Source organism: Stenella coeruleoalba (genome assembly GCF_951394435.1).
Source record: "Stenella coeruleoalba genome assembly, chromosome: X".
Classification (NCBI taxonomy): Eukaryota; Metazoa; Chordata; class Mammalia; order Artiodactyla; family Delphinidae; genus Stenella; species Stenella coeruleoalba.
In genome coordinates, this window is record NC_137152.1 from 58,184,913 (window position 1) to 58,457,430 (window position 272,518).

Genomic DNA, 272,518 nt, shown 5'->3' on the forward strand with positions numbered 1-272,518 from the left:
GGCCCCTCACTCGGGCAGTCAGTCAGTTAGTCAGCTGCCCTTTGGGGAGTACCTTCCAAGTGACTCTGGGTGAGGCTCAGCTGGGGCAGGTCACAGATAACCAGAAATAAGTTCCCCGCACTTGGGGTGCTTCTGGGTGAGGGAGAGACTGAGGTACATGCACCCAAGGGCAGACACTTGGGAATAGAGAGTAATGGGCCAGGGTGGTCAGAGGAGGTGGGAACGCGTGGGTCTTTGACAAGATGCTAGGCAGGACCTGGACTAGGAGGCGGGGACAGGGTGGAGGCCTTCCCTGCCTCCTTCCTAAAGCCTTCCCCCGCCTTTCTGGAGGCAGGACAGGTGGAGGTGGCAGAGTGTGTTTATTAGGAGTTTAGGCTCCTGACATGAGTTCCCGGCCTGGCCCCCCCCCCGCCCCGTGCCTCAGTAGCTGGGTGACCTTGAGCTCTTCATTTCATTGCTCTGAATCTCAGTCTCCTCATCCCAAGAGTTGGGAATTAATAATGCCTCACATAACTCAAGGCAGGGCTCACAGGAGGCCTCAGGAAGAGCCCGGGGGTTAGTGGTTTGCAGGGTAATTTCGGTTTCTTGGGATTTCAGTATATTGTAGGGACATACTCGGGACCCAGAGTTGGTATAAAGATTGTTTTAGCTGAAGACATTTGAGCTTTGATAGACAACAGGGAAAAAAAGCCTTTTCTGTAGCTTCCCTTATCTGACTAAAAACAGCAACTTCTAGGAAATGAGGCTGCCAAAAATTCCTTCTCAGGGCGGATCTACTCCCGGAAGGTAGACTGTGAATAAAAAGTCTACGCCAAATCTTTTCCCCAAGTGAGTTTTGTGGCCCTGAAAAGATAGAAAGGCCACTCACACCTGTATAGACAAACATGACAGCCTCTCTTATCAAGTGTTGGTTCTCCTGAAAATCCGTGTATCTTTCCAAAAAGTCATTTATACTCCTGGCAAGTGCCTTTCTCCCCCACTTCATCTATTAAGATGGTATGTAAGACCCAAATTCCAACCACTCCTTTGAGTTATCATCACTGAGTTCTTCTGTGTATATGGAAGTTGCACATGTAAATACACTCTGTTTCTTTCTCCTGTTAGTCTGTCTTTTATCAGTTTCATTCGCAGGCCCTAGGTACTGAACCTAAGAGAGTAGGAGAAAAGTTTTTTCTCCCCCAAAGTATTCAGAAAGGGGAACCTCTAGATTACCGTGTGGCCTTTATTTAGACCTTGACTCAAATAAACCGTGAAATCAGAACAAAAAATGAAAAACAATCAGTACTTCATGATATTGATGAGGCATTTGAAGTTTGAACACTGCCTGGATATTTGATGAGATTATGGAATTATTGATAATTACTTTAGGTGCTCTAATGACACTGTAGTTCTGTTAGAAAGAGAGTTCTCATGTTTCAAAGCTAGATACTGAAATGCAGTTACAATGATGTGATATCTGGCCAGGGGTTGATAATTGTTGATGCTGGGTGATGTCCACGGAGCCTCATTATGCTATTCTCCTTGTATATAGGCTTGAAATTTTCCACAACAAAAAGTTTTTAATATGAAATAGAAAAGGGTGGATCAAGGAGATGTTTACCCAAATGTGGCTTAGCTGTCTGCCTTTGGAAGACTTTTCATTATAGAGAACAACAATCGCAAATTTAAGAAAAGCCTGGTATCTGTTTTGTGAGCAACAGCGACATATGACTAGAGACAGTGATTTCGCCCCCTCATTTCAGCCCCCTCATTAGGCAGCATCTGTGCTGCTCCTCTCAGCCTGTGGCAGCCCAGTTTGGTTGCCAGGCAATGGAAGCCAGAAGCCAGAAGCCCTTTACTTGGGAGGGAGAAAGGGGGAAAGGGAGGGAGAAAAGCAAGGAGTGGGGAAGGCAGAAAGAAGCTGCCCAGAGGAAGGCTTGTCCCTGCCTAGCGGCCTGGCCCAGGGGGGATAGATGGGGTGGTGGGGTCCCTTGTTGGACGCTGGTTTCCTACAGCCCCCACTTTCCATGGTTTATTCCTGGGGGCAGCCTCACTGTCAGAGCTTGAGGCCCCACAGAAGGAGTGGGGTGGGGGTGCACACATGTACACCTCCTGCGAAGACCAGTGAGGTCTGCGGTTAAGTAAGATACCAACTAGCACCCACTCAGAGTCAGAATTTCGGACAGGCCTCCCCTGGGGGATGCTCCTGAGCTCTTATTGAGTTAAAAACAATTCTGGGAAAGCAGCTCGTCAAATGGAAATTCTCCACTGGTGATCACCCCTTGCTGGGGCCATTCCAGAAGGCAGGAGGGCAGGAGGCTTCCCCCTCGGGGTGGAGAATTCTGTCCTCGCTGTCTTTTGGGGAGGGAAGGCAGAAGCCTCTGGTGCTGTGCAGTGGCCTGGCAGTCTCATGGACGCTGACTGTGTTGGGGAGCCCTGTGTTCTGGCATTGGTTCAGACCCAGCTCTAACTGTGTGGGCCTGAGCCCATGTCTGACTCTCAATTTCCTGATCTCTAGAAGCCCAGGGAGTATGGTACCTTGCCTCCCTTCAGTCTCAGATGGGCTGGGGTTACAGTGCACACCCCACCCCACCCCCGACCCTGGGCAGGAATTGCTCTCATCCAGGGTAAAAGGAGCCTGGCCCACGCTGAGGCAGGAGGTAGATGGGCCCCAGGCTGAGCAGCTGGAGTTGGTCCCCTGTGGACAGATACTCCAAGATGAAGAGGAGGAGGAGCTGAGCCCTGCCCAGGTAAGAGACAGAGACCACATACTTCTCATTCTCGAGGTCAAGGAGACCTTCCCGACTATACATGTGCAGAAAGGCTCCTTGGAGGTCAAAAAGGGATTGATGTCAACCTACCCATAGGCCTCTTCACTAGAATCCATCTTGGCTAAGAGATGCGTGTGCACACATGGGAGGACCCAGAGATAAACCAAATACGGACTCAGAACCAGGCAAAGCAAGATGATTGGCCAAATTAAACCCGGAAGAAATGCCCCATATAAGTGATTCAAACTACCACAAGGGCGTGACTCTCTCTGAGCCCACCCGTGTGTGTGTGTGTGTGTGTGTGTGTGTGTGTGTGTGTGTGTGTGTGTGTGTGTGCCTATTCACACATACTCTTTTTCCTCCTAATAGACACTTGTTTCACTACTTTCTGACTCTCTGTGGAAATTCATTTCTACACAGCTGATGGGCCAGGGCCTTGTTACTGGCCACTGGTCCCTGGTGGTCTAGTGGCAAGGATTCAGCGCTCTCACTGCTGCGGCCTGACTTCAGTCTCTGGCTGGGAACCGAAACCCTGCTTCAAGCCTCTGCAGGCCGAGGCCACCCAAGATCAACTCTACTTCCACCCACCAGGCCAGGCTGGAAGAACCAACACAGTCAGCGACCTCTGAGAGACAGAGTGAGGGCCCTTCCTAGAGCCACCCTGCTATGATCATGAACTACCTCCTGCTGTCCTGGGAGGTGGGATTCAGAGAAGCTCTAGGCAGGCAGGATAGGGGGTGAGGTCAGGCAGCTGCCCCAGAGATCAGCCTTTTAAGACCCAGCATCTGAGAGAGGAAGGCTGGCTGTACTCAGTGAGAAAAAAACGTCAGGGAGGCAGTAGTCAGGAGCTGAGCAGGAGCAGGGCCCAGACAGCCCCCTTTCTCTGCAGCATCTTTGTGGCTCCTGGTTGTTAGGAGCAGGCTCTTCCGTTGCTAAGCAACTGGAGCCTGGTGGATTAAAACCAATTTCCTGAGCTCACTGAAAGGGGGAGGGAGAGGAGGTACAATGCAGATGCCCTGGGGAAGCTCATCCCTGCCTCCAACCTTTGTCGGTGCACGCGGGTGGAGGTGAAGGGAAGGTGAGGTGCAGCTGGGAGCTGATCTCTAGGGAGAAGGTTGGGGGTGGGGTGGCTGGGGGAGGGCTATGCACCAGATATCCATTATAAAGACCAAAAGACCAGAGCGAAACTGGCAATTAAGATGCCAATTAGAGCACTAATGAATGCTAATGCTGCTCCTTTTTGAAACCCCAGAAAAGGCCTGCAGTCCCTGGGGTGTTTCTGAGCCACCTGACCAGGCCAGAAAGGATTGGGCAAGGTTTGTCCTCCAAAGATGGGAGGATCAGAGCATTTTAGGGTCCACGGGCCCCCAACAGTCCTGGGGTCCTACCTCTTGTTGAATGACAGAGGCCCCTCGACACGCTGCCCTCCGCCTAGATAATAACCTCCCGATGACAGGGAGCTCACTTCCTCCTGCAACAGCCCTTTCTGTATCTTTCCCATAGAGAGTGCTTTGCCCCACATGGCCCAAGTCTGTCTTCCTGTGGCTCTTTCCCGCAGGAGCCAAGGGAGTCATCCCAATCTGCCCTGCTGTAGGGACATGTAGCCTCTTTCTTCTGTGAGGCCCACCTCCTACCTCTTGCCACTACTCAAGGGACAGAATGGGTGGGGCCTCACCATCACTTGGTGCCCTCTGATCCCCCACCCCCAGCCTGGTCTTTAGCCTCCTTAAGGAAGAAGCCACTAGGATGGACAAATTTACAAAGAGGTCCTGGATCCAATTCCTGCCCCAGAGTCCAGGCTTCTCCCACTACTCTGCTCAGGCAGAGACCTCCTGTCTCAGGACTTCATCAGTCAGTGCTCAGGTTTTTTCTCTCTGCTAGGGTTTCTGTTTTAGGAATAACTGGCTCTGGTCAGAGGAGGAGAGCAGTGTGTCTTCTCCCTGCTTGGTTATCTGTGCCCTGATCCTGAATATCTTTAGGCCTCAGCTGCTGCTTCCTAAGCAGGGCTGCTTCCTGGACTTGGGCCTGCCTGGGCTTTGTTATTTCAATCTGACTGGCAGACCACCTCCCCATGCCGGTGTCCCCTCAGCAATCAAGGGCACATTCAGTTGGTGCTCAACAAACATTTTCTTTTTCTTTATAACACTTTCCATCATATAACATATGTTACTTTTTATTTTGTTTTTCTGTTTCTCCCCATTTTGATATAAGTTCCATGAGGGTTGAGATTCTGTGTTTTATTTGCCATATCTCAGTGTGTAGAATAGGCCTGACACCTTGTAGGTCCTCAACAAATATATGCTAAATAATCAATATATGCTTACACATATAGATAAGCTCTTTATGTATTCATATGGCATGATATCCAAGCTAAATTGCTGACTAAAAGAAGCAAGGAGGGGACTTCCCTGGTGGTCCAGTGGTTAAGACTCCATGCTTCCACTCCAGGGGGCATGGGTTCAATCCCTGGTCAGGGAATTAAGATCCCGCATGCCGTGCTGTGCAGGCAAAAAATTAAAACAAAATTTTAAAAAAACAAAGCAAGGTACAGAACAGTATGTATCATATGGTACCCTTTGTGTGGAAGAGCAAAAGTGTATAAAAAAGAATTTTATTTTGTAAATTCTCAGGTTGTCATTGAGAAGATAAACAAGAGACTTGGTAACCATGGGCAGGAGAGTTGGGTCACTGAAAGAACAGGCATAGGATACATATTTCTCATGATGTACCCTTTTGTGCCTTTGAATTTTGTACCATTAACATGTATTACTTAAATGTTTTTATTAAAATTTTAAAGCTTAAAGACATTTTTTTTTTTTTTTTGCGGTACACGGGCCTCTCACTGTTGTGGCCTCTCCCGTTGCGGAGCACAGGCTCCAGACGCGCAGGCTCAGCGGCCATGGCTCACGGGCCCAGCGGCTCCGTGGCATGTGGGATCTTCCCGGGCCGGGGCACGAACCCGTGTCCCCTGCATCGGCAGGCGGACTCTCAACCACTGCACCACCAGGGAAGCCCTAAAGACAATTTTTAAACTTCAAAAATAAAAGCCAACTTACTGAACCATCTCCAACAACCTCAGGTACTACTGTTTGTCAACTTGACCCTAGTTATATAGGCCTATGTCATGTGATCTCCTAACTGCCATTCTTTTAGGCAGTCTATATTTAATTATCACAGATAACATAACTTGCCCATGTCAAGTTGTTATGTTGAAACAGACAAGTCCATACTATATGCCAAACATTTTCATCTGCCTTAGTTGCAATCAGCAAGATCTCATTCTTTCATTCTCTCCTATCAAGATTACCAGTCTTTTCATTTCTGCAACATGAGGCTATGTATATCTTTGATGAGATAAGTTCTCTCTCATTCACTGCCCATGGGAGCATAAATTATTATGGTTTTTCCCAAAAGTGGTGTATCAATATGTACTAAAGCTTAAAAGTATTCATCCTCATGAGCATCCACTTCTGGATAGCATAAAGAAAATATTAGAAATATGCATCATGTTTTATGCATAAGGATCTTTGTCATGACATTGTTTATAATGGGAAAGTATTTGAAATCATATGAATTTCCAACAAGAGGAAAATGGTATTAAAATAAATTATGGCATGGCTGTGTGATAGAATATCATGCAACCATTAAAAAAATCATGCTTTTTGGGAAACTGAATTTAACTTTATGGAAGAATGTTGAAGGATGCGATGAATTATACATACAAGATATACTGTCAGGGGCAACCATGGGAATTATGGAAAACAAAATGGCAGAATAAACCTGATAAACAATTATGAGAGAGCAGAATGCCAGACTAAGCCTGAAGAAGAATTATGAAATATAGGACTTCCAAATAAGTTCAGTGTAGCAACTGATATAAAGTGAATATGGGCTGACTGTTTACCAAAAGTACTGAGCAAAATAGGTAATACAGGTTCTAAGAATCCATTTGGTTCACCATTAGCTTCAATGGTAGAAAAATATGGGAAGCCCAGAATGTTGCTCGTAGGTCTCTCTCTTAAAAGACTGATTTCACTCTATCATGTTTGTGATGGGGATACTTATTAAAACCCTATACAGTAAGTCCCCTACATACGAATGAGTTCATAAGTCCAATTTGTTCATAAATCCAACAAGGTTAGCCTAGGTATGCAGCTAACACAGTCAGCTATATAGTACTGTACTGTAATAGGTTTATAATACTTTTCACACAAGTAATACATAAAAAACAAACACAAAAATAAACATTTTTAATCTCACAGTACAGTACCTTGAAAAATACAGTAGTCCAGTACAACAGCTGGCATACAAGGGCTGGCATTGAGTGAACAGGCAAGAAGAGTTACTGACTGGAGGAGGGAGAGGAGGTGGGAGATGGTAGAGCTGAAGGATCATCAGCAATAGGAGATAGAGGGCAAGCTGCAATTTCACTCATGCCTGACATTGATGGCACAGGTTCTGGTTCCTTGCTGGATTCAATTCTATCTATCCTCTTGAAAAAACGATCCAGTGATGTCTGGGTAGTAGCTCTTTTTTTCTCATCATAGATGACACGGTAGCACTGGATTGCATTGTGAACGGCTGCTGCAACCTTCGTGTACCATTCTATGTTAGAGTCCTGTGCCTCAAAAGCTAACAGTGCCTCCTCAAATAAAGAAAATCCCCTTGCCATTTCCTGCATCGTGAATCTCTTTGGTTCTTCAGTTACTTCTTCTTTCCCTGGTCTCTCTTCGTTCTTTCTCTGGGCCTCCAATTCCTGGCACTTCTTAGCAGTACCAGCTACATCACCGCTGCTTTTACACTTGCTTCCGGACATCCTGGGCTTGAAATAAAGATACTGTACTACTGTACTCTATACAGTACTGTACAGTAAAGTACACAAAAGCTCAGCCATTTGTAGAGGATGCATGCATGTGACAATGGAAGCCAGACACGTGAACTAACTTACTTGGTTGGACATGCAAACGCACGTCCGCATCTTTGAAAGTTCGCAACTTGAATGTTCGTATGTAGAGGACTTACTGTATTTCAATGGCCAGAGGAAGGCTTTTCTGGGGTAGACAAATTGGTCTACTTACAGGAATCTTTAGAAAAACCCAACCCAACCAATGGATTATTGAAAAATCTCTGAGATGAATATTTCTCAGGAAGTAAATGCAAGAATGAATTGGGTAGCCATAAACAATTAATTAATATATTGGAGGAAGATATTAAGAAACGGAAAACTCCTTCTCTTTCTCCAAGTTCACAATTCTTCCCTACTTTTGCCCCTTCTGCTCCTTCTGTTTCCTTTCACCATTCCTTGTTTCAATCTAGGACCTGGGAGAAGGTGGGTAATGACCTCTTGGATGGATGGTGCCTAGTGGGTCTGAGACCCAGAGATGACTTCCTTTTAGAAGAGGGAGAATTGCCAGCCTTACTCAAATGTCCTGATATGGGTTGCCCAAGTCTCAATTTCACCTCTGAGATTCTCAAAAAACCAAACATGCAAAACATAGGGAAGCAAAAATGATTAAAGGAAAGAGCAAGGAGTCATTTAGAATTTGAATAAGAGACTGTGCCTTAGAATAAAGGCATTGGATTGGTAACTGTAAGGCCAGCAGGTCCGGGGAAGGGCCCAGGGAGTCAGACGGAACCCCCGCCAGGGTGGTTGATGCAGCCGGACCCACGAGTGGCATCAGCCCGGGACTTTCCACCTGCTCAGGAAACAGACCCAGGACTTTCCACTCGGCCCCGGTCTTCCCGCTCCCCGAGGGGCGGAACCAACGGCTCTGAGGCTGATGCAACCGACACCTGACATTGCCACAACACCCGAAAGATTACCAAAAAAGGGGGCTGCTTCACACAGCAAGTGCCTCCCCTGTGTCCACCCCTATAAATTTTGTTCACACCCGCAGCCGGGCGCGACTTCTCTGGCCCCTTTCTCTCGGACCAGTGAACCTCGCCCGGGAGCGTTCCCAAATAAAGCTTGTTTAAGCTCTCCTCCGTTTTTGGTGCCGTTCCTTACAGTATCTGGTTGCCCTGGTAACTTGCAAGAAAAATAATTTTAAAAAGCAGTATAAATGGCAAAATGAGAATGGAAACTAGAATGGCTTTCAAACCTCCCTATTTTTTAATCTCTGCATGAAGAAAATCTATCCTACCCTTCTGGAGCTCCAAAGCTCAAATGCTTCTTTAGAGGTTATCCAGGACTCCTGGGAACACCAGAAATGGTAAGAGTCCATATACCCTTTTGCCAGCTATTACTATTTTAAGAGCTCTTTTCCAGTGCTCCAGGAAGATCTGTAACTTTTTTCTGAGGTGCTCCATGGAGTGTTTTCAACCTGCAGCCCTATGCATGGGATGTATACTGGCTGCTGCATGAACTATTGCTATTGGCTGTCTTGCTCGACTAAAGGAACAAGCGTGATGAGGCTCTATTAGGTTCCTAGGGATGCTATAATGAAGTGCCACAAACTGGGTGACTTAAAACAACAGAAATTTATTCTTTCACAGTTCTGGAGGCTAGAAGTCTGAAATAAAGGTGTTGGCAGGGTCATCTCTCTGAGACTGAATAGAATCCTTCTTTGCCTCTTCCTAGCTTCTGCTGGTGACTGCCAATCCTTGGTACTCTTGGCTTGCAGCTGCATCATTTTAATTTCTGCCTCTGTCCTCACATGGCATTCTCCCTGTGTGTCTCTGTCATCACACAGTGTTTTCATCTTCTTAAAAGGACACCAGTTACATTGTATAAGAGCCCGCCCTTTGCTTGTTGACATTTGCAAAGACCCTAATTCCTAATAAGGTCGCATTTACAGGTTACTTGGTGTTAGGACTTCAACATATCTTTTTGGAGGATACAATATAACTCATAACAGAGACCAAATAATAACTCCTATTATCAGGGAATACCATGCCTCAGGAAGTCTACAGTTTGCCCCCTCCAACAACTCAGGTTGCTTTTCATACCTTGGAAACTCAGCACAAGGGATTGATGTTGGCAATCCTCGAAGTCTTTCTGCAGAAGGTGAGCTGGAAGGAACTACAATGCCGCACTCAAGAAGCTGGATAAATCCTCTCTGATTTTCACCAATAGTTTACTGGGCATTATCTAAATTTACAAGGATGGATCCAGGGGCAGATTAGTAAAAGCCCTTTGTCGTCTCTACTTTTGTGGCAGCCTTTTTGCCTAGAAATCAAGCACAAGTAAGAGAAAAAGTAGGTGGATGGCAAGGACAGTTTCTCAGATATTGGCAGTAACAGCAACTCAGTTTTGGGAAAATATGGAGAAAGATAAAGAAGGCAAAAAGAAATTTAAGACCTCAGTGTTAGCTTTTCAGTTAAAATTATTCACAAAGGAAAGAGACCCTTATCTGAAGTCATCAACTCATAAGAGGGAGTCCCCTAATGTAAAGTCAATATGTCACTATTATAAGAAGATGGGGCCCTAGAGAAATGGATGCCAGAAGAGATTGAAGAATATGCAAGGGATGGAAACCAACTCTGAAGCTTTACAACTGCATCAAAGAGACTACCCCCCAGGAAATCACACAGGAAATAACTGGCAAGTGGTGCAAACTAATGAGCAAAATTGGCATAATGGGGGAAACTTGGAGCTGAGAATGGGAAATACTTATATGTCTGTTTCTTTTCCCTGCCTTAATCTTTCCCTGGCTGTTCTTATGGATACTGGAGGCATATGTTCTGTATTTTCTAATGATCTTTCTCATTTTTCCTTTACCTATAAAAATATTCAAGTTGTGGGTACCTCTGCACTACATTTTACCTGTTCTTCTCCTCTAAGTTTCCTGTGCAAATAAGTTATCTGTTAGAGGAACATGCTTTTCTTTTGTCTCTTGTTGTGCCTCTTAATCTGATGGGACGGGACCTGATCTGTAAACTCGGGCTATCATATTCTGTACTCTAGATGGAGATTTTGGTAAATATGTCCTTCTGAAACAAAAGAAGGACAGGATAGAGTGACAGTCTCACCTAAAAAAGTGCTGGAAAAGCACTCTGAATTATAGGAAATAGATTCATCTTTAGGAATTAGGATTTAGGAATCCTATGAACAAATGACACCTTTAATAAAAAGGATTAATACTAATGTTATAGCTTACAACAAATGAAAACCATGGCCATGGTCACAATATCCTCTCTCTTTAGCTCCAATACAAGAACTAGAACCTGCAATTACATAACTAGAAAGATGGGACATAATTAAAAAAAGGGGGGGCATTTGCCATGTACCTATAAAGAGGAAGGAAAATTTGACATGAAATTTCAACTTATAAATTTGTACAAGAAGTTAGTCATTTCTCTGACATCTTTTTTCCGGTTGTGGAGCACAGTCTCCGGACACGCAGGCTCAGCGGCCATGGCTCATGGGCCTAGCCGCTCCGCGGCATGTGGGACCTTCCCAGACCGGGGCACGAACCCATGTCCCCTGCATCAGCAGGCAGACTCTCAACCACTGCGCCACCAGGGAAGCCCTCTCTGACATCTTTTATATCCATCCCTGCTATCTTTTTTTAAAAATAAATTTATTTATTTATTTATTTGGTTGCGTTGGGTCTTTGTTGTGTGCACAGGCGGTGCACAGGCTTCTCATTGGGGTGGCTTCTATTGTTGCAGAGCATGGGCTCTAGGCGCGTGGGCTTCAGTAGTGTGGCACGCAGGCTCAGTAGTTGTGGCTCACGGGCTTAGTTGCTCTGGGCATGTGGGATCTTCCCAGACCAGGGTTTGAACCTGTGTCCCCTGCATTGGCAAGCAGATTCTTAACCACTGAGCCACCAGGGAAGTCCCCCTGCTACTATCTTAACCTCTATACCTGCATCTCCTAAATATTTTTCTGTAGGGGACTTATTTTTAGCTTTCTTTTCTCATCTTTAGCTGAGGAATCACGGTTCTTCTTTGTGTTTACCTATGGAGGCTTTCAATATTTGTGGCAATGAATCTCTCAGAGATTTGCCTATTATATATTCTCTAGATATTTATAAAAGAACTTGAAGAAGTTCCTTCGTGGCCCATGCTAGTTCAATACGTGAATGATTTATTGATAATTGTTAAGACTTTAAATGCCTATAAAGAAAATGCTTTGGCTTTCATAATATTTTTAGCTGCTGAAGACCATAAAACCTTCCTAGATAAATTTTAGTATCGTTAAATTGAAGTCAAATATTTGGGACATTTCATATTAGTCAATAGACAAAAGGTAGTTCCATTACAAAGTCAGCCTATTTATAAATGAAGTAAACTACTATGAAAAAAAAACCACTCCACCCATTTGGGGGGTTGGTTGGGTATTGCACGCAATGTATCTCTGCATTTTCTGAAAATACTAACCATCTCTTTGAGATGTCACATCATGCATCACCAGAACCTTTACAGTAGTCCAAAGAAGCTAGAGAAGCCTTTTAAACACTTAGAGTAGCCCAAAGGTATTAGGAGTTCCTAACTTTGACAAAATATTCCACCTTTTTTGTAATGATAATAAGAGAGCACTTAAGAAAGTGGTGTACTTTCTTAAAAGTTAGGCTCTGATTATAGGCTTATTGCTTACTTTTATGTGTTGTTGGATTCTTTTGTTCTAGAGATGCCAGGATGTTTATAAGCCTTAGCAGCAGTTGGTATTCTAGTTGAAAAGTCTCAGGCTTTGACTCTGGAACATTTAACTTACTTATATGCACCTCATGCTGTTACTGCTATTTTATAAATTCATAAGATACAACATTGTCACTGTGCCACTGGACTAGGTATGAACAAGTCTTATTGTCTAATCCTAATGTTATTCTAGGAAGGTGTAACCTTTTGAACCCAGCTACTCTGTTGCCAAATCCTGACCAAATAGCAGACAATGATTCCCTCACAGTTATAGCAGAAGATATTCAAAGTTTGCCTGACTTATCTGATATTCCTATTCCTAATCTTGATTTAATATTGTTCACGGATAGAATTTGAGTGAGAGACACACAGGGAAATAGAAAAGCATCATATACAGTAGTCAGTCCTCATGAGGTTTTAGAGGCTTATCCTCTCCCAAATATAAAGTCAGCCCAAGAAGTAGAATTCCTAACTCTCTCTCTCTTTCTTTCTTTTTTTTTTTTTTACCAGAACATCAGGTAAGTTTATTTCAGATGTAACAGCAATGTTAAAATCAACAAGTTTAAATCTTAACTGCACCAAGTAAACTCAGCTATTTAAGTATTTTTAAAGTTATTCCCTCCAAAAAACTGAGGGAGTTTTTCTTTTCCACCCCATATACCATGGTTTCCCAATAGTTCTATTTTTGGAGGACTTTCAGTTGATGAGTAAACTGCTTTGGGGATATTTCTGAACTTCTTTCTCCAAATAAAAACTAATCTGGACCAATTATATATTGCATAGATTTCTCTGCAGATTCTTTTCTTTAGAACCTAATGCCATTACCATACAATATAATTTTTACCTATTTGCCCCACAGAAAAACTATCTGCCGTGAAAAATATAATGGATATATCCTGTGATCTTCCAGTTAATAGAATTGTTTTACCTCAATGATAATTTTTATCAAAATAACCAACTGAACATGGGACATTATTTTTTCAGTCTTTACCGACTCATAGGCACACGAACTAGTGCCCAGCTTCTACCTCTTCTACATCCTCCTCTTCCATAAGTGGATGGAATTATTTCATGTAAGTTTGATGTAGGACAATTCACCCTTTACAAACACAATTTAGGTTAAAGCCAGTGACTAGTGTGGAAAAAGAAACACTAAAATGATAGGGAGCCTACACAGTTCAAAATTTAATATTTTTTCCTCCATAAATAATATGTACTTAATTGTCATGAGGCAGCTATTTGGTTTTCATTAAATACATTTAGGGATACATTCATAGGACTGATTAGATAGTCTAGGTGAAATGGTTATAGAAATAGAGGCAGTGTCATTTCACAAAACTCATTTATATATCAAAATCTATTTTGATATCTGAAGTTTACAAAAAGGCTGAATTTTCAAACTAATTATACCTTCTGTAACTCAGGCACTCTTCTCTTAGCAAGAGCAAGCTGAAGTTTATCCGTGAAGGTAAAGGTGCTTAATGCTAAACTTTTCTTCTAAGCTTAGATTTGGACTGCTTAAGAAACTGATACCCAAGAAACCAGCATGGTCTTTCTACATTTTTACTATCTTGAGATTATTACCCTATAAACTCATTTATCAACTATCTTCCTTTTCTATATTATTCTTCACACTCAGCTAAGACTGTTGAAGTCTACTGTACCTTTTTTTTTTTTTTTAAAGGGCTTCAAATGCTTGGCTTTTTATTTATTTATTTATTTATTTATTTATTTATTTATTTTTGGCTGTGTTGGGTCTTCATTTCTGTGCGAGGGCTTTCTCTAGTTGTGGCAAGCAGGGGCCACTCTTCATTGCGGTGCACGGGCCTCCCACTATCGCGGCCTCTCTTGTTGTGGAGCACAGGCTCCAGGTGCGCAGGCTCAGTAGTTGTGGCTCACGGGCCTAGTTGCTCCGTGGCATGCGGGATCCCCCGAGACTAGGGCTCGAACCCGTGTCCCCTGCATTAGCAGGCAGATTCTCAACCGCTGCACCACCAGGGAAGCCCTGTACCTTGTATTTTTACATTCTCAAATAAGAACTTAAGATTATAAAATGTGCATGAACATTGTGTAAAATAATTTTGTCATTCAACAACATATATGAAGAGATGAAACTTTTATGCCAGAATTTACATAAGAGGATAAATATTATGAATCAACATTCCTTTTAAAGTCAAATGACAGAAAATGCAAGCCCTGTGCATTGTTTTAAAGTCTAATGAAAACACTTCTTGGGCCACCAGTATTGGCAATGTAGAAAATTTTAAATATTGGAGATGGGATTATGGAGGAAAACATGAAAATTTCAGATGTCTTCTATCTTACAAAAAGTTATCGACCCATCAAAGCCACTCATTATGTGCCAGAAAACGATCTGGCATAAACCAGTCCTGTCAGTAGAGGAGGTCACAGTGACATTTGCGTTATTAATGCTTCTAGACTTCTACTTTTTTCCAAGAATAGAAGCAAGATGTTTAACAATTCCCCCACCCCCAAATTCTTAAACTCAATATCACAGGCACAGAATGTAAGCAAATCTGGGATGTTCTCCAACAGATAAGCAATAGCACAGCTATGTTATTCTCAAAAATACTGTCTAGATATTCTTTCCTCTAAAATCAAATGCTCAGTGGCCACACTTCTAACAGTCTGCATTAGCTGATATTAAATTCATTTGTTGTGCCATAAGTCCATCTAAGCTTCCTTTTAGGTATTTTTTAGTATGTCCAAGAGACAATGCCTGCTTCGGGTTTATTTAGGGGCACTCACCTATGAGGACATCAACTCCATTTTTAAGGTCTGACTACCTATTGTGGGTTTACTGAAGAAAGAGGACAGGAGAAAAAAAAGCAAATCACAACAAACCTCTTTAGGTCAGTTAAAGGCCATATCTCTAGCTGGGATATTAAAAATTAATCTCACCAGCCCACACTCTAAAAGTTAATGCCACTTCTAACAATCAACAGCAAGAAAAATAAACCTGATAACAACCAGCCCACTCATTAGCAAAAATCAGTTTAACTCAAATGCTGAGACAAAAGTATAATACTACCTACTCAAACTGTCCCACCTACCCTCAGCCGCCAGCGAGGAAGGAAGAAATAACTGCTTAACAGAACAAAATAAGCTTAGTATTTCTTAGAAGGATAACAGTGGTCCAACTTCTGAGATAATACTCAGAAGGACAAAAGGTGGAGTGAAGGCAATGTATAGGGATTGGTATCCCACAAAATCTTGAAAAACCCAAAGTACCACAAACACACTAAACTTGTCTATGAGTTAGAGAACAAGATATTGCTGCTGCTGCTTTTTGTCCTTTGAATTATACAGTATTTTGTAGACTCTGCCCTTCAATGTGAAAGCAGGACATTAAAAGAAATGAAATTGACACAAGTTTTTGGGACCATATATCTTATCTGTGAAACTAGACAGATCTATTTATACCTTCTCCTTCCTACAGTCAAACCACCTCACAAAAATAAGAAAACTAAAACAATCCAAACATGATTAATAAGTCCTTAAAAGTTTAAAACCTTTAGAGGAAAGGGAAGGAGTTTTGAAAGGAGGAAAAACAAGAACAAGGAAGGGGGAAAGCTTTAAAAGAAAGAGGGGGGTGGGGAATCAATGGGCATCTCTTTTATTTGGCGACAAGCAAGTGCAAGAAAGTTCATCTGTAATTTGTTCAGTTATCTGTCTTTTGCACATGTGCGTTCTGGCCACAAGGGACTTTGAGGTTTTCCTGCATCTGCGGGCTCTATCCACTTACAGTAATTCTTCTTTGTCTCAATAATCTCAAAGCCAAACTTTCTGTAGAGGTCAATTGCAGACTCATTGCTGATCTGGACATGCAGATAGATGTTGTCAAAAGTGCCAACTTTTTCACAGATGTTTAAGACATGATTTAACATTTTAGTTCCTATTCCTAGCCTTCGGTATGGTACCAGACACCCTAGTGTCATGATGTAAAGTCTCTTCTGATTCTGTGAATGATTCACCCTACAACATACTGCGCCTGCAGCAATATCATTGAAATAGGCAAATTTTGCTAGCTCGCCAACCTCCAGCACATCCTTATAGAACTTGTCATTGTAGCTGACTGAAAAGATGACCTGGTTTAATCTCTACAACTGTTTAATATTGTGTGGTGTCACATCTCCCAGCTCGATCCGCCCTTCCATCTTCCCGGCTTGCTGAGGCCGTTGTTACCACCGATATCAACACCGTTGTTGTCGCCGCCCTGAGCTCTCCGCACCCTCAGCTCGGGCCACTCAACCCCCCACAAGCCGCCCTCCTCGCCTAGGGCAGGGAGCTGAGCTGGTGACGGAGGCCTCGAGAGTCGAGCGCGCCTCTATCTCCACAAGCGCACACGGGGCACTCGCCTCCCGCCCGCCGCCGCTGCCAGCCAGACCCGCCGCTGCGCTGTGAACTTTCACCAGAACTACTAGCTCTTATACAAACTTTTAAATTAGCCACCAATCTTAAGGTGAATATCTATACTGATAGTAAATATGCATTTGGTATCTGTCATGCTATGGAACAAATGTGGAGGAATAGAGGGAACTTTCTCATAGCAGTAGTAACTGAAATATCACACTAGAAACGTAATTGCTGATTTATTAGTCACCCCCGCTTCTCCAACAGATTTCTGAAATTCATTGTAGAACTCATAACAGACAACAACATGACATATCTAAAGGAAATTAATTTGCACATCAAGCCACAGAAAGGGCTACTTAGGTCTTGACTGGGGAAATTGAAGCCCCATTACTTCTATCCAAGAACTCTTATTTACAATTTCAGAAATACACAACTCCACAAGATTTAGAAAATTGGAAACCAAGGAGAGCTATGAAGAATATCATAGGAATATGGGAATTACACTCTAGGAGTATTTTTGTATCTCACTTATTATATGCTTGGATGGCTTTTTCATGACACCAGCAACCTTATTCAAACAAAAGGAGTATACTGAAAACCTTGGAATTGTACCACATTTGGAATAAGGGTCAAATAATTCAAGAAATAATACAAAGGTGTGCTGCTTGTCAGAAAAATTATTTACAGGAAACACTTAAGGTAAAGCAAATAAGTCTACTGAGGACATTGTTACCTGGGATCTGGTGGCAAATAGACTTTATAGAGTGTCCTAATCCATTTGGGCTGCTATAAGAGAATACTGCACAGACTGGGTGGCTTATAAACAACATAAACTTATTTCTCATGGGTCTGGAGTCTGGGAAGTCCAAGATTAAGGTGCTGGCAGATTCAATGTCAGGTGATGGTCCACTTCTTTTTTCATAAACGGCTTTCTTCTTGCTGTGTCCTCACGTGGCATAAGGGGCGAGAGAGCTCTATGGGGTCTCTTTTATAAGGACACTAATTTCATTCATGATGTCTCCACCCTCATGCCCTAATTATCTCCCAAAGACCCTCTTCCAAATACCATCACATTGGTGATTAGGTTTCAACATAAGAATTTGGGGAGAACACATTCTGTTGATAGCATAGAGCTTTCACCTTCAGAAGGCAGAAGAGATTGATCAGTAATGTTGTATATGATGTCTGGATTGCCAGAAGTGTTCCTAGCAGCTAAAGCAGATGCTCAGTGTTTCAAGGACTTACTGAATTATAACATCTCAACCTTTGGAATTTCTGAATATCTGGAGTCTGATAGGGAAAGTCATTTCATTTCTATGGTTATGTAGGAGCTCTGTAAACACTAAACCAATAATTTGCTATACTCTTTATCATCCTCAGTCTTTTGGACAAGAAGAACAAATGAACTATAAAGAATTCTTTGACTAAATAATATCAAGCCATCAGCTTACAATGGCCCAGAGCTTCACCTTTGGTTTTATTAAAAATAAGGTCAACTTCCTCTGGCAGGCATGATATTTCTCCCTTTGAGTTATTGTTTGGAAGATTTATGAACTTAGAGTTTAAGTATAATCCCTTATCTGATATAATGGAAAAAACTCATGATCAAATATAAAACTTAGAGGGTTTGCTGTTTTTCTGGCCACATTACACTACTGTGTGTGGCCAGATGCTGGAAAAATTCCCCTGAAGAGGTGTGCCATTGATATCGACCAGGAAATAAAGTCTATATCAGAAAAAGGATTGTCACAACTGTTATGTAAATAAGCTAAAGATGGCCCCTATATTTACTTATTCACAACAGGCTTGGACCATAAGCTCAAAAGCCTAACAGTACCAAACTCAAATTTTACACATCCAAGTTTTATTTCATTTTATTCAGAGTGTTGGGACTTTTTTAATTTAATTTTTATTTTATGCTGGAATATAGTTGTTTTATAAGGTTGTGTTATGTTCAGGTGTACAGCAAATTAGTTCAGTTATATGTATACATATATCCATTCTTTATCAAATTCCTTTCCCATATAGGTTATTACGGAATTTTGAGTAAAGTTCCCTGTGCTATGCAGTAGATTCTTGTTGGTTATCTATTTTATATATAGTAGTGTGTCTATGTTAATCCCAAACTCCTAATTTATTCCTCCCACTCACCTTTTCCCTTTGGTAACCATAAGTTTATTTTCTAAGTCTGTGAGTCTGTTTCTGTTTTGTAAATAAGTTCATTTGTATCATTTTGAAGATTCCACATATGAGTGATATCATATGATATCTATCTCTGTCTGATGTACTTCTTTCTAGGTCCATCCATGTTACTGCAAATGGCATTATTTCATTCTTTTTAATGGCTGAGTAACCTTCCATTTTATATGTGTCCCCTATGGTTTTTTTTAAAGATATATTTTTTAATCTTTATTGGAGTATAATTGCTTTATAATGTTGTGTTAGTTTCTGCTGTACAACAAAGTGAATCAGCTATATGTATACATATATCCCCATATACCCTCCCTCTTGAGCCTCCCTCCCACCCTCCCTATCCCACCCCTCTAGGTTGTCATAAAGCATCGAGCTGCCCAATTTTATTTTATTTTTTTGGCCACAACTTGTGGCATGAGGGGATCTTAGTTCCCTGACCAGTAATGGAACCTGTGCCCCCTGCATGGGAAACGTGGAGTCTTAACCACTGGACCACCAGGGAAGTCCCTATACCATATCTTCTTTATCCATTCTTCTGTAGATGGACATTTAGGTTGCTTCCAATGTCTTGGCTATTGTAAATAGTGCTGCAGTGAACATTGGGGTGCATGTATCTTTTTGAAGTATGGTTTTCTCCAGATATATGCCCAGGAATGAGATTGCTGGATCATATGGTAGCTCTATTTTTAGTTTTTTAAGGAACCTCCATACTGTTTTCCATAGTGGCTGCACCAATTTACATTCCTGCCAACAGTGTAGGAGGGTTCCCTTTTCTCCACACCCTCTCCAGCATTTATTGTTTCTAGACTTTTTGATGATGGCCATTCTGACTGGTGTGAGGTGATAACCTCATTGTAGTTTTGATTTGCATTTCTCTAATAATTAGCGAACTTGAGCATCTATTCATGTGACTTTTGGCCATCTGTATGCCTTTAAAAACTTTTTCTTTGAGATATCTCATCCATTTTATTTGAATAAATATAAAATCTGATGTTACATTGTATTGCTAAGAATGTTAAACAATGACTCTAAAATTAATTTTAAAAAATTTATACAATGTTTAAAGGTTGCACTCCATTTAGTTATTATAATATATTGGCTATATTCCCTGTATTGTACAATACATCCTTGTAGCCTATCTTACACCCAGTAGTTTGTACCTCCCACTCCCCCACCCCTATATTGTGTATGTCTTCTTTGGAGAAATGTCTGTTTAGGTCTTCTGCCCATTTTTTGATTGGGTTGTTTGTTTTTCATACTGAGCCACATGAGCTGTTTGTATATATTGGAGATCAATCCCTTGTCTGTTGCTTCACTTGCAAATAATTTCTCCCATCCTGTGGGTTGTCTTTTGGTTTTGTATATGGTTGCCTTTGCTGTGCAAAAGTTTTTAAGTTTAATTAGGTCCATTTTGTTTATTTTTATTTTCATTACTCTAGGATGTGGGTCCAAAAAGATATTGCTGTGATTTATGTCAGAAAGTGTTCTGCCTATGTTTTCCTCTAAGGGTTTTATAGGATGTGGGCTTACATTTAGGTTTAATCCATTTTGAGTTTATTTTTGTGTATGGTGTTATAGAATGTTCTAATTTCATTCTTTTACATGTAGCTGTCCAGTTTTCCCAGCACCACTTATTGAAAAGACTGTCTTTTCTCCATTGTATATTCTGGCCTCCTTTGTCACAGATTAGGTGACCATAGGTGCATGGGTTTATCTTTGGACTTTCTATCCTGTTCCATTGATCTATATTTCTGTTTTTGTATCAGCACCATACCGGTTTGATGACTGTAGCTTTGTAGTATCGTCTGAAGTCAGGGAGCCTGATTGCTCCAGCTCTATTCTTCTTTCTCAGGATTGCTTCAGCTATCTGGGATCTTTTGTGTGTACAAACAAATTTAAAAATTTTTTGCTCTAGTTCTGTGAAAAATGCCATTGGTAATTTGATGGCGATTGCATTGAATCTGTAGATTGCCTGGGTAGTATAGTCATTTTGACAATATTGATTCTTCCAATCCAAGAACATGGTGTATCTTTCCATCTGTTTGTTTCATCTTTGATTTGTTTCATCAGTATCTTATATTTTTCTGAATACAGGTCTTTTGCCGCCTTAGGTAGATTTATTCCTATGTATTTTATTCTTTTTGATGCCATGGTAAATGGGATTGTTTCTTTAATTTACCTTTCTGATATTTCATTGTTAGTATATAGGAATGCAAGAGATTTCTGTGTATTACTTTTGTATCCTACAACTTTACCAGATTCATTGATGAGCTCTAGTAGTTTTCTGGTAGCATCTTTAGGATTTTCTATGTATAGTATCATGTCAACTGCAAACAGTGACAGTTTTACTTCTTCTCCAATTAGGATTCCTTTTATTTCTTTTTCTTCTCTGACTGCTGTCGCTAGGACTTCCAAAGCTATGTTGAATAAAAGTGGTGAGAGTGGACATCCTTGTCTTGTTCTTGATCTTAGAGGAAATGCTTTTAGCTTTTCACCATTGAGTGTGATGTTAGTTGTGGGTTTGTCATATATGGCCTTTATTTTGTTGAGGTATGTTCCCTCTACACCCACTTTCTAGAGAGTTTTTATTGTAAATGGGTGTTGAATTTTGTCAAAAGCTTATTCTGCATCTATTGAGATGATCATATGATTTTTATTCTTCAATTTGTTAATGTGGTGTATCACACTGATTAATTTGCAGATATTGAAAAATCCTTGCATACCTGAGATAAATCCCACTCGATCATGGTGTATGATCCTCTTAATGTATTGTTGGATTTAGTTTACTAGTATTTTGTTAAGGATTTTTGCATTTATGATCATCAGGTTTTCTTTTTTTGTAGTATCTTTGTCTGGTTTTGGTATCAGGTTTAATTATGGTGGCCTCATAGAATGAGTTTGGGAGTGTTCCTTCCTCTGCATTTTTTTGGGAATAGTTTCAGAAGGATAGGTGTTAACTCTTCTCTAAATGTATGATAGAAATTGCCTGTGAAGCAATCTGGTCCTGGACTTTAGTTTGTTTGGAGTTTTTTGTTTTTGTTTTTGTTTTTGTTTTTTATTGTTTGGAGTTTTTAAATCACAGTTTCAATTTCAGTACTTGTGATTGGTCTGTTTATAATTTCTATTTCTTCCTCTTCAGTCTTGGAAGATTCTACCTTTCTAAGAATTTGTCCATTTCTGTTAGGTTGTCCATTTTCTTGGCATATAGTTTCTTGTAGTAGTCTCTTATGATCCTTTGTATTTCTGTGGTTTCAGTTTCTCCTTTTTCATTTTGTTTTATTATATTTTATCTTATTTATTTTATTTTAGTTTTATTTTTTTATGCCATGCTGCATGGCTTGGGGGAGCTTGGTTTCCTGACCAGGGATCCAACCCGGGCCCTCAGCAGTAAGAGCACAGAGTTCTAACCACTGGACCACCGGGGATTCTCTATTTCTAATTTTATTGAGTTGAGCCCTCTTCCTCTTTTTCTTGATGAGTCTGGCTAAAGGTTTATCAATTTTGTTTATCTTTTCAAAGAACCAGCTTTTAGTTTCATTGACCTTTTGTATTGTTTTCTTCATCTCTATTTCATTTATTTCTGCTCTGATCTTTGAAATTTCTTTCTAAAAACTTTGGGTTTTATCCATTCTTTTTTCTTTAGTTGCTTTAAGTGTAAGGTTGGGTTATTTATTTGAGATTTTTCTTGTTTCCTGAAGTAAGATTGTATTACTATAAACTTCCCTCTTAGAACTGCTTTTGCTGGGTTCCATAGGTTTTGGATCATCACTTTTTCATTTTCATTTGTCTCTAGGTATTTTTTTGACTTCCTTGATGATTTCTTCAGTGATCCATTGTTTGTTTAGTAGCTTATTGTTTAGCTTCCACATGTTTGTGTTTTTTAAAGCTTTTTTCTTTTAGTTGATTTCTTTTTTTTTAATAAATTTATTTATTTATTCATTTATTTAATTTTTGGCTGCATTGGGTCTTTGCTGCTGCACACGGGCTTTCTCTAGTTGCAGTGAGCGGGGGCTACACTTTGTTGCACGGTGCAGGCTTCTCATTGTGGTGGATTTTCTTGTTGCAGAGCACAGGCTCTAGGCACACGAGCTTCAGTAGTTGTGGCTCATGGGCTCTAGAGCGCAGGCTCAGTAGTTGTGGCACATGGGCTTAGTTGCTCCGTGGCATGTGGGATCTTCCTGGACCAGGACTCGAACCCATGTCCGCTGCATTGGTAAGCGGATTCTTAACCACTGCACCACCAGGGAAGCCCCTTTTAGTTGATTTCTAATCTCATAGAGTTGTGGTTGGAAAAGATGCTTGATATGATTTCCAATTTTCTTAAATTAACCGAGGCTTGCTTTGTGGCCCAGCATGTGGTCAATCCTGGAGAATGTTCCATGTGCACTTGAGAAGAATATGTATTCTGCTGCTTTTGGATGGAATGCTCTATAAATATCAATTAAGTCCATCTGGTCTAATGTGTGATTTAAGATCTGTGTTTCCTTATTGATTTTCTGTCTGGATGACCTGTCCATTTGGGTAAGTGGGGTGTTAAAGTATCCCATTATTATTGTGTTCCTGTTAATTTCTCCTTTTATGACTGTTAACATTTGCCTTATATATTGAGGTGCTCCTATGTTGGGTGCATATATATATTTACAATTCTTATATCTTCTTGGATTGATCCTTTTATCATTATGTAGTGTCCTTTTTTTGTCTCCTGTAGCAGTCTTCATTTTAAAGTCTATTTTGTCTGATATGAGTATTGTTACTCCAGCTTTCTTTTGATTTCCTTTTGCATAGAATACCTTTTTCCATCCCCTCACTTTCAGTCTGTATGTGTTCGTAGATCTGAAATGGGCCTCTTGTAGATAGCATATATACAGGTCTTGTTTTTGTACCCATTCAGCCAGTCTATGTCTTTTGGTTGGAGCATTTAATCCATTTACATTTAAGGTAATTACTGATATGCACGTTCCTACTGGCATTTTGTTAATTGTTTCAGATTTGTTTTTATAAGTCTTTTTCTTCCCTTCCTCTTTTGTTCTCTCCTCTTGTGATTTGATGAATATCTTTTGTGTTGTGTTTGGATTGTTCTTCCTTTTTTTGTGTGTATCTATTGTAGAGTTTTGGTTTGTGGTTACCATGAGCTTTTGATATAGCAGTGTGCATATATATATATATATATATATATATATATATCCATATATACAAGATATTTTAAAGTTTCTGGTCTCTTAATTTCACATGCATTTCCCATACCCTACTTTTGTACTCTCTGCTTAGAATTGCTGGTTTTGACATCATATCTGTGTGTGGATGATTTCATATCTTTACTGTACATTTGCTTTTACCAGTGAGCTTTCCCATTCGTAACTTCTTGTTTCTAATTGTGGCCTTTTCTTTCTGCCTACAGTAGTTCCTTTAGCATTTGTTCTAAAGCTGTTTTGGTGATGCTAAATTCTCTTAGATTTTGCTTGTCTGTAAAGCTTTTGATTTCTCCGTTGAATCTGAATGAGAGCCTTGCTGGGTAGAATATTCTTGGTTGTAGGTTTTTCCCTTTTATCCCTTTAAATATATCATGCCACTCCCTTCTTTCCTGCAGAATTTCTGCTAAAAAATCAGCTGATAACCTTATGGGGATTCCCTTGCATGTTATTTGTTGCTTTTCCCTTGTTGCTTTTATTTTATTTTATTTTTTATTTTTTATTTTTTTTTTGGCTGCACTATGTGGCTTGTGGGATCTTAGTTACCTGACCAGGGATTGAATCCGGGCCCTGGCACTGATAGCACCAAGTCCTAACCACTGGACGACCAGGGAATTCCCCCCTGTTGCTTTTAATATTTTCTATTTGTCTTTAATTTTTGTCAATTTTACCAATATGTGTCTTGGCGTGTTCCTCCTTGGGTTGTCCTGTATGGGACTCTCAGTGCTTCCTGGACTTGAGTGTTTCCTTTCCCATGTTAGGGAAGTTTTTGGCTATTATCTCTTCAAATATTTTCTCAGGCCCTCTCTCTCTCTCTTATCCTTCTGGGACCCCTATAATGCAAAAGTTGGTGCCTTTAATGTTGTCCCAGAGGTCTCTGAGACTGTCCTCATTTCTTTTCATTCTTTTTTCTTTATTCTGTTCCGCTGCAGTGATTTCCACCAATTTGTCTTCCTGCTCTCTTATTCATTCTTCTGCTTCATTTTTACTGCTATTGATTCCTTCTAGTGTATTTTTCATTTCAGGTATTGCATTGTTCATCTCTGTTCTTTATTTCTTCTAGGTCTTTGTTAAATATTTCTTGTATCTTCTCAGTCTGTGCCTCTGTTCTTTTTCCGAGATCTTGTATCATCTTTACTATCATTACTCTGAATTCTTTTTCAGGTAGGTTACCTATCTGCACTTCACTTAGTAGTTCTTCTGCAGTTTTGTCTTGTTCCTTCGTCTGGAACATATTTCTCTGCCATCTCATTTTTTTCTAACTTTCTGTGTTTGTGGTCTTTGTTCCACAGGCTGCAGGTTTGTAGTTCCTGTTGATTCTGATGTTTGTCCCCTGGTAGGTGAGGTTGAGGCTTGTGCAGGCTTCCTGGTGGGAAGGACTGGGGTCTGCCCATTAGTGGGTGGAGCTCGGTCTTGTCCCTCTGGTGGGCAGGGCTGTATCAAGGAGTGTGTTTAGAAGTGGCAGTGGCCTCAGGATGACTTTAGGCAGCCTGTCTGCTGATGGGTGTGGCTGTGTTCCCACCCTGTTGGTTGTTTGGCCTGAGGCGTCCCAGCACTGGAGCCTGCAGGCTGCTGGGTGGGGCCAAGTCTGGTGCCAATGTGGCCACCTCTGGGAGAGCTCACTCCAGTGAATATTTCCTGCCACCAGTGTCCTTGTCCCCACAGTAAGCCACAGCTGACCCCTACCTCCCCAGGAGACTCTCTAAGACCCACAGGTAGGTCTGGCCCAAACTCCTATGGAGTCACTGCTTTGCCCTGGATCCCAGTGCATGTGAAACATTGTGTGCACCCTCCAAGAGAGCAGTCTCTCTTTCCCCCCAGTCTTGTGGAGCTCCTGCGTTAAGATTCCACTGGCCTTCAAAGCCAAATGCTCTGGGGGCTCCTCATCCTGATGCCAGACCCCCATGCTGGGGAGCCTTACCTGGGGCTCAGAACGCTCACTCCTGTGGGAGAACCTCTGCGATGTAATTATTTTCCAGTTTGTGGGTGGCCCACTTAGCAGATATGAGATTTGATTGTATCACACATGCTCCCCTCCTACCATCTCATTGTGACTTCTTTGTCTTTGAATGTAGAATATCTTTTTTGGTAGATTCCAGTCTTTTTTGTTGATGGTTGTTCAGCAGTTAGTTGTGATTTTTGTGTTTTTGTGAGGAGGTGAGCTCAAGTCCTTCTACTCCACCATCTTGACTCCACCACTTCCAATTTTTAAAAATATAGAGCAACTAAGCAGATTTTTAGCCATTAGGAGACTTCCTACTTCATATACCTCACAAAACTGCATCAAACGTCTGTTAGATGTAGACAAAAACTAACCCTATAGCTATAAAAGAACTCAAGCTGATGCTACCTATTGAAGTTTTCTGAACCAGAGACTCCCCATCTTACTGCTGAGTGATATTGCCTAGGTACCTAACCCCTTATTTGATTCTGCTCTCCCCTGAGTGTTCCCTTGCGTTCTTCCCTTTCTGGGTAGTGGACTGGTATGGCTCTCTCTGGAAGGTCATGTGCTGTGAAGGACTTCTCTCATACAACCTGTTCAATTGCCACACAAATTAAGCTTGTTATGTGCTACCATCACCTCATGGTCTTATCTCAAAATCCTTGAGCTCACTATATGTGGTGATAAGGACAGGATTCCCATGATGATCAAGGAATTGACATGGGCCCTAGCCTATCAGTAAGACAGTCAATTATCAAATAGTTCATTGAAAGCCTTAAGTAATTGGGACTCAAAATTGGAATAACTCTAAGTCTTTTTGGCATGGCATTGCTCTTTGTTGTACTTCACTCTATATTTTTTTTGTGATTTTCCCTTTTATCTCATGAGCTTGGCCAAGCAGTAGCACCAGGAGTTGAGTGAATGCATAACATTAAAACTGACTTTTGTGGTCAGAGGTGTCAATCAGCCAGAGGATATCAACCCACACACCTGGGTCCCTCACTAGGCAGGTGCTGGAAGTTGTAAGACCTGTGGGCCTGAATAGGAAAAGGGGAGAAGTTCATGCTTCTAGACTAAGGGTGAGCTGCCTGTGTCCCCTTAACAGGCTATCATAAGAGCTCTCCTTAGCCAGGCTGGTGATTTGGGGTACTCTGAATTGAGAGGATGTCCTTGTCACGGGGACTGTTATGGCAAGCAAAGGAGGATAAGGCAGACATTAGGCCAAGATTGTTCTATTAAGCACAGTTAGGGGAGAGCTTTTGCAAATAACTAGCATGCCTCTGCTGTTGTGACACTCAATTATGCTGTTGCAGGTGTTGTCATTCTAGTCCTTCCCCAGAGGGATATGGGGATCCCAACTCTTGGAGTGAGCTGGCTAAAGCATTTCTTAAAATGACTAAAGACAAGGAAATATATAATCCTGCCCCTTCCAGGACTCTGAAAAAGGTCACTGTCCTGCTGAACAGGTGTTCTAAACCACAAGTCTCATGCTAAGCCTTGCTCTAGGCAGCTTCTCACCAGCATGCCACCTGAAAAGGAGGTAGAAGCCCAAACTTTCTAGAGAGACTAGATGGAGGGGAAGACCCTGGGGAGGAGGATTAGTGCTCTCTAGAAGAAAAGGCAGCATGATGTCACCATAATAGTGACTGGGATAATTTGCCCTCTGCTTTACTGGTGACAACTCACAAAGTAATAAAAACAAGAGAGACAAAATGGGAGGGCCAAAAACCAGAAACTGGTTTTCACTTGGTGTAGGAGATACATTCTCTCTCTCACCCTGAGGCCTAGTCTCTTCTTAATGACCTAGCTCAGGAACCAGATGAAAAAGTGCTGCCTGGGTACATGGGATGTTTCTGGTAAGGAGCAATTTCCACCTAATGGGAGCTGAACTAAACAACTGGCTGCTGTAGTATGAGATGAAAAAAATGGTATCCTTGTTAAAGGATCCTGCACAATTAGTGTGGAAGGTTGTAATGGTCCCAGGGGAAACTTTGAACCCTGGTTCAAATTTATACTTTGTGGATGTGAATTTTTATGGCTTGGAAGGCTTCGCACTCTATGTTAGGCCTATAGTGGCCTGGGCCAACTATCAGTGGAAAATGTTAGCCAAGGTTAACCCTCTCCTCCACCAGTTGGGGAGGTTGGAGTGGCCTTATCAGGCAATACATGGTATGTCACACGATGACATGGCAAGTCCAGAGGAGGCTGAATTGAGTCCTAAATCCACCCAGTTGTTTCACAGGAAGACTCTTGACAAATATAAGTCTTCTTTAGTGGCAATGACTAATGCTAAAGCATTAAAGAGGACATAGGTGCCCTGGATTGATTGATTCATTCATTCATTGATTATTTATTTATTTAAAAGACCAGGTTTTATTATTTATTTATTTTTGGCTGTGTCAGGTCTTAGTTGCGCCACACAGGATCTTTTGTGGCTCTTTGTTGTGGCGCACAGGCTTCTCTCTAGTTGTGGCGTACGGGCTCCAGAGCATGTGGGCTCTGTAGTTGTGGCAAGTGGGCTCTCTTGTTGTGGTGCATGGGCTCAGTAGTTGAGGCATGCAGGCTTAGTTGTCTCGAAGCATGAGGGATCTTAGTTCCCCTACCAGGGATCGAACAGGCGTCCCCTGCATTGCAAGATGGATTCTTAACCCCTGGACCACCAGGGAAGTGCCTCCCTGGATTTAATAGAAACTCAAGAAAGACTAACTCAGAATCAAGTGTTGCCTGTTACAAAACACACCCCATTGGGTCCAAATCAAAATTACTGTCAGCAGTGAGATCACCTTCCTCCTAGGCCAAACAGACCATCTACAGCTAGGCCTTTGTTTGAGCATGAGCTTTGAGATAAATAAGAGAGGTTATACTGCAACCCAAGGGACAGGAGGGTCCCAAATTGAATAACCTCTGGTAAATAGGTGCAACAATTACAATACTTACTAGAGTTAGATTACAACCGATAACTGGCTTCCCCGTTGGGGGTAGCTTTACCTCCATACTTGCTCCTAATCTCTGCCAGTGACAGGGACCTGCTACACAGGGATCTAGTGGTCATGGAAGTGCCCCCTTCTGGCAGAAAATTACCCTTTTACCACATTAACTGTGGTTTCAGTTCCAAAATATAATCAATACTGGCTGGGCTGGCTCTGTTGGACATGAGTACCCATATCTCCCTAACCCCAGGAAGCAGTCATGTTTTAAAGGGATCTCCTCTCCCCAGGAGGTGACCAGCTTGGGAAGAATATTAATTAAAAGGGAAGTTACCTGATTAAATATTAAAATTGGTTCTGTTATTGCTAAAAGATGCTTCTCTCCTAGTTATTCCCCATCCCACCGCCACCATCTTTATTTCTCCACTATGGGAATGGACCTTTTTAGTCAGCAGTTAACCTCGTGGAACAAGCCTAAGGCTTTTACACTGTTGTTGGGCACCACCGAGTAAGAACCAGTTAACCTTCTTCTACTGGTATGGGTGGTGAAGTTGCCACAGTACCAGCTAAGGCGAGGCACGGAAAGATTACGGCTTCTCATAGCTGACTTAGTTAAAGAAGGGACACTGATTCTTACTACATTTGAATTCTTTAGTGTCGCCTGTGCTTAAAGCCACAACTAATGAGTAGAGGATAACTATAGGCTATAGAGAGTTAACAAAGATATTCCCTTTATTAGAGCACCTCTACTAGATATTGTCATCTTAATGGATGACATTTAAAACAATGTGGGTAAAATGGTTTACAGTTATAGACTTAGCTAACATGTTCTATTCTACAAACATTTCACAGGAGTCAACCATAACTTACCTTCACCTTTGTAGGTCAGCTGTACACTTTTTTTCCAGTTGCCTATGGGGTATTTAAATAGTCCTGCACCATCTTCGTAGGCACAACCTAAATGCCTGACCCACTTGCACTAGAAACCCAACTTTGGCATTATATCAATGACACCCTTCTCATCGGACCTAAGACTGTCTCACAGGTCATTAAAACTGTGAGCAAGCACCTCAGTGAGAAGGAATGGACAGTTGCCCCACATAAGATACAAGGCCCCTCTCTGCTAAATTTGGGGGCTATATTTGGAACTTAGAAGGGGAGCTATTCCCAATTTGATAAAAGATAAGAACCTAGCACTCAAACCTCCCACATTGGTAAAGGAGGCCCAAGATTTGGAAAGAATATTTGGACTTTGGTGCCAACACGTTCCTCCCCTCCAATGTTGGTCTTTGTTTATCAAGAAACCTACAAATCTTTCACCTTTCAGTGAAGACCTGAGCAAAAACAGGCACTAAGGAGGCTAATAAACTAAAGGAGGCTATTACTTTGGCAGTCGCACTAGTACCTTGAGGACACAACTTATAATTAGAAGTTTGGGCCAATCCAAAAATTGCTTTCCGGAGCCTCTGGACCAAAAGGACATGTAAATAACTATGCATAAGCTTTTGGTATAAGAAGCCCCCAGACTCGGGTCAAAGGTATTCACCAGTAGAGAAACAACTCCTGGTGACATACTGGGCACTTATTGAAACTTAAGGCCTTACTGGGGCACAGCCAAGTAAGGATCAAGAGAAACCTAGCCTCATAGGAGTTTCACAACTCCAAGAGGAAATAGCCATATACTCTGCCATTGAGGATAACTTGCCAAAGTCCCAAGAAATGTCCCCACTTCTTGCTCAATGGGGACTGGTAGGAGGATGGTCAGTACTCTCAAAATGAGAAAAACAATGGTCTGTCTTTACCAATGAAGTGAGCATGGGGTATAAGGGAGTCAGACAATGGACAACCACAGCTTATCATCCCGATCCAAACACTCCAATTTCCATAAGGGGGTTAGATAAAGTGCCCAATAGCCTGAGCTGCATGTAATACCACTAGCACTAAATCATGCCTTTGACAAACATTTTCCTAAGGCTCTATGTTTACCAACTCTTGGGTGATGGCTAATGGGCTAACAACTAACTTCATCAGGACTTCAACAAGATCACAGCTGGAAAATACAAGGTTGAGACATTTGGGGGTAAAGCGATATGGGAAAAAATTGCCACATTGGTTCCTACTCTGCCCATCTTGGTATACCATATCTCACCTCATACCAAACAAGGCATGGAGGAGGGATGATACAATACCAAAGCCGATTAACTAACCAGACCACTGAAACAGATAAGCTTCTTGAAGGACAGAGAGTCTCCAGAACTTTGGGACTAGTCACCCTACACCTTCTACTGGTATGCACCCAAGAGGCCAGGGTATTTGAGTATTATGGGGTTATGAAAATGGATTGCTAATAGAAGAGTTGACCTACTGGAAAGACATTTACACAGGGCCATTAGAGACTGTACCAAGTGCCCAAAATCTAAACACTGGAGAAATTTTTAGAGGAGAACAGCCACAACAGAACTGGCAAATCAACTTCACTGGGCCTCTTCCTGCAGCAGCAAGAGTCATTAAATATGCCTTAACAATGGTAAATACCCACACAGACCTTCTACTGGCTTATTGTGTAAGGCACCAGTCTTTCCTAATATTACTGAGAGGTTAACAAAACAGCTTTTACAGCCTTTGGAAGTGTTACACACTCAGATCAAAGCTCCAACTTCACTGAAGAGCATATGCAACAATGGGCATTACAAAATAACATTGCTTGTGTTTTTCACCTACCCTATCATCCTACATGAGCAGATACCATGCAAAGATAAAACAGGCTTTTAAAACAATTAGAAATGAAAAAGGAGAAGTAACAAATGACACTGCAGAAACACAAAAGATCATGAGAGATTACTACAAGCAACTCTATGGCAACAAAATGGACAACCTGGAAGAAATGGACAAATTCTTAGAAATGCACAACCTGCCAAGACTGAATCAGGAAGAAATAGAAAATATGAACAGACCAATCACAAGCACTGAAATTGAAACTGTGATTAAAAATCTTCCAACAAACAAAAGCCCAGGACCAGATGGCTTCACAGGCGAATTCTATCAAACATTTAGAGAAGAGCTAACACCTATCTTTCTCAAATTCTTCCAAAATATAGCACAGGGAGGAACACTCCCAAACTCATTCTACGAGGCCATGATCACCCTGATACCAAAACCAGACAAGGACGTCACAAAGAAAGAAAACTACAGGCCAATATCACTGATGAACATAGATGCAAAAATCCTCAACAAAATACTAGCAAACAGGATCCAACAGCACATTAAGAGGATCATACACCATGATCAGGTGGGGTTTATTCCAGGAATGCAAGAAGTCTTCAATATATGTAAATCAATCAACGTGATACAGCATATTAACTAATTGAAGGAGAAAAACAATATGGTCATCTCAATAGATGCAGAGAAAGCTTTCTAAAAAATTCAACACCCATTTATGATAAAAACCCTGCAGATAGTAGCATAGAGGGAACTTTCCTCAACATAATAAAGGCCATATATGACAAACCCACAGCCAACATCATCCTCAATGGTGAAAAACTGAAAGGATTTCCACTAAGATCAGGAACAAGACAAGGTTGCCCACTCTCACCACTCTTATTCAACATAGTCTTGGAAGTTTTAGCCACAGCAATCAGAGAAGAAAAGGAAATAAAAGGAATCCAAATCGGAAAAGAAGAAGTAAAGCTGTCACTGTTTGCAGATGACATGATACTATACATAGAGAATCCTAAAGATTCTACCAGAAAACTACCAGAGCTAATCAATGAATTTGGTAAAGTAGCAGGATAGAAAAGTAATGCACAGAAATCTCTGGCATTCCTATATACTAATGATGAAAAATCTGAAACTGAAATCAAGAAAACACTCCCATTTATCACTGCAAAAAAAAGAATAAAATATCTAGGAATAAACCTACCTAAGGAGACAAAAGACCTGTATGCAGAAAATTATAAGACACTGATGAAAGAAATTAAAGATGATACAAATAGATGGAGAGATATACCATGTTCTTGGATTGGAAGAATCAACATTGTGAAAATGACTCTACTACCCAAAGCAATCGACAGATTCAATGCAATCCTTGTCAAACTACCACTGGCATTTTTCACAGAAGTAGAACAAAAAATTTCACAATTTGTCTGGAAACACAAAATACCCCGAATAGCCAAAGCAATCATGAGAATGAGAAATGGAGCTAGAGGAATCAGGCTCCCTGACTTCAGATTATACTACAAAGCTACAGTAATCAAGACAGTATGGTACTGGCACAAAAAAAGAAAGATAGATCAATGGAACAGGATAGAAAGCCCAGAGATAAACCCACGCACATATGGTCACCTTATCTTTGATAAAGGAGGCAGGAATGTACAGTGGAGAAAGGACAGCCTCTTCAATAAGTGGTGCTGGGAAAACTGGACAGGTACATGTGAAAGTATGAGATGAGAACACTCCCTAACACCATACACAAAAATAAGCTCTAAATGGATTAAAGACCTAAATGTAAGGCCAGAAACTATCCAACTCTTAGAGGAAAACATAGGCAGAACACTCTGTGACATAAGTCACAGCAAGATCCTTTTTGACCCACCTCCTAGAGAAATGGAAATAAAAACAAAAATAAACAAATGGGACCGAATGAAACTTCAAAGCTTTTGCACAGCAAAGGAAACCATAAAGAAGACCAAAAGCCAACCCTGAGAATGGGAGAAAATATTTGCAAATGAAGCAACTGACAAAGGATTAATCTCCAAAATTTACAAGCAGCTCATGCAGCTCAATAACAAAAAAACAAACAACCCAATCCAAAAATGGGCAGAAGACCTAAATAGACATTTCTCCAAAGAAGATATACAGACTGCCAACAAACACATGAAAGAATGCTCAACATCATTAATCATTAGAGAAATGCAAATCAAAAGTACAATGAGATATCACCTCACACCAGTCAGAATGGCCATCATCAAAAAATCTAGAAACAATAAATGCTGGAGAGAGGGTGTGGAGAAAAGGGAACACTCTTGAACTGCTGGTGGGAATGTGAATTGGTACAGCCACTATGGAGATCAATATGGAGGTTCCTTTAAAAACTACAAATAGAACTACCATATGACCAAGCAATCCCACTACTGGGCATATACCCTGAGAAAACCGTAATTCAAAAAGTGTCATGTACCAAAATGTTAATTGCAGCTCTATTTACAATAGTCCGGAGATGGAAACAACCTAAGTGTCCATCATCGGATGAATGGATAAAGAAGATGTGGCACATATATACAATGGAATATTACTCAGCCATAAAAAGAAACAAAATTGAGCTATTTGTAGTGAGGTGGATGGACCTAGAGTCTGTCATACAGAGTGAAGTAAGTCAGAAAGAGAAAGACAAATACCGTATGCTAACACATATTTTTGGAACTTAAAAAAAAAAATGTCATGAAGAACCTAGAGGTAAGACAGGAATAAAGACACAGACCTACTAGAGAATGGACTTGAGGATATTGGAAGGGGGTAGGGTAAGCTGTGACAAAGTGAGAGAGTGGCATGGGCATATATACACTGCCAAACGTAAAATAGATAGCTAGTGGGAAGCAGCCGCATAGCACAGGGAGATCAACTCGGTGCTTTGTGACCACCTGGAGGGGTGGGATAGGGCGGGTGGGAGGGAGGGAGACGCAAGAGGGAAGAGATATGGGAACATATGTATATGTATAACTGATTCACTTTGTTATAAAGCAGAAACTAACACACCATTGTAAAGCAATTATACTCCAATAAAAATGTAAAACAACAAAACAAAACAAGGACTATGGAGAGAATTTGGAAGACAATGGTCCCCCAAGTGGTTGATACCATCGATAGTCCCAATTACATTAAATTCTCACTGTCTCCCCTACCATGGCATAACTATGCCATGTTTAAATCCACAGAAAATAAGGAGACCACCAATAGAGATGCTGCAACCACTGCTGTTGTATATACCCACACTGCATACAACACAATTATTAGTTTTCACGTACATGGTAACCCTGACATTATTGCTCACAGCAGAGGAATAACCACCTGATACTTTAACTTTTCCTTTCTCCCTCATAGAAAATCTAGATCCTAGCTATTTCCTCCTCAATCCTGATGAGGACCTGATGCAGACTATTGGCTCTGGAACCATCCTCAGCCTGTGTCTGTTCATCTTCCAGCATAAGCAGAGCAAACCACTCGCCACTATGTGGAGAGAGAGGCATCCATATGCCATCACATCGTTTGCTCTACTAAAGGCACTGTGGAACAAATCTGGATCAGATTCTGGCACCCAAGAGGTTGAATTAATTGTCCCTGAGAGATATACAGTGGACAATTAGATCCACTACTGCTGGCTGAAGATGACCTCTGAGTTTAACGCCTACTCTATTGCTGTGGCCTTTCCTTACTTGAAATGTTCCTGCATTCACCAGTGTAGACTACATGCCCATTGATGGATCACCTTAGCATGCCACATTCATATCACACTGGTCAGATTGAGGACAATGGGAATCACTTTGTTGGTTATTCAGATTGGTCAATCCGACTAACATGACCACAGGCGTCAACACTGAGACTAGTACTCTTCCTCCTATCTCTACTACTACTAGCAACACCTCTCCTTGCTAAGCCAGACTCTATAATACTGTTGGTGACTCCAGGTGCCTTCTAAGCCCTATGGGCCAATTTTTACCTCAAACGAAATGAAATCCACTATTATTAACTAATGCCATCAAGTAAGTAGAGCAATAGGCCACTATCTATCAAGTCTTATTTAAAGAATGCACAGAGACAGTATGTACCCAATATTACAACTAGGATATTCATGATTGTACAATTAAGTTAAAGATGTTGTAATCAAGAACCAACACTAACACACCCTATGGGATTACAGAGATGAAATTAGAGCTTCTAGTAATCTCTGGGATAATGATAAGTATAAACTCTGCTAACAATGTATACTCTTGCAGCTATTGGTCTCTTTTCCTTTTAATTATAATGATCTCTTTCCTCCTCTAATACAAGCCCCACTTACTGAGGTGGAAAGAAATTGGCACCTTACCATGAACCTCCTCTGTGATGGTTAATTTTATGTGTCAACTTGACTGAGCCACAGCACCCAGATATTTTCTCAAACATTTTAGGTGTTTCTGTGAAGGTGTATTTTGGGGGATGACATTGACATTTAACAGTGAACTTCAAGTAAAGTAGATTACCCTCCATAATTTGAGTCACATCCAATCAGTTGAAGACCTTAACACAACAAAGACTGATCTTCCCTTGGGCAAGGAAGAATTCTGCCAGCAGACTGGAGTAGAGCTACAACTACTCCCTGAGTCTCCAGCCTTCCATCCTATTCCATTAGGTTTTGGATTTGCCAAGCCTCCATAATTAAGTGAGCCAATACCTTAAAATAATTCTCTCTCTCTCTCTCTTCTGTATCTCTATCTATCTCCTGTTGGTTCTGTTTCTCTGGAGAACCCTGGCTAATACACCCTCCCTGGCCACCAATATATATAAGGAAGGCAATGTATACTACATGATGTTTCCTGTGCCAAGACATGTCTAAAAAATCAGGACTGCAGCCAGCTTGCAAGTTCTTCCCTAACCTAACCTCTCACAATACCAACTGCAAACTTTATATAACATTTAGTGGAAGTGGGCTCTACAACAGTTACAACACTGGTTGCTCACAATAAACAGTCATAGCTCTTGAGTGTTAAAGCAAAGACAATTCATATAAAAAACACATTTGATCTTATGGAGAAATCTAACCTCTTTTTGCATGGGACTTTCTCCACCCAAATTGACAACTACTTGGTTATAGCTATTACACAATTTGCCAGACCCACAAAGACCACCATTAGCAAGGACTTGGGAGAGAAATTTGAGAGAAATTGCCATGCAGTGCCACTTTTCTGACCACTCCTTTAAAAAGGTAAGCACCTACTCTCGCAGCATATAGAGACAATAATGAGAGGCCTCATAGTGAAGCTAACCTGGGAGGTTATCAAGGAAAAATACTCCTAACTGTAGTAGTCCTCATTTCTGTAACTGGTCACATGGTCATAGCTGGTATTTATAACTAACTTCTTCTACTACACATTCCATAGTTCCTTTTTCCTCTGTTGATTATAATTCTTTGCCTGGTGGGATGTCCCAAACATTCACTCATGGAGGGTTTGGGCCTGAATTGGGTGGTCGTAGTTTTCCATAAACTTTATTTTTAACAATTTAAAAAAAATTATGAAAAGTTTTTACTGAAGTATAGTTGCTGTATAATATTATATGTTACAGGTGTACAATAAAACAATTCATAATTTTTAAAGGTTGTACTCCATTTATAGTTATTATATAATATTGGCTATATTCTGTGTGTTGTACAGTATAACCTTGTAGCTTATTTTATACCAATAGTCTGTACCTCTTAATCTCCTACCCCTATCTTGCCCCTCCCCCTTCCCTCTCCCCACTGGTAACCACTAGTTCATTCTCTATATCTTTGAGTTTGCTTCTTTTATTTTATATTCACTAATTTGTTGTAGTTTTTAGATTCCACATATAAGTGATAACATATAGTATTTGTCTTTCTCTGCTTGACTTAATTCACTTAGCATAATGCCCTCCAATTCCATCCATGTTGCTGCAAATGGCATTATTTCATTCTTAATTTCATTCTTTTTAATGGCTGAGTAACATTCCATTGTATGTATGTGTGTGTGTGTGTGTGTATGTATATATATATATATATATATATATATATATATATATATATATATATATATACCACATCTTCTTTATCCATTCTTCTATTGATGTGCACTTAGTTTGCTTCCGTGTCTTTGCTATTGTAAATAATGCTGCTATGAACATTGGGGTACATGTGTCCTCCTTTCGAATTAGTGTTTCCATTTTTTTCAGGTATATACTCAGGAGTGGAATTTCTGGGTCATATGGTAGTTCTGTTTTCAGTTTTTTGAGAAACCTCTGTACTGTTTTCCACACTGGCTGCATCAATTTATATTCCCACCCACAGTGTACAAGGGTTCCCTTTTCTCCACATCCTTGGAACATTTAATCCCAGGACATGGTAATACTAAGAAACACTATGAGATATCCACAAAAAGGGCCATTCTATCCACTTGATTATTAAAATCATCCTCTGTTGAGGTCATGCTTTGTTGAGAATTAGATGGGATATAGGTATCTTCACATTCTTTACCCATTCAGAGACATCTATCCATATAACAGTTCCACAGACCTCCTTGTCACCAATTTTCCAATCATGTTTCTTCTAAGTTCCCTACCATCTAGCTAAATCATTGGTCATAGTCCACAAATATATAGATTTGTGGCATTTGGGCCACTTCCTCATGTAACTTTCTTAGGCTTTCAGAGTACAGTCAAGCCCAATCTTGTATCTACCACTTCCTTTTGATAATAGAGTGCTGCTGAACATGGCAAAATTTATGGCTTCGTGGTACAGATAACACCTAGTTCACAATGGGCAGTTCAGGTTGCATGGTAACTTGGTGATCCATGGTGAAGTATTCAGTCTCTACTAAGGCCCAGTAGGAAACCAAAAGCTGTTTCTCAAAATGAAAGTAGTTATCCACAGAGGAAGGCAGAGTATTGATCCCAAACCCTAAGTGCCTGCACTGCAATTCACCTTCAAGGGCCTGCCAAGGCTCCAAATAGCATCTCTACTTGCCACTGCCACTTCAAACACCATCAGATTAGATGAATCATATCGTCCAAGTAACAAAGCAGCTTGCATGGCAGCCTGTCTGTTGTAGAGCCTTCTCTTATTCTAAGCCCCACACAAAACTAGCAACTTTTTAGGTTATTTAATAAGTGGGTCAGAGTAGTACACTCAAATGAGAAATATGTTGTCCTATGTTGTTCACTCAAACTAGGACTCTCCCAGTTACACAGATCAACTAAGAATTTAGTAGATTGCCCATCTATTTCCTTTCTAGGGACATGTTGATCAACTAGGCAACTCCAAAGGTCTCTGCAAGTTACACTATTCTGATTACTACTTTGACTTCATTGTCAGTTACGGCAACAAAACCCATCTTCTCTTTGGTGATTAAGTTTCACCATTTGGCCCCTGCAACCCTAGGCTCCAATTATCCTCATTGTATTTAAAGATTCCATTTCAGTGGCAGCAGTTTCCACTGTAATTTCTGCCCTACGGAGAAGAGTGACCATAGAGTTCTTCAAGGAAGCTGGAATTTCCCTCACAAATTTATTTCTCACAGTCATGGTGAAAGGTGTGTCCTCCAGGGTGGGTAAGTAGATCTTAAATGATAAATCCGCTCTAACATTCCAGTCTCTCTAAGCCTTTGGATCCCTTCCTTTATAGTACCAAGGCAGTTCTGGCGTTTCAACTTCATTTAGTGTAGGTAACTTTTTGATCCATTTTCAGCCAACCAACCAAATTGTTAGAGCCATTTCTAACACCTTGAGTTAAACACTGAATCCATAATTTCTGCTTACTGAGTTCATATCAATAGATTTGGCCTGATTCAACTTCATTTTCCTTCCATCATTATCCCACCCTCTTAATATACATTCCCACACATATTCTCTAGATTTCTGTCTGTATAAATTGGAAAAATCATGCACTTGCTTTGGTGCGTAGCACACATTTTAGTGGGTCACCCTTCAAGGGCTTCTGGGACTTGAGTCTAGGTGTATGTCTAAAAGCAAAAGGGGGTTGTGAAGTAGGTACTGAGGAGAGTCAGCAGTGCTTTGCAAAGAAACTACCTTAAGGGAGGCCATTACAGATTTTTTGGACAAAGCAGAGTTAACCTTCACAGGCAAAGGTGGAAAGGCTGGTAAAGAAGACTCAGTAGAATTTAGGGATATACATTTCCAGCTTCATTGGAATCTTCCCATTGGTCCCCACTCCCATTTCCAGGATTTTATTCTTTCCCAATCAATGCCCTCATTTGAACAGAACTTCATCTTACTCCCCATTCCTCATCCTGCACATTTTTTACCCATGCCTTTTTCCTGGGTCCTGATTTGAAGATGTACTACCCCATTCATGATTTTTCCATAAACTTTTGCTCTACTGACAGAATGGAATCTTGGGTTGTAAAGTGGAATATGAGGATACAACGTCCATTTCCAATCCCTATCTCTGAGTACATCTGAGGAATTTCACTACCACTTGCCAAGTGCTCAGAGGATTGGTGTCCATGGCCAAATCTTTTCCTGTCCTGTCTATGATATACTTCCTTTTTAGTAGCTTGTCCAAAACACACACTCTCAGTAAGCTGGTGGGGGACAAAAGCCATTTTCTCAACCTGTAGACTATAGTTAGTACAGTGAAATTGCTTTTTATGCTGAGGCCAGATTCTAAAGGGGATTAAACTTTTAAGGGAGAATAACCTATAGTCAAAATAATCCTTGAAAATCACTTGTGAAAAATGTATACAATGTCTATCAATAGGGCCAACATTGGAACAGATCCCTGTTTCTTCAATTGAACACCAGATTAAGTGGGAGGCTTGGGTTTGGGGTCCCTGTTGCATGAAATCTATGTATGTTTAAACACTAGAAACACACTAAAGGTGGTGACATACTTACACTATGAGAAGCACACAGGACCTGAGATCGCCGAAGCGAAGGACAGATTCAAGTCTCCCAACCCTCACTCTAAGACATAGACTTACCAAGTGGAATGGTAGGTGGATTCATCCCCATTATTTATATTCTTATTTCTCATATGTGTGTACAATGTGACTACTATCCAGAGGAATTCACACATCCCCAAAAGGGTGCACTTGGAGACAAAGTCAGAAACTGCCTCTCAAACTGAAATTATTAAGAATCAGTAGGAATGGGAGATTAACAAAATTTAGCCAACCTGGAGAGATAGTATATGCTTATAATATTGTTGAGTGTTTCCCACATTTCAATAAAGTACACTACATGTTTTCTAAACATAATCAAGGATACCAGGAGCCTTCCAAGTTCAATCAGGCTGATTCTGAAGTAGATGTGACTGGAATGGAATTCATTGAGGGGAGTTGTCTTGGGTTCAACTGTAAGAAAGATGAGGTAATTGTTGTGTTGTCATAACAAAAGGGAAGTTTGCACAGAATCTTGAAAAAGTAGCACCTAAACCCAAGAATTTGTCAGTGTTGATCAGCTCTGTGCAAGGAAGAGAGAGTTGTATGTGGCAGACCTAAATCTTGGTTCTTATGGAGGTATATCCTACTAAGGAGTAGAAACATTTCCCAGGTTCCTTTGCGTTCTGCAGGAACTATCTGTAAAGATTAGCCAATTCTTTTTGCTCAGAGTCCAACTATACTCAGCCTCTTTTGATTTCCATAATAATAGCTAACTTATTTTTTGAGTGCTTATTATGTGACAGGCCTAATTACATTTTGGTTTGACTCAACACACTAAGGAGGCTACTAGTCACTTTATTTCACTACTTTAACTTTCTTTTGTGTTTAAATCTCTGTCTTCTTCACTTCACTGTTAGGGGATTGAAAGGAAGCAGAGGCCTTTAGGGCTTGTTCTCATATGTATGCATTTTGGTACTGAAAGAAAACTGCTTGGCCACAGTGATGAATCCCTTTTGGAGCATCTGTGCACTTCACATGATTCCTTAAATTATCCCCCGTTTTCCACTCTCTTCCTTATAGGGGTGATATCATGGCAGTGAATATGGTTTATAACTGTTGTTCCAATCCTAGGCCTAAGTTGATTGGCCTAAGGATGAGCACCTGATTATTTAGAAGCTCTTTCCAGAAGCTTGAAATTACAGTGGGGGGAGAGAGAGAGAGAGAGATTTTTGTCTGTGGCTGGACCTTAGAAAGTAAACAATAATGCCATGGCCCTGAAGGGAAGCTATGTTTCCCCATGCTTTCTGAGGAGCAGAGGAGCTGCTCATCAGAGAGAGTGAAGCAAAAGGAAACATTATAAAAAGAAGGATAGGGACTTCCCTGGTGGCACAGTGGTTAAGAATCCGCCTGCCAATGCAGGGGACATGGGTTCGAGCCCTGGTCCAGGAGGATCCCACATGCCGCAGACAAACTAAGCCCGTGCGCCACAACTACCAAGCCCGTGTGCCGCAACTACTGAAGTCCACGTGCCTAGAGCCTGTGCTCTGCAACAAGAGAAGCCACCGCAATGAGAAGCACACGCACTGCAACGAAGAGTAGCCCCCACTTGCTGCAACTAGAGGAAGCCCACGCATAGCAACGAAGACCCAACACAGCCAAAAATAAATACATACAATAAATTTAAAAAAATGATATTGTCTACTGTCTGATTTTCTGAAGACTTTGTAGTTGCCTGTTCTAGTCCATTCCTGAGATCTGTAATGTTCTTACCTTGGGTGTTGTGAGACACCCTTAAGTCCTTATAGTAAATGTACCTATTTTTTCCTGAAGTAGTTTCATTGTTTTCTGTTACTTGTAACTGAAGAATCTTAGCATAGACACCTAAAGTATCATCATACCTAAGTCCCTGGACCAATTTCCTTTAATTTGTCTATTAGCACCTGTCGAAGCAATGTCCAAGAATGTCCTCTACCCTCTCTGCTTCAGTCCATTCTTCAGGCCCTTTCTTTTCACTGGCTAACATGCTGCAGTTCAGTTAGTTACTTTTTTTTTTTTTTTTAATTAGCCTGCCCATCCATTCCCTGCTGAGCCTTTTAAAAAAAATTTATTTATTTTTGGCTGCGTTGGGTCTTCGTTGCTGCGCGCAGGCTTTCTCTAGTTGCAGTGAGCAGTGGCTACTCTTCGTTGCGGTGTGCGGACTTCTATCATTGTGGTGGCTTCTCTTGTTGCAGAGCAGGGGCTCTAGGTGCGCAGGCTTCAGTAGTTGTGGCATACAGGCTTCATTGCTCCATAGCATGTGGGATCTTCCCAGACCGGGGATCGAACCCATGTCCCCTGCATTGGCAGGCGGATTCTTAACCACTGCGCCACCAGGGAAGTCTCCAGTTAGTTACTTTTGCCAGTACCCAAGTAGTTGAGCCAGAGCCAAGCCACACATCAATGCCAGCAAAGTAGTTGCATTTATTTCCAGCCTATAGCAGTAGATGATTTATATATGAATTTAAAATGGGTTGGGAGGTTGTTATGGAGGAAGTCGAAGAATGGAGAGTTCCAGAGTGAACATAGACACCAAATTGGTAGAGGAATAAAACACATTTATCAGACTATCTGTAGGATCTCGACCAGGGATCTCAGAAAGGATAGAACAGAGAACTCTTGGTCAATTCTCCAAAAATCAAGTTGTCATATAAGGAAACTGCTATATGGTACATAGGTTTGCTTCTGAGGCAGGCAGGGCAGAAATGTAACAAAAAGCTAAAGAGTAAGCAACCAGACAAGACAGGAAGCCCAAGGCAGGGAAAAGGGAGGGGCAAATTTGAAGGGATATGGTGACAGGATGGAAGAAAAATGAGGTAGAATACCCTAGAGACAAACCAGAACATTCTAAAAGCATCAAGTTAAGAACCTGTTGACTCATCTGGAGGTAAGCCAAACCAGACAGGGTAGCCCATGTTGTGTTGATATAGCTAGCAGAGCCAAGAGCTTTGAAGGCAGTGACTTGGGCTTTCCTGATTATTTCTGCAAGACCACACTTCCACCCCCATACTTATATCAACATGATTTGAATGAGCTCCTTTCTAATTGCCACTGCAACCCTTCAGCCTATATTAAATGATCATGCATTCTATCAGAAAGCTCCATTTCTTTCCACTCTGGTTTCCAGGCAGAATATTTACAGAGACATCACAATTGTGCTTGCAACTAATATGTATCATTATTTGGTGCAAGTTTCGTGTAAATGAAATCCATCTTTGTATTTGGTAATTTTATCCAGGGTAAAATGTCCCATTATAATCCATGAGAAATTAAAGAAAGAATAGATGGTTTACTCAGGCTCAGTTGGTTACAAGAAACCCACTAAAGTTAACTCATGTAAAGTTAAGTTTATTCTAAGGTTATAAGTAAAGTAATGGTGTAGAAGTAGTACATAAATCCAAGAATAAACACTGTAACAGGAATGGACCTCACCAAGATTAGGTTGGGGGATAGTTTTGGCTTCAAGGTAACACTAAAGAATTTCAGTAAGAGCTTAGAGTCTACATTCTAGTGACCAAGTGACTGCTTCTTTCCATCCCACTGCCACTTGACTGCCTCTAATTATTTATTACTCATAAATCTCCCTGTACATGGCCTATCATGGCTTCTCCAGACCCAACTATACCTCATGATCTTTTAGCTGTAATAATTCAGTTTGTTTTTTATTATTGTTGTTTTCTGTTTCATATTTTATATTTAAGAGATAAAGTATCTGATTAGCCCAGCTAATTTTTTCAAGCCAATCTATACAGGCCAACTTATGCCCTTGTAAAAGGTCTTTCTCCCTCCCTTGCCAAAAAAATTTAGCTGTGGCATGGGGAAGAAGAGCAGGTGGAGTCATATGCTAGAAAATGTGGCTACTTGGCCAATACCAGCTGTGGGCAAGGCTATTTCACTGAGAATAAGGTGTGGGTAATGCTAGTACCTTAATTAACATATCCATGGAGGAAAATTATAAAGATCCACAAGAGCGTAAGAGAGTGGAATATGCCATAACGTGGGAGGAAGGAAAATGGCTGAGGCACTGATTAATTTCTCAATCTAAGTTTGACAAAGGGCCTTAGACCCAAAGAGTAGAAAGGTTGTGATGGGACACCCTTATAGGGACATTTCTTTAACAACTACTTTGGACAAAGTAGTTTATATTCATTAACTCATTTTTCTGGTCTCATATTATCCCTGAAGAATAGTTATTATTAACCTAGTTGTACAGATGAAGAAACTGAAGCCCAAAGGGTAACTACCTAAATTTATGAACAAATAAATGACAGAGAAAAGTTATAAGTGTAGGAATCCCAGGATCTATTCCACATATTCTTTGATTTATTCAGTGACCCATTGGTTGTTTAGTAGCATATTGTTTAGCTTCCATGTATTTGTGTTTTGTTTTTTTTTTTGTGGTACGCGGCCCTCTCACTGCTGTGGCCTCTCCCGTTGCAGAGCACAGGCTCCGGATGCGCAGGCTCAGCGGCCATGGCTCACGGGCCCATCCGCTCCGCGGCATGTGGGATCTTCCCAGACCAGGGCATGAACCCGTGTCCCCTGCATCGGCAGGCGGACTCTCAACCACTGTGCCACCAGGGAAGCCTGTATTTGTGTTTTTTTGGAGTTTTTTTCTTATTGTTGATTTCTAGTCTCATACCATTGTAGTAGCAAAAGATGCTTGATATGAGTTCAGTCTTCTTAAATTTATTGAGGCTTATTTTGTGCCCTATCATGTGATCTATCCTGGAGAATGTTCCATGTGCACTTGAAAAGAATGTATTCTGCTGCTTTTGGTTGGAATGTTCTATATATATTTATTAAGCTCCTCTCATCTAGTGCATCATTTAAGGCCAGTGTTTCCTTATTGATTTTCTGTCTGGATGATCTGTCCATTGATGTAAGCAGGGTGTTAAAAGTCCCCCAACTATTATTGTGTTACTGTCAATTTCTACTTTTATGTTTGTTAATATTTGCTTTATGTATTAGGTGCTCCTATGTTGGTTGTATATATATATATTTACAATTGTTATATCTTCTTGTTAGATCAATCCCTTTATCATTATGTAATGTCCTTCTTTGTGTCTTGTTACAGTCTTTGTTTTAAAGTCTATTTTGTCTGATACAAGTATTGCTATCCCAGCTTTCTTTTCATTTCTATTTGCATAGAATATCTTTTCCCATCCTCTCACTTTCAGTCTATGTGTGCCTTTAGATCTGAGGTGAGTTTCTTGTAGGCAGAATATATATGGAGCTTGTTTTATTATCCATCCTGACATCCTATGACTTTTGATTAGCACAATTAGTCTATTTACATTTAAAGTAAATATTGATAGGTAGGTACTTATTGCCATTTTGTTAATTATTTTAGGGCTATTTTTGTAGTTTCTTTTGCTATCTTCCCTTGTGATTTGACGACTATCTCTTTAGTGTTTTGTTTGGTTTCCTTTCTCTTTTTTGTATGTGTATCTATTGCAGATTTTTTGGTTTGTGGTTACCATGAGGTTTACATATAGCAGCCTATATATATGTATGTGATTATTTTGAGTTGATGATCTCTTAGGTTCAAATGCACCCTAATAACCCTGCATTTTTCCTCCCCCACGTTTAATGTTTTTGACATCACATTCTACATTTTTTGTTTTGTGTATCCCTTAATTACTTATTGTGGCCATAGATGATTGTACTACTTTTGTCTTTCCACCTTCCTACTAGCTTTATAAATGGTTGATCTACCTTTGCTGTATATTTGCCTTTACCAATGAGACTTTTCCTTCTGTTATTTTCATATTTCTAGTTGTGGTCTTTTCTTTTCCACTTAGAGAAGTCCCTTTAACGTTCTTTATAGAGCCAGATTAGTGGTGCTGAACTCTTTTAGCTTTTGCTGGTCTATAAAACTATCCTCTCCTTCAAATATGAATGACAGCCTTGTTGGGTAGAGTTTTCTTGCTTTTAGGCTTTTTTCCTTTCAGCATTTTAAGTATATCCTGCCACTCCCTTCTGGTCTGCAAAGTTTCTGCTGAAAAGTCAGCTGACAGTCTTATGGGAGTTCCCTTGTATGTAACTAGCTGCTTTTCCTTTGCTGCTTTTAATAGCCTCTCTTTATCTTTCATTTTTGCCATTTTAATTATAATGTGTCTTCATGTGGACCTTTTTGCATTGATCTTATTTGTGATTCCCTGTGCTTCCTGGACCTGGATGTCTGTATTATTTAATGAAAATAGAAATATGTGAAAAGTGTGGGTGTTATCTCCCCCACCTCTGCTTTTTATGTAAAACAATAACCAAAAGCATCCCCAATATATGTGTGTATATCTATATATGATTTTAGGAATATAGAGAAAATTTGGAAGGATATGCAAATATTAAAAATGTTACCTATGGTAAGGTGGGGGTCATGCTGACATAGAAGAGAGAGGGTAGGAAAAAGGTGGAAAGGAAAAAAAACATTTAAAAGGCATATATATATGACCACATTTATGAATTTACATTAAAAGGATGTAGACTCGGGACTTCCCTGGTGATCCAGTGGTAAAGAGTCCACCTTTACCCACCCAGTGCAGCGGACATGGGTTCGATCTTTGGTCAGGAAACTAAGGTCCCACATGCCGTGGGGCAACTAAGCCTGTGCGCCACAACTACTGAGCTCGTGAGTCTCAACTACAGATCCTGTGTGCTGCAAACTACAGAGCCCACACACTCTGGAGCTTGTGTGCCACAACTACAGAGCCTACGTGCCTTGGAGCCCATGTGCCACAACTAGAGAGAGAAAATCCTCATGCCACAACTAGAGAGAAACCCACACACCACAATGAAGAGCCCGTGCCTCAATAAAATATCCTGCATGCTGCAACGACAATCCTGTGTGCTGCAATTAAGACCAGACACAGCCAAAAAAAAAGAAAAAAAAGGATGTAAACTCATTGTAGGAAATGAAAACAATATATCAATGTATAAGAAATAAGTTAAAAATGTCCTCAAGTCCCAGCAATAAACTCTAATAACATTTGATGTGTGTTTTTCAAAATAGATACACTATTCTACATCCTGCACTTGCATTTTATTAAGGAAATAATTTTTTGAAGTATATCATACATACAGAGAAACACACAAATCATAAATGTACAGCTCAATGATGTTTTTTTTAATGATGTTTTATTAAGTCACCCCTATACCCAGTATCCAGATCACACATGACATTACTTGTACACCAGCAGTCCCCGGTGGATACTTCTAGTCATACTCCACCCTTCAAGGGTAACCACTACTCTGACTTCTAAAAACACAGGTTACTTTTGCTTTTTATAAACTGAATCATAAGTATGTATAATTGTTTGTCTATATTCTTTTCCTTGAGGTTATATTTTTTAAGTTCATTCATGTCATATAGCAATAGTTCTTTTTTTCCTCATTGCCATAAAAATTCCATTATATATTATAGTTTATTATATATATTACAGTTTATTCATCCATTCTACTATTGATGACATTTGGGTTGTTTCTTGTTTTTGGTTATTATGAATGAAGCTGCCATAAACATTCTTGTACCTAATTACACACTTTTGTTTGATATATACCTAGGAATGGATATGCTGGGGGATTTTTTTGTTTGCACTTGAGCTGTATGAGCTGCTTATAAATTTTGGAGATTAATCCTTTGTCAGTTGCTTCATGTGCAAATATTTTCTCCCATTCTCAGGGTTGTCTTTTGGTCTTCTTTATGGTTTCCTTTGCTGTGCAAAAGCTTTGAAGTTTCATTAGGTCCCATTTGTTTATTTTTGTTTTTATTTCCATTTCTCTAGGAGGTGGGTCAAAAAGGATCTTGCTGTGATTTATGTCATAGAGTGTTCTGCCTATGTTTTCCTCTAAGAGTTGGATAGTTTCTGGCTTTACATTTAGGTCTTTAATCCATTTTGAGCTTATTTTTGTGTATGGTGTTAGGGAGTGATCTCATCTCATACTTTTACATGTACCTGTCCAGTTTTCCCAGCACCACTTATTGAAGAGGCTGTCCTTTCTCCACTGTACATTTCTGCCTCCTTTGTCAAAGATAAGGTGACCATATGTGCGTGGGTTTATCTCTGGGCTTTCTATCCTGTTCCATTGATCTATGTTTCTGTTTTTGTGCCAGTACCATACTGTCTTGATTACTGTAGCATTGTAGTATAGTCTGAAGTCAGGGAGCCTGATTCCTCTAGCTCCATTTCTCGTTCTCATGATTGCTTTGGCTATTCGGGGTCTTTTGTGTTTCCAGACAAATTGTGAAATTTTTTGTTCTACTTCTGTGAAAAATGCCAGTGGTAGTTTGATAGGGATTGCATTCAATCTGTAGATTGCTTTGGGTAGTAGAGTCATTTTCACAATGTTGATTCTTCCAATCCAAGAACATGGTATATCTCTCCATCTATTTGTATCATCTTTAATTTCTTTCATCAGTGTCTTATAATTTTCTGCATACAGGTCTTTTGTCTCCTTAGGTAGGTTTATTCCTAGATATTTTCTTCTTTTTGCAGTGGTAAATGGGAGTGTTTTCTTGATTTCACTTTCAGATTTTTCATCATTAGTATATAGGAATGCCAGATATTTCTGTGCATTAATTTTGTATCCTGCTACTTTACCAAATTAATTGATTAGCTCTAGTAGTTTTCTGGTAGCATCTTTAGGATTCTCTCTATATAGTATCATGTCATCTGCAAATGGTGACAGCTTTACTTCTTCTTTTCCAATTTGGATTCCTTTTATTTCCTTCTCTTCTCTGATTGCTGTGGCTAAAACTTCCAAATCTATGTTGAATAAGAGTGGTGAGAGTGGGCAACCTTTTCTTGTTCCTGATCTTAGTGGAAATGCTTTCAGTTTTTCACCATTGAGGATGATGTTGGCTGTTGGTTTGTCATATATGGCCTTTATTATGTTGAGGAAAGTTCACTCTATGCCTACTTTCTGCAGGGTTTTTTAAATCATAAATGGGTGTTGAATTTTGTTGAAAGCTTTCTCTGCATCTATTGAGATGACCATATGGTTTTTCTCGTTCAAGTTTTTAATATGGTGTATCATGTTGATTGATTTGTGTATATTGAAGAATCCTTGCATTCCTGGAATAAACCCCACTTGATCATGGTGTATGATCCTTTTAATGTGCTGTTGGATTCTGTTTGCTAGTATTTTGTTGAGGATTTTTGCATCTATGTTCATCAGTGATATTGGCCTGTAGTTTTGTTTCTTTGTGACATACTTGTCTGGTTTTGGTATCAAGGTGATGGAGGCCTCATAGAATGAGTTTGGGAGTGTTCCTCCCTGTGCTATATTTTGGAAGAGTTTGATAAGGATAGGTGTTAGCTCTTCTCTAAATGTTTGATAGAATTCGCCTGTGAAGCCATCTAGTCCTGGGCTTTTGTCTGTTGGAAGATTTTTAATCACAGTTTCAATTTCAATGCTTGTGATTGGTCTGTTCATATTTTCTATTTCTTCCTGATTCAGTCTTGGCAGGTTGTGCGTTTCTAAGAATTTTTCCATTTCTTCCAGGTTGTCCATTTTATTGGCATAGAGTTGCTTGTAGTAATCTCTCATGATCTTTTGTATTTCTGCAGTGTCAGTTGTTACTTCTCCTTTTTCATTTCTAATTCTATTGATTTGAGTCTTCTCCCATTTTTTCTTGATGAGTCTGGCTAATGGTTTATCAATTTTGTTTATCTTCTCAAAGAAACAGCTTTTAGTTTTATTGATCTTTGCTACTGTTTTCTTTGTTTGTAATTCATTTATTTCTGTTCTGATCTTTATGAGTTCTTTCCTTCTACTAACTTTGGGTCTTGTTTGTTCTTTTTTCTCTCTTTCCTTTAGGTGTAAGGTTAGATTATTTATTTGAGGTTTTTCTTGTTTCTTGTGGTAGGATTGTATTGCTGTAAACTTCCCTCTTCAGACTGCTTTTGCTGCATCCCTTAGGTTTTGGATCGTCGTGTTTTCATTTTCATTTTTCTCTGGGTATTTTTTGATTTCCTCTTGGATTTTTCCAGTGATCTCCTGGTATTTAGTAACGTATTGTTTAGCCTTCATGTGTTTGTGTTTTTTACATTTTTTGCCCCTGTAATTTATTTCTAATCTCATAGCATTTGGTCAGAAAAGATGGCTTATATGATTTCAATTTTATGAAATTTACTGAGGCTTGATTTGTGACCCAAGATGTGATCTATCCTGGAGAATGTTCCATGTGCACTTGAGAAGAAAGTGTAATCTGCTGATTTTGGATGGAATGTCCTAAAAATATCAACTAAATCTATTTTGTCTATTGTGTCATATAAAGCTTGTGTTTCCTTATTAATTTTCTATCTGGATGATATGTCCATTGGTGTTAGTGAGGTGTTAAAGTCCCTCACTATTATTGTGTTATTGTCAATTTCCTCTTTTATAGCTGTTAGCATTTGCCTTATGTATTGAGGTACTCCTATGTGGGGTGCATATATGTTTATAATTGCTATATCTTTTTCTTGGACTGAGCCCTTGATCATTATGTAGTGTCCTTCCCTGTCTCTTGTAACATTCTTTATTTTAAAGTCTGTTTTATCTGATATGAGTATTTCTACTCCAGCTTTCTTTTGATTTTCATTTGCATGAGATCTCTTTTTTCATTCCCTCACTTTCAGTCTGTATGTGTCCCTAGGTCTGAAGCGGGTCTCTTGTAGACCACATATATATGGGTCTTGTTTTTGTTTCCATTCAGTGAGCCTGTGTCTTTTGCTTGGAACAATTAATCCATTCACATTTAAGGTAATTATCAATATGTATGTTCTTATTACCATTTTCTTGTTTTGGGTTAGTTTTTGTTGGTCTTTTTCTTCTCTTGTGTTTTCCACTTAGAGAAGTTCCTTTAGCATTTGTTGTAGAGATGGTTTGGTGGCGCTGAATTCTCTTAGCTTTTTCTTGTCTGTGAAACTTTTGATTTCTCTGTTCAATCTGAATGAGATCTTTGCTGGGTAGAGTAATCTTGGTTGTAGGTTCTTCCCTGTCATCACTTTAAATATATCATGCCACTCCCTTCTGGCCTGTAGAGTTTCTGCTGAGAAATCAGCTGTTAACCTTATGGGAGTTCCCTTGTATGTTATTTGTCATTTTCCCCTTGTTGCTTTTAATAATTTTTCTTTGTCTTTAATTTTTGTCAATTTGATTTTATGTGTCTTGGTGTGTTTCTCCCTGCGTTTATCCTGCCTGGGACTCCCTGTGCTTCCTGGACTTGGGTGGCTATTTCCTTTCCCATGTTAAGGAAGTTTTTGACTATGATCTCTTCAAATATTTTCTCTGGTCCTTTCTCTCTCTCTTCTCCTTCTGGGGACCCCTACAATATAAATGTTGTTGTGTTTAATGTTGTCCCAGAGGTCTCTTAGGCTGTCTTTTTTCTTCTCTTCTGTGGCAGTGAATTACACCATTCTGTCTTCCAGGTCACTTATCCATTCTTCTGCCTCAGTTATTCTACTATTGATTCCTTCTAGTGTATTTTTCATTTCAGTTATTGTATTGTTCATCTCTGTTTGTTTTTTAATTCTTCTATATGTCTGTTTTTAATTCTTCTAGGTCTTTGTTAAACATTTCTTGCATCTTCTTGAAATTCGCCTCCATTCTTTTTCCAAGGTCTTGGATCATCTTCACTATCATTATTCTGAATTATTTTTCTAGAAGGTTACCTATCTCCACTTCATTTAGTTGTTTTTCTGGGATTTTATCTTGTTCCTTCATTTGGTACGTAGTCCTCTGCTTTTTCATTTTGTCTCTCTGTGAATGTGGTTTTCATTCCACAGGTTGCAGGATTGTAGTTCTTCTTGCTTCTGCTGTCTGCCCTCTGGTGGATGAGGCTATCTAAGAGGCTTGTGCAAGCTTCCTGATGGGAGGGACTGGTGGTGGGTAGAGCTGGGTGTTTCTCTTGTAGGCAGAGCTCAGTAAAACTTTGATCCACTTGTCTGCTGATGGGTCAGCTGAGTTCCCTCCCTGTTGGTTATTTGGCCTGAGGCAACCAAGGAATGGGTCTTTGTTGGGGCTAATGGCAGGCTCTGGGAGGGCTCATGGCAAGGAGTACTTCCCAGTACTTCTGCTGCCAGTGTCCTTGTCCCCATAGTGAGCCACAGCTGCCCCTTGCCTCCCCAGGTTACCCTCCAACACTAACAGGTAGGTCTGGTTCATTCTCTTATGGGGTCACTACTCCTTCCCCCTGGGTCCTGATGCACACACTACTTTCCATGTTCCCTCCAGGAGTGGAGTCTCTGTTTCCCCCAGTCCTGTCCAAGTCTTGCAATCAAATCCCACTAACTTTCAAAGTTGGATTCTCTGGGAATTCCTCCTCCCTTTGCCAGACCCCCCAGGTTGGGAAGCCTGATGTGGGGCTCAGAACCTTCACTCCAGTGTTTGGACTTCTGTGGTATAACTGGTCTCCAGTTTGTGAGTCACCCACCCAGAAGTTATGGGATTTGATTTTTTTATGATTCCGCCCCTCCTACTGTCTCATTGTGGCTTCTCCTTTGTCTTTGGATGTGGGGTATCATTTTGGTGAGTTCCAGTGTCTTCCTGTCAATGATCGTTCAGCAGTTAGTTGTGATTCCAGTGCTCTCACAAGAGGGAGTGAGCACACATCCTTCTCTGAGTGGTTTTAATTGAGCATTTTATGTGATTCTGTTTTCTCTACTTTCTTAGCATGTCAATTATTCTTTTTAAAAAATTTTTAGTGGTTTTTATTTTTGTCTTTTTCTTTTTTTTTTAATTGAAGTATAGTTGACATACAATATTGTATTTGTTTCAGGTACACAACATAATGATTCAACATTTATATACATTGCAAATTGATCACCATAAGTCTAGTGACCGTCTGTCACCTTACAAAGATATTGCAGCATTATTGACAATGTCCTCTATGCTATACATTACATCCCAGTGAACTAACTTAGTTTGTAACTGAAAGTTTGTACCTCTTAATCTACTTCACACAACCCACCAGTCCCCTCCCCTTTGGTGACTACCAGTTTGTTCTCTGTATCTATCACTCTGTTTCTATTTGGTTTTGTTTTTTATATTCCACATACAAGTGAAATCATATGGCATTTGTCTTTCTGTCTGACTTATTTCACTTAGTATAATACTCTCTAGGTCCACCAATGTTGCTGCAAATAGTAAGATTTCATTATTTTTTATGGCTGTGTAATATTCCATTGCGTATATATACCACATCTTTTTTTTTTTTTTTTTTTTTTGCGGTACGTGGGCCTCTCACTGTTGTGGCCTCTCCTGTTGCAGAGCACAGGCTCCAGACACCCAGGCTCAGTGGCCATGGCTCACGGGCCCAGCTGCTCCACGGCATGTGGGATCTTCCCAGACCAGGGCATGAACCCGTGTCCCCTGCATTGGCAGGCGGACTCTCAACCACTGTGCCACCAGGGAAGCCCACCACATCTTTTTTTATCCATTAATCTATCAATGGCTTTAGATCCAAAATGAGCCTTAGTAGGCAGCATGTATATGGGTCTTGTTTTTTTTTTTTTAATGCATTTAGCCACCCTATGTTTTTTGATTAAAGCATCTAGTCTATTTGCATTTAAAGTAATTATTGATAGATATGTTGACTTATTCACATTTTGTTAATTGTTTTTTGGGTGTATTTGTAGTTCTTCTCTGTTCCTTTCTTCTCTTGTTCTCTGCCCTTGTGATTTGATGACTTTAGTGTTATTTTTGTGTTCCTTTCTCTTTACTTTTTTGTGTATCTATTATAGGTTTTTGATTTGTGGTTACTATGAGATACATATATGAAAATTGATGTATATATGAGTCTATTTTAAGTTGATCGTTGCTTAAGTTCAAGTGCATTCTAAAAGCTTTACATTTTTACTCCCCCTTCCCCACATTTTATGTTTTTGACCTCATATCTTACATCTTTTTATTTTGCATATCTCAAATACTTATTGTAGTTAGAGTTGATTGTACTACTTTTGTCTTTTAACTTTCATTCTAGCTTTTTAAGTGGCTGAGCCACTGCCTTTACTATATATATGCCTTTACAAATGAGATTTTTTTCTTTCACATATTTTCTTATTTCTAGTTGTGACCTTTTTTTTTTTTCTGCTTAAAGATGACTCTTTAACATTTCTTATAAGTCCACTCTGTTAGTTTTTGCTTGTCTGGGAAACTATCTGTCCTTCAATTCTGAATAATATCCTTGTTGTATAGAGTATTCTAGGTTATATGAAGTTTTTTCCTTTCAGCACTTTAAATATATCCCACCACACTCTTATGGCTTGTAAAGTTTCTGCTGGGAAATCAGCTAATAGTTTTATGGGGTTTCCCTTTTATATGATTAGTTGTTTTTCTCTTACCTTTAAGATTTTCCCTTTATCTTTAACTTTTGCCATTTTAATTATAACATGTCTTGGTGTGGATCTCTTTGGGTTCATCTTTTTGGGGACTCTGTGCTTCCTGTAGCTGGACTCTGTTTTCTCCTTCATGTAAGGGAAGTTTTCAGCCATTATCTCTTCAAATAGGCTTTCTGTCCCTTTCTCTTGCTCTTCTCCTTCTGAGATTCTTATAATGTGAATGTTAGTATGCTTGATGTTGTCCCAAAGCTCCATTAAACTATTTTCATTTCTAAAATTCTTTTTCTTTTTGCTGTTTTGGTTGGGTGATTTCCACTACCTTGTCTTCCAGGTTGCTAATCCATTCTGCATCCTTTAATCTGCTGTTGATTCCCTCTAGTGGTGCAATCCCCTCTGGTCACCAGAGCCTGGTGCTCCAGGGATATCCCCTGTGTGGGCTGCATGAACCCTCTTGTTGTGGTTGGCCTGAGATTGCTGCATGTGCATTGGTGGGCAGGGCTGCACCCTTAGGGTGGGAGACACTTTAGAGAAGCACCAGTACTGGCTGGGGCTGCCTGCTGGATGGGGTGAGACAGGAGTTTCTTTGTATGGGTACTGGTGCTGGCTGAGGCTACCCAGCAGGTGGGGTGGGCCAGGAGACACTTTGGAGGAGCTGGCTGGGGCTAGCAGGTTGAACAAGGCTGGTCCCCAAGGGAACTCCAGGGCAAGGCACACAATGTTAGCTAGGTTGATGGAGAGTGAGTAAAATGGCACCTTCCAGTGCTGGGCCAGCTAGGTGGAAGGAGAGTAAAAAAAACATAGTGCCCAATAGCACTTCTATAGTTGGAGAAAGTTTCATAAGATCCCTGCCCACTTTGGCACAGGACCTAAAATTAGTCAGTGGCTCTCCTTTTTGCATGACCCACATACTTTTCAAGCTGCTGCCTCTGTGCTGGAACTTGGAGCAAATGAATTTGTGCATGAGCCCTTCTGGAGTGGAGTCTTGGTTTCCCACAGCCCCTTTGGGCTCTCCAAGATGTAAGCCCCACTGTTTTCAAAACCAGACGTTATGGGGGGGTGTCTTCCTAGTGCAGGTCCCCTGAACTGGGGAGCCCAACATGTGGCTTGAATAAGTTGCTCCTCAAGGGCGACCTCTGCAGTTGTGATATTCCTCTCGCTTGTGGGTCACTGCATCAGGGGTGTGGGTTCTGACTAGATTGCATCTCTGCCCTTCCTACCCATCTCAGTGTGACCTTTACTTTATATCCTTAGTTGTAGAGAATCTGTTCTGCTAGTCTTCAGGTCATCCTCAGAGATAGTTGTTTTATATGTAGTTGTAGTTTTGGTGTGTCCATGGGAGAAGGTGAGTTCCAGATCTTCCTATTCTGCCATCTTGATCTCTCTCCTTTATTTTACAGTATACATTTACAGCTAATCTAAGTTCACATTCAAATAATGCTATACCACTTTTTGAGTAAGGCAAGTATCTTATAACAAAGTAGTCCTAATTCCTCCTCCCTTCCCTTGTGTCATTGTTGTCATTTATTTCACTTATGCATAAGGTATAATCATTGAATGCATTGTTGCTATTATTATTTTGAACAAACTTTTATGTATTCTATCAATTAAGAATAAGAAAAATACAAGTTTTTATAATAAAAAAAACTTAATAAAACTTGTCATAAGGCTGGGGGCCTCCTATTTTATCCCCAGATTTGGCTCAGGACTTTTTTTTTTTTTTCTTTTTCTCAGGACTCTTAATTGTACTGTTATCTTGCTGGTGCATTTACTGAAGGAAGGGGTGGGGTGGGACTTGGGGAATACAATGCATTCACCTCCAGCTTTAAAACTATATGAACTTCATTAGCTTTTTCCTAAAAATTAATTTATTTTATTTATTTATTTATTTTGGCTGCATTGGGTCTTTGTTGCTGGGCACGGGCTTTCTCTAGTTGTGGTGAGCAGGGGCTACTCCTCATTGCAGTGCGCAGGTTTCTCATTGCGGTGGCTTTTCTTATTGCAGAGCATGGGATCTAGGAGTGTGGGCTCAGTAGTTGTGGCTCGCAGGCTCAGTAGTTGTGGCTCGCAGGTTCCAGAGCGCAGGCTCAGTAGTTGTGGTGCATGGGCTTAGTTTCTCCATGACATGTGGGATCTTCTTGGACCAGGGCTCGAACCTGTGTACCCTGCATTGGCAGGTGGATTCTTAACCACTGTGCCACCAAGGAAGCCCTTTTTTTTTTTAACATTTATTCCACAAATGGCCTACTGGCAACGAATTCCTTCAAGTTTTGTTTGTCTGAGAAAGTCTTTCTTTCTCTTTCACTTTTGAGGGACAATTTCACTGGATACAGATTTCTGGGCTGGTGCTTTTTCCCTCTCTCTCTGTCAATACTTCAAATATTTCACCACACTCTCTTGCTGCTTGCATAGTTTCTGAAGAGAAGTCTGATGTCATTCTTATACTTACCCCTCTATAGGTAAAGTAATTTTTTTCCTTTGGTTTCTTTCAAGATTTTTTCTTTATCTTTTATTTTGTGCAGTCTGAAAGTGATGTGCCTAGGTGTGGATTTTTTGGCATTTATCTTGCTTGCTGTTCCCTGAGATTTCTGGATTTTTGGTTTGATGTCTAACATTAATTTCATGAAATTTTCAGTCATCATTGCTTCAGATATTTTTTCTGTTCCTTTCTCTCTTCTCCTGGTATTTCCATTATGCATATGTTACACCTTTCATAGCTGCTGCTGAACAGTTTTTGGATATCTGTTCTTTCTTTTTAATTTTGTTTTCAGTTTTAGAAATTTCTATTGACATATCCTCATACTCACTGATTATTTCCTCAGCCATGTCCAGTCTACTACTGAGCTCATGAAATATATTGTTTTTTTCTTTTAAGTGGGAAGCAGCCACATAGCACAGGGAGATCAGCTCAGTGCTTTGTGACCACCTAGGGGTTGGGATAGGGAGAGTGGGAGGGAGGGAGATGCAAGAGGGAAGAGATATGGGGATATATGTATATGTATAACTGATTCACTTTGTTATAAAGCAGAAACTAACACACCATTGTAAAGCAATTATACTCCAGTAAAGATGTTAAAAAAAGAAGAAAAAAAACAGTTTCATTGAGATATAACTGATATACAGAAAATTGCACATATATTATGTATTCAATTTGATGGATTTGGACATATGCACACATCCATGAAACCATCACCATAATCAATTAATAGACATATCCATCATCTCCAAACATTTCTTATGCCTCTTTGTTTTGTTTGTGGTAAGAACATTTAAAATGAGATTTATCCCCTTAAATTTTTAAATGCACAATACAGTACTGTTAACTCTAGTTGCATAGCAGATCTCTAAAACTTATTCATCTTGTGTAACTGAAACTTGATATCCATTTAACAACAGCTCTCTATTTACCTCTCCTTCAGCCCCTAGAAACCACTATTCTATTATCTGTTTCTATGAGTTTGACTATTTTACATACCTCATATAAGTGAAATCATGTGGTATTTGTATTTCTGACTGGCTTATTTCACTTAGTATATTGTCCTCCAAGTTCATTTATGTTATTGCAAATGGCAGGATTTCCTTCTTTTTAAAAGCTGAATAATAGTCCATTGTGCTTGTGTGCATGTGCGTGCATGTGTGTGTATAATGTTTCTTTATCCATTCACTTGTTTATGGATATTTGGATTGTTTTCTCAAATGCTTTCTTCTTTTCCATTACAGTGTATTTTTTATTTCAAGCACTTCTTTTGATTCTTTCTTAGATTTTCCATCTCTTTGCTTAAATTACCCATCTGTTCTTTCATGCTGTCTACTGTATCCATTAGTGCCTTTAGCATATTTTATTTTAAGTTCCTGGTGTGATAATTCCAACATCCGTGCCATATGAGTCCGGTTCTGATGTTTTCTTTGTCTGGCTTCTTTTCAAAGTGTGTTTTTTACCTTTTAGTATGCCTTGTAATTTGTTGTTGAAAACCATACGTGATGTACTGGGTAAAAGGAACTGGTGTAAAGTGGCTTTTATCAATGTGGTGATAAGGTGTGGGAGAGAAGCATTCTTCAGACCTACGATTAGGTCTCAGCCTTTTAGTGAGCTTGTGCTCTTGGGTAGTGACTTTCACAAGGGCTTCTCAGTTTTTTCTTTTCCTTATGTGGGTCAGGAAGGTCAGAGTGTGCTAGAGTTGGGTATTTCCCTTTCCCCAGGTTGGGCAGGCACTGATAAAAGCCCAGTAGGTTACACCCTGATAAAATAGTTTGGAAGGCAGGGCCTCACTGTGAAGAACAGAATGCTCTGGGCATATTTCCAAATGGCTCCTTTTCCCATTCTTTGATTAGAAGCACAAGGATATTTTTCTCTGATCTTCATTGTGGGAACCTGGTAGGGCTCCTGGAGGTAAAAATCACAAAAGTGTCAGGGCACCTCTATGACTAGACCCTCTGGAATTTTTAATTCTCAAACTTGTCCACACTGAGCTGCCAGCAATTCATCAGTTATAGTTTAGGTTTTCCTACCCCAGTACTGGTTCCCATGGATGTTTCCACTTTGGGTTTCTGTTCTGGTAAATGTAATTCTCTGTATCTGCCTGTCTGTCTGTCCAATTTGGGGCACATCAGTTTGCCTTGCATCCTCAATTCTCCGACAGGTCTACGAAGACTTGTTAATTTTTAACTTGTTCAGTTTTTTAGTTGTTTTTAGGATGGAGTGATGATTTCCAAGCTCCATACATGCTGTACTGGAAAGTGGATACCTTTCTTTCATTTTAGAAGGTTGTTTTTTCTGGATATAGAATTCTTGCTTGATTCTTCCCCCAGCACTTTAAATATGTCATCTCACTGCCTTCTGGCTTCCACGGTTTCTGGTAAGAAATTAGCTGTTGGGGGGGAACCGGGAAGATGGCGGGAGAGTAAGACGCGGAGATCACCTTCCTCCCCACAGATACACCAGAAATACATCTACACGTGGAACAACTCCTACAGAACACCTACTGAACACTGGCAGAAGACCTCAGACCTCCCAAAAGGCAAGAAACTCCCCACGTACCTGGGTAGGGTAAAAGAAAAAGGAATAAACAGAGACAAAAGAATAGGGATGGGACCTGCACCAGTGGGAGGGAGCTGTGAAGGAGGAAACGTTTCCACACACTAAGAACCCCTTCGCGGGCAGAGACTGCGGGTGGTGGAGGGGGAAAGCTTCGGAGCCGTGGAGGAGAGCACAACAACAGGGGTGCAGAGGGCAAAGCGGAGAGATTCCCGCACAGAGGATCGGTGCCGACCAGCACTCACCAGCCCGAGAGGCTTGTCTGATCACCCGCCAGGGCGGGCAGGGCTGGGAGCTGAGGCTCGGGCTTCCATCGGAGCGCAGGGAGAGAACTGAGTATGGCGGTGTGAACACAGCCTGTAGGGGGTTAGTGCACCACGGCTAGCCGGGAGGGAGTCCGGGGAAAAGTCTGCAAATGCTGAAGAGGCAAGAGACTTTTTCTTCCCTGTTTGTTTCCTGGTGCGCGAGGAGAGGTGATTAAGAGCACTGCTTAAAGGAGCTCCAGAGACGGGCGTGAGCCGCAGCTAACAGCGCAGACTCCAGAGACGGGCATGAGACGCTAAGGCTGCTGCTGCTGCCACCAAGAAGCCTGTGTGCGAGCACAGGTCACTATCCACACCTCCCTTCCAGGGAGCCTGTCCAGACGGCCACTGCCAGGGTCCCGGGATCCAGGGACAACTTCCCCGGGAGAACGCACGGCACGCCTCAGGCTGATGCAACGTCCTGCCGGCCTCTACTGCTGCAGGCTCGCCCTGCATCCGCACCCCTCCCTGCCCCCGTCCTGAGTGAGCCAGAGCCCCCGAAGCAGCTGCTCCTTTAACCCCATCCTGTCTGAGCGAAGAACAGACGCCCTCTGACGACCTACACGTAGAGGCAGAGCCAAATCCAAAGCTGAGCTCCCGGAGCTGTGTGAACAAAGAAGAGAAAGGGAAATCTCTCCCAGCAGCCTCAGGAGCAGCGGATCATATCTGCACAATCAGGGGCTTCCTTGGTGGCACAGTGGTTGAGAGTCCGCTTGCCGATGCAGGGGACATGGGTTCGTGCCCCAGTCCGGGAAGATCCCACATGCCGCGGAGCAACTGGGCCCGTGAGCCATGGCCACTGAGCCTGTGCGTCCGGAGCCTGTGCTCCGCAACAGGAGAGGCCACAACAGTGAGAGGCCTGCGTACCACCAAAAAAAAAAAAAAAAAAAAAAAAAAAAAACTCCACAATCAACTTGATGTACCCTGCATCTGTGCAATACATGAATAGACAATGAATCATCCCAAATTGAGGAGGTGGACTTTGAGAGCAAGATTTATGATTTTTTCCCCTTTTCCTCTTTTTGTGAGTGTGTATGTGTATGCTTCTGTTTCAGGTTTTGTCTATACAGCTTTGCTGTCACCATTTGCCCTAGGGTTCTACCCTTTTTTTTCTTAAAAAACTGTTTTTCTTAATAATTATTTTTTATTTTAATAACTTTATTTTATTTTATCTTACTTAACTTTATTTTATCCTCCTTCCTCTTTCTTTCTTTCCTTCCTTCCTTCCTTTCTTTCTTTCTTTCATTCTTTCTTCTTTCTACTGTTCTCCCTTTTATTCTAAGCTGTGTGGATGAAAGGCTCTTGGTGCTGCAGCCAGGAGTCAGTGCTGTGCCTCTGAGGTGGGAGAGCCAACTTCAGGACACTGGTCCACAAGAGACCTACCAGCTCCACATAATACCAAATGGCAAAAATCTCCCAGAGATCTCCATCTCAACACCAGCACTCAGCTTCACTCAATGACCAGCAAGCTACAGTGCTGGACACCCTATGCCAAACAACTAGCAAGACAGGAACACAACACCACCCATTAGCAGAGAGGCTGCCTAAAATCATAATAAGTCCACAGACACCCCAAAACACACCACCAGATGTGGACCTGCCCACCAGAAAGACAAGATCCAGCCTCGTCCACGAGAACACAGGCACTAGTCCCCTCCACGAGGAAGCCGTCACAACCCACTGAAACAACTTTAGCCACTGGGGACAGACACCAAAAACAATGGGAACTACAAACCTGCAGCCTGCAAAAAGGAGACACAGTAAGATAAGCAAAATGAGAAGACAGAAAAACTCACAGCAGATGAAGGAACAAGATAAAAACCCACCAGACCTAACACATGAAGTGGAAATAGGCAGTCTACCTGAAAAAGAATTCAGAATAATGATAGTAAAGATGATCCAAAATCTTGGAAATAGAATAGAGAAAATGCAAGAAACATTTAACAAGGACCTAGGAGAACTAAAGATGAAACAAGCAACAATGAACAAAACAATAAATGAAATTAAAAATACTCTAGATGGGATCAATAGCAGAATAACTGAGAGAGAAAAACGGATAAGTGACCTGGAAGATAAAATAGTGGAAATAACTACTGCAGAGCAGAATAAAGAAAAAAGAATGAAAAGAACTGAGGACAGTCTCAGAGACCTCTGAGACAAGATTAAACGCACCAACATTTGAATTATAGGGGTTCCAGAAGAAGAAGAGAAAAAGAAAGTGACTGAGAAAATATTTCAAGAGATTATAGCTGAAAACTTCCCTAATATGGGAAAGGAAATAGTTAATCAAGTCCAGGAAGCACAGAGAGTCCCATTCTGGATAAATCCAAGGAGAAACACACCAAGACACATATTAATCAAACTGTCAAAAATTAAATACAAAGAAAACATATTAAAAGCAGCAAGGGAAAAACAACAAATAACACACAAGGGAATCCCCATAAGGTTAACAGCTGATCTTCCAGCAGAAACTGTGCAAGCCAGAAGTGACTGGCAGGACATATTTAAAGTGATGAAGCAGAACAACCTACAACCAAGATTACTCTACCCAGCAAGGATCGCATTCAGATTTGATGGAGAACTTAAAACCTTTACAGACAACCAAAAGCTGAGAGAGTTCAGCACCACCAAACCTGCTGTACAACAAATGCTAAAGGACCTTCTCTAGGCAAGAAACACAAGAGAAGGAAAAGACCTACAATAACAAACCAAAAACAATTAAGAAAATGGGAATAGGAACATACATATCGATAATTACCTTAAATGTAAATGAATTAAATGCTCCAACCAAAAAAACAGACTGGCTGAATGGATACAAAAAGAAGACCCATATATGTGCTGTCTACAAGAGACACACTTCAGACCTAGAGACACATACAGACTGAAAGTGAGGGGATGGAAAAAGATATTCCATACAAATGCAAACCAAAAGAAAGCTGGAGTAGCAATTCTGATATCAGAGAAAATAGACTTTCAAATAAAGACTATTAGAAGAGACAAAGAAGGACACTACATAATGATCAAGGGATCGATCCAAGAAGAAGATATAACAATTGTAAATATTTATGCACCCAACATAGGACAACCTCAATACATAAGGTAAACACTAACAGCCAGAAAAGGGGAAATCAACAGTAACACATTCATATTAGGGGATTTTAACACCCCACTTTCACCAATGGACAGATCATCCAAAATGAAAATAAATAAGGAAACACAAGCTTTAAATGATACATTAAACAAGATGGACTTAATTGATATTTACAGGACATTCCATCCAAAAACAACAGAATACACAATTTTCTCAAGTGCTCATGGAACATTCTCCAGGATAGATCATATCTTGTGTCACAAATCAAGCCTCAGTAAATTTAAGAAAATTGAAATGGTATCAAGTAACTTTTCTGACGACAATGCTATGAGACTAGATATCAATTACAGGAAATGATCTGTAAAAAATACAAACACATGGAGGCTAAACAATACACTACTTAATAATGAAGTGATCACTGAAGAAATCAAAAAATACCTAGAAACAAATGACCATGGAGACACGATGACCCAAAACCTATGGGATGCAGCAAAAGCAGTTCTAAGAAGGAAGTTTATAGCAATAAAATCCTACCTTAAGAAACAGGAAACATCTCTAATAAACAACCTAACCTTGTACCTAAAGCAATTAGAGAGTGATGAACAAAAAAACCCCAAAGTTAGCAGAAGGAAAGAAATAATAAAGATCAGATCAGAAATAAATGAAAAAGAAATGAAGGAAAAAATAGGAAAGATGAATAAAACTAAAAGCTGGTTCTTTGAGAAGATAAACAAACTTGATAAACCATTAGCCAGACTCATCAAGAAAAAACGGGAGAAAACTCAAATCAATAGAATTAGAAATGAAAAAGAAGAAGTAACAACTGACACTGCAGAAATACAAAAGATCATGAGAGATTACTACAAGCAACTCTATGCCAATAAAATGGACAACCTGGAAGAAATGGAAAAATTCTTAGAAACGCACAACCTGCCAAGACTGAATCAGGAAGAAATAGAAAAATATGAACAGACCAATCACAAGCACTGAAATTGAAACTGTGATTAAAAATCTTCCAACAGACAAAAGCCCAGGACTAGATGGCTTCACAGGCGAATTCTATCAAACATTTAGAGAAGAGCTAACACCTATCCTTCTCAAACTCTTCCAAAATATAGCAGAGGGAGGAACACTCCTAAACTCATTCAACGAGGCCACCATCACCCTGATACCAAAACCAGACAAGTATGTCACAAAGAAACAAAACTACAGGCCAATATCACTGATGAACATAGATGCAAAAATCCTCAACAAAATACTAGCAAACAGAATCCAACAGCACATTAAAAGGATCATACACCATGATCAAGAGGGGTTTATTCCAGGATTGCAAGAAGTCTTCAATATATGCAAATAAATGAACGTGATACAATATATTAACAAATTGTAGGAGAAAAACCATACGATCATCTCAATAGATGCAGAGAAAGCTTTCAACAAAATTCAACACCCATTTATGATAAAAACCCTGCAGAAAATAGGCATAGAGAGAACTTTCCTCAACATAATAAAGGCCATATATTACCACCCCACAGCCAACATCATCCTCAATGGTGAAAAACTGAAAGCATTTCCACTAAGATCAGGAACAAGACAAAGTTGCCCACTCTCACCACTCTTATTCAACATAGTTTTGGAAGTTTTAGCCACAGCAATTAGAGAAGAAAAGGAAATAAAAGGAATCCAAATCGGAAAAGAAGAAGTAAAGCTGTCACTGTTTGCAGATAACATGATACTCTACAAAGAGAATCCTAAAGATGCTACCAGAAAACTACTAGAGCTAATCAATGACTTTGGTAAAGTAGCAGGATACAAAATTAATGCACAGAAATATCTGGCATTCCTATATACTAATGATGAAAAATCTGAAAGTGAAATCAAGAAAACACTCCCATTTACCACTGCAAAAAAAAAGAATAAAATATCTAGGAATAAACCTACCTAAGGAGACAAAAGACCTGTATGCAGAAAATTATAAGACACTGATGAAAGTAATTAAAGATGATACAAATAGATGGAGAGATATACCATGTTCTTGGATTGGAAGAATCAACATTGTGAAAATGACTCTACTACCCAAAGCAATCTACAGATTGAATGCAATCCCTATCAAACTACCACTGGCATTTTTCACAGAACTAGAACAAAAAATTTCACAATTTGTATGGAAACACAAAAGACCCCGAATAGCCAAAGCAATCTTCAGAACAAAAAATGGGGCTGGAGGAATCAGGTTCCCTGACTTCAGACTATACTACAAAGCTACAGTAATCAAGACAGTATGGTACTGGCACAAAAACAGAAAGATAGATCAATGGAACAGGATAGAAAGCCCAGAGATAAACCCACGCACATATGGTCACCTTATCTTTGATAAAGGAGGCAGGAAAGTACAGTGGAGAAAGGACAGCCTCTTCAATAAGTGGTGCTGGGAAAACTGGAGAGGTACATGTAAAAGTATGCGATTAGATCACTCCCTAACACCATACACAAAAATAAGCTCAAAATGGATTAAAGACCTAAATGTAAGGCCAGAAACTATCCAATTCTTAGAGGAAAACATAGGCAGAATATTCTATTACATAAATCACAGCAAGATCCTTTTTGACCCACCTTCCAGAGAAATGGAAATAAAAACAAAAATAAACAAATGGGACCTAATGAAACTTCAAAGCTTTTGCACAGCAAAGAAAACCATAAAGAAGACCAAAAGAAAACCCTGAGAATGGGAGAAAATATTTGCAAATGGAGCAACCGACAAAGGATTAACCACCAAAATTTATAAGCAGCTCATGCAGCTCAATAAGAAGAAAACAAACAGCCCAATCAAGAAATGGGCAGAAGACCTAAATAGACATTTCTCCAAAGAAGATATATGGACTGCCAACAAACAGATGAAAGAATGCTCAACGTCATTAATCGTTAGAGAAATGCAAATCAAAACTACAATGAGATATCATCTCAAACCAGTCAGAATGGCCATCATCAAAAAATCTAGAAACAGTAAATGCTGGAGAGGGTGTGGAGAAAAGGGAACACTCTTACACTTCTGGTGGGACTGTGAATAGGTACAGCCACTGTGGAGAACAGTATGGAGGTTCCTTAAAAAACTACAAATAGAACTACCATATGACCCAGCAATCCCACTACTGGGCATATACCCTGAGAAAACCAAAATTCAAAAAGAGTCATGTACCAAAATGTTCATTGCAGCTCTATTTACAATAGCCCGGAGATGGAAACAACCTAAGTGCCCATCATCAGATGAATGGATAAAGAAGATGTGGCACATATATACAATGGAATATTACTCAGCTATAAAAAGAAATGAAATTGAGCTATTTGTAATGAGGTGGATAGACCTAGAGTCTGTCATACAGAGTGAAGTCAGAAAGAAAAAGACAAATACCGTATGCTAACACATATATATGGAATTTAAGGAAAAAAATGCCATGAAGAACCTAGGGGTAAGACAGTAATAAAGACGCAGACCTACTGGAGAACGGACTTGAGGATATGGGGAGGGGGAAGGGTGAGCTGTGACAGGGCGAGAGAGAGTCATGGACATATACACACTAACAAACGTAGTAAGGTAGATAGCTAGTGGGGGGAGCAGCCGCATGGCACAGGGATATTGGCTCGGTGCTTTGTGACAGCCTGGAGGGGTGGGATAGGGAGGGTGGGAGGGAGCGAGACGCAAGAGGGAAGACATATGGGAACATATGTATATGTATTACTGATTCACTTTGTTATAAAGGAGAAACTAACACACCATTGTAAAGCAGTTATACCCCAATAAAGATGTTAAAAAAAAAAGATACATAGACTGCCAACAAACAGATGAAAGAATGCTCAACGTCATTAATCGTTAGAGAAATGCAAATCAAAACTACAAAGAGATATCATCTCAAACCAGTCAGAATGGCCATCATCAAAAAATCTAGAAACAATAAATGCTGGAGAGGGTGTGGAGAAAAGGGAACACTCTTACACTTCTGGTGGGACTGTGAATTGGTACAGCCACTATGGAGAACAGTATGGAGGTTCCTTAAAAGACTACAAATAGGGCTTCCCTGGTGGTGCAGTGGTTGAGAGTCCGCCTGCCGATGCAGGGGACACAGGTTTGTTCCCCGGTCTGGGAAGATCCCACATGCTGCGGAGTGGCTGGGCCTGTGAGCCATGGCTGCTGAGCATGCGCGTCCGGAGCCTGTGCTCCGCAACAGGAGAGGCCACAGCAGTGAGAGGCCCGTGTACTGCAAAAAACCCCCCAAAAAACAAAAAAACAAAAAACTACAAATAGAACTACCATATGACCCAGCAATCCCACTACTGGGCATATACCCTGAGAAAACCATAATTCAAAAAGAGTCATGTACCAAAATGTTCATTGCAGCTCTATTTACAATAGCCAGGAGATGGAAACAATGTAAGTGTCCATCATCGGATGAATGGATAAAGAAGATGTGGCACATATATACAATGGAATATTACTCAGCCATAAAAAGAAACGAAATTGAGCTATTTGTAATGAGGTGAATGGACCTAGCGTCTGTCATACAGAGTGAAGTAAGTCAGAAAGAGAAAAACAAATACCATTCCTAACACATATATATGAAATTTCAGAAAAAAAATGTCATGAAGAACCTAGGGGTAAGACAGGAATAAAGACACAGACCTACTAGACAATGGACTTGAGGACATGGGGAGGGGGAAGGGTAAGCTGTGACAAAGCAAGAGAGTGGCATGGACATATATACATTACCAAACGCATAATAGATAGCTAGTGGGAAGCAGCCGCATAGCACAGGGAGATCAGCTCGGTGCTTTGTGACCACCTAGAGGGGTGGGATAGGGAGGGTGGGAGGGAGGGAGACGCAAGAGGGAAGAGATATGGGAACATATGTATATGCATAACTGATTCACTTTTTATAAAGCAGAAACTAGCACACAATTTTAAACAATTATACTGCAATAAAGATGTAAAAAAAAGAATTTAGCTGTTAATCTTATTGGGGATCCCTTGGACATGTTCAGTCACTTCTCTCTTGCTGCCTTTTTTTTTTTTGTCTTTGATCACTTTGAATATGTGTTTCAGTGTGGATCTCTTTAATTTTACACTTCTTGGAGTTGATTGAGCTTGGATGTATAGAGTCATTTCTTTTCTCAAATTTTGGAAGTTCATGGTCATTATGTTTTCAAATGTGCTTTCTGTCCTTTCTCTCTGTTCTCTCCTTCTGGGAATCCCATTATGCACATAGTACTTTTGATGTTATCCCATAGGTGTCTTAGGCTCTACTCTTTTTTCTTCATTCTTTTCTCTTTCTACTCACAAGACTATATAATCTCAGTTGACTATAATCACACTCATTGATTCTTTCTTCTAACTGCTTAAATCTGCTGTTGAACTCCTCTCAATGATTGTACTTCTCAGCTCTGGAAACTGTATTTTATTCCTTTTTATAATTTCTCCCTCTTCATTGGTATTCCTTATTTGGTTTGATATCACTCTCCTGGTTTCCTTTAGTTCTTTGTTTATGGTTTCCTTTATTTCTTTGAGCATATTATACCCATACATTTAAAGTCTTTGTATAGTAAGTTGAATCCCTGAGCTTCTTTATGGACAATTTCTACTCATTTCTTTTTTCCTGTGAATGGACCATATTTTCCTGTTTCTTTGCATGTCTCTATTTTTAATTGAAAATTGGACATTTTGAATATTATAATGTGACAACTCTGGAAACCAGATTCTGCCTCCTCTTCAGGGTTTGTTTCTGCTGACTATAGTGGGTTGTTGTTTGGTTGTATTGTGACTTTTCTAAACTATCTGTATGAAGTCTATATCCTTTGTTTAGTGTGCCCACTGAAGTCTGTGTTCTGTTAGCTTAATGGTCAGCTGTTATTTTGACAGACTTAGCCTAAACGCCTGGAGCCAAGAAATGCAAAATAGAAGGAAAAAAAGAAGGATAAAAATACTCTCCCAACCTCTGCCTATTGGTTAAGTGCTGGGGCACTCCTTCAATGCTTAGCTGGGTCACTTACGACTCTGCCTTAGCTTCCACTTCCTACATGTGTCAATCCTGAAGACCAGCCAGAGATGAAAACTTAGGGTCTTCTCAGGCCTCTTCAAGCATGTGTCCTGTCCTTGTTATGTATATGGGTTTTTGATTCCCCAGTATACATAAAAGCTTTTGATAGTCCTTATTCTCACATATCTCCTGCCCATTCTCTTCCTTCCCAGGCTTCTAGATGTGTCTATTGCTTGTCTCAAGTGTTGTCCTTTGCCTCAGGGTGCTGTGGCCAATACCTATATATTTAAATGCTTTTGGCAATAGCCTCCCTGGAAGCCACCTGACTCCAGTGGACACTTTGAGTCAAGCAAAATAAAAAGAAACCTTTGTACCAGTTCTTGAGGGAGGCTCCAGGCAGGTTGAGACCCATAACACAATTCTTTAAGGGTAACGTCCATATTGCTCCTTTTGGCACTGGCAACTTGCACCAGTTGTGCCTGCTACTGTCCTCACAGCTGCTGCTGATCTGGAGTGTGGGGGATGGTAAGTGGATGATTTAAAACACCAAAGCACTCTCTTACCATAAAGCAACATCTTCTTTCTTTAATAAATCTTGGTGTTATAAGTACCCTTGTTGTAAGTTCTTGACTAGATTCCAGAGTTTTTCCATAGCTAATTCTGACAGTTTTTCTAGCTCATTAGCTGCTTTTCGGGAAGGTTGTATACCTGGAGTTCCCTATTCTGTAATTTTCACTGACTGATCTATCCTAATTCTTAAAACACTGTGCTCTGCTAGTCATGAGTGCTACACGCAGTCCAAAGGCTGAAGTGGCTCTAGAATTTCCAACAGGCAGTTTTTAAGGGTGGCAGAGGGAACTGGTTAGAGAAGCAGACTAGAGAAATAGAGAACTTTTCTTAGGCTGTGTTTGCAAAGCACATTGCATAAATTTGCGAAAACACCAGTTGTTAATATCATGGACACACGAGAGCTGATGGAAATTATGGGGCAAAGTATTAAATCCTTCCCAGGCCTCTCTTGGTGCTGTGGAAGTAGCAAGCGGTTCTTTGATAGGGAAGCTGCTTCTGAGATTACATGTCAGGATGGGAAGATGAGCCTGGTCAACCACCAATAGTCCCTTCTTGAGATGGACTTGGGAGTCAAGCAAACTGGTCTGAATGTTGGGTTAGGTCCAGGGTTTAGTGAGCCTTTTTCTATCATTCTGCTCTTGGGCTGAAGAAGGTATATAGCCAACTCAGGTGTAATGGCCAGAGCTATAAAGACTTCTCAGGTTCATTCTTACTCCACTCCCACCCCTACTCCACCATCCTCCACAGTCTCTGAGGCTTATTGAAAATCACTGTGCTCTGGAACTATCTGCTCTGAATGGATACCAATCCAGGCCAAAAGGAACTCTTTATCCATACACATTGATGCTTATCCTATGGCCACCAGGGGGCAGCTGGGTTTTGGAGACTATTACCACAACCACCATGCCCCACCCCCCAAAGCTAATTTTGAATGGCAGCTTCCAACTTTCTTCCCATAACTTTGCCCTGGAGCCTGAAGTGCACCGCAGGAAAGTAGGCAGCTTTTCAAATCACGTGATTCAGACATAGTCATCAAGTTACTCCTCGGGCCAGGAGAATGTCCAAGTGTGGCTGTTGTGATTTAGAGTGTTAGAATGTCAGCACTGGGGGACCCTTGGGGATTACCTAGGCCAGGGTTTGGGGGTTTGGAGATTTGTTTTTGTTTTTTCTTCAACTTAAAGATGTAACTCTTTTGGTTAAAGGGTAGTGGTGATGGTTGACAGTGGGAGGCCCTGGGCTCAATCATGGCCTGAAGAGATACCTCAGAATTCTAGGGCAGCGTGGTCCAACTTTCCATCCTACTCAGAGCACCTATAAAATTTTACCTTATCTACCAGCCAGTGTGATAATATTTATTTAATATGTTTCTTTAAATTGACACACTTTTTTCTTAAATAAATTCAGCCTCATCCTATGTAATATCATAAATTTAATGTCCTAAGCATATTTTTTCTAATTCATATTAAAATACATCCATGACTATTGAAATTTAAGATTTATTTCTGGTAGCACTTAAAATTGTCTCATGTCCTTGTATTACACTTCAGGAAATGACCTTATGGCACCAAAGAGCACAGCTGGAAAAGTACTTATCCTAGTTCATTCTATTGTCAGGTAAAGACAGTAAAAGACCCAGAAAGGGCAAGGGACTTATCCAAGGTCACTCAGTGACAGTGACAGAGCTGGGACTTAAACCCAAGTCTACTGACTTCCAGGCCTTTTCTCCTTTCACTGTACCATATTCCAAGGGTATTAGGAAGCCCTTCCACTATCCAGACTCTCCCATAGGAAGGAAGGGAAGAAGGATGGAAAGGAAGGAGAAGAAATACTATTTGCATACTGAATTGGGACTGGTACAGAATCTATGACTCAGGAGGGCCAAGGCAGGTGTGGGGTACAATGATTTCCCATGTCTCTCTGGGTCAAGTGCCTGTGAGGCCCCATCTTCCAAAGCCTGGTCTCATTTGCTCATACATACAACATGAAATTATAGAGCACCTATCATGTGCCTGAGAATACAAAAAGCTTATATTCCAGTGGGTGAAACATCTCAGTAAACAGCTGATTAGACTGCTGGGTCAGGGAGCACAGGGTGCTACAAGAGCACAGAGAAAGGCTTGATGAAAGTGGGGAGGGGGAGGAGAGTGGGCACAAGCCCTGGCCTACCCAAGTTCAGCAGCCCTAGTCCAAAGGTTCGATCTTCTCTTCTCTCAACCATGGGGACTGATAGGTATTAAATACCCTTCAAAGTATGGAGTTGCAAGGCCATGGCCATACAGTCTTTTGCTTTTTTTTTTAACCACTGACATTTGTCACCAATGTCTCTTCCTTTTGCCTACTCCTTCATAGCCTTTGCAAACACAGAACCCACCCTCCAAACGGGAATGAACAAATTGAATGTGACCAGAAAACTCAACTCCAAAAGTACTGAGTGCTGGGCTGTGGCTCCTCCCAATCTCCTCCCCTGCCCAGACTTGTTAATGGAGCACTTCAAAAAGGAAGTGTTGGAAATAGGTCTGTAACTGATTAGTAGTATCTGATTTTGGTACCTCTATTTGGTTTCCGTAGTTGGATGAGAAGCTGGGGACCCACTCCCACCCCCTTCACACATGCACTGCTTCCCCAGAAACCTGGACATAGGGATTTTGTTGCTGATTGGCTGGCAGGGCCTTGAAGGCCACTTTTACTATCATCTCTGCTCCCCCAAATACCCCCAAAAGCTCCAAACCCTTAAAATGAAATCTTCTAATAGGAAGAGGGCCCAAAATACTGTTTCTTTCATAACTGTCCGCTGGATTGGATTCCTCACAACCAGGAAAGTGTTCACCTTGAGGGAGCTCTACTGATATAGGTATCAGGCTTAGCCGCCCTGCTAAAACTGGGGCTCCTGAGGCAATGCATAGGGAGAGGACAGACCAGCCATAGCACCAGACTCATCTTCAACTGTCTCTGCCCACTTCTCCCTTCAGGATCCTTGTCTCTGTTTGTAGTTTTCTCCCTGGCTCCTTCTCACTCCATTCACATCCCCAGGGATCTCAAGTACCCCAGTTTTCACCAATCCAATAAATTCATTTGTGGTGGGAAAATTTCTGGATGGAGATAAGAAAACATGGGTTCAAGTCTTGGCTTTTTCACTTACTAGTTGTGTTACTTGGAACAAAATAATTTCACCTCTCTGTTTTACCTCAGTTTCCTCTTTGCAAAACAGGCATGATAATCCCTGACCCGCTTACCTCTCAGAAAATTACTGTACAGATCAAAAGGGATACTGAACATCAAGTTGCTTTGTGAACAGTCAATCACAATGTACAAGTGAAAGGTTGAATGAGTCATCTCTCTTTGGGGATTGGTATTTTGAAAGAGCATAACTTGAAGGAAGCTGCCACTAATACAGTATTTTAAACATCAGGGCAGGATGGGATAGAGGGTGGAGGCTCAGGCCACTTTGTTGACTTTATTATTCACGTGACAACCAATTATTAAACATCTACTATGTCTAGGCATTCTTCTAGATACTGGAGATAAAAGTCGCTGCTCCCAAGGAACCGACATTCTAGGAGCATGGCAGGGACCTAAGAAAAATAGCCCCTGTCCCTCTGGCCTAGGAAACTGAATCCAAGGTTTAGTTCTGAGCCTCAGGGCTATGGAAGAGCTTTCAATCGCTAGATTTAATGCTTTCCATATAAAATCTATTTTAGCATTAACTCAACAATATCAGCCATTTGTTGAGGCCGTGTGTAGATCCAAAGTAATGTGTCATATATTCAATAACATGCATTTAATTCAACAAATGTTTATTGAGTACCTACTATGTGCTTGTCACTCTGTAAGTGTGGGGACAGTGAATGAAAGAGGGTGTACAGAATTAAACAAGGTGGAGTTTCTGTCCTTGAAGAGCTCCTAGCTTAGTAATGGAGGTAATTACAAAAAGATAGGCCCATGATGCAAATCTGGAGTTGCTCCAGTTTAACCCAGTAAAGGGTGAAAATAGATACCCAATAAAAGTGAAATATTATAATTGAGTGCAAAATGCTATGAGAATTCTGAGGGAACATTTATAAGGCCTATAATATGGGGAAAGCTTCATCAAAAAGGTGACATTTGAGCTGGATCTTAAAGGTAGAATATATTCTTAGTAAGTATAAAGGGAAGTAAATCACCCACCAGAATGGTCACAAGTAAAAAGATGACAATTCCAAGAGGACAACTAAATGTTTGATACATGTATTAAAAGGTACTCATTTAATCAGGGAAATAAAATAAAAACCACAATGTCATTTACACCAGAATAAATAAAATGACAAAGATTAACAATACCAAGTGTTGTCAAGGATGTGGAGCAACTACTAGTGAGAATATATATAGAAATAATCACTTCAGAAACTGTTTGGCAGCATCTACTAAAATGTAAAGACATGCATGCCTTATGAGCTAGTAGTTCCACTTCCTAAGTATACATCTAATGGAATTGCATACATATGTGCAACACCATTCATTATAGTCAAACACTGGAAACAACCCAAATGTCCATGTCCATGTAGTGTATTCATTCAATAAAATAATATGCAGCAATGAAAATGAATGAACTATTGCTGTACACAAAATGGATGACTCTCAGAAGCATAAAATTAAGGGAAAGAAGCCAGACACAAAAGAGCACACAATTCCATTTATATAAAGTATAAAAAATAGGCAAAATTAATCTATGCTATTAGACATCAGGATAGTGGTTACCACCGCAGCAGAAGGACAGGTTTTAACTCTAAGTAGGCACAAAGGGGGCATCTGGGATGCTGGTAATGATAAGATTGCTGGGATATGGGGGCTGGTTTAATGGGAGTGTCCCATTTGTGAAAATCCAATGATATGCACACATTCACTTTTCTAGATAGAAGAGCTAACAATAAAAAGAGAAGAAACCAAAGCTATCCAATGGAGGAAATGAAAGTCTTTTCAAATGGCGTAAGAATAATAGTATATCCATATGAAAAGTACAAACCTCAACTCTTACTTTACATCACACACAAAAATTACTTTGATATGGATTATAAGTCTAAATGTAATATCTGAAATCATAAAATTTTTAGAGGAAAACATAGGAGAATATGACTTGCAGGTAGGCACATATTTAAGTCACAGAAAGCAATACCCAAACAAGAAAAAAAGTGGCTAAATTAGACTGTATTGAAATTAAAATTTTAATTAATTTTGCAAATTAAAAATTTGCAAAACGTATATCTGACAAAGGACTGGTATTCAGGATATGTAAAGAGCTCCTACAACTCAATAATAATAAAAAATGAACAACCTAATTTAAAAATGCACAGGGAATTCCCTGGCAGTCCAGGGGTTAGGACTTGGCGCTTTCACTGCAGTGGCCCAGGTTCAATCCCTGGTCGGGGAACTACGATTCTGCAAGCCACGCGGTGCAGCAAATAAAAAAAATAATAATGATAATAAATAAATAAATAAATAAACATGGCATTAAAAAATGCACAAAATATTTGAAAGACACTTCACAAAAGAAGGCCTATAAGAACATGAAAAAATATATACTCAATGTCATTAGTCATCGGGGAACTGCAAGTTAAAACCACTACACATCCACTAGAATGACTAAAGTAAAAAATTTTAAATGAAAATACCAAATATTGGTGAGGATGTGGAACTCTTATATACTGCTGGCAGCAGTGTAAAATGGAACAACTTATTCTGACACAGTTCTGGCTGTATCTTATATAGTTGAACATACACCTTACCCTATGACCTGACATTTCCACTTCTAGGTATGTACCCAAAAGAACTTAAAATATGTCCATGAAAAAACTTGTATACAAATATTCATAGCAGCCTTATTCATAACAGCCCCAAGCTAGAAACAACCCAGATGCCCATTAACTGGTGAATACAATATAAATACAATACAAATACCGTGGAATACTACCCAGCACAACACAGCTGAATCTCAAAAGCATTATGCTGTGAAAGATGCCATGCTCAAAAGGCTACAAACTGTATTATTCCTTTTATATGAATCTCTAGAAAAGACACAACTAATCCATGGTGGTTCTCTCAAGTATGAGGTAGGGGTGGGTCTGACTGGGAAGGGGCATGAGGGAAATCTGTGGGGTGATGGTAATGTTCTATATTTTGATAGGGGTTTGGGTTAACATTTGTCAAAACTCAGCAAATGTTTCCTTAAAATTTATGTATTTCACTATATGTAAGTTTTACCTCAAAAGGAAAAAACTGCAAGAAAATTGAACTCTAATTAATAATATACATGCAGAAATATTGAGGGAAAGATGTATACTAATGTCTTCAATTTACTTTGAAATGCATTAAAAATAACATGGATTGATAGATCAACAGAGCTGAATAGATGGACAGATATGTGATAAAGCAAATATAGTAAATTGTTAATTGTAGAATCCAGTGGTGAGTATACAGGTGTTCATGGTAAAATTATTTCAATTTGGTGGGGGTGAGTTGAGAAAAAGGAAACTAGGGCATTTGGGGGAAAGGAAAGAGCTCTGTGCTGCTTGGGCTTAAATGTCATTGTGGGAAGTGGCCCAGGAACCAATCAGAGAGTTGAACAGAGCCCAGATAAGAAGGGGCCTCATGTGGCAGGTCAGGAGTCTGGACTTTACCTTTTAGGCAGTGAGGAATCATCTCAGATTTTTAAGGAGTTGAATGACATGATAAGAGGCAGTGTGGCATGGAAAAATGTTCTGTGATTAGGAGTTAAGAGAGAAGGGTTCTGGTACCACTTACAGCATGACCTTGGGCAAGTGGATCAGTACCTCCAGGTCTCAGAAAGTTTCAACAAAATATACTCCTCCTTCTTTGACCCCTCTTCCACCCAAGAAGAGGCCCTCAGAAAACTGAGTTTAATCAGGCACAGAAGAAACTGTGTATATATGTAGTGAAGGAGAAAAATAAACTGCTTCTTGTTTGTCCTTCCCTTCCAGCCAACTCCCTTGCCCCGGCCCCTTGCACTCTTGCCCTTGCTCCATCTGAATGATTTTTTCCCTCCTCTTTAACTGGCTTTCTTTATCTGCAGGGTCAGCAAGTTAGACTTGAAACTTGGCCCCTGGACCAGAGCATACCAGTCACTCTCCTCTAACTCAGCTGCTGATACCTGCTTCTGGCCTTAAGACTCACCACTGTTTCATCCTTCTGTCTCTTGCTCTCTAGAAATTTCCTGTGTAAGGGCCTTGGGGTTCCTAAAGGCCTTAGGTCTGTGGCTATCTTGGAGTCTGAGAAGTCACTCCAAAGAGGTGGACCAGGAAATGTCTGAGGATGCAGACACACTATGTCTACTCCCAGCCTTCCCGCTGCTAACCTGAACCCCAACCCATCCCACCCCCAGGTCTCCCTCACTTGGCTCACCTATACTCTCTTCAGCAGTTAGTGTCTCTACCACTGACCTCGTGCTAGGGGAGTTATCTTTCTGCATGTATCAACATATGTAAGAAGCCTCTTGATGTGAAGAGGAACTCCCAGATCTCATCATATCTCTGGCACTTCACTTTCCCCCTGAAGTTTCTGATTATTCTCCTTTAACAGTCTGACCCAAGCCTGGCCCAGAACTTTATGCCCCACAGAACAGATGAGACTAAGCTGAAATGTTCAACAAGACACTAGAAAAGGGAAGGAAATAAAAACCAGCAGCCCCACAGAGCTAGATAATCTGGCTTCAAAGATATGGCCTGCTCTTAAGGCTAGCAATTCCTGATTGTATAATAGTTGCTCAATAAATATTTATGAATGAATACCTATACACAGTGGAAGTCAGACACTGTTCTTATCCCCAAGGAGCTTAGGTTCTAGTGAGGAGACATGTTAAATGGGTAATTTTAATATAATTTCATAAGTGCTGTGATAGAGAAGTGTTAGTGGTTAAAAATCACAGACCCTGGAGCCAGACTGCCACAGTGTGAATCACAGGTCCTTGAGTAAATGATTTAACCTTTCCCTGTGTTGATTGTAAAATGATATCCCTATCTTATATGTATGTATGTCATATTGCTGTTCACAAGTATTTGAGGTAATTCGAAGGAAAAGCTTAGATAATTTATATATCACCTTAAGTAAGTCCTATTCCCTCTTTAGGCTTCAGTGTTCCCATCTGTGTAATGAGATTGGATTTTGTGGAAGGTCCCTTCCAGCTCTGACATCTGTGCTCTAGATTTTGGAATTGAACCAATGCCAAAGAACATACTAGGTTGTTTTCTTTTTCCAGTGAAAGCAATCTGCAAACCATCTTGTTAACATTTATTGAGCATTTACTACATGTTAATATTTATTGAGTACCTACTACATGCCAGGTGCTATGCCAGGTGCTTTCCATATTTTATTTCCCATCCTCACAACAAATCTGAAAGATGAGCCTCTTCTCTATTGTTTATGGGCTTTGTTACACTAAGTGGTTAAATTTATTTATTTATTTATCGTACCTTCTTTGTATCAGGCAGTGTTAAATGCTAAGGATATAAAAATAAATAATGCTGACCCTATGCTCAAGGAGGTCACAGTGTAGGACAAGAAACCAAGATATAAAGGGCAAAGTTCATCCTTACACTGCATTGTAACATATACCTGAGACACCTCTGTTCCAGCCCTACAAAGGTGTCACTTCTCAGGATAGGAAACTTTTAGCCAAGGTTTAGCACAATGTTTAGCACATGGTAGCCTCTCAATAAATATCTCTTGAATAAATGAAAAAATTAATTAATTAATAAAAGGCTTTAAAAAGCCCATTCTATTTCTCCATTGGATATGATCAGGAAACCAATCCATTTCACCCTTTCTCTCACTTCAAGCTTTGCTGTTCTGTACTAGCCCTCAGAGGGTTAAGTCCTATCTCATTTTGTTCTATAAAGCTCCTGTTGCTTCTGTCATCTTTTCTCCTCTATGCCTGCTCTAATAATAGACCAATGATTGAGCAGAATTGCTTCCTTGGCAGTCAGGAAGCAGGCTCCATGCATATGGCCAATTGATTTGTTTTTAATGCACCTGGCTCAAATTGAAATCAGGCTACATCCAATATCTTTTCCCTTCCATGCCTCCACTTTGGCTACCAGGAGGTGTCAACATTCAAATTCCTTTCCCCAAATCAGTACTCTTTCCTGATTATGGACAATAAAACCTCAGTCTTCTTTGCCTTTGGACTTCTTTTGCCATCACTATTTCTTTTGCCACTACAAGCATCCTGGCTCCTTTTCACAATCAATCCCACTTGGCTCTCACAATCAATCTAAGGTGTTGCTGTGTCATCAGAACTCCTTAGTTACCCTCATAGACATTAATAAAGAAAAGTGAGCAAATGAGGGAAAGATTATGTACCCACCTTCTTGAGAAAGTTCTTAATATGTCATCCATTCTCAAGTAGTTAGGATGATTTAGGCGCAGGACAGGGGGATGATGAGAATGACCTATTAAGTTCCACTCTAGCTTGAGACTTCTATCGAAAAATAGGAGAGGCCCAAAGCAAGGAAGTACATTTGACCTAAATAGAGAACATCAGGGATAAAAGGCTTTCAGAGGTCATCTGGACCAGTGAGTCCCAAGCACTAACCTGCAGACCCATGGCAGTCTGTGACATTTTCATCAGAGAAATGTTGAGAAAAATTGTTGCCAACTGACCTTTCTTGAGAAAGACTTTCCTCAGTAAAAGACTATGTCCTTTCTACATTTTCTATATTTCAGTGTTAAAACATCATTTCATTAATGATATGATAGTGATGATACATGCCCTTACATGGCAACATTAAAAGTTAACATCCTTATGTTGGTTCCCAAAGTTTGGGGAGAAATTTTAGAGAAATTGTACGAGTCTTTGAGATCCAAATTTTTGGTTATTATTATTTTGGTCTAGTGGTTTCAGAACCTGGCAGTGCATCAATATTACTGGGAGCCTTGTTAAAACTATGTATTCCTGGCTCCCACCCCCAGATATTTTGATTCAGCAAGTGTGGAGTGGGACCCAGGAGGCAGAACTTGTACAAAAGTCTCTAGGTGATTCTAATGTGTAACCAGGTTAAGGAACCACTGCTCTGCTTCACCACTTGTATGATTAATCAAGAACATAAGCAATTAGAATGGTTCCATTGTGCGCTTATTCTGTTTGGGACAGAAATAAAGCACATTCTTTCACTTGCAGTGTAAACCAGGACCTCACTGGGGTTTTCTAAGATCCACAGTCAGATAAGTACAATAATTTAAAGAGTTTACAGGGGCCACACATCACTTACTTGTGAGCATGAGCCAAACTGAATGAGTCTACACATACTAGGTGCTCTCTAATGATTTGTTACTACTGATGATGTTTGTCAACCAAGTCTGATCTAGAAATTTGTAGAGAAAACTTCATTCATCTCAAGACCCTAGCCCTACTTCTATCACCTCACTCTCAATGTTGTCTCATCCTTTACATCCTTCTCTTCCCTTTTCCTCAATCTCAAAATGTCTTCACCCAGTCTAGTGGAGTCAAATTCAACAAATGGTAGTTATAATTATTAATATTTTCCACTAGAATGTAAACTCCATGAGGACAAGGACAATTGTATGTTCCCAGTGCTTGACATGGTGACTGGCACACAGTAGTTGCTCAATAACTATTTGTAAAATGAATGACTGAATGGTATGACAAAGGCAAGAGGCATATCTCCCCAGTTCAAGACTAACCCTCCTATATGCTTTGTTGAACCCACTCTGGAGATTCAGGAAAGGCATTAGAATCTCAACTGGAAGACAGTGAGGAGAATGGGTGGTGAGGGATGAGAAAACAGCAGGTGTCCATACATCATGGAATGGTGGATAATCCAGTATGTTTGGAGCCTGGCATGAATGGGAGAAAGGGGAAAGGAGAAAATGTCAAAGAATGGAACTAGACAGGTTGAATATGAGTACCTCAGAGACAGGTACCAGGTCTTTTTGTGTCCTTGGTATTTAGTACAGAGCCTGGCACATAAAGGTTCTTAGTAAATGAGGCTGGTCCCAAACCATAAAGGACCTTTTATGCCTGGTTGCGGAATTTAAACTTAACAGTCAAATGGAGAATCACTGAAAGTTTTTAAAGCAGAGAAGTGTCATGATTAAAACTGTATTTTAAAGTTGTAATTGACAGGATTGTTTGGAAGAAGAGACAGCCACAGGCACCTTCAGACCTGATTTGGCTCCTAATTCCCAATCCTCACTAACACTACGACCATCCTTTCCTTCACTTGAGCAAGAGATGTCAGCATCATCTTTGCTTCTTCTTTTTCTCTCACTACCCAAATCTGTTTTTGTCAGCTCTACCGTAACAATGGTTCACAGAGCCAACCCTTTTTCTTCATCCCCAGTCAGTGCCCTATTCCAGATCATGAAATTTTCTTTTACCCGGTTCATTGTTTGGTTTCCTTACCTCTTATCTTTCCAAGCCACAGTATACTGTCACCACAGTTTTGTTTTGTTTTTCTTCTAAAATGCAGATCTGATATTAGTTAGCTACTCGAAAATCTTCAGTGGCTCTCTTGTATTTCCAAAATAAAGCCTATACTTCTCAGTATGCTATTTAATAACTGTGAAGTGGGTATTAACTCCATCTTGCAGATAAAGAAACTGAACCTCAGAAAGGGTAAACAACTTTCTTAGGATCACCCAGGTATGCAATGGTAGAACCATGATTAGAATCCAGGTCTCTTGATGCCAGTGCTCTAGCCATTATAAAATGCCTTTTAAAAAGGGAAAAAATGGTAGGTACTGCATGTGTTTCTGGAATGGCGGGATGGTAATTATGCAGTCTTGTTTCCTGGATGGAGCATATAATTTGAAGCTCACACAAATGAGCAAAGATTCCTGTTCTGCCTCTTGATGGCTTTGTAGACTTAAACAACTTAAACAACTTAAACAACTAGGCTCACAAGAGTTTCTCAGTGAGTGTCATCACAACCCCACTCCAGTGCTCTAAAAAAGACATTCAAACTAGAACAGAATTTAGACAGTAGGAGTCCGAGATGGGCTTCAAGACTTCAGGGTCTATTCTTGGTTCTGGGGTTGGAAATAGCCCTTTTCAGGGTCTTAATCAGGTTCCCTGAAAATGGAAGCCAAGGCTAGTGCTCCCCTAGGGCAACAGTTGGTCCTGTGAAACCGCTGACTAAAAAGCAAATCTTAAGCCCCAGTGCCCATACTGTCCATGATTTGTCACTCCTCATGACTGAAGCATTGTGGATTTTTATTAAAATGCAAACGTTTCCTGGGAGAGGCAGCATACATATTAACTTTTTGGCCTGATTAGCTTTCACTTACCTCTTTCTATGAGTAGAGTCCTTCCATGCCTCTTTGTTTTGTCCTTCTTAGGTAGGGACACCCAACCTCCACCCCCAGCCTGTTAAAATCCTTCTCAAGATTCAAGGCCCATCTAGGCCACTATGTGCTCCGGAAGCCTACTGTGATAACTCAGCCACATCCTGCCTTTCCTTCCTCTGTCCCTCTTCCGGGGAGCACCAAGCCCCAGCCGCCTGTGGTGAAGCTCAGGGAGCACGAGGCTTTGCCTTGAATTCCACCTTGTACTTGACTTTTCCCAGGACCTTCGGCTAATAAACGCCTTGATTTCGTTGAGCCTCTGCCTTCCTGCTTGGAAAAAGCAGGTGATAAAAATACTCACCTCCGGGCAATAAGGGAATGCTCTATTCCTCTAGCAATGCCTGCTTTGCTGACTGGCATGGCCCCCGTGATTTGTGAATTATGGCCGATTCCTTTCACGGCATGGCAAGCTACTTGGGACACCTCTACCCTCCCGCTCAGCTCAGCCCGCGTTCAGGTGCTTAATGACTGTGTTCCTGGGCATGTCACAGCCCTGAGCTGCATTTTCACCTGCCATGCAGTCTTTTCACCCAGCAAGAAGGTTAATGAGATGCTGGGTAGAAAGGGCTTGGCGCTTGCCCGCCCGCTGGTGGGGAGCGAAGTAGCTTGGTAACCACACCACGAACTCATGATTAGTGCATTAGACGCGCGGGCCCTTAGGGGAGGCAGAGCTTCCCGGGATCGCTGGGGCCGGCCCCGAGGGCTGAGGCTGGAAACAGCCGTGCACTGCGTCAGGGAGCCCAGCCGCCCGCAGGGCAGATCACCCCTCCCGTCTCCCGAGAGCCGCGCACTCCGTAGGGAGCAAACTCTCCCTTACCCTCGCGGGGTTAGGGCCTTAGTCTGGGACATTCACCGGGATTCTTGTGTCTCTATGCCCGAGGTGGGCGGAAGGGCGCGGTGGGTGCTGGGAAGACATCCCTCCGCTAGCGCCTCGGCCGAGTTCCCGAGCGCCCGAAAAGCCGCGGCGGAGGCCCGGGGGACCAACCCAGCTGGGATGTTGCGGGCTGAGCGGCCCTTGCCCGAACTGGCGGCTCGACATGGCCCTGACTCCCAGTTCCCCAATGCGGGACAGAGAGCCGGGAGGAGCCTGAGCTGAGCTCTAGCTCCCGCCCCGCCCGGGCCCGGCTCCCTCCGGTGCCACTGCACCTCCCTCCCTACCTGGCCCGGCCCCCGGCCCAGACCCGGCCCTCTACGGCTCCTCTGGGCTCCAGGTTGGCGCAAACAAAGCCCTGATTGACTGCCCGGAGAGGCGGGCCTCGCTGCCGGGCCGTCTCCTCCCATCCGTGCCCCGCCAGGGATTTGCTGGGAAGGGCGGGGGTGGAGGGGGAGAGACGGGGATGGGGGGGCTGTTGCGCAGGACTGTGGGGGGCTGAGCCCCCGGGCTCGAGAAGACTGTGCCCACCCTCTGTCCGAGCTTGGGTGTCCCTTCCAAGTCCCCCTCAAACCCAAGGGGGGGCATAGGCACTACTGAGGGCGGGGTGGGGTCTCTCAAGGGCCACCTCTCGTCCTGGGGTCCCTGGGGCCACCCCACTTCCAGGCTACTTGTGAGAAAGGAGAGAGTGGGAGCAAAGGACAGGCGGGGTCTTCCCTGGGGGTTCTGGGTTGATCAATGCTCGTTTGGAGCCTGCAGGGAGGAGAGGGCAGAGGAACAGGATAGTTTATGCTCTCGTTTTTCCATTTTAACTATCCCTCTACTGGTCTTCTGGACAAGGAGAAAAGAATTCAGTAGTTTGGAAAGGGAGTTGAGGGAGACAGCTGCGGATTGAGTAGGTAGGCGAGTATGAGGAGGAGGAAGGGCTGGGGAGAAGAGAGAGGCTGTAGCGGCTGCCTGTTGAGGGAGGAAGAGGTTGGGGGGAAGGGAGAGGAGGAGGAGGGGGAGGAGAGAGATGACATGGGGAGAGGAGGAGGGGGGATGGGGGAGGAGGAGGAGAGGGCTCGAGGGACTGTCTGTCTCGGGACAGGCTGGCCAGCTGGGGCGCGGAGCCGGGAGGAGGAGGCAGCAGTAGCAGCGCTTGGAGCAGCAGCAGCAGAAACAAGTACCAGCCACACAGCGGCTCCTCCGGCCCGAGAAGCCACAGTCCCCCGGCCGCGATGGCGCTGCAAAGCCCGGCGAGCGAGGAAGCTAAGGGGCCCTGGCGGGAGGCAGACCAGGAACAGCAGGAGCGTGTGGGTAGCCCCGAGCCGGAGCCGGAGCCGGAGCCCGAGCCCGAGCCCGTGCCAGTACCCCCACCCGAGCCCCAGCCAGAGCCCCAGCCGGAGCCCCAGCCCTTACCGGACCCTGCACCACTGCCGGAGCTGGAGTTTGAGCCTGAGCCGGTGCGCGAACCCGAGCCCACGCCCACCGTGGAGACCCGCGGCACCGCGCGCGGCTTCCAGCCCCCCGAAGGTGGCTTCGGCTGGATGGTGGTCTTCGCTGCCACCTGGTGCAACGGCTCCATCTTTGGCATCCAGAACTCCTTCGGGATTCTCTACTCCATGTTGCTGCAGGAGGAAAGAGAGAAAAATCGCCAAGTGGAGTTCCAAGCAGGTGAGCGGCTCCGCGCGCCCCACCTGGCATTCTAGGCAAGGGTGTCCGCTCCGGCTGCCGCCGATCCTATACCTCCTGGTCCGAGGCACCCCTCTAGCGCGCCGCTTGGACTCCTCCCCCTTGCCCCTTGCCCGTGGCGCTGCTAGAGCGCCGGTTGCCGGGCTCTGGGCAACCTCGGCTGTGGAGACTAGGCGCAAGAAGTCCCGGGGGTGGGACCTGGGACCTTCGTTGATCATACGCAAGGAATGAATTTTTTGCTCTGGGACATATCCAGACGCACCTTTCGGGTTTATTTAAAGTACTCTGAGCGTGTGTACTGGGGGAAAATATTTGCAGAATGTTGTGGTTTTTTTGTTTTTTGTTTTTTTTTGGGGGGGGAGTGCGAAGACATGGGGAGAGGAGAGAGTTTGGAGGTTGGGAGGACTTTGAGAGAAACACTGTACCGCAGATCTCCGCAGCAGCCCCTGTTCCTGTACGGGGAGCGGAGGTGTTTTCTGTCAAAAACACTTTAGGAATCCTGGTGACTGAGCGAAGACTCTAACACATGGCAGGCGTGTGTATCTGCAGGAGAGAGAGGAAGGGAGGGAAGGAGTGCGAGTGGGGGGTGTGCGCGCGTCTATTTGCCCGCCGTGGTTACGGCCCAACCGGGCCCGGCCGTCCTCTGCCACTCTGAGGGAAAGAGCGGATCTCTGTGCCCTCTGAGCTGAACCCCAAAGCAGGCAGTGAGGCAGTCTCCGCGGTCTCCTGCCAGAGAGGCGTGAGGCGGCTGGCAGACTGGGCCCTGAGGCTCACTTCGCACCGCCCCCAATCTCAGCCTTGCCCTGCCTGGCGCCCCGCGCCTCTCCGCTATCCGCTGGGTGCCTCGTTAGTCTTTAGCCGGAATGCCGGCCTCCACCCCTCCTGCCTTCGTGTGGTGCTGACTTGGTCTTCTTCCCTAAGACAAGCAGGGCTGGGGGCATAGCTCTCGCTCTTCCGCGGCCACAGGACCACAGGCTTGTGCGCTCCTCCCGTTGAGCCTGAGCCTGCCTGTGGACTTGGAGAAGTCAAAGTAGCCATCCCGCTTTCTCAGCAAGCCGCCGGCGAAGCCCCTCAGCCGTTCTCATGAGGAGTCTCGGGAGCGAGCCGAGGGGCTTGGGATGCCGTCTTCCTCAAGGCTCACTCCCTCTTGTGGTTCCTCAGGACAGCTCCACTGGAGACCCGCCGCAAGTTTGCAGCTTAGAATACGTGGCTTTTTAAAACGCAGCTCAGAATAAGTGTTGCCCTGGGACTGAAGGGTTCCCTCCTCTCTCCACCCCCAAACACGTACTTCTGCTGCTCTTTGAGGGAGGCTGGGGATCATTTAGTGAATAGAAACCTTGAATTCTGGGGGCATCCACCTGTGGATTCCCTGAGCCCTTAGAGGGCCTCTCCTAGGCTCTCAACCAAGGACTCTCTTTTTTCTTTTTTTAGTTTGCTAGGCTACCCTTTAAGAGGTTTTGGGACTCTTGGTGCCTCTGACCTTGTGATCCATCGGTGTTCTAGTGTGCGGGCCCCACTTGAAAGTTCAAGTGTGCGGCAATGGCTGTCCAAGGCAATCTCAGGACTGCCCAGGCTGCGTTGACGCTTGAGTGGAGGGGGTCCCTGACTGTGTGGAACAACATTTGGGCGGAAGGTCACTGTTACACTCACCCCGGGACTACATTTTCCCTGCTTTGATGCAGTTCAGGGGCTCTTGGGAAGGAAGCCAGTGTAGGGCCTCTGGCTGTTGCCTAGGTTACCTTGGAGGGCACCTGCTGAGCATTGCCTTGTGGTTAAAGGCAGGCTGTTGGCCTTCGGGGTCAGTGGCAAAGTCTGGGTAAAACTTCATGGGAGGTAATGGGGGATGGGCTGAAGCTAGGCCCTGGCTTTCATGTGATGTGAGCAGGCCTAGAGCTGGGGCCTTAGGAGTGTGTAATAAAACTTGGAAAAACCACTATTTTACCAGGAAGAGGTTCACTGCTGGGGAACAAACTTCAAAGTAGGTGATCATAGGGGACTCAGGGGGAGGGCTGGCTGAGACTTTCCGGTCAAGACCTCACAGTGCAGCTGGGAAGCGGGGGTAGCAGTGAGCTGTGCAGAGGTGTGGCTGGTGTGTGTTCTGACACAGACTAGATCCATTGAGGGGCTGGGGTTACCAGTTTAAGTTATGGTGAGTATAGGTCAGGAAAGGACAGAGAGGAATTTGGTATGTCCCCAGGGTCACAGACTACTTTGGCTTGGGTCCTTACTGTATGTGTCTTGAATTCATGAAAGTTATTTTTGATACTGGAGACTCTGGGAAACACCTCAGTTTTTTTTTTAAAAAAGTCAAGAACACCCCACTACACTCCTGAGTTCCTAGAAAATCTCATCCTCACCACTACCTTTCTTGAGCCCCTCAGCTTTGCCAAGCAACCATTCAGGTCCTGAGATTCCAAATGTGCCTCTGTCTCCACACACTTTCTGCAGTTTACTCAAAATTTCTCAGCTACCTATGCCACAGCACTGGTGTCTCAAAGGGATAGAATAAGCCAGTAGAAGCTTGCTAAGATGTTTGTCAGCCAGTGTTTGCCCAATAGCCATTCTGAGGAACATAGAATATACACTCCCACAGTCAAGGAGGTTGGTGCATTGTCCATTTCTATTAACGTCTGACATGGCTTGCATCTCTAGAAAGCTATGAATTTAATATTTGGAGGCACCCCACAACCCAAATTCTCTTTGGCTAGGCCTAATATCGCCACAGTCCTAAAGCTGTGCTGATTGGCTTAATGGGTATAAGGCTCTGCAGATGACTGGGACTATTGTGAGTGTGCCCCAGAGAAAGGTTGTTTTGATGTCTGGAGGCTAACTCCACATCAGAGGGGTCTCTGGTCATGTGAAAAAGCCATGGAGAGTAGAAGGGAAGTGGAATGCAGGCCATTCTACAGCATGCAATGTTCAGTCTTTGTGAAATCTGTGGTGCATACAATTCTATGGTGGCAATGTATCTTGTCCTTTCTCTTCACCCATTTTGAAAAGGAAACCAACTTTCCCTGGGCCTTAGGCCTGGGATGACTGGCAGACAAAAGGTTCTTGAGATGGAGGCAAGTGACCAAGGTCCGATTTAGGGAAAAATGGAAAAAATCAAGAGAGAAATGAGCCTATACTTTTGTAGAGCTTGTGGGAAATTTGGGAATTCCCCCAACCCAGGCCAAGCAGCAAACAGGACATGGGCAACCCAACAATTTGGTGGAAAGTATATCATGGCTTCCTGGCATGAGAGGGAAGCATTTTGGAGGAAAGAAAGAGCAAGGTAGCATTGATTGCAGGCCTCAGGTCATTACTGGAACCCTAAATGAGTTGGAGCTGGGGCAAGGTTAGGGTTGGGGGTCCAGAAGACAAGGCGGAACAAGTCAGAGTTTTTAACATTGTCTCCAAGCTTAGGTCTTTTTGAACGTGCTCCAGAGTAAACCCAGTACCCTGCACTTTCCACCTTGACTGCCAGTCTAGCACTGAGCCATAATATATGATGGGAGGCATCTTTTCCTGGGCAGTTTATAAGCATGACCCTTGTAGGCTCCCAGGTGAGGAGGGTGGAGCTGTGTCTCTCACCACCTGGGGAAAGGGGTAATAATGGTCAGGAAGGTTCATTATTGGGCACAAGATAGTTCAGGCTCATGGGCCACTCTGATGGAGACATAATTTTCTAGGCATGGGATAAATGATACAATCTGCCTTTGGGCAGAGTCCCAAAGATAGATGGGGCCAGGGACAGTTTAAGCTATCTTTCTCTTCCCCATTTTAGGGGCTTTCATTGCTTAGTTCAGTGTCTCACTGGGCTGACAACTAAATTGCTGACTTTGAGAGCCAGGCGTCTTTTGAGCAAATCTGCCAATGTCTTGCCTTTGGCTGAAGGCTTTTGCTTACTGTCCAGAGAAGGTTGGCTCGGAGCCTGCTATGGCGCTTTGGGTCACAGGGCCATTGGCCAGGCATCTTTCAAGTCACTCCTCTGACTCCTCTCCAACCAAGCTGGGTCCCAAACTGAGACCTTGACTCATACCGGAGGGGATGAGGAGGAGAGGTTGGGGTACTTGGAAGCCAACCAGGGGGATGCTTGTTTGAGCTGGAGTAGCCAATTGAAGTTGGATCCCTAGCTCACTGTCCAGTAGCCTCGAGTGCTCATTCTAAGTCTAAATATGGATCCCAATGGGCTGGTGATCTCAGTAATACTAACTAGGCAGTGACTAGGAGCTAGAAACCTTGTGCCCCTGACTTACTCTGTGACTTTGAGCAGGCACTTTACCTCTCTGTACCTCAGTTTATCTATCTGTAAAGTGAAAGGGTTTGACTAGATAAACTTCTTAGCTCTGCTGTTCTATCCTTCTAAAATTATGTGATATTTTATTCTTTACTATTCACTTGGCATAAATTTTGACTCATTCAGACAAATGGAAACATGTTAATCTGCCTGAATGAGGGTGTGGATGGGTTGGGAGGAGATTGGGAAAGCAATGAAAAACCATGTAGACATCATTTCTCCATGTGTATTAAAAGACTATGGGGCTAACTCATATGTACTGATGTGGTTGAAAAGATCCACTTTTTTTTAACCCAGTGTGTAAAGGCAACTTCAGATCCACAATGCTTCTCCCAGAATGTCCTGCTTAGCATAGAATTGGGCCTCCAAGAGAATTCCCTCAACTTGGCCTTCTGCAGGCTAGCAGAGTAGTTCTGTATGCTGCTGTTTCCCAGCATTTGAGCCTGCTTCTAAAAAGCATTAAACTGCAAGCATTCCCTTAAGCCTCAGTTTGGACCCCTCTCCTGAAACTTAATTTTCCACAGCTCATTCTCATTTCTCAGAAATGATTAGTATGATCTTGGTTTTCTGTTACTTCAGGATAGAAGAGTAAACCAAGATTCCTAAGTGCAATATGGTGTTTTCCTTCAGGGGGCTTCAGACAGGGCATCTTTATAGCTGGCTAAGGGCTGCTGCCTTGTAGTGGGTATGAGAGGGCTGCTGCTTGCCATCCTAGAGAAGGCCATATTGAGTATCCACAATTTCTGGGCAACTTCAGCTTCACTCAGGGCTTAGCTGAGAGTGTGGCTACTGAAGTAGCAGGCACAGAGCTCTCTCTCCTTTTCCCTGAATTTATACTTGCTTTGGAAATATTTCCTGCAGTGCCATGAAGAGTAAACAAACAGATGGACTATCAACATTTACAGAAATATATAAAGGATGTCATCTGGACCTTTTGAGCAGACCAGTTTCCCAGGAGGGTATACTGCCTTTCCCATCAACATCTTTTTGTTTTATTACATTTTGAAAGAATCATTTATTCTTTTCAGATTGTGTGAAAGATGGAGTGGGATTTCCTGTTTTGAAAGGAATTATTTCACCTGGAATTGAATGAGTAAACCTTAGAGAAAAAGCTTTATTCATAAAACACACACACACACACACACACACACACACACACACACACATATACACACTCTACACCTCAAGCCATGGATTATGAGTATTCTATCTGAAAAACATCTTTTCTCATCTGTTTACAGAATTAGGTTTAATGTAACAGAAGCTTCTGTAGGGGTTGTGGCGGACTAGTGCAAAGGGCCCAGATTGGGAAACTTGTTAGGTAAGAGTGATGGAGGGAATATGGCCAGCCTGGATTGTACCTCTTGGCATGGACTCTTTGCAACTCCCCAACAGTGGGGCTTGGAAACATTTATTGTAAGTTTCTTTCTGCTTCCATCCTCTCCTTATCCTGCATCCCTCTTGGTATTCAAAGGTTATTGGGAAGAGGGTTTAGAATACTCCAGCCCTCTCCTGGTTTAAGGGTGACAGAGGACTAAGCCTAGGGATGTCTAATCATTTGCCTTGAAGTCAAGGTACTAATGATTACTAGTGTGAAATCACTTGGCACTTATTTTGTGGGTAGGGAATGTGGCCTGCTTGGGTGGCTTGAGGAAGTACATGCTTCTTCACCCTGGAAGTCTTGTCTTTCTCTGTTCTCTTGTTTGCTTGTTTCTGGGGTTGGTAGAAGAAGGGCTAAAACTGGCTGTCCCAACCACACATTTTCTTGGCTCCTCCTATTTTCACAGTGCATTTGTAATACCTCTGCTCATACGCCATCCCTTTGCTCCCAGCATTGTTCTCTCTTCTTTCCCTCATTCAATTAGAGGAACAACTGGGGTTTGGATGTTGTACAGGCCTCACTCCAGACTGGATCTCAGGCCCATTCCCACACATCCTGTGGAAGTATCTTTCCCCTTTTCCCCTTTCTCCTCTCTTATTCTCCACTTTCTTGGGGAAGGGTGACTTCCTGTGAAGCACTCAAGAGTGTAGAAGCTATCACCTCTGGATTTTTGCAGTAAGAAAGCTGCTGTGAAACCTTTTCATCATTTCCACACCTCCTTTTTTCACAGCCCCAGGACCCCAGTCAAAGAGATAGCATTGTAGCAGGTCTTACTCAATAGTATTCAACAAATGTCCTGGTCAGTTGCACCCTTCCTCTTCAAATCCTCACTATTGTTGTCCCTCAATTCCTCAGCCAACTGAACTTCCAGAGACTTCAGATGGGTTTTCAGTAGCTTCAACAGTTCTCGATAGAATAGAACTCTTCATTCTTTTTTGAGCCCCTATCATCTCTCTTCTTGCCAAAAAATACTGCAGAATTGATTGTAGAGGAGTCGAAGGGGGGAGGAGACAGACACCCATGTCCTAACTAGAGTCAAAAGTGCTTTCAGTGAGGATGGAGAGGGAGGAAGTGAAACTCCCAGGTTAGTTGCTTCCCTGCTTCCATGCAGCTAAAGGGAAAAAAGGAAAGGAAATGTCACTAAACTAGCAGTCCCCACACAGTCTCCTTGTCTAATTTATTCTGTGGATCTGTCCACCCACCTTCTTACCCAGGCTGGAAGGGTATGTGCATACACCCATGTGTCCAGACCTGTGTGTACGTGTGTATAGCTGGGTGTGTGATGTCTGTCTGGGCCAATTAGCACAGTTGCTTAAAACATGGTGCCTATGAGACTCAGGTCACAAGTTCAGTCACTTGTTTAGGTAACTGAGCTTCTCACAAAGAAAAGAACTCTTCTTCTGTTCATCACCCATGCCCCTCATGTGGGGTTGCCACTGATCCCAAGAGGACTGGGTAAAAGTAGGGAGATGACTCCCTATAAGCTTTCCCTATTATGGGGAAAAGACACAAAGCATACAGCCTAGTGATAGCTGCTCTTCCACAGTGTTATTTCTTTGACATTTAGCTGTGCTAGGCATTATGTTAAGCACTTTACATGTACCAACCCATTTAAATTCTGAACAACTCTATGAGGTAGGTACTATTATTTCCTCCATTTCACAGATAAAGAGAAAGATGCACAGAAGTTAAGTAGCTTGCTTAGCTCATATAGCAAATAATAGCAGAGCCAAGATTTGAACCCAGAGAGTATGAGACCAGAACTCCTGCCTTTAGATATCACCTAATACATACTAAAGATGGGAGGAGCACAGCTACCAAGGAAGACTGCTGCAGAGTTTTCCATTCCTGTAGCCTCAGGGCATCCTTATGACTAAGGGATAAAAAGAGAGGACCAAGAAAGGGTTTAGTAAACAAAAGTCTCACAGTCTTGTGATACATGACATACTCTTCTAACCACCCGTCTTACTCTACCCAGAGTCATGGTCCTTGGGTCCAAAACAGGGCCAGAGAAACCATCTCTTTTTAGTTGGTTAGCCTGAATAAGTCATATAACCTTTCAAGCCTTCAGTGTTCTCATCTTCATGGTGAGATTGACAGTATTTACTTTTATAGGACTATGAAGGGTCACATGAGATTCTGTATGTGAAAGACATTTGTAAATTGTGAAGGGGTTGGTATTATTATTATCATCAACATCATCCTCATCATCATCCAGTAACCTTTTCCAGCTCCTAGAAAGTGAGTTGCTATACCTTTCTCTAAATATTTCTGGAAGAGGAATCAACCTCTCCTCCCCACCTTCCACCTCCCCACGCCATCTCTTCCCCATCTCTCCTCTGTATTCTTCTGCAGTTTTACCCGGGTATCCTGTAGCTAAGGACTGGCCATGTTTTCTTTGTTCCTCAATTCTCTAGGAGCCCAGGGAGAGGAGGGGCCAGATCCCAGGTCATATACATTCAAGGAAACAAGGCATGTTGAAATATTTACAGCTCTTGGCAGGAGCTCACAAACCTCCCTTTGAGTCAAGGACTGAGTTTTTAAATAGGAATTGCTGCACATTGGGGGCAGATGGTGGGTGGAGTTAGGGTGTCACTTCCTCCCGAGGGTCTCTCACAGGGCCTCTGTTCTCCTGCAGGTAGTGAAAAGAAGGAAAGGGATATTTAGGGTCAGAAGGTCTGGGCCAGGGGACATTAAGCAAAGAAGGGGCCTTGCTCCTTTGTATTCAGTTTCGGAGTGGGCCAATTTCCTTATGTTCTAAACAGGATAGCCCCCGAGAACAGAGGCCACAGAAAGCCAGAGGCCTGGAGGAGGACTGCAACAGCAGGTTTTTTGGTTTTGTTTTTTTAATTTTTATGGGAGTATAGTTGCTTTAAAACTGTTAGTTTCTGCTGTACAGCAAAGTGAATCAGCTATATGTATACATACATCCCCTCTTTTTTGGATTTCCTTCCCATTTAGATCAGCAGAGAGCACTAGGTAGAGTTCCCTGTGCTATACACTAGGTTATCATTTATCTATTTTATACATAGTATCAATAGTATATATGTGTCGGTCGCAATCTTCCAATTCACCCCCCCCACTTTGTATCTATTTCTGCTTTGTAAATAAGATTGTCTATACCAATTTTTTCAGATTTCACATATATGCGTTAATATATGGTATTTGTTTTTCTCTTTCTGACTTACTTCACTCTGTATGACAGCCTCTAGGTCCATTCATGTCTCTACAAATGACCCAATTTCATTCCTTTTTATGGCTGAGGAATATTCCATTGTATATATGTATACCACATCTTCTTTATCCATTTCTCTGTTGATGGACATTTAGTTTTCTCCCATGTCCCGGTTATTGTAAATAGTGCTGCAGTGAACACTGGCTGCATGTATCTTCTTGAATTATGTTTTTCTAAGGGTATATGCCCAGTAGTGGGATTGCTGGGTCACATGGTAGTTATATTTTTAGCTTTTTAAGGAACCTCCATACTGCTTTCCATAGTAGCTCTATCAATTTACATTCCCACCAAGAGTGCAAGAGGGTTCCCTTTTCTGCACACCCTCTCCAGCATTTGTTGTTTGTAGGTTTTGTGATGATGGCCATTCTGACTGGGGTGAGGTGATATCTCGTTGTGGTTTTGATTTGCATTTCTCTAATAATTAGTGATATTGAGCATTTCTTCATCTGTTCGTTGGCCACCTGTATGTCTTCCTTAGAGAAATGTCTATTTAGGTCGTCCACCCATTCTTGGATTGGGTTGTTTGTATTTTTGATATTGAGCTGCATGAGCTGTTTGTATATTTGGGAGATTAATCCTTTTTCAGTTGCTTCGTTTGCAAATATCTTCTCCCATCCTGAGGGTTGTCATTTTGTCTTTTTCATGGTTTCCTTTGCTGTGAAAAAGCTTTACGTTTAATTAGGTCCCATTTCTTTATTTTTGTTTTTATTCTCATTACTCTAGGAGGTGGGTCAAAAAAAATCTTGCTGCAATTTATATCAAAGAGTGTTCTGCCTATGTTTTGCTCTAAGAGTTTTATAGTGTCTGGACTTACATTTAGGTCTTTAATCCATTTTGAGTTTATTTTTGTGTATAGTATTAGGGAGTGTTCTAATTTCATTCTTTTACATGTAGCTGCCCAGTTTTCCCAGCACCACTTTTTTTTTTTTACATCTTTATTGGAGTATAATTGGTTTACAATGGTGTGTTAGTTTCTGCTTTATAACAAAGTGAATCAGTTATACATATACATATGTTCCCATATCTCTTCCCTCTTGCATCTCCCTCCCTCCCACCCTCCCAATCCCACCCCTCTAGGTGGTCACAAAGCACCGAGCTGATCTCCCTGTGCTATGCAGCTGCTTCCCACTAGCTATCTATTTTACGTTTGGTAGTGTATATATGTCCATGCCTCTCTCTTGCTTTGTCACAGCTTACCCTTCCCCCTCCCCATTTCCTCAAGTCCATTCTCTAGTAGGTCTGTGTCTTTATTCCTGTCTTACCCCTAGGTTCTTCATGACATTATTTTTTGTTAAGTTCCATATATATGTGTTAGCATATGGTATTTGTCTTTCTCTTTCTGACTTACTTCACTTTGTATGACAGACTCTAGGTTCATCCACCTCATTACAAATAGCTCAATTTCATTTCTTTTTAAGGCTGAGTAATATTCCATTGTATATATGTGCCACATCTTCTTTATCCATTCATCCAATGATGAACACTTAGGTTGTTTCCATCTCCTGGCTATTAAATAGAGCTGCAATGAACATTTTGGTACATGACTCTTTTTGAATTATGGTTTTCTCAGGGTATATGCCCAGTAGAGGGATTGCTGGATCATATGGTAGTTCTGTTTGTAGTTTTTTTAAGAAACCTCCATACTGTTCTCCATAGTGGCTGTACCAATTCACATTCCCACCAGCAGTGCAAGAGTGTTCCCTTTTCTCCACACCCTCTCCAGCATTTATTGTTTCTAGATTTTTTGATGATGGCCATTTGGACTGGTGTGAGATGATATCTCATTGTAGTTTTTTTTTTTTTTTTTTTTTCGGTACGCAGGCCTCTCACTGCTGTGGCCTCTCTCGCTGCGGAGCTCAGGCGCTGGACGTGCAGGCTCAGCAGCCATGGCTCACGGGCCCAGCCGCTCCACGGCATGTGGGATCCTCCCAGACTGGGGCATGAACCCATGTCCCCTGCATTGGCAGGCGGACTCTCAACCACTGCGCCACCAGGGAAGCCCCCTCATTGTAGCTTTGATTTGCATTTCTCTAATGATTAATGATGTTGAGCATTCTTTCATGTGTTTGTTGGCAGTCTGTATATCTTCTTTGGAGAAATGTCTATTTAGGTCTTCTGCCCATTTTTGGATTGGGTTGTTTGTTTTTTTGTTATTGAGCTGCATGAGCTGCTTGTAAATTTTGGAGATTAATCCTTTGTCAGTTGCTTCATTTGCAAATATTTTCTCCCATTCTGAGGGTTGTCTTTTGGTCTTGTTTATGGTTTCCTTTGCTGTGCAAAAGCTTTGAAGTTTCATTAGGTCCCATTTGTTTATTTTTGTTTTTATTTCCATTTCTCTAGGAGGTGGGTCAAAAAGGATCTTGCTGTGATTTATGTCATAGAGTGTTCTGCCTATGTTTTCCTCGAAGAGTTTGATAGTTTCTGGCCTTACATTTAGGTCTTTAATCCATTTTGAGCTTATTTTTGTGTATGGTGTTAGGGAGTGATCTAATCTCATACTTTTACACATACGTGTCCAGTTTTCCCAGCACCACCTATTGAAGAGGCTGTCCTTTCTCCACTGTACATTCCTGCCTCCTTTATCAAAGATAAGGTGACCATATGTGCGTGGGTTTATCTCTGGGCTTTCTATCCTGTTCCATTGATCTATGTTTCTGTTTTTGTGCCAGTACCATACTGTCTTGATTACTGTAGCTTTGTAGTATAGTCTGAAGTTAAGGAGTCTGATTCCTCCAGCTCCGTTTTTTGTTCTCAAGATTGCTTTGGCTATTCGGGGTCTTTTGTGTTTCCATACAAATGGTAAAATTTTTTGTTCTAGTTCTGTGAAAAATGCCAGTTGTAGTTTGATAGGGATTGCATTGAATAGCACCACTTATTGAAGAGGCTGTCTTTGCTCCATTATGTATTCTTGCCTCCCGTGTCATAGATTAGGTGACCATACATGCGTGGGTTTATCTCTGGACTTTCTATCCTCTTGCATTGATCTGTATTTCTGTTTTTGTGTCAGTACCATAGTGTCTTGATTACTCTAGTTCTGTAGTATAGTCTGAAGTCAGGGAGGCTGATTCCTCCAGCTCTTTTTCTTTTTATTCTCAAGATTGCTTTTGCTATACGAGGTCTTTTGTGTTTCCATACAAATTGTAAAATTTTTTTCTATTTCTGTGAAAAATGCCATTGGCAATTTGATAGGGATTGCATTGAATCTGTAGATTGCTTTGGTTAATATAGTCATTTTCACAATATTGATTTTTCCAATCCAAGAACATTGTATAACTTTCCATCTGTTTGTGTCGTCTTTGATTTCTTTCATCAGTATCTTATATTTTTCTGCATATATGCCTTTTGCCTCCTTAGGTAGGTTTATTCCTAGGCAGTTTATTCTTTTCATTGCAATGGTAAATGGGATTGTTTCCTTAATTTATGTTTCTGATCTTTTGTTTTTAGTGTATAGGATTTCAAGAGATTCTGTGTATTAATTTTGTATCCTGCAACTTTACCAGATTCATTGATGAGCTTTAGTAATTTTCTGGTGGCATCTTTAGGATTTTCTATGTATAGTATCATGTCATCTCCAAACAGTGACAATTGTACTTCTTCTTTGCCAATTTGGATTCCTTTTCTTTCTTTTTCTTCTCTAATTACCATGTCTAGGACTTCCTAAACTATGTTGAATAATAGTGGCAAAAGTAGGGACCCTTGTCTTGTTCCCGATTTTAGAGGAAATGCTTTCAGTTTTTCACCATTGAGAATAATGTTTGCTGTGGGTTTGTCATATATAGCCTTTATTACGTTGAGGTAGGTTTCCTGCATGCCCACTTTCTGGAGAGTTTTCATCATAAATTGGTGTTGAATGTTGTCAAAAGCTTTTTCTGCATCTATTGAGATGATCATATGGTTTTTGTTCTTCAATTTGTTAGTATGGTGTATCACACTGATTTATTTGCAAATATTAAAAATTCCTTGCATCCCTGAGATAAATACCGTTTGATCATGGTGTATGATCCTTTTAATGTGTTGTTGGATTCTCTTTGCTAGTGTTATGTTGAGAGTTTTTGCATCTATGTTCATCAGTGCAATTGGCCTGTAATTTTCTTTTTTGCGGATATCTTTGTCTGGTTCTAGTATCAGGGTGATGGTGGCCTTGTAGAATGAGTTTGGGAATGTTCCTCCCTCTGCAATTTTTTGGAAGAGATTGAGAAGGATAGGTGTTAGCTCTTCTCTAAACATTTGATAAAATTCGCTGGTGAAGCCCTCTGGTCCTGGACTTCTGTTTGTTGGAAGGTTTCTAATCACAGTTTCAATTTCATTACTTGTGATTGGTCTGTTCATATTTTCTATTTCTTCCTGGTTCAGTATTTGAAGGTTGTACATTTCTAAGAATTTGTCCATTTCTCCCAGGTTGTCCATTTTATTGGCATATAGTCACCCGTAAGAGTCTCTTATAATCCTTTGTAGTCAGTTGTAACTTCTTTTTCGTTTCTAATTTTGTTTCTAATTTCATTTAGTTTAATTTCTAATTTTATTGAAATTAAAATCTCCCTTTTTGTCTTGATGAGTCTAGCTAAAGGTTTATCAATTTTGTGTATCTTCTCAAAGACCCAGCTTTTAGTTTTATTGATCTTTGCTTCTATTTCATTTATTTCTGCTATGATCTTTATGATTTCTTTCTTTCTAACAACTTTGGGTTTTGTTTGGTCTTCTTTCTCTAGTTGCTTTAGGTTTAAGGTTAGGTTATTTTTTTGAGATTTTTCTTGCTTCTTGAGGTAGGATTGTATTGGTTTAAACTTCCTTCTTAGGACTGCTTTTACTGCATTCTATAGGTTTCAGGTTGTCATGTTTTCATTGTCATTTGTTTCTAGGTATTTTTTGATTTCCTCTTTGATAGCTTCAGTGAGCTCTTCATTATTTAGTAATTTATTGTTTAGCCTCCATGTGTTTGTGTTTTCTACAGGTTTTTTTCCTGTAATTGATTTCTAGTCTCATAACATTGTGGTTGGAAAAGATGCTTGATATGATTTCAATTTTCTTAAATTACTGATGCTTGCTTTGAGACCCAAGATGCGATCTACCCTGTAGAATGTTCCATGCGCACTTGAGAAGAAACTGTATTCTGCTGCTTTGGGATAGAATGTCCCAGAAATATCAATTAAGTCTATCTTGTCTAATGTGTCATTTAAGGCTTGTGTTTCCTTATTAATTTTCTGTCTGCATGATCTATCCATTGGTGTAATTGGAGAGTTAAAGTCCCCCACTATTATTGTGATACTGTCAAATTCTCCTTTTATGGCTATTAGCATTTGCCTTATGTATTGAGGTGCACCTATGTTGGGTGCATAAATATTTACCATTTTTATATCTTCTTCTTGGATTGATCCCTTGTTCATTATGTAATGTCCTTCCTTGTCTCTTTATTTTGAAGTCTATTTTGTCTGATATGAGTATTGCTACTCCAGCTCTCTTTTGATTTCCACTTGCATGGAATATCTTTTTCCATCCCCTCACTTTCAGTTTATATGTGTTCCCAGGTCTGAAGTGGGTCTCTTATATACAACATATATACAGGTCTTGTTTTTGTATCCATTAAGCCAGTCTGTGCCTTTTGGTTGGAGCCTTTAATCCATTTACATTTAAGGTAATTATCAATATGTTTGTTCCTATTACCATTTTCTTAATTGTTTTGGGTTTCTTTTTGTAGGTCTTTTTTTCACTTGTGTTTCCTGACTAGAGAAGTTCTTTAAGCATTTGTTGCAAAGCTGGTCTGGTGGTGCTGTATTCTCTTAGCTTTTGCTTGTCTGTAAAACTTTTGATTTCTCCATTGAATCTGAATGAGATCCTTGCTGGTAGAGTAATCTTGTTGTAGATTTTTCCTTTCCATCACTTTAAATATATCCTGCCATTCCTCTGGCCTGAAGAGTTTCTGCTGAAAGATCAGCTGATAACGTTCTGGGTGTTCCCTTGTATGTTATATGTTGGTTTCCCTTGCTTCTTTTAATATTTTTTCTTTGTATTTAATCTTTGATAGTTTGATTAATATGTGTCTCAGTGGGCTTCCCTGGTGGTGCAGTGATTGGGAGCCTGCCTGCCGATGCGGGGGGTGCGGGTTCGTGCCCCGGTCCGGGAGGATCTCGCGTGCCATGGAGCGGCTGGGCCCATGAGCCGTGGCTGCTGGGCCTGCGCATCTGGAGCCTGTGCTGCACAACGGGAGAGGCCGCGGCAGTGAGAGGCCCACATACCGCAAAAAAAAAAAAAAAAAAAAATTGCGTCTCAGCATGTTTCTCCTTGGGTTTATCTTGTACAGGACTCTCTGCACTTCCTGGACTTGACTTACTATTTCTTTTCCCATGTTAGGGAAATTTTCAAGTATAATCTCTTCAAGTATTTTGTCAGACCCTTTCTATTTTTCTTTTTTTTCTGGAACCCCTATAATTTCAATGTTGGTGTGTTTAATGTTGTCCCAGAGGTCGCTGAGACTGTCCTCAATTCTTTTCATTCTGCATTTTTTATTCTGCTCTGTGGCAGTGATTTCCACCATTCTATCTTCCAACTCACTTATCTGTTCTTCTGACTCAGTTATTCTGCTATTGATTCCTTCTAGTGTATTTTTTAAACATCTTTATTGGATTTTAATTGCTTTCCAATATTGCATTAGTTTCTGCTGTATAAAAAAGTGAATCAGCTACATGTATACATATATCCCCATATAACCTCCCTCTTGTGTCTCCCTCCCATCCTCCCTATCCCACCCCTCTAGGTGGTCATAAGGCACTGACCTGATCTCCCTGTGCTATGCAGCTGCTTCCCACTAGCTATCTATTTTACATTTGGTAGTGTATATATGTACATGCCACTCTCTCACTTCGTCCTAGCTTACCCTTCCCCCTCCCTGTATCCTCAAGTCCATGCTCTAGTAGGTCTGCGTCTTTATTCCTGTCCTGCCCCTAGGTTCTTCATAACCTTGTTTTTTTCTTTAGATTCCATATATATGTGTTAGCATATGGTATTCGTTTTTCTCTTTCTGACTTACTTCACTCTGTATGACAGTATCTAGGTCCATCCAACTCACTACAAATAACTCAATTTCGTTTCTTTTTATGGCTGAGTAATATTCCGTTATATATATGTGCCACATCTTCTTTATCCATTCATATGTCAGTGGACACTTAGGTTGTTTCTATGTCCTGAGTATTGTAAATAGAGCTGCAATGGACATTGTGGTGGTACATGACTCTTTTTGAATTATGGTTTTCTCAGGGTATTTGCCCAGGACTGGGATTGCAGGTCATATGGTAGTTCTATTTTTAGCTTTTTAAGGAACCTCCATACTGTTCTGCATAGCGGCTGTATCAATTTTCATTCCCACCACCGTTGCAAGAGAGTTCCCCATTCTGCACACCCTCTCCAGCATTTATTGTTTGTAGATTTTTTGTTGATGGCCATTCTGACTGGTGTGAGTTGAAACCTCATTGTAGTTTTGCTTTGCATTTCTCTAATGATTAGTGATGTTGAGCATCCTTTCATGTGTTTGTTGGCAACCTGTATATCTTCTTTGGAGAAATGTCTATTTAGGTCTTCTGCCCATATTTGGATTGGGTTGTTTGTTTTTTTGATATTGGGCTGCATGAGCTGCTTGTATATTTTGGAGATTAATCCTTTTTCAGTTGTTTCATTTGCAAATATCTTGTGTCACAAATGAAGCCATGGTAAATTTAAGGAAATTGAAATTGTATCAAGTACCTTTTCCGACCACAACACTATGAGAATAGATATCAATTGCAGGAAAAAACTAAAAAATACAAACACATGGAGGCTAAACAATATGCTACTAAATAACCGAGAGATCACTGAAGAAATCAATACGGAAATGAAAAAATGCCTAGAAACAAATGACAAGGAAAACACGACGACCCAAAACCTATGGATGCAACAAAAGCAGTTCTCAGAGGGAAGTCTATAACAATACAATCCTACCTCAAGAAATAAGAAAAATCTCAAATAAACAACCTAACCTTACACCTAAAGCAATTAGAGACAGAAAAAGAAGCAACCAAACAAAAAATCCAAAGTTAGCAGAAGGAAAGAAATCATAGATCAGATCAGAAATAAATGAAAAACAAATGAAACAATAGCAAAGATTAATAAAACTAAAAGACTGTTTCCTTGAGAAGATAAACAAAATTCATAAACCATTAGCCAGACTCTTCAAGAAAGAAAGGGAGAAGACTCAAATCAACAGAATTAGTTATGAAAAAGGAGAAATAACAGCTGACACTGCAGAAGTACAAAGGATCGTGAGAGATTACTGCAAGCAACTATATGCCAATATAATGGACAACCTGGAAGAAATGGACAAATTCTTAGAAAATCACAACCTTCCAAGACTGAACCAGAAAGAAATAGAAAATATTAACAGACCAATCACAAGTACTGATATTGAAACTGTGATTAAAAATCTTCCAACAAACAAAAGCCCAGGACCAGATGGCTTCACAGGTCAATTCTATCAAACATTTAGAGAAGAGCTAACACCTGTCCTTCTCAAACTCTTCCAAAATATAGCAGAGGGAGGAACACTCCCAAACTCATTCTATGAGGCCACCATCACCCTGATACCAAAACCAGACAAAGATGTCACAAAAAAGAAAACTACAGGCCAATATCACTGATGAACATAGATGTGAATATCCTCAGCAAAATATTACCAAACAGAATCCAACAACACATTAAAAGGATCATACACCATGATCAAGTGGGGTTTATCCCAGGAATGCAAGGATTCTTCAATCTACACAAATCAATCAATGTGATACACCATATTAACAAATTGAAGGAGAAAAACCGTATGATCATCTCAATAAATGCAGAAAAAGCTTCTGACAAAATTCAACACCCATTTATGATAAAAACTCTCCAGAAAGTGGGCATAGAGGGAACCTACCTCAACATAATAAAGGCCATATATGACAGACCCACAGCCAACATCGTTCTCAATGGTGGAAAACTGAAACCATTTCCTCTAAGATCAGGAACAAGACAAGGTTGCCCACTCTCACCACTCTTACTCAACTTAGTTTTGGAAGTTTTAGCCTCAGCAATCAGAGAAGAGAAGGAAATAAAAGAAATCCAAATCAGAAAGGAAGAAATAAAACTGTCACTGTTTGCAGATGACATGATTCTATACATAGAGAATCCTAAACATGCTACCAGAAAACTACTAGAGCTAATCAATGAATTTGGTAGAGTAGCAGGATACAAAATTAATGCAGAGAAATCTCTTGCAGTCCTGTACACTAAGGATGAAAAGTCTGAAAGAGAAATTAAGGAAACACTCCCATTTACCTTTGCAACAAAAAGAATAAAATACCAAGGAATAAACCTACCTAAGGAGACAAAAGACCTGTATGCAGAAAACTATAAGATACTGATGAAGGAAATTAAAGATGATACAAACATTTGGAGAGACATACCATGTTTTTGGATTGGAAGAATCAACATTGTGAAAATGACTATACTACTTAAAGAAATCTACACACTCAGTGCAATCCCAATCAAACTATCAATGGCATTTTTCACAGAAGTAGAGCAAAAAATTTCACAATTTGTATGGAAACACAAAAGACCCCAAATAGCCAAAGGAATCTTGAGAAAGAAAAATGGAGCTGGAGGAATCAGGCTCCCTGAGTTCATACTATACTACAAAGCTACAGTAATCAAGACAGTATGGTACTGACACAAAAACTGAAATATAGATCAGTGGAATAGGATAGAAACCCAGAGATAAATCCATTCACATATGGTCACCTTATCTTTTATAAAGGAGGCAACAATATACAATGGAGAAAAGATAGTTTGTTCAACAAGTGGTGTTGGGAAAACTGGACAGCTACATGTAAAAGAATGAAATTAGAGCACTCCCTAACACCATACACAAAAATAAGCTCAAAATGGATTAAAGATCTAAATGTAAGGACAGAAACTGTCAAACTCTTAGAGGAAAACATAGGAAGAACACTCTATGACATAAACCACTGCAAGATCCTTTTTGACCCACCTCCTAGAGAAATGGAAATAAAAACAAAAATAAACAAATGGGACCTAATGAAACTTCAAAGCTTTAGCACAGCAAAGGATACCTTAAGACAGTGCTTTTGGTGTGTTTTTTTTTAGTCTCTAATTTTTTTTTAATTTAATTAATTAATTTATTTATTTTTGACTGTGTTGGGTGTTCGTTGCTGCACGCGGGCTTTCTCTAGTTGCAGCGAGCGGGGGCTACTCTTTGTTGCGGTGCATGGGCTTCTCATTGCAGTGGCTTCCCTCACTGTGGATCACGAGCTCTAGGCGCGTGCGCTTCAGTAGTTGTGGCACATGGGCTCAGTAGTTGTGGCTCACAAGCTCTAGAGCACAGGCTCAGTAGTTGTGGCACACGAGGTTAGTTGCTCTGCGGCATGTGGGATCTTCCTGGGCCAGAGATCGAACCCGTGTCCCCTGCATTGACAGGTGGATTCTTAAACACTGTACCACCAGGGAAGCCCTTTGGTGTATTTTTAATTTTATTTATTGTGTTGTTCATCACAGTTTGTTGTTTAGTTCTTCTAGGTCCTTATTAAACGTTTCTTCTGTTTTCTCCATTCTATTTCCACGATTTTGGATCATCTGTACTGTCATTACTCTGAATTCTTTTTTAGGTCGACTGTGTATTTCCTCTTTATTTATTTGGTCTTATGGGTTTTTACCTTGCTCCTTCGTCTGCAACATATTTCTCTGTCTTCTCATTTTGTCTAACTTTCTGTGTTTGAGGTCTCCTCTCTGCAGGCTGTAGGTCATAATTCCTCTTGCTTCTGGTGTCTGCCCCCCTTGGATTAGGTTGTTCCAGTGGCTTGTGTAGGCTTCCTGGTCGGAGGGACTGGTGCCTACAGTTTGGTGTGTGGTGCTGGACCTTTGGCCTCTTATGGGCAGAGCTGCATCAGGTTGTGTGTCTTGGGGTGTCTGTGGGCTTAATATGATGTTAGGCAGCCTGTCTGCTGATTGTTGGTTTTGTGTTCTTGTCTTGCTTGTTATTTGGCGTGTGTCATTCAGCACTGAAGCCTGCAGGCAGTTGAGTGGAACTGGGTCTTGGGGTTGAGATGGAGACTTCTGGGAGAGTTCTCACTGATTAACATTCCCTGGAGTCAGGAATTCTCTGGTGTTCCAGTATCCTGGACTCAGCACTCCTACCCCAGAGGCTCAAGCCCAACCTCTGGCCTGGGAACCAAAACCCCACAAGCCACACAGCTTGGCAGAAACGGCAAAAAAAAGAAAAGCGAAAAAAGGGCACGATGTAAAACAAACAGACATACGAAACCCAACACAATAGCAAAGACAAAATCAAGCAAACAGTGACAACAACAATTAAAAATAGACAATCAAACGAACAGACAAACAGAACCCCAGACAAAGGTAAAAGCAAAACCTAACAAACAGAAACAAACAAAAAAACAAACACACACACACAAGATAAGAAACAAAAACAGAGAAAACAAAAAACAAGAGAATAACCAGACAAACAAAAGAATCCCAAAATGAAATCAAACAATTAAAAACAAAACTAACAAAAACAAAAAATAAAAAACAAAACAAAAGCACAATGGCAACTGAAGGAAACAGCAAAGAAAACAGTACAAACACACAAAAAATATTTTAAAAATATTTAAAAAAGGTAAGAACAGATAGAACAAAGGAGAAAAAGGTAAAAACAAAATAGAACAAAGGAAATTTAAAAAATCAAGGAAAAAACACAGAAGAACAAAAGAAGCAACATAGGCATAGAAATATAAAAAAATAAAAAATATATAAAAATTTAAAAAACTAAATGAAACTTAAAAAAATAATAAAAAACAACAACAGAACAAGACGAAATAGTAATAATTATATTTTCCTGCGGTTTCAGCTGTCAATGTCCTTGCCCCCCACTGTGAGTCACAGTCAACCTCCACCTCCCCAGGAAGCCCTCCAAAACCTCTAGGTAGGTCTCTGGTCCCTTTGTGGGCCCTGTGGGGGCAGCTCAGACTCTGACCTGGCATAACTCCTGCATGTACTAGTCCCCAAAGTCCATAGCTGCTAGAGCTAGACTGGTTTCAGTTTTGCAACCACTCGTTGTCCATTCAGATATTCCATAGATGCAAGATATTACCAAGCCGATTGTGGGGATTTAATCTGCAGCTTGTGCTACTGCATGGAAAGTTTTTTGTTCCTCTTCCTAGTCGCCCCACCCTGGGGCTCAGCTATGGCTCCACCTCTGCGTGTGGGCCACCCACTGGACTCTGCTCCTGAGGCTGTCCTGGAGCACTCGGATCTGCCCTGGTGAGGACAGGGCACAGAGGTGGCATGAAATGCCTGGGTCGTGGGGGCCCTGGCAGCAACAGGTGTGTGGGGAAGCCGGTGACCATGGGCATGAGAGATCTGGCCTTAGTGGGAGCCTTTCCTAGCGCCTGACATCAGGTGTGAGAAGGTCAGCCCTTGTGGGGACTTTTCTCAGTGCCTGGTGGCAGGCGTGAGAAAGTTAGCCCTGGTGGGGGCTTTTCCTAGCACCTGGCAGGGCTGGAGGCTGGCACATGGGGAGAGAGAGGTTGCAATGGCGGCTCCACCCCCTGCACATCACTCAACAGTGGCGCCTTGCTTCTGTGGCAGTCTGGGTTTCCTCCACAAGCATTCCTAGTTATGGATTTCCTCCCTCTGGTCCACTCAGGCTGTCTCCTCACAGCCAACTGCAGTCCTCCCCCCGGGTTTGCTCTCCAATTCCCATGTTCCAGCTCTCAGCCCCTGTGTGCACTGGTGGACACACGTTCCAGTCTGGGGTGCACAGGGCTGTGGCATGGACTGTCTGTGTAGATCTTACTCTGTCCTGTCTGCCACAGACTGGCCATTTCATCCTCCTCTTACAGCCTCAGATGCTCCCCTTCTGTCCCGACTGATTTCCCCGTTGGTGAAGGGGCTTCCCCAGATGTGGGAACCTCTCCTCTGTTTCAGCTCCCCCCGAGGGGTGCAGATTCCTTACTGCTTCCTCTCTTCTTCTTTCTTCCTTCTTTCTTTTGTCCTACCTGGTTATGCGAGAACCTTTATTGTCCTTTCCATTGTCCAAGGTCTTCTGCTAGTGTTCAGCCGGTGTTCTGTGAGAATTGTTCCATCTGTAGATGTATTCTTGATGCATTTGTGTTAAGATGACCTTCATGTCCTCCTACTCCTCCTCCATCTTGGTTTCTTTGCAATAGCAATTTTGAGCAGCATTTCAGTGAACACTTATGGAGCCTCCATTAATACCATTTAGTAGACAAATGTTTATACCATTTCACAATGAAAATGTTTTTCTTTCTTGTTGTAAACAACAAAACAAAATCCCCAAGTCCTTCTTTGAGACTAATATTTCAAATATACTAGGACATACCATCTTGACTTTCAGTTATTTAAATGTGTGAACTGGAAGGCGTTTTAGAGACTACCTATTCCTAACCATTTGGTTCCCATTTTACAGGGAGAGAACTGAGATCTGGAAAGATGTAACCTCAATCAGTATTATAGGTAGATGATTGTAGTGAAGGTTGGTTTATAAGAGGAGTTGGGGAATGGGTGTAAGGGGTGGGACTTCTGGCACCTTGGGGGTTCCCCAGTTCAATAACTGGCATCCTGCCCCCTTCATCTTTCCCTGAACTTTTCTAAAGTTAATCCCCAGGCACTACTTTGCGGAAAGAGATTGTACTGTGTTGTAATAAATGTAATTTTATTTATTTAATCTGAGACAGAATTCAAGAGGTATGATGGTAAAAAGTGTCTCTCCTACACTATCTTGTGCCTGCCTTGTTCCCCTCCCTAGAGGCCACCAGTGTTATCTGGGGTGTCCTTCCAGAGATATTCTGTATATGTACAAGCATTTGTGTATGTGTGTATACATCCTATTTTAAAAACACAATGGTAGCCTTTAATTCACATTATCCTCCACCTTGCCTTTTATACTTCAAAATGTATCTTGGATATTATTACACATTAAGTGCATAAAATCCTCACTCTTTTTTTATAACTGCACAGTATTCCATTATATGGGTATGTCATAATTTATTCATTCAGCACTTTGCTAATAAGCATTCAAGCTGTAACCAATCTTTGAATATAGGCTTTGGAATCAAACAGCACTAGATTCAAATACTCACCATATGGCTGGCCTTGACAAAGGTTTTAACTTCTTGAAGTCTGAGTTTTCTCATGTGTAAAATAGGGATAATAATAACATCTGTCATTATTGGTGTCGAGAGTAAATGAGAGGAGGCATATAAAGCATCTAGCATACAGCCTAACACACACTAAGTGTTCAGTAAATAGTTCACTCCTTGCTCACAAGCCTTCCCCATACTCTCCATCTTCAATTCAATTGATGTTGGTTCAATTCAAGTCAATAGGTGTTTATTATATGTTAGGAGGCTGGACCTTGGATGAACAAGAGAAGGACAGGTGTTCCTCAAGAAGTTTATAATTTCTTTGAGAAGACATAACATACCAAACAACCACAGATCACTGCTAGGTAGCAAAAATATGTATATATAAAATTGAATGCAATTTTGGTGTGGTGATGTGGAAAAGGAGAGACGAATGTGAGGGCCAGAGGAATCAATGAAGTTTTGCTGGTAGAATTGTAACTTGAAAAGGGACTTAGCTAAGTGGAGAGGAGCCTATGAATTGGGCAGTGGTCAGCTGAAGGTTGTGAATTGGACAGTTTGGTTGTTACTCAATGTCTGGGTCTTTGCCCTCTGGAAGTCCCTGACCCAGCAGGTGGAGTGGAGTGGAAGGGAAGGAGGAGAGGAAAATACTGAGGACATTTAGAGAAAAGGGTATGGGACAGGGGGATGTCTGGACATTGGGCCACAGAATGAGGTGCCTACAAGTTGCTTGTGGCATAGCCCACCCAGCCTACACCACCTGCTCTTCCATGTCAGCAGCCAGGTACTTTTTCTAAGAGGTCCAAGAAGAGGGATAAAGGGCCTGAGAGCAGAAGTGGCAGCAGCTCTCAGCCCCTCACCCTGAGTTCCAAACGGGTCTGATTCTATGAGCCCCAGAAGAGGGGGAGACAACTGAGCGATAATAATCCCTTCTGTGTGTGGTACATTTGTAGTTCACATCTTAATTGATGTTTATCCTTGCAACCGAGACAGTTATGACATAAAATACTCAGTTGAATCTCATTATGTGCCAACTTCTTTGATCACAGCAAGTGGTGTGTTGAGGGGTTCTGGAAAATGAAAAGTCAATGTGGTTTGTGTTAGTTCAGGAAAAATTCATGGCAGGGAAGGGCTGTGTAGAGAACCATATTCCCATTTTACAGTTGCAGAAAATGGAGAGCAGATTGAGGGCAAGTGAGTGGCCCAACGTCTCATATACTTAATATTTAGCAGAGCTGAGACTAGAAACCAGGTCTCCCAATTCCATGTTCCATGGGGGCAGAGATGTAGGAGCTCCCTGAAACCTGGAACAGTTTTTCCTAAACTTGATAGCAGCCTGAAACAAATTGGGAGTCAGAAAGCTAAGGGGGACAGAAATAAGTGTCATGGAAGGAAGGATCTGGGCATAGCTAAGGCCTGCTGTCTGGGATCAAGAAAGAGCACTGGACTGGGAGTCAGGAGAGCCAATTTCTGCTTCTGGCTCAGCTACTGTCTTTGTGACCTTGACAAGTCCCTTCCCATTTCTGGGCCTTGATTTCTCCACTTGAGCAATGAAAAAGCTAGACCTCCTAGAAACTTAGTGGTGCTTAGAACCAGTGGTTTCTATAAACCAAAGAGGTCTTGGGTGCTTCCCGGCAAGGGGTCAGAGGTTATAAAGAATGGTGAGACAGTGAGTGTAAGAGAACAACTTCTCTGATGAAAATTGAAAACTGATCCTCCCTGATTTGAGGAAAGATGAGTTTTGGAAATGATAGCTCTCCCATGGTCTCTATCCTATCTCCTTGAAGAATTCCACCCAAGAGAGGCAAAGAGAGAGCATGTGTGCACAAGTGAGCAAGTACCTCAATGTGAAACTGAGATTTGGTGGGACAGATTATGATATGCTGAGTCAACATTCCTGGACATCTTTCCTGAATATTCTCTACTTTAATATCACTTTTTTAAGATCTTAGCTTTATTTTTTTAAAAGGGAGTTCGTGTCTTATGGGAAAAGTACCACTGAGAGTCCTCCTTTCTTGGAGCCCTCTTGAGTGAGCACTGACTGACCCTGGAGCCAAACTGCCTGGGTAAGTCCTGGCTCCACCATTTACCAGCTGTGTGTCCTTAGGCAAGGCACTTAACCTCTCTGTTCCACTAGTTCGTCATGCATAAGGGAGGATAACAAGAGTACTTACCAGTAGGGTTGTTAAGTGAGTTATATATATCTCAGAACAGTGTCTGGCACATAGTAAGTGCTTTTACTGGCACATATAAGCATTTGCTGTTCTTCTTATCTGTCTAGTAAGCTAATGTAACCCCAAGTGAGCCCAAGGGAGTTTAGCATTACTCATTCAGGAATTTTGGAGGTAAAGGTGCCTTCTCAAGATACCATCTAGGCTTCTCTGATGTTGGTCATTCCCAGGGCCAGAATTAATACCTTTAGAGGCTTGCAGCACTGTTTTTCCAACTGCTGAATTCTGAAACAATTCATTAAATTTATAACTTTTTAATTTTGGGGTGCCCTTGCTTCATTGATTCCTTAAATTCATACTTAGTCCCTGTTGGGTAATCCTGCACTGGCCACATCAGCCTATAAGCTCCTCCCTAAATTCTGGAGGGAACCAATGACTGTGAGTGGTCTACACATACACATACAACAATTTTGAACCCAAACAGCTCTATCTACAACATGGTGCTCTGTGTCCTGCCTCCTAAGAGCTTATCCTGCCAAGCCCCTTGACCTCCTTGCCCATTGGGACCTCCCATCCTGTTACCTGGAAGGAGGGTTCATCTTCTCGGGTGGGAGAGGGGAAGACAAATGCCAGGAAGTCCCAGTAAGGGCCCCCTATGGGAGGCTCTAAATATTAGCAAGTTAAAATTCTGGTGACCAGTTGGGATGACTGAGTACAGTCATAGTAGAGATGGGGAATGGTGAGGATCTCCTGCCTGCAGATGACTAGGAGACCATCCCCCTTTCCCTGAGCCCTGACTTCTCCAAGGATTTCAAATTAGTGATCCTGAAGATTTGGAATTACTATCATTATCTCTATTACTCTTGACCAGGTTCTAATCATCCAAATGGTGAACAACAAGAAAGTTGTGTGTGTTCCAAGAGCCACAGTGGTTTTTTGCTTTGACCTAGATTTTGCCTATGGAAAGACTAGCCAAAAGCAAGTTTTCCTTAAATCTTCGGGTCAACCAGCTGGAGGGACCTGGTGGCCAGGGTACAGGAAGTTAGCAGGACCCCAAACAGGTTCATTTGCTGCTTTGCCCTGGGATGGCACCACTCACATTCAGGCTTAGCCAAGCCTGTGCTCCCTGCCCTCCTCACAGTATATCTCAAACATGGAAGGCTCAGTGGAACTGGTCAGACCAGATGTTGAGAGCCTGTCGCTCTTAGGAAGAGAAAGACAGACAGCCAGAGGAGAGAATAGGGAAGGAACAAACCTATTGTCCTGACTCCTAACCCCTGGAAGCCTCCCCTTGGGCTCCAGGGTGTCACCAGTGAATACCTGCTCAAGAGGACCATGGCTTATCTGTGTCCCATGAATGGATTTGGCCACATCTCCAGGCAGGACCAGCAACTTGCAGGCCAGTCTCCAGACCATGGCTCAACAGAGACTAGCACAGGTCCTGGAGCCCTCTTCCTTTTCATGGAATTTGTTTCAGCACTAACAGAAAAGATTGCTTTACAATGGGAGGTCATAAAGAAGACCCTGAAGTTCAAGTCCCTTTTGCGTCATTTCTCCTTGTGCTGTGTGGTATAGGTAAGGAACAGGATCTGACATCAGATAGACCAATATTAGAGTCCTGACTTTGCCATTTACCTAATCTGCAACCCATGGCCAAGTCATTTGGCCTCTCTGAGCCTCACTTTACCTATCTGCAAAATGGCGGGTGGGGGGGAGAGTAATAATCTCTCAGTCTTGCGATGAGGTTCAAATGAGAGGATGGATGTGACAGTCCTTTGAATACTGATTTGAGCCTTACATATGAATTATCATCATGGCTGCCAGGTACATAAGTTTATCTGTAGATTTGCACATGTACTCATGTATGTAGAGCTGGACTGAGGCATCACCAAAGATGCACATATGTATAAGCAACCACTTGTGTGTACAAAACTATACACATAATCATGACATAGGCAACTAAAAGCACATACCCATAGGCACACAGATACACATTTATCTATATTGATAGCCTCTTTCTCTTTCTCTCACATATATATCCACACACAGGCAGATGTATATGTATCTATGTATGTTTTTACATGCATATGTACATATATGTACAGCCCCATAGCTCTACAGGTGAGCATACCATACCCTTCAGCTTCCCCCCAGACCATTCAGTTTTCTAAGGGTCTGAGAAAGGTCCTGTTTGTTAATCCCCCCATTTCATACCGATAATGTCCCTTTTGCCCTTGCTGGGGCCTCTTCCTTGCTTCCATTTTGTTTGCAGATTAGCACAGCTACTGCCACAATTCAAGCTGTAGTATGTGGTATCCAGAGTATGCTCTGTGAATAGCACTCTATTCTGAACAATATATTGATATCCATGTTTGACAGTTTTTTCATATTTATTTCAAAACACAGTTAATCTAGCCATGAAAATAGTCACTGGCTCACATGCCTTGAAGCTAAAAGAAATTAGGCAAAAAGCCTAATGAAACTTAGTCACAGAGCGTAAATGAGGTTGAATCAATCAATCGCCCCTCTCCTGTCCTCTCCTTTCCCCTCCTCCTCCTCTTCTTCCCCTTCCCCTCCTCCTCCTTCTTCACTCTCTCTCTCCCTTCCCTGGGTCCTTCTCTCTCTCTCCCTCCCTCTCTCTCTCTCTCTGTCTCAGTAGTGGGGTAGAGGATGGTGTTCCTCTTTGGGAGGAAGGAAGAGAAAGGAAAGGAGAAAAAAAGTTAGGGTTTTGGGGATTATAAGCAGGAAGAACATAGCTGCGGAATTAAATGGGATGACACCAAAAGGAGATGGATTAATGCCCACTTTGAGGCCAACTAGAAAGGCAAAGCACCTCAGCCTCCCCTTAATCACCTGGATGTGATCTAGTAAACTGTTTTGTTGTGTGCAGGGTGGGAACACCAAGAAGTATCCCTAGTGATAGAATTGAAAAGTTAAGCTTGGTTAAAGAGCAAGATGGTTTCCCAGAAAGAGAGCAGGCCCAGGCCAGATGTGATGGGCCTCATTCCAGGTGGCCTAGCCATGGCCCAGGGTGAGGAGAGCTTTAGGCAGGGCTATCAGATAATTTATTTTCCAAACTGGGATACTTTTAAGAATGAAAGCAGACACCATTTATAATATTAATTATTATTAATAATAATAGTTCCCATTTCAATAGCCTGGTGGGACAACAGGCATAAACTAGGATTGTCCCAGGCAGACCAAAATGTATTTTCATTCTAAGTTTAGGCCATATTGCTCTAGTTTTCCAGGAAAGGGCAAACTGTAAGGGCTCCTCACAAGTATGACTTGAAAAATGTGTGTGAGGGGGGCGGTTGGGTAGTAGGGAGCAAGGCAGGGAGATTCAGCCTTGAGACTAAGGATTATTTATTCTGAACATGAACTCCTTTTCTTGCTGTTGTCCATAAATATATAATGGAACTCTTTCCCAAGTATGTTATTTCCTGGTCAGCTTCAGAAGAGGAGAAATTGTATGTTTGTGTGTGTGTGTGCAATTTTGTGTACTGTGTGTATGTATTTGTATCAAAGTTTTTAAAGTATGTACGAGTGGGAGTGGGAATATGAGTATATGTAACTGTGTGTAACTATGGGCATGTACATGTGTATGGACATGTGAGTGTATGAACATGGGTGTGGTGAGGATAAATGAGTGTGTGTGTGCATGTGTGTGTGTGTGTGTACATGAGCACCAGGCCTGACCCCCTGATTCATTAAGTTGTGAACTTTTTAACTTCCAGAGAGCAATCACATAGACCACCATCTCATTTTACACGTGAGGAAACTGAGGCATGTGTAATGAGACTTACTATTTTCTTGTCAGTGGTTAGGGGTAGATTAGCGACAGTCACAAAATACTGATTGGGAGCCAACTGCCAATCCATGCATTGGAGTAAAAGCCTAGCTATTTCTTTAAGGTTTCTGAAAACAACAGGAGCTTGGCAAGTGTGGGAAGAAGCTGCTTGAGAGTAAGCTTGAGGTACCTGTAAGCCTAGATTTGAGTGCAAGGGGAAGATTTGACAGATGGCCAGTTCTCTAAGCCTGCCTCCCTGAAGGAACTTTTCAAGTAATAGAAACTTTCCAGTGTTTTGAACATCACACAAAGCCTCCCAGCTCCAAACATACAACCTACAGATGAGGTTTGCCTTGGAGACAAACCTGGATAGTAAAGACCCACTAGAGGCCTTCACAGGATGTGGGCCAGACATAGGCTGAAAGTATCCCCAGACCGAGCAATAAGACAGGAAAGCCTCTCCCCTTCTAATCTCTGACCTTTCAGCTCCTGCCCTCATCACTTTAGGCTCTGGGCAAAGGAAATGGCTGGAGAGGCCCCAGGAGTGTTAGGGTCGGCTGTTGAAATGGGGATTTGTGCCCCCAGGAGAAGGGTGGGTGACTCTCTCATGAGCTCTAGCCTGTTCTATCTGTGGCTGAGGAGTTAGCTGTGCAAGTTAGCAAGTGCAAGCTGTGCATTAGCCCAGTGCTGATGAAGCCAAACCCCAAACCGTGATTCAGTCCTCACATGGACAAATCCAGCTTTCTTGAACCTCTGTTCAGGCTGCATACATTTGCCTGACCATTCAAACAAAGGATGAAGCAAAAGAGTATGGGGTGCTGCAGCACAACTGATAAAACAACCCAGGTCTCATGTTGTGATATGCTAGTTCAGACTCAGTCAATATTTATTGAGCATTTACTATACGCCTAGTACGATGCTAAACTTTTACATGTATTAATTATCTCCTTGAACCTTCACAAGAGCCCTGTGAAGTAGGATTCATCTCAGTAAGAAACTCCAAGAGGTAAAGTAGCTTGCTTAAAGTAAAACAGCTAGTAAAAGGGGAAACAGAATTCAAACACAACTCTGCTTGACTAATGGTATGAAATCCATTTACATTTAAAATAAATTATTGAGAACCCACTACACACCAGGCACTATGCTAATATTTTTTCCGTGCATTATCTCACTTAATTCTCAAAATAGCCCTATGGGGAGTATACTCCTCCCTTTTTTTTACAGATAAGGGTATTGAGGAATAGAAATGCTAGGTAACTCATCCAAGGTCTAGTGCTAGTATAGCACTAGTATAGCCTATTGACTCCCAAGCCTAGGATGTTTTCCCTGATCCACTGTGGATATCAGATTCCCCATCTACATGATTCTTAAAGCTCCTTCCAGCTTTGACATTCTAGAGGTCAGCAACTCTATGGTAACCCTTCCTCACAAACTCAAGCAGCCTTGAGTCACTTTGCTGTGTTCCCCTGTCATGCTCCCCTTCCCTCTAGGGAAGAGTGAGCAAGTGGCCCCCAATCAGCTTAGTCTGTTGGCCTGGAGCTCTGACTTAGCTACCGCACTGCTGACCCCAAGTACCAAGTGAGGTGCTTTCTGTATCAACCTCTAGAAGCTGCTCTGGGCTCTAGGCCTGGGCCCTGTAATTCTTTCCCTCTGTGAAAAACAGGAAATATCTCCTTAAATTGGCAAATGAGAAAATCCTGCAAAATGGGCCCAGAGAAGCTCCCTCCATGCCTTATGTGACTGTGTCCGTGTCTGTGTGCGCATTTCTCTGGGTTTATGGTATAGTTAAGAGTTGCAGACAGAGGTCAACCTTTTAAAAAAACTTTTTTTAGTGACACATAGTTGATGTATAATATTATATAAGTTTCAGGTGTACAACATAGTGACTCAATTTTTAAAGGCTATACTACGTTTACAGTTATTGTAAAATATTGGCTATATTCCCTGTGTTGTACAATACATCCCTGTAGCTTATTTTTATTTATTTACTTATTTTTATACATAGTCATTTTTACCTCTTAAATCCTTACCCCTCTCTTGCCCCTCCCCCTTCCTTCCATCCACTGGTAAACACTAGTTCGTTCTCTACATCTGTGAGTTTCTTTTTTGTTATATTCACTAGTTCGTTGTATTTTTTAGATTCCACATATAAATGATATCATACAGTACTTGTCTTTCTCTGACTTATTTCACTAAACATAATACCCTCTAATTCCATCCACATTGTTGCAAATGGCAAAATTTCATTCTTTTTTATGGCTGAGTAGTATTCCATTGTGTGTGTGTGTATACCACATCTTTTTCCATTCATCTGTTGATGGACACTTAGCTTGCTTCTATATCTTGGCTATTGTAAATAATGCTGCAGTGAACATTGAGGTGCATGTATCTTTTCAATTTAGTGTTTTCATTTTCTTCAGATATATATCCAGGAGTGGAATGATGGATCACATAGTAGTTCTATTTTTAGTTTTTTGAGAAACCTCCATACTGTTTTCCACAGTGGCTGTACCAATTTACATCCCCACCAACAGTGTACAAGGGTTCATTTTTCTCCACGTCCTCACCAACATTTGTTATTTGGGTTCTTTTTGATGATAGCCATTCTGACAGGTGTGAGGTTATATCTCATTGTGTTTTTTGTTTGTTTGTTTGTTTTTGGCGGTATGCGGGCCTCTCACTGTTGTGGTCTCTCCCATTGCGGAGCACAGGCTCCGGACGCACAGGCTCAGTGGCCATGGCTCATGGGCCTAGCTGCTTCGTGGCATGTGGGATCTTCCTGGACCGGGGCACGAACCTGTGTCCCCTGCATCGGCAGGCGGACTCTCAACCACTGCGCCACCAGGGAAGCCCTCATTGTGGTTTTAATTTGCATTTCTCTCATGATTAATGATGTTGAGCATCTTTTCATGTGCCTGTTGGCCATCTGTATATCTTCTTTGGAAAAATGTCCATTCAGGTCTTCTGCCCATCTTTTAATCAGATTGTTTGTTTTTTTGATGTTTAGTTATATAAACTGTTTTTATATTTTGGATATTAACCCACACAGAGATCAACCTTGATTCTGCATTGTCCACAGCCCTTGGTAGGCTGAGATGAATATTTCCTTCCCCACTACTCCATCAGACCTTTTCCTCTTGGAAGGTGATGATGAATTTTCCATCCTTTTCTCAACCTTGAGCAGAAGAAGGCAGTTTGGCTTACAGAGTGATATTAGTCAAGGTCTGGTGGAGGTGGTACTGATCTACACAATCAGAGACTACCTGGATGTGCCTGGTGGCCAGGGTCTGGCATGAGCCAAGTTGACTGTGGAGGCAACATCTGGGGAGGGGAGTTTCCCTAGGAGGGCCCTGAGCAGCACTTGGGAAATTATTATGGGTGGAGGGGCTGTGGTTCAGATACCTTCCCATTCCCCTTCTTTCACCTTGATGCTCTCTCTCTTCCTTCTCTATACTGCCTCCTTCTTCAAACCTTGCTTTCCTGACACCATATCCTGCCCCTCACTCCTTCACCCTTGTTATTTGTTACAGGGAAAGGAGCACTCTGAAAGGAATCAGAAAACATGGGTTCTACTACTATCCGCAAATTTCACCACTATCTCCCTGTTGACTTTGAACAACGTACTTTATTGCCCTGAACCTCAGTTCTGTCATTGGTAGAATAGGAAAAAAACAAACTGTTTTTCAAGGTTTGACTCAGGTTTTAAATGAAAAAATATGTATGCAAAAACATCTAGGACATTTCTGTTGCTTATTTTGAGGATAGAATGAGAGAATAAACTGGAAATATTTGGAGAGCTCTAAAGTGCTATTTGCACAAGAAGAGTTGTTATCGGTAATACCCTCTATTCCCTGACTGCCTTGCCATACACATACATTCAAAGTTGCCCAGCTTGGCTAATGTCCTGTCCCCCTCTGATGTTTGCTCTGAAGACTAGGTAGTCATCTGTTCCTGGAATCTCTATGTCTTTGGCGGAGAATCACAATGTTCCCACAGGGTCCTCTTTCTTCTCCCAGGGACAAACTTAGCTGGGCTTTTCTGCACCAAAATGCTTTCTCATCTCACCCATAAGAGCAGTGGCAATCTCAAGTCAATGCAAACCAGTAGGAGAAATCTATCTGGGAAGATGCGGCTTGTCTCAGGATGTTGTTAGCCCGTTACTGCAGATGAGGAAACCAAAGCTCAGAGGAGTGAAGTAAAGGGCACGTAGATGATAATTGGCAGGTTCTAAGGTGTGTGTGTGTGTGTGTGTGTGTGTGTGTGTGTGTGTGTGTATGTGTGTGTGTTGAGGTGGGTAGGAAGTTCATCTGGAAGCATATGAGAGGTGAGAAGTCTGGATTAGCTATTAAGATAGCCATCAGTCTCCAGGAATCAAATAAAACCAGGCAGCAATCCTAAAAAAGGTTAAGCAGTGCACCAAAAAGATACTGACTGTGCACTACCTTTTCGTCTCTTTCTCTATTTGGCTTGGGTTCTTACAAGAAGACTTATTTTATATCACTATATATATCACATTTGCTAGGTGCTATGATCAAGGGGAGCTAGAGAACGAAGTCTCATGTTTCATGTCTGTATGAACAGACATACAATTGAGTACAGTGATTTATAAAGAATGATGTAATGATCCCGGCACCTAACACAATGCACTATATATAGTAAGTGTGTGATAAATGTGTATTGAAAGAAATGAGGGCCAAAGGTAGGAGACCATGGGCATGTTTGGGGGAAAGGTTAATGCATTGTGGGCATGTTTCACGCCTGTCACTTCAGTATCCACCGCTGACTTCTCGGGTCTTATTTGCAAGGCTACTTTAAAGGTGTGATGTATTTGGATTTGTTTTCCAAATCATTGTTCTTAACAGCCACGGTCATCGGAGTTTTTGGCTTTTCCTTTGACTGCTGACCATGCCCCTCTGCCTAAAAAATCCCACAGGAAACCCCTGAGCTTCACTTTGCTCTTGGACAGCTGGCAAATGTCTTTCCCATTTCCTTGCCCTATCTATGGACTCTGATTTTAGTTGTGGAGGCCAAGATTCTACACACCCCCTGCCTTCTTCCCCTGGAACCAATCAGGTTTCTCAATTCCAGAGTAGAGGTACACTCTCACCCATCCTCTGGCCAGCCGAGTCTGGAATTCCCAAACATGGTTTGCCTTGTCTGCACTCCAGGGGCAGCTGGACAGGGTAAATTTCCTAGGCATCTTCCCTGTCTTTCCTTGGGCAGCCTGGCCTCCCCACCCCCAGTTTCCAGACTCAACCTAAGTCAATTCTCTGCTTTCTTTCCCCTTTGTGAGAAAAGTTGACAGGGGGGACAGGCTTCTCTCTTGTCAGCTCAGTGACACCTTTGGATGGAGCAAGCAGATTGCATCCCAGGTTCAAGTGGATTCTGACATATAATTATCTAGGGATTGGTATTTTAAGCTTGCCTACCTCTCATACAAAGACCAGATTACTGGTGAGGTAAACCTGCAGCAGAAAAAATTAATCTAGAAGAAAGAACCTCTCAACTTTGAGAATTCTAAGACATTGTTACAGATACAGTTCTCCCTAATGCCTTGGATTCAGCCTCCTGCCTCCAGTCATGACAGAGAGATGAAGGTCTCTGTCTATTTTCTTAGTGTCTGAAGTTCAGATTTTGGCCTGAGGCCCAGATGAAGATGAGGATGACAGAATGACAGAGTTACCTAACTGCAATAGAGAATGCATTCCTCCCCACCCGGTCCTGCCCCAACATGTAATTGAATACCTCTCCCTTTGCCACCCCTCAATAAGCTTTTGTCCTTCTCATCCTAAATAAGTTTATTAAGTTATTGACTTAGTTATTCAAATAAAAGTTTCAATGTTCAAGAGACCATAGGTATGTCCTTTAGGTCTGAACACGTGGTCAATTTCAATCTTTGTGAGTTTTCAGAGAGGCCCACAAACTCCCCATGTGAAATGCCCAGACCTGAGTCATGTGAAGGTAGTTGCATGATAAAGGCTTTTTGGATGGTGACACTGATAATCATGATAAAGTACTTGGTCCAAACTTGACTTATATTCATAGAAGGTCAGGGCTAGAAGATCCACAGCAGTCATCTAGTCCAGTGGTTCCTAACCCTGGCTGACCATCAAAATTATCTAGGGAATGTGTTAAAAATACAGCTTCTCTGGGGCCCATGATAAATCTACTGAATCAGGGTTTCTGAGGTGGGGCCCCAAAGTGTGTATTGTATTTTAAATAATCTCATCAGGTGATTCTGATAATAGGCCAGGTTTGGGAATTGCTTGGTTGAATCCTTTGATTTTTGTTTTTAGATGCTGAAATTGAGGCTCAGAGGGTCAGTGGCTTACGGCAAAGTGGCCAGACAGGAAAATAAGGGCAGAGCCCTTCTGCCTTGGTTCTTACCATCCCCTCTTTGCATAGAACACACATATTACTCTTCTGCATCCTGCCATTACTTATCTTTCTGTGTCTCTGGAATTATGCATACTTTGACTCTGGGGCCAAGTCAGACCCATCTCTGAGGCTCCAAGTCCTTGAGTTTTATCCTTGAAGCCAGACTCTCAAATTGCTGCACATTCTTAGCCTCTGCACCTTCATTTTTCCAGGAATAAAAGGTTGGGGCAGGAGCCACAGTGACCCCTTCCTTCAGAAAGCAGGGACAGCTGCAAAGTTTCAAGTGTGTGTGCTGCCAGAAATCTGTCCAGAGCTGTGTGGGAGCTGGGAGCCCAGTTCTTGTGCTGAGGGAGCCGGAATGTCTAGTGGCAGCAGGTTACCTAAAGCTCGGGCTGGAGCTAAGTGTCTGTTTGTTTATCTCAGGGAATTTTGGCCTTATTCCCATCACACTATCGCCTGGGGCAGCCTTAAGTGCAAGGGTAATGACATGCTTTGAAAAATGCCTCAAATGTCAATTACCCAGCATTGAGGCAAACCCTGGGAGGTGTTCCTTCATGTCCACATCTTAAGCTATGCTTATCACTCTCACAGCACTGTTTCACCCTTTCTAAGTCTACAGGGCTGCCCACATCTTTGGCCTGCTGTTCTTCAGGGCCAGGGTAAGAAGTAGAATGGAAAGATGGCTGGTGGAGGGCAAGGCAGGGCTGACTTGTAGTTCTCATTTTTGTTCACTGAGATGAGCTCAGTGTCAATCTAGGTAGGGGAGTATGGTAGAAGGAGCACTGACTGTCATTAGACCTGGGTTCTAGCCTCACCACTGCTATGTTTACTTGATATGACTGGGGAGTAGGCCCTCACCCCTCTAAGCCTCAGTTTTCCCAACCACACAATGAGGAGGTTGGACTCAGAGCCTTTCACTTTTTATTGAATGCTGCTAACTTAAGAGCCACGCTGTAGGGTCAAGGGAGAGGGCACCTAATGGGTGATGCCCATTCCCTGACCCCGTGGTGCCCTATTCATCCCACATCTTGAGTTCATTCTTGGAGAAGATGTGTTTTTACCCCAGGTTCAAGATCTAACCTCCAGAGCAATTTGCATAACATGTTCATGCCCTACTGTGCTGGCTTCAGTGGGCCTCAGCTGGGTGATATCTCAGTGCAGCCTGGCTCCACTGCACTCTGGATGTTTCAGCTTCTTGAAGGCAGCCAGGTGCAACAGAAAACTGCTTTTCCCACTGGATGTGAGAGCCTGCGGACACAGCTAACTTCGCTTTTCAGGATCCCCTCCCTGGCTCTCTTTTGCGTAATCTTAGCACATTGACTCCCTTAGCCATACACCCCTCTCACTAGGTCACCTGCTGGCACTGGCTCAGTGCCAGCAGCTTGTGGTTTCTCTGACTGGAAAGGACTTGATTCATCCTGTTGTGGGGAACTCTTCTTTTTGGCAGTTTTACTCTGGGGATTTCTCCTCTGCCTAACCCTTCTCCTCCCAATAACCCTCCCTCCCTCCTCCTCCCCACCTTCCGCCTTAATCCTCTAGGGATAATAGGATGGTCTTTGTCTCGGAACAGGGCGCTATGGTCTACCAGGAAGGCCCACACTCCCTTTACCACCAGTTACAGTAACAAGGGCTACCTTGGGAAGCTTTAGCATCTCCAAAAGCCATAATTAATAAATCGATAATCTGAGTAAAACTCATGCACCTGCTATGCAAGCAAGCATCAAGACAAGTCCTTTAGTCACCTCCTTCCAGCCAAATTGCTTTCCTTATGCCCTTCCTATTGAGAAATTATGGACACCCCATTGCATGCCTCAGGGTCTAACACAAGGCCTGCCTGGCATATAATAAATACTAAATAAATATTTGTTGAATGAATAATGACTGAACAAATGAAGACTAAACAGACCGAAAAACCAAAGGAAGTAGTGCTAGCTGAGTCAGGAGACCTGGATCAGCCGCTAACCCATCTTTTAACCTTGGGCATATTCCTTCCTCTCTCTGGGTCTTAAGTCTCTCCCTCTATAGAATTGGATGCTGAACTCAATGGTTCCTTAGGGAATCTTCCATTTCTGGCAGTTTAAGGCTCTGTGATCTGGATTCTAATACCAAATCCCTCCCCCCACCTCTGCTTCAGGAAGTGAAAGAAACCTCCATCTAGTTATCAGAGAGTATTTGGCTCATGCTGATGGGAAAAAAGAACTAAACTCTGGATTTTGGACCAAGCCAATTTCAGAGAAGGCACTGCCTCCCTCCCTGACAATAGGGATTACTGATTAGATCTCACTTCTATGAGTGAAAGTCACAACATTCAAGGTCCCCCACTTTTTGCCCCTTCTACACTGTCTTTGATGGCCCACGAAAAGTAAGTTGCACAAATGGTATCCCCTGGGCCTAGTGGTGGTTGGGGTGGACAGGTTCCTGAAGACCTGGGAGTCTTGGTCATGACAGAACAAATCCTTGTCTTGGTTTTGAAAGTCTCATTCAGCCATAAAATATATACAGCCATAAAATATATCCCTGCCTGGGGTTAAAGGAAACCAGGCAGAAAACTGGAAAGGGTAGAATCTCTCTTAGTTAGTCTTTCCTTTCTTGTCCCTCTGGATTGGGTTTCCATAGAGCTCTGTGGATGAAGCACATGCACTTTAAAGATGCTGTTTATTAAGGATAACCTTTAAGAAACCTTCCAATCCCTGACATCTATGATTCTGATTCCAAATATGTAACCAGTAGAAAGGCAGTTTGTTTTGTGCATATGCTTTGAGTGTGATGAGTCAGGTTGGAGTTGGGGTTAGGCAGTGGGTATGTGGGTATATGGTGAGTTTCAGAGGGGAGGTAGAGGCAGTTTTCTGAGGAGAGGCAAAACATGTTCATTGGACAAAGAATGTATGCAGCCTAACAAGTGTAATCAATAAATTGAAAAGTTGAGCACCCATACCTCCCACCTTCCCTCGTATATACAGTTAGGCTCCATGATCAAAGATCAGATTTAGGCTGCATAATATCTGAGGTAACTTCCAGTTCTGCTGTTCATTCTATGACTCTATGAGATTATTCAGACTTGCAATGCACTTTGCCAATGACACCTGTTATTTTCAATGTTTTATTCCAGGCAAGGAACAAATGACCATGTCACATGGCTAGACTTTGGTAGGCTTGGCTATAAATTGACATGGAAAGTAAATGGTTAGTGATGGGGGGATAAGCTATGAGGCAAGGAGAACTCTGGATCCTCAGGGCCCAGTAGCTCAAGAAGGGATTATAAAGGAAGTGTATGAATGTGTATGAGGGGGAGTTTCTCATAGTGATATGCCTATTTGCATTGAAATGTCATCCCCCTGGGGGTCCCGCACACCTGTCATGGGACAAATGGAGAATGTGACACTTAAATGTGCCACACTGATCAAACGCTTTTCGTGTACTTGAGCCTCCCTGGTGTTATAAATAGGAGAGAATGAGCCTGAATTCAAGTATGTCATGCTCTGTCAGAAAGAGGAGGGATGCATTACCATTAGTAAGGGGCTTGGAGGAGTCCATAATTGGGAAAAGGGCCAAAGGAGGCCCTCTATTTGAAGAAGGGAAAAGTCAATGTCTTTGTCCACTGTTAAGAGCACAATTTGAGCTAAATGACTAGCAGCAGGTTGGTCCTTGACCCCCTTGGATCATGGTAAAATGACCAGAATGGAATTGGCAAACCCCCTAGGCAACCCCCACACTGGACATGCATTGAAGCTGGGCCAGCCAGTTCCCACCACCTTTCCAACTTCAGCTCTCTTCCCTGAAGCATTACCACCACTACTCTCAGCAGAGTGGATTTGAGAACTAGACTGGAGGGGGCAGACCTTCTCTTTTGTCCCGCTGAGGGCAGTCTTATAGCTCCTGCTCTAGGAAAGAAGAGCAGGGACATGCCCATAATTCAGGTACCATTTTGGACCAGGGAGCAAGCAATGAGCAATACAGAAGGGTAGAGGCCTAGAGCATGTGGAGACCTCTAGATTTATGTAGCACAGTGTTTTTCAAAGTGTGCATTATACCCCATTAGTGGGTCATGAAATTAATTTAGTAAGTTCATATTCTGCATTTTAAAAAAATACAGTGCATTAGAAAATGTCAGTTTGTCACACAGAGTAGGAGTAATTACTGTTTTATGAAATTTGTTCAAGGTATATGTAAATATCATGTATATTTTAAAATATAGATTATATATATATATATACATATACATTTTACATCATGACACAAATGTGACATATACATATATAGGTATGTGTAATACATATATATTTTGCACATATAAATATATATAGGTCTTCTTTCATTGATGCTCATATGGTATAATTTCAATTGTCCTCACTCTACTCTCCTCTAGACACATTCCAGTTGGTCTTTGAGTGTGGGGCCCTGGAATCACAGCATCCCTCCAGGCATAGTCTGCTCAGAGCAGAAGAAAGCACAACTATCTCCTCCTTTGTTCTGATCAGTACATTTTGGACAACTCAGTTCAAGATTTCCAATAAGGCAGCACATCACAACTTTGATACCTATTAAACTTATTGTTGTCTAAAACTCCTAGGTATCTCTCACATATGTTTCTACTAAGCCATAGCTCCTTCATTCTGTAATTGTGCAGGTTTCTTCTTACTCTAAGTATATTAACTGTCATTTATCTCTGTTACAGTATACCTTTCACCTTGACTCACTTTTTTTGAATCCACTTACATATCTCATCCGTGACCATCTTCATGCATATAAATTTGGTTTCGTTGGCCTGGAGAGAATTACATTTAAACCCCACATAGCTCTTGCTCAGCAGATCATGTTTATTTTTTTCCAGACCATTCCTTTTACTGTTCATCTATCCTTTCTCTCTCTGGCTACCATGATGCCCCAACTCCAGCCAACTCGGTGTCCTCACTGTTTTCCTCCCTGTACCTCAAACATACTTCTGACTCTGGGTTTTTGACTACACTAAACCCTCATCTTCTGATACCCTCCTTGCTCCAATTCATCTTTCATGCCCTAGCTTAAGTCACTATATCTTCCATGACACTTTATTCAACAGCTTTAAATCACATCGATCTATACTCTGGATTTCTAAATTTCTATTGCATTTCCTGTCTATTGCATCACACTTATTATATAAGAATGTATATGTATGTATGCATTTGTGTGTGTATATGTAAATTAATATCTTGTTGCCTGCACTGGAGTTGTATTACTAAGTCATACAAGTGAGCACTCAAAAACTAGAATGCCTAGGTTCAAATCCAGTTTTACAATTTACTAGTTGTATATCCTTGTGCAAATTACTTAATCTCTCTCTGTATCTCAGTTTCCTCAAAATCAGGATAATAAATGTATGCTTTGCATAGGGTTGCTTGGTGGTTTAAGTGAATTAGTCTATATGAAGTACTTAGAACAGTGTCTGGCACATATAATGATAGTTACTAAATATTAGTTAGTAAATATTAGTTAATAAATATTTATTAACTATCATTATGTACTATATGTTTTTACATATGTTATCTTGTGATCTGGGAGGAGGTTAGAGCGAGAATTGTCATCTCCATTTTACAGATGAGTAACTAAAGCTTGAGAGGTTAAGTGACTTGTTGAAGGTCATACAGCAAATGAGCTGTCTTAGGGTTATTGGGGGATTAATTATAAAAGTAGAATAGAAAATGCTAAGGGCCATGAGAGAGGGGAGCAAAAGGCCCCAGGGAATTTAAAAGTTCTTCTGGCTGGGGGAGTAGGGAAGGCTTGCTGGTGGTGATGAGGAAGCAATGAGGAAGGGATAGGGTAGTATTGGCCTTGATAAGAGTCTGTCAGCCCATTCCAGGCAGAGGGGTCCCAAGTGGGGTGGGGGGTAGTGGAGGAGGTGGAGTGTTGCTCCTCCTACATTATATTGCTGGTAGAGGAGACCTGGATCAGGAGGAGAATGAACCTGAAGAGGAGACATCAGGTCATGGCAGCCATGTGGGGAGCAGACAGTAGTTCTATGGCACGGGTTGGAGTGTACTGTGTGGGAGAGGAACAAGGAGAGCCTGCAGTGGCAAGCCAAGGCTCTGGATCTGTATTCCAAAATATCTGCTCACAAAATCCATGAATATCTGGCTACTGCACTGGGCTCTTACAATCCTTGATTGATTAGCCCTGGCAACTTTATCAGATGAGCCAACTGGCCTCTTGTGAAAGATATGCACTGAACTGATCAGTTCCGTGTTAAGCTGTAGGGGACTGAGGAGAAAGAGGAAGCAAGATCTCTTTCCCAAGAAGCTTTCAGTCTATGTAATTGACTTACTTGTGAGTTGTGGTTGTTGCATGGTGAAATTGTTATTGAATGGATTGTGTTCTGTAGTTGTGGTTCATGAGTAGGGCTATGGGGAGAGGCAGGAAATGGATGAAGAAACTGCCAGGAGGTATGAGGACACTGGCTGGGAAAGGAGGTATAGATTGCAGGTGGAAGAAGACACTTTGCTCCCTTCCCAACTGGGCAGCAAGCCATTCTTAGAGTCCAATGTGTGGGCTGAGAATCTTGGCCAGGCTCAAGCTTGGAAAACAGTGACTTGAAATATGAATTACCATGTACACTTCTACCTCGGTTCCCTGGGCCTTTGTCTTCCCAGTGGGGAGATAATAAGAATGAAGAAGAGAATGCAGTTGAAGTGGTTTAAGCTCCTTAGGATGTTACTGCAGACACATTTGAGCTGTTATTATTATGAGATGGGAAATCTAGATGTCAAATTAAGATCATTATCACTACTACTACTACTGCAAATAATATTAATAAACTTGTATGTGATGCTATCAACGGGAGCCTGCACTTAGGCACTGCCTCTACCTAGTGGGTTCACAATTGAGGAGGACCTGAGGACGGTTTGCATGCCTTCCAATTTGAGCTCTGGATAGGCAGGTCCCTGAGACCAGCCCTTCCCAGTGGGCTGGGTTAGCAGTGCTTTTTTGCATCCCCTGCGGGCCAAGCCTTGACCACACAGCAGCAGCAAAGCATCCCCCACTCCCTTCTCCTGCCTGGTAAATTCCTAGAATGTTGAAGAAGTTGGAAGGACACTTAGAAATCCAACTCTTTTTTTATACTGGTGGAGATATGGGAGCACAGAGAAAGGCATGGACTTGACCAGGGGCACACAGTAAAGCAGTGGCAGAAACAGGGCCTTGACCTAGATCTCCTGGCTCACATAGGCCAGTGTGTGCTTTCCACAGCATCCATCTCTTGCTACTTCCTCTCTCTCTACCTCCACCAACTCCCAGTCACTTGACCTGTTACCTAAGCTGGCATCAGACTGAGACTATGGGCTTCTTCCAGAGCAGTGATTCTCATCAAAATCCCTTGGGGAGCTTTAAAAAATGCTGATGGGCTGGCCCTACCCCAGACCAATTGAATCAGCATCTCTGGGGGCTGGGGCAGCATTTTTAAAAGCTTTCTAGATGATTCTAATATACAGTCAAGATTTTTTTAAGAACTTGCTCTACAGAAAACGAACCTTACATCTGTGAGACTTGAAGGACAGACTCCCAACAAATCAGGCTTCCCAGCCTCTGCTCAATTGACTCTCGGTCACCCTGCACCTCAACAAGACCCTGAACCCGGGTATGTGGAGGGCCTAGAAGTCTGAAAGTTTGAGTTTCAGGATCAGTGATACTGTCCTGAGCCCCACTGACCCTTTTGTCATCAACTTTCCTCTTGTGCTATATCAGAACTATTTTAGTTCCAGCCTTCTTACTCTTTCTTTACCTATCACAAAGGCTTATGAAGAGACTGTCTGCCTCTAGTGAGAAGCCCACAAACAATTTTACCCAGTTTCTGACTTTTCTTGGAAGCCTCCCACACAAGGCATGTTTCTTCTCTGGCTCCCTCCAAGGGACTCAGGCTATCTAGAATATCCTTCAGCTTCCACCCCATCTATCAATACTTACAGTTCTCACACATAGAGCATGCTTCCTATGCACCAGAGCCTTAGGAAGAGTTAGCACAGAGGAGGGAGAAGAGAGACACTGGTCACTGGGACTCCTGGGATGCCTGTTCATCTCTGCCTGCTGTCTTGCTGGCTCTGGGCCCATAGTTGTGTGTAAGCTTGACTTACCCAGGGATGAGGGGGTAGATATGTGTATCTTTTCCCACACCACCAAATAGGCTTTCTTTGTTTTTAGAAAAGTAAGATTTATTGAAATATTCTAGTAAACAAAACATTAGTAATACTGAATAAACAGAACATCCTCTTCAACATACTATATACACCTATCTTTACATAATCAGGCTGGAAGGGATTATCAATAATTTTTTGGCAACATAGGCACTTTGCTATGTTGTTGTCTTTTGATGTCCTCCTTTAGTCAGATTTCTGCTCCTTCTTCTACCTCCTACCACCTATGGCTTAGTGCCCAAGAATGTGATTGTTAAATCTCCTGGACTGGTGTTCTGTGGACTTTTAAATGTAAAATCAAAGCTACAGCAATAAAGAAATCCCTCTGGGCCAGTATTGTGGGAGAATAGCTTATCCTGTTCACTTCATTAAGTGGTGCATGGACTGGAGTGCCTAGAAAGCCCAGATAAGCTCCAATCCCTGTCTAACCAGAACCTTGCCTGGATCCCCTCAAGCCAGTTCCAGACATCTGCTCTGGCCTCTATCTGTAACTGAGCCCTGACCCTGATCTTAATCCAGGGCTTTTCCTGCCTCCTATCAAGGCCAGAAGCTGAGAGGTATGCTGGGAAACAGACACTGAGGCAGTGGCCACCCTAGTGCCTGGAGCTGAGTTGAAGACATGGAAGTTATCAGAAAGAAATGTAGATTAGTGATGGCCTCCAGTGAAGGCAGCTTGCAGAGACAGCTGTACCCCTGTCAATCCCTGGGGTTCTGAAAGAGGAAAAACTCACTGAACGGCAAAGTTTGGGTCCCCTTCCCCCAAGGTTTTGGTTCATTGTAACTTTAGTGCCTCTGCCACTTAGAGTTGTGTGATTGTAGGCAAGTGGCTTTACCTGTATCCTCAGTTTTCTCATCCACTAAACAAGTATTCTAATACCTATCAGTACAGATGTATAGAGTAATGCAGGTTAGGTATATTGGAGGGGGGTCAACAAAATGTTGGCCTGGTCCTAATAGTCATACCCACTGTTGGAAGAAAACAGTTGTATGTGACACTCTCTCCAACTCTCACCCCACCTCCTTGGCCATTCTTTGCTTTGTGTTCTCCAGACCCAGGTGATTAGGAGGCTAGAGAAAGGAAGGATAAGAATATGCCTGGAGCAAGAAAGAGTGTGTACATTCAGGGTACTTGGAAAGGCTGCTGGAATTGAATGGCTTCGATGGACAACTAGCATGGGTGGTATGAACATGTTAGCCCATGACAGAAGGCAGAGCTATGGAAGAAAAGAACCACGGCTCAAGGTGGGTCTGACTTCAGTGCTTCAGGTAGAGGCTCTCTGGTCCCTGTTCTCTTCTGTTCCTTCTCTCTAGATACTCAAGGTTCCAGCTGGGCCTGTGGGTTTGGGGAAAGCAGATGCATTTGGGCAAAGAAGGGGTACAGTAGAAGATAAAGGTGGAGTTCTGTGGTATTCAAGAGAATGTGCCTTGATGACCTCTAACTACAAGGAGCTTAAGCCACCAAGGGCCTTGGCTGCTGTGATCTGAAATCCATCCCAGCATTTGCACTGAGGCACCTACTACATGGCAGAGATACCAAGGTAGTAGGCCTATTCCCGGGAGGCACAGAACTCCTCTGACTGCTGACTGAAATTGGTCACATGAATCTCTGATGGCTTTGCCAAACCTTCCTTAGAGTGTAGGGCAGACTGGGACACCTCTACCCAATCTTCTCTTCCTCTCTCTTTTGTTCAGGGCCAGGCTTACACTGCAGTCTCATGGCTCTCCTAGCCTTCCCAGGACCCCCTCCCCATGCTCTCATTTCCCTTAGTAAATCCTCGAATATTTATTTCCATTTTACTGTCCGATTCTAGGAAGCCCCAGACTAACACAAGTTCTGAGCAATGTGAAATCAAATGGATTGGCCTGGAGTCTGGATCTATATCCAGGGTCATATGTGATGAGAAGCCGTGAGCCACCCTTAGAAAACAGTCATCAAGTTTCTAAACACTGGGAGAAAATCCCTAGGGTTTAGAGAGACTTTGTGAGTGATCCAAATTTATTGTCTTGCTTTACTCCAAATCAGAATCTTGTATGAATAAGTTTCTTTTCTTTTTTTTTCAGTGTTCTAACTCAGTGTCTTATATGACTTCTTATGGAGGAAGATGTTTCTTTTTTATTGAGGTATAATTGACATAACATTAAATTAGTTTCAGGTGTACAGTGTAATGATTTGATATTTGTATATATGCAAAATGATCACCACAATAAGTCCAGTTAACATCCATCACCAAACGTTACAATTTTTTTTTATGATGGGAAATTTCAAGATTCACTCTCCTAGCTGCTTTCAAGTATGCAATACAGTATTATTAACTATTGTTACCGTGCTGTACATTACATCCCCATGACTTATTCATTTTATAATTGGAAATTTGTACCTTTTGACCCCCTTCACCCACCTCAACCCTCAGCCAACCACCAATCTGTTCTCTATATCCATGAGCTCTGGGGTTTTTTGTTTGGTTGGGTTTTTGTTTTTGTTTTGTTTTTATATTCCACATATAAATGAGATTATACAGTATTTATGTTTTTCCATCTGACTTATTTCACTTAGTGGAATGCCCTCAAGGTCCATCCATGTTGTCACAAATGGCAAGATTTCAAAGAAGCTCTTTCTTTAGTCTAGCTATAGTATTGCCTAAGAAGCATTCATTTCATCTTGATCTCCATTTTGGATTGTGAGTCAGGGAAATCTATCTCCAGGTTTGCCACTAACAAACCATGTCACCTTGAACAAGTCCTTACACTCTCTATGACCTTCCCTTTCTGGGCCTCAGCTCTTATTTTTTGTGATTACCACTTTTTCTCTGTTTTCTCAGTCTTTTCTTAACCAGATTGTGGTGTTCAAATTCTTCTAAAGGACAGCAATGTGTTGGAAAAGGAGTGTGTGCAGTGTGTGTGTGTATGTGTGTGTGTGTGAGAGACAGAAAGAGAGAGACAGAGACAAAGACAGAGACATCCCCTCTATGCAGCTTGTTTCCAGCTTCGCTTGGCGGTTCCCTCACACGCAGTGCTAGGCAACACACATGGTGACCTACTTTTGTAAGAATGAATGCTCTTTTCGGAGTTACAATCTTCTTTACCTTGCTCCTTGGCCTGGGTTGGATCTACTACTAAAAGACAGATCCAGATATATGGAACAGAGGGTCTGCAGCTCTGGTATCATTACCAAATTAAAGAAATTACAAAGTTGAAAGACATTCTAGCTCTTAGCTTTATGTTGCCGGAAACCACCCCAGAGATTTGAAACTTAATCACTTCCAACTCCTCCTAGGAGAGATTCAGCCTTAATCCCATCTCCAGCCCCATATGGAGAGGCCAGCAGCAAAGGCTCCAAGCTCCTGATTTCTCTAAATCTAACCCTGTGCCCTGCAGTGGCCTTCACTCTCCTACCCTCAGTGGAGTGTGTCTTTCTGAGCCCTTCAGCCCAGGCCAGGCCAGCTCGTTTCATAGCTGCCCCTCTCTCTGGACTCCCTCTTCCTGTCTCTTCTTCGCCCTAGTGGCGGAAACCCCACCTCTGTTGACCCAGTGTCTTTGAAGAGGGTCCGGAGCTGCCCCTCTGAGTTTGGGTGGAGCCCCTCGCAGGCATCCAGAGAACGATTGGGAATCAAGGTTGTTTGTGTTTTCTGGTTCCCAGGCTCCTTTGGGGCTTGAGGTTCTCTTCATTTAAAGTGGTACTTGTACTGAGGTACTTGTTTCCTGGGGAGACTTCTGACTGCTAGTGTTTCACCCAGAGCTTTTGGTCCCAGTTTAGTGTTCTTGTCCCAGCATGTCACAACTTTGCTGTCAAGCCTGCTGCAGATCCAGGGAGAATGGGCTTCTCTAGAAAGGACGGGGAGGGTTCACAGGTCTGGAAGACCATGACCAAAGAGAAATAAGACTGAGCAGGGGGCAGAGAAATAGTTGTGCTTAGGACTAGTGTAGCAGGAATTAATTAGGGGTTCAAGACACCTGTGAAGAAACTAAAGAGAAAATCCCATCAAAATGAAAGCCCACAGGCTCAACACGGGGATCTGGCCTGGGACTCCGAAAACATTTGGGCCAGCAACTTCTGCTTCTGCCTTGTGAGACCATGTGCAGGTCCCTTCACTTCTTTGTGGCTCAGTTTCTCCACCTATCAAATGAGGAGACTGGACTCCATCTCTTTTAGGACAGATAGTGAGATAGTAGCTAGCTTGGGAAAGACGAGATCTGTATGACTCCAGAGATTATTCAGAACCCCTCAGGGACTACAGCAGAGGGAGAGAATTGATGAGGAGAAAGCAAATGAGAAAAAATTGAGTGGAGTTTCCACTATCCCGACAAGAACTCTCATCACACTAGTGCAGCCCTGCTTTTATATAATTTACACAATGTGCTTCAGTGTAAGATTGCAATTGGAAAGGAAAAGAGATTCCATGGATTTAGAAAGATTTTTAAACTTTCTAACTTTTAGCTGGGAGTCTGGAAAGGTAAGCTTTTAGCTTTTGTAGCTTCTGTAATGGTGACAGAAATAGAGAATTGAAATAGATATTGAGTGAGCCCAACAGCATCTGCTACAATTAACTTTTTTACTCTGTATCTAATTACTTTTTTTTTACAGGTTATAAAAGTATAATTGATATACAACAAACTGCATACATTTAAATTTTATAATTTGGTAAATTTTGGCAAATGTATGCACCCATGAAATCATTGCAGTAATCTAGATAATGAGCATATCACCCCCAGAAGTTTCTTCATGCCCTTGCACAGTATATCTTTTGTTCCACCACCATCCCCAGGCAACCACTGGTCTGTCTTCTGTCACTATATATTAGTTGGCATTTTTTAGAATTCTGTATAAATGGACTCATACAGTATGTGCTCTGTCTTAGAAATCCTTTCACTCAGCATAATTATTTTGAGATTCAAAATAATGTGTGTATCACCATTTTGTTCCTTTTTATTGCTAAGTAGTATTCCACTGTATGGATATAACACAGTTATCCATTCACTTGTTGATAGATATTTTGGTTGTTTCCAGTTTGGGACTATTAAAAATAAAGCTGTTATGAACATTTCTGTGTAAGTCATTTACAAGTGCTTTTTAATTCAACGGATGACTTCCATTTTCAAAATGTGTTTAGCAGAAACTGACTTGGCGAACGTTGCATTTGTGTTTCCCTTTTGTTCTCAATGCTATTTTTGGCAGTTTTTGTTGTTGTTGATATTTTACATCCTTTTGATTACATACCCTGCAGTAGCACTTCCCCAAGTGTGAAGAATGGGTTTCTGAAAACCCATGTAGGAAGAATTTCAGTTGAAAAACTTAAGACGTTTTGTATAAAAAGTTGTCTTGGTGGGGAAATAAGAGCCAAAGCCCTTGTAAATATTATATATTTACTAAAACAAACCAATAAATATAATACCAAAAAAGGACAGAATTAATTTCTTTTTAAAGCCACTGGCCTAGATAAAGGCTAGGGTCTTCAGATAGGAGAGACTACAAGTCCATGAGTGGAACAGGGAACACAATCCTAAGATAGTCAGTTTCAGACCTATTGCTCTGCCATTGAGCCAGAGACTATGGCAACATGGAGGGATCTGGCCTTTAGGTTTGGGCTGGCCCATGGCCAGCAAACAGCTGTTGTTTCAGGAAAGGGGTTCAGAGAGAGATTGCATGGTGTGCATCCATGCATCTGTGCACAGGATATGATATCTATCTCATGTCTTCCTTCCAGGACTCCCCAAGGAAATGGCCATACTTTTATTTCATTCTTATTTTATTTTGGTTGATATTTCCTTAACAAAATTTAAAATGGCCTTATGGGATTATTTGGAAACCAAGGATGACTGTCAGTCCAGGAGAGAGTGTGGCTTGAGAAGATTTTGTCACAGTGTGAGAAGGGGCAGCCTAGAATGGGGAATCCAAGCACAAAAACTTTGCCCTGGACTCTGGAGTCCCTGCATGTGTCCCTGAGAATGAATTACTACAGAGAAAGGCAGGAGCAGAACCCTTTACAAAGCACTGACTCATCAGTTACTACAGCCCTCCAGGTTCTTGCTGCCCTTGCTCACTCTTCAGATACTTCCCCTGGGCCTTGAGGCCACTCGGACCAGCTTAAATAGTATTTTATTTGCTATGCTAGGCTGCCAGGGAGGCTGGAGGTAGTGCTAAGCCCATCCTGTAGATTGGAGACAGTGTTTGTTCACCAGAACAGTCCCCACTGGCAGGCAGGAAAGGGCTGGAGAGAGGCCTAGTGAGGAGCACACGGCAGTTTTCTTCCTCAGCCAACCCCCATACTGAAGAGACAATTCCAGGGAGGTGGGATGCATTGTTCTTGGCTAGCTGCAAGTTTCTGGGCAGTGAACAAAGCAGTCCAGAAGCTGTGCGAGGGGAAAAAGATGAGGAGGGGACTAAAAGGGAGGTGGTGGAGGATATCTAGACCAGGAGCCCCTGGGGCTGCCCAGGAGACTGACGGATCTGCTTACAAACATTAGAACTTCCCTCTCCGGCCCTCCCAGACCCCAGGGAATGTGGACTGCTTTGCTCTCCCAGATCAGGAAGAACACGATGTCCTTATCTGGTGGGAGAGGGCTGGTCAATACCACCTCCAAGGAGAAATGAGAAGGGAACCCGGAGAACTGCAAACCCAGCAGGCAACGCCATTGGGGGAAGCCTAGGAAGAAGGATACAGGCTCCATCCAAGGCCCCAGGGTTCCAGGAGTCCGGATGGGCGGTGGATTCAGACTGCGTACTCTCTCACCAATGCTTCAAAGCCATGGTGCTTGGGGCTGGTGTGAATTTTTTACTTTCATTGTCTTTATGAGCTTCTTCTAGACCTGGCTCCTAAAAAGCTACAAATGCCAAACAGCTGCTCAGGCGACAGCATTTTTCCATCCACTTCTCTGACTCCCTACTCACCATTCCTCTCACCTGAATATATTTTATCTGGGATCTTCTGCAGACCCATGCTTCTTCTAGGACTCTCATTCTCTGTGCCTCTCCTCCACACAAAGAAATTGACCCATTGTGCCTGGTGAAAACAAAGTTGCCTTTCCCTGAGTTATTTTACCAAGCTCCAACCCAGTCACAGCCACTCTGAGCACCAGTTCAGTGACACTGGGGACACAATAAAACACTCACCTAGTAGGAGGGGTCTGGGAGTTCTGGAACTTGTGGTTTGGATTGAGACTATGATGTCCTGATCTAAGTTAAGGTTGCCATAGATCTAGCATGGTTCAGAAGTCCATGGCTTTGCAACAGTACCCAATACTTAGTGATGTGGCCTTAGAGAGGTGTTATACATTTTAGCCTGGGTTCTAGTTTCTTGGCCCAATTCTGCCAACCCAGATCACTTTATGACCATGGAACCAATCTAGCCAGACATTTTTCCTGGCAAAATGGATGGGTTTTGTTCAATTCAACAAACCTTTTCTGAGCACCTGCTTTATTGTGGAGGAACAGGCAGTCCTGGAGTGGAGTAGAAGAAACAGGGTTCTGGCTGGTAGTTAAGAGATCTGGGCTCCATAACTGACAGGTCCACTCACTATGTGACTTCAGAGAAGTTACTTCTCTTCCTTGGGTCCCAGTTTCCTCATGAGTAAAATTAAATATTTGGATTCCATTAGCAGTTCCCAAATTTTTCACCCTTAAAAATATTTCCCCTCCTGGGCCATGTATTTTGCGAGATTTTTTTTTTTTTTACTAATAAATATATTGATTATGTTATAATTTATTTCCTCATCTTATTAGCCTAAGTCATAACTGCCAATCAGAACTTCTGACCAGCAAAGGTAATGACTGTTATAGCCAAAAAGAAAGAAACTTCACACTTTAGTGAGCATGTGCTGTATGTCACCTTATCCTGGGTCAACCTAGAATTTCTTTGAGGGTTTCAGATTCATTCAAAGACGTCTCTCCTTCCCTCCATTCCCTCTTTACTACCTTCTACCATTTTCAGTTAAAAGCTGCTGGAGGGCTTCCCTGGTGGCGCAGTGGTTGAGAGTCCACCTGCCGATGCAGAGGACACGGGTTCGTGCCCCGGTCCGGGAAGATCCCACATGCTGCGGAGCGGCTGGGCCCGTGAGCCATGGCTGCTGAGCCTGTGCGTCCGGAGCCTGTGCTCCGCAACGGGAGAGGCCACAACAGTGAGAGGCCCGTGTATCGCAAAAAAAAAAAAAAAAAAAAAAAAAGCTGCTGGAATAGACGGTCACTAAGCTCCCATCAGCCCTTTAGGTGCCCCAGAGAATGAGTCCCTGCTCTCAACTTGCTGCCTTCAAACCTGGCTCCCCAGTTTCTGTGACACTGCCATACTAGCCTTTCAAACTGTGGCTGCTTTGTAGAGTGGTATGCCTTCTTCTCTGGGTTGTCTCTCCTCAGTTATAAGGCCTCTGTGAAGTATGGGCAGGAACCCAGACAGGCTAGAGGGATGAGGGCAAGGATCCTCACCACAGTTAAGCCAAGCCTGATCTCCAAGTTTCTTTTGGTCTGCTTGCCATTGTTCAGTGGACTGTTCAGATTGTTAATGAAGGGTATGCTTCTTATAGGTTCCGATCTTACCCAAAACAATACGTTCTCCTGAGATTTGGAGAACCAGAGAACATTGGAAAATATGAAGTACATTTTGAATTTGAAAGTGGAACACTCCCAAAGGGCAGATGCCAGGTTGAGGGGAGCATGTTTGGCTTAGGGACAGTCCCCACCCTTCCCAGGCTGAACCAGATTACCATATACCCAGGTAGCTCTCAGCCAGAGAGAGAGGTCTAAGGGCTTACCCCTCTTCTCTATTTTCCTGTCTCTGTCTCTGTTCCTCCTCTGCCCACTCAGCCTTAGCTCTATTTAAAGAAAGCTCAGCTGGAAAGTGACAAGGACCCTTAGAGCAAATATTTTCAGAATCCTTCATGATATAGGCAGAGAAACAAAGATCTAGAAGAGTAAGGGACTTGACTTAGGCCTCATAGCAGATTAGTGGTAGAGCTGAGAACTGGAGTCTAGGGCTATGGGTTGAAGGGAAGCTTCTAAAACAGAGAATATCCTAAGTTAAGTGTGTGGGTGGCATGCAGAAAGCAGATTAAGACCCTTACTCTGGACTTTGTGGCCACCTCTAGGGTTGGTTTGCTTTTGACCTGGTAGGCTCCTGGCACTGTCACCAAAGTATCTCTCAGAAACAGAGATGCCACCTCTGAGTAATTCTTTTGGAGCTTGAAAATTGTGCATATTTAATTTTCCAAAAATAAAATCTTAGTATAGACGAGACCCTGTGGGAACGAGGATCAGGGCAGGCCCTGAGGGAGGCAGCTCAGAGAAGATAATTGAGAAAGCCCCCAGTGACAGCCTTTGCAGACTACACAGTTTACAAAAGCCTAACTGGTATTCTTGCCTCCTCCCATATATTCTGCAGACTGACCGTTGTCAGGACATGCTCCATAAAAATGAAAATCTGACTTTGTCAGTTCCCAGCCCAGAAACAACTCATGAATCTCCATTGACTTGGTGAGATTTGATCCAGACTCCTGAGCATGCCATTCAAGTTCCCAGGCTGCTTTTCCAGGCTTATATTTTTCCGCCCAGCACCTACCTAAACCACCCACACATACCTTTTCCATTCACACTGTATCATTCATATTTCAAGCCTCCAAACCATTTGTAATTATTTGATTATCCTTCAGGACTCAACTCAAAGATCACTTTCTGTTCTATTAAGCTTTTTTTTTTAAATAACAGCTTTATCGAGACAAAATTCATATGCCATACAATCATCTCAGCAAACACTAATCTACTTTCTGTCCACATGTCTTTGCATGTTCTGGACATTTCATGTAAATGGAATTATACAATATGCGGTCTTTTTGACTGGCTTCTTTCACGTAGCATAATGTTTTCAGGGTTCTCCTATGTTGTGGCATGTATCATTAATTTATTCATTTTTATGGCTGAATAATATTCTATTGTATGGATATATCACATTTTGTTTATCCATTCATCAATTCATGCACAGTTGGGTTGTTTCCATTTTTTGGGTATTATAAATAATGCTGCTATGAACATTTGTGTCAAGTTTTTTTTTGTAGGCATATATTTTCATTTGTCTTGGATATATACCTAAGAGTAGAATTATTAGATTATATGATAACTCTATGTTTAACATTTTAAGGAACTGCCAAAATATTTTCTAAAGCAACTGAATCATTTTCCATCCCCACCAGCAGTGAATGACGATTTCATTTTCTCCACATCCTTACCAATATTTATTTTCCTTTTTAATTATTATTATTGTAACCATCCTAGTGAGTATCAAGTGGTATCTCTTTTTTTCTTTTGATTTACAGTTCTCTAATGATGTTGGGCATGTTATCGTATGCTTATTGGACATTCATATTTCTTCTTTGGAGAAATGTCTATCTAAATAGTTATTTTTGCCTGATGTTTTAAAAGACTATATTTTTTAGAGCAGTTTTAGGCTCACAGCAAAATTGAGTGGAAGGTACAGAGATTTCTCATATACCCCCTGCCCCAACACACACAGAGCCTCCCCTAATATTAACATCCCAAACCAGAGTGATACATTTATTACAATGAGTGAACCTACATTGGTACATCATCAGTGCCCAAAGTCCATAGTTTACATTGCGTTCTCTCTTTGTATCAGTACATTCTATGAACTCTGACAAACGTCGAACTCCACCATTAAGTATCATACAGAATAGTTTCACAGCCATAAAAATCCTCTATGCTCTACCTATTCCTCTCTCCTTCCCCCTGAACCCCTGGCAGCCACTGATTCTTTTACTGTCTCCATAGTTTTGCCTTTTTCAGGCTGTCATATAGTTGAAATTATATGGTATGTAGCCTTTTCAGGTTGGCTTCTTTCACTTAGTAACATGCATTTAAATTTCCTCCATGTCTTTTCATGTCTTGATACTTCATTTCTTTTTAGCACTGAATAATATTCCATTTTCTGGATGAACCACAGTTTATTTATCCATTCACCTGCTGAAGACATCTTGATTGTTTCCAAGTTTAGGCAGTTATGAATATAGCTGATATAAATAATCATGTGCAAGTTTTTGTGTGGACATAGGTTTTTTGATTCATTTCCTTAAATACCAAGGAGCACAATCACTAGGTCATATGGTAAGAGTATGTTTAGTTTTGTAGGAAACTGCCAAACTATCTTCCAAAGTGGCTGTACCATTTTGCATTCTCACCAGCAACGAATAACAGTTTCTGTTGCTGCACATTTTGGCCAGCATTTTGTGTTGTCAGTGTTTTGGATTTTGTCCATTCTTATAGGTATGTAGTGGATCTCGTTGTTTTCATTTGCAATTCCCTAATGACACATGATGTGGAACGTCTTTTCATATGCTTATTTGCCCTCTATATATCTTCTTTAGTGAGGTGTCTGTTCAGATGTTTTGCGCATTTTTTAATCGGGTTGTTATTTTCTTATTGTTGAATTTTGAGTTCTTTGTATATTTTGGATAACAAACAGTCCTTTATTAAATATATCCTTTGCAGATATTTTCTCCCAGTCTGTGGCTTATTTTCTCATTTCTTGACAGTGTCTTTTGCAGAGCAAAAGTTTTATATTTTAATGAAATACAGCTTATCAATTCTTCCTTTTATGGATCATATCTAAAAAGTCATAACCAACTAATCCAAGACCACTTTTATATAACACTATACTGCCTCATGAGTAGTGCAAGTATCTTATAAAAACAAAATAATCCTAATTCTTCCTTGCTGTCCCTTCTATCATTGCTGTCATTTATATATGTAAGTATACGTAATTGAATGCTGTTGCTATTATTATTTTGAGCAAAAAATTGATCTCTTAGATCAATTAAAAATAAAGTTTTTATTTTACTTTCGCTCATCTGTTCTCCAATGCTCTTCCTTTCTTTATGTAGATCAAAAGTTATGACCTATATTGTTGGGTGGGCCAAAAAGTGCCTTCGGTTTTTTAAGTAAAAATAGAAGACACATTTTTCATTTTCACCAAGAACTTTATTGAACAGTGTATTCACCCTTTTGTTCTACTACCTTCTGCCATTTTTCAGGCAACTTCATAATTCCATCTTCCCAAAACTTTTTATCTTTTTGAGCAAAGAACTGTTCCAGGTGCCTTTTACAGTCTTCCAGGGAACTGAAATTTTTTCCATTAAGAGAATTTTGTAAAGACTGAAATAAATGGAAATCCGAAGGTGTAGTGTCTGGTAAATATGGCGGATGAATCAGAACTTCCCAGCCAAGCTGTAACAGTCTTTGCCTGGTCATCAAAGAAACATGTGGTCTTGTGTTATCCTGATAGAAGATTATGCATTTTCTGTTGACTAATTCTGGACGCTTTTTGTCGAGTGCCGCTTTCAGCTGGTCTAATTGGGAGCAGTACTTGTTGGAATTAATCGTTTGGTTTTCCAGAAGGAGGTCATAATAGAGGACTCCCTTCCAATTCCACCATATACACAACATCACCTTCTTTGGATGAAGACTGGCCTTTGGTGTGGTTGGTAGTGGTTCCTTTCGCTTGCCCAACGATCTCTTCCATTCCACGTTGTTGTACAGTATCTACTTCTCATCGCCCGTCACAATTGATTTTAAAAATGGAACATTTTCATTAAGTTTTAGTAGAGAATTGCATGCAGAAATAATGGTCAAGAAGGTTTTTTTCACTTAACTTATGTGGAACCCAAACATCAAAGTAATGAACATACCCAAGCTGGTGCAAATGATTTTCAGTGCTTTATTTGGATATTTTGAGTATGTCGGCTAGCTCCTGCATGGTATAACGTTCATTGTTTTCAATTATTGTTTCGGTTTGATCGCTGTCAACTTCAGCTGGTCTACCTGACCATGGAGCATCATCCAGCAAGAAATCTCCAGCACGAAACTTTGCAAACCGCTTTTGACATGTTTGATCAGTCACAGCACCTTCTCCATACACTGCACAAATCTTTTTGTGTGTTTCAGTTGCATATTTACCTTTCTTGAAATAATAAAGCATAATATGCTGAAAATGTTGCTTTTTTTTCTTTTGTCTTCAATATTAAAATGGCTACACAAAAATTCACCAACTTTGTTTATTTTTTTAATATATTTTTTAAATTTATTTATTTTTTTAACATCTTTATTGGAGTATAATTGCTTTACAATGGTGTGTTAGTTTCTGCTTTATAACAAAGTGAATCAGTTATACATATATCTCCATATCTCTTCCCTCTTGCGCCTCCGTCCCACCCACCCTCCCTATCCCACCCTTCTAGCTGGTCACAAAGCACAGAGCCGAAAGACAGCTAGGTGCTACTAGAGCCATCTTAAGGAAAAAACCGAATGAACCTTTTGGCCCACCCACTATTTTCCTTCTCACTGAAGAACTTCTTCTAACATTTTTTTGCATGGCAGGTTCACTGGCAACAAATTCCCTCAATTGTTATTTTTCTGAGAAAGTATTTCTCCTTTACTTTTGGAGGTTAATTTCCCATGGTACAGAATTCCAGGTTGGTGCTATTTTTCTCTCAACATTTTAAATATTTCACCCCACTCTCTTCTTGCTTACATGATTTCTGAGGAGAAGTCAGATGTAATTCTTATCTTTTCTTTAGGTAAGATAATTTCTTTCAAGATTTTTTTTTCTTTATCTTTCATTCTCTGCAGTTTGAATATAATATGCCTAGGTGTTGTTTTGGGACATTTATTCTGCTTGGTGTTCTCTGAATTTCCTGGATCTGTGATTTTGTGTCTGACATTAATTGGGGAAATTCTCAGTCCTTATTGCTTCAAATATTTTTTCTGCTCCTTTCTCTCTTTTGTCTCCTTCTGGTACTCCCATTGTGCATATGTTACATCTTTTGTACTTGTCCCTCAGTTCTTGGATATTCTGTTCCATTTTTTCCAGTCTCTTTTTCTTTGCTTTTCCATTTTGGAAGTTTCTATTGACATATCCTCAGTCTCACTGACTTTCCTCAACCATGTCCAATCTACTAATACTAATGAGCCTATTAAAGGCATTCTTCATTTCGGTTACACTGTTTTTATATCTCTAGCATTTCTTTTTTTAAAAAAATTATTTATTTATTTGGCTGTGTTGGGTCTTCGTTGCTGCACGCGGGCTTTCTCTAGTTGCGGTGAGCGGGGCGTACTCTTTGTTGCGGTGTGCAGGTTTCTCACTGCCGTGGCTTCTCTTGTTGTGGAGCAAAGGCTCTGGGTGTGCGGGCTTCAGTAGTTGTGGCACTCAGGCTCAGTAGTTGTGACACACAGGCTCTAGAGCGCAGACTCAGTAGTTGTGGCGCACGGGCTTAGTTGCTCCGTGGCATGTGGGATCTTCCCGGACCAGGGCTCGAACCCATGTCCCCTGCATTGGCAAGCGGATTCTTAACCACTGCACCACCAGGGAAGTCCCTCTAGCATTTCTTTTTGATTCTTTCTTAGAATTTCCTTCTCTCTGCTTATATTGTCCATCTGTTCTTGTATGTTGTCTACTTTGTCCATTAGAACCCCTTACCATATTATTAATCATAGTTTTTAAAAATTCTTTGTCTGATAATTCCAACAACCCAGCCATATCTTGTCTGGTTCTGATGCTAACTCTGTCTCTTTACACTCTGTTTTTAGCTTTTTAGTATGCTTGTAATTTTTCGTTGAAAGTCAGACATGATGTACTAGGTAAAATGAACTCTGGTAAATAGGCCTTTAGTGATGTGGTCGTATGGTGTGGTGGGGAGGGAGAGAAAGTATTTTATAGTCCTATCATTAAGTCTCAGTCTCTTAGTGAGCCTGTGCTTCTGGGCTGTGAACTTCAAAAGTATGTCACAGTTCTTTTTCCCCTTTAGGTGGGACAGGATGGCTAAAAGGGGTTGATTGGGTATTTCTCTTCCCCCAGATCAGTTAGACTCTGATAAAGCCTCAACAGTTTAGGCTCTGGTAAAATAGTTTCTCTTGTGGACAGACCTTGTTAAGAACAGAATGCTCTGATATATTTCAAAATAGCTACATTTCCCCCTCCCCTTGCTAGAAACATGAAAGAATTTTTCTCCAGTCTTCACTGTGAGAACCTGGTAGAGCTCCTGAGGTAAAATTCACAAAAGGGTTGCCCCCCAACCCCCACCATGATAGGCTCCCGTGGAGTTTTTAAGACTCACACTTGTCCACACTGAGCCTCCAGCAATTTGTCAGTTACAATTCAGGTTTTCTTACCCTGATGCTTGTTTCACGGAACTTTCTGCTCATGGGTTTCTGCTCTAGTAAGCTGTGATTCTCTGTATTCAGCTGTATGTCTCCATAATTTTTAGTATAGTAATTTGCCCTGTGACCTCACTTCTCTAATGAATCTAAGAAGAGTTGTTGATTTTTTAGTTTGTTCAGCTTTTTATTTGTTGTTAGGATGGAGTGATGACTTCCAAGCTCCTTACATGCCAGACCATAAAATCTTTGCCTATTTAAAATGGAGTTGCTGGGACTTCCCTGGTGGTCCAGTGGTTAAGACTCCATGCTTCCAATGCAGGGAGCGTGGGTTCAATCCCTGGTTGGGGAACTAAGATCCCACAGGCCACGCATGGCGTGGCAAAAAAAAATGGAGTTGTCTTTTTATTGTTGAATTGTAAGTGTTCTTTATATATTCTGGATACTCAGCACTGTAAGGAACGGCACCAAGAAACGGAGGAGAGCTTTAACAAGCTTTATTTGGGAACGCTCCTGGGCGAGGTTCACTGGTCCGAGAGAAAGGGGCCAGAGAAGTCGTGCCCGGGCGAGGGTTTGGGCAGAATTTATAGGGGAAGAAGGGAAAGGGGTGTGGTGAATCCGGGAGGGCGCAGGTTATTCCTTATTTCGTGGTCTCTTCGGGTATCGTGGCAATATCCGGTGCCGGTTGCGTCAGTCTTGGGACCGTTAGTCCCGCCCCTCGAAAGGTGGGAAGGCTGGGCCGGGTGGAAAGTCCCCAGGTCAGTTCCTGGAACTGGGTGGTCTGGAAAGTTTTGGTCTGATGCAACCTGTGAGTCTGATTGCGTTCCCCTGCCTCGAGCCAGTTGGCCTTACAAGCACTTTTCAGATAAATGATATGCAAATATTTTATCCTATTGTGTTGGTGTCTTTTCACTTTCTTGCTGGTGTCCTTTGAAGCACAAAAGTTTTTAATATTTTATTGTGCTAAAATATACATAACAAAATTTACCATTTTTAAGCATATGTTTCAGTGGTATTAAGTACATTCACGTTGTTGTACAAGCACCACCACCACCCATATCCAGAACATTTTTTATCTTCCCAAACTGAAACTCTATGCCCTTTAAATAATAACTCCCCATTTTCTCCTCCTCTGACCCCTTGGCAACCAACATTCTACTTTCTGTGTCTATGCATTTGATTACTCTATGTACTTCATTATAAGTGAAATCATACAATATTTGTCCTTTTGTAACTGGTTTGTTTCACTTAGCATAATGTCTTCAAGGTTCATCCATGTTGTAGCATGTGTCAGAATTTCTTTTCTTTTTAATGTTGAATAATATTCCATTGTTTGTATATACAACATTTTGTTTATCCATTCATCCATTGATGGACATTTGGGTGTTTCCACATTTTGGCTGTTGTGAACAATGCTGCTATGAACATGAGTGTACAAATATCTGTTTAAGTCCCTGTTTTCAATTATTTTGGGTATATAACCCCAAAACTGTTCTTAATTTTCATGAAGTCCAGTTTATCTACAGTTTTCTTTTGTTGCTTGTGCTTTTATTGTTATATCTAAGAAACCATTGCCTAATCTAAGGTCGTGAAGATTTACTTCTATGCTTTCTTTTAAGAGTTTTATAGTTTTAGTTCTTACATTTAGGACTATGCTCCATTTTGAGGTAATTTTTGTATATGGTGTGATGTAGGGGTCTTCATTCTTTTGCATGTGAATATCTAATTGACTCATCACCTTTCATTGAACAGTCTACTTTTTCTACACTGAATTATTTTGGCACTCTTGCAAGCAGTAAATTCACAATAAATGTAATTTTTGTGGACTTTCCATTTTATTCCATTAACAGATGTATCTATCCTTATGCCAGTACTACACTGCCTTGATTATTATAGATTTGTAGCAAATTTTAAATCAGAAAGTGTGGGTCCTCAACTTTTTCTTTTTCAAGTTTTTTTTTGGCTATCTGGGTCTCTTGTATTTCCATGCAAATTTTAGGGTCAACCTGTCAATCTTTGCAAAAAACAATGCAGCTGGGATTTTGATATGGAACCCATAGATCAACTTGGAGAGATTGCCATCTTAACAATATTACATCTTTTTACTTATGAAGATGGGATGTATTTTCATGTATTTAGGTTTTCTTTAACTTCTTTCAACAATATTTTATAGTTTTCAGAGTGTAAGTTTTATACTTCTTTTGTTAAATTTATTTCTAAGTAATTTATGTTTTGATGCTATTGTTAATGGAATTTTTTCTTAATTTCATTTTCAAATTGTTTGTTATTGTACAGAAGTACTACTGATCTTTGTATATTGATCTTGTATCCTGCAACCTTGCTGAGCTAGGTTATTTGAAGTTTTTTCTTTTTTTCGGTAGATTCCTCAGGATTTTCTATATACAAGATCATGTTATCTGCAAACAGAGATAGTTTTATTTTTTCCTTTTCAATCTGGATGCCTTTTATTTATTTTTCTAGCCTAATTGGCCTAGCTGAAACCTTGAGTTCAATGTTGAACAGACATGATGACAGCAGACATCCTTGTCTTGTTTCTGATCTTAGAGGGAAAGTAATCAGTCTTTCACCAACGTATATGATATTGTCCTTGGGTTTTTCATAAATCACCTTTATCAGGTCAAGGAAGTTCCCTTCTATTCCTCATTTGTTGAATGTTTTATCTTGAAGGAATGTTGTGATTTTTCAAATGCATTTTCTGCATCTCTTGAGATAATCATGTGTTTTTTTTCTTTCATTCTATTGATACAGTGTATTACATTGGTTGATTTTCAGATTTTAAGTCAATCTTGCATTCCTGAGATAAACCTCACTTGGTCATGATGTATAATCGTTTTTTATATATTAGTGTAATCAATTTGCTAGTGTTTTGTTGAGGGCTTTTACATCAATATTCATAAGAGATATTGGTCTGTAGTTTTCTTCTCTTGTGATGTCTTTGGCTAGCTTTGGTATCAGGGTAATACTGGCCTCATGAGTTGAGAAATGTTCCCTGCTATTTGTGGAGAGTTTGTGAAGTTTGGTATTAATTCTCTAATGTTTGGTACCATTCACTAGTAAAAGTATTTGGCTTAGGTTTTTTATTTTTGAGGATGGGAGAAGTATTTCAATTACTTATTCAATCTTTTGTTATATCTCTATTCAGGTTTTCTGTTTCTTCTTGCATCAGTTTTGGTAGTTTGTGGTTTTGTATGAATTTGTCTATATCATCTGTTATCTAATGTATGAATTTGTCTATATCATCTGTTATCTAATGTATGAATTTGTCTATATCATCTGTTATCTGCTTTTTTTGACTTGTCTTTCCTAACATGTAACCTCTACCCTATGAGTAGAGGTTTTGTATGAATTTGTCTATATCATACAACTGTTCACAGTATTCACTTATGCTCCTTTATTTCTGTAAGGTTGCAGTGATATCCCCTCTTTGTACTTAATTTTACTAATTTGAGTCTTCTCTCTTTTATTGTCTTGGTCCATCTGGTTAAAGGTTTGCCAATTTTATAGATATTTGCAAAGAACCAACTTGTGGTTTTATTGATTTTCTCCACTTTTTATTCTCTATTTGAGTTATTTCTGTTCTAGTCTTAATTTTTGCCTTTCTTCTGCATGCTATGGGTTTAGTTGGCTCTTCTTTTTCTAGTTTCTTTAGCTGGAAAGTTAGGTTCATGATTTGAGCTCTTTACTTTTTAAAATTTTTTGTTGAGATAAAATTCACATACCATAACATTTGCCCTTTTAAAGTGTATAATTTGGTGTTTTTAGTATATTTCCAATTTTTTCCAACCAATACCACTCTCTAATTTCTGAACGTTTTCATCATCCCAAGAAGATTCTTCCTAGTAGCTATCTCTTCTCAACCTCCCCATTCCCCAGCCCCTGGTGACCAATAGTCTACTTTCTGTCTCTATGGATTTGCCTATTTTGGACATTCCATAGCAAATATTTTTGATTGAGAGTTTTTTCCTTTCATCACTTTGAATATGTCATCCCACTGCCTTCTGACCTCTATTCTATTTGGTAGAAGTCAGCCATTAATCTTATGGAGTTTCTCTTGTCCATGATTAGTCATTTTTCTCTTGCCACTTTCAAGATTTCCCTTTGTTTTTGGCTTTCAACATTTTGATTATGGGGTCTCTGGGATGTCTCTCCTCGTGTTTATTATCCTCTTGTTATTTGTAGAGCTTCTTATATGTGTAGATTAATGTTTTCTTCAAATTTGAGGAGTTTTCATTATTTTTGAGTATTCTTTCTTTCTGAAATCTCACTGCATGTATATTGGTGGGCTTATTGGTGCCCTACATTTCTCTGAGGCTCTGTTCATTTTTCTTAATTCTATGTTCTCAATGTTTTTCAATTTGCATGATATGTTTTGATCTACCTTCAAGTCTGCTGATTTTATTCTTCTGCCGCCTTAAATCTACTGTTGAGCTCCTTGTTGAATTTTTCATTTCACATACAGTACTTTTCAACTCCAGAATTTCCATTTGGTTCTTTTAAAAATTTTCTGTCTCTTTATTGATATTCTCTTTGTGATTAGAAATTGTCATCATGCATTCTTTTAATTCTTTAAACATGATTTCATTCAGTTCTTTGCAAATATTTATAATAGCAGCTTTGTCTTCTAAGTCCACCATTTAGCCCCCTCAAGACAGCTTCTAGTGCCTGATTTTTTTCCTGTTTACGGGTTACACTTTCCTGTTTCTTGCATGTTTCATAATTTTTTTGTTGAAAAATATACCGTAAAACTCGAGCTACTGTCACTGGCTTTTCTGGACTAGGTTTGTGAGGTCTATTTCCTGCAGTATACGACCTCCTCAAAAGTCGCAGCCATGGATATGTACACAGCATCACTACTACAAGTGATTACTGTGCTTTCAAATGGAATCTCTGTTTCTTTCATTGAGATTCCCATTTAGCTTCTAACTGATCTATCTCTAGTGGTATCACACCCAGCTATTAGCCTCTACTAATTTCTTCTTAATTCCACTATTTTTTTTAATCATGCCTGTGGGCATAAATTATTCCACAATCTGATCCAATTAAAGTTTCTGCTCCATTGCAGGGGCAGGGTGTTATCAGTCCTTGAGGCTTGCTCAGACCCTAGAATAGTTCTTCTTAGTTCTTTCCCTGGTTCTCTCTGTTAAACTTCTAACTGGTCTAACATTTTACAGTTGCTACTAAAATTCTGAAGCTCCAAGTCCCCTCTTAATTGCTCAACATCAAGAACTTCATTGTTTCTGACAATACCCTTTGGCAAGAACTTCTCCGCTCTCTTTTCCACATAAAGTTAGTCCCATTAGGGAGAGCTAAAGGGGCTCTCACATCTTAAAAGTCTGTCTTTCCTCTGGATGGAAACTTCTGCTTCACTGTACTTGAACTGGAGGTGGGGAGAGCATCTCACATCTCCCAGAGTGACACCCCAACTCTATGAGCAGGGTGCTAGGCAAGATGGTAGCTACTGCTTTTTTTGACTTGTCTTTCCTAACATGTAACCTCTACCCTATGAGTGAATTAGGGCAGAGATTATCAGAGACAATATTCTAGGTGCCATGTCTGGAGTAGAGCTCTCACCATACCAATAGGAGCTGAGTGGTAGAAAGGCTTATCAATCCTCTTGGCCCTGCCTGTCTGGAACAAAGCTTTTGCAACACAGAGCTGAAGGAAGGATGAGAGATGCCTGTATCCCATCCTTCCAGGAATAAAACTGTAGCCCAGTACTGGGACCTGGAGGAAGACAGAGCTCCCTATTATTGGCCACACTCACCTACAATAGAGCTTATATTACATTGAGCAAGAGAGGGCAGAGATGGGAGCAAGTCATGGCTCAAATGCCATGGACTCTTGTTCCTATCAAGATTTATTAGAGTATTTTGAATAAATGCTGCTCCATTTGCTATATGATATTAGAACAACTTCTTAATAAGTTTAAGAGATTATACCAATTATGGTTTTTTCACTAGAAAATGGGTCCACAAGGCTTATTACATCCCTATTCTAGAACCGGAACCCTCTCTGTTAAGTTTGTAAACACCCCACCACAGTCCCCAACACAGACACAGACTCTTCTTTCTGACCCAAGATCTCATCTGAGCAGGGTAGTGGGAGAAGCCTGGACTCTGGGGCAGGAATTGGATCCAGGACCTCTTTGTAAATTTGTCCATCCTAGTGGCTTCTTCCTTAAGGAGGCTAAAGACCAGGCTGGGGGTGGGGGATCAGAGGGCACCAAGTGATGGTGAGGCCCCACCCATTCTGTCCCTTGAGTAGTGGCAAGAGGTAGGAGGTGGGCCTCACAGAAGAAAGAGGCTACATGTCCCTACAGCAGGGCAGATTGGGATGACTCCCTTGGCTCCTGCGGGAAGGAGCCACAGGAAGACAGACTTGGGCCATGTGGGGCAAAGCACTGTCTATGGGAAAGATACAGAAAGGGCTGTTGCAGGAGGAAGTGAGCTCCCTGTCATCTGGAAGTTATTATCTAGGCGGAGGGCAGCGTGTCGAGGGGCCTCTGTCATTCAACAAGAGGTAGGACCCCAGGACTGTTGGGGGCCCGTGGACCCTAAAATGCTCTGATCCTCCCATCTTTGGAGGACAAACCTTGCCCAATCCTTTCTGGCCTGGTCAGGTGGCTCAGAAACACCCCAGGGACTGCAGGCCTTTTCTGGGGTTTCAAAAAGGAGCAGCATTAGCATTCATTAGTGCTCTAATTGGCATCTTAATTGCCAGTTTCGCTCTGGTCTTTTGGTCTTTATAATGGATATCTGGTGCATAGCCCTCCCCCAGCCACCCCACCCCCAACCTTCTCCCTAGAGATCAGCTCCCAGCTGCACCTCACCTTCCCTTCACCTCCACCCGCGTGCACCGACAAAGGTTGGAGGCAGGGATGAGCTTCCCCAGGGCATCTGCATTGTACCTCCTCTCCCTCCCCCTTTCAGTGAGCTCAGGAAATTGGTTTTAATCCACCAGGCTCCAGTTGCTTAGCAACGGAAGAGCCTGCTCCTAACAACCAGGAGCCACAAAGATGCTGCAGAGAAAGGGGGCTGTCTGGGCCCTGCTCCTGCTCAGCTCCTGACTACTGCCTCCCTGACGTTTTTTTCTCACTGAGTACAGCCAGCCTTCCTCTCTCAGATGCTGGGTCTTGAAAGGCTGATCTCTGGGGCAGCTGCCTGACCTCACCCCCTATCCTGCCTGCCTAGAGCTTCTCTGAATCCCACCTCCCAGGACAGCAGGAGGTAGTTCATGATCATAGCAGGGTGGCTCTAGGAAGGGCCCTCACTCTGTCTCTCAGAGGTCGCTGACTGTGTTGGTTCTTCCAGCCTGGCCTGGTGGGTGGAAGTAGAGTTGATCTCGGGTGGCCTCGGCCTGCAGAGGCTTGAAGCAGGGTTTCGGTTCCCAGCCAGAGACTGAAGTCAGGCCGCAGCAGTGAGAGCGCTGAATCCTTGCCACTAGACCACCAGGGACCAGTGGCCAGTAACAAGGCCCTGGCCCATCAGCTGTGTAGAAATGAATTTCCACAGAGAGTCAGAAAGTAGTGAAACAAGTGTCTATTAGGAGGAAAAAGAGTATGTGTGAATAGGCACACACACACACACACACACACACACACACACACACACACACACGGGTGGGCTCAGAGAGAGTCACGCCCTTGTGGTAGTTTGAATCACTTATATGGGGCATTTCTTCCGGGTTTAATTTGGCCAACCATCTTGCTTTGCCTGGTTCTGAGTCCGTATTTGGTTTATCTCTGGGTCCTCCCATGTGTGCACACGCATCTCTTAGCCAAGATGGATTCTAGTGAAGAGGCCTATGGGTAGGTTGACATCAATCCCTTTTTGACCTCCAAGGAGCCTTTCTGCACATGTATAGTCGGGAAGGTCTCCTTGACCTCGAGAATGAGAAGTATGTGGTCTCTGTCTCTTACCTGGGCAGGGCTCAGCTCCTCCTCCTCTTCATCTTGGAGTATCTGTCCACAGGGGACCAACTCCAGCTGCTCAGCCTGGGGCCCATCTACCTCCTGCCTCAGCGTGGGCCAGGCTCCTTTTACCCTGGATGAGAGCAATTCCTGCCCAGGGTCGGGGGTGGGGTGGGGTGTGCACTGTAACCCCAGCCCATCTGAGACTGAAGGGAGGCAAGGTACCATACTCCCTGGGCTTCTAGAGATCAGGAAATTGAGAGTCAGACATGGGCTCAGGCCCACACAGCCTTCCAGTTAGAACTGGGTCTGAACCAATGCCAGAACACAGGGCTCCCCAACACAGTCAGCGTCCATGAGACTGCCAGGCCACTGCACAGCACCAGAGGCTTCTGCCTTCCCTCCCCAAAAGACAGCGAGGACAGAATTCTCCACCCCGAGGGGGAAGCCTCCTGCCCTCCTGCCTTCTGGAATGGCCCCAGCAAGGGGTGATCACCAGTGGAGAATTTCCATTTGACGAGCTGCTTTCCCAGAATTGTTTTTAACTCAATAAGAGCTCAGGAGCATCCCCCAGGGGAGGCCTGTCCGAAATTCTGACTCTGAGTGGGTGCTAGTTGGTATCTTACTTAACCGCAGACCTCACTGGTCTTCGCAGGAGGTGTACATGTGTGCACCCCCACCCCACTCCTTCTGTGGGGCCTCAAGCTCTGACAGTGAGGCTGCCCCCAGGAATAAACCATGGAAAGTGGGGGCTGTAGGAAACCAGCGTCCAACAAGGGACCCCACCACCCCATCTATCCCCCCTGGGCCAGGCCGCTAGGCAGGGACAAGCCTTCCTCTGGGCAGCTTCTTTCTGCCTTCCCCACTCCTTGCTTTTCTCCCTCCCTTTCCCCCTTTCTCCCTCCCAAGTAAAGGGCTTCTGGCTTCTGGCTTCCATTGCCTGGCAACCAAACTGGGCTGCCACAGGCTGAGAGGAGCAGCACAGATGCTGCCTAATGAGGGGGCTGAAATGAGGGGGCGAAATCACTGTCTCTAGTCATATGTCGCTGTTGCTCACAAAACAGATACCAGGCTTTTCTTAAATTTGCGATTGTTGTTCTCTATAATGAAAAGTCTTCCAAAGGCAGACAGCTAAGCCACATTTGGGTAAACATCTCCTTGATCCACCCTTTTCTATTTCATATTAAAAACTTTTTGTTGTGGAAAATTTCAAGCCTATATACAAGGAGAATAGCATAATGAGGCTCCGTGGACATCACCCAGCATCAACAATTATCAACCCCTGGCCAGATATCACATCATTGTAACTGCATTTCAGTATCTAGCTTTGAAACATGAGAACTCTCTTTCTAACAGAACTACAGTGTCATTAGAGCACCTAAAGTAATTATCAATAATTCCATAATCTCATCAAATATCCAGGCAGTGTTCAAACTTCAAATGCCTCATCAATATCATGAAGTACTGATTGTTTTTCATTTTTTGTTCTGATTTCACGGTTTATTTGAGTCAAGGTCTAAATAAAGGCCACACGGTAATCTAGAGGTTCCCCTTTCTGAATACTTTGGGGGAGAAAAAACTTTTCTCCTACTCTCTTAGGTTCAGTACCTAGGGCCTGCGAATGAAACTGATAAAAGACAGACTAACAGGAGAAAGAAACAGAGTGTATTTACATGTGCAACTTCCATATACACAGAAGAACTCAGTGATGATAACTCAAAGGAGTGGTTGGAATTTGGGTCTTACATACCATCTTAATAGATGAAGTGGGGGAGAAAGGCACTTGCCAGGAGTATAAATGACTTTTTGGAAAGATACACGGATTTTCAGGAGAACCAACACTTGATAAGAGAGGCTGTCATGTTTGTCTATACAGGTGTGAGTGGCCTTTCTATCTTTTCAGGGCCACAAAACTCACTTGGGGAAAAGATTTGGCGTAGACTTTTTATTCACAGTCTACCTTCCGGGAGTAGATCCGCCCTGAGAAGGAATTTTTGGCAGCCTCATTTCCTAGAAGTTGCTGTTTTTAGTCAGATAAGGGAAGCTACAGAAAAGGCTTTTTTTCCCTGTTGTCTATCAAAGCTCAAATGTCTTCAGCTAAAACAATCTTTATACCAACTCTGGGTCCCGAGTATGTCCCTACAATATACTGAAATCCCAAGAAACCGAAATTACCCTGCAAACCACTAACCCCCGGGCTCTTCCTGAGGCCTCCTGTGAGCCCTGCCTTGAGTTATGTGAGGCATTATTAATTCCCAACTCTTGGGATGAGGAGACTGAGATTCAGAGCAATGAAATGAAGAGCTCAAGGTACCCAGCTACTGAGGCACGGGGGGCCAGGCCAGGAACTCATGTCAGGAGCCTAAACTCCTAATAAACACACTCTGCCACCTCCACCTGTCCTGCCTCCAGAAAGGCGGGGGAAGGCTTTAGGAAGGAGGCAGGGAAGGCCTCCACCCTGTCCCCGCCTCCTAGTCCAGGTCGTGCCTAGCATCTTGTCAAAGACCCACGCGTTCCCACCTCCTCTGACCACCCTGGCCCATTACTCTCTATTCCCAAGTGTCTGCCCTTGGGTGCATGTACCTCAGTCTCTCCCTCACCCAGAAGCACCCCAAGTGCGGGGAACTTATTTCTGGATATCTGTGACCTGCCCCAGCTGAGCCTCACCCAGAGTCACTTGGAAGGTACTCCCCAAAGGGCAGCTGACTAACTGACTGACTGCCCGAGTGAGGGGCCTTCTGGAGGGTGAGTGGGCTCAATGTACGGGCAAGGCTTTGAGGAGAGATCCCGGACCCCAGGCAGGAACAGCCATCAGACACTCCAGAGTGATAGGGGTCTCTCTTGCCCCCAGAGAAGGCAAGGGATTGCCCAGGGAGCAGCCTGGGCTTGGGCATCCTGAGGACAGGGGCCTCTGGCCTCTGGCCTCAGCCCTCCCTCCCATAGGTCATTTACCCTCTGAGAGCCTCAGGGAGTCTTCATCCGTGCAGCGAAGACACTCCAGAGAATCGCCTGGGCTGCCCTGTGGTTGAAGGAGGCCTCTCAGCTTGGAGTAATGGAATCAGCTCTGGCCCGAGAGCCCTGGTGGCAGGTCTGGGTCTCTGCTCTTTCATTACGCTGCTCTGTGACCCTGGGTGGGCTACTTCCTCCCTGTGGGTCTCGGTTTCCTCATCTATACAATGAGGGGGCTGCACCAGTCGATCTCCAGGGGCCCGTTAGCTTCCACGTTTCTGTGATCTCCAGGAAAGGGAGACCCACAACATTCCTTGGTAAATGATTGCTGGTTTTATTTACCTTTACAGTCAGGAGGGTCTTCCTGCCTGTGTCCCACTGTCTCTGAGCCTCATTTCCTCTGGCCGAGGCCTGGGTCTGTCTAAGCTTCTTGGCTGACCCAGAAGTACCTGGGTGGGTGACAGCCATTTTCATCACCACAACTCAAGTCACAATGGTGGCAGAGTGGGCTCTAGAGCCCTCAAGTCCCTGCTCCCAATCCCCGAGGCGTTCAGGAGGCAGCAGTGTTGAGACATCATGCAGTTGAGCAACTGTGGCACCGATTGGCTCCTTGCCCTCCATGTAGCCCAACATCCTCACTTTCCAGACAAGGAAACAGGGACTTGTCCAAGGTTACACAGAGCTGGGACAGGGAGGAGCTTGGGGTAGGAAAGAGCTGGAGACCTCCTCAGGAGGGATCTTGCCTGGGCAGGGCGGGTGATGGTGAAGTGGAGAGCCAGTCCCCTAAGGAGCAGAGTTGTGGCATGAACTAAAACCAGTTTATGAAACCCACCCTCAGGGAGCTCCTGGGTTCTCCTGGGCAAATACAGGACACACGCACACACATGCACGCACACACAGGCACACAGGCACACATGCATGCACGCCACAGGGAGAAAGGTCACAAGCATGTCTGACTACCAAGTGCCTGAGCTGGGACGCTTAACTTGACCACCCACCACGAGCCACTGAGTATCCTAGCTACTTCTTTTATTCAACAACTAGTGACCGAGTGACTGGGAACCGAACAGTGAACAAGTGGGACGTGGTCCCTCTCCTCTCAGAGCTTGCAGCCTAGCTAGGCAGGCAAGCGCTCGAGAGGTGAGTCCAACCCAGGGAGCTATCCCCAGGCTAAAGGAAGCCAGGGGCTGTGGGAACCCAGCGGAGCCCGTCTCAGGGGCTCAGGAACCATCCTGTGCTGCAGGCACTTTCCTGGCTGTCCGTGCCCATTTCTGGAGGAGTCGGTTCTAGCTGGTTGGGAAGGTATCCTTGGGGAGCCATCGGTCTCCCCTCTTCAGGCCAGGCAGACGTGGTCAAGGGTGCGGATTACTCTCCGGAACTTTTTGTCACGTCACCGATAACTGGGCAACTTCTGGGGCCTGGAGAAGAGGTGAGGCTCCCCTTCATCACACCAGGGGTTCTCAAAGTAGTGGTTAGGGACCCCAAAGCTCACTGTTGAGTCTTCAGTGGCTGTTCTGAGCAGAAGTTGAATATGAACTGGGTGCCCTTTCTCTTGCTGGCTCTTGTGATGCAAAGTGTGGGTTGCAAGGCCTCCAAAAATGGCAACAGTTCAATTGTTCTGAGAAACCGTTTTCTTTTTCCCCCACTCATGCAGAGGGCCAAGATATTGCCTTCTTCAAACCTGTGTTTGTGATTTAGCTTCCATTGACCTTGACAATTAACATAAAGGGCAGGGAGCAAGGCTGCCCCTTTTCTCTATCCCTGCTACTCTTCTCCTATGTATGTGGGGGTGGGGGGGGAGGAGTGACGCAGGAAAGAAGGGGGGAAAAGCATGGGACAATGTCCTGTGGATCCTTTACTTACTGAGCTCAGTGACACACAGGGATGTTTAAGTGAAACTTTCAGGGAAAAAATAAGGAAATGCCTTATTTTACCCGCCTGGTCACTCCTGCTGTTTGGCTTCTGAGACTTCTGGTTTCCAGGCTGTTTCATAAGTACTGACGCACTGAGAAGCTGTATGTGTCCTTGGAACAGAAAGTGAAGGGCCCTCTGGTCCCTGGGGCCCCCACCCACAGACTCTGTCCATATGGTCTCTCTTTGCCACTGGCCCTGGGGGGTGGGGCCTGTGCCCATGAAAAACAATGATCCCAGTGGGCCTCCAGTCCTTTGGGGGACACACTTCCCTTCTCGCCCCCATGCCATACCCACCCCTGTCAGACTTTGGATGAGAGAGGAAGCATAGGTGTAGTGGCGTTCAGCCCCTTCTTTCTCGGAGCTGGGAACTGAGACCCAGGGAACACAGGGCTCTTACACTTATTACAGTGGTCAGAAAGCTGAAAATCTCTATTTCACTCAGTTGTTAGCAATTTAAAGCAGTGCTTTAAATTTCTGAAGTAAAATGCACAATCCTGACTGGTCTCAAAGAAACAATTATAAACGTCAGTGTAATTCTGAGACTACCACTGTACCCTGTTTACTCTATTTCACGTATAGACAGTCTGAGTTCCAGATAATGAAGGTCATTTGCTCAATGTTCCACAGCGATCATTTGCAGAAATGAAAGTCAGGTTTCTTAATAATAGGCAACCTCTATAAATAGAATAACTGGATGTCCCCGTTTATGTATATTGTCACATTCTAATTATTGAAATTAAAATTTCCTCTCAAAATTGGCATGATTTGCATGATAAATTAAGTGCTCCCCTTCTTTACATACCATTCATTTTAATTCATATGCAGTATTTTATTTTGTTGTTTAAATTTGAAATTTTTTATCTCTTTTTTTTTAGCCGTGTGTACATGTCAATCCCAAATTCCCAATCTATCCCTCCACCCCAACCTTCCCCCCTGGTAACCATAAGTGCATTCTCTATTTCTGTGAGTCTGTTTCTGTTTTGTAAGATCTTTTGTATCATTTTTTAAGATTCTGCATATATGTGATATCATATGATATTTGTCTTTCTCTGGCTGACTTACTTCATTTAGTATGACAATCTCCAGGTCCATCCATGTTGCTGCAACTGACACTATTTCCTTCTTTTTTATGGCTGAGTAATATTCCATTGTATATATGTAAAAAACACATCTTCTTTATCCATTCCTCTGTTGATGGACATTTAGATTGCTTCCACGTCTTTGCTATTGTAAATAGTGCTGCAGTGAACATTGTGGTGTATGTATCTTTCAAAGTATGGTTTTCTCCAGATATATGCCCAGGAGTGGGATTGCTGGATCATATGGTTGCTCTATTTTTAGTTTTTTTAAGTAACCTCCATACCGTTCTCCATAGTGGCTGCACCAATTTACATTCCCACCAACAGTGTAGAAGGGTCCCCTTTACTCCACACCCTCTCCAGCATCTACTGTTTGTAGACTTTTTCATGATGGCCATCCTGACTGGTGTGAGGTGAGATCTCATTGTAGTTTTGATTTGCAGTTCTCTAATAATTAGTGACGTTGATCATCTTTTCATGGGCCTCTTGGCCATGTGTATGTCTTCTTTGGAGAAATGTGTATTTAGGTCTTCTGCCCATTTTTTGATTGGGTTGTTTGTTTTTTCAATATTGAGCCACATGAGCTGTTTGTAAATTTTGGAGTCTAATCCCTTTTCAGTCACATTGTTTGCAAATATTTTCTCCCATTCTGTGGGTTGTCTTTTTGTTTTGCTTATGGTTTCCTTTGCTATGCTAAAGCTTTTAAGTTTAATTAGGTCCCATTTGTTTATTTTTGTTTGTATTTCCATTACTCTAGGAGATGGATTGAAGAAGATATTGCTGTGGTTTATGTCAAAGAGTGTTCTGCCTATGTTTTCCTCTAAGAGTTTTATAGTATTCAGTCTTACATTTAGGTTTTTAATCCATTTTGAGCTTATTTTTGTGTATGATGTTAAAGAATGTTCTAATTTCATTTTTTTACATGTAGTTGTCCAGCTTTCACAGCACCATTTATTGAAGAGATGTCTCTTCTCCATTGTATAGTCTTGCCTCCTTTGTCATATATTAACTGACCATAGGTGCATTTGGTCAGTTATGCACCAAAATGCACCATAGGTGCATTTCTGGGCTTTCTATCCTGTTCCACTGTGCTATATTTCTGTTCTTGTGCCAGTACCATACTGTTTTGATGACTGTAGCTTTGTAGGATAGTCTTCTGTCAGGGAGTCTGATTCTCCCAGCTCCCTTTTTCTTTCTCAAGATTGCTTTGGCTGTTTGGGACCTTTTGTGTCTCCATACAAATTTTAAGATTTTTTTGTTGTGGTTCTGTGAAAAATGCCATTGGTAATTTGATAGGGATTGCATTGAGTCTGTAGATTGCCATGGGTAGTATAGTCGTTTTGACAGTATTGATTCTTCCAACCCAAGAACATGGTATATCTTTCCATCTGTTTGTGTCATCTTCGATTTCTTTCATCAGCGTCTTATATTTTTCAGAGTACAGGTCTTTTGCCTCCTTAGGTAGGTTTATTCCTAGGTATTTTATTCTTTTTGATGTGATAGTAAATGAGATTGTTTTCTTTTTTTAAAAAAATTATTTATTTATTTATTTTTGGCTGCATTGCGTCTTCATTGCTGCACGCTGGCTTTCTCTAGTTGCGGCGACGGGGGCTACTCTTCGTTGCGGTGCACGTGTTTCTCATTACAGTGGCTTCTCTTGCTGTGGAGCACAGACTCTAGGTGCACGGGCTTCAGTAGTTGCAGCATGCAGGCTCAACAGTTGTGGCTCACGGACTCTAGAGTGCAGGCTCAGTAGTTGTGGCACACAGGCTCAGTTGCTCCACGGCATGTGGGATCTTCCGGGACCAGGTCTTGAACCCATGTCCCCTGCACTGGCAGGCAGATTCTTAACAACTGTGCCACCAGGGAAGTCTGAGATTGTTTTCTTAATTTCTGTTTCTGATCTTTCATTGTTAGTGTATAGGAATGCAAGAGATTTCTGTGCATTAATTTTGTATCCTGCAACTTCACTAAATTCATTGAAGAGCTTTAGTAGTTTCCTGGTGGCATCTTTAGGATTTTCTATGTATAGTATCATGTCATCTGCAAACAGTGACAGTTTTACTTTTTTTTTTCCAGTTTGGATTCCTTTTATTTCTTTTTCTTCTCTGATTGCCATGGCTAGGACTTCCAAAATTGTGTTGAATAAAAGTGGCAAGTGTGGACATCTTTGTCTCATTTCTCATCTTAGAGGAAATGCTTTCAGTTTTTCACCATTGAAAATGATATTTGCTGTGAGTTTGTCATATGTGGCCTTTAGTATGTTGAGGTAGGTTCCCACTAAGACCACTTTCTGGAGAGTTATTTTTATCATAAATGGGTGTCGAATTTTGTCGAAAGGTTTTTCTGCACCTGTTGGTATGATCATATGGTCTTATTCTTCAATTTGTTAATATGGTGTATCACATTGATTGATTTGCTATTATTGAAGAATCCTTGCATCCCTGGGATAAATCCCTCTTGATCATGCGCTATGATCCTTTTAATGTGTTGTTGGGTTCTGTTTGCTAGCATTATGTTGAGGATTTTTGCATCTATGTTCATCAGTGAAATTGGCCTGTAGTTTTCTTTTTTTGTGATGTCTTTGTCTCGTTTTGGTATCAGGGTGATGGTGGCCTCATAGAATGAGTTTGAGAGTGTTCCTCCCTCTGCAATTTTTTGGACGATTTTGAGAAGGATAGCTGTTAGCACTTCTCTAAATGTTTGACAGAATTTGCCTGTGAAGCCATCTGCTCCTGGATTTTTGTCTGTTGGAAGGTTTTTAATCACAGTTTCAATTTCATTACTTGTGATCGGTCTATTCATGTTTTCTATTTCTCCCTTGTTCAGTCTTGGAAGGTTGTACCTTTCTAAGAATTTGTCCATTTCTTACAGGTTGTCGATTTTTTTAGCATATAGTTGCTTGTAGTAGTCTCTTATGATCCTTTGTATTTCTGCGGTGTCAGTTGTAACTTTTCCTTTTTCATTTCTAATTTTATTGATTTGAATCCTCTCCCTTTTTTTCTGGATGAGTCTGGCTAATGGTTTATCAATTTTGTTTATCCTCTCAAAGAACCAGCTTTTAGTTTCATTGATCTTTTGAATTGTTTTCTTCATTTCTATTTCATCTCTGATCTTTATGGTTTCTTTCCTTCTAGTAACTTGGGGTTTTGTTTGTTATTCTTTCTCTAGTTGCTTTAGATGTAAGGTTACGTTCTTTATTTGAGGTTTTTCCTTTTTTAATTTTTAAATTTAATTTATTTTTTTATACAGCAGGTTCTTATTAGTCATCAATTTTATACACATCAAGTGTATACATGTCAATCCCTATCACCGAATTCATCACACCATCATCCCCACCGCCCCGCAGCTTTCCCCCTTTGTGCCCATACATTTGTTCTGTACATCTGTGTCTCACCTTCTGCCCTGCAAACCGGTTCATCTGTACCATTTTTCTCGGTTCCACATACATGCGTTAATATACGACATTTGTTTTCCTCTTTCTGACATACTTCACTCTGTATGACAGACTCTAGATCCATCCACGTCTCAAAAAATGACTCAATTTCGTTCCTTTTCATGGCTGAGTAATATTCCATTGTATATATGTATCACAACTACTTTATCCATTCATCTGTCGATGGGCATTTAGGTTGCTTCCATGACCGGGCTATTGTAAATAGTGCTGCAATGAACATGGGGGTGCATGTGTCTTTTTGAATTATGGTTTTCTCTGGGTATATACCCAGTAGTTGGATTGCTGGATCATGTGGTAATTCTACTTTTAGATTTTTAAGGAACCTCCATACTGTTCTTCATAGTGGCTGTATCAGTTTACATTCCCACCAACAGTTCAGGAGGGTTCCCATTTCTCCACACCCTCTCCAGCCTTTGTTGTTTGTAGATTTTATGATGTTGCCCATTCTAACTGGTGTGAGGTGATACCTCATTGTAGTTTTGATTTGCATTTCTCCAATAATTAGTGATGTTGAGCAGCTTTTCATGTGCTTCTTGGCCATCTGTAGGCCTTCTTTGGAGAAATGTCTATTTAGGTCTTCTACCCATTTTTGGAGTGGGTTGTTTGTTTCTCTAATATTGAGCTGTATGCACTGTTTATATATTTTGGAGATTAATCCTTTGTCCGTTGATTCATTTGCAAATATTTTCTCCCATTCTGAGGGTTGTCTTTTTGTCTTGTTTATGGTTTCCTTTGTTTTGCAAAAGGTTTTAAGTTTCATTAGGTCCCATTTGTTTATTTTTGTTTTTATCTCCATCACTCTACGAGGTGGGTCAAAAAGGATCTTGCTGTGATTTATGTCAAAGAGTGTTCTTCCTATGTTTTCCTCTAAGAAGTTTATAGTGTCTGGTCTTACATTTAGGTCTCTAATTCATTTTGAGTTTATTTTTGTGTATGGTATTAGGGATTGTTCTAATTTCATTCTTTTACATATAGCTGTCCAGTTTTCCCAGCACCACTTATTGAAGAGACTGTCTTTTCTCCATTGTATATCCTTGCCTCCTTTGTCATAGATTAGTTGAACATAGGTGTGTGGGTTTATCTTTGGGTTTTCTATCTTGTTCCATTGATCTATGTTTCTGTCTTTGTGCCAGTACCATATTGTTTGGATTACTGCACCTTTGTAGTATAGTCTGAAGTCAGGGAGTCTGATTCCTCCAGCTCCGTTTTTTTCCCTCAAGACTGCTTTGGCTATTCGGGATCTTTTGTGTCTCCATACAAATTTTAAGATTTTTGTTCTAGTTCCGTATAAAATGCCATTGGTAACTTGATAGGGATTGCACTGAATCTGTAGATTGCTTTGTGTAGTATAGTCATTTTCACAATATTGATTCTTCCAATCCAGGAGCATGGTATATCTCTCCATCTGTTGGTATCATCTTTAATTTCTTTCATCAGTGTCTTATAGTTTTCTGCATACAGGTCTTTTGTCTCCCTAGGTAGGTTTCTTCCTAGGTATTTTATTCTTTTTGTTGTAATGGTAAATGGAAGTGTTTCCTTAATTTCTCTTTCAGATTTTTCATCATTATTATTAGGAATGCAAGAGATTTATGTGCATTAATTTTGTATCCTGCAACTTTACCAAATTCATTGATTAGCTCTAGCAGTTTTCTGGTGGCATTTTTAGGATTTTCTATGTATAGTATCATTGCATCTGCAAACAGTGACAGTTTTACTTCTTCTTTTCCTGTTTGGATTCCTTTTATTTCTTTTTCTTCTCTGATTGCCATGGGTAGGACTTCCAAAACTATGTTGAATAATAGTGGTGAGAGTGGACATCCTTGTCTTGTTCCTGATCTTAGAGGAAATGCTTTCAGTTTTTCACCATTGAGAATGATGTTTGCTGTGGTTTGTCATATATGGCCTTTATTATGTTGAGGTAGGTTCCCTCTATGCCCACTTTCTGGAGAGTTTTTATCATAAATTGGTGTTGAATTTTGTAAAAAGCTTTTTCTGCATCTATTGAGATGATCATATGGTTTTTATTCTTCAATTTGTTAATATGGTGTGTCACATTGATTGATTTGCATATATTGAAGAATTCTTGCATCCCTGGAATAAATCCCACTTGATCATGGTGTATGATCCTTTTAATGTGTTGTTGGATTCTGTTTGCTAGTATTTTGTTGAGGATTTTTGCATCTATATTCATCAGTGATATTGGTCTGTAATTTTCTTTTTTTTGTAGTATCCTTGTCTGGTTTTCATATCAGGGTGATGGTGGCCTCATAGAATGCATTTGGGAGTGTTTCTTCCTGTGCAACTTTTTGGAAGAGTTTGAGAAGGATAGGTGTTAGTTCTTCTCTAAGCGTTTTATAGAATTTACCTGTGAAGCCATCTGGTCCTGGACTTCTGTTTGTTGGAAGATTTTTAATCACAGTTTCAAGTTCATTGCTTGTGATTGGTCTGTTCATATTTTCTATTGCTTCCTGGTTCAGTCTTGGAAGGTTATACTTTTCTAAGAATTTGTACATTTCTTCTAGGTTGTCCATTTTATTGGCGTAGAGTTTCTTGTAGTAGTCTCTTAGGATGCTTTGTATTTCTGCAGTGTCTGTTGTAACTTCTCCTTTTTCATTTCTAATTTTATTGATTTGAGTCCTCTCCCCCTTTTTCTTGATGAGTCTGGCTAATGGTTTATTAATTTTGTTTATCTTCTCAAAGAACCAGCTTTTAGTTTTATTGATCTTTGGTATTGTTTTCTTTGTTTCTATTTCATTTATTTCTGCTGTGACCTTTATGATTTCTTTCCTTCTGCTAACTTTCGGTTTTGTTTCTTCTTCTTTCTCTAGGTCCTTTAGGTATAGGGTTAGATTGTTTATTTGAGATTTTCTTGTTTCTTGAGGTAGGCTTGTATAGCTATAAACTTCCCTCTTAGAACTGCTTTTGCTGCATCCCATAGGTTTTGGATCGTCGTGTTTCCATTGTCATTTGTCTCTAGGTATTTTTTGATTTCCTCTTTGATTTCTTCAGTGATCCCTTGGTTATTTTGTAACGTATTGTTTAGCCTCCATGTGTTTGTGTTTTTTAAGTTTTTTTCCCTGTAATTCATTTCTAATCTCATAGCATTGTGGTCAGAAAAGATGCTTGATATGATTTCAATTTTCTTAAATTTACTGAGGCTTGATTTGTGATCCAAGATGTGATCTATCCTGGAGAATGTTCCATGCGCACTTGAGAAGAACATGTATTCTGCTGTTTTTAGATGGAATGTCCTATAAATATCAATTAAATCTGTCTGATCTGTTGTTTCATTTAAAGCTTCTGTTTCCTTATTTATTTTCTGTTTGGATGATCTGCCCATTGGTGTAAGTGGGGTGATAAATTCCTCTACTGTTATTGTGTTACTGTCAATTTCCTCTTTTATAGCTGTTAGCAGTTGGCTTATGTATTGAGGTGCTCCTGTGTTGGGTGCATATAAATTTCTAATTGTTATATCTTTTTATTGGATTGATGCCTTTATCATTATGTATTTTCCTTTCTTGTCTCTTGTAACATTCTGTATTTTTTTTTTTTTTTTTTGCAGTACGCGGGCCTCTCACTGTTGTGGCCTCTCCCGTAGTGGAGCACAGGCTCCGGATGCGCAGGCTTAGCAGCTATGGCTCACAGGCCTAGCCGCTTTGCGGCGTGTGGGATCTTCCCGGACCGGGGCACGAACCCATGTCCCCTGCATTGGCAGGCAGACTCTCAACCACTGCGCCCCCAGGGAAGCCCAGCATTCTGTGTTTTAAAGTCTATTTTATCTGATATGAGTATTGCTACCCCAGCTTTCTTTTGATTTCCAGTTTTATGGAATATCTTTTTCCATCCCCTCACTTTCAGTCTGTATGTGTCCCTAGGTCTGAAGTGGGTCTCCTGTAGACAGCATATAGACGGGTCTTGTTTTTGTATCCATTCAGCAAGCCTGTGTCTTTTGGTTGGAGCATTTAATCCATTCACGTTTAAGGTAATTATCAATATGTATGTTTCTGTGACCATTTTGTTAATTGTTTTGGGTATGTTTTTGTAGGTCCTTTTCTTCTCTTGTGTTTCCCACTTAGAGAAGTTTCTTTAGCATTTGTTGTAGAGCCATTTTGGTGGTTCTGAATTCTCTTAGGTTTTACTTGTCTGTAAAGCTTTTGATTTCTCCTTCGAATCTTTATGAGATTCTTGCTGGGTAGAGTAATCTTGGTTGTAGGTTCTTCCCTTTCATCACTTTAAGTATATTATGACACTCCCTTCTGGCTTGTAGAGTTTCTGCTGAGAAATCAGCTGTTAACCTTATGGGAGTTCCCTTGTATGTTATTTGTCATTTTTCCCTTGCTGCTTTCAATAATTTTTCTTTGTCTTTAATTTTTGCCAATTGATTACTATGTGTCTCAGCATGTTTCTCCTTGGGTTTATCCTGTATGGGACTCGCTGCGCTTCCTGGACTTGAGTGGCTATTTCCTTTCCCATGTTAGGGAAGTTTTCGACTATAATCTCTTCAAATATTTTCTCAGGTCCTTTCTCTCTCTCTTCTTCTTCTGGGACCCCTATAATGCAAATGTTGTTGCGTTTAATGTTGTCCCAGAGGTCTGTCAGGCTGTCTTCATTTCTTTTCATTCTTTTTTCTTTATTCTGTTCCGCAGCAGTGAATTCCACCATTCTGTCTTCCAGGTCACTTATCCGTTCTTCTGCCTCAGTTATTCTGCTACTGATTCCTTCTAGTGTAGTTTTCATTTCAGTTATTGTATTGTTCATCTCTGTTTGTTCTTTAATTCTTCTAGGTCTTTGTTAAACATTTCTTGCATCTTCTCAATCTTTGCCTCCGTTTTTTTCCCTAGGTCCTGTATCATCTTCACTATCATTATTCTGAATTCTTTTTCTGGAAGGTTGCCTCTCTCCACTTCATTTAGTTGTTTTTCTGAGGTTTTATCTTGTTCCTTCATCTTGTACATAACCCTCTGCCTTTTCATCTTGTCTATCTTTCTGTGAATGTGGTTTCTGTTCCACAGGCTGCAGGACTGTAGTTCTTGTTGCTTCTACTGTCTGCCCTCTGGTGGATGAGGCTATCTAAGAGGCTTGTGTAAATTTCCTGATGGGAGGGACTGGTGGTGGGTAGAGCTGACTGTTGCTCTGGTGGGCAGAGCTCAGTAAAACTTTAATCTGCTTGACTGCTGATGGGTGGGGCTGGGTTCCCTCCCTGTTGGTTGTTTGGCCTGAAGGAACCCAACAGTGGAGCCTATCTGGGCTCTGTGGTGGGGCTAATGGCAGACTCTGGGAGGGCTCATGCCAGGGAGTACTTCCCAGAACTTCTGCTGCCAGTGTCCTTATCCCCACGGTGAGCCACAGCCCCCCACTCCCCGCCTCTGCAGGAGACCCTGCAACACTAGCAGGTAGGTCTGGTTCAATCTCCCCTGGGGTCACTGCTCCTTCCTCTGCGTCCCGATGCACACACTACTTTGTGTGTGCCCTCCAAGAGTGGAGTCTCTGTTTCCCCCAGTCCTGTCAAAGTCCTGCAATCAAATCCCACTAGTCTTCAAAGTCTGATTCTCTAGGAATTCCTCCTCCAGTTGCCAGGACCCCAGGATGGGAAGCCTGACTTGGGGCTCAGAACCTTCACTCCAGTGGGTAGACTTCTGTGGTATAAGTGTTCTCCAGTCTGTGAGTCACCCACCCAGAAGTTATGGGATTTGATTTTCCTGTGATTGCACCCCTCCTACTGTCTCATCATGGCTTCTCCTTTGTCTTTGGATGTGGGGTATTTTTTTTTTGGTGAGTTCCAGTGTCTTGCTGTTGATGATTGTCCAGCAGCTAGTTGTGATTCTGGTGTTTTCACAAGAGGGAGTCAGAGCACGTCCTTCTACACCGCCATCTTGGTTCCTACAGGTTTTCTTATTTCTTGAGGTGAGATTGTATTGCTATAAACTTCCCTCTTAGAACTGTTTTCACTGCATCCCATAGGATGCATAGGATTCATTACTCTGAATTGTTTTTCAGGTAGATTGCCTATCTCCTATTCATTTAGTTTTCTTGTGGGTTTTTATCTTGTTCCTTTACCTGCAACATATTTCTCTGTTGTCTCAGTTTGTCTAACTTTCTATGTTTGTGGTCCTCTTTCTACAAGCTGCAGGCTTGTAGTTCCTCTTGCTTCTGGTTCCTGCACCCTGGTGGGTGAGGTTGCACCAGGGGCTTGTGTAGGTTTCCTGGTGGGAGGGAATGGTGCCTGCCCTCTGGTGGGTGGAGCTGGGTCTTGTCTCTCTGGTGGGCAGAGCCGTGTTAGGGGGTGTGTTTATTTGGCAGATATGTGCTCAGGAAGTCGTTAAGCAGCCCCTCTGCTGATGTGTGGAGCTGTGTTCCTGCCCTGTTGGGTTTTTTTACCTGAGGCATCCCAGCACTGGAGCCTATAGGCTGTTGTGTGGGGCCATGTCTTGGTCAGAAAATGACGACCTTCAAGGGGGCTTATACCAATGAGTACTCCCCAGAACTACAGTCACCAGTGTCCTTGTCCCCACAGTGAGCCACAGCTGCCCCTTGCCTCCACAGGTTACCCTCCAATACTAGCATGTAAGTCTGGCCCAGTCTCTTATGAGGTCACTGCTTTTTTTCCCTGTGTCCTGCTGTGCATGGGACCCTCTGTGTGACCTCTGAGAGTGGAGTTTCTGTTTCTTCCAGTCTTTTGGAATTCCCACAATCAAACCCCACTGGATTTCAAAGCTAGATTCTCTGGGGTCTCCTCCTCCCATTGCCAGACCCTCAGACTGGGGAGCCTGACATGGGTTCAGAACTTTCACTCCTGTGGGAGTACTTCTGTGGTATAATTATTTTCCTTTTTGTGACTCGCCCACCCAGTGTGTATGGGATTTGATTTTATCACAATTGTGCCTCTCCTACCATCTCTTTGTGGCTTCTTCTTTGTCTTTCAATATAGAGTATCTTATTTGGTAGGTTCCAGCATTTTTTGTTGGTGGTTGTTCAGTGTTAGTTGTGATTTTGGGGTTTCCATAAGAAAAGGTGAGTTCATGTCCTTCTGCTCTGCCATCTTGTGTCCAGGAACCCTTTCAAGAAGATTTCAATGGATGATTTAGGATTTTACCTCTTTATTTCAGCTCAATCCAATTCAGGTAAGAGTTATAGGGTCCTGTTGGGTCCAGAGGCCTGGCAACAGCTTTTCAAGGTACTTTACATCCAAAGAAAAAGGTTGCAATTCTGCTTTCCCTTAAATAAATTTTCTTCTATCTTCATTACAGGAGACAGGTTGAGAGTCATATGCATTATTTTATATAGTCCTTATACTAACCTTATAAGATGACTACTATTACCCTCATGTTACAGAGTAGGAAAATTAATTTGAAGGTGTTAATTGTCTGAAGTTATATAGAAGGTAAAGGATGAAGCTAGAGCTGGGCCTTCAATTGTCAAAGTATTCTTTAGTGTCTCTCACCAGCGTGGCCTGGGCTGCGTACAGAACAGCTGCCTGGCTTCCACTTGTGCCATGTTGGACACAGTATTTACCTGGCTGGGCAGACAAGACAGAATGCAAGCAACTCGGGGTGGGAGGGGATAGAGTGCTATTATCCCCAGGCCTGGTGGTGAAGAGGCTTTTTCGTGGCAACTGATGATAACAGCATAAGCCAGTTGAGGAGGAAGATTGGAGAGGGTATAGTTGAAGCCCCTTGGGCAAGTAGCACAAGAGGGAAGAATCCAATGCAGCTGCTGCCATTTATGGTGGGCTGCATCTCTGCTCTGGCTCCCTTTTGTTTCAGTTCCTAGTAAAACCAACTTTGTAAAACTGTCTCCCCCTAGGTAAACATCACTTCCTAGCCAGAGGAGCCTGCTGAGGGGTACTGGAGACATCCCTTCCCACCCTGCCCTTTCATGTTCCCCTGCTGCAGACTGGTACTGCAGACTGCAAAACTTTATCCTGAAGAGAGCCAGTTCTCTCCTACTAAATCCCAAAGACCAAACCCATAATTAGTCTTTTATGTGCCATATTTATTTCTGAAAGAGTTTGTCTTGGCATGGAGGCCACCCCCTCCAAAGAGCACATGTCTTAACAAATAGCTCCTGCTCCTCTTCACCTTGGTGTTTGCTAGCTTGTTCACCCTGCCCCCACCCTGGCCCTTGGGGAATGCCACCCACATAGAAGAGTAGAACAGGCTGCAATGGGAGCTGGGTAGCCTGGTTTTTACTGATACCTGATTCTCCACCAAAACCCATCAGGTGGGGAGCCTTACCCAGGGACCCGACCAACCCCTGGCCCACTGCATGGAAAGAGCCCCTGGAGGTAGGCCCTCAGTAACTTTCTTTGAGGTGTTCCCTGAAATCCTGTTCATCTTCCACAGGGTGGGAGGGTCCTGGGTTCTGGCACTATCTGGGATGCAGGTACATACTTGAAACCTTGGAGTCCTCCTCAGCTCTCTCCTCCCTCCTCTCCAGAAAGAGTCCTGTCCCTTTTTAATATCTTAAGTATTTGTGTACTAGAAATATGTAACATGTTACTTTAGGCTGTAACAAATTAGTGACTTTGGGTGATATGTTTAATCTCTCTGGGCCACAGTTTGTCCATGCATAAAGTGAGGAGGTGGGTTTAGATAAACACTAAAAGTTGTTCTTCCAAACTCTTGTTTATGTGGTTCAGTCTTAAGCCTGTTCTCATTGGCAGGTCTCCAGTCCAGGCTTCTTCCTACCATCCCTAAAAAATTCTGACACTGGCCTCCTCAGTGGTGGTTTCCAATCCTGCCTCCACACCTTTACGGACACAATGACCACAGTTATCTTTTTAACATTCCACTTGAACCGTGTGTGTGTGTGTGTGTGTGTGTGTGTGTGTGTGTGTGTGTGTGGTCTCCAGTATGTAAAGATCCAGGTCCTTTCCCTGACCCTGTCATTCATAGCTCTCCACATGCAGAGCAGGGGAAAGGCTCAAGACACATCCATTTTGTGAGGCTCTCTGGGTACTTTTAAACAAGGAATTGCCAAAATATGCTTTTAACACACATCACATAAATACAAGGTAATTAATATATGTCATTCACAAGAGGGTGGGAGGGAGATGCAAGAGGGAGGAGATATGGGAATATATGTATATGTATAGCTGATTCACTTTGTTATAAAGCAGAAACTAACACACCATTGTAAAGCAATTATACTCCAATAAAGATGTTAAAATATATATATGTATATGTCATTCACAAGATAATTACAAGATTAATAAGGTCTACATTGGAGACCTTTTCTGAATGAGAGCTCCAACCAAATGGTCCTTCTGACCACTCCCCACAATGGTCACTGACACTGAAAAATACTAGTTGAGCCAATACAGAGCTTCCCAAACTTGACAATGCCCTTGAATTACCTAGGTAGTGCAGATGCAACCAGGTAAGTATGGTCCCAAGCCTGGCATTTGGGATCACTGGACAAGTTCCCTTTACATGTATGTTAGCTTCCTGCTTGACTGGCTAGACCTTTGGCTTGCAATGCACCATAGCCACCTCAGTCTCTGGTACCAGGCCAAAATCCCGGCAGGTTCTTAGTCAGTGTTGTTTTCATGGCTGAAGACCAGGATAGAAATGGGTTTACAGCTCTGCTTGTGTTCCTGCCTTCTCCATACCCTCTTAAGGGATACCACAGAGCCTCTACAAAAAGGTACTCCAAGGCTTCAAGACCCTAACATTACCCTCTACCTCTACCCAAATTATATGCTTTTTCAAACCTCTCTTGTCCTATCCCTGCAGACCCCTGACATTCTCTTCAGCTACCTCACTTCTGTGTCAGCTCTCTTTGTCCCAGCCCTAAGGGCTCCACAGATCCAATTAAAAGGAGACAGGGAGTATACTGGGTTTCTTTTGTCTGATTGTCTTTTGATCCACACTGCTTTCTTTGCTGCCTTGTGGGCACACAGAGGTATTCCAGTGAAACAAGCCCAGACTTGAAAGTTAAGAACTTTGAGGAATTCCTCTGCTCCTGGTACAGTGGAAAATCTGGGGTAAGCTGTTTGCCTCCTTTGCACCTTGGTTACTTCATCTATAGAGCAGGTATCATAAAATAATGAAAGATTAAACTGTGACCTTGTTGGTAGATGGCATGTTTACCTGATCTCTGGCATTCCAAGTGCATGTTGACCACAGGGCACCTGGAGTGTAGTACCAATGGCTGGGAAGTGAATAAGGGAGTAAACACTAGGCTGAGGGTCAGAAGGCCCAAAGTTAGGCCTCCTTCTGGTACTAGCTTGCTTTGTGTCCTTGGGCAAGCCATTCAAGCTCTCTGGCTCCATTTTCTTCCTTTGCAAAATAGGGTTATATACCTTAGCATAGTAGCTAAGAGCAAGGGCTTTAAAATCAGACAGACCTGGGCTGGTGTCTCAGCTCTACTGCTTACTAGCCATGTGCCCTAGTCTAGTCACCAAATCCCTCTTTGTCTGTTTACTTAGTTGACGGAAAGTAAGTGGGGTCACTTACAGTATTTACTTTATCAGGTTGTTATGAGGATTAAATGAGATGACATAGCTAATATGCATAAGGAATTTAACATAGTGCCTGCCACATAGTAAGTACTATACAAGTCTCAGCTATTACTACTACCACTATGAAGAAAAGGAAGACATGCAGGAGGACATTTGCTGGCTTATCTATGTTAGGTTATTATACAGTTGCCATGAGGATGTAATGAGGTAAGTGCTGGAAAAGCATTTGGAAGATAAAAGCACTTTTCAAACGTGAGATGGTATTGAAATTAAAACATAAAGGTGTTGGGACCTTCCTCCTTGCTGCCAAGAGGTTTATCTTGAGTCTATGATCTCTGACTTGCTCAGTGCTGGCTATTTCCTTCCCTGTCCACCTACCTATCCTTGCCATCATGATGATTTACTCCTCCTGGCAGATTGAATTGGAAGAAGAGATTTGAAATCTTGACCTCCATCCCTCTGCCAACTTCCACTCCCACCCTTACTGCAGAGTCACCTCTCACATAAGTAGCCTGTGCGCCGCCCGCCCAGACTGCACTTTGCATTTGCTCTGCCGAGGGTCTGGCTCTTAGTTGCTGCTGTTGCTGCTTTTCAAGTTTGGGGGTGTGCTGGAACCCATGGGGTGCCATGAAGACTTACTGCTCTGAACAGTCATTGACTTCTGCACACAAAGACACAGTTACATAATGACCATCCAACAAATCTGGGCTAGTTAAATGAGGGGTGTATGTGTCTGGGTGTGGGATTCCCTTCAGTAACAGCTGAGAGAAGTGACTGTCTTCATCTGCTCTCTCCAGGACATTATTTAATTTCTACATGCCAGGTCTCTTATATTACCTCACTTAATCTTCACAAAACAAACACTTAGTGGCACTTTTATAATATCCATTTTTCAGATGAGGAAACTGAGGCTTAGAGATATGAAGTAATTTGCTCAAAGTCAAACAGCAGGTAAGTAGATCTTTTCTTAAACCCATGTCTCTCTGACTTCAGAGACTGTGCTCTTAATCTATACATTATAGAAAGACTAATCCATCCCAGAACCTTCCTTGTAGTGGTACGGGTCCCAACAGCCTGGTTCCAAGATAGCCAAGCTGAGGCTCAAGGAAATTTCTCTGTTGGGAAGCAGGTTGCCAACCACTGTAATATTCTCTGGTCTGCAGGGATTTGATTTTCTTCCTCTGTTCTTTTCCTCATTTTCCCCATCTCTCTCATAAAACACTCAACAGAAAGGGTCAGTATCCCTAGAAAAAGCACTTTACATTGAAAAAATGGGTTCTGCCCATGTTTCCCCAGTCCTTCCCTCTGCCATCTTTTCCCTACCTCCATCCCTCCGCTCTAATAAGGAATCCAATGGTGCTAGGGATTGTCAGCAGATTCCTGCTCAGAGGCAGGAACATGGCCTAATATCAGAAGTGAGATTTCCTCTGGCTTTGATACATCCTGAAGCCATAGCAGGAGGTCCCTAACTGTGTAGCTAACATTAGTGTTTATCTCAGCTCTGAGAATCAAAGCCCTATTGATCCTGGCAGCCAGTCTTCCCTGGATTGATTACCTTGTCATCTGTCTCAGGCTGACCATCCAAGGTTTCCTTCCTAATTGCTGGACTGCAAGTGTGGAGAGAGCTATTTCTGGAGACAGAGCTGTTACCTGCCTACTTGAAGGAACTACCCAAACTGGCTTCCTCCTTAGCTCAGGAGTGTTCTCAAAGCTGAGGGCAGAGCCCTATCTAGTTTCAGTCTCAGGGAAGGAAGGGGCTCATCATTTCAGCATTTGTTTTCTGTTCTTGTTCTGCTGAAAGCAGAGCTTAGAAAATCAGCCATCTGACCCTGCTGCTCTTCCCTGGTGGTTGGGCAGATCATTGGAGGCCTGTCAGGCATTGTGGTACAGTGGAAGGAGCACTAGATTAGGAGTCCAAAGATGGGGTTTTAGTTCTGGCTCAGCAATGGACCTGCTGTGTCTCCCTGAGTAGTTTGTGTCCTCTCTGAGCCTCGATTTCCCCATCTATGGTTTTTTAAAGTTTTGTTGAGGAATAATTAACATACAATAAACTGCATATATTTCAAGTATACAATTTGACAAGTTTTGACATATGTGCACACTCATGACACCATCACTGTGATCAAAGTAATGGACATGTCCATCACCTCCAAAAGGTTTCTTATGTCTTTTTATAATTCTTCTCTCCCAGCCCACTTCTGGCCCCTCCCCACTCCCAGGCAACCACTAATATGCTTTCTCTCACTATAGATTAATCTGTATTTTTCTTGAGTTTTATATAGCTGGAGTCATAGGGTATGTATTTTTTGGTAGGCTCTGGCTTCTTTCACTCAACATAATTATTTTGAGATTCATCCATGTTGTTACATGTATCAATTGTTCGTTCCCCTCCCTTTCTACCTTCTTTCCATTCTTCCAGTATTTCTTTTGGGGAGATGGTGTTGAATTTTATTAACATGGAAAGGTCTCTAAAACATGAGAAAATTTTAAAAGCAGCTTATAAGTGATGTATACTATATATACTGTATTTGAAAAAACTATATAGATATAAATGTATAGAAAAATCTGGAGGGATACATATCAAGGGAAAAATACTTGTCTCCAAGTGATTGGAATTGTGGAGATTTTTTTTTGCCTTGCTTCTTTGTTTTTCTAATTTTTCAATTGTGAAAATATACAGCTCTTTTTAAAAGTAGGAAAATGTTACTTTATTTTTAAACAGCTTTATTGAGCTATAATTGACATATGATAAACACGCTCATATTTAAATTGCACAGTACGAGAAGTTTTGATATACGTATGTATACATCATGAAGCCATTACCATATTCAGGATAATGAGCATATCTATCATCCTCCAAAGTCCTCTTCCTATCCACAGGCAACCATTGCTCTTCTTTCTGTCACTACAGATTAGTTTGTATTTTCTAGACTTTTTATATAAATGGAATAAAAAGTAGGTATTTAAAAAATTTGACTTCTTTTACTTACTGCAATTGTTTTGAGATTCATCCAAGTTGTTGCATATATCAATAGTTCATTCCTTTTTGTTGCTGAGTACCATTTCTTGGTATGGATATACCACAATGTGTTTGTCCATTTACATATTGATGGACATGGGTTGTTTCTAGTTTTTTACTACTACAAATATAGTTGCTATAAATATTCATGTACAGGTCTTGATGTGGACATATGCTTTAATTTTGGGGGGTTGCTGGGTCATTGTAACTTTATATGTAACCAGTTGAGGAACTTCCAAACTGTTTTCCAAAGTGATTACACCATTTTACAGTCCCAGCAACTATGCAACTGCAATTCAGAGTTTCAGTTGTTCCAAATCCTCACTAACACTTGGTATGGTCAGTTTTAAAAATACTAGATGTTTTAATGGGTGTGTATTGGCATCTCATTAGGTTTTAACTTTCATTTCCCTAATGGCTAATGATGTTGAGTATTCTTTCATGTATTTGGTTACCACTCATATATCTTTGGTAAAGTATCAGTTCAAATCTTTTGCCTGTTTTCAGTTGGGTTCTTTATTTTCTTGTTTTTGTAAATAAAATTATTCTTAAAACACTCTGGATATGAGTCCTCCTTTATCAGATATATAATTGGCAAATATTTTCTCCCAGTCTGTAGCTTGTCTTTTAATTCTCTTAAAAGTATATTTGAAGAATAAATTTTAAAATTTTGATGAAGTTAATTTTATGTATTTTTATACTTTGTGCTCTTTGTGCTCTATTTAAGAAATCTTTGCCTAACCCAGGTTCACTATGATTTTATCCTATGTTTTCTAGAAGTTTTATAGTTTTAGCTCTTACATTTAGGTCTACCATCCATTTTGAGTTAATTTTTGAGTATAGTGTGAGATATTAGTTCAACTTCATTCTTTTTTATGTGGATATCCAGTTGACCCGGCACCATTTGTTGAAAAATATTATCCTTCCCTATTGAATTTTTTTAACATTTTTTAAATTGAAAATCAACTAGCCATATATGTGTGGGCCCATTTCTGGACTATGTTATGTTCCATTGATCTATATGTCTATCTTTATGCCAATGCCATAATACCTTTTTTTGTTGTTGTTTATTTTATTTATTTTATTTTTGGTTGCATTGGGTCTTCGTTGCTGAGTGCAGGCGTTCTCTAGTTGTGGCGAGTGGGGGCTACTCTTCATTGTGGTGTGCGGGCTTCTCATTGCGGTGTTTTCTCTTGTTGCTGAGCACGGGCTCTAGACACGCGAGCTTCAGTAGTTGTGGCACGTGGGCTCAGTAGTTGTGGCTCGCAGGCTCTAGAGCGCAGGCTCAGTAGTTGTGGCACACAGGCTTAGTTGTTCCATGTCATGTGGGATCTTCCTGGATCAGGGATCAAACCTGTGTCCCCTGTATTGGCAGGTGGATTCTTAACCTCTGTACCACCAGAGAAGCCCCAATACCATAATGTCTTGATTGGTGTAATTTTATAGTAAGTCTTAAAATCAAGTCATTATAAGCCTTCCAACCTTGTTCTTCAATGTAAAAATTATTTTTGTATTCTATATCCTGTACATTTACACATAAATTTGAGAATCGGTTTGCCAAATTTTATCAAAAAAAAAAAACCTTGCTGGGGTTTTGATTGGGATTGCATTGTATGTGTAAAACAACTTGGGGGAGAATTGATATGTTAACAATATTGAGTCTTCTGACCTGTGAACAAGATATATCCTTCATTTATTTAGGTCTTCTTTTTTTTTTTTTTTTTTTGTGGTAGGTGGGCTTCTCACTGTTGTGGCCTCTCCTCTCCCGTTGCGGAGCACAGGCTCCGGACGCGCAGGCTCAGTGGCCATGGCTCACGGGCCTAGCCTTTCCACGGCATGTGGGATCTTCCCAGACTGGGGCACGAACCCGTGTCCCCTGCATCGGCAGGCGGACTCTCAACCACTGTGCCACCAGGGAAGCCCTATTTAGGTCTTCTTTAATTTATCTCATCAACATTTTGTAATTTTCAATGTAGAGATCTTGTACATATTTTCATCAAATTTATCCATAAATATTTCAGATTTCGGATGGTATTGTAAATGGTATTTTTATCTCAGTTTTTAATTATTCATTGCTAATATATAGAAATACATTTGGTTTTTCTATGTTGATTTGTACCTTGTGAGCTTATTTAACTCACTTATTACTTCTAGTTGCTTTTTTGTAGTCTTTAATGTTTTCTAGATAGACAATCATGTTGTCTGTAAACAGAGATAGTTGTAAAAATATAAGTAACTCTTATTTATAATCTGTATGTCTTCTATTTCTTCTTCTTGTCTTATTGCACTGGTGAGAACCTCCAATGCAATATTAAATAGAAATAGCAAGTACAGACATCCTTGCCTTGTTCTTAGTCTTAGGATGAAAGATTTTAGTCTTTCATTATTAAGTATGATGTTAGCTATAGGTTTTCACTAGTTGCCCTTTATCAGGTTGAGAAAGTCCCCACCTATTACTGGTTTTCTGAGAGTTTTTATCTTGAATGGGTATTGAATTTTGTCAAGTGTTTTTCTGTATCTACTGAGGTAATTATATGGGATTTTAAAATTTTGTAGTCATTAATAGTCACATACTGCATTGGTTGATTTTTGGATGTTGAACTAACCTTGTATTTCTGGGATAAATATTACTCGGTCATGATGTTTTATCCTTTTTACATATTGTTTGATTCAATTTGCTAAAATGTTGTTAAGCGTTTTGCAACTGTGTTTATGAGGGACATTCATTTGTAATTTTCTTTTCTTGTGCTGTCTTTATGGTGGTTATGGTATTAAGGTAACACTGGACTCGTAGAATGAGTTGGAAAGTATTGCCTCCTATTTTATTTTTTGCAACAGTTTGTGTAACCTTGTTATTATTTCTTCCTTAAATGTTTGTAATTCACCAGTGAAGCCATCTTGGTTACCCCCTCTATGATTCTTGAGGACCCTTTCATTTTTAACACTTTGCAGTTCTAATAATATGCTCATCATCAATCTTTCTATTTTAGATATATGCATCTCTCTCTCTGTCTCCTTATTTCTTTTCTGTCTCTGTCTCCTGCCTCTTTTCCATACTCTTTATCAGGTGAGTGTCTGACAATCAGAGTCTCTAGGTGCTAGCCAGCCCCCTCAGAGAAAACTGAGGAAACTGTTTCAAGTCGTAGTTCTTCCAAAGCACTGATGGTTTGGGTTCAAGAACCACCTCTAATATACCTTAGCCATTAGAATAGATAACTGACCATTGTCCTAAACCAGTGGTTGCCAAATCAGTGGCCATAAGACATTAAGTAAAGCCCATCATCCCTGAAGGACTGAGGCAGGAGTTAGAAGGACTGCATTTTCAGACTTGACATGGGTACTTCTAAGTGAGTCTCTCTGGGCCTCAGTCTGACTATCTGTAAAATTAGGAACTGGATGTCTAGATCTTCCAACTCCAAAAACTGGAAGTAAATAAACAATAGCAGCACAGAGAATGAGGTCAAATAAAATAATAAGGGGGGTAATAAGACAACTTATGTTTTCAGTGATTATTTGACTTTACAAGTTTTGACACTCAAAAGTAGGTAGCCCATTAAAGTTGGCATGTTTTGAGACAAAGTGTAGAAGGTTAAAAATGGGGTTTGTTTAGATGTTGAATGCTTGGAAAAGAATGTTTTCCAGTATTTCTGTGCCAACCCAGAAAAACGCCACCACATTCTAATGAAGAGAAAAAATAAAACACTGCCAGGACAAATATGAAAACACTTTTGGAATTTTAAAATAAAGGCTTGCTACAGATCTGGAGTAGTGTTCTAGACACGGTGGTTGTGAGTAGCTACCAAAGTAAATGGACTTCGATAGGCTGAGAGCTGGAAGAAAGAGCTTCTCAACATAATGTTTATCAAACCATAGAAAAAGTTTTGGAATCAGCTTCCCTGAACAAGATTGTTACATTTATTCACCAGAAAAATAACTACCTAGCACTTAACTCCTAGCACAAGGCTAGAGAAATAGTTAATAAATGAAGCTCAGCTGGAGGTCACTCTCCAGTCAGCCACAGAGAGAATGAAAGGCAGGGCTCCTGCCATCTCAGTCCCCAAGGAAGACCAGAGTGTTGCATTTTTCTCCTCTGGAGTGCCCCAGCTGACCCCTGAAGTGCTTTTACTTGCCTCCTTTTAAATGTATTCCACCAATGCTTTCAGTCATCTTACTAATGTGTGCTGATCAACTGGCTAGATGTGCCAGCATACCATCAGCACAGTCCTGAGCTACCTGCCACCAACCCCACATGGTCCCCATGCCCTACCTATGCCATTCTGACCATGCTCACTTATCCCATCTAGGTTTAGTCTCTTTACTGTGTTCTGGGGACTCTGAAGAAGGGTGGAGATGGGGCAGAAATGGGAATATTTCTGGCAACAGGGACTCTGGTTAATAGTGACATTTCCTCCACTTAGCGTTGCATAGCAAGCTTCAGAACATGGCTCCTAATCCTATTTGCTAGTCTTTCATCATACTGTTCACCTTGTCATGAAGCAGGGGCTCCTGAATAGAGATATCTCTGCCCTCGTGTCACCCCCTTTCACCTCTCTCTCTCCTTTACCCTTCCCCAGCTTTGCCCTTTCTTTGGCTTTGCTCCATCGTTCCCTCATTTGAGCTTTTGTTAGTTCCCCACAACAACAGGAATTTGTGAAAGCCTATAATTTATTTAGAGAGTTTGGCTCTTAGAGTACTCTCTCCCCACTTTCCAACTCAGAGGGAGAGCTCAGAGAAGTTGGCTTTTGGAAACCAAGGAATGGGGAATCTGGTCTCGCATTTGAGTTCTTTTCTGAGCAGACTCCCTGTACTTCAAAGACATTAGACTGTGAGCCTGGGTAAGGAGCCAGGGCACTAATTGGGCACTTGAGTGAAAAGACTTGGAATATAAGGAAATTTGAGGGCCAATAGGTCCAGGATGGAGCTGGAAAGGCTGGGGTTCTGCTTTTGCACTGCTCAGGCTCAACAGAAGCCCAGCTGGCTATGGGTGCTTAGAGGAGGAAAGGAGGTGGTGTCCAGTGAATATAGACATTGTGTTCACTTCAGGCACAGGTATTTGGGGGCCAACTCTTTGGGAGTACTTAACTCACCTGAGGGTAGTGGTTGAGGCTGAAGAGAATTCTGGGTATCATTGGATGAAAGTTGTGGATGGTGGGTTTATACATAGTTAATCCTTAAAGTCCTAGGGCTCTGCTGGACAGAAAGTTTATTAGTCAGAAATTAGACGCTTGGCACTTAGCACAGTTGTGCATTGAAAATAATGCTCTCTGCCTGATGGAAAGTTGTGGGGTGCCATCTCTGATTTTGCCAAGACTGTTTATAAAGGTAGCCTTCTATACCTCCTGTTAAAGTCTACTTTTCACCCTTTGAACTCTCCCACATTCAGCTGTTTCATCAAAATCACTTTGTCATCAGCAGTAGGGAATTAAAAAAAAATCACTTTGTCTTCCTCATATGAGAGCAAGGGTAATATGGGGAACAACAAAAACTCCCCAGCTTTGAGTCCAAGGACTGTCAAGAGTTCTAGAAAACCTCTACCCATGCCTTGTATTTTCCAAAAAAGGAAATTGAGTGCAAGAAAGATAAAGAATAACCAACAACACTCATTCTACCATCAACATGGTTATAATTATCATTATTATTATCACTATTAGTTCTTCTTTTTTAAATATAGTTATAGCTGATTATTTTTCTCTTACAAAATTTCCTCTGATAACCTTTCCTGCTAACAATTGTTCTATTCTTCTTCAGTCATTGATCTAGCTATTAAATTACCTTTCTTTTCCTTAACGTAGCAAATTTTCTTTCCCTTGGAATGTCTGACCTCTCTGAAAATCTTTAAATAGAAAATTTTACTGTGGTCTTGAACCATGGGATTTATACATTTTACTGTCCTGTTCAAAAAAGTGTTCCTTATTCTACTGTGAGATCCTTGAAGGCAAAGACCATATGTCACTCATTTAGCATCCTCAGTACCTGTGGGATAGCTGTGTATTTGGGCCAGAAAGGATGTTAAATAACTTTTAAATAAATGAATATCATATATAGATGGCTTCATTTTTTTTAAATGTACATTTAGCGTCAAAAACTATATCAAGGTACTTTTCCCTATTCCTCCCATGAAGTATGGCTAAAAACACTGGCCATTATGTAAAGCAAATATAAGAAGACTAAAAGGTAGAGAGAAGAAAGTTGATGGACTAGGTATCTCAGGACTCAAGGAACAACACAGTGGTGAATTACCTGGGTTTTCTTTTTGCCTCATATATCTTACACCTGGAGCTGAAGAAGCTTGCAACCCAGAAATGCCAACAGAAACAAATAAAATAAGCATTGAGAAAAGCCTGATTTCTCTAACCAAAAGACCAAGAAAGGAGGAGCCTATCAAGACAGAAAACTTTTAGACAATAACCACTCTACTCCAGCCAAACACCATGGGGAAAAATGCATACCTTCTGACCTTTACCAACAAAGGCCTAATAAGGAACCTTGACTTATATACTCACCCAGTTATAACAAGGTGCCCCAATCTGTCCGCCTACCATTCCAAGGTAGTAGTAGAGAAAACTGAGTAGGGAGCCAGGAATGTCATCCTCTCAGTTGTAGCAAGGCCTATTCTCCGTCCATTGTTTCAGTGGAGACCATGCAGGGAACCTGGACGTTCACCCTTGCCAGTCTGTAACTTCTGGCTCTCCTCCCATTCCTGAAGAGGTGCCAAGGTGGTGTCAGTGAAGGCCAAGTAGGAAACTAGGACTTTTAGCATCATTCAGTACAGTATCAGTTGAAGCAACGTGAAGAATAGTAACGAGAGACTCTTACCTCTCCCAACCAGTTAAGTATCAGAGGAAGACCTCTCCCAACCAGTTAAGGATCAGAGGAAGACCAGTGGGGATCTTGAACACCAACCCCTGCTCAGCATAACAAGGCACCGATCCTCCCCAGGGTGTCCATGGAGGCTAAGCAGGGAACCTGGACTTCCATCCCCATCTCTTCCACCCCATCTAGAAATAATGTGGTGGTACCTTGCTGGCACAGTGTCATAGTAGGCCTACTAAAACACAAGATTTAAATACGATACCGAGTCTCATAACATAATATCCAACATTTCCCAGGTAAAATAGAAAAACCACTTGTCACACCAAAGACTAGGAAAATCTCAACTTCAACGAGAAAAGACTACATGTTGTTTTCAATGAGAAAACACCAAGATGACACAGATATTGAAATTATTTGACAAGGATTTTAAAGCAGCCACTATAAAAATGCTTCAATGAGCAATTACAATCATACTTGAGACAAATGAAAAAATAGAATCTCAACAAATAAATAGAAAATACAAAGAAGAAACAATGGAAATTTTAGAACTGAAAAATACAAAAACTGAAATAATAATAATTTTTAAAACCTCACTGGATGGGTTCCATTAAATAATGGAGAGGGCAGAGGAAAGAAGTAGTAAGCTTGAAGACAGAACAATAGAAATTATACAATCTGAACAACAGGGGGAAAATAAATTTTTAAAAAATGAACAGAGCCTCAGAGAACTGTGGTGCTATAACAGAAGAGGTAATATTCCTGTCATCAGAGGAGTCCTGAATGGAGAGGAGAAAGAAGGTGGGGCTGAAAAATTACTCAGAGAAATAACGGTTGAAAAATTCCCAAATTTGGCAAAAGAAAAATCTACAGTATTAAGAAGCTGAGTGAATCCCAAAGACGGTGAACTCAAAGAAATCTATGCCAAAACACATCACAGACTTCTGAAATATAAACACACACACACACACATCTTGAAAAAATTGAGAGAAATGACGCCTTAATTAAGGGGAAAAACATTCAAATGATAGTGGATTTCTCATCAAAAACCATGGAGGGTAGAAGGAAGAAGTCACAAAACATTCTTCAAGTGCTGAAAGAATAAACTGTCAATCCAGAATTGCATATCTGGTGAAAATATCCTTCAGGAACAAAGGGGGAAATCAAGGCATTTTCAAATGAAGGAAAAATAGGAGAATCTGTCACCAGCAGACCTACCCTAAAAGAGTGGCCAAAGGAATTCTCTAAACAAAAAGGAAACAATAGAAAAAGGAATATTGGATCATCAAGAAGGAAGAACAATTAAAAGAGTAAAATTATGGGTAAATAGAATAGAGTTTCCTTCTTCTCTTGGATTTTCTAAATTATGTTTAACAGTTGAAGCAAAAATTATAATGATTCCTGATGTGGTTTCAATGTATATAGAGGAAATATTTAAGAAAATTATATTATAAATGGAGGATAGTGAAAGGACATGAGGGAGTTTAGGTTTTTACACTCCACTCAAACTAGTGAAATGTCAACATCAGTAAACTATGATGTAATAGCTAGAGCAACTACTTAAAAAGGTATACAAAGGGATACACTCAAAGCGCTATAAATAAATCAAATTGGAATTCTAAAAATTGTTAAGGGAGCCTACAGGCAAGCAGAGAAAAAGAAAGTAGAGAAAGGAAAAACAGAGGGAACAAACAGAAAACAAAAATAAAATGACCCTAACATGTCAATGATTACTTCCTTGCAAATGATCTAAATACATCGATTAAAAGACAGAGATTGGCAGGAAAAAAAAAATACCCCAACTATAAGCTGTCTACAAGAAACTTACTTCAAATATATATCTTCAGGGAATTATGCTGGGTGAAAAAAAGCCAATTTCAACAAGTCACACACTATATGACTCAATTTCTATAACTTTCTTAAAATAATATTATAGAGATGGAAAAAAAATTAGTGGTTGCCAAGAGTTAGGGACAGTGGGGGAGTGGACTGGGTGTGATTATGAAAGAGTAGCACAAAGGAGATCTTTATGGTGATGGAATAATCCTGTATCTTGATTGCAGTGGTGGTTACACAAATCTACACATGTGATAAAATGATATAGAACTATACACACATATTGTACCAATGTCAATTTTCTGGTTTTGATATTATAGTATAGTTATATATGATGTAACCATTGGGGGAAATTGGGTGAAGTGTTCATGGGACTTCTCTGGATTATCTTAGCTATTTCCTATAAATCTATAATTGTTTCAAAAGTTGAAAAAAACTCAGATTAATATTTTAAAATCTACTAATAATATCATACTAAATGGTGAGAAAATTGCAGCTTTCCCACTAAGATCAGGTTCAAGACAAGGCTGTCCCTTCTCACCACTCCTTTTCAACACTGTAGTGGAAGTTCTAGCTAATATAATAATACAAGAAAAAGAAATAAGTATACAGGCTGGGAAGGAAGACATAAAACTGTCTGTGTTCACAGATGACATGATCATCTATGTAGACAATCTGAAAAAAATGACAAAAAACTCTGGAACTTAAAAGCAATTACAGCAAAGTTGCAGGATACAAGGTTAATATACAAAAGTGAATCGCTTTCCTATAAACCAGCAATGAACAAGAGGAATTTGAAACTTTAAAAATGAATGCCATTTACATTAGCACACCCAAAAATGAAATACTTATGTATAAACCTAACAAAATATGTACAAATTTATATGAGGAAAACTACAAAATTTTGATGAACTAAAATTCAAAGAACTAAATAAATGGAGATATTCTATGTTCATGCACAGGAAGACTCAATATTGTCAGGATGTCAGTTCTTCCCAACTTGATGTATAGATTCAATGCAATCCCAATCAAAATCTCAGCAATTTATTTTGTGGATATCGATAAACTGATTCTAAAGTTTACATGGAGAAGCAAAAGACCCCAAATAGCCAACACAGTATTGGAAGAGATGAACAAAGTTGGAGAACTGTCACTACTTGACCTCAAGACTTACCATGAAGCTACAATATTCAAGACAGTGTGGTATTGGTGAAAGAATAGACAAATAGATCAAGGGAACAGAATAGAAAGCCCAGAAATAGATCCACATAAATATAGCCAACTGATCTTTGACAAGAAGCAAAGACCATACAATGGAACAAAGATAATCTTTTCAACAAATGGTGCTGGAACGACTGGACATCCACATGCAAAAAAATTAATCCAGACACAGACCTTACATCCTTATCAAAAATTAACTCAGAATGGATCACAGACCTAAATATAAAACATGAAACTCTAAAACTCCTAGAAAATAACTTAGGAAAACTTGGGTATGATTATGACATTTTAGGTACAAGACCAAAGTCACGATCCAAGAAAGAACTAATTGATAAGTTGGATTTCATTAAAATTAAAAACTTCTGCTCTGCAGAAGACAATATCAAGAGAATGAGAAGATAAGCCACAGACTGGGAGAAAATATTCACAAAAGACATATCTGATAAAGGACTGTTATCCAAAATGTACAAAGAATTCCTTAAACTCAACAATGAGAAAATGAACAACCCAGTTGAAAAATGGGCCAAAGACCTTAACAGAGACCTCATCAAAGAAAATATACAGATGACAAATAAGCATATGAAAAGATACACAACACCATATGCCATCAGGGAAATACAAATGAAAACAACAGTGAGATACCACTACATACTTATTAGAATGACCAAAATCTGGAACACCAACACCACCAAATGCTGGCAAGGACGTAGAGCAACAAGAACTCTCACTCACTACTGTTGGGAATGCAAAATGGTACAGCCACATTGGAAGAAAGTTTGGCAATTTCTTACAAAACTAAACATACAATTTAGCAATCATGCTCCTTAGTGTTTAACCAAATGAATCAAGAACTTACGTCCACACAAAAATTTGCACACAGATATTTATAGCAGCTTTATTCATAATTGCCAAAATGTGGAAGCAAACAAGATGTCCATCAGTAGGTGAGTTAGTAAATAAACTGTTGTACATCCAGACAATGGAATATTTTTCAGTGCTGAAAAATAAGAGCTTTCAAGTCATGAAAATACATGGGGGAAGCTTAAATGCATATTACTAAGTGAAAGAAGCTAATCTGAAAAGACTACATACTGTATGATTCCAACTATATAACATTGTGGAAAAGGCAAAACTATGGAGACAGTAAAAAGATCAGTGGTTGCCAGAGGTTGGGAGGGGAGGAGGAATGAATAGGTGGAGCATGGTATTTTTAAGGCAGTGAAAATGTTCTGTATAATACCATAATGATGAATACATGTCATTAACATAAAAAGCTATATCCAATATAATTTAATTTTTCTTTGACTGTGCAAAAGATACTTTCAAGCCCAATCATCAGCTTTCATTGTATTTTAGAAATTCAGAAGGGCCAAATAATGGTTAGTTGTAGTTGATAACATGACAGTAAGATAATTTACTGAATTTAAGTATTTTTTCATTTTTGATAATACTCTTGAACTAGTTTTTTTGAAAATCCAGCCAGAATAAAAATACATACATCATAAATGAGATCTCACACTGGCACTTCCTTCTTCCCTGCCCCCTCTTCTTTTTTTATAACAGATTTATTGAGGTATAATTTACATATGGTAATATTCACCCTTTTTATATGCTCAGTTCTACGAATTTTGACAAAAGAATATCACCACTTACAGTCAAAATATATAACATTTCATTACTCCAAAAAGTTCCCTCATGATCATCTACAATGAGTCATTTCCCCTCACCCTTCCTCTTGGCATGCACTGATCTGTTTGACCCCACAGTTTTGCCTTTCCAGAATTACATATAAATGTAATCATTTGTGTCTGGCTTCTTTTCACTTAGCATAATGCCTTTGAGAATTGTCCAAGTTGTTGCCTGTATCAATAGTTCATTCCTGTTTATTGCAGAGTTGTATCCCATTGTCTTAATGTATATCCACGTATTTATCCATTCACCAGTTGAAGTACAATTTGAGTTATTGCCACGTTTTGGCAGTTATGAAAAATCTGTAAAAACATCTAGGCACAGGTTTTTGTATGAATATAATTTTTCATTTATCTTGGGTAAATACCCAGGAGAATGATTTTAGGGTCATATGGTAATTGTATGTTTAACTTTTTTTTTTTAATTTATTTTTGGCTGCATTGGGTCTTAGTTCTGGCACGTGGGATCTTCGTTGAGGCAGACGGGCTCTTCATTGTGGCGTGTGGGCTTCTCTCTAGTTGTGGCGTGCGGGTTTTCTCTTCTCTAGTTGTGGCGCTCAGACTCCAGGGTGCATGGGCTCTGTAGTTGTGGCGCACGGGTACCAGAGCATGTGGGCTCTGTAGTTTGCGGCACACAGGCTCTAGTTGAGGCGTGTGAGCTCAGTAGTTGTGGCGTGCAGGCTTAGTTGCTCCTCGGCATGTGGGATCTTAGTTCCCTAACCAGGGATAGAACCTGCGTCTCCTGCATTGTAAGATGGATTCTTTACCACTGGACCACCAGGGAAGTCCCCCTGTATGTTTAACTTTTAAGAAGCTGCCAAACTGTTTTCCAAAGCAGGTATACCATTTTACATTCCCATCAACAGTGTATGAGATTTCCAGTTCCTCTATATCCTCACCAGTACTAGGTATTGTCATTTTTTAAAAAAAAAGCCTTTTTAGTGGTTGTATAGGGGTATCTCATTGTGGTTTTAATAAGGATTTCTTGAATGATTAATGATATTGAGCATCTTTTCATGTGTTCAATTGCCATTCACGTCCTGTGTTTGTAAAATGTCTGTTCAAATCTTTTGCCCGTATTTTAAATTGGATTGTTTGCTGTCTTATTGAGTTATGAGAGTCAACTCACACTTGTACTCTGGATACCAGTCTTTTATCAATGTGTGTATTGTAAATACTTTTCCCAATCTGTGGTTTGCCCTTTCATTTTCATAACAGTATTTTTCAAAGAACAGAAGTTTTACACTTTGATGAAGTCTAATGTATCAATTTTTTAATGGATCACACTTTTGGTAATTATCTATGAAATCTTTGCCTAACTGAAGTTCAAAAAGATTTTCTCCTATACTTTCTTCTAGAAGTTTTAAGTTTTACATTTGAGTCTATGATCCATTTGTATTAATTTTTATGTACGGTGTGACTATTGGTATTTATAAAGCTCTCATACATATGATCACATCTGATAATCTTTAGATTAAAAAAAACTTTGGGGAAGGCACATGGAGAATTTTAATCCCCATTTTACAGATGAGAAGTCGGAGGATTAGAGAAGTGCTGTGTAATTTGCTCAAGGTCCCATAGCTGATAAGAGGTGAAATTGAAAGGTATAAGGTAAAATTGTGATGAGAGTTAGGGTCTCCTGCGGTCTCAGGCCAGTACTGTTGGAGCCAGCCAGCTAAGACTCAAGATGGCACCCACAGCAAAGCAAAGATTACCAGTGGAGATCTGAGCAACCTATTAGGCACTGAGGAAAGAGACTCAGACAGTGGACTAGTCTAACCTCAGACTGCACTCCTCTGGCCCATTTGGGGCTCCACAATTGAAGAGAGCCAGAAGCTGGCCTGGCATCCTGTTCAGGTGACACTCAATGAATACTTTTTGATGATGATGATGAAGGCTAGGAATGTGTTAACAGGAGAGCTCTCAAAGTAATACAGATTTAGAAATTAAAGCTAAGAAGAAATATTAATGAAACTAAGAATTGTTTAGCCTAGAAAACAGAGGCCCATGATGAAACTTGATACAGCCTTCAAACAAAAAAAGCTTGGGCTTTCTTTCTGAGGGCTGAGCAAGGGGAAATGGGCTGGAAGAATCCAAGGAAAAGGGAAAATTTCTTCCTCCCTGTTGAGGATTGTTACAGACACTTAAGAGCCTTTATAAACAGAATAAACTCTTCTTATTTGAGTTTGGAGTCAGAGATTTGCCAAACATTGGCTCTGATGAAGGATTTCAGCATGAGAGTTACATGACCCTCTTGCATAGTGTCCTTATAAATCTTTGAGTATCTCCTGAACCTGCCCTGTGTCCCTGTACAATTCCAGGAGCCCTTTGTCTGTGGCCTTCCCTACTCCTTAGTCTTAGCATCTTCACAGGACTGTTCCAATGACCAAGAGAAGTCTTACCTAAGCTCCTGAAGGCTTAATTAATTCTCATGTTCCTTGGCACTGAAGCCAAGTAGCCCAATGCCTAAGGCTATAAATCTGGCTTAGCATCCCTGGAAGGAAGCTTGAATTGTTGGCTGGTCCAAATCTGACCACAGTGCTTAAATCTCCTGTTTTATATCTACCTCTGCTTATACACCTCCAATGATGGGAAGCTTCATTTATCCCAGTAAGAGATATAATACAATGAACATTGGACTAGAAATAAGGAGAGTTAGGTTTGAGTCCCAGCTCTTCCACTTAACTTGCTGTGTGATCTTTGGCAAGTCCCTTCACATTTCTGGAGCTGTTTCTTTATCAGTAAAATGGTTGTAGAGGAATCTCTTTGTTTTAGTTTGTTTGTTTAACTGCTATAACAAATAGCCCTAGAAAATTCAGTAGCTTAAAGGACAAGACATTTCTTTACTTCTTATGTAACATTCAGGGCAGGGGTTCCAGATTGGAGAGAGAGGGGAAACTTCACTCCATTCACAGACCCAGACAGAACTGATGGCAGTTCTGCCAGTCTTAATACATGGCTTCCAAGGTCACTCTGCCGTTATAGCTCCCAAGTAAGCAAAAACATCATGGTAGTCTTTTTATGGTCCAGGCCTGGAAGTGGTATTAGTCTTTTTTACCCACATGCTATTGGTCAGAATTCAGTCACATGGTCAAGCCAAACAGCTGAACAGGCTAAGAAATGTAGTGTAGCTGTGTGGTAGCTAGCTAGAAGTCTCCATCACAGACTTGATCTCTAAAGGCTCCCTGCCCCAGCTTTGAAGTTCTGGGTATACTTATGAACTAGACTCCTGGTTCTCACATTGCTTTGTTACAGGCACTTTGAAAATTGCCTAACCTCACTGACCATCAGGGACTAGCAGGCTGGCAGTGCAGACCAAGGCAATGCCCCCAGTGAAAGGCCAGAGAAGATCTGAGATACCAGCCGCACCACCAGGTAACACATTAAACTAAGGTGTCTTTGTGCTTCTTTTCTCTGCAGCATGGGTAGGAGCCCTCTCAATGGGCATGATCTTCTTCTGTTCTCCCATTGTGAGTATATTCACTGATCGATTGGGCTGCCGAATCACAGCAACTGCAGGGGCTGCCGTCGCTTTCATTGGCCTCCATACCAGCTCCTTCACCAGGTAAGGCTAGGAGTTGCCGACCATTTGCCCAAGGCTGAGGGTTGGCTTCTCTCTGGGCCTCAACTAGACACTCTTCTCATTGTAGAATCCCCTGTGGCCCTTTCCATGTAGGGTCCTCAAGACCCTGCTCCCAGGAATTATTGTCCAATGGGACTCATCTTGGTAGGGTCCCCAGGACACATTGGTAGGGAATATACCCAAAGAGGATCCAAGAGTTCCAAAGTGGTGGGAGGAGCCAAAGCTTGGGCATTCATACTGCTGGGCCCAAGTCAAGTTTTGGCCACTGAATGGCAATGGAACAATTCATGAGTACCATTCCCCTCTTTGGGCCTCAATTTTTATACTGTAACATGAGGAGATTAGATCAGGTCTTTTCAGGTGTCTTCCAGCTCTGCCATTCTATTTCCCTTCAATATGCCACACATCTCATGACCTCAACTGCCCTCCTGGAAATGAACTTCTGGAGTAAGCCCATGTGAACACCTACCATTACAGGATTCCTAAGGTAATCTTATGCTGAAAAAGAGGTCAGCTGAGCCCAAGGCTGTTTAGCATTTCTGGTCCTTTTCCATTTCTGGATAGCAATGCATGGATGATTTGGAACAGATAAAGATTCATGTCTTGGGTATGAGAAGGGATGTTTAGCAGCCTCCCTCACTGAGATACAGACCCAGCACCCAGCTACCCAACTAGGCCTAAGCTAGGTAAACTCAAACTCTGGTCCCATAGGTCCCACTGGCAGAAACTGGTAGTGTCAGGCAAGGAGCAGGCTACAAGTTCATTTTCTGCTTTCTTTCTGCCAGCTCTCCAGAAGCATGTCTGTAGGGGAGGAGAGAAGTAAAAACCCTCCACCACAGCCTGAGGAATATGGGATTCCTAAAGAACTCCAATGACTTTCTGCCAAAGACACTTTGGGAGTTATGGTACCTCCTACTTCCAATCTGCCTGGGCTGGTGTAGGAGAATGCCAGCCTGGAGACGTGGCTAGCTTATCAGAGACTTGCTTTCTGAGCTTGGCTCCCCAGAGAAGGACCATGGTTATGCTCTCCAGGCCTAAGGTTCCACTCACAGCAGAGGATGATAATTGTGTTCTGCTACAACTGGGCCTTGTGAGGTTGAGCCAGCTTTCTTTATGACTTGAGCATTTCCGGCTGCCCAGCCCACCCTCCAACAGAGCTTGGATGTGGCCTGCAATGGTTTCTTGGCTTGGTCCCATCCAACTGGGACAGAGGCAGGGAAAACCATATCCTGTCTGTAATCTGCTGCTCAGTCTTCCCAGGGCAGCAACTCCAAACCCTTTCAGGACCCCTCTGGTGGTCGGCCTCATTTGCCCTCAGCAAGCTCGTGTCTGGCTCCTTGTGGGAAGGAGCTAGGCCTCAGAAGCGGCTCCAGTCTCAGAGCTACACATCAGAGGCCTGTTTTTTAAGGCCAAGCAGAGCAAAGTGTAAACAAATTAGCAACATACGGATCCCATTTTCCTTCCAATCCACATGAGCTCAGTTACAGGAGGGGAAGGAGCTCAGATGTGCTTTCTCCTGGCATTCTTCTTTAGGCACATTGGAGTAGGCGTTCTGTTCTCCAGCCCCTAAGCTCCTCCCCCACCCCCTTTGCCCTTTCTGCAAGAACATCTTCAAAGCCAAGAAACTTTCTGGATGGCTTCACATCCAGTGGAAAAATGGTTCTGCTTGTGGCTAGAACTCCAAGTCATCTTTCCTGTTGCTTGAATCAGGGCTCTGAGTTCCTTTGGATGGTGTGAGGTGGGGCAGGGGTGGGGAGGCCTTGGCCTGCTCAGGGGCCTCCTGCCTTTGGGCCCAGCTAGAAATAGATCCACCACACAGCTCCCTGAACTGAATCCCATGCTTTGCTCCCACTGGCCCCCTCCCTGAGGGTCTCCCTCAGACCTTCATAACTCCTCTCCCTTAGACAAGGCCCCCAGCCCAGGTCAATCCCAAATGTACTTAGATTCTAATGGGAGGAAGCCCCAAGGAATCTGACAGAAGAGGAGCACTTGGCTTAGCTATGTGTTCTAAGTAGAGGCAACCCTTTTGAAACCAAAGCCCTTGCTCATATCCAATGAATGCAAGCAGATAGAAAGAAATGATGATGATAGCTGTCTTGGAATCATGAGTACTAGCACCACTTCGTCTCTGCAGCATAGGTCCAGTCCTTTAGTATGAGGACTGGATCTATCTATGGAGAGGAACTGCCCAACCATGGAAAGTATTAGGTTATTACGTGGTCAGATAAGAAGTATTGCAAAATATGTGGAGGCATCAAAAAGAAAACAAAGTTTTTCACTAGTTTGTGCCAATATCATCTGAGGGCAAATGGCCAACCAAGCTGACCTTCCCATGGCCTTTTCCCTTCTGATACTTTGCCTTCTGTTATAGAAGTTTATAGTCAAAGCAGGGCCTAAGGGTTTTAAGCCAGAGCCTCTCTTACTTGGCCAGGCCCACAACTTCTTTGAGTTTCCAGTTCCCATCAAGCAGCCAAGCTACTCTGGGAAGCTAGTCCATATCATGTCCAGCAACAGGAGCCAGACTTTGGAAGTTATAGAAACTCCTTACTTTAGGATCCCCATGGAAATTATCTAGGGCCTGGAGTAAAGGGTCTTGGGACATCCAGACCATGGGCATGGTTGGAGAGGGGGCATCTCTCAGAATACCATCAACCATTCTGTGAAATATTAAGGGCCCTGAGCATGAAGAAAGACACTGAGGAGTCCTATGGAGGGTCTCAACCTTCTAGAATCTTGGCTCCTTGCAGAACTTTCTTGTTACTTGGGATAAAGCTTTGGTTACCAGCCCAACCATGGTGTCTAGGTGAGCAGTAGGTGTAACTATTCTCTCTAAGGCACTGACTTACTCTTTGTAGCCCCTCATCCAGACTTTGCATAGGCTAGTTTTGGCTTTCTTTTGAACAGTACTCTCTGATGGGGTACTATGATTCAAACTAGAGTCACACAGACTTAGATTCAAGTCCAAGCTTTGCTGATTCCCAGTTATGCTACCTTGGGTAAATTACTTTACTTCTCTGAGCCTCTGTCTCCCCATCTACAAAATGGGGATCAGAAGGTCCTACTCCTTGTCTATTCTGAGGGTCAGTAGTAACTGGGGCCATGGGTTAAGGGTGGGGGTATGCAGATCTCAGGAGGGTGAGGGGGGAAGGGCAGGTGGATTGTTGGTCAGGCTTCTGAGGATAGCTCTTGGTGTCTCTCCCACAGCTCACTAAGCCTGCGTTACTTCACCTACGGGATTCTCTTTGGTTGTGGCTGTTCCTTCGCCTTTCAGCCATCTCTCGTCATCCTGGGCCATTACTTCCAACGCCGTCTGGGTCTGGCCAATGGTGTGGTGTCTGCTGGGAGTAGCATCTTCTCCATATCCTTCCCCCTCCTCATCAAAACGCTGGGGGCTAAGATCAAGCTCGCCCAAACCTTCCAGGTGCTGAGTACCTTTATGTTTATTCTTACGCTGCTTTCACTCACCTACCGACCCCTCCTGCCCAGCTCGCAGGACACCCCAAGCAAGAGAGGTGTCCACACCCTGTGCCAACGCTTTCTGGCTCAGCTCAGGAAGTACTTCAACATGCGAGTGTTCCGCCAACGTACCTACCGCATCTGGGCCTTCGGGATCGCTGCTGCTGCCCTTGGCTACTTCGTTCCCTATGTACACTTGGTGAGGAATACCAGGGTGGGTCCACCCTACCTGACCCCAAGAAGTTGCCCTTAACCTGCCTGAAGTCCAGAGGGTAGGAGCAGAAGACATTGAAAGGGCAGACCTGGAACCTTTGGAGAAAGACAAAACAGTGGTTGGAGAGACCCAGAGTAGGAAAGAGCACAGGCTGAGGGATGACCTCAATGGGAAATGGGGGAAGTTCCTCACGGGGAGGCCCATGCCTATGGTTTCCCCCACTGATAAATCTAGATGGATTTTCAGGAGAAGATAAGCATCACCGGGATACAGGAGGCTGCCTCAGATGACCCAATGATAGGGTTTTCTTTTCTTTCTTTTTTTTTAATATTTATTTGGCAGTGCTGGGTCTTCGTTGCAGTGCCTTGTCTCTTCGTTGTGGCGTGTGGGCTTCTCTAGTTGCAGCACATGGGCTCAGTAGTCGCAGCATGTTGGCTCAGTGGTTGCAGTGCTTGGGCTCTCTAGTTGCAGCATGCAGGCTCTAGAGCATACGGGCTCAGTAGTTGCAGCACGCTGGCTTAGTTGTGGTATGTAGGATCTTAGTTCCCCAGCCAGGGATCACCAGGCCCCTGCATTGGGAGCATGGAGTCTTAACCACTGACCACCAGGGAAGTCCCTTAATGATAGAGTTTTCTAAGAGTGTGTCTTATGGAATGCTAGTCTTTGGGGTCAAGTAATTTTGTTTAAGAAATAACATATACTAGATTTCTCTAGCTTCATAATGTGTAGCAATCTTTTAAAGGTACCAAAAATCCTGCTGTAAAGAAATCAATTAAGCTTTGTTTAACCACCATACACCCAACTTACATGACCAAAGATTTGTTGGTTGTGGTCCAACTGTTATCTTCCACAGACCTTGTGTTTCTTAAAGCACACTTTTGGAATATTACCTGGAGGTTAGTGGATCATTCTCCCTTGGTGACCTGCTGTTACCCTAGGCTGTCAGTTCTGGGTCAGGGAATGAGGAGATAATAGGGGAACCCTTGGACTTTTTTCAGTTGTTAAGGCTGTATTCTGTCCTGCCAAGGCTTGGAAGGGGCTTAGAGACACCCACTGCCCTCAGCTGTTGCTCAGAAACCCAGAATCCAGAGAGCCAAGGGATATGCAGCCTTTTAAACTGTTAGAAACAGCCAGAGAGCTTGTTCTGGAGCTAAGGCTATAAAGGAGGGAGCTGCAAGAGAAGGAACTCTTGCCATGGTCCAGGGAAGTAAGCAGTAGAGCATTCTGGGTATGCCCACAATTAACCAGCCAGCTCTTCTTCTTCCTCTTATCCCGTGGGCCTGATGCTATGCTTTTCAGATGAAGTATGTGGAAGAGGAATTCTTGGAAATCAAGCAGACCTGGGTGCTCTTGGTGTGTATTGGAGCTACCTCAGGCCTTGGGCGCCTTGTGTCAGGCCGTGTCAGTGACTCCATTCCTGGACTTAAGAAGATCTACTTGCAGGTGAGTGTGACCACCCTGTCTACTGTGGGGAAAACAGCCTGCCACAGATGCTAGGTTATCCAGCCTTTGGGATACAATGGTAGGATGTATAACTGCTGTGGCCTGGGCCCCAGCTCTGACACCAGCTTGCTATGTGACATGGGAAAGTCAATCAAATTCTCTAAGCCTCCATTTCCCTTGCTTTCAAGTGAAGATCATCATCCTTGTTCTGCCTCCTTCATCAAAATGGAGTGAGGATGTAGTGAAAGCTGTCAGTGTAAATAGAACCTCTAAGAACACTTTCAAAGAAAATGTTTATTAATAAAGGCTCTCCCATCTGAAAGAGGGAAACTGAAGCCAGGAGTTAGATGCTGCCCCCATTGAAGACTGAACTCATTGCTACCTTATACTCTCTTGGAGGGTCTTGAGCATCTGCAGTACTCTGTGGCCCAGTGTCTCTCTCCTCTAGGCCCAGACCCATCACTTCTTATACCTCCAGAGCTACTTGGCACCAAACACTGGCTCTCAAATGCCATCCTCTTGACAGACACAAAATAATTGCCAGAAAAGGCCAGACCTCACTTGCCCTCTCTACACCTCACTTTCCTCTTTCGTGCAATGAGCATAATCCTTGCCTTTCCTATCTCACCTTGCAGGTGAGGATCAAAAGGAATACAGGTGTGACCAGGCTTTGAGAAGTAAAAAGTGTTTTAGCCATGCGAAGTTTTAATCCTTCTCACAGTGACACAGGTAGCCTCATATTGTGGGCAGTAGCCATGTGGATGCTCAAGAGGCCACTTTTTGTGTGATCTGGGCTCTGGTTTGGCTTTAATACAGACTACTGCTCAAGCTGTCTGTCTTTGTCTACTGGGCAACAATATTGTCTTTCTGACCTGGCTCATGCTTTTTGCTTGAGCCAACAGCAGTTGGGTTTACCAGAAGGTGCCCAAGTGTGGAACCCTGTGAAGGGATAACAGCAGCCCCAGAAAACATGTGGGTCACAGTCCATCAGGAATGTGGTTGAGTTCTGACTATCCTGGAGAAGTCCTAAAAGAACTTCCAAGGGGCCCTGACTATACACACAGCAGGGATTTCTCTGTCTTCTGATAGCCCCAAGTGTTTTCCTAAATACCCTCGTATGTCTTGGATGAGGATATGATTAAGGTTTCCTGTTGTGTTTAACTTTGTGTTAGATTTGCAAGAGCTAGTGAATCTGCTTTGTCAGAGCTCAGGGTGCCATTATGGTCCATCCAGTCCAACCTCTCATTACACTGATGGAGAAACTGAGGGAAAGACTCAGAGAGTCATGGCAGAACTGAACTCCTATGTAGCACTCTTCTCATATTCCACTTTACACTAAGCGATGGATGGCAGAACCAAGTCCCAGACATAAGTGACTAGACCAAGGTCAAACCAAAAGGCTGTGATTGAGATAAACCAATTATAAAATTTTAAATTCCTGTGCCAATATCAGCAAGACCTTACCTGGGTGGCTTTTTGCATAGGACTGTGTGTGGCTTTCCCAGCCTCTTCCACATGGCACCCCTGTGGGTCTTCCCTGTAAATATCAGCAACTCCAAGATGCCAAAGAGTGCTGGAGATCAGGGTAAGCTAGTATTGGGCCAGGGCTTTATCTTGAGGAAAGGCAGACGCCCTTGCCTAGCCATATAGCTCATTTCTCACTGTAGTCCCTAGGAGAAAGGTAGGGCCCAAGCAGTTTTTGCTTTGTATTGTGCAGAGGGAGTTCCAAGAGAGGCAGAGGCATTAGCTAGTCAGAAGAAGAACTAGGCTTATGGCCCAGTGCTTCTGCTGAACATTTCCCCTACCCACCCAACAATCTCTCCCCTTTTCCACTCTTACTTGACCCAGTTTTACCACTTAGAATAATATAAAATAATCTTGGAACTTTTTAGCTGAAACATATCTTCATCAACTTGTAGTCCAAATTCTCCATTTTACAAACTGAGGAACTGAGGCCCAGAGAGGGAAAGTGATTTGTTCAAACTCATTGTGCTGGTAAGTGTCTCAGGCTGAAAGCACAAAACAATGAATGAACTTCTCTCTCTTGAGCTACTCAAGATACTCCATCACAAGAATTTGCCTCCCTTTCTCCCTGGGTCAGATGCAGGAGTACTGGTCTGGGAGAGAAAAGGAGTGTACACAGCTTCAGGTTCTGAAGAGCCATCCACTAGACTTTGTGGTTCCTACTACTGACAAAGACAGGCACGTGTCTGGTATCAAGGCCCTGGACAGTCTGTTGGTAAGGAAGTGGTGACAACCTGCAGGACAACCTCACTTTGGGCCAGTTCTTGAGGCCTGATTCTCAGTTCCAAGAGGGATTTTTAATTTCTGAACCTTGGCAAGGCCTTGTGGAGGATGTTAAGAGGCAGTTAGATACAGTAGGTAGTAATTACAGCCAATTGAAATCAGTTAATGGGGTCCTTTGTATTATATAATGGTATTAACTCCTTAATTGCCATACCATTATGACTTGGTTGATAAGTGGGTCTGGTTTTATCTTACAGTTGTACATGAATCTCCTAGAGGAGAAACTGGGATATCTGGGTTCTTATTCCTAGATTCTGCCTAGCTATCCCAAAACATCTTGGGCAAATTTCAAAAGTCCCTCAACAAAGAGATTTCCTCAGATGGCATGACCAGGACATTTCTTATCCTCTGCAAAATCCAACCAATTAGCCTAACAAACCCATTGGCAGCAACAACACAGAAAATCTTTAGTGCTTGAAACAGCCTTGACCCTCCTACCTGCCTTCCATGTGGTGATGTGGTGACATACCCTTACCATGTGGTGACTTACGCTTCCTGGGTAAGTCAACCTGCTTGTGTGAACTATTAGAAAATCCTGGATCCTGTCAAGGCCTTGGTTAACAGATCAGGCCTTAGCCCTGACCCTGGGACAACCTGGCTCTGCTGGCTACAGTGGGTGGAGCCCAGGTCTTCAGTCTGGCTCACGGACACAGGTGGCAGATGACTTTCATCAAAAGGCCAGCTGTGTGTCCAGTGGCCCTTATCTCTATTGAGAGGGAAAAACCAGCCTCTGGAAAGGCAGCTTCTTTACTTCAGAGTCATTTTGCTCAGCCCAAAGAAAGCCCAGTGGCTAGTCAGTGCCCCCTGGACTGGCTTCAGCCACCCTAGACCTCTTCCTAGTGTCTTGGTTCTCCTTAGAGCCCCCTTTGTTGCCTTCGCAGGGTGCCCAGACAAGCCCAGAAGCCCCCAGAGCCATAACGTCTGAGTGTCTGAGATGGGTGGTGTGTCCCATGTCCTAAAGCCTAAGGAACCTGGGTGAACCTCCCAATGGCCTCCTTCATACCAAGGTGTTTTCTAAAATCAGTCTCCCACAAAAATGGGGACTGGCTCCCTCCTCATTTCAGGAAGCTGTGCCTTCCATTCATGCCCCCATCTAATCATTATTCAATTATTCAAGTCATCCTCACTTCCTCCCCTTCCTCTTCCCATATCTAACATGGATCTGAAAATACCAGCATGGTCTGATCCCAGACCCTGTTGCCTGGGGCAGACAAACACAGGATCAGAAAGCAGCAACAGCAATTCCCTTTATCTCAGAATCCAATTAAAAGACAACTTTTTGAGGACAGGAGCAATGCCTCCTCTTTTAAAAGTCTTGACAGAATCAAAGTTAAATAGGGGCTCTCTTAAAATCTTTAAATCCTAAGTCCTTCTAAGCAGGACTTAGAAGGGGCCTAAGTAACTAGTCCACTGGGCTCTCTGTTGATATCCCCTTGCCCCATTTTACAGACGTAGAAACGAGGCCCTGAGAAAGGAGATGTGATTTACTATGTGGTCTTGGCAGGCAAGCAGAACATGACCTCAGGCTGTTGCTCCTTTAGGTCATCTCCTTCCTGCTCCTGGGCCTGATGTCCATGATGATTCCCCTCTGCCGGGGCTTCGGGGGCCTCATCGTTGTCTGCCTCTTCTTGGGCCTGTGTGATGGCTTCTTCATCACCATCATGGCCCCCATCGCATTTGAGCTGGTGGGCCCAATGCAGGCCTCACAGGCCATTGGCTACCTCCTGGGCATGATGGCCCTGCCGATGATTGCCGGACCCCCCATTGCAGGTGAGGTTAATATTGCAGGGAGGGCATGAGTGGGGGAGTCCTGTCTTCCTTGGGACCTAGATCTCCTAAGCACCTCTGCTTAAAGTCCCTTTTCTCCTTCTTTTCTATTTAAGCAGCCTCGTCAGAGTGCATGAAACCCCTTACCACCACTGGTGAAAGAGACTAAGGACAGTATATGTGCATGGATTCATTTGGGGGGGATGGGCTTTTCATGGCTGTATATCTGTTGCTGTGGGGTTTTATTGTAGACAGCATGGCTGATTCTGGGACGGTAGAGAGAGAAATGGGTTTGGCCTTCCTGACCATTCTATTGATCCAGAATCTTCTCTCTCTCTCTTTACAGGCAAGTAATTATTTGGAAGGTAGTTGAGCAGGAAGAGAAGAGAAAGTGGGCCCTGGTTTTATTAAGACTTAGAGATACCCCCTCCTCCTCTACCAGCTTCTGAACTGAGCCTGTAGAAAAGATTTGATTAAGAACACAACCCAGGACTGGACCAATGAGGCTCACTTCCTGCAGGCAACAAGCAAAGTGTTGGCTTGCCATCTTTCAGCACTCCCAATTTCTCTGTCCACTTCCAAGAAGGACATTGTTGGTACCCCAGAGAACTTAGGAAACAAGGAAAACTAATAAGAAGAGAACATCATTTCCTTTCTTTAGGATTTATTGCAAATATTGATTCATAGGCTAGAGTCTCCTAGGCTGGCCAACTGGGCTAGCTCAACAAGTATTCCTTGAATACCAATTCTGTGCAAGGTGTTGTGAGGGCACTGGTCATGCTGTGTTACAGTGACAAAACCTTCTACTCAGGCCCTTGTTCAACAGCCACACTGTCCACTGGGGGAGGGGAGCCTCTACCCAACTCCTGATCCCAAAGGTGGATCTCAGAATCCATATCTCTTTCCATTTTGCTTACCTCCTAAGCAGCCTCAGGGCCTACTTGCCTTTCTTCGGTAGTGTTTCTGGGCTCATCCTCCCATGAGGTGTCCCACATTAGCTTCTGGAGGTGAGCAGGGAAGGCCCTGTATCCCATGCCAAACACATTTACCGTATTGGCAACCTAGAGGAACCCAGAGGGGCCAACCATATCTGTAACTAGAAGGAAGGATACACATACAGCCTCCTCTTAGGGCAAATGGGCATTTCAAAGAAAGGGAAAATAGGAACTTGGCTGAATTGTTCCACAAGAACACTCTAGACCAAGCTGGGGGTGGAAGGGTATATCACTGTGAACCAAAACAAGTCTTGGTCATCTTCTCTGGAGTTCTTTTAGAGTAGCTTCCCTCCTAACTCCATACCTTGGAGTGACTAGAAGTTAGCTGTAGCTTCATGAAAGTCAGAAATGGAGAAATTGAGAAGCTTCATTTGCTTCTTTCATAACCTCAAGAGCCTGCAACCCCAGTGCCTCAGAGAGGAGCAGCCTGTCTTTGTAATAGAGGTTTTGTTTCTTCCATCTAGGAGTGTTTAAACTGAGGGGGCTCTCGGGTCAAGGCAGTACAGGCCAAGAGTCTCTGGATAGGCATTGTGATGGCCCCTAGAAGAGGCAGAGAGCACCTTTGTACAAGAGGGCAAAGCTGGGCTTGACTTGTCTCTGTTGACTTTTCAGGCCTCCTCCGCAACTGTTTTGGGGACTATCATGTGGCCTTCTACTTTGCCGGTGTGCCCCCGATCGTCGGAGCTGTAATCCTCTTGTTTGTCCCTCTGATGCATCAAAGGATGTTCAAGAAAGAGCAAAGGGATTCCAGCAAGGATAAGATGTTGACCCCTGACCCAGACCCCAATGGAGAGCTGCTGCCAGGCTCCCCCACCCCTGAGGAACCAATCTAATGCCTCATATTTGCCATTGTGTGCTCCTCCCCAAACCTTTCCCTTCACCCTGCCCTGCTCAGCATTTACATTTTTGCCACCAGCACACTTGTTCCCAAACCTGCACATGCAGCATTTCAGCCACCTGACCATCCCCCTGGAGCCAAAGCTCCAGGTGTTCCAAACTCATTAACCAAATTCTCCCTGTGAATGCCTTTAAACTTGCCAGGGTCCTCTCCTCCCAGGATCTAGGAAAGCTTGGGATCACCCCCTCGCCTTTGGACCCTCTCCATATACTTTCTAACTCTTGGGGGAGGCGGAGGATGGGAACTCCTGGCCCAGCTTGTTAGTCACCCACTAAAAGCAACTGCCAAAGGTGCTACTGTGTCCCCAGGAGCCTGGTGGGAAGATCCAAGCCTGTGTGCTGAGGAGTTCCTTGCCATCTGTCCTTAGGAACCATCGGGGGGTGCAAGGGAAAGGGCATAGAGGTAAAATGAGATGAGGAGCCTTGTTTAGCCTCAGAGTCTCTGAGGGCTATGGCTTCCCAAGAGGTATGGGTGACATCATTTTACAAGTGTACAGAGAGTCTCCCCATCATATGGTTGGTTAACAGTCTGCTTTCTTCTTTCCTTCCTCCTTTTTTTCCTCTACTGCCTCTTCTCCCTTCTCATCCCCCTCTATTTCTTTTTATGACTGTCATATAGACTCGTGGGTGCTTGAAGAAAGGAGGGACCCAGAGCTTGGGCCAATCAGCCTCACCTTGGCCCAGCCCACCCCTAACACTAGCATCAATTCCACTCATCTCAGGCTGAGCCACATCTCATATTTTGGCCCAAGCTGCTATAATCCTATAGTGGAATAATAGAATACACATAGGAAAGGGACCTTAAACACCGTAAAATTCCACTCACTGATTTTTTACAGATTTTCCAGGACAATGCATTAACCTGCAGGCTGTCCCAGCTCCCAATCCTTATATCCACCTGTCAAAATGTGAAGAAATTCCTTTCATTCTCAGCAGGCAGAGGAAGACTGATGACAGGGGGAATGGCATGGTGGGGGGAGGAGCAATAGTTATGGACCTGGGGAAGGACCAACTCCATCTCTCATTATTCATAACGGGTCAACATTTCCACCTGGGCCAGGCCAGAAAAGGAACTGTTTGAGGGAAAATCCCATTCCCAACCTGGATCCCCCAAAGGTAGAGGCAGCAGCTGCACATAGGGTTGGAAAACTTCTAGGAAGAGGAAACCATCCTAACCTTTATTACCTAATGTGTCCCTCATGCTGGGCATCCTGGACCACTCTACTTAGTGGGCATTAAAGGTGCCAGGAAAGGTAGACTCTGGACCATCTTCATCCCTCTGAAGTAGGTACCAGATGTTTCCCTATGCCTAAGCTCTGGGAAGCACTCTTGCTGAAGATCATTTCCAGCCACGCCGTGTCCGGCCATCACAACTCACCGTATTAGGAGCTCAGCCTCCCTCACTCAGCCTCTTTGTATTTCTCCCTATTCTGTGTCTTTTTCTGCTGTGTTCCTATTACCCTAACCTTTCATCATCTTCTTACCAGGCATACCTGGCTGTCACCTAGAGCTAACAGTGACTTGCCACCCCGAGCCAGGGCCAGGAGGATGAGATCGCCCCTGAGGAGCTCCAAAGAAGACAGTGGTCCCCACCCATGAGTTTTTCCGTTACGAACAGGCAGCTGGGGCATGGTTGGCCTCTGATGGCTTCATTCAAGGCCAAAGTCTGAAGCCCCCTCCCTTGGTCCCAGTCCAGCTCTTATCAGTTCCCCAAAGGAAAACCCACTGGTTCTTGGCTCTGTGAATAGGAAGGGGCCTGCCTAATTATGATCCTGTTATCCCAAACAGCAGTGGAACAGGAGGAGCTGGGCCCCAGGAGCTCTTTAAGTCCCAGAAGAGGCCATTGAAAATGTTGGAGCAACAAAGCCCCTGCTTCCATTGCTCCCTGCCCACTCCCACCAAGTCACCTGAGGGCAGTTCTGCAGGGGCCTCCTTTGTTGCTCATGGTATGGATAGCTCTTAAGAATCAGGGTGCTACCCACTTCTCTCCAGATGAAGGAAAGACATTCACAGGTCCCAAATCTGCCCTATCAGGTGTCACATAACGTGGCAGGGTGTCAGTTTACTTCTTCCACACATGTACACGTGCATGTGCGTGCTTGTGCACTTTTGGAGAGAACGTTGGTTGGCGAAAGCAGCACAGTATTAATATTTAGGGTAAGATGCAGCCTCTTATGCACCACAGTTAAATCAAGGAGAACGAACAAAATTTGGGAGCTTGAGATCTGGGACATTTAAATCCTCAGAAGGTTTGGAACAAAATAAACAGATCTAAAAATCCAGCTTTGGTGTGTTATGTTGCCTACATGGGTGAAATAGTCTTAACCTGGTTAACAGCAGGAAGTTTAGTTTCAGAACTGAAATCTCATTTCAAATCAAATTTATGCCAGGGTCTGTACTCCTTTTCTTCTCCCTTGTAATTGATGGGGGAACTTGAATGGGCTAGTATAGCTGGGTTATACAGCCAGGCAGCAGCCTGGAATTGAGGGTGATACAGAAGAGAGACCTATAACAATGACAAAGCTGGGAGTAACCTTAGAGTCTCCCTTGTCCATACTCTGCATTGAATTTAAGTGAGGACACTGAGGCCTGTATATAAGGCACTGCAGCAGGCTCACACAGTTTGTCAGTGACAGAGCAGGCTGAAACCTTGAACTCAGGTCGACTTCCAGTCCAGTCCAAACTCCTTATTTTGCAGATGAAGAAACCAACACAAGCGGGGGAACATGACTTGCACACTTCATTCAACAACTATATAGTGAACCCATTTCCAAAAGGGTGTTGGCAGAACCAGCTCCAAGCAAAAAGAAATCTGAGCCATGTCTGAATTTTAGCATAGCCCATCTTTTCACAATTACTCTCACTCCCAACCAACACATACTTCTGGGGTTCTCTCTTCCCAAGCACTCCAGACCACGTGGCCTTGGCCATGGACAGCTGGTCCCACCTACTGCCCTTCCACCCTCAGCAACCCAAAAGGTACAAATAAAGTCCATCTCCCTATGGCCATACACTGAACAGGAGAGGGGTGGAGGAGACTGGTTTCCTTTGCAAGAGGGTGGTTTACCACCCAGCTCTTGGCTATTGTTTCTCCCCTGACTCAGTGCAGACATCCTCAAGCTGCCAGCCTCCTCATCACTCTCCACTGAGACTAATTACTCTGTCCTGCTGCCTGGCCCCAGGCTCTCCCACCGAAGGTCTGCTGCCCCCTCAGTCACTCCCCCAGTAGCCCCAAGGCCCTAGTCTGTGTTTGGTCACTCAGGATCATTAGATTTTAAAGCTGTGGAATCCCATAATTTTTATGAGCATATGCTCTCCCCCAGGGCCTTTTCATGTCTGAAGAGGCAGCCAGCAGTTCCCTGCCACTTCACAGCAGCAGAGCAGGCCAGCTGACGGGAATTACAGGTGCCCCCAGTAAATCCCTGGTATCTGACAGCTGGTGCTTAGATAGGGTGGGTGCTGGTTTGAACCAGAGCCTTTGAAGCAAGTTCTGAATTCTAATAAGCTGAAATGTAGAGGAGACTCCAGAGGCACAAGGAAAGGGATTAGATATGCAACTCCTGCAGGGGTTGAGGAGGCTTTACTTTAGAAGGTCTTTCAAATCCTGCCTTTCAGCTCTCTCTAGTGGTCACCAGAAACAAAGTTCCATGCCTGGTTTTCAAGTCATTTCAGCAATATTTTCTAGGGACCTGCTCTGTGTCAGGCACTTTGCTAGAACCCAGGGATTTCAGAAATGAAAGGAACAGAGGTGGAGAAGACAAAGAGAAGAAACACAAGAAGGAATCTGAACTGTCTTCTTTCCAAGATACCTTTTCTTCTTCTGGACCCCAGCGGCCCGGAGCTTATGGACCTTAAAGCCTTTGGGGCAGGACAGGGGCCACCACGCCCCTTCCGGGATGGAGGCCTCAGCATTTCCCCCCTCCCCATCGCCCTGCGACTGGCCTACCCCGGCCACAGCCTCCCGGAAGAACTACGCGCTCTTCAGCGTTGGTTTCCTGCTGAGCTGGAGCGAGATAAAATTAGCCCATTGCTCACGACTAACAAGTGTCAACCCGTGTCCAGTTAGGGGGAGGGAAGGTAACCCATGGGCTCTCCTGCTGGGCCAGTCAACATGGGGACTAACAGCACCGGTACAGCGCCCCCGGCCCAGGGCATACTCGTTCACCCTGCTCTACCCGCTCCAGGGATGGGAAACTAGAAAGGGGCGGGGCTACAGCTACCCTCCTTTCCCACCACACACCCACCCTACACAGCCCTCGCAACTACTGGGCCCTGGGATCCGGGGATGTGGTTGCTAACCGGTACCGTTTCCCACTGTATCCCCATGTCCACCCCACACTTGGGGAATGCCTAGGGATGGAGATGGGTCTGGGGGGCCCCAGTGGCCCTGGCTGCTCTCCTGGTCCTGCCGCTGGCTTCCGGTCACTTTAAGCAGAGTGGTGGGCGGTTCCTGCCCCTCCGTGGCTCTCCATCCATTTCCCCGCCTGGGAGGGGTAAGAACCCTGGAGACGCGCCAACTGAGACTCATCTGCCCCTGCTGCTCGAACGGGAATCAAGCTCACCCAGAACAAGCAAACCTTCCCTCCCAGGGGAAGTGAATGGGAAGGAAGGCGGGAGGGCGCAGCTTCGGGCCCTGCCAACTGTCTGGGGAGCCAGATGGATAGACAGCAGCTGCGCGTGTCCTGAGCTCAGCTCCTCCTCAATTCCCCCACCCCCACTACCCTGCCCGGGCCACCGCCACCAGGGATTGCAGCATCGCCGCCCCCATCGAGCGTTGGGTCCAGAGCCCTGGAGGTGATTCGGGCTGCGCAGTCCAACAACCCCCTCCCACCAGCGGCCCCCTACCAGATCTGTCCCCGAGGTCCCGAGGGCGGGGTCGACCTGCAACTACCAAGGACCTAAGTGATTCCAGGCAGGAGGCCCGCCAGGATGAGGGGGCTAGGAGCGAGAACCGCCTCCAGGAAACGCTCTGCTCTGGTCCTGAGCAGCCATCCTCCTCACCCTCCTCTCCATCCTCCAACCCCGGGCCGGCTGTCCCCAAAATATCTGTCCCAGAACTCCCGGGGGCAACCATGCTTGCTGGTGGGAGCTCTCAGCTCAGGCCTGCTCTCCCACTACAAGGTCCCCAGATCCTACCCAAGGTGAAGGTGAGCCCCCACCAGCTGCCCTATGTTCACAGAGGTGAACTAGTGGGATTTCCTAGGCTTGAGAACCCTCCTCCAAACCTGGACAGAGCCCCAGGAATGGACCAGATTAACTCTAAGACCTGCCCTCCTCAATTTGCTCCCCACTGAACACTCTTCCACCCTACTCTCCATCAAACTGCTTCCTTCAGCCACTTGCCTAAGTGGTGGTGTGGGAGGGAGCCAGGGTAACCACCTCCACTGCCCTCCCACACTCATCCACATACATCCTTCCTCCCACAAGGTGGAGTCTTCTGAGGATCCCAGCCTTGCAGATCCTTCTGCCTTAAAGCCTGCAAAGGCCAGAGTTTCCTCCTGTCAGTCCAAGACCTTCCAGCTACCTTGCCTCCTCATTTGCCTCCCCTCCCCCATACATGTGCACAGACACGCTCCCATCATCCTTCAGCTCCAAGAACACAAGGGCCTTCCCCCAGCATATTTGGACACAGAGACCCCCTTCAATGATAACAGGACACCTTCATCTGTGGGGGAGGGGGGCGCTCAATTTACAGTTCATAGGTGCTCACATATCTCTCATCATGCTTGATCCTCTCCCCAACCCTGGAAGGCAGCTGTTCCTGTGCCTATTTTACAGATAGGGAAAGTAAGCCCCAGAGGGGAACTGAATGCCAGTTTTCAAACTCCTTCTCCAAGGCTGTTTCCACCCCACCTCACAGAAAGTAGGGAAGTAAGCAAATCTCTCTTTTCCCTTGACTTCTCAGAAAGCCTGCTTGCTCCTCCTGGAGATAGTACCTGTGGTTCCCCAGGCCCAGCCAAGGAAGGCTCTGGGTAGTGAGTGGCACCACAGCCCCAAGATGGAGGCATGGAAAGGAGAAAAAGCTGAGCCAGAGTCCTTGTGCACCCCCTACCCACCCACCCCAGCCTCTCTCTTGGAGGGAATGGGACAGGGAGGGGAATGTGGAAGAGGAATTAGGAGTCTCTGATCTGCCTTTCCCTGGGGGTATACAACACTGTTTTCTGGGTTCCTCTCTGCCTCAAAATGGGTATAAAACTCCAAACTGAGCTCTCCTATTCCTTACTCCCTCAGTCCTTCTCTTATTATTCAATAAAACTATCAGCACTGAGGGCTAATTTCCAGGGCCTTGCTAACTGCCCATAGATCCCCCAAAGGACACTTTGTCTGGTCTATTTATGAGGGGAGAGGACATGAGGAACAGTTCCTGGGAGGCCTTGCTTTCTTGGGAAAGGATTCGTGTGTCTAAGTGGTCAACACAGCTAGCTCAGAGGCTCCCTCTCATCTAGACTTCTAGCACTTTGCCAAGCTACGGAGAGGGGATTCAGTGGGGAGGGGGGAGTAGCAAATATCATGCAATTAAGGGTAGGGGAGTTCCCAAGATAGCACCTGGGGAAAGGAAAAGTGGAGAACATGCCTAAACCCCTGACCACACACCTCACTGAGGTGGACTTGTCCTGTATATGTCTCTCAGCAACTGTGGCCATTACCCTCCTCCTCATCTACCCTGCCCCCAGCTGAGAGATTCCCTATATCTGCAGGGGAGCTTGTTGTCATTTAGCAGCCCCCACCCTTCAGTACCACATTTTTTTGGTGGGCTCTAAATTCCCAGATCCCAGTAAATCCTAGCCTAAGCCTTTCCTTCAGGGTAAATAGCTTCAAGCATCCAAGCCAGGTCCCTCCAAGGTTAGGACTCACCTGTCAACCACAATGGCTGGGCCCGGAAAGCAGGAAGAGGCAAGTTTCAAGAAAAGTCAAGTTCTAGGCAAAGCTAGTTCCAGTTCAGTAGCTGTGTACATAGTTGTAACTAGTGAACTTCAGGAGCACTTTAAACATTATAATGATAGAACACAGGGGCTACAAAGAAACTTACCTTAATTCAGTTTTTCTGGTTAACTAAGTACTTTCTTCACAATCCTTGGTCAACACAGTTAAGGGCTGTTCTCTACCAGGAGGAAATCAAAGACCCAAAGGAGGTCAGAGGTGAAATGGTGGAGAGCTTCAGATCCAGTAATTTTCACACTGTACTCTGTGACTCTTTGGGGGATTCACAGAGGTACCTCAAAGACGGCTAAAATTTCTGGGACTGGTTTTCCTTATTCCTCCAATAAAGAACAGTTTAATGCTGGATATTATATATAAAACAAACCTAAGATGACTCTGAAAGTTGGAGAGAAGAAGGCAGACCAGGTAGGAGTGAAGACCTGAGGCAGAACCTGAGGAGTGATTCACTTGAGGTGAGTGCTGTAGGTTTCCTTTTTGCCTTACATATCCCAGACTTGGTGATGGAGAAGCCAGAAACCCAGAAATGGCAATGGGCACTGACATAAAAAGCCCAAGGAAATTTTTTTCTCTCTAGTCAAAGAATCAGGAAAGGGACAGTCTAGAAAAACAGAAAACTTTTACACAATTACAGTTCTACTCCAGTCAAACACCATGGACAAATTGTGGCCCCACCCCCACCCCAAGCAGCAAAGGCAAAGTGGAGAGCCTAGATTCCACCTTCATCATGCTATAACAAAGCACCTTTCCCCGCCATCACCATGGTAGTGTCACAGAAAGCCAAATATGGAGCCCAGAGTTTCATCCCAGCCATGCAGAAAAATGTAGGAAATAGTAATGAGGCATCCCAGTCCCTTGCATCCTTGTGGGTATCAGAGGAAGCCTAGTGGGTACCTGAACTCCAACCCCTGCAAAGCAGTAATGAGGAGCCCCTCAACACCTGGGTGTCAATGAAGGCCCAGTGGGAATCCCAGACTTCTACCTCAACTTGACAGTAATGAGGTAGTGCACACTTTCTCTCAGTGGCACACTGTTAGAGGAGGCCTGCTGAAACTACAACAAAGATCTAATATTCATGTCATCAGAGTCCCAGAAAGAGAGGAGAAAGTAAGTTGGGCTGAAAAAGTATTCAAAGTCATTATTTAATGGCAGAAAACTCCTCAAACTGGGTAAAAGACATATTCTTGTATGTTCAAAAAACTGAGCAAAACCCAAACAGGAGGAACTCAAAGAAATCTATGCAAAAACTCCTCATGTCAAATGTGAAAACTAAACACAAACAAACAAAGATCTTGAAGCAGTGAGAGAAAAATGACACCTTATTTATAGGAGAAAAAACAATTAGAACGACAGTAGATTTCTCATCAGAAACCATGGACGGGAGCTAGAAGAAGTCGTAAGTTTTTCAAGTACTAAAAGAAAAGAACTATCAACCCAGAATTGTATATCCAGCAAAAAATCCTTGAGGAATTAAGAGGAAATCAAGAAATTCTCAGATGACAGAGAACTAAGAAAATTTGTTACCAGCAGAATTACCCTAAAAGAATGGCTAAAAGAAGCTCTTCCAACAGAAAAGAAGTGACAAAAGAAGAAATCTTGAAATGTCAGGAAGGAAGAAAGTACAATGAAAAGAGCAAAAATACAACAGGTTTTTCTTATCATCTTGAGCTTTCTAAATTATGTTTAACAATTGAAGCAAAAGCTATAACAATATCTGATGTAGCTCTCAATGTATGTAGAGAAACTAAGACAATACTATAAATGGGGGACGGTGAAAAGACAAAAAAGGAGGTAAGGTTTCTACACTTCACTAAAACTGGTAAAATACTGACTCTGATAGACTGTGATAAGTTATGTACATATAATGTAATACTTAGATCAACCACTAAAGAAGCCATGCAAATAGATACCCTCGAAAATCAAATAGAATTCTAACCCACAGGAAGGCAGGAATAAAATTCATAAATGAAAGACAGAGGGAACAAACAGAAAACAAACAATAAATGTCAGAACTAGACCATAATATATCAATAATTACATTAAGTATAAATGGTGTAAATACATCAACTATAGAGATTTGCAGAGTGGACTTTTTTTGAAAGAAATATGGTTATTTAATAAACCTAATAATTAACCCTAAATACTTAAACTTTCCTGGTCATCTACTTAATCCTACATTCCTTTTAAAATTTATTTTTATTGGAGTATAGTTGCTTTGCAATGTTGTGTTAGTTTCTACTGTACAGCAACGTGAATCAGCTATACGTACACATATACCCCCACTTTTTTGGACTTCCTTCCCATCTAGATCACCGTAGAGCACTGAGTAGAGTTCCCTGTGTTATACAGTAAGTTCTCATTAGTTATCTATTTTATACATAGTATCAATAGTGTATATATGTCAATCCCCATCTCCCAATTCATCCCACCCCTGCTTCCCCCTTGGAATCCATACATTGGTTTTCTACATATGTGTCTCTACTTCTGTTTTGCAAATAAGATCAACTATACCATTTTTTTAGATTCCATATATATGCGTTAATATATGATATTTGTTTTTCTCTTTCTGACTTACTTCACTCTGTATGACACTTTATAGGTCGATACACGTCTCTACAAATGACTCAATTATTTTCCATTTTATGGCTGAGTAATATTCCATTGTATATATGTACCATATCTTCTTTATCCATTGCTCTGTTGTTGGACATTTAGGTTGCTTCCATATCCTGGCTATTGTAAATAGCGCTGCAATGAACATTGGGGTGCATGTACCTTTTTGAATTACGGTTTTTGTTGGGTATATGCCCAGTAGTGGGATTGCCAGGTCATATGGCAGTTCTAATTTTAGTATTTTAAGGAACCTCCATACTGTTCTCCATAGTGGTTGTATCAACTTACATTCCCGCCAACAGTGCAAGAAGGCTCCCTTTTCTCCATACCCTCTCTAGCATTTATTGTTTGTAGATTTTTTGATGATGACCATTCTGATTGGTGTGAGGTGATACCTCATTGTAGTTTTGATTTTCATTTCTCTAATAATTAGTGATGTTGAACATCTTTTCATGAGCCTCTTGGCCATCTGTATGTCTCTTTGGAAAAATGTCTATTTAGGTCTTCAGCCCATTTTTGGATTGGGTTGTTTGTTTTTTTTGCAATTGAGCTGCATGAGCTGCTTGTATATTTTGGAGATTAATCCTTTGTCAGTTGCTTTGTTTACAAATATTTTCTCCCATTCTGAGGGTTGTCTTTTCATCTTGTTTATGGTTTCATTTGCTGTGCAAAAGCTTTTAAGTTTAATTAGGTGCCATTTGTTTACTTTTGTTTTTAATCTCATTATTCTAGGAGGTAGGTCAAAAAAGATCTTGCTGCAATTTATGTCAAAGAGTGTTCTGCCTATGTTTTCTTCTAAGAGTTTTATTGTATCTGGCTTTACATTTAGGTCTTTAATCCATTTTGAGTTTATTTTTGTGTATGGTGTTAGAGAGTGTTCTAATTTCATTCTTTTACACGTAGTTGTCCACTTTTCCCAGCACTACTTATTAAATAGGCTGTCTTTTCTCCATTGCATATTCTTGCCTCCTGTGTCATAGATTAGGTGACCAGAGGTGAGTGGGTTTATCACTGGGCTTTCTATCCTGTTCCATTGATCTGTATTTCTATTTTTGTACCAGTACCATACTGGTTTGATGACTGTAGCTTTGTAGTATAGTCTGAAGTCAGGGAGCCCGATTCCTCCAGCTCCATTTTTCTTTCTCAAGATCACTTTGGCTATTCATGGTCTTTTGAGTTTCTATACAAATTGTAAAATTTTTTGTTCTAGTTCTGTGAAAAATGCTACTGGTAATTTGATAGGTATTGCATTGAATCTGTAGCTTGCTTTGGGTAGTATAGTCATTTTCAAAATATTGATTTTTCCAATCCAGGAAAATGGTATATCTCTCCATCTGTTTGTGCCATTTTTGATATTCTTCATCAGTGTCTTATAGTTTTCTGCATACAGGACTTTTTCTCCTTAGGCAGATTTATTCCTAGGTATCTTATTCTTTTTGTTGCAATGGTGAATGGGATTGTTTCCTTAATTTCTCTTTCTGGTCTTTCATTGTTAGTGTATAGGAATGCAAGAGATTTCTGTGCATTAATTTTGTATCCTGCGACTCGACTAAATTCATTGATAAGTTCTAGCTGTTTTCTGGTGGCATCTTTAGCATTTTCTATGTAGAGTGTCATGTCATCTGCAAACAGTGACAGTTTTACTTCTTTTCCAATTTGGATTTCTTTTATTTCTTTTCTTTCTCTGATTGCCATGGCTAGGACTTCCAAAACTATGTTGAATAAGAGTGGTGAGAGTGGGCACCCTTGTCTTTTTCCAGATCTTAGAGGAAATGCTTTCAGTTTTTCACCATTGAGAATGATATTTGCTGTGGGTTTGTCATATATGGCCTTTATTATGTTGAGGTAGGTTCCCTCTATGCCCACTTTCTGGAGAGGTTTTGTTTTTTTTTTTTTTTTATCATGAATGGGTGTTGAATTTTGTCAAAAGCCTTTTCTGCATCTATTGAGATGATCATATGGCTTTTGTTCTTCAATTTGTTGATGTGGTGTATCACACTGATTGATTTGAAAATATTGAAAATTTCTTGCATCCCTGGGATAAATACTACTTGACCATGGTGTATGATCCTTTTAATGTGTTGTTGGATTCTCTTGGGTAGTGTTATGTTGAGGATTTTTGCGTCTATATTCATCAGTGAAATTGGCCTGTAATTTTCTTTTTTTGCAATATCTTTGTCTGTTTTTGTTATCAGGGTGATGGTGGCCTTGTAGAATGAGTTTGGGAGTGTTTCTCTCTCTGCAATTTTTTGGAAGAGCTTGAGAAGGATAGGTGTTAGCTCTTCTCTAAACGTTTGATAAAATCTGCTGGTGAAGCCATCTGGTCCTGGACTTTTGTTTGCTGGAAGAGTTTTAATCACAGTTTCAACTTCAGTACTTGTGATTGGTCTGTTCATATTTTCTATTTATTCCTGGTTCAGTATTGGAAGGTTGTACTTTTCTAAGAATTTCTCCATTTCTCCCAGGTTGTCCATTTTATTGGCATATAGTTGCCTGTAAGAGTCTCTTATGATCCTTTGTATTTCTGTGGTGTCAGTTGAAACTTCTTCTTTTTTGTTTCTAATTTTATTGATTTGAGTCCTCTCCCTTTTTTTCTTGATGAGTCTGGCTAAAGGTTTATCAATTTTATTTATCTTCTCAGAGAACCAACTTTTAGTGTCATTGATCTTTTGAATTGTTTTCTTCATCTCTATTTCATTTATTTCTGCTCTGGTCTTTATGATTTCTTTCCTTCTAATAACTTTGGGTTTTGTTTGTTCTTTCTCTAGTTGCTTTAGGTGTCAGGTTAAGCTGTTTATTTGAGATTTTTCTTGTTTCTTGACGTAAGATTGTATTGCTATAAACTTCCCTTTTAGAACTGTTTGCTGCATCCCATAGGTTTCGGGTTGTGTTTTCGTTGTCATTTGTTTCTAGGTATTTTTCGATTTCCTCTTTGATTTTTTTCAGTGATCTCTTGGTTATTTAGTAGCATACTGTTTAGCTTCCATGTGTTTTTGTTTTTACAGGTTTTTTTTCCCCTGTAATTGATTTCTAATCGCATAGTGTTGTAGTTGGAAAAGATGCTCAATACAATTTCGACTTTCTTAAATTTACTGAGGCTTGATTTGTGACCCAAGATGTGATCTATCCTGGAGAATGTTCCGTGTGCACCTGAGAAGAAAGTGTATTCTTCTGCTTTGGGATGGAATGTCCTATAAATATCGATTAAGTCTATCTCATCTAATGTGTCATTTAAGACTTTTGTTTTCTTATTAATTTTCTGTCTGGATGATCTATCCATTGGTGTAAGTGGAATATTTAAGTCCCCCACTGTTATTGTGTTACTGTCAATTTCCCCTTTTATGTCTGTTGGCATTTGCCTTAAGTACTGAAGTGCTCCTATACTGGGTGCATAAATATTTACTATTGTTATTTCTTCTTCTTGTATTGATCCTTTGATCATTAGGTAGTGGCCTTCCTTGTCTCTTGTAACTGTCTTTATTTTAAAGTCTATTTTGTCTGATATGAGTATTGCTACTCCAGCTTTCTCTTGATTTCCATTTGCATGGAATCTCTTTTTCCATCCCCTCACTTTCAGTCTGTGTGTGTCCCTAGGTCTGAAGTGGGTCTCTTGTCGACAGTGTATATATGGGTCTTGCTTTTGTATCCATTCAGCCAGTCTGAGTCTTTTTGTTGGAACATTTAATCTATTTACATTTAAGGTTCCTATTACCATTTTCTTAATTGTTTTGGGTTTGTTCTTGTAGGTCTCTTTCTTTTCTTGTGTTTCCTGCCTAGAGAAGTTCCTTTAGCATTTGCGGCAAAGCTGGTTTGGTGGTGCTGAATTCTCTTAGCTTTTGCTTGTCTCTAAGGCTTTTCATTTCTCTGTTGAATCTGAATGAGATCCTTGCTTGGTAGAGTAATCTTGGTTGTAGGTTTTTCCCTTTCATCATTTTAAATATATTTTGCCACTCCCTTCTGGCCTGCAGAATTTCTGCTGAAAAATCAGCTGATAATGTTATGAGGATTCCCTTGTATGTTATTTGTTGCTTTTCTCTTTCTGCTTTTAATATTTTTTCTTTGTATTTAATTGTTGTTTGTCTGATTAATATGTGTCTCACTGTGTTTCTCCTTGGGTTTATCCTGTATGGGACTCTCTGTGCTTCCTGGACTTGTTTGACTATTTCCTTTCCCAATTTAGGGAAATTTTCAACTATAATTTCTTCAGATATATTCTCAGACCCTTTCTCTTTCTTTCCTTCTTCTGGGACCACTATAATTCATATGTTGATGCATTTAATGTTGTCTCAGAGGTCTCTGAGACCATTTTCATTTCTTTTCATTCTTTTTTCTTTATTCTGCTCCACAGCATTGAATTCTACCATTCTATCTTCCAGGTCACTTATCCGTTCTTCTGGCTCAGTTATTCTGCTATTGATTCCTTCTAGAGTATTTTTAATTTCAGTTATTGTGTTGTTCATCACTGTTTGTTTGTTCTTTAGTTCTTCCAAGTCCTTGTTAAACATTTCTTCTATTTTCTCAATCAGTGCCTCCATTCTACTTCCAAGATCTTGGATTATCTTTCCTATAATTACTCTGAATTCTTTTTTAGGTAGACTGCCTATTTCCTCTCCATTTATTTGATCTTGTGAGTTTTTACCTTGCGCCTTCATTTGCAACATATTTCTCCATCTTCTCATGTTGTCTAACTTACTGTGTTTGAGGTCTCCTTTCCACAGGCTGCAGGGTCATAGTTCCTCTTGGTTTTGTCTGCCCCTGGTGAGTGAGGTTGGTCCAGTGGCTTGTGTAGGCTTCCTGGTGGGAGGGACTGGTGCCTGCGTTCTGGTGGGTGGAGCTGGACCTTGTCCCTCTGATGGGCAGGGCCATTTCAGGTGGTGTGTTTGGGGATGTCTGTGAGCTTAGTACAACTTTAGGCAGCCTGTCTGTTAATGGGTGGGTTTGTGTTCCTGTCTTGCTTGTTGTCTGGCATGAGGCATCCAGCACTGGAGCCTGCAGGCAGTTGGGTGTAGCTGGTCTTGGATTTGAGATGGAGAGCTCTGGGAGAGCTCTCGCTGATTAATATTCCCCGAGGCCGGGAATTCTCTGGTGGTCCAGCATCCTGTACTTAGCGTGCCCACCCTGGAGGCTCAGGCTCGACCCCTGCAAGCCGCATGTCATGGCAATAAAGGGAAAAGAAGTGGGGGAAGAAAACAAACAAAAATAAAAAGAGAAACAAAATCCAAGAAAATAGCAAAGACCAAAAAACAAACAGCAACAACAGCAATAATAAAAAAAACAGACTAACGGTAAAAGCAAAACCAAAGAAAAACAAACACATACACACAAAATCAAAAACAAAGCAAACAGGAGAACAACCAAACAAAAGAACCAAAAATGAAATCAAACAATTAAAAACAAAACTAACAAAAACACAAACCAAAACAAAGCAGAATGCAAACTGAAGAATAAAGCAAAGAAAAGTAAACAGACAAAAACGATTTTAAAAAAGGAAAAAACACAGAACAATGAAGAAGCAAAGTAAAAATAGAAATATAAAAATAAAAAATATAATAAATAGAATTTTAAAAATTAAAAAGAAAAAAACAAACAACCCCCCCAAAATATATAAAAATGAATAAAAATAATAATTTAAAAAACCAAACAACAGAACTAATCAAAACATAAGAAAAATAATAGTAATAATAACATTTTCATGGGGTCTCAGCTGTCAGTGTCCTTGCCCCTGCTGTGAGCCACAGCCCACCTCCACCTCCCCAGGAGGCCCTCCAATGTCTCTAGGTTGGTCTCTGGACCTGCTGTGGGCTCTTTGGGGACAGCTCAGATTGTGATCTGGCCCAACTCCCACGTGTTCTTGCCCCCAGAGTCCAGAGCTGTCAGAGTTAGACTGGTTTCATTTGTGGGAACACTCATCCATTCAGATATTCCACAGACTCAGGGTCTACTAAGCCAATTACGGGGATTTAATCTGCAGCTTGTGTGGGTGACAGAAAGATTTTTGTTCCTCTTCCTTAGTTGTCCCTCCCCTGGGGCTCAGCCGTGGTTTTAGCCCTACCTCTGGGTGTGGGCCACCCACAGGAGTCTGCTCCCAAGGCTGTCCTAGAGCACTTGGGTCCGCCTTGGTGAGAACAGGCCGCGGATGTGACACAGCTGCCTGGGTCATAGAAGCCCCAGTGGCGACAGGTGCACAGAAGCTGGCAGCCATGGGTGAGAGAGATTCGGCCCTAGTGGGAGCATTTTCTAGTGCCTGGAGGCAGGCTCATGAGGGCCAGCACTAGCAGGGCCCTTTCCTAGTGCTGGGGGTGGGGCAGGGGCCAGCACATGGGAGAGAGAGGCCGCAATGGTGGCTCCACCCTCTGCACATCACTCAACAGTGGCGCCTTTCTTCCATGGCAGTCTGGGTTTCCTCCACAGGTATTCCCAGTTGTGGATTTCCTCCCTCCTGTCCCCTCAAGTTGTCTCCTCACAGCCAACAGCAGTCCTCCCCCTGGGTTTTGCTCTCCAATCCCCACATTCCAGCTCCCAGCCCCCATGTGCACCAGTGGACACATGTCCCAGTCCGGGGCATGCAGGGCCGTGGCACGGACCATCTGTGTAGCTCTCACTCTATCCTGTCTGCCACAGACCAGCTGTTTCACCCTCCTCTGACAGCATCAGATGCTTCCTTTCTGTCCCATCAGTGAGGGGTTTCCCCAGATGTGGGACCCTCTCCTCTGCTTCAGTTCCCCCCCCCAGGGGTGCACGTCCCATCCCACTTCCTCTCCTCTTCTTTCTCCCTTCTTTCTTTTGTCCTACCTGGTTATGCAAGGTCCTTTATTGTCCTTTCCGGTGTCCAAGGTCTTCTGCTATTGTTCAGCTGGTGTTCTGTGAGAATTGTTCCATCTGTAGATGCATTTGTGTAGAGAGATGAACTCCATGTCCTCCTACTCCTCCACCATCTTGAAAACCCCAGAGTAGATTTTTTAAATGACACAACTATATGTTGTATGCAGGAAATTCACCTCAATTATATAATGATAGGTAGGTTGAAAGTAAAAGGATGGGAAAAGGTATGCCAGTAGATGTCAGAGCAAATAAAATTACCAAGAGAGAAAAAGACAAAACATAGTGATAAAAGGGTTAGACTACCAAAAGATATAGCAATCCTAAACAGTGTTACAAAACAGTTGAAGCAAAAACTGAGAAAATAAAAGGGAAATAGATAATATAGTTGGTAACTCCTACACTGTGTCTCAAAAACTGATAGAAAAACTAGACAGAAAAATCAGTAAGGACATAGAAGAACTAAAAACACTATCAACCAGGGAGATCTAACCAAATTTCAGAAGCATTCTGCCTGAAATAGAGACACAGATGTAGAGAACAAACATATGGACACCAAGTGGGGAAGCAGGGGAGGGGGTGGTGGGATGAATTGGGAGACTGGGATTGACATATATACACTAATATGTAAAAAATAGATAACTAAATAAACAATGTATTTAATTTTAAAAAAGAAGCACTCTGCCTCACAACAGCAGAATACACATTCTTTTCAAGCACCCATGCAACATATACCAAAATAGACCATATCCCGAGCCTAAAACCAACTTCAACAAATTTAAAATAATTGAAATCATACATAATCTGTTTTCTCAGAATAACGGAATCAAAGTAGAAATCAAAATCAGAAAGACAACAGGAAAATCTCTAAACAAGTAGATATTAAGCAATATACTTCTTAACAATGCATAGATCAAAGAGGAACTCTCAAAGGAAATTTTTAAAAATATAGACAACTGAATGAAAATTAAAATACAACATATCACAATACATGGGACAGAGCTAAAGCAGTACTGAGAGGGAAGTTTATAGCACTGATTGCTTATTGTATAAATTAGGAATGGTTTCAAATCAATAATCTAAGTTCCTACCTCAAGAAACTAGAAAAAGAAGTGCAAAATAAACTCTAAGCAAGAAGAAGGAAGGAAATAAAAGGCAGAAATCAATAAAATTGAAAATAGGAAAGCAATAGAGGAAATCAATAAAACAAAATTTAGCTCTTTGAAAAAAATCAATAATATTTATAAACCTCTAGTAAGAGTGAATACAGAGAGAAGATCCAAATCACCAATATCTGAAATGAAACAGGATTATATTACAGATCCTGTAGCTATTAAAAAGATAATAAGAGAATACTATGAACAACTTTTCACTTAAAACTTCAATAACTAGAAAATTGGACAAACTCCTCAAACCCCACAAGAACTCAACCAAAAGGAAATAGATTACCTGAATAATCCTATAACCATTAAAGAAATAGAATTTGTAATTTAAAATCTCCTCTAAAAGAAAAGCCTATATGGATTCATTGGAAAATTTTACCAAACATCCGAAGAAGAATTAACAGCAATTTTACACATTCTATTCTAGAAAACTTAAGACAAAAAAACACTTCCCGGGCTTCCCTGGTGGCACAGTGGTTAAGAATCCGCCTGCCAATGCAGGGGACAAGGGTTTGAGCCCTGGGCCAGGAAGGTGCCGCATGCCGTGGAGAAACTAAGCCCATGCACCACAACTACTGAGCCTGCACTCTAGAGCCCACGAGCCACAACTACTGAAGCCCACGAAACTAGGGCCCATGCTCTGACAAAAGAGAAGCCACCTAATGAGAAGCCTGCGCACCACAACGAAGAGTAGCCCCTGCTCGCTGCAACTAGAAATCCCGCATGCAGCAATGAAGACCCAATGCAGCCAAAATAAATAAATAAATAAATAAAAATTAAAAAAAAAACTTCCCAACTGATTTTATGAGGACAGCATTACCCTGATATTAAAACCAGACAATACAAAAAAATGAAAACTATACACCAATATCCCTTATGAATATAGATGCAAAATTCCTCCACAAAATATTATCAAGCCAAATCCAATGATATAAAGAATTGTGCACCATGCCTAAATGGGATTTATTCCATGTATATAATGCTGTTTCCATATTTGAAATTCAATCAATATAATGTACCATATCAATAAATTAAAGATGAAAAATCATATGATACTATCAATTGGTGCAGAAAAAGCATTTGACAAAATACAACACTAATTTATGATTACAAGCTCTCAGAAAGTTGAGAATGGAAGGAAACTACTTCAATTTGATGAAGAGCATCTACAGCCAACATCATACTTATTAGGAAATATTCTATCCTTTCCTGCTAATACCAGGAACAAGACAAAGATGCCCGTTCTCACCACTGTTATTTAACATAGTACTGGAAATTCTAGCCACTGCAATAAGACAAGGAAAAATACCTAAAATGTATACAGGTTGGAAAGGAAGAAATAAAACTGTATTTGCAGATAACAGGATTGTCTATATAGAAAATCCCAAGGAATCTACAAAAACCTTACAGAACTAATAAGTTTAGCAACATCACAGTAGACAAGATCAACATACAAAAATCAATCACATTTCTATATACTATCAATGAACATGCAGACACTGAAGTTGAAAGCACAGTAATATTTACAATCATTAGAGAGAAAATGAAATACTTAGGTATACACTTAACAAAACATGTGCTGAATCTGTATGCTAAAAATTTCAAAATGCTAATGAAAGAAGTCAAAGAAGAGCTAAATAAATCAAAAGGCATACTCTGTTCATGGATTGGAAGACTCAACATAGTAAAGATGTCAATTTTCCCCAAACTGATAGTTTTAACTCAATTCCTTTCAAAATCCTAGCAAGATTTTTTTTGTAAAAATGGACAAGATTATTCTAAAATTTATATGGAAAGATAAAGGAATAGAATAACTTCTTTGAAAAGCAATAATAAAGTGAGAAGAATCACTCCATCTGATTTCAAGACATTATATAGCTAGAGTAATCATGACTGTGTGGTATTGGTAGAGGGCTAGATATATATTGGGTTGGCCAAAAAGTTTGTTCAGATAAGATCTTATGGGAATAAAAGAACGAAATTTTTGGCCAACCCAATAAAGCAATGCAACAGAATAGAAAACCTTGACATAGTCCCACACAAGTATGATCAACTGATTTTTGACAAAGGTACAAAAGAAATTTATAACCTTTTTAACAAATGATGCCAGAGCAATTGGATATCCATAGGCAAAAAGAATCTCAACCTACTAAATATCATGCCTTATACAAACATAAACTCAAAATGGATCATAGATTTAAATGTAAAATGCAAAACTATAACACTTTTAGAAGAAAACATAGGAGAAAATCTTCAGGACCTAGGGCTTGGAGAGGAGTGTTTTAGACATGACATCAAAAGTACAATCCATTCCGAGGGTTGTCTTTTCATCTTGTTTATGGTTTCCTTTGCTGTGCAAAAGCATTACCATACAACTCAGCAATCCCCCTACTGAGCATATACCCTGAGAAAACCGTAATTCAAAAAGAGTCATGTACCAAAATGTTAATTGCAGCTCTATTTACAATAGCCAGGACATGGAAGCAACCTAAGTTTCTATCAACAGATGAATGGATAAAGAAGATGTGGCACATATATACAATGGAATATTACTCAGCCATAAAAATGAATGAAACTGAGTTATTTGTAGTGAGGTGGATGGACCTAGAGTCTGTCATACATCGTGAAGTAAGTCAGAAAGAGAAAAACAAATACCGTATGCTAACACATATATATGGAATCTAAAAGAAAAAAAGAAAAAAAAAGATCAGAAGAACCTAGGGGCAAGACGGGAATAAAGATGCAGACCTACTAGAGAATGGACTTGAGGACACGGGGAGGGGGAAGTGTAAGCTGGGACAAAGTGAGAGTCGTAGTGTATATCTGTACATATATACATTACCAAATGTAAAATAGATAGCTAGTGGGAAGCAGCCGCATAGCACAGGGAGATCATCTCGGTGCTTTGTGACCAGCTAAAAGGGTGGGATAGGGAGGGTGGGAGGGAAGGAGACGCAAGAGGGAAGAGATATGGGGATATATGTATATGTATAACTGATTCACTTTGTTATAAAGCAGAAACTAACACACCATTGTACAGCAATTATACTCCAATAAAAATGTTTTTAAAAAACCAAAAAAAACAAATATCAGGTACAAAGAAAAAAAGGAGAGTACAATCCATAGGAAAAAAAATTGATAAATTGGACTTCATGAAAAGTAAAATCTTGCTCTGCAGAAGATTCTGTTAAGAGGATGAAAAGACAAGCTACACACTGGGAGAAAATATTTACAAACTGCGTAGCTAACAAAGACTCATATCCAGAATATATAAATAAAACTCAACAGAAAAAAAACCCCACAACAATTCTGTTAGGAAATAGGCAAAAGATATGAAGAGACATTTTACCAAAGTGGATATATGTTTGGTAAATAGTCACATGAAAAGATGTTTAACATTTCTTGCATTAGGGAAATACAAACTAAGATTATGATGAGATACCATTATATATTTATTAGAACAGCTAAAATAATAAATGGTGACAATACCAAATGCTGGCTGGGATGTGGAGAAACTGAATCTCTCATATTGCTGTGGGAATGTAAAATGTTACAGCCACTCTAGAAAATAAGTTGGCACTTTCTTAAAAAGCTAATTATACATTTACCATGAGACTCAGCAATTGCACTCCTGAGAAATGAAAACTTATAAAGTTTCTACATACAACTTATAAAGGTCCACATAAAACCTCTACACAATTGTTCATAGTATTATTTGTAATAGCCAAAATCTGGACACAACCAAAATGTCCTAAAATAGATGAGTATTTAAAGGGTAGTACATCTACACAATGAAATACTACTCAGTAATAAAAAGGAACAAATTACTGATACATGCAACAACTTGGATGGATCTCAAGGGTATTATGGTGAATGACAAAAAGCCAATTAAAAGGTCACATGCTGTATGATTCCATTTATATAACATTCTTGGAATGACAAAATTATAGAGATGGAAAAGAGATTAGTGATTGCCAGGGGTTTAAAGGTGGTGGTGGGAAGCAGGTGTGATTCTGAATATAAATTGGTAGTACAAGGGAGATCTTTGGGGTGATAGAATTGTTCTATATCTTGATAGTTGTGTTGGTTATATGAATCTACATATGTGATAAAATGGCTTAAAATTACACATGTACATTGTACCAGTATCAATTTCCTGGTTCTGATACCTGGTTTTGTGCTACAGTTACCTAAGATGCAGTTAATGAGGGAAACTGGGTGAAGGGCATATATTACCTCTCTCTACTATCTTTCCAATTTCCTGTGAATTTATAATTATTTCAAAAGTAAAAAATTTAAAACTTGAGTTAGCTGGAAAAAACTTATCCAAATCCCTTGTTTTACAAATAGGGAAACTAAGATGCCAAAAGGGCGGGTGACTGCCCAATGTTTCACAATTAGTTGGTGCAGCAGTGACACCTTGCAACCTTTATTACTGTCCTGAGATCTATCTTTCTTTGGGACTCTCAAAACTCAACTTTCACCAGTGTACTTTCCAACGTTGACTTCCAACGCCCACAGTTCCATTGCATTCTCTTATATCAAAGTTCTAGTTTTTCTTGCGGGTCAGATTTCCCTTAAGAGTGTTCCTCCTTACTGGCTTTCCCCCCCTAGATGGCTTAACCTTTTTTAGCAGCCATATACTTAAATATTTATTGCTAAGGTGGATTTTTTAACCCTTACTCCTAACTCTTCACACTAAGCCTTAGGATCCGGCTTAGTCATGTTCAAGATTTCTTAGAAGCTTCTTGCCTATTTTACAATCTCCTCTGTTGAGAAATGGCCCACTCATTAACTGGGCCTAGTAGTTCAAATCCACTGTTGATCACTATATGGTACCACCTAAAGAAATAAAGGAGGATATTCCACGTAAAACAAGTGCCTATAAAATATTCAGATTGAGATGCCCCACAAACAACTGGGGTGGGGGGAGGGGGAAAGAGTGTCTAAATTTCTAAGGAGAGATCAGACCTTAGAGATATAGGTTGATGAGTCATCAGGGTATGGAGAATAGTTAAAACCATGGGGAAATTTCTTCTGTAATAAGATAAACAATTCTTACATAAAGGAAAAATACCACGGGGGTTAGTAAAGTCAAACAGTGTTAACTAGAGAAGAACAAAGGGTCTAACAGTGCTTTTTTCTTTGAACTATGATCTCTGATGGTTGAAGCCTTGAACTGTTCCCAAGCACGTTGAGGAAAAGTAGCAGGCCTTTGTGTGATGGGGCGGTAATGAGAGGAGGGGTTCCCTCTGGATGAATTGTTTCAGCATTTTTTTGTTTTTGTTTTGTTTTGTTTGTTTTTGTATTTTTGTTTTTTTTGATTTTTTGGTTTTTTTTTTTGCGGTACACGGGTCTCTCACTGCTGTGGCCCCTCCCGTTGCGGAGCACAGACTCCGGATGCACAGGCCCAGCAGCCATGGCTCATGGGCCCAGCCGCTCCACAGCATGCGGGATCCTCCCAGACCGAGGTACGAACCCGCGTCCCCTGCATCAGCAGGTGGACTCTCAACCACTGTGTCACCAGGGAAGCCCTGTTTTTGTTTTTTTGCTGGTTGTCTCTGACCTAGAAGTACCTTCACTCCTTTTAGAAGAACAAAGGAAAATCGCAGTTCATCTCAGACCTGGGCATGCTGATTACAAACATAAAGCTGCTAAATACAGTGTCTAAAATGTTGCTAAAATATACCTGAGGGCTGCTGCTCCTAGTGAAGAGGACCCCTAAATTATAGGAGAGGGGAAACAGAAGAAATTCTAGGTAAGATTTTGGGAGTCACTGGTTTCTGACAAAAGCTTTTGCTGGGCCCTTAGCAATTCACACTTTCCACATTTCTTTTCTTTTTCAAACTTTTTCAACTGTAGCAAAGATTTCTTTTTTAAGCGTCACTCAGCATATGTGGAATCTTTGTTGAGCCACATGCAAGTTTTAAAAGCATGCAAGTTTTGCCACTTATCCTATTTTACCAGCAGATTTTGGGGTTTTTCTTGTTTTGTTTTTGTTTTTGTTTTGGCTGCTCTGCACGACTTGCAGAATCTTGGTTCCCTGACCAGGGATTGAACCCACGCCCATGGCAATGAAAGTGCAGAGTCTTAACCACTGGACCACCAGGGAATTCCCTGGAGGGTTGTTTTCTAGATTGTGGGGTTTTTTTCCATTTGTTTTGCACCTGGTATATCTAGTTACTTGCCTATCCAGGCCCTGCTGTAGCCTCTAAATAGCGGCTAGATGCTGAATAAGCAAAAAAAAAAAAAAAAAAAAAAAAGTTGCCATAGCAACAAATCTTTAGCCATTGATTTGTTGCTTCACGGGCAATTAGGTGTAATCCTAGTTTACCTGGTAAAGCAGGTGCCTATTACATGGGCTTTTTGGGTTTTTTTTTTCTTGCTGTCTCATAATGGACAGGTCCCATCTTATTCTAGAAAAACTGTGTCTGTACCCTGCCTGTCTCCTTCATACACCTAGTAGACTTCTTTGAGTATCCAAAGAACATTGGGAAGATGCATTCCTCTTTACTGAAGCTGGTTTCCCAGACCACAAGCTCAATGCTTTTTAAACATCTCAAAATTAGACGTACAGGGACTTCCCTGGTGGTGCAGTGGTTAAGAATCTGCCTGCCAATGCAGGGGACACGGGTTCGAGCCCTGGTCCGGGAAGATCTCATATGCCGCAGAGCAACTAAGCCTGTGTGTCACAACTACTGAGCCTGCACTCTAGAGCCTGCAAGCCACAACTACTGAGCCCGCGTGCCACAACTACTGAAGCCCGCGCACCTAGAGCCCGTGCTCTGCAACAAGAGAAGCCACCGCAATGAGAAGCCCGCATAGCGCAACGAAGAGTAGCCCCCGCTTGCCGCAACTAGAGAAAGCCTGCATGCAGCAACAAAGACCCAACACAGCTCAAAATTTATTAATTTTAAAAATTAGATGTACAGATTTCACAGCCATTGGAGGTTGGCTCAGCCACCTCTCCCACGCTAGGAAATGCTACTTTCCTATCTTATTAATATCTCAATAGAATGTCCCTCCCAATAAAGTGCTAGGGAATTTCCCTACGTGATCGCTAAGCTTCCCAACAAAGTAGGCATCATTAGTCCCGCTTTGCAGAAAGGAAAATTGAGACTCAGAGAAGATGTGTCATCTAAAACCACACAGCTTGTAAGACGCATATGAATCTAACTGGCTCTTAAACCTGTAGTCTTTTCACTGCACCTTTAGGTCCCCAAATCACCTCTCCCATGGGCCATTTGCTCAATAGGATCGTTGCTGCTCATTACTGGTAAGATCCTGAACGCTTATATTGCCTGTTTTTATGCATGAATATATTTATCCTTATACTGCCTCTTAAAGTTCCTAGGGCTGTGTGTCCTTATCCAGACACAATTCTAACTATTCAGGTGGATCTCCAGGTGAATAGATTCTTCTGAAGGAATAAAGACAGAGGGAAGTTTCAGTGGGGGAAAAGCTGTGAGGAGGTAATCTTCCTAGGCAAGTGTCTTTCTTGCACAGGACTAGGGTCCACGTCAAATATGCTATTTGCAGGACACTTTGTCTCATCATCTTAGGGCAAGGTTAGAATCAGCAATTGAACTAGGGCCTTTTCCCAAAACTTGTTGCTTAGCCTGAGGAGATACTTCTGCAAATGAGCCAGGCTCCATGTGCACTCACCTACAGCCCTGAACATCTCTGGACTTGGCTCGGTCCAGGGGGATTGTGGCTACGAAGTCACCATTAGACCCATCCCAACAGTTAGTGGTGGCATGGCAGAGAGATGAGGTAGTAGGACCTACTAGACTAGGGAAGCAATGTATGCCACCATAACAAGCAGAAAAGGAGCCAGTTTCCATGTAGCTTGGCCCGATTCCCATGCGGTAGCCCAGAACTGCCTTTCCTTTGACCCTATTTCCTTTGGCCCTTTGCTTCTATATCTGAAACCCAGAAGATGAACTAGTAACTTGGACACTGAGGTTGGGACCCCTTTTCCCATGGTTAGGTTAGGGCCCTATATCCAATCAATAAATGGATTCTTTCAATCCAGAGTCTCCAGTTTTTCAGCTCTTGGGATGGTTTGAATGTAGACCTGCCTAGATGCAGGCAGCTGAACTGGGTGACTGTCACTCATAAAATGCCAGGGAATAATAGCTAATCCATAAATGTATGTTAACTTTCCTAGATTCATCTGAGTTTGCTGAATTTAGCCTACACATCAGTAAAATCACTGACAAGTAAAGAAGTCACCAAGAGGCATCCAATGAAAAGGATCTGAAAGTCAGCTCTTGAAAAAATTAACCCGGTTGTCTCTTTGGTTCATTTTATGGACAACACTGCCCCCTACAGGTATTAGCAACGAAAAACAGAGCAATGCTGGCACAGTTTTCAGTGAGAAGAGCTTGTTCCACTTCATTTGTGACATTGGGTTCCATTACCTGAGGATTTCTCAGTGATGGCAGAAAAGGGTCATTCGAATCAGATTAGAATAAAATAACACAAAGAGCCAAATTGTTAGGAAAACAAGAAAAGATAAGTGAAAGGATTAGAGCACTGCAGAGCCATCTCCAGGGTACTGTGGACTCAGCTTCCCAGCACTTACACTTGGAAGGAGAGGGGCAGGGAAGAGAGAGTCTTCTCTGGTATCATGGAACTTGCAGCAGCCACCCTAGAGTCATATCTGTCTTTGATTTTGCCACTTAGGAGTTAAAGTCAGCACTTCACTCCCATGATCAAGACCCCAACCGCTTCTCATCTCGGAATAAAATCCTATCTCCCTTCCCTGGACTATAAAACCCTCATGAACTGGCCCTTACTTATCTCTTACAGCTTCCCCCCTCCAACATTGCTCCTTTTCCTCCCTCTAAATAATAAGCAGAGCTCATTTTCTGGGACTGGAATGTTCTGCTTCCTCTTCATTCAGTTCTCAGCTTGTGTCACCTCCTCAGAAAGGTCTTCTATAACCACCCTATTCCATCTCAGTCACAATCACATCACACCATTTTATTTTTTTTCCCAGCATTTGGTCACCATCTTCATTTATATTTACAAATGTATCTGCCTCTCCCTACTAGAATGTAAGCTCCATGAAGGCAAGGGCCTTTGTCTTGTTCACCATTGTATCCTCTACACCTGGAATGGTACTTGGGACATATATTCCAATGAAAAAATATTTTGATGACCAGTACTAGCAGTGGGACCTGGAGCATATCATTTAACTTCTGATTTTATTTCAGGGATAAAATTCAAATATCCAATTGCCCCCCAGTTGTTATGAGTATCAAATAAGAAGAAAAACGTGGGGAAAAAAAGCCTAGTCCAGTGACCCATAAACAGATAGATATTCGAGACACCTATTGGTCTATTCATCAATCCATAGCCATCTCTCCTTCCCTTTTCCTTTCAGGGCCATGCTGACAGTTCACATTAACCTTTCAGTGCAATCAAAGTGTGTATACAGTACTGGTGATTGGAGGGTGGATGCTGTAAATCACAGCGTGCTTTCAACTGGGTCCCACAGTACCTCTCTGAAACAGTTGTAAGTAGATATTTCAGTCATCCACAAAGATGTCAGGGTTAGGAATCTTGCCCACTCGAGTTTCTAGGCTGATTTATAAACGGGCATTTTAAAGAGAAAGTAAGGCCTAAGCGAGGCATAGTTAATATATGCTGGACAGTTAACTTATAAGGAATTCAAAATCAAATGCACCAATAGCATGAACTGAAGGGAACACTTTGGAGTGGGGTGGGGGAAAGAACAAGAATGGCTTCTGCAAATGACAGGCTCTTCAGTAAGTGGTGCTGGGAAAACTGGACAGCTACATGTAAAAGAATGAAATTAGAACACTCCCTAACACCATACACAAAAATAAGCTCAAAATGGATTAAAGACCTAAATGTAAGGCCAGAAACTATCAAACTCTTAGAGGAAAACATAGGCAGAACACTCTATGACATAAATAACAGCAAGATCCTTTCTGACCCACCCCCTAGAGAAATGGAAATAAAAACAAAAATAAACAAATGGGACCGAATGAAACTTCAAAGCTTTTGCACAGCAAAGGAAACCATAAACAAGACGGAAAGACAACCCTCAGAATGGGAGAAAATATTTGCAAATGAAGTAACTGACAAAGGATTAATCTCCAAAATACACAAGCAGCTCATGAAGCTCAATATCAAAAAAACAAACAACTCAATCCAAAAATGGGCAGAAGACCTAAATAGACATTTCTCCAAAGAAGATTGCCAACAAACACATGAAAGGATGCTCAACATCATTAATCATTAGAGAGATGCAAATTAAAACAATGTGATACAATGTCGTATCACCTCACACCGGTCAGAATGGCCATCATCAAAAAATCTACAAACAATACATGCTGGAGAGGGTGTGGAGAAAAGGGAACCCTCTTGCACTGTTGGTGGAAATGTAAATTGATACAGTCACTATGGAGAACAGTTTGGAGGTTCCTTAAAAAACTACAAATAGAACTACCATACGACCCAGCAATCCCACTACTGGGCATACACCCTGAGAAAACCATACTTCAAAAAGAGACATGTACCACAATGTTCATTGCAGCTCTATTTACAATAGCAAGGACCTGGAAGCAACCTAAGTGTCTGTTGATAGATGAATGGATAAAGAAGATGTGGCACATATATACAATGGAATATTACTCAGCCAGAAAAAAAAACCGAAATTGAGCTATTTGTAGTGAGGTGGATGGACCTAGAATCTGTCATACAGAGTGAAGTAAGTCAGAAAAAGAAAAACAAATACCGTATGCTAACACATATATATGGAATCATAAAAAAAAATGGTTGTGAAGAACCTAGGGGCAGGACAGGAATAAAGACACAGACATAGAGAATGGACTTGAGGACACGGGGAGGGGGAAGGGTAAGTTGGGACGAAGTGAGAGAGTGGCATGGACATATATACACTACCAAATATAAAATAGATAGCTAGTGGGAAGCAGCTGCATAGCACAGGCAGATCAGCTCAGTGCTTTGTGCCCACCTAGAGGGGTGGGATAGGGAGGGTGGGAGGGAGATGCAAGAGGGAAGAGATATGGGGACATATGTATAACTGATTCACTTTGTTATACAGCAGAAACTAACACGCCATTGTAAATAAAGATGGTAAAAAAAAAGAAGAATGGCTTCTCCAGCTTTTTTTTTTCCAAGTGATTTTGACTTCAGACTTAAAAAAATAAATAACGGAGAAAGGGCCCAGTCAGTGCCCATATTTGTACAAGGGCTGTTAGATAACATCACTAAAATGAAGTTTGGAATATATTTCTATTTAGTAGATTTAGGCTGAATGATTTTCCTATTTAAAAATGTAGATGTTACTGGTCCCCACATGTGGAGAAAAGGGATTACCTTGGATGCCAGAGAAGATAGTATTAATTATTAGGGAAGTGTTCTTTTTAATTTGAGCAATAGGGCAGAATTTGGGCTTAGTTGCCAAGTTGGGCCCTCCTTAGGAACAATCCTGTACCTTCGTGTTAACAGAGCCTCAGACACTGTTCCATTCTTTTCCTTCTCCCAGGAAAGGGCAGGGCCAAGACAAAACAGAATGACCAGAATGACTCTTCCGTAATTTTCACCTTTAATCTAGAGGGGCTACACCGAAGATTCTGAAAGAAGCTGGGTGATGTGCTCCTCTGGCTTCTTCCAAGTAAGCAGTCTGACTCACGTGCTAGAGATAGGTTTGTCACCCATGCTAGAAACCAACATCCATCCTGTACTACTAAGTGGGTTTTCAGATTCTTAAATAAAAAGGCCACAGAAAATATTACATTATATTCACACAGAAAATGTAAGTAAAGCCAAGCCAAATGAATCAGTTTTTAAAACCTCAACTCCAAAAGCTCTTTCTTCACAGGAGTTAATATTTCACTTCATGTTGCCAAACAAAACAAACTTTCAGCAATGGCATCAGAGAGACTTGGTGTAGGGAAATACTTTCACTGAGGCTGAAGTTTGATCTGGTAGCCTCTGTTCTCATGTTAACTTCCCCCTTCCATTCCAAGAAACTCATTTAAGCATATATATTATCACCACAAAGTAGAAACAGATTGTAAATCCAGGTTAGCAGTTTCTAACCTATGCCAGGAGTATTCAAACGCAGCTTTCAGATTATAGAGCGACTGCTTGAAAATTATTTGTATTATTTTAACATAACTAAGAGAATCCACATTAAACTTTGGGTGCTGGTTCCTGCAATAAGTAAATGTAACAATTGCTATTTATTAGCTGCTAAATAATGCTGGAGTTGTGATGGGCTTCCCTAACCTTAATCATAAAAGCCCTCAACCAGCTAAGTAAGGTCTTTTGCTATTGTTAATGGTTAGACTTCAAGCTTTGGTAGGGAGTGTATTCTTTTAACCTCTAAAGGGGAGGAGAAAGATGGTAGTTTTGTAAGCTTGGATAGACACTCTAAGCCACAGCTTTGACATGCAAGTAAAAGCGTGATGCCTATTTAGTTCTAGGGTAGTGTGAGCAGATAGGGTGTGCGTATCTACAGGTGAACTTTTAAAACATATCACCATTTGCATCCCACCCACTTTAATCACTCTCTCCCATACTGTTCTAGAACTGTACTGTTCAATATGGTAGCCACTAGCCACTTGTTGCTGAGCATTTGGCGTCCAAAATGAGACATAGTATACGTGTAAAATAGCAGATTTTGAAGACTCAATATGAAAAAAAAAACAATGTAAATATCTCTAATAATTTTTATATTGATCACATGTTAAAAGAGTTTTACTTTATTGGGTTAAATAAACATATTAAAATTAATTGCAACTCTTATCTTTATTCCTTTTGTAATGTAGCTGCTAGAGATTTTTAAATTACACGTGACTTGCATTATATTCCCACTGGACAGCACTATTCTAGAACATCTGGTACAGATTGGGGAAACTGGATTTTTTTAAAAGTAGGTACATCACAGTCAGCAACACTGTCCACTGAGAAATTCAGCAATATTTTCAGAGGCTTCGGGTCCCCATCCTGCCAAAAACAAGGGGAAGAGAAACCTCGGACCACCACAATGCCTAGTACATAGTGCAAGCACAATACATATTTACCTATTAGCTGAGGAAACAAACTCTAAATTCAGATGAGCCCTTGTTCACTCTGTTACTCCTCACTGCTCCCCTCAAATATCATTTGCATGGGGATGGATAATTATGCTATGTGTATCTTTTAAGGTTTTTGTAATACTTTACTTGTCTCCCCACTGAACGCCTGCTCCTTGTGAGTAGGGATTCTATTTCTCCGTGTTTAAATGTTGAATGAGGCGTGATAATCAAAGCACTCACCTAGGCAGCCATTTACTTATCCTAAATCTATTTACTTGAACTGCCTTGTTTGTGATTGCTTTCAGAACACAGTATTTTTCTGAATATGCTTAAGGGTGGCAATCTCCATCCACTGAGAAAAAGATAATTCTTTGAAACAGTCAAGACTCATCTCAAGGATGACAACATGAACAAACTGAAGAGGGCTGCTTCTCTCAGTTGCTCACAAGTTCCAAGTATCTTCTGAGCAAGCATGACATTCTTGGAATGCCTATGTTGCCCAAGGCAACTTTCAAGGGCATTAACTTGGATGCCAATAAAACTGGCTAGCATACTAAGAAAAAAAGCTACAATTTTTTTCTAGTCATTTCATATTTCAAATCAAGTCATAACTGGGGCCAAGAGCACATTTAATGAGGCTGAGATGACCATTAACATTAAAGATTTCTACAACACATTCCAGCCTCCTTCCAAATTTTTGGAAGTGAAACACCTTGCTACACATAGCGCTAATGTGTATTTAGTAATGCCCAAAGTGATTTACAGAATTTACAATATATGATCTTTCATCCTTCTCAGACTTGCCCTTTGAGTTTTCCTTGGCAAACTACCCAAAACCAATGTTTATTCTAAGAAATCATACCTCATAAGTAATTACTCTAGGACTTGAGATAAATATTTTAAAAAACAAATTAGGGCCCATATTATGGCAGCAGGATTAAAAGCACAACGAAAATAAGCTCTGGAATCAGAGATCAGACTTGGAAATACTCTGCCACTCATTATGTGACCTTGGGCAAATTACCAAATGCCAGTATCTCAGTCACATCATTTATAAAACAGGGTGGTAATAATAAACCTCAGAATAACTGAGGATTAACTTATAGTACTTAATAAAACACCTGACAGCAACGAGAAAAAAATTAGCTGTTTTTAATATAGCCATTAGTAATCCATTTGCAAGGTCTTAAATTTAAATATTGCCTGAATTCAAAGAAACTGGACCCTAGCTTTCATTTCCTGTTTTTTAAATGACCATTAAGAGTATAGCTATAATCCACTCTGATTTATCAAATCCTCTGTTCTAGGTAATGGTCCTTTTCACTAAATTTCCCTCAACATGATGCCTGTGTATTGGCTTACTTTGTTGTCTAGAATGTGAACTATTCAGTGGTGTTGGTGTTCTTGAGTTTCAAAGAATAGAATCATGAACGACACTAAAAGTAAAACCCTGGGAAGGTCATGGGGAAAAGAAGAGCTGACCACACCAAAAATCCCGAGGAACTGTGTTCCTATGCCAATGATAGGGCTCTGTAGGCACTAGAGGAAATGAAATGGTAATAAAATTCACCATCAGCTAAATGAATACCAGTAGCAAGGGGAACTCACATCCAGGTATCAGAATGTGATGACCTACTTAGAAACAAAGACTCTTAGTGGCTTAGGCAACATGTTTAAGAGATTGGAAGTAGGGATGGAAGACAAAAGCTGTGTGAGCACACATGCACACCTAGACAAGTTTTTGTATTTACAGAGATCAAGCAAGGGAGTGGTCAGGGCAATGGTGAGAATACAAGAAACAGCAAAGATGCACCTACTTAAAATGTCGTTTACATAAATCTTTCCCGGATTCTTATATAGAAAGAGTTTAATCTTTTATTTTACCACTGAAAGATTAAGCCATTAAATTACATGATACGGAAGTTATATTCCATAAACCAGTACCTGCCCACACTCAGTGAGGGGAATCAAAATCAAGGTTGCACTGTAATTCTACTTGACTCTAAAAACCACATCTGACATTGGTGTGAAGCAACAGAACCTTTATCAGATCCCCCTTTTAAAAGAAAAACCCAAGGAGAGATGATCAAGCACAAATGATCACTTCATGCATTTTATTGATAGTCTATATTTTAAATCTGCAGTATGACATCTTACATAGGGAAAAAGCTTCTTCCTAAAAGATAACTATTAATAATCAAACCAGCTTTAGTATGACTGACCTTTCAAGGTCTTGTTTTGCATTAAACAAGTTAACTTTTAGCAGGTGTAAAGCACTGTACAAAAAAAAAAAAAAAAGAAAAGAAAAAGGAAACTGGGTACATTCTCAAAATTTAACACAGGGCTTCCCAACCAGGAGTCTGCTGGATAGATATTGGAGAAGGGTGTTATGTTCAGGTTTAAATTGAAAGAAAATGAGAAACCAGATAAAGCAAACCAACCAAATTCACTTCACTTTGTGCTCCTTTCTGCTTTTTTGAAAGTCTCTCCCAGAGGTCAGGAAGCCCTGGTATAACAATCACTTTAGTCTTTACAGAACATACATTTATGTGCTTCATGTTCAAAGACATAAAGGCAGCCTTTGTTATTGTTCCCCCTCCAAATCCCCTCAGGTTATTATAGGCTTCAGAAAGCTTTCCAAAATTGCTGCCCAGTTCTTTATCTGAATCTAAGTAAACATCTATACCAAAGCAGCTCTTCCTGGGAGAAGATAAAACAGGCACAGATACATAACCAGGCCAATTGCGTACCTACTCAACTTGATACCTGATCACATGGCCCTACATCTTTAAAAGCAGCACCAGGGACAAACGGAGCCATCAAGAGGTAAAATCCAAACATTGGACAGTTAAAACACAAATCACTCAGTTAAAAGAACGTTAGCAAAGGGGCACTCAAAGGAGTTAAGGCTGGACAGCTGGTTCAGCCATACCTTGGTATTAGGATAAATCTGCAAGATGAGGAACTGATAGAGGAACCCTGAAATAACTAGGCACAGTGGTATGACGGGGTTCACTTTCACTGCATGTCTTTAAGATATCACTCAATCTAAGTAACTATAAAGCAGCTTGGGGGTCTTGAGTAAACAAATCCTAATCAAAAATAAGTATCTCTGAGTGTTGAAGGGTGTGCCTATTTTCTTCAAATTTGAATTAAAATACCTATGTAGACATGAAAATAATCGTAAAACTGATACAAACTTGTTATTCCTTGAGAGTCCAACAGCTCAGTAACAGCTCAATTCTATACTGTATTTTAGATACAAAATGGAGTTACTTAAATCAAGTGAGATTGCTTACTTGTTGGGAATATTAGTATTTTAGAAATGTTCCAGTTAGGAACTCATTTCAGAACGCTAAAAATTGTAAAGGGCAGGTACGTAACTCACAGCTATTTCTTAGTTGCTTATTAAAAATCTGATTTAAAAATAACTGAAATACTAGTTACTTGGATCTTGCACTTTAATTTTCCAAATGAAGCATGTTATAAGTTGACTTACATTTTCAAATGTTTTTTCAAAAGCGCACAATTTACTCGTTAACTCAATGAATTACAACACTGTTACTGAATATTACACATACTGAAGAATTATACTAAGGGGAAAAAAACGCCTGACACTTTAACATGTGCCTTATCAGTCTCTTGCATTACTAAGGTACAGAATACTTTAGAAAGTAGCAGTCAGCATAGTCTTATAAGACAACAAAAGTGCCCTGCACACGTGGCTTCTACGTATTTAATATTGGTAATACATTTGACAAGGAAGCCAGTAAGGTAAAACTTAAAAACTCAAATAAGGCAGATTACAAGTATTTTTCGTTCACAAAAGAACAAAGAAATGGGGTGGAGTAAAGGGAGGAATAAAAATATCTTCCATCTTTAAAAGTATCAACAACAACCACAAGGTGCCACTGTATTCTAGCAAGCTGTAAAAATGGCCACTCACCTCCCTATCACATGGGTATTTTGCGAACTGCCAAAAGTTATGGCTGATGCTTGACCCGTTTTATGTCGTGGACATCTGGGAAGCAGGTGACTAAATACAAAGTATATTAAGTGATAACCCTTCATAAATATAATTTGAGACACGGACACTAGGAGATAATACTTGGCACGGAATGAACGTGTTTTCCCAGGGAAAAAAAATTACTTGAGGTAACACTTATAGCTAATAGTTTCCTAATCTTAAAGTTTGGATGAACTCCAACAATCATGTTTTTAGAGATTTTATACATATATATATATATATATATACACACACATACATATATATATAAAATCCTGGTGCTAAACGTTTTTTGTCTTTGTTAACTGTACAACTGATTACCTATACTCCAACACTAATGTGAACACTTTTCTCAATCCCCACCTCCATCAACACCACTGAGGTATAACTAATGTGTTCTTTTTAGAGCAAATATTCCAAATTAAGAATATGGCTCATCTTCTAGTGTTGCTACAGATAAAGTCTGCAAACTTTAAAGCTAACTTGTTCAATTTTGTTTAGTATTAATAAATCTCAATCATGTCAACTGCTTGGAGTTAAACATAACACCTCAAACGTTTCAGACTAGTAAGTGAATTTTAAAAAATAATCTGAAATATTCAAGGAAATTCCGTTTTTAGTACTTTTCCCTATGCCTTGAACAATGTAATTCCAACATTGTTTTTCTTGTTCCTATTACTGCATGAAGTTCAAACTAGGTCCTCAAGACAGAACCTTTCTGTAATAAAGAAAAAGTGCAAAGATACAAAATGAAATGTAAAGTCTTTTGCAAGAAAATGCTTCCTCAAGAGAACAGGTGTTTGGATGCTGGTGGGAAAAAAGATTTTTGTTCTCCAATGTACATCTGACACCTACAAATGACCTTGTCTTCAATGTCCATACTAGTAAGTACATATTGGTCATGGACCTTGCAAAAAAAAAATCAAGTAGCAAATTCCACTAAAATATTTGCATCCATTCTACACAATCCAATGGAAATTAATGAGTGCTACTGAAAAAGGTTTCCACATGCACATGTCCAATATGTGCATCCTACTGAAGGCTAAAAACTTAAAATTCTATTTCCAGTGTTTATGAATAGCTTCAATATCTACATTCATAACCAGCATTCTGCATGAGTTACCTCTTTAATACTTCACAAATGAGTAAAATACATCTTGGGAGGTTAGGAAGGTACCTGTTAATAACTTTCTTTTATGCTTAGAATGTGATGCAGTTGTTTTTAAACTACTTAAAATGAACACCCCTATATAAGAATGGGACATTTTATACCAAGAGGAAACTGGGTTTGTTTTTAGCCAATCAGGACTACCCTGCAGATCTGAAAACCAAAGAATACACCCTTAGGAAAGGAGACATGGCTCACAAATATAAAGGAATCCTGACTTTTACATGGACAATTTTTTTAAAAAGATAAAATGTATTACATAAGCGCCATAAACAGTAAAATCTGCTTATATTAAAAAAAAATAAGTGAAGCTTTGTTTGGACATTATTTCCTTGCAAGAGCAGTACATATCCTTAGTAAACAACTACCATATTTACAAGTTAATTTCCTTGATACTTAGGTAGGATTGAAAGCCAGAGGAAAATACGAAAGAATGAGCTTTGAAATAATCTTTACAGCTGAGTTGATAACAGTTAAGGTGGCCAGATAATTTCTAAAGCAGACTTGTTTATTTTGTAGAGTATCTGACTAGGCCTGGGTAATTAGCTCACTTTGTTAAAGACCAAGGATGTGTTCAATCTCTCTTTGGGCCCATTATCTTTTCCCAGAAAAACAAAGACAGTCTTCCACAGTCAGACTAATCCTAACCCCAATGAGCCTCAAGAGAAAGCTGGCAAGAGTACTGGGGTTCTTCACAAAGCTTACTAAGGAAACAACATAAAGTGCATATCCCATAGATTTGTGAGTCAGCATTCTCATCTTCAGATATGGGCAGCACATTTAAAAATTTCAATTTCAAATAACCCAACACGACTCACTTTCCACAAAGAATAAAAATCCCTTAATTCTTCACCTTGTCTTTAAATGTGAGATGTTAGGTCTGTGTTAGAGAGATAGTAACAAAACATTAAACAAGTGGCCATTGGTACCTTGAATGACAAATCTCGAAAACGATGCAAATTTGAGACTTTCCTATTAGTACACACATCTGCACCAACTTCAATTCCTATGCTAAAAGTGGTTTATAGTCTCTTTCCTCCATCTTTTGCTTTTTGGGTTTTTTTTTTTGAGGAGCAGACTTGTAAAAAACAGCAGTGTTACTTGTGCTAAGGGGTAGTGGTTTGTTTTCCTTAAACCAAAGCTCTGCCAAATTTGCATCATCTGCTCAAGTAGAATACTGTGTCCAGGATCTCACCATATGAAACCAGTTCACTCACATCTGTATGACTACTGTCTTCATGAAAAGTTTAAGTTCTTCCAAGCAGTTTTCTTTACTCCTCCTGTCTTTCATTTCCTGCCTAAATCCAAGTTAAAATAAACACTTTCCACTGATCTTCAATGCAGTTCAATTCTGCACTCTGTCCTTTCCTCTTTGCATGTCACAGTAGCTGTTCACATACATTAAATATCATAGATATGTTCTGCTCTTACATCTACACACTTACAAAAGCAGCTTTGTACTTTGTTTGGTGTGTTTTTTACTATGTTGGCTCACAAAAAGCAGTTTTTTCATTTCTAAGCATGGTACTTTACAATTTTTAATGCATTAATACAACAGTGCATTGGAAAAGTACTGAGCCTCTACAAAATAGCTTTACATTTTTAAACAAATGAATGTGATTTTTTTTTCACTTACACAAGCATAGGCTTTTTTTTAATATTTCCACAAGATAAATATCTCAATTAAACTATAAGCTCACTCTACAGTGTGCCACAGTGATGGGCTTAGGAGACAGTTATACACTTAGAAGATCCTAACCTTAGTGTTATTTACACTGACATGTCCAATAATATCACCTTGTCTGAAAGGTGAACAAATGATATTCAGAATGTAGGTGAATTTGTGCCAACTAATAACTGGGAACAGTATAGCTTTAAGCAATCACTTAGGAAACATGTACTGTAACTTAGTCTAAACTGGGAATTTCCTTCATCCCTCTTTCCTATGGCATAGGAAACTTTAAAGATCAACATGAAACAGATAAGAGCCATTGCTAAGGCAGATCTTTTAAGATAACAAAGGAGAAACTGACAACTATATATGATAAATCATCAGTAATAACAATTACTGATACTGAAATCAGATTTTTATGTCCTAAAACGTTGCTTTTTAAATATTTCCTTTTATTCTGGAACAGAAATTAGAGGAAGGACAATGATTCATTCAGAAAGCAATGACTCAATTCAGGTTGCTACTTTACATTTAAGCACCACTCAAAAAGTGGACATAAAGCAAGTGATTCCTATTTGCCCATCACTATACCAGCTACATAGCTGAGAGTTCAGACCTTAATCACACAACGCTTTCTCTGTTACCAGAAGCTAAGACTGCTCTGCGACATATAGGACAAGTAGAATTCTCAGATAACCAGCGATCGATGCAGTGGACATGGTACTCATGGGAACAAGGTAGTTTACGAAGTTTGTTGCCTTCTGTGTATTCTGTAATGCAAACACTACAGGTTTTTAATGCATCGTTTTCACCAAAACTTCTCATTGCCAAGTTGTCAATCTGTTCTTTGGTGAGTCCTCTAGGTTGGTCATCATCATCCTCATTTAAGAGGAAAAACTGAGCCAGACTAAGGAAGGGCAAAGAGCCACTTTCATCAAATGTTACTGGGGCCCTGTGTCGACCCTCTCGCCTGGCACCTGATGAGCCTGATGATGAGCTTCCTTCATTACTGCCTTCAAATACCTCTGAGCTAGTCTCTGAACTTTCACCACTGGAACTGGAACTAGGACTGGAACTGGAACTAGAACTGGAACTAGAACTGGAACTTGAACTGGAACTCGAACCAGAACTGCTACTACCACCAGAACCCCCTCTTCCATTCCGTGACTCTGACCTTTCCATATTTCGACTTGAGACTGAGCCACTAGGCTCTGAATCACTATCACTGTACATAAAGTAGCTTAACTCACCAAAACCTGTCATTATCTGCCTTAACATGGTCTGAATTGCAACAGATGTAGTCTCACTTAAACCAGTATTTAAGATTCTACGAATCGGAATTCTGATGGTACTGACATAGGTTCTCACACCTGCTCGCTCAGAACGTGAAAACGTACGCCTAAAACCTCCTCGTTCACTTTCATAAGTGACAGTGTTGTTTGGCGTCTGAGACCTTGACCGAGTTCTGCTAGCTATGCTATCTCTCTGCCGATATTCTCCAGGACGAACTCTTCTTACTTGAAGATCAAGAACTATGGTTGGAGGTCTCTGGCCTGATCCTGTAGATTCACCATTGCCAGTTGTATCTGAAGACCCTGCTCCTTGTGAGGCATTTCTGGTTCCAGAAGCTGCAAAGAGACCTCTACTTAGCAAGTCAGGTCCACTTATTTGCTGTCTCAATGTCACGTGGTGCCGGGTTCTAGAACTTCCCTCAGTCTCATTTACCAAAGGATGCTCAAAAGTCTGAGATGAGATACTATGATGAGATCTTCGTGGAATTTCACTCATTGGATGCAGAGGTGATCTACTTCTTTCAGCTCTTGCTCGGGTCCTCCGATGGTCTGGGCTCCTACTTCTTGCCCTTCTCTGACCTCTGGTAGGTGGGGCTTCTCCTGTTAATGATTCAGTTGAATTTCGTTCTGATCTGGGTGGCCTTGCAGATGTTGATTCAGATCGTGGATTTTCCACTTGCCTTTGGCTGTTGTTGTCCATACTTTCTCCACTAGAACGTCTTGCAGATAGCTCATTTTCATTCTCTGGATTTTGGCTCCCATTATTACGGTTAACATTGATCTCTAAACTGAATCTGAAATCACCACTGTTTGGATTAGTCCGGCTCACTGCTCTCCAAGATTGGTTTCCTCTTTGCCCACTTCTTGTCGTATTTCCAGTTTGTCTGACGGAGTTAAGCCAGTCTATTATAGAGTCACCATTAGACACATCATCTGAAGAGTCTCCACCTGTTTTTAAAAAAGGGAGGGGAGAGAGGGAGAAAAAGGAACTATTAAAATTAGGAAATTATGTAAGAGTACTCAGAAACTTCATATTAGAAAAAAAGAACAAAGATTCTGAACAGATTTCACATTTACAGATTTTTGTAAACCATACTGCATTGATTTGCAGTAAAAGCAGGAAAGTTTCAATTCCATTTTAAAAGAGCAAGCTAATCGTAGAGAAATTTAGGGAATTTTTTTTTTAAAAAAAGGGAATTGGGAAGAAGTCTATTTTTAGCACTTCATCATATACAGAGCCTAACATACCACTGTGGGCTGACAACATTTTTTCAGTCCACTGCCAACACTAATGTAATCAAACAAGGTAAACACCAGTTAAGGTACAGGGCTAATATTTTAGTTCAAATTACATTTTTCTGTCAAATTTTCATTAGCCTACATTTCTTTAGGCTCTTGACTTAAGTGCCTTTAATAATATGGGACATTTAAAAATACAAGACTGCTTTAGTCACTGCAAAAATATAAACTAGATTTACAGGTTTAAAAGTATTTGAATACTTCTTCACATTACCAAGATTTTAAATTAACATGAAATTGGAGATCAGACCAAGTAAACAGTCTGAACCTAGCACAGTACATATAATGGCACATTCGAGAACCTAACTGTTATCATGGTTTCTTATGTTAGTCAAATTCCCTATTTCACATCGAGGGAGAAACACCAGACCCCAGGTAAGAGCAAGATTTCTCAACAGTGGGACTATTTATATTTTGAGCCAGATAATTCTTTGTTGTGGGGGCTGTGCTGTGCATTTTAGGATGTTTAGCAGCATCCCTGACCTCCACCCACTAGATACCAATAGCAAACCCCCAGTCATGACAACCAAAAATGTCTCCAGGCATTGGCAATGTCCCCTAGGGGGCAAAATTATACCCCATTGAGAACCATCAGATTAGAGAATGCAACATGTCTTTCTGCTGGTGAGGAACTCATGTTTATAAGGAAGGAATAATACAGTAGGTAGGGGGAAATTTCAATGGAGGTGGAAAATCAAGAAAAAATATCACATTTAAAATAGGCCATTCCTCACTATGCTCCAATTAACACAAAAAACCCAAAGGTGAAGCAGAAAAAAAAAGTTAACATTCTCACCAAATATCAAGAAAATGCCAGTTGTTTTTATGAGCAGTTACTTAGCACCAAATTAATTTGTGTCATTGCTAGATTATCTTTGGCTGACATTTATCGTTAGGAAGCTCCTTATCCATTCCATCCTCCACCCCCAAGCAAAATTTACCTCTATTTTCATCTGAGTTTTGTGGTGGTGGGCCCTCTTTAATTTGTTGTAGTCTTCTCAGCAACTCTTCCTCAGTACTTTCACCTAAAATAGTTTAAAATGTTTGCCAAATTATGAATAAAAAACAATGACTTATCCATCTGAGATGACAACCAGAGAGTGAGTAGGAAACCTGGGTAAAATTCACCTATTTGAGAGCATGACATTACAACTTATATTTATTCACATTTCTTTCCAGTTTACAAAATGCTTTTGCATACAGTATCTCATTGTTTAAAACTGCAACTCTGGGAGGTAGATATTATCTGCATTTTAAAACAATGAAACAGACTGAGTGAGAGACTGATGTGTTAATTAATATATGGCAGGGCAAGAATGCCAACTTTGGCATTCTGACTCAAGTCTGGTACTGTTGCCTCAAAATGCACTCTCTCTTATAAGAGCCATGCTAACTAACACCTTACCTTTTAAAATTTAAGGAATCACTCAAAGTTAATAGAATTAACAAGAAACGAGGAGGAAGGGAGATAATGAATTTTAACTAGATTCAAATGGGCCCTAATCAGGCAAAGGAGAATAACCAAGCACAAAGTTCTGAATAATTGACTATTTTACCCAAGGCTAGCTTTGATTGATTATGACAGAGTAAGTCTCTCCTAAGAACTGAAGTTCCCATTAGCTCCTCAAGACTACTAATGTCTAGTAAGTTATATAAAGATAAATAACAAAAAGATTTTTCAGGTCCACTCTCTTGAATTTAGCTCATTATAAATTCATAATATAATTCCTAACTAAAAAACCTGACATAGGATTATTCCAAATATGAGTGAACAAAATCATGTAATAAGTACAGCAGTTAATGTCACTCTACATCCTTTGTATTAAAATCATACTTCATAATGGCTAAAGAAACATTTTTTTAAAATACAGGTTTCCTTTTTTTTTAAGACCAGCAATTTACATATATAAATCCTTAAACTACACATTGCATACCTGGGGTGCCTAGCAAATTGTTATCCCTCATAAGCCTATAATCTTCTTCACTGAGGTTATTTACAAATTGATAGAAAGCTTCTTCCCGATCCAATCGGTCCATCTGACTTCTGCGCTGTGCTGCAGACTGATCACCGCTTCCTTTATCGTTAGAATCTGAGCTTTCCATCTTGATGAACAAGTGGAAAATTATCTAAAAGGAGAAAGGAGATCAATCTTGAAAACAGAAGTCAGTATGTATTCTATAGAACAGTTTTAGTTATGGGAAAATCCAGAATGCAGGTCCAGACGTGGATTTTAAGACCTCATATGAATGAAACTTCTTAACAGAAAAACTCCTGAAAAGCACTGTTATACTACGAAAAGACTAGGTCAGGGGTTGGCAAACTATGGCCCATGGGCCAAATTTAGCCCTGGTGCCTATTTTTTTCTCCTTGAGATCTAAGAATGATTTTTACACCTTTAAATGTTTTTTTAAGAGAATATTCTGTGATGTGTGAAAATTATATGAAATCCAAATTTCAGTGTTTAAGTTTTACTGGAATACAGCCATACACATTCACTTATTTTCTATGGCTGCTTCATGCTATAATGGCAGAGCTGAGTAGTTGTGACCAAGACTGTATGTAGCACTCTCACTGCTTTGCACTGGCGATCTGTGCATTGTAAGTTGCAGTGATGCAATTATAACTTGACAGCATTTCAAGTGCCATGCTTATCACCAAACTGTGATATTTTTTTAATTACCAATGCACACTCATCATATTAAATGAAGAGAAAATGGACTTCAAATGCCTAAAGGTGCAGTGGAGTATGGATTATTTTGTTATTAGATGGCAAAGGTTATATTTATAATGCAACAGCGCTAAAACTGTGCTAAAATAATAAAATATACATTAATATTATCAGACTAAATAAGCATTCATCACAATATTCCCAATTCACAGGAAAGCTACAGTCTGAAAAATTAAAAAATTTAAAACAAAGTATCTCATCACAAAATATTTCCCCACAAAAGTAAAAAATGAGGCTTCAACCAGAGTAAGTTTCCAAGTGGCTCATTTGTTGGCTAAGCAAGCAAAGCCATTTGTTGATGATGTGTTAGTTAAACTGTGTTTGACTGCAGAAGCTAAAGAAATTTGTCCACAGAAAATAAATTTAAGATTATTAGCCTTTTGATGAGAACAGTTGCTCAGAAAGTTGAGGATATTGGGATATGTCAATAATCAAGTGAAAAACAAGGGAGCAAATGATTTTGAGTGGTTTTCCTTGGTTCTTGATGAGCTGACAAATATAACTGATACTATTCAGCTGTTTATTCAAGGAGGCAAACATTGATTATTTGAGGAGTTTGAAGTAACTAAAGAAGTGACCTCTATAAAGAGTTTGCATGGAACAACTAACTACAGGTGATAATATTTTCAAAGAAGCTGAGAAACACTAATTCAGCACAACATGAAGTGGAATCTGCTAAGATGTGTTACAACTAAAACAGTGGTTAAAAAAAAAGTGTAGACCTACTTGGACAAATTTACAATGCCTATGAATATGTAAGGTGTTTAAAGTCTATGGTTATTCATTATATAGTAGTTATAGGTAGTCTGTAGAAAATATTTGTATCTATCATTACTGAACCAGTGATGTCAATGGTGAACTTCACTATGGTGGACTTAAACATAGTGAGTTCCATGAATTTTTGTCAGAAATAGAAGCTGAATATCCTGACTTGCTCTACCAGGTGCTCATTTTGATGGCTTAGCACTGGTAAAGTTTTACTGTGATTTGTTGTACCCAGGTCCAAGATTAGATTTGTTTCTGAACGAAAGGAACTACTCTCAATTACTATTACCAAACAAGGAATGGCTTGGGAAATTAGCTTTTTCTGAAGACTTCATAATGTTTCTGAATGAACTCAACCTAAAATTACAGTGCTTATAATATGTAAATCTTACACTACAGTAAAGTCATTTCAACAATAACTAACACTGGAATCACAATGTCAAGCTGCTTTATGCACTTCTTGTGCTATCAAAGAAATGAGAGCTCCATTCCTATAGAAATTGTAGCAGATATATTTTCTAAGCACAAACTACAATTCCAGAAGTGTTTTTTGGACCTCAATGCAAGTACAAAGGAAATTTCCTTATTTCAAAATCCACTTAACTGTGTAACTGAGGAGCTTCCACCTACCCTACAACTGAAAGTGATGACTCTGCCGTCTAATGATATGCCTGCTAAAAAGGTAAATATCAAGAGAAGAATCTAATGAAAAATTCTATAAACACCTTCTAAGGGGTGAATATACTTCATTAAAATTATATGCTTGTGTACTGATTAGAGAGCAAGACCTACCTATATGTGTGAATAGACATTTTCAAAGATGAAATATGTAAAATCTCACTTCAAGTCAGAAAACACTAAATGAACATCTGCAAATGATTTTGATAAGGAGGATGTTTAGCCCCAATTAAGCAAAATGTTACCCCTCCGTCAGCAAAAGAATACCATTCTTCTCGTTAGTAGACCTATATTACAAAATATTGTACTCAATTATTATTACATTGTGAGTTTTATCAAGAAAAACTTTGTGGAAATTTGGTTTCTTTGTTTTTAAATAAATAACTATGTAATATGCTCAATTTTGATTAGAAAAGTGAAAAAAATTTACTATCTGGACTTCTACAGAAAGTTTGCCAACCCCTGCTCTGGGATAGGACATGAAACTAGCCAAAACTTCCTTTTTTTTTTTTTTAAACAACTTTATTAGAGTATAATTGCTTTACAATGGTGTGTTAGTTTCTGCTGTATAACAAAGTGAATCAGCTATACGTATACATATATCCCCATATCCCCTCCCTCTTGCGTCTCCCTCCCACCATCCCTATCCCACCCCTCTAGGCGGACACAAAGCACAGAGCTGATCTGCCTGTGCTATGCGGCTGCTTCCTACTAGCGATCTATTTTACATTTGGTAGTGTATATATATCCATGCCACTCTCTCACTTAGTCCCAGCTTACCCTTCCCCCTCCCTGTGTCCTCAAGTCCATTCTCTACATCTGCACCTCTATTCCTGTCCTGCCCCTAGGCTCTTCAGAACAATTTTGGGTTTTTTTAGATTCCATATATATGTGTTAGCATACGGTATTTGTTTTTCTCTTTCTGACTTACTTCACTCTGTTATGACAGACTCTAGGTCCATCCACCTCACTACATATAACTCAATTTCGTTTCTTTTTCTGGCTGAGTAATATTCCACTGTATATATGTGCCACATCTTCCTTATCCATTCATCTCCTGATGGACACTTAGGTTGCTTCCATGTCCTGGCTACTGTAAATAGAGCTGCAGTGAACATTATGGTACATGACTCTTTTTGAATTATGGTTTTCTCAGGGTATATGCCCAGTAGTGGGATTGCTGAGTCGTATGGTAGTTCTATTTTTAGTTTTCTAAGGAACCTCCATACTGTTTTCCATAGTGGCTGTATCAATTTACATTCCCACCAACAGTGCAAGAGGGTTGCCTTTTCTCCACATCCTCTCCAGCATTTATTGTTTCTAGATTTTTTGATGATGGCCATTCTGGCTGGTGTGAGGTAATACCTCATTGTAGTTTTGATTTGCATTTCTCTAATGATTAGTGATACTGAGCATCCTTTCACGTGTCTGTTTAGCCAAAACCTCTTAATTGTCATTCACTACTTGTACAGCATTAGATAATTACTGTATTGGCAGACCTCCACACACTCATTAACCACTCTAATGAAAAAACAATGGTAGTAAACAATCTAAACTAAGAGAAGAATCCAAACAAAAAATTTCATTCTCTAACTCTTTTCCTTCCAACCTCAGATTGACCTTATTGAACTTCATATTGACAAAATAAAAGTTAATTCCATAAACATATGAAAATCCGATTTGTAGAAAAGAGGTAATCTATATTGGTACTAGGATTTAATCCCACACACAACACATGAAGTACCTGGATGTTTACAAGTCAGTACTAGAGAAAAATAAAAACAAACTGTCTTTCAGATATAAAAATAAAGAAGCCTCTCTACCTGTCTGATGAGTCTAAACAAATTTCAGGCTGTACATGGGCACACCTAGCTCTCCCCATTGTCTCTCTTAGATCATTATTTTTAGAACTACTCTATCATTGTTTAAACAAATAAGATAAAAATGTCAAGGAAGGGGAGGGAGATGCAATATTTTTGGAGTTTCCTAACCTCATAACCAAGATTCCTTACTTTTGGTAAGAGTAAGCTATATAAATTTCTCAAATATACTGTTTTCATAATAACCTGAAACTTTAAGAAGACTACAAGTCAAGAGCTTAAATAAAACACTCATAAAAGTTATATGGGCCAGGCAATCAAAGAAACAAACAAAAGGAAGCCAAAATTTCCCATATGTACCTAAGTAACAACTTAGTATTGGTAATAGCACACAGCTAATTTTTAAAACTACAGAAAAGCACAAAGGAAAAAGTTCATCCATAATTTCTCAAACCAAAGAAAACCACATTTGGCTAACATTAAGCAGTTAATATTCTGAACACTAACAACATGACAAAGTCCACTTGTGAAGGATCAATAAATAATCCTGAAAGTAATTTATAAAAAATACAACTCAGGAGAAGCAAGGAGAACTACAATCCTGCAGCCTGTGGAACAAAAACCACATTCACAGATAGACAGGATGAAAAGGCAGAGCGCTATGTACCAGATGAAGAAACAAGATAAAACCCCAGAAAAACAATTAAAAGAAGTGGACATAGATAACCTTCCAGAAAAAGAATTCAGAATAATGATAGTGAAGATGATCCAGGACCTCGGAAAAAGAATGGAGGCAAAGAACGAGAAGACGCAAGAAATGCTTAAAAAAGACCTAGAAGAATTAAAGAACAAACACCTAGAAGAATTCAAGAACAAACAAACAGAGATGAACAATACAATAACTGAAATGAAAAATACACTAGAAGGAATCAATAGCAGAATAACTGAGGCAGAAGAATGGATAAGTGACCTGGAAGACAGAATGGTGTAATTCACTGGTGCGGAACAGAATGACGAAAAAAGAATGAAAAGAAATGAAGACAGCCTAACAGACCTCTGGGACAACATTAAACGCAACAACATTCGCATTATAGGGGTCCCAGAAGGAGAAGAGAGAAAGGACCCGAGAAAATACTTAAAGAGATTACAGTTGAAAACTTCCCTAACATGGGACAGGAAATAGCCACCCAAGTCCAGGAACCACAGAGAGTCCCAGGCAGGATAAACAGAAGGAGAAACATGCCGAGACACATAGTAATCAAGCTGACAAAAATTAAAGACAAAGAAAAATTATTAAAAGCAACAAAGGAAAAACGACAAAAAACATACAAGGGAACTTCCATAAGGTTAACAGTTGCTTTCTCAGCAGAAACTCTACAAGCCACAAGGGAGTGGCTATGTGATGAAAGGGAAGAACCTACAACCAAGATTACTCTGCCCGGCAAGGATCTCATTCAGATTCAACAGAGAAATCAAAACCTTTACAGACAAGCAAAAGCTAAGTGAATTCAGCACCAGCAAACCAGCTCCACAACAAATGCTAAAGGAACTTCTCTAAATGGGAAACACATGAGAAGAAAAGTACCCAAAAAAACAAACCCATAACAATTAAGAAGATAGAGCCAGATCCAAGGAGCACAGTGATTAAGGATGCCTGAGTCAATGAAGCTGTTTTCAGCACATACACACAAAAGACACTAAAGAGGATAGCATCTCTGGGTAGGAAGGGACATTAGAGGTCTAGTCCAACCTCCTAAACAGAGAAAGAAGCTATAAGCTTCGCCTGGGAGGTCAAGGAAAGGCTCAAGTTAGTGAAAAAAGAGGAGGGAGGGAAGGGAGGGATAACATATCGATAATTACCTTAAATGTGAATGGATTAAATGCTCCAACCAAAAGACACAGGCTTGCTGAATGGACACAAAAACAAGACCCATACACATGCTGTCTACAAGAGACCCACTTCAGACCTGGGACATATACAGAATGAAAGTGAAGGGAGGGAAAAAGATATCCCATGCAACTGGAAATCAAAAGAAAGCTGGAGTAGCAACACTCATATCAGATAAAATGAAGAATGTTACAAGAGACAAGGAAGGACACTACATAATGATCAAGAAATCAATCCAAGAAGAAGATATAACAATTATAAATATATATGTGCCCAACAAAGGAGCATCTCAATACATAAGGCAACTGCTAACAGTTATAAAAGAGGAAATCGACAGTAACACAATAATAGTACAGGATTTTAACACCTCACCCCAATAGAGAGATCATTCAAACAGAAAATTAATACGGAAACACAAGGTCTAAATGACACAACAGACGTGATAGATTAAATTGATATTTATAGGACATTCCATCCAAAAACAGGAGATTACAACACTTTTTTCTCAAGTGCGCATGGAACATTCCCCACAATAGACCACATCTAAGGTCACATCAAGCCTCAGTAAATTTAAGAAAACTGAAATCATATCAAGCATCTTTTCTGACTACAACGCTATAAGATTAGAAATCAATTACAGGAAAAAAACGTAAAAAACACAAACACATGGAGGCTAAACAATACGTTACTCAATAACCAAGAGCTCACTGAAGCTACCAAAGAGGAAATCAAAAAATACCTAGAGACAAATGACAATGAAAACACGACGATCCAAAACCTATGGGATGCAGCAAAAGCAATTCTAAGAGGGAAGTTTATAGCAATACAAGCCTACCTCAAGAAACAAGAAAAATCTCAAATAAACAATCCAAACTTACACCTAAAGGAAATAGAGGAAGAAGAACAAACAAAACCCTAAGTTAGCAGAACAAAAGATATCATAAAGATCAGAGCAGAAATAAATGAAACAGAAACAAAGAAAACAGCAAAGATCAATAAAACTGAAGCTGGTTCTTTGAGAAGATAAACAAAACTGATAAACCATTAGCCAGACTCACCAAGAAAAAGACAGAGAGGACTCAAATCAATAAAATTAGAAACGAAAAAGGAGAAGTTACAACAGACACCGCAGAAATACAAAGCAACCTAAGAGACTGCCACAAGCAACTCTATGCCAATAAAATGGACAACCTAGAAGAAATGAACAAATTCTTAGAAAGATATAACCTTCCAAGACGGAACCAGGAAGAAACAGAAATAATGAACAGACCAATCACAAGTAACGAAATTGAAACTGTGATTAAAAACCTTCCAACAACAACAACAAAAAACCTTCCAACAAACAAAAGTCCAGGACCAGATGGCTTCACAGGTGAATTCTATCAAACATTTAGAGGAGATAACACCCATCTGTCTCAAACTCTTCCAAACAATTGCAGAGGAAGGACACTCCCAAACTCATTCTATAAGGCCACCGTCACCCTGATAGCAAAACCAGACACAGATACTACAAAAAAGGAAAATTACAGACCAATATCACTGATGAATATAGATGCAAAAATCCTCAACAAAATACGAGCAAACAGAATACAACAACACAATAAAAGGATCATACACCATGATCAAGTGGGATTTATCCCAGGGAGGCAAGGATTCTTCAATATACATAAATCAATCAATGTGATACACCATATTAACAAATTGAAGAATAAAAACCACATGATTATCTCAATAGATGCAGAAAAAGCTTTTGACAAAACTTAACACCCATTTATGATAAAAACGCTCCAGAAAGTGGGCAAAGAGGGAACCTACCTCAACATAATAAAGGCCATATATGACAAACCCACAGCAAACATCATTCTCAATGGTGAAAAACTGAAAGCATTTCCTCTAAGATCAGGAACAAGACAAGGATGTCCGCTCTCACCACTATTATTCAACATAGTTTTGGAAGTTTTAGCCACAGCAATCAGCGAAGAAAAAGAAATAAAAGGAATCCAAATTGGAAAAGAAGAAGTAAAGCTGTCGCTGTTTGAAGATGATGTGATACTAAACATAGAGAATCCTAAAGATGCCACCAGAAACTACTAGAGCTAATCAATGAATTTTGTAAAGTGGCAGGATACAAAATTAATGCACAGAAATCTCTTGCATTCCTATACACTAATGATGAAAAATCTGAAAGAGAAATTAAGGAAACACTCCCATTTACCACTGCAACAAAAAGAATAAAATATCTAGAAATAACCTACCTAGGGAGACAAAAGACCTGTATGCAGAAAACTATAAGACACTGATGCAAGAAATTAAAGATGATACAAACAGATGGAGAAATATACCATGTTCTTGGATTGGAAGAATCAATATTGTGAAAATGAATATACTACCCAAAGCAATCTACAGATTCAATGTAAACCCTATCAAACTACCAATGGCATTTTTGACAGAACTAGAACAAAAAATCTTAAAATTTGTATGGAGACACAGAAGACCCCGAAGAGCCAAAGCAGTCTTGAGGGAAAAAAACAGAGCTTGGGGAAATCAGACTCCCTGACTTTAGACTATACTACAAAGCTACAGTAATCAAGATAATATGGTACTGGCACAAAACCAGAAATATAGATCAATGGAACAGGATAGAAAGCCCAGAGATAAACCCATGCACCTATGGCCAGCTAAGCTATGACAAAGGAGGCAAGGATATACAATGGAGAAGACAGTCTCTTCAAAAAGTGGTGCTGGGAAAACTGGACAGCTACATGTAAAAGAATGAAATTAGAACACTCCCTAACACCATACACAAAAATAAACTCAAAATGGATTCGAGACATAAATGTTAGAGGAAAACACAGGATAGAACACTCTTTGACATAAATCATAGCAAGGTCATTTATGATCCACCTCCTAATGGAAATAAAAACAGAAATAAACAAATGGGACCTAATGAAACTTAAAAGTTTTTGCACATCAAAGAAAGCTACAAACAAGATGAAAAGACAACCCTCGGAATGGGAGAAAATATTTGCAAACGAATCAATGGACAAAGGATTAATCTCTGAAACGTATAAACAGCTCATGTAGCTCAATATTAAAAAAACAAACAACCCAATCAAAATATGGGCAGAAGACCTAAATAGACATTTCTCCAAAGAAGACATACAGATGGTCAAGAAGCACATGAAAAGCTGCTCAACATCACTAATTAGAGAAATGCAAGTCAAAACTACAATGAGGTATTACCTCACACCAGTTAGAATGGGCATGATGAGAAAATCTACAAACAACAAATGCTGCAGAGGGTGGGGAGGAAATGGAACCCTCTTACACTGTTGGTGGGAATGTAAATTGATACAGCCACTATGGAGAACAGTATGGACGTGCCTTAAAAAACTAAAAATAGCATTACCATATGACCCAACAATCCCACTACTGGGCGTATACCCAGAGAAAACCATAATTCTAAAAGATACATGCACCCCAATGTTCACCGCAGCACTATTTACAATAGCCAGGTCATGGAAGCAACGTAAATGCCCATCAACAGACAAATGGATAAAGATGTGGTACATATATACAATGCAACATTACTCAGCCCTAAAAAGGAATAAAATTGGGTTATTTGTAGAGACGTTGATGGATCTAGAGACTGTCACACAGAGCAAAATCAGAAAGAGAAAAACAAATATCGTATATTAATGCATATATGTGGAACCTAGAAAAATGGTACAGATGAACCGGTTTGCAAGGGCAGAAATAGAGACACAGATGCAGAGAACAAACGTATGGACACCAAGGGGGGAAAGTGGTGGGGAGTGGTGGTGGTGTGATGAACTGGGAGATTGGGATTGATATATATACAGTAATATGTATAAAATGGATAACTAATAAGAACCTGCCATATAAAAAAATGAATAAAATTCAAAAAAAATATACAACTCAGTAGGGCTGAAAGGCTTTAAAAATGTAAAGCTTTCAAAGAAGGGAAAAACATCTGATAAGTTCTGACATTTGCAGGACATGAACCAAAGATAACAGAAAACTCACATACCAAGGACTGTTACAAGTATGGCACAAAGTCTTAAGAATAGTGCCAGGGAGGTTAAAGCCCACAAGAAACAGAAACTTTCAGAAGTACAGGAAATATTTTTTTAAAATGGCTTTGAAAAACAAAATCTGAAAGAAGAATGGAGTCTTGTACTAAACATGTGTGTGTGGGGGCGTTGGTATATTAACAGAAGATGGTAGGTAGAGTCACTCAACTTCTGTTTTATTCAACACGGAGAATCATCTTCCAACTGGAAGTAGTGGAAAAAACCAAATTTCTCAGAGAGAATCAAGAGCCAAAACTGCAATATTTCCAATGATAATCTTTGAGAAATCACAGAGAACAGGAAAGATGCTAGATGATGTAATCTTCAAAGAAAGTGACATCTATAAGCTATAGCACAGCAAAATCTGACGAGAAACCTAGGGGGAAATTCTGCAATAGACTATCAGATACATTGCAAACACGTAGAAGAAATATGTTTACCAGAAGTGGAATTCACTGCCAAATTAACCTCATTTGCTTTACATAGTTTTCTTTCACATACAACTTGCTTTACAAGATTCTCACATTAAAATCACCTGGGGGAGCTTTCTCTGGGGCGAACTAGACAGTGATGTTTTAAAAATTCCACAGGTAATTCCATTGTGCAGTCAGGGATGAGAAACTCTTTGATAGGGGCATCAGGATAATACTGCCGACTAGTCTAGCTTGGTTTCTGTACAGAGTCTGAAAAGGTTTTGCATCCTATCGTTATGGAGAAATGTGGACTAGATCAGTGCTTCTCAAACTTCAGCATACAAACGAATCATATGGAAATCTTGTAAAAATACAGATTCTGATTCAGTAGGTTGGGGGTGAGGCCTGAGAGCATGCATTTTAAATAAGCCTCCAAGTGATGCTGATGCTGCTGATCAGTCTGAGTAGCAAGGAGCTTGATGACAATACAATTTAACAGATTCACAGTTGTTAAATAACACTCTCAAAGATTATGGAGCAATGTTAACCTGCAAACAGCCCTGTCTTTAGCATTTTTAAAAGAACCATGTCAAAGACATGCTAAACAAATCTACAGACAACTCAAAGCTGGGAGTTAGTAATGAAGATGTATACGACAAAAAATATTCTGAATTCTCTGGGCTGTGAAGATGAGCTGAAATCAACAAAATGATGATAAATGTGCTACCTTAAACACTTTAAGGGTTAGCAAGCTGAAGTAATCCATAGTAAGAGTACAGAATAGGGGGGGCTTCCCTGTGGTGCAGTGGTTAAGAATCCACCTGCCAATGCAGAGGACACAGGTTCAATCCCTGGTCCGGGAAGATCCCACATGCCGCAGAGCAACTAAGCCCGCATGCCACAACTACTGAGCCCGCGTGACGCAACTACTGAAGCCCTTGCACCTAGACCCCGTGCTCCACAACAAGAGAAGCCACTGCAATGAGAAGCCCGTGCACCGCAATGAAGAGTAGCCCCCTGCCCCGTTTGCCACAACTAGAGAAAGACTGCATGCAGCAACGAAGACCCAACACAGCCAAAAATAAATAAATTAAAAAAAAAGATTACAGAATAGGGGAAAAAAACCTGTCTTGGTGAGTTCACATGAAGACCTGAAGTTTTTAGTTAACAAAAGCTCAATAAAAAGACCGTTTGACCTGGCTGCTAAGAAACCTAAGAGTCACATGTTGTTTTCCCAGGCCATAGTGTTCAGATAAAAGTAGGTAATAGTGCCAATGCAACTTGCACTTCAGACTATATGCAGAGTATTTGAAACATTTAAAATACCTCCAAAAAGACATCGACAAACACAAGAAAGTATCTAGAGTGACCAAGATGGTGAGAAGCCAGGGAATACCATAAAAGAAACGGTTGAGGGACTTCCCGGTGATCCAGTGGTAAAGAATCCGCCTTCCAATGCAGGGAAAGTGGGCTCGATCCCTGGCCAAGGAACTAAGATCCCACATGCCGCAGGGCAACTAATGCCACATGCCACGACTACTGAGCTCATGCGCCTCAGCGAGAGAGCCCACATGCTCTGGAACCCGCGTGCCACAACAAAGAGCCCTCACCGCAAGGAAGATCCTGCATGCTGTGACGAAGACCCTGCATGCTGCAACTAAGACCTGACGCAGCCAAAGAAAATAACTTAAAAAAAAAAAAGAAATGGTTGAATTACTTGGAGATGTCTAGCCTGAAGACAAGACTAAAAATGGACATGATTACCATCTTCAAATATTTGGAGTTATAACATGAAAGAGAGCAGAACCATAGGGTCAAACTAGGGCCAAGAGTTGAAGAAACATGGAAGCAGATAATTCTGTCTTTTAATAGTCTAACAAATAAGATTGTCTAAAAGTGGAGATGTAACCAGTCTCTCGAAGCAAGCTATTACCAATCTCTGGAAATATTCAAGCAGAGGCTAGATACTAGATGGGAGTTTGTCCTTATTAGGTGGGAGTTTGAACAGACTGATTTCAAAAGACCCTTTGGACTAAAATGTCATTAAGGATGGAGAGCCCCTTGGTTTTCTATTCTGGGCCTAGGGTCATACTAAGCCACATATTCCCAGTGGCACAATTTTGTTATAATGTTTTCTTGGTAAGACCAGTCCACTTATATTGCCCCATCCCCTTCCTCCAACACACTTTGCGCTTTACTACCTTCACACTTCTACTAATGCTGTTCCTCCAGCCCCCGCTTAGTCTTTCCCCATTTCCCTCACGCCTCAAGGTTTAATGAAATCTTATCACCTAAGAAGCTATTACTATCTCAGCTATCAATTTTTTCATCCATCTCTGCACACAGCATTTGTCTGTACCACTAGTGTCACTTCCTGCCTTACATGGTCTTTTTATATTTTTGAAATATTAATTTTATTAATATCTTATTTACCCAACATAACCAAAATATCATTTCAACATGTTATCAATACAAAAATTAGCGAGATGTTTTATATTTTTTAAAAATTCTAAGTCTCAGAAATCTGGTGTGTAATTTACACTTACAGCACATCTCAAGTTGGATGCTAAACCTTCATTAAAGTGAAATGTAGTCCTAATGAAACAACAAAGTTGTGTTTAATGGAAAAAATTTACACTTTCAGTTTTTTATTTAGTTTAATTAAAATTAAAGAAACTTAAAAGTTCAGTTCCAGTTAATTAGTGACATTTCAAGTGTCCAGTAGCCACATGTGCTTAGGGGTTACCATATTGGACAGTGCAGCTTTAAAGAATCTGTTTGTAAGACAGCAACCCCACATATGGAAAGAGCTTTAAAGTGTTCTCAATGTATAGTTTATGCTCTATAAACCCACTATTTATGCATCTCCTTTATATTTTCCAAAAATAAAATAATACTCTACAAAAACACACGGGATAGATGATTCTTTCCTACACTCACCGATCTTCAAGTTCACTCTTGACATTCTAGAATTTCTAACATTTCCTACATGGAAACTAGAGACAAAAAAGTCATACCTCCATTCAAAACCCTCCCAAACACTGTGATTTTACAGACTGTTAAATCCTAAATAGCTCCCACCTGATGAGTTTAGAGGTTGCTTTATTCTATTCAAGAAGGATTTTTATTTTGGTTTAATTTTACTTTTTAATTCAAAGTTTTAGCAACGAGACACACTCACAAAGCAACATGTGAACAAATCCAAATTACTATTACTTCCATAATAACACGCCTCTCTCCTTTCCCCCTGCCTACACCAGAGAAAATAAAGGAAAATATTTTCCCCACATGGCATCCCTGCAACGCACTCATTTATTTCAAAATTGCAACCAAACTGGCAAGGCTTCATTAAACAGAACACAATGTTTTTGCTAAGGTATAGATTTCCATTTAAAATGCAGTCTGTTTCTTGTAGTTGATTAGGGCACAGGGAGAGAAAAAGCCAATTTGCTCCCCTACTTTTGCCCAAAGCCTTCATTCTTTCTGCCTCATTCTGCACTTCCCCTAGGTTGGGAGTGGTGGTGAAGAGATTCCAGCACTGGCAAGACATCTCTACCCTGTATGGACATTTAAGGGGTGAGTTACGGCTGTAACACCTGCCGAGGTCACCCGGACTAGAAGTAATTATCAATACATCTTCAAAGAAAAGAAAATCCTGAATGTAAGCAATGCCCTCAAATGCCTTGTAAAATCATCTTACTAACATACACCCAAATGAACCTGGTCTCATTTTAAGCAGTCCCTTCACTACCTAAGTGGTATAAAAATGAAAAAAATGTAATAATTCTAAACCGCCAAGTTCAGTTCAGCCCGACAGATGTAATGTCACTATTGTTTGGTAAGTGAAAACTAACATTTTAAAGGTTAAAGTATGCCGAAGATGTCAGGAGACTGCAGTCCAAATGATGAAATACAGATCTCTCTCCATTTTGGTGTGAAAAGATCAGTTAAGAATTATGTTAATAAAATGGGTCTGTAGATTCTACTCTGTGGTGAAAAACATTGTGGTACATTTCCAGTTTAACTTATGTAAGAGAAAAAAAGAATCCCCACCATCCCCCTCCCCCGGGCTCCTTCTATCATCATAAAAGAGAAGATTTTATATCTTTTTATTTAGTTACCTTATACTCAGTTATAATATTCATGTGCACAAGTCAGAAATTTTGGATTGAGTATATGGTTAGCATCAGCCATTTTTAAACTTAAATATTTCTGGGAAAGCTTACCAATAAAACAAGAGAACAAATGTGTAATTGTTCTTAAATCACTTAGGTCTCTTCCTAGTTATAAGCAATACTTACCCATCCTATTCATACAGCCCTTTCACCTATATTTCAATGAAGCCTTACAACAATCCTATGAAGTAGGAACCACCAAATCTATTTTACAGATAAAAAACAGAAGCACAGACAAAGTGATTTACCAAAGGCCATGTGCTTACTAAGTGGAAAGAGCCAGTAATTAAAGCCAGGCCTCCTGATTCCAAATCCAGTCAACTTTTCACTAAATGGACAACTGCCTCCCAATATATGCCAAGACTAAAAACTTTATTTTTTTTTCATTTTGTTTGCTTTTATTTTTTTCCACATCTTTATTGGAGTACAGTTGCTTTACAATGGTGTTAGCTCCTGCTCTACAACAAAGTGAATCAGTTACACATACACACATGCTCCCACATCTCTTCCCTCCTGTGTCTCCCACCCTCCACCCTCCCTATCCCACCCCTCCAGGTAGTCACAAAGCATGGAGCTGATCTCCCTGTGCTATGCGGCTGCTTCCCACTAGCTATCTACCTTAAGTTTGGTAGTGTATGTATGTCCATGCCTCTCTCTTGCTTTGTCACAGCTCACCCTTCCCCCTCCCCATATCCTCAACTCCATTCTCCAGTAGGTCTGTGTCTTTATTCCTGTCTTACCCCTAAGTTCTTCATGACATTTTTTTCCTTAAATTCCATATATATGTGTTAGCATATGGTATTTGTCTTTCTCTTTCTGACTTACTTCACTCTGTATGACAGACTCTAGGTCTATCCACCTCATTACAAATAGCTCAATTTCGTTTCTTTTTATGGCTGAGTAATATTCCATTGTATATATGTGCCACATCTTCTTTATCCATTCATCTGTTGCTGGACACTTAGGTTGCTTCCATGTCCTGGCTACTGTAAACAGAGCTGCAATGAACATTTTGGTACATGACTCTTTTTGAATTATGGTTTTCTCAGGGTATATGCCCAGTAGTGGGATTGCTGGGTCATATGGTAGTTCTATTTGTAGTTTTTTAAGGAACCTCCATACTGTTCTCCATAGTGGCTGTACCAATTCACATTCCCACCAGCAGTGCAAGAGTGTTCCCTTTTGTCCACACCCTCTCCAGCATTTATTGTTTCTAGATTTTTTGATGATGGCCATTCTGACTGGTGTGAGATGATATCTCATTGTAGTTTTGATTTGCATTTCTCTAATGATTAATGATGTTGAGCATTCTTTCATGTGTTTGTTGGCAGTCTGTATATCTTCTTTGGAGAAATGTCTTCTTTGGAGAAATTTAGGTCTTCTGCCCATTTTTAGATTGGGTTGTTTGTTATTGAGCTGCATGAGCTGCTTGTAAATTTTGGAGATTAATCCTTTGTCAATTGCTTCATTTGCAAATATCTTCTACCATTCTGAGGGTTGTCTTTTGGTCTTGTTTATGGTCTCCTTTGCTGTGCAAAAGCTTTGAAGTTTATTAGGTCCCATTTGTTTATTTTTGTTTTTATTTCCATTTCTCTAGGAGGTGGGTCAAAAAGGATCTTGCTGTGATTTATGTCAGTGTTTTGCTTATGTTTTCCTCTAAGAGTTTGATAGTTTCTGGCCTTACATTTAGGTCTTTAATCCATTTTGAGCTTATTTTTGTGTATGGTGTTAGGGAGTGATCTAATCTCATCCTTTTACATGTACCTGTCCAGTTGTCCCAGCACCACTTAATGAAGAGGCTGTCCTTTCTCCACTATACATTCCTGCCTCCTTTATCAAAGATAAGATGACCATATGTGTGTGGGTTTATCTCTGGGCTTTTTATCCTGTTCCATTGATCTATCTTTCTGTTTTTGTGCCAGTACCATACTGTCTTGATTACTGTAGCTTTGTAGTATACAAGACTATAAACTTTAAATAAATACATTCCTTCAGTCCCAATAGGCATGTCCAATGTATTCAACCTCACTATGAGCTATTTAGACCATGTTCATTTCCGGTATGAAAACTTCCAAAATGACAAAACACCTTTTATAAGCAGGCTTAACCCAGCAGGGCTTATTTTTATTTTATTTATTTATTTTTACATCTTTATTAGAGTATAATTGCTTTACAATGGTGTGTTAGTTTCTGCTTTATAACAAAGTGAATCAGTTATACATATACATATGCTCCCTTATCTCTTCCCTCTTGCGTCCCCCTCCCTCCCACCCTCCCTATCCCACCCCTCCGAGCGGTCACAAAGCACGGAGCTGATCTCCCTGTGCTATGCGGCTGCTTCCCACTAGCTCTCTACCTTACATTTGGTAGTGTATATATGTCCATACCTCTCTCTCACTTTGTCACAGCTTACCCTTCCCCCTCCCCATATACTCAAGTACGTTCTCTAGTAGTTCTGTGTCTTTATTCCTGTCTTACCCCTAGGTTCTTCATGACATTTTTTCCCTTAAATTCCATATATATCTGTTAGCATACGGTGTTTGTCTTTCTCTGACTTACTTCACTCTGTATGACAGACTCTAGGTCTATCCACCTCATTACAAATAGCTCAATTTCGTTTCTTTTTATGGCTGAGTAATATTCCATTGTATATATGTGCCACATCTTCTTTATCCATTCATCCGATGATGGACACTTAGGTTGTTTCCATCTCCTGGCTATTATAAATAGAGCTGCAATGAACATTTTGGTACATGACTTTTTGAATTACGGTTTTCTCAGGGTATATGCCCAGTAGTGGGATTGCTGGGTCATATGGTAGTTCTATTTGTAGTTTTTTAAGGAACCTCCATACTGTTCTCCATAGTGGCTGTACCAACTCACATTCCCACCAGCAGTGCAAGTGTTCCCTTTTGTCCACACCCTCTCCAGCATTTATTGCTTCTAGATTTTTTGGTGATGGCCATGCTGACTGGTGTGAGATGATATCTCATTGTAGTTTTGATTTGCATTTCTCTAATGATTAATGATGTTGAGCATTCTTTCATGTGTTTGTTGGCAGTCTGTATATCTTCTTTGGAGAAATGTCTTCTTTGGAGAAATTTGGGTCTTCTGCCCATTTTTGGATTGGGTTGTTTGTTATTGAGCTGCATGAGCTGCTTGTAAATTTTGGAGATTAATCCTTTGTCAGTTGCTTCATTTGCAAATATTTTCTCCCATTCTGAGGGTTGTCTTTTGGTCTTGTTTATGGTTTCCTTTGCTGTGCAAAAGCTTTGAAGTTTCATTAGGTCCCATTTATTTTTGTTTTTATTTCCATTTCTCTGGGAGGTGGGTCAAAAAGGATCTTGCTGTGTTTTATGTCATAGAGTGTTCTGCCTATGTTTTCCTCTAAGAGTTTGATAGTTTCTGGCCTTACATTTAGGTCTTTAATCCATTTTGAGCTTATTTTTGTGTATGGTGTTAGGGAGTGATCTAATCTCATCCTTTTACATATACCTGTCCAGTTTTCCAAGCACCACTTATTGAAGAGGCTGTCCTTTCTCCACTGTACATTCCTGCCTCCTTTATCAAAGATAAGGTGACCGTATGTGTTTGGGTTTATCTCTGGGCTTTCTACCCTGCTCCATTGATCTATTTTTCTGTTTTTGTGCCAGTACCATACTGTCTTGATTACTGTAGCTTTGTAGTATACAAGACTATAAACTAAATACCAGTCCCAATAGGCATGTCCAACGTATTCAACCTCACTGTGAGCTTTTTAGACCATGTTCATTTCTGGTATGAAAACTTCCAAAATGACAAAACAGCTTTTATAAGCAGTCTGAACCCAGCAGGGCTTATTTTTTAATAAGTCAACTTTTAGTATTTTTGTTTTAAATAGAGTTGCCCCTCGGATAAATAATATGTTTTATTACGCTTATTTCTTTCAGAATACTGTGTGCCAATATATCCAAATCCATTCCTGGAACACAAGCAGCCAAATTAGAAAATTTGCCCAGTCATTTCAAAAACTACTCATTTGGTCAATAAATGTATGACTGTGTCAGGTAAATTTAATTCCGGGGAGGAAAAGCCAGCAAGAAAACCAAACCTGAGATTTATTCTGTAACTAGGGAGTTTAAAGCAGATTTTATTCACCTTGAGAATTTTAAAGCATTTTTAGTGATCTCCAATTCTCCTACAGTCATTATCATATATTAATAAAAATTATGCAGATTACTATGTTTCTAACCACTGCTAAAAGTATTTCATTTAATTCTCCTAATCCACATACGCCAATCTTTAAAAAATGTAATTTTGTTATAACGTTAGGGCAAAAAGTCACTTAAAACATACTGTTCAGGGGCTTCCCTGGTGGCGCAGTTGCTGAGAGTCCGCCTGCCAATGCAGGGGACACGGGTTCGTGCCCCGGTCCGGGAAGATCCCACATGCCGCAGAGCAGCTGGGCCCGTGAGCCATGGCCGCTGAGCCTGCGCATCCGGAGCCTGTGCTCCACAACAGGAGAGGCCACAACAGTGAGAGGCCCGTGTACCGCAAAAAAAAAGAAAATACTGTAAAGAAAATGGAAACTACCAAGAATTGATTTTATAATTTAAGATCATAATCTGAGATATTTGTATACATACATATCTGTCTACTTACCACTGTGTGTGTGTGTGTGTGTGTGTGTGTGTGCATATTTCCCCTAGGGGCTGGGATTCAGTACTCATTAATTCAGTGCTTATGGTGAGTTTATAGAAAATATCTACAAGAATAATGAGAATTGACTATATATTATAGAATAGGGACGAATGTATAATATCAAAAATAACAGCAAGCGGGCTTCCCTGGTGGCGCAGTCGTTGGGAGTCCGCCTGCCAATGCAGGGGACATGGGTTCATGCCCCGGTCCGGGAAGATTCCACATGCCGCGGAGCGGCTGGGCCCGTGAGCCATGGCCACTGAGCCTGCGCGTCCGGAGCCTGTGCTCTGCAACAGGAGAGGCCACAACAGTGAGAGGCCCCTGTACCGCAAAAAAAAACAAAAAACAAAAAACAAAAAAAAACATAGAAAACATACTGCTCAGTACTAATGGGTCAGAAGACCTGGTGCTAAGTATAAGTACATGCATACTATATTCAATGGACATACTGCATTAAGAAGATTCAAGGCACTAAAATATATGGTTAACAAAACAACAGACTTAAAAAACTGAATTCTGGAATTCAAATGCCTGTGTGAATATCAGTTTTAAAATAAGCCACATCTATTAAGTCTGGAAGAAATAACCTCTTTTTAAAAACAAAAAGGTAAAAAAAAAAACAAAAACAAAAACAAAAACAAAAAGGTAGGGCTTCCCTGGTGGCGCAGTGGTTGAGAGTCTGCCTGCCGATGCAGGGGACACGGGTTCATGCCCTGGTCTGGGAAGATCCCACATGCTGTGGAGCGGCTAGGCCCGTGAGCCATGGCCACTGAACCTGCGTGTCCAGAGCCTGTGCTCCGCAACGAGAGAGGCCACAACAGTGAGAGGCCCGCGTACTGCCAAAAAGAACCCAAACAAACAAACAACAACAACAAAAAACAAGAAAAACAAAAACAACAACAAAAAACCAAAAAGGTATGGTGTGAGGGAGGAATCAAGGTAACCTAATACCAACCAACTACTAAAGTATTATACCTTGAGCATCGTCACCTTTTGGATGTGTTCATACAAGCTCCAAAACTCGATAGTGTTCTAAAGCACAACATGCCAGTTAAAAAAAACATAGGTACCAACATAAAAATGTGTCATACTGAAAAGAGAAGGGCAAACATTATTGTGTTTGCAACAGAGCTTCTTCATTAAGAACCTCAGAGTAGATGAGAATTAATGACATGCAAGCCTTGTGAATAATGAAAATGTCAGCTCAATAATATCATCACCAAAATGAAAAATACTCAATATAGTTAAAAACAAAAAAAGGTCAAATCACAAAGAACTGCTGAATCTGAGGTCATGAAAATAAAATACCATCGTATATGTAGTTATATACAAAAGTGTTGGGAATTGTTCCTATATAGAATGTTTCATTAAAATTTTACAGCATTTGTAGCAAATCAAAGGTTGATTACCAGATAGCTTTTTTATTCTATGAGTAGCAGGGTGGAATTTAGCTCTGTGAAAATGGAAAAAGACAGGATACTAGATTCTACTCTTGGCTGTAACAGTAACTGTAAATTTGGCCAATTTATTTAACCTTTTGTGTCTCAGGATCTCCATCAATATTAGAGTACTGGATTAAGCTATCTACAAGATACCTTTCCAATTCTATGAATCTGTGACTATGAATAAGATATAACCTGCATCACATTACAATACTAAGTCAGAAAAATAAAGCTTAAGAAAAAACATGAATAACTAGGATGTAAGCTTAGAAGCTGTGCTTTTCTTACTGCTATTTCACTCATACACTTCTGTCTCTTTTTATGACTATCTTATTTTTTTTTAAAGAAATATAAAGCATTCCTCTTTAAAAAACAGGGCAGGGTTTATATTTCACTGCCTTTACTTATTGCACGGTACCTCTCACCACCCACACAATTTGCTGATCACTTCCATTACTGGCCTATCAGAGGATGCTACTAAGGCCTCCACCACTGCTGATACTACTAGAGCAAAATGGGATTATAAAATATCTGCATGGCAATGTTAGCTTAGCCTGGTTTATATTCTTCTACCTCTACCACTTGAAAAGGACAGCAGGAAAAAAAGGATTCAGCATGTGTCTAATCTCTTGGCAGGAAGTCTGCAGCTCACAAATAATTCTGATTTACAACAACCCTCTAAAACAGTTAAACCGAAGAATATTAACAATGTCAACAAATCAAAGGATGGAGACCAAGCCAAATGCTGCCAATTCACAGGATCAAGTTAGTTAAAAAAAGAAACCATTATAATGACATTTCAATTCACTCAAGTACTTTAGACAGTGAATTTAATCTTCAATTACCCAGTTCAACCCAGTTCATGCTCTTTTATTATCAAGCTATGCCACTAAATTAGAATTTGGTCTTATTCACACTAACTCAATTCTGACTTCTCATTATTCTCAAGAAGTCAAAAAATGACTCAAAAACCCAAAAGATTCATGTGTTTATTTTTAAGTTATTAATGTAAAAGTCACTGATTACTGGCAATTTTGGTGTTAATTGGTAAAGTACTACTTTTTTTTTAAACATCTTTATTGGGGTATAATTGCTTTACAATGGTGTGTTAGTTTCTGCTTTATAACAAAGTGAATCAGTTATACATATACATATGTTCCCATATGTCTTCCCTCTTGCGTCTCCCTCCCTCCCACCCTCCCTATCCCACCCCTCCAGGCGGTCACAAAGCACCAAGCCAATATCCCTGTGCCATGCGGCTGCTTCCCACTAGCTATCTACCTTACGTTTGGTAGTGTGTATATGTCCATGACTCTCTCTCGTCCTGTCACAGCTCACCCTTCCCCCTCCCCATATCCTCAACTCCGTTCTCCAGTAGGTCTGCGTCTTTATTCCTGTCTTACCCCTAGGTTCTTCATGACTTTTTTTTTTCTTAAATTCCATATATATGTGTTAGCATATGGTATTTGTCTTTTTCTTTCTGACTTACTTTACTCTGTATGACAGACTCTAGGTCTATCCACCTCATTACAAATAGCTCAATTTCGTTTCTTTTTATGGCTGAGTAATATTCCATTGTATATATGTGCCACATCTTCTTTATCCATTCATCTGATGATGGGCACTTAGGTTGTTTCCATCTCCGGGCTATTGTAAATAGAGCTGCAATGAACATTTTGGTACATGACTCTTTTTGAATTTTGGTTTTCTCAGGGTATATGCCCAGTAGTGGGATTGCTGGGTCATATGGTAGTTCTATTTGTAGTGTTTGAAGGAACCTCCATACTGTTCTCCATAGTGGCTGAACCAATTCATATTCCCACCAGCAGTGCAAGAGTGTTCCCTTTTCTCCACACCCTCTCCAGCATTTATTGTTTCTAGATTTTTTGATGATGGCCATTCTGACTGGTGTGAGATGATATCTCATGGTAAAGTACTACTTTTTAAGAAATAAGTTTTCCACCAAAGTGAACTATTTAAAAGAGTGAAGTCAATTTTTAAAATTAAAATCACTTGACCAAAAAAGAAAATATTATCTACACAAATACAAATGACTGCTATATTGTTTGAGGAAAACAATACTGTGTTACAGAACCAAACACGTTGACAACTGTGATCCCTGAACCAGTGCTCCTACACAGAAATGGTGACAAAGTTGACCATATATCCACGGTCTGTCCAGAAGAGTAGCAGTCTACAACTGTTGTCCTGTAGTAATTATTAATATGGCCCTCTTTCACGCCTAAGTGTCCCAGTTTGGATAAATTATATGGTCATCTTAGATGTAATTGACACTAACAGGAACTTTGGTCAATAAAAAATGAAAATTGTAATTAGAGTTAAATCCTTTCTTCATACACTCAAGTGAAGAACAAGAGGAAAGAGATCATTTTTCATTCGAAAAAACTGAAAACACTGAACACAAATATCTCCTCTCCCCCACAGAAAGTATCACATTCATCACCATGTAAATGCTGTAATAGCAGCCAAACCTGTAGTAGTGAAATTATTGCAAGAGGTCCACAAATCTACATACATATACCATGCACTGTCTACAGATATTTGTCTCCCACATATGTTGGTGATATTATGACTAATGAAATTAAAACCTTGGGTTGAAGCACTAAAATACAAGAATATCTACAGCAAAAATATCAAGTATATATTTCAAGAGCAAAACCACAAGTTCACAAATATATTCCCAAATTGTTCAAGATTGTCAAGATTTTTACATGTAAAATGAACTGCTTGATTATCTGGGAAACTTCCATATTCCAGGTTGGAAAAAAAAATAACGAAGGAAAAATAGACACAGAAGTGTTACTGCTTTCTTACACTGGGTATCAAAATGTCAAAGGATCACGTAAGTTGGATACTTTTTAAAATCAATGGGCCATAAAGTTTTGGAAATGTCTGTGTTATACAGAAATGTTAAGGAATTAGACTTACAAAAGAAAAACATGTCCCAGCCCTAGTCAGTGGCCCAAAATTCTAGCACCTGATTGGTCTGGGTTTGACAGAGGACTTTTTACTTTCTAATTTGTTATCCACTTTACAGTAAATCAAGGGAACAGGAGGTTGGTGAGTGGTTTGCTCTATTTCCCAAACTGCTAGAGCTTTGGGAAAAGTAATATACACATTATAATTCCATAAATGCATTTGATCTACTGTATTATTTAAGGCCTCACTACATGTTCACTAATCTGAAAGAATATATCCAATCAGCCTAACAGTTCTAGATGACTTCATTATTAAGCTATTTCTTAAAGCCACTTCAGATTTTAAATTAAGTTTATCAAACTTTTTCACAAGCAGTTAACAGCTGAAACAGGAACCTTGACAGACCAAAAAAGAGGGTGTAATTGCTAAATAAGTCTCACCTGCTTCATAAAGCAAATTTCCTTTAACAAAAGTTTTTGATGCAAATAACCTACAGATTTTAAAAATTACAACCTTTCATTCTTTGCATTTCCAATCTAATTAGATAGCAATTAAGTCTAAAGACATAAAACCTTAGTGACTTTGGCATCAGACAGACCTGAGTTAAAATGGGGGCTCTACCACTTATTAGCTATGTAATTGAGGACAAATTACCTAATCTCTCCTTTGAGTCTCAGTTACCTCTGTAAAATAGGTAACATCCTCATGAAGCTTTGCTGTAAGGAGTACAAAATGATGCATGTGAAGCACAGGACCTAGCACATAAGTATTCAATACAAATTAGTTATGAATTTAGGCTAACTACCCATCGCAGTTTGCCTGGGACAATGCAGGTTTGCACCTGGATGCATTATTAATAATGTCCCTTTTGCTCTTAAAAGCATCCTGGCTAGGGCAATAAATTATGTGGCTACCTTAACAATGATGGTGAAAGGAGTTAATACCAATTAGAGTATTATATATCATTTATGACTTTTTGGACCTTGAAGGAAAAAAATCGAATGTCACACAAAATAATGAGATTATATTCCTGTAATACAGTCTACTGATAATTCATTTTGTTATTCAATAAACATTTAAACACTATTTATTTATACCCATCTCATTCCAACAGTAATTTAAGGCAGCAAATTTCTGTATTGTTTTTTCTGTTCCATACAGGTACTGGTAAATTTCAAACGTTATTTTAAAGGAAAAAAATTGACAGGTACAGCACTAATGAGGTTCCAGCTACTCAGGAACACTACCTTTTGAATTCCCAGTGAAAAACACCCATTCTGATCATGAAGAATACCCAAGACCAACTAACATATATCAAATAAGCCCATCCAATTACAGGGCCTGCAAAACAGAATAAATATTTTTAAACATGCATTCTACACATAAATCATCAGGAGACGCAACAAAAAATAAATTACCTGACTGTTATATGACATAGTATTGTAATACAATAAACTGGATTTTAGTTTTCTTCACTCTCTGCTCTAGAAAAAAAAAGAATCCATTATTCTTCCTCTTTTATAAGATAGACATTTTCTTTGAAACAGACACATCCTAAAAAAATACATATCCTATATATTTTAGATACAGATACACACACATACATACACACACACACTCACCACAACCCAACGTAACTCAACATTAGTATTAGGATATTTGGGGAGACTGAGAAGGTCAGAGGGAACCAGGAATCTTATATGTTATATATAAGATAGCCTTTAAAGGCCGAGAGCCAATCTACCTTTTAATATAAAGTTACTTAAAATAGGCCTTTTCTCATGAGACCATTAATTATTTTCAGATTCTCAGTTACTTCCAAAAACTTATTTGGCACATTACACTAGCCTAAGGCAGTAATTAAAGTATGAAAGATCATCAGGACATCTTAGGCTAAAGAAAAACATTTTTTCAGTAAGAGTATACTAAAATCCAACTAAAAGATATTTAGATTGGTCTTCCCGGGTACTTTATTTTTACAACTTAGAAAACCGATTTTGGGGGAGCGATAACTGTGCCTGCCTGCTCTCAAGTCATCCAGGACGGACATAATGTACCTGATGGGGTGATATAAGTATTCTGTCTTTAATAAGGAGAAGAATCAAAAAATGATTAGTAATAGTATGTCTATTTCTTCCTTCAATCATCCAAAGCCACTGCGGTTAATTCTGATTCAGGAAATGCGGGCTCCTTATTTCCAGCAAAAAATTATTCTGGGACCTTGCAAACAGTGGATGACAACCTGATATAAATGCTTCCTCTTGCCCCCAAACTAAAGAATGACCTAAATAACAAGCCTGCTAGTCCTCAGAATCCCGGACTAACCTGTGGAATAAGTATGGTGAAACTGTCTAGGGAAGGAACGTGGCTGTCTCCTCCATCTTGAAATTAATCAGCATAAGGGAAAAAGGGACTGAGTATTCAGGAAGCAGAAGCCCAACCGGTTAATACTAGTTACTAAAGCTATGGCGTACGTGGCAGGTACCGCCCGCAGAAGCCGAGACCCTTAGGCATTTTTTTGAGGGGGGAGGGGTTGGGTTGCTCACGGATTGAACGGAAATTAACTTCAAAATCATTTGGCCCAATTCCCACCCTCACCCAGGGAAAAACAACAAACACGCAACAGCTTTTCCCTCCCTTTTGGGGGGATCCTTGCAGTGATATCTGCCAAAGGATATGCCAGGGTTATTCGAGCAAGGGAGTAAACCACATTTGCCTCAGATCCTCAGGGAAGATGTCATCGTGGCCCCAGGGGGCGCCTAATTGATAGTGCCCTGCAGAAGGGCTCAAAATGGGGTTTTGCAAATCCTGGGAAATATAAAGGCCCGCAAGTTCTCAGCATCTAACTTAGAGCAGCCTGATTTTTCCCCCATTTCCTAACCCCAAGCCCGCCATGTAAAAGGGAGGGGGGGAGGAGGACGCGAGGGAAGTCTCCAGAGAACCGAGGAGAGAAAAACCTGAGACGGTCAAAGATTCTCACGCCTGAAGCCAACACTCGAAAATCGCCTGCCCAAAATTCTTAAGGTTCTGGAGGGCCCCGGCCGCGGCTCGAGCGGCCACGAAGAGGAAGTACTTCCCACCTCCTTCCCCTTCTTCAAAGAGCCTGTCGGCCATACACCCAACTAAAATGGCAGCGGCGACTACGCCACGGAGCCCCCCGCAGCAACCTGCGCCTGGGGTCCGGAGGCGGCGCTGAGCCTCCGCCACGATGCGCCACTCAGGCCATTTTGAGAGAACGCAGTAACCGCGGCTCCGCTGTCTTCCTCTCGCTCTCCATCCATTTCTCAGGATTCCCAAGGCTTCACTTACTCGGTTTTAGTGTCGGGATCCGACTCGGTCGGTCCGGCCGCCGCCGCCGCCGCCGCCGGGGCTCCTGCGCGCCTCCCCTACCGCCGCTCTCAAGCCCGCCTCCGATGAGTCGCTGGTTGAGACCCGCCTCTAGCCCAGCGCCTGCTCGGAGACGTTGCTCAGGCAGCCATTATCTTCCCCATTGTTACCAAGCAGCGACAGGAAACGCTTGCCCACAACAGGAAGTGATGATGCCGCGTCCGGGCCCCGCAGCCCGACTCCCAGCCGAGTAGCCAATCCCAGGCGATTGCTTGAAAAGGCTCAGTGGGAGGAGAAGGCTGCCGGCTGACGACGCGGCAAGGCGGGCCGCGGCCTGGAAAAGGAAAACCGCTGTGACGCCCACCATGTGACAGGCCCCACCCTCCTCCGCCATTTTGAATTGTGGCGAGAAATTTCGTGTTCTGAGAATTGTGGGAAAGTTGGCTTTCCAGTTTTGAAAGCTGGAGGATGTCATCGTCTGACTGCTGGAAACCCTTTTCAGAGTGAGAAATGCGATACTAGTCTAACCTGACGTCGATTCACACAGTTAGTCCGGACCGGTTAATACAGCATCCTACCTTTATTCGACATCTATCGAGCGCCAGCTGTAGTGTCAAGCACTATTATAGATGTTGGGGATACAGCGGAAATTAAAGCGGACCAAAATCCCAGTTCTCGTGGGTCTTCATATTCTACTTGGGGGAGGGACAATAATTACTATATATATATATGTGTATATATATGTATAACATATATATAGTTGATGATAAATGCTAGGGAGAAAAATAAAGCGGGGGGAGATGGGCGGGAGAACGCCCAGTGGGGGCAAACGGGAATTGCAGTTTTAAAAAGAGTGGTCAGAGGTGGCCTCTCTGAGATGGTAATTCTGAAATCCTTGGAAGAGGGCGGTGACTGTAAAACGGTGGGAAAATCTGATAAGGTTGGAATTTAAGGGCGGTTAAGGAAGGCCTTTCTTAGATGGTAATGTGTGAAGGAAGGTAGAGAATGAGCTACCCAGCATCCAACTGCCGTTTTCACAGTTAAAGAAAAACAACCACGGTTTTAGGGTGTGTCCCTGTTTTTTTTTCCCCATTTTTCTGTTTTCTGTGTTTTCAGGTAACACTCCAGCTACACTGGCTTTCTTAGTATTATTCCAGCGAACTAAACTTGTTCTCACCTCTACAACTTTACCTTTTCTCAACTGTCACCTCCCCAGAGAAGACTTCCCTAACCACCCTATCTGAAATAACGTCTTACCCGTCCCCTTACCTGCTTAATTTTCTTTAGAGCACTTCATCTGAAAATATATTATTTATTTGTTTACCCCACCCCCTTAAGAACAGTAAACCTTTTTGTTTTGTTCACTGTTATATCCGCAGCGAGCTCATAGTAGGCCCTCAAATATTTTTTGATAGAGTGCCGGCCTCGGCATGACGGCCATTTCATCAGCCAGAAATATATTTCACTCCAAGCAGTTACAACAATATCCCTCATACTTCCCTGTTCAACTTTCCAACAGGCTTGATATTGTCATTTTTGACAGTATGGGAATATGAGTTTGGTATTGTGTCTCTACTCAGCTTTTGTCTTATATTACATGTCATATACTAGAACTTTTACCTAGAATGTGTAAAATGAGTTCTCAGTGGCCTGCAATTGCTATTAAGCCAGATATTGAGATTATGGCAATAACATTAGCCACTCCTTGACATATTCTTGAGGCAAACGTGGCTTAATGTAAAATATAAAATCACAAAAGAAGTGGAAAATGTAGGTGAATATGTCTATAGCCTTGGGGAGGTGGAAGGACTTTCTAAACATGACAAAAAGTCCATAAAAGGAATTACTGTTAAATACAACTTCATAAATGAAAGTAAAGCTTCTGAATGTCAAAACACAAGGTTAATAAAGTTAAAAGACAAATGACAAACTGAGAAAAATAATTTCCATATGACAGCTAAGGGGTAGTACTGATTTATAATAAAATTAAAAGAGAAATGAGAAATTGGCAAAAATGCTACATATGATAAACATATGATAAGCATGTATGGCTAGTATTACTACAGACAGTTCCCAATTTACGTGGTTCGACTTACGATTTTTTGACTTTACTATGGTGCAAAAGAGATACTCATTCAGTAGAAACTGTACTTCAGATTTGAATTTTGATCTTTCTCTGGGCTAGCGATATGCAGTATGATACTTTCTGGTGATGCTGGGCAGCAGCAGCAAGCTGCAGTTCCCAGTCAGCCACATCATGAGGGTAAACAACCCAGACACTGATAGCAATTCTGTACCCACACAACCATTCCGTATTTCAGTACAGTATTCAATAAATTACATGAGATATTCATCACTTTATTATAAAATAGGCTTTGTGTTAGATGTTTTTGCTCAACTGTAGGCTAATTTAAGTCTTCTGAGCATGTTTAAGGTAGGCTAGGCTAAACTATGATGTTTGATATGTTATGTGTATTAAATGCATTTTCCACTTAGGATATTTTCAACTTAGGATGGATTTCTCGGGACATAACCCCATCGTAAATTGAGGAAGATCTGTAGTCTAAAAGTGCTATTATAAATTTTTTTAAAAGATAAATATCCCAATTAAACGTGCAAAGGGCATGAATAGACAATTCAAAGAAGGAGAAAATATTTGGCTGATAAGCATATGATAATATTAATCAGAGTAATCAACCTCACTCATAATCAGAAATAAAAATAAAAACAGTGATATCTCTTTTTTGCCTATCAGAATGTCAAAGATTAAAAGTTTTTAATATTAAGTGTTGATGAAGTTACTATGAAATGGGCACACTTATATGCTACTGGTACAAACTGATATAACCTTTTTTAGGTAATTTGGCAACACGTATCAAAAGCCTAAATATCCATATTGTTTGATCAACAAATCCACAAACAGAAATTTATT

The 272,518-nt window shown here is 41.2% G+C and overlaps 2 protein-coding genes and 1 pseudogene across 5 annotated transcripts; 1 reads left to right on the plus strand and 2 right to left on the minus strand.

Annotated features, from left to right (window-relative positions):
• Nucleotides 1–16,014: 16,014 nt before the first annotated feature.
• On the minus strand, nt 16,015–16,510 carry LOC307180549 (N-alpha-acetyltransferase 50-like; annotated as a pseudogene). The gene has a single exon. The product of its transcript is annotated as an N-alpha-acetyltransferase 50-like (transcript).
• A 67,752-nt stretch (nt 16,511–84,262) lies between these two features.
• SLC16A2 (solute carrier family 16 member 2) lies at nt 84,263–202,807 on the plus strand. 3 transcript variants are annotated; one of them, XM_079911691.1, is made up of 6 exons: nt 84,263–84,822; nt 189,341–189,485; nt 192,708–193,158; nt 194,473–194,616; nt 198,465–198,693; nt 200,298–202,807. In XM_079911691.1, the coding sequence occupies exons 1-6, from the start codon at nt 84,387–84,389 to the stop codon at nt 200,516–200,518; spliced, it is 1,626 nt and encodes a 541-aa protein (XP_079767817.1). In that variant the 5' UTR covers nt 84,263–84,386; the 3' UTR covers nt 200,519–202,807. The 3 variants fall into 3 exon arrangements, with proteins under 3 accessions (XP_079767817.1, XP_079767819.1, XP_079767818.1); XM_079911693.1 differs by having other exon boundaries at nt 84,287–84,822; nt 192,990–193,158; XM_079911692.1 differs by lacking the exon at nt 200,298–202,807 and adding an exon at nt 198,807–198,930 and having other exon boundaries at nt 84,287–84,822.
• Nucleotides 202,808–233,026: 30,219 nt separating this feature from the next.
• RLIM (ring finger protein, LIM domain interacting) lies at nt 233,027–269,996 on the minus strand. Its single transcript, XM_079911525.1, has 4 exons — nt 269,569–269,996; nt 242,570–242,762; nt 241,577–241,660; nt 233,027–240,284 (listed from the first exon to the last, which is right to left on the minus strand). Exons 2-4 carry the CDS (start codon nt 242,736–242,738, stop codon nt 238,666–238,668), a joined length of 1,872 nt encoding a protein of 623 aa, XP_079767651.1. The 5' UTR covers nt 242,739–242,762; nt 269,569–269,996; the 3' UTR covers nt 233,027–238,665.
• Between the last annotated feature and the right edge of the window lie 2,522 nt (nt 269,997–272,518).

Excerpts from the sequence above, each read along its gene's own strand:
- SLC16A2 (XM_079911691.1), top strand. The coding sequence starts at position 84,387 with ATGGCGCTGCAAAGCCCGGCGAGCGAGGAAGCTAAGGGGCCCTGGCGG. Across the intron at positions 189,486-192,707 it reads CATACCAGCTCCTTCACCAG|CTCACTAAGCCTGCGTTACT; the intron begins GTAAGGCTAGGA and ends TCTCTCCCACAG. Across the intron at positions 198,694-200,297 it reads TGCCGGACCCCCCATTGCAG|GCCTCCTCCGCAACTGTTTT; the intron begins GTGAGGTTAATA and ends TTGACTTTTCAG.
- RLIM (XM_079911525.1), bottom strand. The coding sequence starts at position 242,738 with ATGGAAAGCTCAGATTCTAACGATAAAGGAAGCGGTGATCAGTCTGCA. Across the intron at positions 241,661-242,569 it reads CAATTTGCTAGGCACCCCAG|GTGAAAGTACTGAGGAAGAG; the intron begins GTATGCAATGTG and ends AAACTATTTTAG. Across the intron at positions 240,285-241,576 it reads AAACTCAGATGAAAATAGAG|GTGGAGACTCTTCAGATGAT; the intron begins GTAAATTTTGCT and ends TTTTAAAAACAG.